This window comes from Thamnophis elegans, chromosome 9 (assembly GCF_009769535.1).
Source record: "Thamnophis elegans isolate rThaEle1 chromosome 9, rThaEle1.pri, whole genome shotgun sequence".
NCBI lineage: Eukaryota > Metazoa > Chordata > Lepidosauria > Squamata > Colubridae > Thamnophis > Thamnophis elegans.
In genome coordinates, this window is record NC_045549.1 from 48,130,999 (window position 1) to 48,419,356 (window position 288,358).

The 288,358-nt window shown below is 36.8% G+C and overlaps 3 protein-coding genes across 13 annotated transcripts; 2 read left to right on the plus strand and 1 right to left on the minus strand.

Annotated features, from left to right (window-relative positions):
- Positions 1-10,475: 10,475 nt before the first annotated feature.
- On the minus strand, positions 10,476-13,201 carry LOC116512938. Its single transcript, XM_032223642.1, has 5 exons — positions 12,935-13,201; positions 12,750-12,789; positions 12,543-12,659; positions 11,898-12,368; positions 10,476-10,594 (listed from the first exon to the last, which is right to left on the minus strand). The coding sequence occupies exons 1-5, from the start codon at positions 12,947-12,949 to the stop codon at positions 10,476-10,478; spliced, it is 762 nt and encodes a 253-aa protein (XP_032079533.1). The 5' UTR covers positions 12,950-13,201.
- Positions 13,202-39,740: 26,539 nt separating this feature from the next.
- Positions 39,741-235,366, plus strand: SORBS2 (sorbin and SH3 domain containing 2). Of its 10 annotated transcripts, none has more exons than XM_032224646.1 (23): positions 39,758-40,195; positions 71,855-71,992; positions 132,326-132,375; positions 141,083-141,109; positions 144,252-144,376; positions 160,802-160,946; positions 163,986-164,176; positions 175,822-175,888; positions 176,951-176,995; positions 178,834-179,005; positions 180,891-181,005; positions 191,915-191,998; positions 194,135-194,191; positions 198,225-198,274; positions 199,928-200,115; positions 207,984-208,075; positions 209,707-209,753; positions 211,444-211,558; positions 211,655-211,783; positions 213,953-214,147; positions 227,637-227,677; positions 231,925-232,031; positions 233,355-234,840. In XM_032224646.1, the coding sequence occupies exons 3-23, from the start codon at positions 132,366-132,368 to the stop codon at positions 233,414-233,416; spliced, it is 2,064 nt and encodes a 687-aa protein (XP_032080537.1). In that variant the 5' UTR covers positions 39,758-40,195; positions 71,855-71,992; positions 132,326-132,365; the 3' UTR covers positions 233,417-234,840. The 10 variants fall into 10 exon arrangements, with proteins under 10 accessions (XP_032080544.1, XP_032080537.1, XP_032080542.1 ...); XM_032224651.1 differs by having other exon boundaries at positions 207,987-208,075; XM_032224648.1 differs by having other exon boundaries at positions 39,790-40,223.
- Positions 235,367-249,994: 14,628 nt separating this feature from the next.
- On the plus strand, positions 249,995-281,951 carry PDLIM3 (PDZ and LIM domain 3). Of its 2 annotated transcripts, XM_032223767.1 has the most exons (8): positions 249,995-250,491; positions 262,077-262,228; positions 263,362-263,446; positions 269,068-269,135; positions 273,479-273,742; positions 276,913-277,040; positions 279,516-279,627; positions 280,693-281,951. In XM_032223767.1, exons 1-8 carry the CDS (start codon positions 250,399-250,401, stop codon positions 280,880-280,882), a joined length of 1,092 nt encoding a protein of 363 aa, XP_032079658.1. In that variant the 5' UTR covers positions 249,995-250,398; the 3' UTR covers positions 280,883-281,951. The 2 variants fall into 2 exon arrangements, with proteins under 2 accessions (XP_032079658.1, XP_032079657.1); XM_032223766.1 differs by lacking the exons at positions 269,068-269,135; positions 273,479-273,742 and adding an exon at positions 268,200-268,387 and having other exon boundaries at positions 249,999-250,491.
- Positions 281,952-288,358: the final 6,407 nt, after the last annotated feature.

Consider the following 288,358-nt stretch of genomic DNA (forward strand, 5'->3'; position numbering starts at 1 on the left):
AGTAGCAATGCTTCCATGCTTTTTTAAAAAAAAGCAAAACCACTTCAGCACACGAAAATCAGCACGAGAAAACAATTCATTCACTCTGCTACATGCTACAAATCAACTGCAAATCAAATTAAGAAAAAGTTGCTTTAGACTCTTCTCAAGGGCATCTTTAGGTAAAAAGGAAGGTAGATTAGGTTAGATTACGGTAATGAGACTGAATCTCTTGAGCCCCTGAGTTACCGGTCAGGCTCAGCTGCCACCTTCATGCATGCCAAAGAAGAGAGGAGGTCTTTCTGAGAGTCAGCTATAAAGCAGATTTACTATTAATTGTAATCCCTTGTGAGCAGTTGATGACATCTCAGCAGCTGTTGGTTGCTTGTAAATATACCAAGTGCAAGAAGGGAGAAGGTATAAAAATGGGATAGGCTATATTAGTCAAACTGGCCACATTTTTAAAGAGTCATACAAATCATATTGAGAATAAAGTTATATCAGTTCATCATTCCCACTTTTCTGCCACTTTGACTGACAAATGCAATTGTGCTGTTTTAGTAGGGCAGGCTTTTGCCTTTTCTAACAAATATAGTACAGTGTTTATACTACTGATATCTGATCTTCTCTTAAAATGTTTTGATGATAGTTAGCATAACTGGAGTGCATTACTGGTAGATTAGTATAAGGCTTTCTATTGAATCAGACTCTGATTTGCAGTGGTTATCCAGGCTCTTATTGAAATCCTTTTAAGGAAGGTTGCAAAGGTCAAAGTGAAATTATCTTCAGGCACTTGTTCAACTATGAAAATAGATAGGTGAGAATTTTTTTTAAACAGCAAATGCTGGAATGGATGGATAGGAAGCCGCATTCTAGTGCTAGAAAATAAAGTTGGGAGCGCCATATGATGCTCACATTGGAAGCTGCTAGTAGATATAGTTCATACCTTTTTTTAATGAAAATTATCAGTACTTTTGATCAGTGACGTCATCAAAGTAAACAAACCCACGTGCTGATTACGTCACCAGATCATGCCCCCTAAGCGGAAGTGACGTGCACAGCCCCCACCCTCCGGATGTGACGTGTATACCCCTCCTCCCCGGCTGGGGTGTGCATAATTGACCCACGTGGTGCAAGATTTCATAAGATCATAACCCTAGCTGAATATTTGTAAAGGCCTAAGCAGCCCTAGCTGAATATTTGTAAAGGCCTAAGCAGCCCTAGCTGGATATGTGTAATGGCCTAACCCCGTCAAATAGGGTTGAAACTTATCCCATCAAGAAAGATGCCAAGACTCTGTGTACATGATTAGTTTAACCCTGGATTAATTCTATGGACATTCAAGGGTGGGGGGAGTGGGGTTGTGAAATAAAAAAAATGTTTTTTATTTGTAATCAATCTCCTAATGGCTGCATTTAAACCCACTTTTTTCCCTAGAAGGAATTTATTTCTAAGCAATGTTGGTTTTAATTTTTGTTGAGACATGGGGGTCTGCATTTAACCATTTTCTCTAAAAGGTATGGGCTGCATTTAAGCCCACTTTTTTATCCTAGAAAGAATTTATTTCTAGGCAATGTTGGTTTTAATTTTTGTTGGGACATGGGTCTGCATTTAACCATTTTTTCTCTAAAAGGTATTTACTTCTAGGTAGGTTGAAGCCCGCCAACAGGAAAAGACAAGGAATATTAACAGGAATTAAAATGTTCACAATAGGCAACCCCGTCAGGTTGCATGCAGTGGATAAGCCTGTTCATTCATGCCAGGGATAAGCCCTGACAGGCCTTACTCGCCCACCCACCCCACTCCTCTGTGATTCCAGGCATGCGTGAGAGACATGTGTGGGGCAGGCCCAGACACGTCTTACCTGCCCCACCCCACCCCTCCCCTGTTATTCCGCGCATGCGCGTGGCGCACTTGTCATTAGAAGAGCTGGTTAGTTTGCCTTAATTTCAGCAGTCTCTTGAAGATGGCAACCTCTGATTCCAAAGATGTTTTTAAAACAACGGCAAAAGCCAGCATCGAATGCTCTGACACAAGACCCCTGCCACCAGAATGCAACAAACCCTGTTGCAAGGGGAATGATAAAGAAAGTTTTTTATTCAGACCTGTTTTGCACGGCTGCAGCATGGAGTGTTGTAATTTTAATGATGATGTGCAGAGTACTTACCGGACAGTATGTGAAACAGCGAATGATGCTTCATTATCGCCCTGCAATGGTAAGTAAATGTTTTTTTATTTATAACGTTGTAATTGACACTGGAGTGGATAACTCACTAACAAGATGCGATTTATATTTTGCAGACTCCAAAATAATAACTCCTAGACAGCAAACTCTTCAAGACACACCGATTTTATATTCCAGTACTATTTGCAGCAGTCATAAAGCTTCTGCAGATTTTTATGATATAGACTATAACTGGGGTTCTGAGCTATCCCAGAGACCATGCTATCTAAACAGTGAGTTAAAAAGTTGCAATCTGTGTAAAGACTGTTTTGCTTGTGACTGCGGACATGAATTGTGGAATACAGACTCAACGAATTGTAAAATAGCATGTTATGCACCTCTATATTCTGCTTCTGATAGTGATGATGAGGGATATTTTTCTGATGGAGGGGTCATAATCCTCTGAACTCTGTATAGCCAATAAAAGATTGTGTTAATGTCAATGCTTGCCCCATTTGTCAGTGTTCTTTCAATATAATGAAGCATGAAAAAGTTCTAAGCCATATTTATTATACTCCAGGATGTGTAGGGAGTTATGGAGGAGTAAATACCCTTTTCCAGGAAGCTAGAAAACATGATAAAAACCTGACCATGAAGCAAGTCAAGACGTGGCTGTCAGGGCAAGATGCTTACACGCTCCATAAGCCTGCAAGAATTAATTTTCCTAGAAATAAAACAGTGGTGTCCGGCTTAGATCATCAATGGCAGGCCGACCTCGTAGATGTCTCCAAAATTTCTAAAGAAAACCATGGAAAAAAATACATCTTAGCAGTTATTGATGTGTTATCTAAATATGCCTGGGCCTCCCCTTTATCTGATAAATCAGGGAGGGAAGTTACATCCGCCTTCCAGAATATCTTTAAAACAGGACGTGCACCCCGAAAAATACAGACAGATGCAGGTAAAGAGTTCTTGAATACGGCGCTGAAGAAACTTTTAGCACGTTATGGCATTCATCATTTTGTTACACATAGTGAAACTAAAGCAGCAGTTATAGAGAGGTTTAATAGAACCCTAAAAAACAAACTCTGGAGATATTTCACAGCTAGAAACACCCATCGGTATGTGGACATTTTGGCAGACATTCTTCAGGGGTACAATAGCACTTACCATCGTAGCATTGGGACTGCTCCTAAAACCGTAAATTTGTCTAACGAAAGGGATGTGTGGCTGAGACTTTATGGGGTAACTTTAAAAAGTAAAAGAAAGGAAAAATGTCTTAAGGTGGGGGATCATGTCAGGGTATCTAGACTGAAGGGTAAATTTGAAAAGGGGTATCAGCAAACCTATACGGATGAGATATTCATTGTCAAAGAACTGGGGACAAGCGGGGAAAGAGTGGTGTATAGATTAAATGATTACACGGGGGACCCGGTAGAGGGGGCTTTTTACTTTGAGGAGCTCCAAAAAGTTCCAGCTGACCAACAGCGTATATACAGAATAGAGAAAATTATCCAAAAAAGAGGGCGGGGGAGACACAGAGAGTTTCTAGTCAAATGGAATGGATGGCCAGAGAAGTTCAACAGTTGGGTTAAGGCTACTGAAGTACAACATCTTTGAAATGTCAGATTTTTACATCACCCTCCCCAGCAATGCATCAGCAGCAATTTTTCCCCAAAACAAAAATTCTAATTTTACTATTCAATTAGCGAGATCTTTGGATCTTTCAGGGCCATGGGAAGTAGGTCTAGCAGAGATACAATATCCACATAGCTGGCATACATTAACATCTCCTGGATATTTTGAAATTACTAATGAGAGAAAGAAATGGCATTTTTCTTTGAGAAGCGGGTACTATAATAGCATCCGACATCTGTTAGAAAATATGAATAAACTTATATCAAATGCCAAGGATGGACCTAAGACAACCCTACATTATGATTCAGTGGGTCGGAAAATTAATCTTAAAGGAGATGAACCTCATACCATTCTAGTTAGCGGTGAACTTGGACATCTGTTAGGTATGTTCCCTGGATTCAATACCTTATATGTTTACACAGACATTGTAGAGCTCCAGATAGTAGGTGACTTCTATGTGCCGTTACTACGCTGTGTACCTGTGCAGGGGCAAGACAATGATTTCATAACTGTGACCTATGACCATCCACATTATGTGCCGGTCAGCAAACATCACATCGATACCGTTACTATAGAAATCAAAACCGACCAGGACAAAAACGTGCATTTTTATCATGGGAAGGTGATTGTCAAGCTTCATTTTAGGCCTCGGAAAAGTGAAGGATGGTTGTAAACAAGGAGCATGGGAGACCTCAAGACTATGTGGCTTACTACAGGGCACAAGCTGGGGGCGGCCTTCCGGGCTTCCGAGGAGCCCCCATTATGTACGGGACCGGTTTAGGAGGGTTGTTCCGTGGACTTTTTCGAAAAGCAATGCCTTTTTTGAGGCGAGGATTAGAAATCATAAAACCGCATGTGAAATCTGCTGCCAAAAACATCGCCAGAGATGTTGCGGGACATCTTGTATCGCGTGTTGTTGAGAACGGGCAGGATGGATCAGGTCTGGCCATAGCCAGGAAGAATTACGCATTGGGCCCGCCTATTCCGTTTAAAAAGAGAAGGCTTGTGAAAAAGCCCCGTCATACCAAGAGGAGACGTGTGCAGAAGAGGAAACCCTGTGACAAGGAAGACATATTCTAATACATTATGTCATTTATTCATTCTGCTTCAGAGGAATGTGTCAAATCCGAACTGGATCTTTTTCAACTGGTGCCTACACAGACCAGTATTGAAAACAGTACCTATATCGAGATCCCCCCTTTATCAGCGCTAACGCCCAACGGACCCCTGGAATTTTTCATCACGGGGCATGGTGAGCATTACACGGATTTAAACAATACCCTCCTGTATGTGAGTTGCAAGATTGTAAAAGCGGACGGGTCGGATATTGATGATGGGGCAAGGGTGGCCCTGGTCAACTACCCCATAGCATCTCTGTTTAACCAGCTGGATGTTACCTTGGGAGATCGACTCATTACCCAGAGCCATCATTGCTATTCGTATAGGGCCATAATTGAACTGATTCTCAACTTTGGTGGTGATGCATTGGGCACCCAATTTACTTCTGGTGGATTTTACAAAGATGACTCAGATGTCATGGAGAGTACTCTACTGACAGCAGCTGGGAACTCCGGTTTCAAAGCGAGAGCGAGACACACGAGCGGTAGTCGAAAATGGGACCTGCTTGGGCCTCTGCATAGCGATCTGTTTTTTCAAGACAGACTGCTAATTAATGGCATAGATGTGAAAGTCAAACTCACAAGAAGCAGAAATGAATTTTGTGTGATGAAGGATGGCAATGAGAATTACAAAGTGCAACTCCTGGCAGCTTCTCTCTTTGTAAAACGTGTGAAAATATCCCCGGGAGTGCGCCTTGGCCATGCAGAAGCTTTGCTAACCGCCAATGCCAAATACCCCATTGATCGAGTGGGGATGAAGGTTTACAGCATTCCCGCAGGTAGTCTTGTGTGTAATCAGGAAAATCTATTTCTGGGTCAACTGCCTAAACAATTAGTGATTGGGTTTGTGGACAATGCCGCTTTTAGTGGGGATTATGAAAGAAATCCATTCAATTTTCAACACGGCAATGTCAATTTCTGCGCCCTGCATTGTGATGGTGAACAGATCCCCGCAAAGCCTCTTCAGCCCGATTATGAGCATGGTCTTTTTGTGAGAGAGTACATGCAGATGGTGCAAGCAACAGGCAAAGGCATGAAAGACAGACCGTTGTTAATCAGCCGGGAAGAGTTTAACCGAGGGTATACTTTGTATTGTTTTGACTTGAGTCCTGATCAGGGCTGCTCTGAGCACTATTCATTGATCAGGAATGGCAACCTCAGAGCCGAAATTAGATTTGCACAGCCCCTCCCCAACACCGTTAATATGATACTCTATGCAATCTTTGAAAACCTTATTGAAATAAGTCACACACGGAATGTACTTTTTGATTATATGTGAGTATGGACACACAGCAGCTCCTCCACTTGCTCTCCGGAAATAAGGCCTTTCTAGGGGTCTACCCTTGTGACCTGTTACCACAGAGACAGATCACCAAAAGACCTTTTGCATTAATCATAAATACCCATCCTCACACTCTTCCTGGGGAGTACTGGCTGGCCCTCTACTTTCCATCTCCAGGATATGGTGAATTTTTTGATTCTTATGGAAGACCTCCGGATAGCCATGACTTTCCTGACACCATAGTGATGTTTTTGGAGCAGCAAGCTGAGAAGTACACATTTCACCAATGCCAATTGCAACACCCCAGTGCTGTGACCTGCGGACAACACTGTGCATTTTTTCTGCTGAACCGTAATAAAGGAGTAACCTATGAAAATATTTTAAAGATGTACTCCAATGTAGATACTAAAAATGATCAAATGGTAAAGCTGTTTGTAAAAACTATAAAGGTGGGGAGGGGGCTTGGACCCTGTAACCGTCACCAGTGCATACAGGCATGCATGCCTTACTGTAAAATAAAGAAAAAGACTTAAATGTTTAATGATCACTGTGTTTTTATTCATTTTAAAAATTGAGCCAGTCACCAAACCTGAGCTGGCTTCTAGGTTTTATTGTCCAAGGGCTAGAGGGTGTTCCTGTAAACATAGTCTTCTGAGCCCCAAAAGGGGCTGTCATAACAGAGTCGGGACTAGCAGCAGTTTCATCCTTAACAGCCAGAGTATCTTTCAACTTTTCTATTTGCTCTTTAACGGCAGTAGAACCCAACACAGAAGTTGGAACATTCACTTCGGCCATAGCATTCATAAAATCATCCCATCCTTTAGGTTTCCGCTTCTCCGTAGGGGCTCGGTGTTGCGAGGCGCCTTTCACCAAGTCTAAAATATTAGTACCGGGAATAGGTACACCTTTGTATAAAAAGGTACCCCGTTCATCCCAGGTTGAGACGTCCTGGTGCTGTTTCATTTTGTTCAGCAAAAGTTCTGCATTTTTCCTATAACGAGTGCTCACACCGCTTAGGATATCATCCATACCGGTGGTCTGTGGAGTTGTTTGTGGTGGCTGCTCTGGTAATGTTGGAGGTGGTTGAGGCTTCCCCGGTGGATAAATGAGATTCAGTTTGTCCTTTTCAGACTCATTTTGCCTGGTCAGTCTTAGATACCTCTGCAGTACAGAATTGTAGAGCTTAATCTTGTCATCCTCACTCAAATCATGCCTCTGAAGTATGTTGCGCATCTCATCATCCAAACGGTTAGTGGCTGTAGTACCCATAGTAGGCGTCCTGCCCTGTAGCTGCTCCATCTGATGACGCGACACCAGATACATTTTCTCTGCATGGTCCATGGTTTACCCTGCTAACAGGCTAGTCAACAGAGGAATAGCAGCCCCTAGCAAGGGACCTATAAAGCCGCCCGACTGAAGTATGATCTGTTTCTTCTTTTTGAGTGAAACCTTTCTATCGCTCAGCTTTTTAATGATACCCTTCTTACTCTTTAGAGACCGGAATTGTGAAGGTCTCTTGAAGATGGCAACCTCTGATTCCAAAGATGTTTTTAAAACAACAGCAAAAGCCAGCATCGAATGCTCTGACACAAGACCCCTGCCACTAGAATGCAACAAACCCTGTTGCAAGGGGAATGATAAAGAAAGTTTTTTATTCAGACCTGTTTTGCACGGCTGCAGCATGGAGTGTTGTAATTTTAACGATGATGTGCAGAGTACTTACCGGACAGTATGTGAAACAGCGAATGATGCTTCATTATCGCCCTGCAATGGTAAGTAAATGTTTTTTTATTTATGACGTTGTAAATGACACTGGAGTGGATAACTCACTAACAAGATGCGATTTATATTTTGCAGACTCCAAAATAATAACTCCTAGACAGCAAACTCTTCAAGACACACCGATTTTATATTCCAGTACTATTTGCAGCGGTCATAAAGCTTCTGCAGATTTTTATGATATAGACTATAACTGGGGTTCTGAGCTATCCCAGAGACCATGCTATCTAAACAGTGAGTTAAAAAGTTGCAATCTGTGTAAAGACTGTTTTGCTTGTGACTGCGGACATGAATTGTGGAATACAGACTCAACGAATTGTAAAATAGCATGTTATGCACCTCTATATTCTGCTTCTGATAGTGATGATGAGGGATATTTTTCTGATGGAGGGGACATAATCCTCTGAACTCTGTATAGCCAATAAAAGATTGTGTTAATGTCAATGCTTGCCCCATTTGTCAGTGTTCTTTCAATATAATGAAGCATGAAAAAGTTCTAAGCCATATTTGTTATACTCCAGGATGTGTAGGGAGTTATGGAGGAGTAAATACCCTTTTCCAGGAAGCTAGAAAACATGATAAAAACCTGACCATGAAGCAAGTCAAGACGTGGCTGTCAGGGCAAGATGCTTACACGCTCCATAAGCCTGCAAGAATTAATTTTCCTAGAAATAAAACAGTGGTGTCCGGCTTAGATAATCAATGGCAGGCCGACCTCGTAGATGTCTCCAAAATTTCTAAAGAAAACCATGGAAAAAAATACATCTTAGCAGTTATTGATGTGTTATCTAAATATGCCTGGGCCTCCCCTTTATCTGATAAATCAGGGAGGGAAGTTACATCCGCCTTCCAGAATATCTTTAAAACAGGACGTGCACCCCGAAAAATACAGACAGATGCAGGTAAAGAGTTCTTGAATACGGCGCTGAAGAAACTTTTAGCACGTTATGGCATTCATCATTTTGTTACACATAGTGAAACTAAAGCAGCAGTTATAGAGAGGTTTAATAGAACCCTAAAAAACAAACTCTGGAGATATTTCACAGCTAGAAACACCCATCGGTATGTGGACATTTTGGCAGACATTCTTCAGGGGTACAATAGCACTTACCATCGTAGCATTGGGACTGCTCCTAAAACCGTAAATTTGTCTAACGAAAGGGATGTGTGGCTGAGACTTTATGGGGTAACTTTAAAAAGTAAAAGAAAGGAAAAATGTCTTAAGGTGGGGGATCATGTCAGGGTATCTAGACTGAAGGGTAAATTTGAAAAGGGGTATCAGCAAACCTATACGGATGAGATATTCATTGTCAAAGAACTGGGGACAAGCGGGGAAAGAGTGGTGTATAGATTAAATGATTACGCGGGGGACCCGGTAGAGGGGGCTTTTTACTTTGAGGAGCTCCAAAAAGTTCCAGCTGACCAACAGCGTATATACAGAATAGAGAAAATTATCCAAAAAAGAGGGCGGGGGAGACACAGAGAGTTTCTAGTCAAATGGAATGGATGGCCAGAGAAGTTCAACAGTTGGGTTAAGGCTACTGAAGTACAACATCTTTGAAATGTCAGATTTTTACATCACCCTCCCCAGCAATGCATCAGCAGCAATTTTTCCCCAAAACAAAAATTCTAATTTTACTATTCAATTAGCGAGATTGTTGGATCTTTCAGGGCCGTGGGAAGTAGGTCTAGCAGAGATACAATATCCACATAGCTGGCATACATTAACATCTCCTGGATATTTTGAAATTACTAATGAGAGAAAGAAATGGCATTTTTCTTTGAGAAGCGGGTACTATAATAGCATCCGACATCTGTTAGAAAATATGAATAAACTTATATCAAATGCCAAGGATGGACCTAAGACAACCCTACATTATGATTCAGTGGGTCGGAAAATTAATCTTAAAGGAGATGAACCTCATACCATTCTAGTTAGCGGTGAACTTGGACATCTGTTAGGTATGTTCCCTGGATTCAATACCTTATATGTTTACACAGACATTGTAGAGCTCCAGATAGTAGATGACTTCTATGTGCCGTTACTATGCTGTGTACCTGTGCAGGGGCAAGACAATGATTTCATAATTGTGACCTATGACCGTCCACATTATGTGCCGGTCAGCAAACATCACATCGATACCGTTACTATAGAAATCAAAACCGACCAGGACAAAAACGTGCATTTTTATCACGGGAAGGTGATTGTCAAGCTTCATTTTAGGCCTCGGAAAAGTGAAGGATGGTTGTAAACAAGGAGCACGGGAGACCTCAAGACTATGTGGCTTACTACAGGGCACAAGCTGGGGGCGGCCTTCCGGGCTTCCGAGGAGCCCCCATTATGTACGGAACCGGTTTAGGAGGGTTGTTCCATGGACTTTTTCGAAAAGCAATGCCTTTTTTGAGGCGAGGATTAGAAATCATAAAACCGCATGTGAAATCTGCTGCCAAAAACATCGCCAGAGATGTTGCGGGACATCTTGTATCGCGTGTTGTTGAGAACGGGCAGGATGGATCAGGTCTGGCCATAGCCAGGAAGAATTACGCGTTGGGCCCGCCTATTCCGTTTAAAAAGAGAAGACTTGTGAAAAAGCCCCGTCATACCAAGAGGAGATGTGTGCAGAAGAGGAAACCCTGTGACAAGGAAGACATATTCTAATACATTATGTCATTTATTCATTCTGCTTCAGAGGAATGTGTCCAATCCGAACTGGATCTTTTTCAACTGGCGCCTACACAGACCAGTATTGAAAACAGTACCTATATCGAGATCCCCCCTTTATCAGCGCTAACGCCCAACGGACCCCTGGAATTTTTCATCACGTAGTTTCCCACCCTGACTTATAAGTTGAACCCTAACCTTTTCTCGGATCAGCTGCCTCAGTACAAGGTATCCATCATAACCTTTGGAGTTGTGTGCAATAAAAGTACAACCTTTAAACTTATGATTTATAAATTTCTTTATAAACTGTTCCAAGCATCTAACACCATAACAATCCCACCTCACAACATCTTTATCGTCCTCATCTTTCAGCATATCCCTGGCACATGTATAATTAGGTATGTGGGTACCTGTTTCTTGGCAGCATTCAAAATCATAAATAATATATCTTTCGCCAATTCGTGGTCGGTCCAACGATTTTAGAAAGCATAAATGACCTTCCAAGCTTTCTACCTTCTCAGAGCACTGCCCACATTTGACTTCCTTGCACTTTTTGTGGGGGGTAAAGACATAAAGACCACACGTTTCACAATATTGTTTAGTCTTACACTCAACTTTTCCCTCCTTAGCGAGTTGTGCATGTCTTTCAGCACATTCCTTAGACCGACAAGGTGCTTTGCACCTACAGCACAGCCCCTTCTCCACCTCAACCTGCTGACACTCTTGCTTTAGGCACGCTCTGCAAATATATTGGCACCCGTGACTAAATTTGTGGTGATAAGCCGTGTGGCAGAATTTACAAAAATAGCGTTCGCCCAGAAAGCCCTTGATATTTTTAACACCATAGTAATGCCTGTCGTGCAATAATATAAATACTATTTTTTCTTGCTGCGGGTGACCTGTAACAAAAAAACGCCACCCGTCCTGCATGTAAAACAAGATCTTTATAGTGACCTGTAAATGTTTTTCAAAGATGTGTACCTGAGAAAAGTCAATCCTGTTTCCTGTGGATATACCCAGTTTGCTGTGAAGTTCCCTGGCCTTGGTAATAATTTCTTGCTTACTACCATCAGAACCAATCAGACAGAGCAAACAGCTGGCAAAACAAAGAAATTCGCCTTCCACATTGAAATCTACTAGATGCTGTCTTTTTTTCTCCAGTACTTTGGTAAGCAGCAAAGTATTTAACTTCCTAAGCCCCCCTCCCTCCTTGTTCTTCACGATGGTAACCACTAATTGCAAATCACCCCCCCCCCCACAATATCTCAGCCTTACTTTGTAGCAGATTTTCAACACTGGTGAGAAAATCATCAGCGTTTAAATCATTCATACACCTCCTATGAGAAAAGACGGGATGGTTTAACCCCTCTGCATCCAACCGTAGTTGAACAAAATCATTTGGGCCGATGTTCATGGCTACGTTATTCAAAAGAATCTGTATCACATTATGTATGGCCTCTATAGCAACTACAAAAGATCGGATTTGATCAAGATTAATAAATCTATATCTCTGATAATATTCCACAGCTCTAAAATTCCGGATAGGATTTTCCCACGCCTGCACCATATCCAGATAAACATTGTTCACATTTTGAGAGTTTACAGAGCTAGGAGCTTGTAGCTGGGACATAGTATGGTGTGTATCCTCTTCTGGTTGAGAGACAGTCATAGTATCACAACTAACACTGTCTGCTAGGGATTCAGGAAGCCCGGCGCCATCCATTTTTGCTTTTTTGCAGGACGGTTCTGATTAAACAAACAAGCAAAGAAACAACAACAACAACAAAAAAAAAGTTATCACCAACATTCCAAATAAACACACACACACACACACACACACACACGCGCGCATACACACATTTAGTTTCTAAAAAATAATACTAATAGAGTTATAGTTGGATAAAATGTGAGATATTATACCTCCTAGCGGACTTTGTGCTGTGCGGCTTGTGGAAGGCTGAGGGGTCATGTTATGCTGGGACCCCTGGGATTCTGCAGGAATAGTGAGATCCGCGAATGCTTGATCGTCCACCCATTCTGGAGGAAAAGAAAAAAAAACCCAATAGTCAGAATTGTTGCAGAATGTTTATAAGAATCTAAATATATGAAAGTATGAAAGATAAATACCTTCATATGCCCTCAAACATTCTGAGTCTGTCAATTCATTCTAATGAAAAAAACCAAACAAACAGTCAAACATACAAGCAAGAAAGCAAGAATGCTATAAACCCTTTTTTTTTTTACACCTAACAAGGGGTCAGTGCACCAAAATAAATAAATAAATAAATAAAATTAGCCATAAATCTACTTACAATTGTAATACCCATCAAACATTCTGAATCTGTCAATTCATTCTAGTGAAAGAAAAAATACAATCAAACAAATAAGCAACCACTCTATAAAAACCATTTTATATCTAAGTGCTTCAAAATTAGGCTTAAAATTACTTACAATAGTAGATTCCATTCTGAACAGGGGTCTTCTTAGCAGTTCAAATTGCTCCAGAGGTATGGTTATGCCAGAAACCAGTAAACATGACTAGACCTGTATGGTCTCCTGCTTTTATACACCTTAGTGACGTCACAAATTAATCACATCAGAAAAGGGGAGTTCTTCACACCTTATGCAAAAACTGCCCGCCCTGCCTAGCCGAAAGAAGCATTTGAATAGAAGCTAATGTAGCAAATTAATCGCATCAGAGTTGATGAGTTCTTTATACCTTTTGCATACAGTGACCAGACCCACCCATCTTGCCTAGCCGAAAGATGCATTTGAATAGAAGCTAATGTAGCAAATTAATCGCATCAGAGTTGATGAGTTCTTTATACCTTTTGCACACAGTGACCAGACCCACCCATCTTGCCTAGCTGGAAGATGCATTTGAATAGCAGCTAATGTAGTAATATCACATGAGCTTTAATTAAACTGTATCTCTGTGTTTAACATCTGACAAGTTTAAACAGAAGGGTCAGCAAAAGAAAAAAATATAATACACCTTTCATGTGTTTTGTAAATCACATTTTATTATAAATTTCATAGCTTTAACAGTTTATTGTAATTAATTTCTGTTACATTCTGGCATATGATCCTCTTCAGAGCCAATGGTAATTCAGCTTCAGTCTTTGACATTAATGACAGCGGTTCATGGCTATTCTTTATACACTGTATGAATGTCTTGAGATCGTCAAATGTATCCCGGGTGAAATATAATTTATCCATTTTGTCAGTAATACTGATGATGACCCAGAGAACATGTGGCATAGAAAGCCGGATACATAAGCTGTTAATAAGTTCTGTTTCATTGTTTCCATCCACATTATCTTCTGATTTTAAACATCCCATTAAACAATGATGTATTATTTTAATAACACACGCTTTCAGAACTTGCGGCATGCTGACATTTTGAGGCTCCACCGCTTCTAAAACAGGTAATAAGGTAGAATTAGATTGGGGGGTGGGGGGGGGTGTTTCAACTAATCAAAATACTGTTTTCTTAATTTTTATATCAACTCACCATTTGATATTTTGCAGAATCTACAATAACAAAATTTTATATTCTCTTCAATGAAGACAGGTCTTTTTCTTATTCTACGCCCATGCTTGGGAGGTTTGGGGATCAAATTTATATCAAACAAATCCCCTTCTGAAGTTGCCATATAGGGTTTGTTGCATTCTGGCATATGATCCTCTTCAGAGCATTCGATGCTGACTTTTGCTGTTGTTTTAAAAACATCTTTGGAATCAGAGGTTGCCATCTTCAAGAGACTGCTGAAATTAAGGCAAACTAACCAGCTCTTCTAATGACAAATGCGAGGAATAACAGGGGAGGGGTGGGGTGGGGCAGGTAAGACGTGTCTGGGCCTGCCCAACACATGTCTCTTACGCATGCCTGGAATCACAGAGGAGTGGGGTGGGTGGGTGAGTAAGGCCTGTCAGGGCTTATCCCTGGCATGAATGAACAGGCTTATCCACTGCATGCAACCTGGCGGGGTTGCCTATTGTGAACATTTTAATTCCTGTTAATATTCCTTGTCTTTTCCTGTTGGCGGGCTTCAACCTACCTAGAAGTAAATACCTTTTAGAGAAAAAATGGTTAAATGCAGACCCATGTCCCAACAAAAATTAAAACCAACATTGCCTAGAAATAAATTATTTCTAGGATAAAAAAAGTGGGCTTAAATGCAGCCCATACCTTTTAGAGAAAATGGTTAAATGCAGACCCCCATGTCTCAACAAAAATTAAAACCAACATTGCTTAGAAATAAATTCCTTCTAGGGAAAAAAGTGGGTTTAAATGCAGCCCTTAGGAGATTGATTACAAATAAAAAACATTTTTTTTATTTCACAACCCCACCCCCCCCCACCCTTGAATGTCCATAGAATTAATCTAGGGTTAAACTAATCATGTACACAGAGTCTTGGCATCTTTCTTGATGGGATAAGTTTCAACCCTATTTGATGGGGTTAGGCCATTACACATATCCAGCTAGGGCTGCTTAGGCCTTTACAAATATTCAGCTAGGGCTGCTTAGGCCTTTACAAATATTCAGCTAGGGTTATGATCTTATGAAATCTTGCACCACGTGGGTCAATTATGCACACCCCAGCCGGGGAGGAGGGGTATACACGTCACATCCGGAGGGTGGGGGCTGTGCACGTCACTTCCGCTTAGGGGGCATGATCTGGTGACGTAATCAGCACGTGGGTTTGTTTACTTTGATGACATCACTGATCAAAAGTACTGATAATTTTCATTAAAAAAAGGTATGAACTATATCTACTGCTGCTGATCACATCTAAAGGTGAGGATGAATGTTTAGCAGCAGACAGGTAGTCCCATTTTCCCACCAGCAAGAACTCTTATATTACAAAATATGTTTCATCTATTCTGTTATTTATTATTCATAACTGTGGATTTGTTTCCATCCTTGTTTTGTATGCTTGTTAACAGCAATGTGAGCATGTTAATTTCAATAGATATGGAGAAATGCTGTCCTAGTGAAACAGTGTGATGGATGAAGCCGCTTAGGTGAGAAGCAAGAATGCTCAGGCTAAACAAAATCATTATTCAAATACAGATTTTCTGCTGACTATCAAGTCCCAGCAAAGTACAGGCAGAATTGTTTGATTTGACAGAGAGGAAGAAGGTAGTCTACCATATAATCCCAATGTTGGATTGAGTTTCTGGAGAGTCAGTAATTGCTATATCTGGTGTGTAATCTGACAGCGGTACTTTCTTGTTGCCACTGTTAATCTTGCAGGCAAATTTAATTTATTTCATCAAATTTGCAGCATATACATTGACAACCTTACGAAGTGGGTATTGCAGTGTTATAAACTAGAACAGAGGAAATTGGAAACTGCCACTTTAAAAATTGAACAGGAAAAGGAACACTGCTTTTTGGCTGGTCAGAGATGAGTTGACAGTCATCTGATTACATCCTCTAAAATAAAATTGCTGAGGCAATTGCTAATTGCAGTTAGCCAACTACTCCCAGAAGAAACTCAGCATGTCCACTCGTGAGAACAAATATCTGCTGATAGTTATTGGGAAATAAAATCCATTCAGAGCAACCTCTATTTAACCAACTATAGGTTAGATAGAAGTACCAGCTAGAAACCAGGAGAAACCATAAGCTCTAGTCCAGTGTTTCTCAACCTTGTCAACTTGAAGATGTCTGGACTTCAACTCCCAGAATTCCCCAGCCAGCATTCGCTCTAGTCTAGTCCTTCCTTAGGCATAAAATCCAGCTGGGTGACTTTAAGTCAGTTCCTCATTCTTGTCAGCCCTAGAAAGAAGGCAGGGCAAACCACTTTAAAAAAAAACTGCATGGTTATGTCAAACATGAATAAACAGCTTCTATGTAATCATATTGTCAAGAATATGGGCTAAAAATAGGATAGCAAAAACTTTTCACAAACTGCAGGATTCTACGAATATATTCATCAAAATATTTCTAATATAATAATATAATATACAATAGTCAGTGATATAGACTTTAAAAAAATATAAAAATAACAAAATACATTGATTTGGAAAATATAAGGTGATATATTAAGTGGTTTGGGCATCTTTTATAATGACAGAGGCAAACCTGGGCATCAGGTAATTCTGATATGTATGTATGTACCATATATATGTGTGTGTATATACACATGTCTGTGTGTAGATAGATGGAGGGAAGGAGGGAGGGAGGGATAGATAGATGGATGGATGGATGGATGGATGGATGGATAGATAGATAGATAGATAGATAGATAGATAGATAGATAGATAGATAGATAGATAGATAGATAGGATAGTTATATAAATTTAGGGTCTTACAATGTTTGTTAATGTGAATTAAAATATTAATGAATAAGAAATGAAAGTGACTTATGAGAATACTTGTAGTCAAGGTTGAACTATGGGGTCTGTGGTGCTCTCTGAGCTTCGCTGTTTTCTTGCAGACATTTCATTACTGAACTAGGTAACATCATCAGTGCAATGATCAGAGCACAAAGTGACTTATTCTGTCCTGGAATCCAGTTGCACAGTTTGTTTTAATAGCAGCCTGCTTGTACTGTAAGGCTAATCCTGCTTGTTTTATTATATGAAAATGTACCAATCTACACAGACAATAAAAGAGGAAGAATAAAAAATATTTTCAGGAAATAAGTATCATTTATATGTCCTATGCTGACAGTTCTTTTAATAAATATTTAGTAGAGAGTAGGATAACAATTAGTTTGGTGTAAATTCCTCTATGAAATGGGGGATCTTTACGTATAAGAAATGATATATCCATATCCTTTGGGTTCAAAGAAAACATAGTGTTGTGAAATTCATCTGTTGGCAAAGAGCTTGCTCTACAGTTCCCCTATGGAAGCACAGAATCTAGTACAATAGGGGCACTGGAAGTCCATTGCTGTAGTCTTTGATGCGCTCATCATTTTCTATCAGGTTTTGGTGGTGCTTGTCTTCAAAGCCAGTGGTGGCTTCACAGCATGGAGCTCACCAGCAGGTTCTGTCAGCAGTTGCAGCTTCTAGTGCCCTTGGCTGAATGTTACAATGGTATAAGGGTTCTTTCAGTGTCTTTGTAGCATTTGTGTGGATAATTTCAAGGTCTTTTCTCAGACTCCCGCACATAATAGAGCAACTGGCAAGTCATATGGCAGTCATCCATCTGGGCTCTGGCTATCAGAGGCTCAATCCTGGTGGATTCCACACAATCCAAGACCCATGTTGGAGACACAATCCAATGAATGCTAAGGATGGAGCAGAGAACATGCATGTTAAATTTATCTTAATTATTGTGCCTTTAGTATACAGTCCAGGTGTCGGACCTGCCTCAGCTTGTACTTCTAAGTAAGAACAATCCTTAACTCTATTTATTGAGAAAATTATAATTTACTAAAAGTCAAGTGAATTACAAGTATGCATAACTAGTACTGAAAATCATGCACCAAAATCCCCAAGTCTAACTTTTCCCTCCATTATTTGCCTCCCATCACTAGGTCCCCATGCACAATCAAATTTAATCAAGGTATTTTTAGAATGGTCACTTCAGGCAGAGGTTTGGTATGCAACTACATTCCATTCCCAGCCGATTGTCCTTGAAGCTCATTTCAGAGGGATACAGTGAAGTGTTATTTCCCTCAAAGTATCTCCACTCTCATCCATCTCCTCCCTAGAGTTCATGGCAGCTATACTGAATGGTTGCGAAGCACAAATGTGAGGAGGCAGCTGACACCAGGACTCACATCCACCTAGGAGGGAAGTGACCATGGGTCTAGAGTAATTAAGCTAAACCAAGCTAAAAACCAGAAGACTGTGAATTCTGGTGATGCTATATCTACAAAGTCAGATGGGCAACCTTAGGCCAGTCATTTTCTTTCAGCCCTAGTAAGGAAATAGTGGCAAGCTACTTTTGAAGAATTTTGACAAGAAAATGCAGGGACTTGTCCAGACAGCCTCTGGGAATTGGGCAAGTTTATCTTAGCAAACAATCCAGTTTAGTGAATGGTAATAACCAAGAGACCATCTGTTCTAGTCCTACCCTGGGCACAAAGCTGATGATATTGGTTAGTCTCCCAGTTCTAGGAAGAAGATAATGACAATGTCTGAAAATCTTTCCCCCAAAACTGCAGGATCTAATCAAGGCAGGCACCAGCAATCAAAAACTGAAGCCCTCCCAAAAGATGATATTTAGTAATGAATATGACTTTAAAAAAATTAAGTCTGCTTCACATATACAGTGGTACATCGGTACTCATCCACAATTGGTTCCAGGAGGCACAATGAGTACCAAACAAAATTTTCCCATAAGGAATAATGTAGTAAGTCACAAGGTAGTCAACATCAACACGTTCTAGCTTGTGCACTGAGTACCAAACAAATGATGAGTACCAACCAGGACAACATTTTCATGTCCAAATGTGTTGAGTACCAAATTCAATGAGTTTCAATGTAGTTGAGTACCAAGGTACCACTATAACTTGAAGTGGGGAAGTATGTTGACAAGCACTACAAGAATCCACTTTCATTTGGACTCTCTTTTTGGTGATCAACATGACTTCATTTCTTCCACAGATTTCTTTTTACATTGATAATGAATGTAATGCCTTTGCCATGCATTTCTTAGCACAGCACTGGATTATTTCAACTGGAGTCTTAATATCTGAAGAGCCTCTACTTCTGATCTGGCTGCCTGAGTGGTGATAAATCTCTTTCCTTGGATTTAATCGTGTGTCAGTTTTATAGCTGCACTAATACAAATGATAGCATGCTGCCCTGCTTGACGATAACAGTGGAAAACCTGAGGTGGGGGAAATTTTAAAAGGCAGCTGTAGATTGATAGGGAGGTTAAAATTAACCGTCACACTTGAAGCTATCGTGCAGTGTATCTTACAGAACCAACTAGATGATACTGAATGGAAATCGTGCAAGGTTTTAATGTTGAATAAGGTCATGTACCTGTCCTGCCATTATAGATTAAGTTAATAAATGTCCTATATTTCTTGCATTGCTATAAGCAGGTCAATTTCTAATAATGCAGAGTTTGCCCATACTTTAACTTCAAGTCTGAGGAGTGACAACTGCAACAAATCCATAGAGATCTCCAAAAACCCATTTTATTTAGTGATGGTCAAGAAATAATTATCTGACCTCTACATGTGTTCTTTGGCATTTTGCTATTCAATTCTGATATATTTTTGTGCTTCTCAAAGCAAAAAACAGGATTCTTATTCTGTTAGAAATAAAATTCAGCCCCAATGTTGAATGAGCATCCTTCATTGTGTTTTGAGTACAGCAAGCTTTAGGAGACAGAGTCCAGAGACAAGGCACCCACAGCTCCACCTTCAAATCCTTTGCAACTTCACCCATCCCTTGTTGTTTAACACCTGAGACAACTACATCACCCTATTTGTTTACCAGACCTGGACCTAGGACTGTACTGGATAAAACATTTCATTAAAATTTGCATGTCATGCACACAATAACTTTAAAGTTCAGACAGCTTCTGCTTGAAGGGAGTATTCATTATTGAGATTAAAATGCACAAGAGTGTTCTACCCTTTCTCCCCCATTGAACTCAAAGGAATCTTCCTCTTTAAATTATTATCTGAAATTCGAGAAGCATCTTTAGTGATACTTGCATCAATCACCATATTTACCTTATAGAGATCTCTGTCTTATCAACACTTTTTAAGTATTTCTTAAAAAGAAGACCTGAAAGAATGATGCATTGAGTATCCCTTAGAGCTGACTCTTCTTATAACTCTGAAACTGTTAGGGATCAGCAAACTTCTGATCCTGTGGACACTCAACACATGTTTGTGTGTGTGTGTGTGTGTGTGTGTGTGTGTGTATGAGAGAGAGAGAGAGAGAGAGAGAGAGAGAGAGAGAGAGAGAGAGAGAGAGAGAGAGAGAACATGTGTGTGTTTTAAATTAAAAAGACTGAAACTTACAAAAAATGTACAAGATTTTGGCCATAAATGCTACATTTCCAACTCATTCTAGATCCTACATCCTATATTAGTTCTGAGCCTTGAATGCTATACTGTCTACAGTTTTAAATATGTTTGCTAAGGATTCTTTAGTAAGTATGTTTCAATAAAATTTTAAACAATCAATTCCTACTGGAGTAATTCTAGAAAATTTGTAATCAGCCAATATAGGCTGGATTGCTACAATACAGTAAACCAAGAGAAAATGGCTTATGTTAACTTAGCATATTGTGGACTAAATAACATACTATTGTTAGTGTGGTATGTGAATGTAGGCACAAGTTTAATTGCTGATCCATTAAGTTGTTTTAAACTTCAGCTTATTTTTATTTTGCCTCCAGTAAAAATAAATTATTGAATTGTTATGTAGGGCTATGTCTTATTTTGCTACATTGAACTATGCCCTGAAATTTGATTTCAATGCTACATCCGTGTATGTTTTCATTGTAGTTGGTGGAAGGGTGGTTTTCTCCTTGATAGCTCCTTGATTAGGGTTTGTTCTCTGCCAAGTGTTTGTCTGGTGTCAATCCCTGCTTAACTAAACATTGGTTGCTGGAAAAGATGTGTTGTGGTCTTTTTGTTTCTTTTTTAGCTTTTTAAATCTTGAGACATTTACATTTACACACTATGTACACATGATTTACACAAGGTTTACACAGCACTTACACACCATTCAAAAGTGAAAATAAATGTTTGAAACAATACCATAAAAGTTTCACTCCGGCTAAGGGAATAAAGTTAATTATTAAATTTAATTAGAGAATTTAAAGAAAAAAATAAAGTTAGATTGTTTGTTGATATTTTTACCTACTGATGGGAGAGCTGATACACAAAATTAATAGCTCATCACCAATTGTGGGATCCTTGGTGCTCTCTGAGCTTGGTTGTTTTCTTGCAGATGTTTCATTAGCAAACTGGGTAACATTTTCAGTGCTACATTTGCTCTCTTTTTAATACTAGTGGCTTGCTCTATCAGTGATCTTGGTGGTTCCTTGATTAGAATACTGTTTACTGTAAGCTTGTCTGTCTGAGTTGATAGTTCTTTAATTGGGGAATCTTTATCATCATAAAAACTGGACACCTGATGGACATCAAAGTTGTAATTCAGTTTATTGCCACTAAAGAGCTGGGAAACTATACTGACCATTGTTGGATTTAAAGCAAATTTTAACTACTGATTATGAAAAAAAAATAAAGTTTTATTTATTCTAAGGTCATTTTGTACTAGTGACTTATAGTGTCATCTAGAATCAGCCATCCAGTGTTACACTTACCATACATCATAGCAATGAGATCAGACTTTAGAGTACTTCAATCATGACTATGGTTCAGTGAAGATCTAATAAATAATTGTGTAGAAATGACTTAAGTCTGCAATCTGATTGTTGAAAATCATTGCACTGCTTTGTCCCCCTGCCCAGCTGTGCTACATGCACTTTTCAATTTGGAAACAATGACCATTTCACTTATGACTTTATATTAAGGCAGTATAAGAAAATAGAATAACAGCATTCAGAAACACAAGCATCACTAACCATGAGTATTAAGACTATCTTTATTGCGAATATGTTACAGTAATAAAATTTTGCAAGTCAGAAAACACATCACCCCTTTTTTCCCTTTTCCTTTTCCAAAACTAGGGAGGGATTTTTCTTAGATGCTTCCCATGCTACTTTTCCTTCTGTAGGCTGAGATACCATTTGCATGATGGCTGTCTGGGCTATGGTTCAGGGGTGGGTTGCTGCCGGCATTCCTGCTGGTTTGCCTCGTGCACGCAGAATATTAAAAAAGGACAAAAAACATGCCAGGATCTGCAGCAGCAATCAGGGAACTGGTTCAGAGGCGTGGCCAGCTTGGGTGGCTGCCGGTTCTGCGACCCAGGCCAACATACCACTACCAGTTCTCCAGAAACAGTGCAAACCAGTAGCAATCCATCTTTGCTATGGTTCTTCTTCCTGTATTCCTAGACCATTCCACAAACCATTATGCTATGCTCCACCATCACTCAGTCATCTCCCAGTTGGGCTACTGCAACTCACTATACGTAGTGCTCTGTGAAAACCCATCCAGAAGTTGAATTGGTCCAGAATGCAATTGCACAAATAATGCTGGTTATCACAATGCTGGTTATTACAAAGCCCTACAGGACACAGAATGGTTTTATTTCAGTCTGTCTTCAGTCATTTCTGTTTATACAACATGCTGTCACTTAATGGGTATGCTCCTTGAGGAACTGTCACCTGATGGTACCTAGGTTTCAGTTTTCCCAGACAAAACATGTAATCAGATCAAATTAATTTTACTTAATTGTGAGGCTTCCTAAGCAGAATCTTGCAAGTCTGAAAATACAAATCTCCTGTCATCTTATTTACTGACTGCGGGTGGACCTCCCAAGCTGGCAGAGGGTTGCAGGAGGCCATTGCAGCTGAAAACAGAGCTCAGAAGCCCGTATTTGCCCGTATTTGCTAGCAGAGCGCTTGAGCTACCACAGGCACCCCGATATGAGTGATGTCCAGTTGGCCACACCCACCCTGGACATGCCACCCTGGTCCCCCAAGGTCAAACACAACCCGATGCGGCCCTCAATGAAATCAAGTTTGACACCCCTGATGTATGCCACTTGGAATTGTGATTATGCTAGTTGTTTGTGTGTGTGTATTAGTAATATGTGGATTCACTGGGAGGCACAGATCAGGGCACATACAATGTTCTCTGAGTTGTGAGACCAGGAAGGAAGAGAATGAAACAGTCAATGACATTGCAAGCTGATGCCCAAAAGCTTCTTCCACAAGGATATATTGGGGATTTATTTTTCTAGAATGCCTTTTTTCCCCTATGGCCTCTGGCCCATATACATCTTTCAAAGATGCAAATATAGGTTTATTTTAGTTTATGTTATTTGGCCTAACAAAAAATTATCTTTATGGCATGGTAATATTTCATATGCCTGAGTCTCTGAATCACTGACATGGGTAGATGATTATGTTGAATAAATGCTTTGTTTGAATTTTCATGATCTTCATTAGGAAGAATCAACAGTCTGCATTTTTAAATGAATTATATCAGCAAAAAGAATACTACCATTCCTCAAATTCCCATGAGCTACTGAAGTTTTATAAAGTGAGTACTGATAAGTGACTTAATAACGAAAATTAGTCTTAACGGTCTGTGCTCTGGTATTCAAAGAGTGTTTTCCCACATTCTTATGCTCCCACATCACTTTCTGTATTGCCAAATATTGTTAATGTATACCAGCTTTGGTAGGGGTGAAATACTTTTGAGTTACTAAGAATTAGTATTGTGCAATGCAATCTACATTTAGGAAATGAGTAGACACTAATATTCAGTATTGGCTTCTGGTAATGCATAAGTGTGACAAAAATGTATGCAAAAGTACAGTTGTTATTATATCACTGCTTTATTTCTTTGATTACAAGATAATGTAATATTTGGAAATTTTAATATAATTCATCTAGTTAAAGAAATACAAACTTGTACTTGGGCTCAACACTCTATTGATGTTAACAAAGGTAAACAAAACGTTGCTTCATTGCTTGTCAAGACAACTTTGCAAAGGTAGCTCTATTGTGATGGAACCTTTGCATGCTTGTCAGTACAAGAACCTATAAATGAACCTATACAATATATCTTCTGATGTGTCATCTCTTGATGTATGATTCCATTGTTACTTTTTAATGGAATTTTATTTTACTATATTTTATTTTATGTCTGTATGTATTGAGGATACCATTCGCAAGATCCATTATCAGGATCCATGAACATACATGAAGACCTACCTCCCTACGACCAATCAGATCCCACAGATTAGGCCTCCTCCGGATACCATCAGCTAGCCAATGTCGATTGTCGACCCCCCGGGGGAGGGCCTTCTCTGTGGCTGCTCCGGCCCTCTGGAACGATCTCCCCATGGAGATTTGGACCCTCACCACCCTTCAGGCTTTCCACAAAGCCGTCAAGACCTGGCTGTTCCGGCAGGCCTGGGGCTGATGAGTTCCCAGCCCCACTTGAATTGTTGCGATAGTTGCGTAGTTTTTAATCTGTTCTTGTATCTTGTTTTTGTCTGGTTTGTTTTTTGTATTTCCCCCTTCCCCACTTGTTTGTTAGCCGCCCTGAGTCCCTCGGGAATAGGGCGGCATACAAGTATAATAAACATAACAAACATAAGACACAGCTGCAAGCTGCAAGCTGCATATTTGGGGGTCTAATTGTACTCCAGAATTCTTATCAATGTAAGAGCTGTTGCCTCTAAAAGGCACATGCTATTATCTTAGGCCAGGGGTGTCAAACTCAAAGCCTGGGGGCCAGATCTGGCCTGTAGGGTGCTTAGATCTGGCCCATGGGGCTGCCCTGGACATTGTGAAGGACTGGTCTGCAGTGCTTCTAAAAGTGAAAACAGGCTCCTGAGCTCCATTTGCAGTTGTCACAGCCTCCTGCAACCCTCTGCCATTGAAAACGGAGCTTGGGAGACCATTTTCACTGGCTGAGCACTTGAATCACCACAGAAACCCCCGACATGAGTGACATTGAGCTGGCCATGTCCACCCTGGCCATATCCAACTCGGCCTCCCAAGGTCAAACACAACCATGATGGGGCTCTCAATGAAATCAGGTTTGACACCCCTGTCTTAGGCAAACCTACTGCCTAAAAATATTAATAGAAGTACATTCATATGAGAACATGTTTTAAATACAGTATAAACCATTTTATCTATAATTTTATTTGCAGCCTAATAAAAGGGGGTGGGCTTAGTTGATGAAGTAGACAATCAAATCAGTTTGATGAGAGAAAGAAACAAAAAGATGAAAATTGACTCCTTCTCAGACTCATAATATAGGGTCCAAATATGACCAGTTAGTTATAAAAAAAATTATAAATATTCAGTCTGCCAGTCATGTTCTAGCAAGAATAGTTCATGGTGAGAATTTCCTAGGAAGGAAAGTGATTTATAATCCACTTGCTGTTTTACAGTGCCCTAGAGTTGCAATTGTAAATTTAAGTGACTTTTCTTTATAATACATAATTGCTTGGTAAACTCTTCAGCATTACTCTGCATTTCTTTTAGGATCACTTTTATTACAATCCATACATTTTCTCAAACTGAAGCAAGCAATCTTTTCCAACTTGGATAATGATTTTTTAAAAACATGGATTGTCCCCAAAACTTGACCACAGGAAGTGAACTAAATTGAATCTGAAATCATTGCAAAAGGAAATAGATGTACCAAAGCTAGAACATTTGTATCTTGAAAGGATAGAATAATTCTAATTGGGAAAAAACGTTTCATAAGCAAAAGAGATAATAGGAGGAGAAGAGCAGTGCAAAAGGGTTAGAAGAAGAAAGGTAATTTTTATTTATGTGCTTTTATTTATTTATTTATTTATTTATTTATTTATATCCTACCTTTGTTATGTTTACAAATAACTCAAGGTGGAAAACATATCCAACAAACTTTCTTCCAGACTATTTTCCCCACAACAACAACACTGTGAGGTGAGTCAGGCTGAGAGAGTGTCTATCACAAAATCACCCAGTTGGCTTTCATGGCTAAAACAGGATTTGAACTCACAGTCTATGTTAGCTCTATCATCCCATCTTATGCAATTATCATTCAATATTATTATTTTATGTTAGCTTACAGTATGGGAATATTCCTTCCAGTTTATGCATAACCAATAATGAATACTGCTCTTTAACTAACACCTTTAATATTGTAATTTCATTTCCCAAAGTAGTTTTCTTATTTCCTCCATAGAATGAGAATATGTACGTACTTACCTACCAGGATTCATATATGCAAATGGGAAAAGAAACACTAGCAAAGTTGACCAGATGCCTTAGATATCATTATTTAGCTGTTTTTAAAAATATTTTTAGAAATTTTGGAGTAATATTTAAATATCTTTCCCCAGAAGCCAAAAGAGTAGACCCACTTCGGTAAATCACTATAGCTACATACAGCATAATCTAACCTTCCCAATGTGATCCCTTCCAAATGGTTTGCAATGCACTTCAAAGCTGCAGTCTTTTATATATTCAAAGGAACCCAACTTTGGTAACACTTGAATCCAAGTATTTTCAAACATATCATCTTTACTAAAGAAAGGTAAAAAAAAAAAAATACCAGCATTCTATGTGGTTAATATTATTTTGGAAAATCGTATGTGTTTTTACACACTTAATATGTTTTTATGAATATTTATGGATCTATGGGGGGTAAGCAATCTATAAATATGTATTTAATTTTTGCCTCTGTCATACAATTTATTTTTGAACACTTTCATGTTATATATCAAATGAGCAACATGGTGACTGGCACATGTGCTAACGCAAAACTAGCATGCATTTGCCAATTGTCCCAAATGTATTGGGCTTGCAGTCAGAATATTTATGAAATGGCATAAAGCATCTGGAATGTGGGAGAAGGTTTAATAGATAAATATTTCTGCCAATTTGGGTCCCTAGTTTATGCTTCTCATGAATTCTACATTTGTGAGATGCTTATTTATTTTATTATATCAATTTATATAGACACCCATCTAGCAGATGAGACTGTGGGTGGTTCACAGCAAATTAAAAACAATGCTTTTTTTAAAAAAAATCAACAAAACAAAAATCTACAATAGATGCCAAAGATAAACCACATCCAGGTCTTCACTGCTTTGTAAAAGACTGGCAGTCTTGGGGATAATCTAATCTCAGGAAGCATGGTACTTCAGAGTTCAAGTGCTTTGTTGGTTTCAATAAGATGACATTCTTTAACTAAAAGAACATGGAGAGAGCCTCTCCTGTTGGATATAGTGGAATGGCTGAAACAACCAGGGAGAAGGGGTTCCACAAATAATCTGGGGTCATGCTATGTAGAGCACACTGCAGTAAGCTCCACAGGTGCTCACTAAAGTGTGAATGATTTGCTGAAGAACTGTTTGAAAGCTTCAAGATGAGTGAGAATATAAAATGAGAGAAAAGAATGGTATTACCTGCTTATATTCTCCCTGTTACATTTGGTGTCACAGACCCAAAAAATGATTCCTACTCATGGCAGATATTGAAAATAACCATCTTTGACAAATTTCATTCAGTGTCTTTTAGAAGGAAAGATTAGCACTGTTTTATTTATGCATTTATTATGTTTACATAATGGTTGATGACGAACATTGTACTTGTCTACACTTAATCTTAGGAACTTTTTCTTTTATGAAATTCACTTAGGATCTACCTCCCAATAATTTAAACATATAGTTTCATTTACTCTGGAACAAGAGAATGAGAGAAACAGATCTAGATTATCTTTATTCTGTCAATGATTTAGAGAGTCCTTGATATATTAATATCACCTGTTAGTAGATTTTTCTCAAACTTTTAGTTCTTTCAACCTGTCTTCATAGGATTTTGTGTCTAGGTCCATTATCATCCTCGTAGGCCTCCTATGAACCTGATCCAATTTCTTTGAAAATATGAACCCAACTAACCCTAATGATTAACAAGAAATGCCGAAAATGGAATAAAATTGAAACATTACTCTCTGTGATTTCCAAATTATACTTGTAAAACATCCTAATTGGACTTCCCTTTTAAGCTACATTAGATTGCTGGGTGATATTCATGTTATGAACAACCACTACTGCAAGATCTTTTTTATAATGCCAAACCAGATATTCTTGATCGTATAGCTGCACATACTATTTATTTATTTTATGGTTAATGAATGTTCTTGCCTTTGTTAATTTTGTCAAATTCCATGCTGTTAATTTCAGCCTACTTCTTTAAGCTTTAGGCATATAACAAATGTGGACATCTTTCCAATTGATTCAGTCCTTTTTAATACTCTAAAGCTATTAATAAGGTCCCAAAAGATTAGAGACTAGTTAAGCTAATTAGCCAGGTAAAGACAATTCTACTTGTGAATAAACACCTTGACCCTTCTAATCTTTCAAGCTCTGATTGTTGTTCTGTCTACTTTTAACACCCATAAGCTTCTCTAAGCAGCTGAACTTTAAAAATGAAGATCATTCATTCTTACAAAGCAGAGAAAGGCTATAAAAATATCTAAATGCTTCCAACTAGCAAAAACTAGTTTCAGCTTGAGAAACTTTGTTAAAAAATAGAAGTTACATTGAACAGTTGGAATCAATTGAAAACCTGGAAGACAAAGTGACTTCTCTACTAGACTCACCTGAAAACTAAATCTGCAAAACAGAACCCATAATCATTATAAATCAGCTGCTAAAATGTTTAATTAATTGAGTGTCCAGAATATTGTTGCTTATATAACACTCTGTATGGGATAATTGTCAGATGAAAACTTTTTCTCTGAACCCTTCACAAAAGTAACTCTCTAAAATATACAGAAATAAACCTTGATAAACCTGAAATTTTTTGTAACAAAGTGCTTTGGGTTAATAGAACAAAATTTTAAATTTACATTTTAACAACACAAAAAGAATATTTCTGGGCAACAAGATTTCGCAATTCTCGTGAGAGTGAAAAAAGGCTTAACCCTAATTCTCTGTCATATATCACCTTTTGTTACTGAGGGATTCATTAAAATATTCAGCTAGACCAAGAGTACCTAAACTTTTGCATGACTGACATTCAGAAGAAAAGTGCAATATACCACTCTTCTTCTTCAATGCAAAATATCTTGCAGATTATTTGAAGTATCCAGTTTTATTGCCCCAGGAAGCATAATTTGGTAGTAAACTGCTTTTTGTAATATGTTCATGTATGCATTTTAATGCTTATAGAAGATCTCTTAATCTCTATTTCAAGTTAATTTTTAATATGCCTCCCCCTAAAAAATGGGAGGAAAAAATTGTCCCCTCCCCTTTAGCAATATCACTGCATCACTAAGATGGCTCTTGCAGACTTTTTTTTAAAAAAGATGCTTTTTAAAAAAAAAATCTACAATGCTAAATATAATCTCTGGCATAATATCAGATTCCTTGACTGACATTCTTGAAATATAATACTTGCAGTTTTCATTAACATGATTTCTGATAGTCAGGAAACACTTTTCTGCAATTTTATACCAAAAGTGATTCACATGATAGAGGTCAGTGGATGAGTTCAGGATGCAGCTGTTTTTGGAACTTTTACAAATCAATAAACTGCCATTCATCTGCCTTTGAAAAGGCTTTGGATTCAATGCAAAGAAAAACAAATTCAATTCATACAAATTCATATTTCTCTCTATGTAGTACAGGACAGAGTTTAGCTGTACTTATGAAAATGCTACAAGCCTAAATGATTAAATTATATATTTGTAAAGGTTGTATTTACTGTATGGACAGATGACTAACTCGTGTGTTGTTAGCTCACCTTTAAAAAGGATTTTTTCTTATTATGTGTGTGTTTATTGTAAATACATTGTATAAACAAAACAGAGGTGGGTTCCTACCAGTTCGCATCTATTCGGTAGAACCGGTTCATCAAATCTACCGAACCGGTTAGAAGAGGTTCCACCAGTGGATCTGGAAAGCAGGCCACACCTACAGAAGAGGTTCCAAAATTTTTTGAAACCCACCACTGGTCCTTGGATATGATTATTCTACACTATCATGCTCATATTTATAAAACTCAGTGCCTCTGTGAAAGGTAAGGATGACTACTGCGTTTGTGGTGCAATCAGAACATTGCGTGTGTTGAAGTTGTTTTAACGCAAACCAAAGATGCCTTTTAAAAAACAAGTTTACATCATATTCTTATGCATGCCAGTGCTGTGTGTAAGGTAATTTAAGGTGGTTCTGACAAGTGTTGTTGGCATCTTCATATCCGGTCACATGGGTGGAAAGCCACTCCCATCCGGTCACATGGGTGGCAAGCCACTCCCACAAAGGAGGCCACACCCACAGAGTAGGTTCGAACAATTTTTGAAACCCACCACTGAAACAAAATAAAAGCAGAAAGTCTTGAAGACTGTGTGTAGATCTTGGAAGTTACCCATAGTGCAATATCCTAAAGTAGAGGATGACAGGCTGTTTCAGAATAGCTTTGAAATCAGTGGAAAGGAGGTACAGTTTTATTCTCCATCCATCACTACAAAAAAGGAATTAACTCAGTTAATTAAGAATTAATTAGTTAAGAATTAACTGAGTTAAACATGCTCTTAGAAGATGAAAGTTAGTTCCATATCTGACACTACAGAGTTTGAATGTTAGTAATGTTAATTACACAGAAATAACACCTCTGCTGACCACTGCTTCTTTTCATGTGAGAGGAAATGAGGTGCCCCTTCAAATGGTAATATCTAATACCTGGCTTATTTCAAATTGTTATCCACCAGTATGGTCTGCTGGTTTTTAGACTTTTAATCTGTTTTTACTGTTGAGTTTGTATAAAATTATGTATCTGGTATTAGAATATATAAGAGAAAATATAAATAGGAGAAAACAGAAAGTTCACACCTTACTAATCAACTTTTTTTCAATCTGGAAAATAAATGTTAACAGAACAGAATAACAGAGTTGGAAAAGACCTTGGATGTCTTCTAGTCCAACCCCCTGCTCAGGCAGGAAACCCTACACCACTTCAGACAACTGGTTGTCCAAACTCTTTTTAAAAACTTCCAGTGTTGGAGCATTTACAACTTCTGGAGGTAAATTGTTCCACTGATTAATTGTTCTGTCAGGAAATTTCTCTTTAGTTCTATGTTGCTTCTCTCCTTGATTAGTTTCCACCCTTTGCTTCTTATCTTGCCTTCAGGTGCTTTGAAGAATAGCTTGACTCCCTCTTCTTTGTGGCAACCCCTGAAATATTGGAAGACTGCTATCATGTCACCCCAGTCCTTCTTTTCATTAAACTAGACTTACTAGACAATTCCAGCAACCTTTCTTATATGTTTTAGCCTCCAGTCCACTAAACATTGCTGTTGCTCTTCTCTGTACTTTTTCTAGATCTCAACATTTACTTTGCATTGTGGAGACCAAAACTGGATGTAGTATTCCAATTTATAAGTGATTTAGCCATTATCTTCTTATATTAATTTTTAACAGTAGATATTATAATTTCATAGTTGATTATCATTTCATAGTAACTGATTTGAATGCCTACTCCTTGTTATAGGTGAAGTGGAGACAAGGTGCTTTTCAATTAGGCATTATCTAGAAAATATTAAAGAATGCAAAGTTTGAAGAGTCTAAAACAGACCAAACCTGACTTTTGCTACTACTATGAAAATTATTGTTTATATGGTATCATAAATTGATATGCCTATTGCAATTTTAAAGTATTTTTGTCACTTGATTTAGGAATGCTGATGTTTTGTGTTGTAGTAAAGATTCAAGGACAAATATAGTATTTAGAATGCTAAATATATGCTGCTACACAAGAACACAATGGGTTAAAAAAAAGCAGCAATCCCCATAATTATTGTGAAAACAGGTATAAGATAGAAACAAGTGGTGTGCTGATTTCTTTTGCTGCATCTTTCATATTAGCTTCTAATCAACTCAAATTTATACCTGAATTTTCAACATGTTGTTTCTTCTTGTGCTCATTAAAAGTAGAGATGCATCAGAATTTGTTGTGAGAACTAGTATGGCCTCTTATTATTTTGTGTCTGTTTATGGCATGAAAACTATTTTAAATTTTAGCTTAAAATATCAAAATGAAGTGGTATTCTATGCTAAGTTAGAATTAGGAAGAAACGACATTGGAGAAGAAGGGTTCTATTAAGAATCTGAGATTCCAAATGACAAAATACAGGGAGAGAGAACAAAATACCAATGATTGGAATTGCTTTTTCAAAGAACACAAATGCCACAAAGCTACTAGCTTAAAACCATGAGTGAGGTCAAAGTTATTAATATAGTTTGATGAAGACTTTTTTGGAAAGATCAGGAATAGTTGCACTTCAGAGAATCAAAGGAACAATGACCTCTTAATGAAAAGAATGTTAAAGATAAGCTGATCAGCTCCTTATCAAGTTGACAATTATAGTCATGTTGTCAACCAGACATTAACATTATCCAAGTATGATGTTCATTGGTATTTATACTTTAACAAGAGTGACTGAAGTCATTTACTGCCTATTTTTGAAACTGATTATATAGTCTAATGCCACCATTCCACCAATGCCACCAAATCTTTAATATCAAGATTAGAATGAAGATTCTTTAATCATAATCATCCTGTATGCTGTTTAAAGACTTTTAATAAATAAACTGTGAATATTTATTTCCTTTTATCCATCCATCTCCTCATTCCTCCAAAGTCTGGATAAGCTACTTATTAATCATGTGATACTTCCAAACTGATTCCATTTCTACTAAGCCTTTGTACTTTGATTTAAAATGTTGGTTAATATTTTTTTTAAAAAAAAATTCCTAGAGGTCCTATAAATCTGAAGTGAACCAATTCTCAGACACTTAAAATGTCATTCAAACTAGCTTGTAATTAACTGGCAAATAAGTGAAAAGGCCCAACCATGTTAACCCAAAGCCGCTTTTGATTTTCTGTTATCCAAGTTCCGAGTCAATGGGAGCATTAATCCATAAAGCTAAAACCCATGATTTAGTAATGCATGTGTTAACTTCAAGAACATAGCTGCATTGAAGGACACTGTCATATACTTTTATTAAAAATGAAGCTAAATTATTTTTATATTAATCTCAGAAATCCCATTTTTAAAGTGGATGAAAATACAGGGTTGCAGGCCCCTTCTTTTGGTGCTTAAAAATACTGCAGATTTCATTTGAGTAGAATTGGATGGTTCTGCTGACATAGGAACGTAGCAACTGGAAGCCATCATCTGGAATAGCACATAATGAGTGGGAAAATGTAACTGTCTGGAGACAAGCTGTGAAGAATGTCTGCCCTTTTTGTCCTCAAAGGAAGAGGTCATTGCTGACAACATCAGACCAAGAAACTAGCTTGCATCTGCGCTTGTACAATCATTAAAAAGTAGCCTAGCAGTCCCAGCAAACAAATTTGAACTGAACTGAACAGTGCTAGATTGTGAATTTCTGCCAGATGCAGAAGGTTGGTTTGGCTATTTGTGGACTAACCAAGAGCAATTAGCAGGCAGCTCAAGCTTCACTAAAAATAAACACTGCAACTCTTAAATGGCCCTTAGAGGGGAAAAACCCCATGGCTTCCAGCAATCACCTCAGTTAACTAATTTGGGATATCAAAAAAAAGGTACAAAAATTATTGTGCCTGGGATTTTTGCCTAAAATGTCAAACACGTTGGCTATCCTTGGATATTATTTTTTAACTTGATTTGGGGAGGTAGGAATCACCATTAGGAGTTCTGCTGTAGAAAACACAGAACATAAATTCTGATGGAATAGAGAACCTATAGAGAGAAAAAGGAGGTTGAGATAATCAGATCCAATAGAACAATTGCAAGGAATCCAATTCTTCTGTTTCCCACAACCCAAAAAAGATTGTAAGTTCACACATCATATAAGTCATGGCATAATTCCTTTGGTTTGGGCTTAGGGCATTGCATAGCCACTGTATTTTGTAGATCTTGTTCTATGGCTTAATGCAGTGTTTGAACCCCAATGTAGTTTATTCAAAAACCTACAGTTAAGCAATCATGGCCTTAGTACACTGTTGTTTGTGACATTATTAATTTTCATGTTAATATTCTATGAAAATAAATAAACGTACGGTTGTTTCAGCTATATTGGGGAGTGATGAAAGTCTATGAAATTATTTTCATTTGTTTATCTTCTGGTTGATTTAAGTATTAAAGTATGTAAATATATGAGAGTCAAACAGAAACAGAAATGTCAAACACACAGTAGGTCAATCTCATACAGACATTAGGTATTTGAGACAGCTTGGCTGGGATCCATCTTCATACAATGCAGATTTCTTTCCTACTTTGCTACAAAACGGGGAAACAAAGTTTTATTGCTGATTGGAAATCTCTTATAGGCTTTTTGCGTGAAATGGAAAAAATGAATGTATGATTTAATGTTTTCACAATTAAACAGGATAGATTACCAAAAGTATAAAGTTGTATAGTAAGGATAAATTTATAATTTTGCTTATAACTGATGTAAAAAAGGTACAGCAGGAAGATGCTTCTTTATATCATTTTTCCTTTCCGTTTTTTCTTTTTTTTCACTTTTAGATTTTTTTCTTTTTCTTACTTCAAATTATTTTTATTTTAAAAGTCTTTCGTAAAATATTATTAAAACAAATAAATGGGGAGCAAAATAAAACTGATAACTGATCAGGTTTGCCATATGTCAAAAATTGTAGCTGCTTATGGTAAATTAATGCCAAAAAAGTGCTTTATTGAAAAAAGTTAAATATGACAGAGTAAACAATCTAGTATGATTAATCATTTTAAGAATCATTTGAATTCTATATATACTTATATGATACAAATATCAAAACCCATTATATTTCTAATACACCTATATAACTATTATGTTTTTTCTAACATGCTGTACTTTGTATACTTGTCCATATAAAGTGTACTTCAACAGGCAATCCACTCAAAGGTGGCAAATGCACTCAAAGTCTTCAATTAAACTGGGCCATACATTTGCTTGGTGGGTCCACAGAAGCATGCTTTGTATGGGGTGGCCTCTGTCTTCTTTCTGGAATAGCCTCCCACTGAGAGATGAGCGGCCCCAATTCTCTTGGTAACAATACTGTTATTTTTATCTGTTCAATGCCAGACTGCTTTAGTGAATGCTCAGTAAATATGTTAGATACATTTAAAAATAAAATAATACTTCTAAGAAGTTTATAGAACAAAGTTTTTCTACCATCAAAAGAAATCTCTATTTTCCCATTATTCAAGTACTTTTCTCCCACTTACAAATCTCTAAAAAGACTCTGCAAGAACCGCAGTGATGTCAGTATTAGATGTTTTCCTTTCATATCCTTCTTGGAAGTGATAATCCTTTGCATGTTGTCTTTGCGGTAAAATCTGTTGAACATAATTTAACTTGCTTCTGAGTAAATGTCAATATAATTGCTATGCATCTTAATCTAGCCTTTGTGTTTTGGATTGCGCACCAACCATTGAAATGATGAATATTTTCATTATCTAAAACTGGATATTAACATACTGTTTGCAAACAACCAAATTTTCTTTAAAAAGAAAGAAAAAGGGAGAAAAAAGAAAAGATTCCTCACAACTTTAGACAGAAAACATGTCAAAAATTATGAATGAGATTCTCCTTTGAATCATGGCACACAGGGTCTGACCAGTTTGAATCCTTTCTTAGGACAATGTGGCAATTTTGTAGCCGACTCAAAAGTTGCCTGAATATATTCATATAGCAATTTCTACAATTTATTACTGACATGTAATTACTTTGCATACAAACACCACTCACTGCAATTAATTTAGAAACTGTACAGTATGAAGAAAGTGTCTATGGAGATTTTCAGTCATCCAGGTCATGGTTGCCTCAAAAGTGCTTTTTCAAAAGGCAATTGGACTTTCTTTTTCCTTGAAGACATTTTCCCTCTCATTCAAGAAACTTCATCAGTTCTGACTGGATGGTGGGAGTGGTGGAAGGATTAGTTCTGACTAATCCTATGCAGAAAGTGTACTTCAGATTCTCATTTCCATCTCAGTATTTTGACAATGATTAGTCAGTGGAATAGGTTGCTTCCAGAAGTTATGGGCGCTCCATTAGTGGAGGTTTTTAAGAGCTGGATCTCCTGCCATAGGTACTGGATCTCCTGCCATAGGTAGGTAGGTGGTTGAACTAGAAGACCTCCAAGGTCCCTTCCGGCTCTATTATTCTATGTTCTATGTATATTAAGCAGTATTTCTAGGAATTAAGAACTTCAACTTGGACCGTAATGCAAATTCATTACCCCATTAGGTAAGTTTTGGTCTGAGCATTGTCTCTTGGTTCAATTTATCTCTCACAAGGTTGTGAAAATTAAACTGAGGGAGCTTCTACGGACACTATCTTAAGAAGCCAGAGAAACATGTGATATAAATACAGGAATAAACATTTCCTTCATTGAATTGGGAGGTATTTGCAATTAGAGTTTTTTCCCCCATTTTATTTTTACTACTGTTACGTGAAGTAGTTTCCACTTATGTGTAAATTACCGGACAGCACACTAAACTTTCATGACTAAAATTCCAATCCAAAATTGTCTCTTAAACAATGCAAAGTTTCTATTTTTCTGTATAGTTTCTGAATATAAGTAGCATAAATTATTTCCACAATCATCTCTATGACAGTTTTATTGCAAATGTTGCCTAATTTTTTCATCTTAAAGAACATTAAAAGTAGCCATGTCTAGGTTAGTCTTCATCCAAAAAGAGGGAAAGGGTTTGCCAGACAAAGGGATATATCATCACATCATCATCATGTTTTTGTTATCTACCATAGCTTCTAATCATCTGATATTTGTTCACTTATGACATCATAAAACACGAATAAACATAAAACAAAGCATTCAAGTCTTGCCTGTCTTTTGTCCTTTAAACAAAGTACAATGGAATATATATATCTCTTTCTGTTTGATAAGACTATAATATTTATTTTATTTAATAGCATCTATTTCCTAAAAATGGAAGGCTACAGAAATATCAGTGATGGAGGAACTGAGTGTGAAGATGGCTGAGTTTTCAGAAATGGCTAAGCTGAGTTTGATTAAGAAGGGAATTACAACTACTTTTATGAAAGACTGGAAACCCTTAATGAACTTTTTGGTAAAAATGGATCAAATGAACTGATGATTTCTGGATTTGTGAATTTAAAAGGTTTTTCTATTGTAAGAAAGGAACTATAATATGCATGGGAGGGAGGAGATAGTAATTACTATGTGTGAATTACTGCGCAGAAGATTTAAAGTTGCTTCTTTAGATGTCTTTTCTTTTTTAATCCTTCATTTTTTTTCTTTTATTCTTTTACAATTTCTTTCTTTTTTACTTCTTCCTTTATAATTCTGTGGTTCTTTTAAACTTTATTAAATATTTTAATAAATAATATTTTTAACAAAAATTAAAAGCATCTACCGGTATTCCTGCTGTTCATTTAAAGTTCACAATAGCTTATTTTTACCCAGAAATTAAAAATGATGAATTCACCTGCAGTCAACCTCAATTTTGACCCTACTTGTTTTTATTTAGCACAATGGGATTGTGCTATTTTCAGTCAGTATCTACATTATAAAAATGTTTGACATCTCAAATAGAGAACATTTGCATTTTTGTCTAATCAGCAACAAATCTAACTTAAAACTTGCAAAACACCATGCAAGACCTTTTTCATTTCACTTTTCAAATTACATAAGATAGCAGGACCACTGTTTTGGGATCTAAATTAAAGAGTTAGCTGCAAGGGCTGCACAATGTTGCTCTGCCTTGCTGGATGCAGACTTTCAGTACTCCAATGCAGTGCTTCTCAACCTCAGCAACTTTCAGATACTGGCTGGAGAATTCTGGGAGTTGAAGCCCATACATCTTTAAGTTGGGTCAGTTGAGAAACACTGCTCCAATATCTTCTACAAATGTCTGCATTTCTCAGGTTTCTTACAAATATCTCCACTTTGCCTCAACATTTTGGCAGTGTTAGAGGTGGTTGTTATATATTTTTGTGGAAGAACCTGGCTTCCTACATAATATAGAATTATTTGTTCCTACCAAGGTTTCTTGAATTGTATGCAGTGGTTGTGTTCTCATATACCACTAAGCCATAAACTATGTTTTATGAATTACAGGTAATTCTTGACTTACAGCAGTTCATTTAGTGACTGTTCAAAGTTACTATGTCACTGAGAAAAATGACATGACCATTTTTCACATTTATGATTGCAGCATCCCCATGGTCATGTGATCAAAATTCAGATGCTTGACAACTGACTCATATTTATGCAGTATCCTAGGTTCTGTATCCAAGGTCACCTTTTGTGACCTTCTGACAAGCAGTCAATGGGAAAGCCACATTCATTTAACAAACATGTTAGAAACTTAAAAACTGTAGTGATTCACTTAACAACTGTGGCAAAAAAGGTCACAAAACGGAGCAAAACACACTCAACTCTCACTTAGCAACAAAAATTTTGGACTCAATTGAGGTTGTAAGTCAAGGACTACTTGTACAATGTTGTATTTTATACTAACTGTGATGCCATTTGATATTGGCTTTGTCTAATGTATGTTGCTCTTCCAATCTTATTTGGAAATTATTGCCATTTTGGACTATGTCTACTACCTGTGATGACTTATTAAAACCTTGCTAGGAGACAGTGGTGGCATTTAAAATATATTCTGATATATAGATCCAGCTATTGCAGAAAGAAAAAATGAAGTTTTTTTGCTGCATTCCTTTTAGGCTAGAAAACTTAGTATTAATTTCCTGAATTAATAAAGCCTTGTTCCTACCCATATTTCAATTACAGCAAGTAACATAGGTTAGGGCAGTGTTTTTCAACCACTGTGCCGCGGCACACTAGTGTGCCGTGACATAGTGTAAGGTGTGCCGTGGGAAAATTACTTTATATATAGTCAATATAGGCACAGAGTTAAATTTTTTTAACATTTTCTAATGGTGGTGTGCCTCGTGATTTTTTTCATGAAAAAAGTGTGCCTTTGCACAAAAAAGGTTGAAAAACACTGGGTTAGGGCTGCTGGACAGCTCTTCCTTTACCTTCCCTGCTAGCATGATTAGAACCAGGGAAGGGAATTGTAGTACTGCACCGATTCAGATTCCCTACAGGTGCACTTCGATATAAACGATCAAAACGGCTTTCTAAATATTTTTCAAGCCACAGGCCAGTTTTAGAGGAGAAAGGAATAGGAGAAAGGAAAAAGAAAAAGAGATCATTCCCTTGGCTTACACTGACTTTCCCTAACGGCGTTTTGTGCAGGCGAGACTGTTGCCCGACTCTGCCCCGCTTTAAGAGCCAGCGAGACCAAGCGCGCGCCGCAGAAAGGTCTGTGCGCGTTCTCCCCGCGTAACAATGAAGCCCAGCCGCATTTTACCTTCAGTGTTGACTGGAGCGGAGGGGGACAAGCCGCACATGATCAACCATGCTTGGGAGATCTGTCCGTTGGTTGTTGCCATGACTACAGAAAGCTCACGGAACCCAATGAGCTGTCTACAGGAGAGCTGAAAGGACCAGCCATTTTGCTGGGGGTTGGGGGGGGGAGAGGTTAGGAGACTGTAGCATATTATGCTGTGTTTACCGCGCAGTAAACAGCCACCAAAAAGGGGTGTGTGTTTGTCTGTATGTGATTTATTGTGTAGGGAGCTGAAGAAAGAAGCCTCTTCGCGCCTCCTTAGTGGAGCGCGGAATGTCTCCAAGCTGCCATTTTGACAAGCGGGCTCTCGCTCACCGGGAGAAAGGGTGGAATGCAGCGTGATCCGCTCTACGTCTCTCGGGCACATCGCTTTTTGCAGGCTGGGGCGCGCGCGCTTGGAGGCGCATCTTGAGGGCAAAAAGGGAGGGAGAGGCGGCGAGGCTCTTCCCCGCAATGCCCGTTGCCCTGCAAACGTGAAGTGGTGACCCCCAAAGAAGGGTGTTGCCGTTCCCCTTCCTTCCCTCACACCCCCCCCCCCCGCATATTGATCTTGCCCGGGGCGACTGCTAGTCGAGGAACAGCCACACCAGCGGCGGAGGGTAAGCGAGCGAGCGAGCGACAGAGCAGGTGTGCAATTCACGACGGGCTCTGCCTTGCAGGCTTGGGCGGGGGGGGGCGGGGAGCCACTCAGGTTGGTGTGCACTTCCTATTTAACAGCTTGCTGGGCTGGGAGCATCTGGCTGAGGATTTAGTGAAAGAAAGCCCGCTGCTGTTCATGCGCGTCTGAACCGCTCTGGGTTGAGCAAGGTAAGCTTTTGTTTGGGTGCCCGGACTGCTTGCCGCGAAAGAGCTCCTAGGTGGTGCTTGGGGGAAGTTTTTTTTTTTTAACCCTTTCGTAACGATTTTCCATTCAGTTGCAGGGCAATTTTCTTCCCGGACGCTGAGCATGGGAATGCCCGCTTTCCATCTATTATTGTAAGCTAGGATTTGCTTTCTGAATCGGCTCCTGCCCGTTACATGTATCCTTCGTGTAGTGCAGTCGGCTTCTTCTTCTTCTTATAACTGTTCTCTGTACTTCGGGCGGGGGTGTGTGTCTGTGTGGATCAATATTTCCAGGATTAGAGAGACAGTTCAAAATCTGTCACCGAGTCTTTGCCTCCTTCCTTCTTGACATTTTGCCAAGCTTTGAGGTGGCTGTTGTAACAGTGGATTGAAGGCACACCACAACCCTCCTTCACTATTGCTCCGGTATTGTATTGTTACCATAAGTAGGTCATAAGGGAAAGCCGTGTTTGCACTAGTTTTCTGGACAAGGTGCCCCCATTGCTTTGTTTGATTAGTTTCTGATGCCCGTGCTGTTAAGAGGTGTCTAAGTGGGAGAAGCCTTCGCACCTTTCCAGAGAGCACCCACCTACCAAATTCATCTCCAGATGCATAATGCAGCACTTGTGTCCTCTCAGTTTGGAGTTGGATTGAAAGAAAAGGAAGCCACAGTGGCACATAATAAATTCAACCACATGTAAACTCCTCTGAAACCTATGTCAGATGGCAGAGTGTCTATCAAGAGCAGTGAGGGACAAAGGAAATGAAACATAAGCATGAAATGCCTACAGAGCAGTCCAAAGGAAACGGTTCTGGCGTAGATCTAGTGTTACAGTACTTCTGTAGGCTTCTAGTTTCTGAAGGAATTGTTCTCAGAAAACATTTGTAAAACAGACTCCTAATAATAATATTCTCTTAACAAAGCAGCGATCAGGTAATGGGTACTTTAAAGCACAAGATAAAAATGTACCACGGTTTTCATTTATTTGGCAAAATGTCATCATTTTGGGCTACTTGGAAAGAAAAGCTGGAATACATCCTCTATTCTAGAGTCTCATATCATTTGCCTGAAAAACCATGGATAATTTTAACCATTAATAATAGATTAAACATTAAAAGCGGCTAAGCCTGTGTCAGTTGGTAAATTAGTAACGAAGGGGCCTGATGTGCTTATGAATGAAGCAAGCTGTAAAGGTGTCAAAGTCCAAATGATTTTCAAATTTTATAGTATATTGAATACTTCTTATGCATATGAGTACTGAGAGGTTGTTGTACACAGAATTGGATATTTGCTTTCCAAGTTCTTAGCAAATGCATCCTCTGCCTCTAGTTCTATTAATTTCTTCCCAAGTTCTGAATTGAATCATTCTCTTGTTGCTTTTATTTGCTTTAACAGTCTAAGTATGAGACTTTTCAAGTTTTTGCCTTATGTTCCATGATGTGAAATTCTTTTTTGTAGCACACTTTTAGGTGTGTTAGCACGTGTTAAGAAGTGGTAGATTTATTTTTTACGAATAAGTAAAACATGGAACACTCTCTCCATTAATACGTAAAGATGAGAACAGTGTTTGCATGGGGATATTTTGATGATTTCTTAAGTTATGCAATGGTCTCAGACAGAATGAACATGTTTGAGTGTTAGGATTTTATCCACACAAGGAATAGGAAGCCTTGGACTCCCCAGATACCTTTCCAATCATCTTTGCCAATTACCAGGGACTGTGTGCACTATTGTCTTGTCATATGAGGGTAATATCAGGTGTCTTCCTGATAGATTGGACTGGAGGTATCTAATGGGTACACAATAATCCACAACTTACGATAAAAAAATTATATAGAAAAATATTCCAATAACTGCAGTATATCAAATTCAAATCCTATGTAAAAGAAATTCAGGGCTCAATTTTTGCAACATATTCTCCTACCCAAGCTATAAAAAAGATTTGATGACACCTTCCTTTGGATGGGAGGCCAAGTAATGTTTAGATCTGTTATGAGGATTTCTTCTGTGCTAGAATTAACTCTCAAAAGTATAAAATTGCTTAGTCCTATTCTACATTTCTGGATTCTTGGAGGACCATATTTTCTCCAGAGATTAATTTATGCATTCATTTACATTATGTTACTTTCTGGAGTCCATTTGCCATCATTGTGGGAGATCTCTTTGGTATGTCAAATAACTTAGGGGCAGATATATGATATAATTCTTCTTCTCCAAATTATCATGCCATTATGGCAGAGTTGAGGAGGATCATACTCATTTTCTATTAAATTTTTAAAAAATACAGATACCAATTGCTGCTTTTGACCTAAACTGCCTTCAGAACAAAAGGAATGGGAACAAATTGTTGGATGCAATAGATCAGGAATCTGTTAATTTGACTAATTGAAAGGTGGTACCGGACTTTTTTGCCACTATAGATTAATATATAGTCTTCTTGGATGCAACACAGTTCAGTGAAATGTGACTAGAGAGTAAAGAGAAGGAATGATTCTGCTATTCTTATTTTATATTTTGTTTTATGTGTAGAAGATGAAACATGCAGTCCTGGCTTCTTCATGCAATGACCTGCCTAGTGATCAAATTATCTTATGACTAGATGCTTCTAATTGCATGCAATATTGCTATACAGTGGTCATTGACATGCAATAGTTCAAGGTCAACTCGTAAAGCATTTCCATGTCTGTTATTGAGTTGACATAGGAGGAAAGGGGGGAGAGTTTAGTAGCCATTTAGTAACCATTCAAAGTTTTAACCCCACTGAAAATAGTGTCCCATGACCATTTTTCACATTTACAACTGTTGCAGCATCCCCCTAGTCATGTGATCAAAATCCAACCACTTGGCAACTAACTCATATTTATGACGTTTGCAGTGTCATGTGATCATCTTTAATGACCTCCTGTCAAGCAAAGTCAATGTGGAAGCCAGATTCACTTAACAACTATATTACTAATTTAACAACTGCAATGATTCACTTAACAGCTGTGTCAAGAAAGGTCATAAAATGGGGCAAAGCTCACTTAACTGTCTTAGTTAGCAACAGAAATTTTGGGCTCAGTTGTGGTCATAAGTCAAGGACAACCTGCATATTGTTTCCATGGACAGGCAACTTCCATTTCAAGGCAATTGTTCTCTGAAATGGACAAACAATAAAACAAGAACAAAACAAGTAGCTGGCCTTTGTATGTGAATTCATCTTGTTTTTTTAATCTGTAGCTCACTTGGAACAAAATAATTCCAGTTGGTTTATTGTTTTTCCACTTTGGTAAATTTTGGGCATATTTGCTTCATCTTGGCTCCAACACAAGGGAAGAGTTACAAGGAGAGGAAAATGGAATTTGTCAGCAAACAATCAAAACAACTCCTGCATTTTAGACTGGAATTAGCAGAGTTAGAAACCAAAAGTATCCTATTTCCCTATATATTTATGTGTGAAGTTTCTATATAAATACATAAATACAAACTTCCAGATTAATACTGTCCCATCAGATTTAATGAGGCGTATCTCCAGAGCTCGGTGGTTAAGATATTGGGTGGTCAAACAGCAAGCCCGCATTTGAGACCCAAGTGCTGCTGTAAGATGGAGTGAGATCCCATCATTCACTCCAGCTTCTGCTAGGAACATGAAAATGGCCCCCAACTGGGCATCCCCCAGGGAAAGATGATTCATCAGCCAATCCTTTCAACCCAGAAGTGCTTTGATGCCTCCAAAATGAGTGCGAGCATGATGGCTATCTTCAGTATATCTGTCATTGTAGGGCCAAGGACTAGTAGATTGGAATTGTCCAGATATGGTCAACAGATTTTAGCACTTACATTCTACCTTATAACTTAGAACGTCAAGGAATATAATTCACCACATCCATAAGTTCCTCAATATTCAAAACTGGGAGGTTCTTGACCATCTGTGCAGTACTTAGTTTTGGTTGTAATCAAATGCACAATCCACTAAGAATAACTTGTACCATATTTCCCCGAAAATAAGACAGGTTCTTATTTTATTTTGACCCTAAAATAAGTGCTTGGCCTTATTTTTATTATTTTTGAGGTGTAGGAGGCGGAGAGCATGGTCACCTCATGGCTGCTGCTGTGTTGCAATATTTTCGCGGAGGGCTTATTTTAGTGCATGTGCTTAAAAGCCCGATTGGGCTTATTATCCGGGGAGATCTTATTTTCAGAGAAACAGGGTAGGAAACCAATTTTCTGAGTCAGTTTTAATAACAATCTTCCACATGGCCTGGCAAAACCAAAGTAGATTATCAGTTTACTTATATGTACACCTTGATAAGTTCCTTTTTTAAAATGGTCATTTATATTTTTTTCCCATTTTTTCCTTTGGAGCAGGCATAACGCTGACATTTAATGACATACCAATAATTACAGATATTAGCTGGTAAAAATCTATAAAAGGGGAAATTGTGTAGCTTATAGCCATATAAAGTATTTGCTTGTCAATACTTTCAGCGTTAATTGATACTGATTTATAGAAGGTTGTCTGAAATCTCATTTTTTCTAAGGCTACCTTATACTGGAATTAGTAAATGACTCTCTGGGCTGCTTCAAATGATCAAAATGCAGACCCAGAGAAAGATGGGCTAGATCTCTTCTATGTGGAGGAATTTCTTTCCGTGGAAGTACATTCATTTATATAAATTTTCCATAGCTCTAGAGTCTGAAATTGCACAAGGTTTCAGCATGAAAATCTAGGCATTATGATTAATAATACAAAGTCAGAATAGTATAAAATTAAAGCATGAGCCATAAAGGAAATAGTCAGATAATATATTCATGCATAGGCAAAAAGTTTTAATAGTTGATGTATCTGTGGAAAAGAGACCTCATAGAAAATGTTTGAGAAGTTGCAAATCATTTGAGATCCTGTTCTCCTATTGACAGAAATTTGGTGAATGGTTTCATGTAAGTAGAACACCAAGTAAGCAATGGCACCACTTAGTAGTAGCATCAATCTTACTAAATTCCGTTTCCAAAGTGGACCACTTAGCCCCAATAAATTATTTTATAGGCAACAGGTTAAAAAACAAAGGAGGACAGAATGGACAAACAATACATGAAATCATTTAACCAGCCGGAAAAAGCTACCAAAAATAATTGTATCAGAATTAGGAATTATTGAAACTTCATTTGACTCAAGATCAATACTTAGTAACTACATGTACATATCCATGTTGTTTTAATGGCAAACATACTGAAATGATAAATCATTGCCTCTGGGATATGTCTACCCCTGCATAACTGCCCCCCCCAAATGTCTCACTCTACATCTCTTAATAGTCCTTCATCCTAGTATTATAGGAAGAGAGCCCTACTATCTATGTTAGTCTATGGAAGCCAAAATGTCTAGTAGCAACTTTTCAAACTAATTATACTACTGGACTGTTAAGAGATACAGTTTATTCCTTTAATTTGTTAATCTGTAAAAGTGCTACCAGACTGCTTCTGAGTTTTGGTATTTTAATATTAATGGCTGTGCTTAGTCTGCACCAGCTAAGTGCTATAAACTGTTGTTATAGCTAATATTAGGGAAAAATTTAAAAGTAGTTTTCCCATTATTTCCCATTTTATAGCAATTAAGATGTAAATATATGTACCTAATCAAAAGTCTTAATTATATTACATGCTTGATCTAGGGGTAATGCTATATATATATTTGAGGTGAATACTTCCATTATTATTCAGAATCATTGTTTTCTTCATATACAACCTGCTGTGCTGAAAACAAAAGAAAAAAAATGATGAATTCACATTCAGAAAAGATATCCCAATGATATTTAATGATAGAGCTTAAGTTAGTGGCTATATTTGGATAATTCTGCATACACTGATTTTGTGAGTTTACCTTTGGCATCCATATTGAATACACACATACAGTACACACACACACACACATACACACACACACACACACACACACAAACACTCATGTATGCATGCATGTATTCATACATGTATGCATTGCATACATACATTCATACGCATTTAATATGCTAGAGTAAATAATATGCATTGGCTGATTAAACAAAAAAAGCAGGGACATTAGACTGGAAAGGTCAAAAAACATGCCAGAGAAAGTTGATGGCAAAGCATATCCATACTGTTGCCAAAAAATCTATGTGGATGTTTCCAAGAAGTTGAGCAGACTTCAAGCTCAAAACAGAGCAGACTTTACCTTTTTTTTTCTTTCAGTCAATTATGTCCAATGCTTGGAGACTGCCTGAACAAGACTTTACCTTACCTTTATGTAATTCCCAATTGAAGGGGTAGATCTAACAGTAAGATTGAAGAAAACCATACATTGGCATCTCAAGCATTTTGTTTTGCATAAATAGAAAGGTTTTTAATGTATTCTTCTAACTGTTATCACATCATGGCTCAAATACAAATGGCAAAGTTGTTTCACACACCCTGTCCTTGCTTAGTATTCATTGATTTAAGGTCGTGTTAACAATTCCTGTAAAATGCTTATTGTTCAGTAGATTACAGAAGCATGTGATTGATATATGGCAATCCACGTAGTAGACTGCTTTAATACATTTTAATATTTTGATTAAACAGAAATCAACTTTAACTAGGAAAAAAGATGATCATCTCTGTGTCTGCCTCTGTATATGTACAAATGAATAGCACCTGTAAATATATCCTTAAAAGTTGTTGTGTAATTATCTTGTATAATTTATGCTGGAAATATCACATTATTCATTCAGTAATGTGGTTTGTGGAATTAGTAATCAAAACTCAGTCAGTTTGAGTTTCCATATGTAGCTCTTCATGCTGCTCAGGATAGCTTAATACAGTCAAATGGGGAACGTCCTTAGTCACTAGAGAAAGTTTGTCATGTTTGAAGAGTTACAGCAGCTGAACATGGACAATAGAAAATTGAAGCACTGTTTTTAGATGCATTTGGTAAGATTCTAAAGCTGTTAGTATATTTCATTGTAGTTCTATTGTAACACACATATTGCTGCTATAAAAAAGCTGTTGTTTTCATGTGTGATGCTTAAGTCATCTTTATCTCTATTTTATCTTCAATGTGAGACTAACTATATTGCCTGAGATGCACATGCAACTTGTGTTCCAGTATGTATAACACTTGTGAATGTAAAAATACAAAAAAAAAAAGATCCCTTGTTGTTCTCCGTAGCTTTTCATTTGCATCTTTCTTATCAGATAGGCACAAAGATATTATGCTTGAATTAGAATGCAATTCTTTTTTCTCATCGGTGTGATCACTTGTACACATCAACAGACTTGAAAAGGATAAAACATACAAAATGTAGCTCTATAATCATTCCAAAATTAAGTTCAGATATAATTTAGAAAGTTAAAGTGGATAAGCCATAGAGAGTATTCTTGAAATGTTAACAAAATAGAATTGGTACACCTTCACCTCTGCCCATTTTTCCATTACTGATGCCCTTAAAAAGGTAAATGTTCCCCTCGCATATATATGCTAGTCATTCCGACTCTAGAGGGCAATGCTCATTTCCATTTCAAAGCCAAAGAGCCAGCACTGTCCAAAGATGTCTCTGTGGTCATGTGGCCAGCATGATTAAACGCTGAGGCTCATGAACGCTATTACCTTCCCACCAAAGGTGGTCCCTATTTTTCTACTTGCATTTTTACATGCTTTCAAACTGCTAGGTTGGCAGAAGCTGGGACAAGTAACGGGAGTAATGTTACGCGGCACTAGGGATTCAAACTGCCGAACTGCCAACCTTTCTGATCGACAAACTCAGCATCTTAGCCACTGAGCCACTGTGTCCCTTATTGATGCCCTTATTAGGCATTTATTTAGTTAAAGTAGTTATTGTAGAATGACTTCAGGAACCCTGTACACTCTTCAAAAAGAACAGCTATGTATGATGAACACTTCAACATCTGTAGCCAGATTCTGATCCTTACTACAAATGTAAAGATGCATGCCCATAAGTCCTTTTTTTATTCCTGATGATGTAACCTTATTGTGGAGTGCTTTAGAAGACTTTTTAAAATTGTATTTTAGGAGTCATTTTATAAATAAAGTGTCCTGTAACTGGATTTGTCATGGTAATTTCTGCACAATCTTTAAACAAGCTGAGAAAAGGGCTTTAATTCCAATTACAGTTGCACAGACTAGCATCTGATTCATAAAGCTATTAGCTGATTTATGATTGGGCTTAAATACAATTCCCAGACTGGGAGGCAGATAAGGTATTCTCAATGCTATTAGCCTGAAGAGAAATTTCTGTCAAAGTCTGCACTTGCTTGAACAACACAAGGCAGCATGAAATATAGTAACACTGTGTGGCATATCATGGGAGGAAGCATAGAAAGTTAACTGCTGTATAATACAATGGCATTTTTCTGACAGTAAAATTCAAATGCCTGGAAAGGTTTAGCTTAAAGTTTAACATCTGCTATGTATGCACTTGACAATGCTTTGAAGTCCGGTTATTGAGTGTTAATAAATTTTCTGAAAAGTTCAGTGAATCCAACTGGAGAAATGATTTCATGTTAAAATATACCCAATAAAAATATGCCTAACTGAACTAATACTTTTGAATTTTAAAAAATGACTTTCACTCTGGGTATTAGTAACTATAGGTATCTACTATTATGTTTCTGTGTATTTCAAATCATTCAATTACTCCCAATATTTAAAATGAGCATAGGAAGGACATACAAATTATTTTTTAATATTTGATTTTTTTAAACATTCTGATGGTACTATGAGATCATATTGCAAAGAATATAAAGCACAAATCCTATGTGGCTGTAACCATTCTACTTTAGAGATATCCCCAAATTTCAATTTTATGTGTTGTAGGATAGGTATGTTTTTAAATTAAGAATTGCTTGCGAATCTGGGACTGAATTTTTTCAATATACCCGATGCCATTTCCTGTTTGCTAGTGGGTGGAGCAGCTTTGTCCTTGTAGGATGTTAACATTTCTGGAAAAAAAAATAAACATCAGCTGGACAACACCCTTATAGCATTTAAGACTTGTTGGACTAAGAAAGGTTTTGTTGCTCAGGAAGATTGTAAGCCTGAGGCCTTATTTTAAAAAAACAGCTAAACTAAATGAAAGACTACCTTTCCTATGTGTGTTTATACAACCACTTGCTTGTGATAACTGCTTCTGAATTCTCAACAGGTAATGTGCAGTTGTATGGACAGCTGCAGATCTCTTTTTCTAAGCCATTCAGTCAAAAACTTCCTTAAGAATTCCGTTTGTATTCAAATCTGTTTATGTTCAGGATTATGTCATCTTTTTGTTGTACCTAGTCATGCTTTGTTGTATCTGGTCCTGTCTTCCAAATGACTGTAGTTCTCCATGACAATCAAAACAAAATGGGGAAAATGAAACTGCTATTCCTTCTCCAGGAAGAAGATATTCAATACTGACTGCCCAGTATCATTTCATATGTATCCTTCATTTCATATTTCATTTCATATTTAATATTTCATGGCTATTCAAGCAGCAGTCACATTCCTCCATCCAGTGTTATTTCCTTGAAATTTAATTTAGTCTTCCTACTCAGTGGGAAGGACATGATTAATTAGCAATCCCAAGGCTCCTCTTGAGGTATGAACATTTGCCCGTCTCTTCTCAGTCAAAAGGAAAAAAGACATACACGTATCTTTTAGAGTATAAGACGCACATTTTTTCCTCTAAAAAGAGGCTGAAAATCTAGGTGCGTCTTATACACCGAACACAGCATTTTTTGCTTCTTGAAGTCCTGCCCCTTCACCAAAATGGCTGTGCATAGCCTTATGGATGCTTTCAGACAGCTCCTGGGAGCTGGGGAGGGCAGAAATGAGCAAAAAACAGGCCATTTTTGCCCCCCCCCCCAGCTCCCAGCAGCACTCTATAAGCCTCCATAAGGCTATGCATGCAATTTTTTTTTGACAAAAAACAGCCCGTTTTTGCAAAAAACTGACTGTTTTTTTCTCATTTTTGCCCCCCACCCCACCCCTCCAGGAGCACTCTGCAAGCACCCCCCCCACCAGGCTATAGACCTGTTTTTTCAAAAAACGGGCTGTTTTGGGGAGGTTTGCAGAGTGCAAAAACTTTTTTTCCCCTTTCAGAAAGCTGTTTACTTAGAGTGGTTGATGAGAATTACATTGATCAAGTGCTGTCCCAGCAGAAACAAAGTTTTAGGTGCTACAGGATGTCAGCTATTTCCTTCTCCAGCACATGGATAAATACACCTGGAAACATCTACCTACCTATCTACCTACCTACCTACTCACTCTCTCTCTCTCTCTCTCTCTCTCTCTCTCTCTCTCTCCCTACTGTATTTCTCTCCCCCCACCTCTATCTACCTATATACCTACCTACTCTCTCCCCTCCTACCTATCTATTGTATTTCTCTCTATTTTTATCTCTCTATCCCTCTCCCTACCAACCAACCTACTCTCTCTCTCCCTACCTATCTACTGTATTTCTCTCTCTCTTTCTCTCTCTCTATCCCTCTACCTACCTATCTACCTACCTACCTACTCTCTCTCCCTACCTACCTACTGTATTTCTCTCTCTTTCTCTCCCTCTCTATCCGTCTATCTACCTACCTACTTTTTTAAAAAAATTGCCTCTTCAAAACCTGGGTGCGTCTTATACTCTGGCGCGACTTATACTTCAAAAATATGGTATATACTTTCAATAAGTGTTTCAAGATAATATGCCCTGGATTACAATTAATTATACTCAGAAGTAAACAAGATCCATCTGGTTTCGTTTTTGCTTGCAAGAGTCAAAGTATCACCTGACACATTATTAAATATTGTATGTATTATTACAATCTTTAATAATGAAAAGTAACTTCATCATTTAAATTTTTACTTTGAATCCCAAAAATGTAACATCTGCAGTGGCCATTCTAGTGGATAAGTATTTTTGTTAATTTTTTCTCTTGGGCTGAAATGTTCTATATGTGAGTATTGAAACATACTTTAGTGAAGAAGCATTGAATAAAATTATATTCAGAACTATTTATGATAGCGAGATTGAAGTGATTCAATACTGAAAAACCTTTCATACTATTCCCATCTTTCATTTTATTCCCATCCTTCATTTTATTATGTTAAGCTTCTTATTTTGACAATAGCATGAATCTGTATAAAATATTAGTGATGTTGTTAAAGTTTAGAAATAAACAATTCAGTTAATACCTACTTCAAAAATATGTTTAGATATTTGGCTGAAAGCTTTCATGCTAATTCTAGAGGTTGCCACTTTGGATAAAAAATTAAGCTGTGGCCTTTTTTCTCCCTCTTGTGACAAAATTACATAAATTAAACCTGGGACATTTTATTAAGATAATTTCAGGGAAGTTGTACAGAAAACCTGTTTATTTGCATTTTTTAAAAAATACCCTACTTTATGCATCTTGTGTTTTTGTACATTTCTGTGTTTAGTGAGCATTTTCCATGTTTGTGATATTCTAGGTAAAGTGTTGCTGAGAATAACCAGAAGAATAAGTTAGTGCAAGAATAGCCTTTATATTTTGGATTGGGGCAATTTGCTAAATTCTATACATGTGCTACGTGCCTATTTAGTGATCTCTCTCTCTCTCTCTCTCTCTCTCTCTCTCTCTCTCTCTCTCTCTCTCTCTCTCTCTCTCTCTCTCTCTCTCTCCCTCCCTCCCTCCCTCCCTCCCTCCCTCCCCCTCCCTCCCTCCCTCCCCCTCTCTCCCTCTCCCCCTCTCCCTCTCCCTCTCTCCCTCCCTCTCTCTCTCACACACACACACAGTGATTGTAGTATATTATATACTACACACATACATACATACACAATTATCAAAAACTCTAAGCTTTTTCTGCTTAAAAGTTTAAGAGAACAGGAAAAAAGAATATTTTTAGCCAGTTACTTTTGCTGTGTGTTTCAGAATAGATTAACTTAACACATAACAATATGTTAAGGTGTAAAGACACAATCTATTTTGGATCAAGCCTTATTTTTTCTTTTAATTATATACAATAGGCATAGAGTGGCTATACTCGGGCAAAAAAATGGAAAGCTAAGATAAACTTTTAAAATTAAAGAATCAGATGAAGTCATTGTATTTTCTATGTTATATGACTAGTTGAATCCAAAACAGAAAAAGAAATAAAATTGAAACATCAGTTTTTTAAAGTACAGTCAACATCTATTTGGTTATAGTAAACACAGAAAAAAAGGAAACAGTAATCAATCACTGCTAATATACATAATTATATTAGTTATAATCATTTCAGTTCCATTCATCTCTTTATTTTATTGCTAGTTTCCTAAATCTCCCTTACTTTAATTATTTAGCCTTATGAACAACTTATTTATGTATACTGCCAGCTGCCAAGAAAACCTAGAAAAAATGCTGTGTCAGATATTTGCATCTTGATCTGAGAACAGCTAGGAGCTATAAAACTCTGTGGACCTGTCTATGCAATTCTTTAAAATAGGGGAAACTTCTGATATATATCCTGATAAAAGAGGCAGTAGAAAAATACGTGATCAGCTTGTCTCTATCCTCCTGCTAGCTTCAAGGACACACTTGTCTGGTGAAAGGAATCTTTTTATAGCAATCCTCTGATACAGCTGAGAGGAGTATGTTGAAATGAGCCAAAGTAAATGCCTTGCACTGTTCTCCTCTCACTATATTAGTTCAATAATTAGATAGTTTCAGTCTGACTGCTGGACAGCTCAGGTGGATATTTATAAACCTAAGTCTGTTCCTGTTGTAAATCTGTCTTGGAAATGTTTGATCAGAGATTTAGCATTTTGGTATCCCATGGATGTCAGCACATCTATGGATAAGCTACAGCTCTAATTTCTTACTAGAATCTTTATTCCATTTGGAATCTGCATCATCCAAAAAATACTAGAGGATGAGATCCTGATAGCATTTTTCATCCCTAAATTGGCGAGATGCAGCCAGATTGGATTTTCCCCCTTAAGTGGCCTTCTAACTTAACATAACATTAGTTGCACCCAGAAACCATAAAGATTTCACTTTTCTGGCAGATATTAAGCTGTAGCAGTTGAGAGCAATGTTGATTTTGGTAATACATGTTGGCAATGCAAGATGCCTTAGTTATTGTATTATGATTATTTTTAATAGTGGGTTTTACCTTTTTTCTGTGGGTTTTATAAATTTTCTCATGATTTTTGTGTGAAATAGGTAGACATATACATTTTCTAGATAAATAAAACAATAAATTAGAACCACATTGGAGAACTGCTAAAATTAATTTCAACAATTTGGTGTATATAGTTTTCAAATCCAATAATGAGTAATAATAATGTTACTAGCCAATGCATGTAAAGACTTTTTATTCCTGTTATTTTCATAACAATTAATTAGCATATAGATAGGCCTTAAATTGATTATTAATTAACTGTGTGTGTATGTATGTATGTATGTATGTATGTATGTATGTATGTCTCTTTGTCCGTCTGTATAAAATAGGGCTTACTAAGCTGATTGTTGTACTGTAAAATTGATATAATACTTTAATAATGGGGCCAGTAGATGGGTCTGTCTAGCACCCTTATAATTTGATACTACAGTAGTCAGATGAACATAAATTAATGTGGTCACTTATAAAAGAAAAGTTCACCTTATAATTTCCTTTTAAGTGACAACATATTTTTGTCCAGGGAATTATCTTCAAATTTCTTCCACTATCAATTTCTCAGTATTGAGTTTAAAAAACATTAAAGTCAAAAAAGAGAACATAACAACATTTAATTAGATTTACTCATATGTTGAAGGAGTCCTACTCCAGGATAGAATGGGCCTGGCCTAAACTCTGCCTGTTCAATACTGGTGATCATTATTCTTTCAACTTCCAATATAGAAAACTTGGATGAATGTTCTGTAGCTTCTTCGAGTGAATCAGGCTGTATTTGATTTTTTTGTAGTAAATATGTCTCATTAAAGAATTCAGGAAATGAATATACTTATCTTTTGATGATTATAATTTATCACCTTTTAAGAAATTGGGTGGTTGTTGTTAATCCTTGATCTTTGGGCATACAAAGAGTTTGACTTACATGCCCACTAATTAATGATATTTTAAAATTAAATTTATAGGAAACTTGTTATCCTCAGTGTCGGCAAAGTCAGGAGATTCAGCCAGTTCAACTGAGTATAAAAATTTATTACAAGAATCTGTACTACTAACAGTCAAGGGAAATTAGCAGGAATTAAGAATAGAAAGTAATTCAAGGTGGACTGGACTTATATCTCTTATGAGTGCAGAGGCTCATGATTGATTGTCTTTTAGAACTCTTCATAGGGCTCAACCTGGTCATCTCTTACAACCAACAGTTTTTCCTGCCTTCAGTTATTACTGAAGTGTTAATATGTGAAGTAGTTATTGACAACATGATGAGAACCTCTATGCTACTTACTTGGGCAAAGGTTCACTCTCCCCATATATAATAATCTGAATAAAATTTCCCTATAATTTAGTGTGATATAACAGATTACACCAATGTTATCCTTCAAAGATCTCCCAACTTTGTTTGTTTTTGTCCTATGACGATGGTGTTTATATATTGAAAACAAGACAAAATTCCATAGGTAATTCTAGATTTAATGTTGCAATCTGATTATTACCCTGCCACTTGTATTTAATTATTTTCTTCTACCATATTAAAATTGCCATGTTCTGGTATATTACTTTCATTTTAAAATGGTCTTTCCCATTCAATCTATTTTACAATTTTTCAAGTGTTTTTCCTCTTTGAAAACTGTTCCTTTCTATCATTTTTTCCTGGTAGTATTTTTGAACTCACATTATTATCACATATAATTGAAGTTACTACTGCTGGGATTGTTTTCCATAGATCTGAAGTTTCCCTGACTGTAGATGCTTCCTCATCTGAAAAAGCCCAGTGGGTTAAGTTCCTTCATAACAGCTTCCTAAACGAAGTATAGGAAGTTTGGGGGTGGGGGAGGAAGGAAGATATGAGATAAAAGACAAATGATTAATGTCATGCTTATCTTACACAGAGTAAATGCCGGAACATCCCACTCATTAAAATTCCATTGAAATGCTGCCTTTCTTTAAAATTAATTTCAGAAGAAAATGTTCTTCCATCAAGTTGGTTAAACATGAGTAGAAGAAAGATGCAGAATAATTTCTATCAACATTCTATTTCAGATTTAGAATTGAAGAAGATTGGGGATCTTCAGCTTTTTTCTGCCTATCTTTGGGCTCCATCAGGGTCTCTATCAAAGAGTTAAAAACAAAAAAACAAAAATCAAGATGATGATCATGTGATTGATGCCTTTCTCTTTTATGTGGTCATCACAGATACCTACAAGAAGGGGTGTGGGCTTCAATCACATGATTTCATCCACCATTTTGACCTTCCTTTTACAGACACCCCTAGTGACAGGATTATCTCCTTCTTTTCATTTCTACATCCAGTGGATTGAGTGGGAAAGCAGAGAAGCAGCATCACAGTTGCTTTTCTCAGCTTTTAACTTCCAATAGGAATGACATGAGAAGAGAGGAGCATCCAGACTGGTGGAGGAATGACAACTCCTTTGGCTGTTGTGTATATGCCCAGTTGCTAAGGGAGGCTTGCAGCATTCCTGAAGAATGCACTTTGAATCGCCTTTTCAAATTAAGTCTGTCTTTTCCGTGAGTGAACTGTGTGGAGATAATTGTTTCCCCTCCAAAACATTCTTGTTTGAATTTGCTGTAAGTTCTAATACATAAAATGCCATTTGGAAGAAATGAACCATTTTATATTTATTCTCTTGATGAATCAAAGACTTTCCTAATTTACCTTGTATGAGGTTTCCAAATTTGGTCCATAAAATTGCTTCCAATATTTGTAAAAGTAGCTTGGCTGGATGATTGTCATCAGTTAAAAATCTATGTAGTATGTGTATTAGAAATTCATGAGTACTTTTGAAACATGATCATTGGGGCTATTTGTAGATATTGGGACAGTTAGTGTCTTCTAGAGGTTTTCTACTAGTTCTACAATTCCCAGGCAGCATGAGAATCTGGCCTTAGAATTCCATATTTGTGATCTAGGACGATTCCTAGTTGATGAATGGTGAATTATTGTGTTGTGAATAATAAAAATAGCAGCACAGTAGCAGGCTTAATAAATAGCACAATTTGTTTGTGATCATTCAAGTAATAGCTTACTGGATGAATACGGATTAATTAAGGCCAATGTTCTGTTTTCATCAGCAGCCAGATATCTTTCTGACATTGTCCTGAGGGAAATCCACCCTCAGTAATGAAAACTGTAGGTTAATGAAAGTATTCAATACCAGCGAAGAGACAAATTGAGAGTTCAACTATTAACAATTGATGTATATCATATTAATAAGTTGATTCTCTTTGAAAGCTGGGCAATCTGGATTCTTGAACTAGTTTGTTGTCACTATGATACAATATCACTAAAGGCAGAACTCTTCACTATAAGAATAAATTTGGACCACTCATTTAAATACATAGAAGGTTGTAAAAGATTTACTGCTAGGGAGCAGTTAACCCTGCCCATGATAATAACACAACTTTCAGAGTCAGCAACTTTTGCTTCTTCCCTCCCACGCTCCCAAATCTTCATATTGCAACTATTTTGCTCTTACTGTCTCTATATAGGGACCAGTGAGAACTTTGCTTTCTATTTTCTGTTTTCTTACATCCTAAATTCAATTTATGAATCACACTTAAGTATGTTCTTTAGGCTACCTTTTCATAAGGCTGGATTTCTATTCATCGTAACTTTTTCTGAGAGTAAGCTTAATCAAATGGGGATAGATTGTCGTTTTGGGAAAAGATGGGTTGTTTTGCTTCTCCTTTCTATTTTGTGATAATGAGCTGGTTATTTAAAATTCTACTTAAATTTACATTCCAGTGAACACTAACACAATACATAAATTAGACAACCAGATCAAGAGAACTCTCAGTGACCTCACTAAGAAAGATCAAATTACCAAAGAGGAACAATGGCAGATGAACACATCTTCCCATGCTTCTATGGATGCTCCAAAATACACAAACCAGACATATTACAATGATATATCCAGCAATATCATTTCCATGGACCCCTACCTACAACATCACAAAAGAAATAACAAAAAAGCTTGTCACCTCATAAAAGGAAACAAACACTTCATCAACTCCACACTACAGTAACTTCAAATCTGCAACCACACTTCTCCACAGCACACCTGACTTAAATAAATACAATAAGATTGAAACACCCAGGATTTTGAATCTTATAAACCTCTAACTACATACTTCCAATTTGATGGACAAACTTAATAAATTAAAGGCACACCTATGGGATCACTGCTTTCAGGACTTATATGGATGTCATTATCAATGTCTAAATGCCATTGCACTTCCACAAATATAACCCAAAGTATGCATCAGACATGTAGATACAACTTCACCATAATAGAAAAGGACCAATTAGAGATAATATCTTCAAAGGAATTACCAAAGAAGTTTACCAAAGAAGAAGAAGAAAATAATTCACTTCCTGGATATCCTGATCAGTAGAGGCCACAATGGCAAAAGAGAAACACAAGTGTACAGAAAAACCACCCATACTAACCAGGTGTTCCACTACCAAAGCAACAATCCAGCCTCCCTCAAGAGAAGCTGTGCAAAAACTTTATTTAGATGAGCATAAATTCATTACAGCAATCCTGAACAGAGAAAAAGGAAACAAAACATCTATACAACATATTCCAACAAAATAGATATCCAGACAACTTTATCAAACAGTGCTTGACCAATCAACCTAATACAGCACAACCAAAACACGCTCTAAAAAGAATAACATTGCTATACATCAAGAGCATCTCAGAAAGCACCAACAAATTACTACAACCACATGGAATCAGCATAGCAAACAAGCCAACTAAAGCCTTTAAAACATTCTAAGTAAACCAAAAGACCCAGCATCCCTAGAAGAAAAAACAAGTCATGTACAATATAGATGCCTGCAACAGCCACTATGTAGGACAAAAGGCAGAAAATAGGCAGAACACCTCCATAAACACCAATTAGCAGTCAGAAGATATGATGAAAGCTCTTAATTTCACAACATATGGACAGAACCTTAACCATAGTTTCTGCTGTGAAACTGTGACCATCCTCCTAGACCAAGCCAAATCCAAAAATGCTAGGGAATTTATAGAAATCTGGCACTCTGACAAATTAGACATCAATAAAAACATAGACATAAACTATATATGTATACTATGCAAAAGGAACAATCAACAAGCCAAAAAAGGAACTAAAGGACCAAAACACCTCCCCACCAGCAATCAACACCCAAATGAGTAGATTTACTCCAAGATTAACATGAGACCAACAATCAAGTAAACAATACCCCAATCAAGGAACTCCAGACATGCCAACAATAAGCTGCCCAAGCAAAGTACCTCTAAGACCACCCCAACAAACACAAACAGGCAAGCCACTAAAATAGAAACTGAGAGCAAATCTCTAGCTTGGGTAATGTCTGCAAGAAAACAGCCAGGCTCAGAGCATCAAGGACCCTCTCATTCCAACCTTGCACTACAAATATTCTCATTTATTGACATTCTATACTTAGTCCTCCCTTGTTGAAAAAGAATAACAACATATAAAGAGAACTGACCTTGTTGAATATAAAAAGCAGTGATTTGGCAGCATCTCCAGCTATCTTATTAAACAATAGGTTTCTGTTCTGCATTTCCTGTGAAAATGCCAGTAAGCTGATTCACCCTGTACAGTTAAAAAAAGAAAATAAACTATTAAATATTTAAGATGAAGGAGAATAACAACGTCTTTTGTTAAAGTGCTATAATGGCCTTCAAATTTCTCCAGTATCAGAGAAAAAAAGAAAACTTTATGTACCTTTGAAACGGATCACTATAAAACCTGGATAAGAATTCCAATTTGTCAAGTTTTTATTATTTCCAGAACTATATTGCACACTTGTGAGCCACTCCTATCTCCTACTGATGAATTGTAAGAGTTTTTCTTCAGCCTTAAGGGAATTATAATTGCATACAACTTTCCTACTTTTTTTGGAACTAAGAAATTACTGAAATTATTGCTTGCTTTGGGAGAAAATATGCTTTGATTTATTTTTGAAAAAATCTGATGCAAGGTAGGAATACTTGTAGGCATCTTGCCCAACATATTAACACTTATATACACTACTTTTCTTTAGAAAGTCAATGTGGTATTTCTTTACATCTTCACAACAAACTTGTGAGTTAAGGTTAAACTAAGTGTAATTTAATTCACCTGTTGGCTAAGTATAATGCTTTTTTCAGGGATAGTTTTGAGAATCATGCAATTGTGTTGTATAAATCATGGATCTTCATTTTTAAAAAGTGAAATCTACCAGTTATGAATTATTGGACAAGTGGCTAAACCTGAATGTCCTAGATCAATTTTGTAATCTTAGAGGATTAGAGAAGATAGTTACATACAAGAACTGTTGCAGAGGGTTGAAGCCTACTTGCTAACGAAAGGGCAGGTGCCAAAATGTCTGAGACAAAGAAAGAGATAAATTCCTATCAATCCGTATAAGCCTTTCCTTAAGCTAGAAATAGAACATACTAGGTTGAAAATAGAATATTATGTCATATTTGCAAGATTCAGTTATTGTAATTGTACAATAAAAATAGCATTAGGACTCCTAGTTTTGCTTCTTGTCTGAATTATCTCAAAAGGTTGATATCAATCTTACAAGTCTGAAAGTACATTTCTGCTCCCTTTCCTTTACAATCCAAGAAACCATGGAAGGGCCCTTCTGAGAAGTTTGCCATGCCTTCATTCCTTCTGGGGCTCAGCTGACTCTTATCTGACCGTTGCTTAGACTATGGCTTCTTTTTTTCCTCTTGTCTCTCAGGGATGTTCTCTCAGACTATTACAAAAGAGTACTAAAATATGCTTTAGAAGCTTGTTGGCAGGTTTACCATCCTGCAATCTGGTTATCTTAAAATTTCCATTTTAAGGGATTAATATGGGCCCTTTGGTGTTAGGATTTTGAGGCAGTTGAGAAGCAGTTCTGAACCTATCTAGTAACACTGGCATGTATGAGAACCTTGAGTTCTGGCTTTATGCAATTCTACTAAAAACTTCACAACACAACTTTTACTCTTTGCAGTGCTGCAACTACTGATTTTATGGGCAGATTATTTCCCTTGTTGACTGACTTACTGACTATATTTATAATCTACTCAATCTACAAGGTGTCTAAGTGACTAACAAAGAAACATAGCTGAACTATTGCCCATTTCCTGACGCCTAGACTGAAGGCAAGCATTAATCATTTCTCAAGGAAAGTATCATGGTTGTGGTGTTTATTTGTCAGTTGAAAAATGCAAGTAGCTTCACAGGTACTCACAATATTGTTTCAGGGTTACAAGCTACCTTTTTTGTATGTGAACTGCCCACTTAGTTTTCTGGTTTGTCTATCTCTCTCATCCTATAGATAATCTTCAATTTACAATCATAATGGAGCCTACCCATTATAGTCAGAAGTTGTGATAGTTGTAAAGCAGATCACCAAATGACTAAATAGATCTATTTTATGACATTTTTTATAATGGGTGTTAATTGAGCACAGTCATTAAGTAAACCCATTGTTTAGTAAGGGTCGATATTGCTGAAAACTGAAAGTAAATGCTGGTTTTCAACAAAAATATTGTACAACATGGCAACATGATTGTGGCAAACTGCAAACAGCGGTAATCAAAGCCAGTTGCCAAGACATACAGTTACACTACCATGGGATGGCAGCCAACATAACTTCAGTACCGATCATAAGTACCTTTTGTACTTAACCTAAGTGATTGGTTATAAGTCAAGGAGTTCTAGTATTGCCTGTTCCTGGTACTTCATATGTGCAAAATTTCAGCCTTCCATATTCAGTCATAACTAAAAGAAAAAAGACTTATTAAATAAGATACTTTCTAAGAGTACGACAAACCCCCTAATAACAACAGTTTCATCTTGACTAAGATTGGAGACATAGTCTCACATGAAATATCAGCAATTTTGTATATCTATTGCAATTTAAAGATGTAAAACTACAAATGCACAAAGATAAAAAGGATATCAATAATGTATTCAATAATACATTAATTTCATCTCCAATAGAGGAAGAATTTCATTTGTAAGTTTTCCATTAAATGTGGCAATTAATTGACTATTTAAAACATGTCCGTTTCAAAAGCATGAGTACTAACTTATTTGCTCCTAAGAATTGAAAAATAAGTATGTACATCAATATTTTTTTAAAAAAATGCATCTTTGAGGTGCAAAATAGTGACAACAATTTAAAACAAATAAATACCTGAAAATTTAGGACATTTTCTGTAGCTAAATATTAGGACTGTTTAATTTCTGAAGTTCACAGTAAAGAGGCTCTCACAGATTCTGGAATTTGACACCTCAGTGACTTTTTCACAGTTCACTCTGCAGACACAGTACACTTTGTGATTCTATATGCCTCATATACCTTGTCATTCTGCATCCATAATTTCTTCTTTATTTAGCTCTGGTCACAATCAGCAGGAGAAACCTATCTTACTATGATCCATCTTCCTGAATTGCTCTTAAGCCAGAATAAGCATTGAAAACCTGACATTTCCTCCAGATTTTTTCTAACATTAAGCCTTTGTCTCATTCATGATTCAGATAAGTCAATTGTTCTTTGTTTCAAGTATACAAATAGAGATACAACACAGCATGCATGGGACTACAGGCAAGTTTGCTTTCTGTGATCATCATAGATCCTGAAGACACTGGTATTTTATTTGTTTAATTGATTGACTCATTGATTGATTTATTGATACCCTGCCATTTGTACAGGGACTCAAGATTGCATATCCAGTGCTCCCTCCTCTTCAGGTAGCCTTGGTTAAAGAAGAATAACTGGTCAAAAGCCACACAGCGAGTTTCTGTAGTTTAGTGGAAGATTAGAACTTCCTGTGTCAGTCCAGTACTTTAATTACTTCACCACACTGATTCTCCATTGATGTTTCTTTTTCAAGGCAAAGCAGTACTCCTTTGACTCTAAGAACAGGATATTCCCACATCATAGCAAATGTATGTGCAATACTATCTGAATAATGTGCCTATTATTCAGATAGTATTGCAGATAGAGGGAGATTTTGGTTTCAATGCTTTTCCTTAGCATCTCCCAGTATCCCCAACATTGGAGTCTCAAAAAAGATGTAGACAAAAGTCTTTATGGGTGATATCTGCTTTTCTATGTGCATGCTTTCTTGATATAGGAATAAATTAGTTTATAACTTCCTGGAGATTTAGATGAACATGACTAGAATCTAAATCTTTAGTGTAATTCTGCAGTGACAAATAGTTGACAGTCCCTGAGAAGACTGGATAGGTGGTGCAGAATTTATGACATCCAGTCCTACTTCAAATTCTATGCACTTTTTTGTAGCTCTCCGTACGAAGAAAAAATTCAGCCTTCCTCTTTTCACACCCAAAGGTTTAATCGTTGAAGGAAGTCATATCATGTGCTTACATTCTTTACATTCTGTCTCTCTCCTGCCCAAACAATTTCTTCCTGGTCAAATAACATTCATATGCCATTGATAGAGCCCTAATACTTGAAACATTTATTTGCGTATGCTATTATCTATTGTCTGGAAAGATATAGTTGAGCATTGAGTAGATTGCATTTGGAAGGCTTGTAAAACTTCTTGTTCCTTCTCTATGAAGTGCATCAACTTACTTACAGTAGAACACCCCAGACCAATCCTCTTGTGTCTTTGTAAAGTCAAGTGAATGGATTAGATAGAATGTGATCCCTGCATTATCAATTTGTAAAAGCTCTATCTAGAACAGTGTTTGCCAATCTTAGCAACTTTTAAGTCATGTAGGCTTGAACTCCAAGAATGTCCCAGTCAGCCACTGATCCCAAAGTTCCCAAGGTTGAGAAACACTGGCCTAGGATAAGAGTTGATACCATAATGCAGAAGACTGAATTTTCAAACCTATAAAAATATTACTCATTATCTTCAAAATATTTGAACCATCTTATAAATTCATCCCAACATGTTAGATAAAAACTCCTACCAGCCTCAGTCAAAACTTCTGATTGAAAAAAATTATTCTGGTTTGTTTTGAGTCATAGAATAGAGTTTGTGAGCTATTATTTCTTTGAATAATTACTCAAAGCAATAATTTAGTCTATAGTCCTACTGGATGTTTACCCATTCTCTGTAATGGGAAAAATAGTAAATCTCATACACCTTGCTATTACCAAATGTAGCTACAGTACATCTAAAATATGCCAGACTCTCAAATATAAATTTATTCAAATTTGGGTTTGTCCTGATCCTATCCATTTCTAGTGTCCAAGTAATATTATACATCTCTGATCCAGAAGGAAATAGAACAAGTATTTATTAGCAAGAACTGGTGGTTGGCCTGTTAGTTGAGTGAGGTTTATGCTCTAACTTTTTGGTAATTAAGGTTTAGAGGTAATGCATTACAAAAGGCAAAATTATGCATTCAACCAATGCAAAATGTAGAATCTATCATATATACAGTATGGGCGAATGACTGTGTTGCACTGTCGCAGCAGCGCAACTCAAAAGCCAAGAAGTGACCACGCTCATGAGCAGCCACCCAGCAAACTCCCTTTGCAGCCGGGCACAGCACCATTCACTGACCTAGGGGTATCGCCAAGCCGCATGAGTGCTTGTTCACCACCGCCAGGCTCCCGCAGCTTAGCGCCTTCCAAATGCCAGTGAATGGCACTCTGCACGGCTGGAGAGGGGGATTGCACGAGCGGCTGTTCTGCTCTCGCTCACCTGCCTCCCAGCCTCAGGATGCATGGCCCAGCTCTCATTGCGGAGCCAGGGCACCTCCGCCACCATCCCAGCCTGGCTTTTTTCATGGCTTCCAACCGGGTCTTTCAGCAGTGGCTGCTCTGAGCGCACTCTGTATGGTTGGCCAGCTGCCTGCAGAGCATACAACCATAGAGCTTGTGCCCAGAGCAGCCACTGCCAAAAGACTTGGGTTGGAAGCCCCGGAAAAAGCCAGGCTGGGATGGCAGCGGCGATGAATGTGCCCTGGCTCCGTAATGAGAGCTGGACCATGCATCATGAGGCTGGGAGGTGGGTGAGCAAGAGTGGAACAGCCGCTCATGCAACCCCTCTCCCCAGTCATTCAGAGCACCATTCACTGGCATTTGGAAGGTGCCAAGCCGTGGGAGCTGGGCGGCGGCGAACAGGTGCTCACGCGGCTTGCGATACCCCTAGGTCAGTGAATGGTGCTGTGCAAGCTGCAAAGGGGGGTTGCTGGGTGGGTGCTCGTGAGCGTGGTCACTTCATGGCTGTTGTGTTGCGCTGCTGCGACAGCGCCACACAGCCATTCGCCCATGAGGCTGTGCACGGCTCTTTGGGAGCCCGCTCACAAGAGAGCAGCTGCCCAGCAACCCCCCTCTTCAGCTGGGCACATCGCTGCTCACCAACCTAGCAGTATCCCAAAGGCACCAAGCAACACGATCACCTTTGCCCCCCCTCCAGGTTCATGCGGCTTGGCACCTTCGGGATACTGCTAGTTTGGTGAGCAGCGCTCTGCCTGGCCGGAGGTGGAGGTTGTCTCGGGGGCTTATATGTGGGGGGAGGCTTATATTTTTGCCCACCAGAAAAATGTGACATGGCTATATTATGAGGACATATCGTATTTTCGGGGAAACACGGTATATACACACACACAGTATACACACACACATATATATATATATACATAGATACATATATATATATGGAACCCATAGCTGTTTCATTTTTTTCATTTTAGAACATTTATATTGCCCCCTACTCACCCATGGCAATTCAAGGTGGCTGACACAAATACAAATACTCCATATAAAAATAAAAATAATAAAAGGAAATAATAAAATACTTAAAAAATAATAAAATAAACTATCTTGACAATGACAAAAACTATCTTGAATGCATGTGGGTCAATATTAAAGGGGGGGATGCCATTGCCATAGGTTTATATTATAGGTGACCTGACCAAACAGGAAATAGATGAACTTTTTGCTAGTCAGTTAACTAAAGTATGTAGGAAGCACATCACAATAGTATTGGGAGATTTTAACAACTGGGAGACAAACTCTGCACCAAGTAAAAGATCAAACAGGTTCTTGACAAACCTAGCAGACTACTTTGTTTCCTGAAAAGTAGAAAAGGGAATAAGGGGATCAGCCAAATTAGACTTAATTCTCACTAACAGAGATGAAATGATAGAAGCTGTTGAATCTACGGGAACCTTGGGGGGAGTGATCATGCAATATTGGAATTCAACATTATGCAAGCACAAACAGTAGAACAAAATCAAATTAGAGTTTTCGATTTTTAGAGAACTAATTTCAATAAATTTAGAGGTTGGGAAGGATTCCATGGATTAGAATCTCCAAGGGAAAAACAAGTCCATAAGCTTGGGAAATTTTGAAAAGTGGGATTATAAAAGCCCAGTCTAGCACAATATCAGTGAAGAAGAAAATAGCAGCTCTCAAAAGAAACCAGCATGGCTGCATAAAGAACTCTCTGACAAATTGAAAGACAAAAAGGACAAATATAAAAAGTGGAAACAGGGTCACATAACTAAGGCAGAATATCAGCAAATAGCCCAAGCCTGCCAAGATGAAGTGAGGAAAGCTAAGGCACACAATAAACAAAGGGTTGCAACAAAAGCAAAAAATAACAACAACAAAAAGCTTTTTCCAACATGTTAAAAACAAGAAAAAAGTCTAGGAAACAATTGGTTCATTGCTGGGAGAAAGTAGCGAGAAAGTGACAAGCAACAGGGAGATAGCAGAACTACTTAATTTGTTTTTTTTGCATCTGTTTTTACAGAAAGGGGAAAAACAGTGCAACCTATTAAAAGCAGCACCATAAAAAAAACAGATTAGGAACACAAATTAAAATAGGGAAGAAAATGGTAAGTGAGCACCTGCTACCTTAGATGAATTCAAATCACCAGGACCAGATGGATTACACCTCAAAGATTTGAAGGAACTGGCAGACGAGATCTCAGAACCACTGAACTATATCTTTCAAAGATCCTGAATCACTGGGAAACTGCCAGAGGACTGGAAAAGAGCTGATGTAGTTTCCATATTCAAAAAAAAAGGGGGGGGGAATAGAGCCAGGAAACTATAGACCTATTAGCCTGACCTCTATGCCAAGGAAGATTCTGGAAAAGATACAAGCAACAAATCAGTGAACACCTAGAAGCAAACAAAGTAATAACCAAAAGCCAACATGGGTTTGTCAAAAATAGATCATTAATCTTATTGCATTCTTTGACAAAGTGACAAAATTAGTGGACCAGAGTAATGCTGTCAATATAATTTACTTCAGTAAGGCAATCGATAAAGTAAACCATAACCTACTACTAGATAAAGTAAAAAAAATGGGTTAGACAGCATCACCACTGGATGGATTCGTAACTGGCTGACCAACCGCACTCAACATGTAATCTTCAATGGAACTGCATCTACATATAGGGAAGCATGCAGTGGAGTACCCCAAGGCTCTGTTTTATGACCAGTACTCTTCAACATCTTCATCAATGATTTGGACGAGGGGATAAATGGGAAACTCGTCAAATTTGCAGATGACATGAGGCTGGCAGGAATAGCCAACACTCCAGAAAATAGACTGGACAGAAGGATCTTGGCAGATTTGAACATTGGGCTCTAGCTAACAAAATGAAATTCAATGGTAAAAAAAGTAAGGTTCTACATTAGGTAAGAAAAACAAAATGCACAGGTACAGTATATGTGGTACCTCGCTCAATAGTAGTAACTGTGAAAGGGAGTCCTAGTGGACAATCACTTAAATATGAACCAGCTGTGTACTGCAGCTACCAAAAAGACAATTCTAGGTTGCATAAACAGTGGGATAGAATCAAGATCATGTGAAGTGTTAATACTACTTTATAATGCCTTGGTAAGTCCACTCTTGGAATACTGCATCCAGTTTTGGTCACCACAATGTAAAAAAGATGTTGAGACTCTGGAAAGAGTGCAGAGAAGAGCAACAGAGAAGAGATGATTAGGGGACTGGAGGCTAAAACATAAAGAACATATGTCTGGGTATGTCTGGTTTAATGAAAAGAAGGACTAGGGATGACATGATTGAGTTTGAGTTTATTGAACACTTATAGGCCGCCCTTTTCCCTGAGGGGACTCAGGGCGGCTTACAATAATGAGGGAAGGGAGTGCAAGATAAGACATAAAAGAAAATGTGAGTAAAAAAAATAATTAACCATAAAAGCACAACATTCACTCAGCATTCGGGCGGGGAGAGAGTAAAGTCCTATCCCCAGGCCTGACGGGATAGCCAGATCTTGAGGGCCGTGCGGAAGGCCTGGACGGTGGTGAGAGTACGGATCTCCACGGGGAGATTGTTCCATAGCGTCGGAGCTGCAACTGAGAAGGCTCTTCTCCGCGTAGTCGCCAGTCGGCACTGACTGGCGGATGGGATTCGGAGGAGGCCTACCCTGTGCGATCTGATGGGACGCAGGGAGGTAATTGGCAGAAGGCGGTCTCGCGATATCAGTGTCCCAATATTGCTGGGGCTGGGACAAAGAAGAGGGAATCAAGCTATTCTCCAAAGCACCTGAAGGCAAGATAACACGCAATGAGTGGAAACTAATCAAGGAGAGAAGCAACTTAGAACTAAGGAGAAATTTCCTGACAGTTAGAACAATTAATCAGTGGAACAACTTGCCTCCAGAAGTTGTGTTATTCTATCTATTCTAATAGCCCCCCACCAATCCCCATCCTGCCAACAACACAAATTCATACAAGCCATTTACTGGGCTCCATCCTGCTCTGGGTTCCCCAGGTCTGCTGGCAGAATTGGGTCTTCAGCACCTTTCAGAAGAGTGTTAGAGTGGGGGCCAATCTAATCTCTGGGAAAATTATGTTCCAGAGAGAGGGAGCCACCACAGAGAAGGAGGCCCTTCTTTTGGATCCTGCCAGACATATCTCCTTAGGGAATGCACAAAGTTGCACAAAGGCCCTCCTGGCTACAATTGCCACCTGCTCTTCAAGCAGCAGTCACAAGTACAGGAGAACCCCCAGATTACGCTCAGAACCTGTTTGAGGCAGAGCCATCCCATCGAAGACCAAAGGTGGCAATTCTCCATGGGCCAAAGAACCCCAAACCAAGAGCCACTCAGTCTTGCCAGGGTTCAGTTTCAACCCATTGCTCCCTATCCAGCCCCTAACAGCCTTCAGGCACTACGAGAGGGAGGTCATGGCATCGCTTAACTCACCATGAGCTGAGATATACAGTTGTGTATAATCAGCATATTGATGATATTTCAGTCCATGGTAATGGATGATCTCACCCAACGGTTCCATATAAATGTTGAATAGGAGCAGAGAAAGTACCGAGCCCTTCGGGACCCTGCAAAGCAGTGTGACAGGGATGAATCTCTCCTTTCCTATCAACACTGACTGAGAGTGTCCACAGAGGAACGATAGCACGGATCCCCCCACTCCAATCCCCCAAAGCTGCTCCAGAAGGATACCATTGTCAATGGTATTGAAAGCTGCCAAGAGGTCAAGTAGAGCAAGGATGGATGCACTACCCCCATCCCGCTTCAGCAAGAGATGAACCAATGCCGTTTTTGTCCCCTATCCAGGCCTGAATCCTGACCGGTAGGGCTCTAGATGATCCATTACATCATTGGATCAAAAATAACAAGCCACAGATGTGTCAGTGCTGAAACAGTTTGAACTAATTGTTCCTTGGTATATAATAGAATATGGGTGTCAAACTCACATCCCTCACATCCCCCTCTTCGCTAAACCAGGCATGAGCATGGCCAGCATGTGCCGCCAGTTTGACAGCCCTGTAATAGAATATACAGTGAATATCAGATATAGTCTGCAATCTCTGGTTGCAAACTAGAAATCTCTGCAGCTTCATGTATAAAAGCAATCCATTGGTGATGCCTCTCTTCCTCCCCAAATTATTCAGTTAAGTTGGCAACTACTCAAACAGTTCCCTTGCCTATAATTATCCTCTAATTCTAATTTTCCATGAAGATTTTGGAAAAACTTTGATTTGTTGCATTTTTCCTTTAGATTTCTACTAAATAAATAGATCTGTTTAATGTTAAGCAAAAGAATCTGTTAATCAGAATATAAATGTAAACCCTCCTTGCTAGTTTTACTGGCACAAGCAATGATCTAAATTAGGAAGGTATACTGATTAGTTTAGTTATGCAGTAGTTTACTGACTAAAATTAATATTGTGATTGCCATATAATCTAAGTTTCAAAATTACTGTAGTTTTCTGGTCAATTCTGTCTGAAACCCCATAAACTGCCTTATACCTGTTTAGACTATCTGTCCATCTAGCCCATAATTACAGTTTTCACCTTTCTGTGACCTGTTGCCCAATCGTTTTTAACTGCAGACTTACTAGGAGTGAAGCTAAGTCTTTCTATATAAAAAAAATGTTGTGGTTTCTATTGATGCCCAATGTGAATGTCAAAGAAACTAAGCATGCTAATTTCCTTCCTCCTTCCCTCTTTCCCTCCAGCCCTCCCTCTTTCCCATTTTAGTTATTTAGCACTGTATTATTACATTATTAATGGCTCTTCATTCTCCCATTTGGAGAAGAGAAATGCAAGGAGCATCCCATAAATGGAGTAGCGACAGTGATGGTTGAATCAACCCTAAGGTTGAGCTCTGATGCTTTTGTAATATTACAGTTTAATATGAAAGAGTCCTTCACACCTGCTTAATCACAATTTGCAGCTTGCTGAATGCAGGACCGACTATGTTCGAGACTTTCCTCCAACATAGTACATTGGCAAAAGCAAACAAAATTATGGTTTAGCAGTATACATGAAAGAGAGTGTATGCTAATTAGTAGAACATTTTATAAATACTGCTTATATTTAATCAGAGACAATTAAAGAAATTGTTTCAGAGAATGTTTATTATACTGTCTTACCTGAATAAAATATGAATTCTAGGAAATCTGTTAATTGAGTGCTTTTCTTAAAAAGAAACCTTTCCCTATGTGCTGAGTTTTGTATTACTTCTTTCCTCTCCTCCTGAAAATATCCTGTGTATCAAGCACCAAGGTATAGGATTCATTTACCCCTTTCAACAGGTTATAAAAAATTGATTGGCCTGAAACCTGAGTGGAAGATTTAAAATTTGTTGTGTTTTGTGTGTGTGTGTGTGTGTGTGTGTGTGTGTGTGTGTACTATTTATCCAATCTAATAGGGAAAATCTTTGGAAGAATGTTTCAGAATAAATATGAGTAATCTGGTGGCTTCTGGATGATGTAGGATTTCTTTTGAAAATCACAGTTAGGAAATCAAACAATACACCCTCTTCTAGACATCCTGGAAAGTTCACTGACATATGGGAAAGGGCTAATTCACAAATGATTACTTTTTCCTTCCTGATGGTAATGATGCCCTTAAAATGGACATACTTTCTGAAATTTGGTCCTGCCAAGATCTCTACCTTTCTCTCAGTCATAGCTTTCCATCTGCAAAAATAGATTCTTCTTAAAGTTTCTAAAATAGTGTTTTATTTATTTATCTATTTCGTACCCAATCATTGAAGCTTCAGCAAGTTACAACATCAAAGGTTTAAACCCATAAATATACCAAAACTCTGAATCTAAAGATTAAAAGTTTTAAACAAGAAAATGTTGTGTTGAACATGTTTTGAACATGGTGGGTGACTAAATATATCAAATATATAATAATTATTATGCCATTCTAAGTTGAAGAGAGTTTGATTGTTTATCTTTCATGGCAGTGAGTGAAAATGTAATTGCAACACTGATTGGTTTCGGATTCCCTGTTAGTTAAATACTACAATGTCAACAGCCTCTGTCACTAACATTCAGAAATAGATGAGTGACCGATTCCAAAAATTTAGTTGCAAACTGGAAATAAACTGGTGGCTTCCCTTTTAGGAAGCTGAGTTTGTTCCTGGACACTGTTGCCAGAAGTATCCAAAACATTTGGATGCAAAATAAAGTAAGGGGAGAATGAACTTCTGTTCAGAGAAACTGGCATGAGTCTGTCAGAAACTAGAAACACAACATTTTCTGTGCTTGCCACACTGTTTACTGGGTCCAAGAAAAATGAAGGTGATTGTGGTCTAGTTCTGGTGCAAACACGCAGTGTACTTTTTCGAATAGCCTGAAAATTGATTTTTCTCAACATTTCAAAAGTGGATGTGGAATTTGAGCAGCAGACCAAGTTCTCCTAAGTTTCCTGCCTATGTACTTTTCTGGTTTCTCTTACTGCGGACAAACCCGCCAAGTGCTGAAAATAGCTCAAATGCTTCTAGAACAGTAGCAGCAGCCAGCAGCTGAAATTCTTTCCTGCTCTTATCGCCTTCTCTTTTTCTCTTGATTGCAGGTTCTTGTTCTTCAGTTAAACTTAGACCTTTAGAGGAACTAAGCATTAAGAGAAGACCGGGTTAACAAGATCTGGATGTACAAGAACAAAAATACTAATAACTCCGACATTTCAAAAACAGGAAGACTCGTCTGACTGGTAATTCTCTACTTTTGTGTGTGTTTCTATCTTAAGGGTTTGCAGTTTTGTTCTGCATTCTTAGCTAACATTTCTAGACTATAAATTATCATTCTATAAGAACCTGCCACAAGAGTTATACTTCTTTCTTTTTTCCCCCTTTCTCATTGTGTATATTTAATATGCAAATATTACACAAAAGCTTTGTGAGGCTGGGTAACTTTTGCTTAACTTTTAATTATTCAGAAAAAAGTTACCAAATGCCAACTATGTTCATAATTAATTCTAAGTAGAGAGTGATATTTTAGTCTTTTGAATTTTTATTTTCTGTCTGATTATTACATTTGAAAAGATTTAAACAAGTCTAAAGTTGACAGCTAATCATTTGTTCTCCAGAATTGGACATCTATTTGAGAAAATCTCATTTTTACAGGGTGCTGATCAAATCAACAAAAACCTACAGAAATAAAAAAAAGTTTATTTGGGTTTTGTTGTTATTGTTTTATTATGAATCCACCATATCCTGATATAATACCTTTTAGGATTCGTTTAAGTTTCTCAGTAACATAGTGCCTGCCAACAGCCGCCTGTACTTCAGGTTTGTCGTGCAAGAAAAGCTACATCTCTTCCTGAGTACATGAACTGGTAATGACTTGCTGACTCCTTTAGCTTCCTTTTGTTTATTAACTCTATCCTTACCTCTATCGTTGGCTAAAATTCCTTTGTGTTATTTTTTTCTTTGAATAACAATTTATATTAATATTATCAATATCCTTCCTTAAACTTATTTTAATTGTCACTTTCTCTTCTTTCAACTCTGTCTTCAGTCTACATTTAGCAGACTGATGAAGGTTGGCCTGACAGCTAGATAGGATTTTGATTGGTTTCCCAAAACATACAGTGGGTGGCAGATTGGGGAAGATAGTATTTTATAGTCACCAGCCAAGAATAACAACAGCAATCAGTCTCAGACTATCTCCTAGAATAAAGAGGGATACCGAATTAGAGTAAAAATAGAGGATGACCTTGGAAAATCTTTTTAAAGAAGGGTTGCCACTAATATGATGTTCCATCAATATGTTCTGTTCTCTGGAACCTACCAGTTATATGGTTTCTTATATTTCACAGAGGCAGAGCAAATGTAAGATTAATTGGCCAAAAGAACTACAACCTGGAATAAGAATTAGTCTGAATGCAGTTTTCCAAATAAGAGTAATCTTACCTCAGTTTGTCCATTTGGGGAAGGCAAAGGCTGGCAAACATGTCAATACTCAATTATGGTATTAACTTTTTGTGAAAATGCAAGAATGATGTGCTAAAGAACATTTTCTGCACAGTAATTTTCCACTAGTTCAATATTTAAATGCCCTCATTTAGCTTCCAAGAGCAAATTGCATACAAATAATTGCTTTCGCATTAAGAGCAAGTAAAGCCAAGTTGAAGTCTAGGATTAATTTTTGTAGCAAAGGACTGCCTAGCAAATAAGGGTCTGTAACTGACAGGCTGACATAACTTGAATGGAAGGGATGTAAACCCAGAGCTGTCGTTCTACTGAATGAAGGGGAAATCTCTGGAGAGGAATGGAATGCTTTTCTTTTAGCAAATATACCTCTGCATTCATAGAGAACAAACAGTAACATTCTGTGCAGATTTCCTCTTTGACAGTGTGTTCTTTGTTCACTCTCCAGTACTGGTGTCAAAGTTATTGGGGGTGTCTGTGTGAATACTATTTGGATTTTTGAAAATTTACCTGACTCAGTCTTCAGGAAGTCCGTAATGTTAAAAGAAATATTAGCATAGCAGATATTAGTTAAATAAATAAGTAATTTTATGCAAACTTAGTAGGAGCAGTTGAACATAAGAGAACTTTATTTCTGAGAAAATGTATATAGGATTGATTGATAAAGGACTATGAACCGGCACCAGTGTTTGTATAAATATTCAAAAAGGAAAGTTACATGCATTAATTGCTAGGATTTTAGAGCAAAAATGCTGCCCCATAGCAACATTTTGTAATCCTAACTCAGTACTCAGTATGTTCCCTAGCTTCTTCACAAATGTTGGAATTCGGTTCTCATAATATTTACCCAATATATCATTAACATATTGGGAAAATCTACATTATCCCATGATCAACTCAGCCCACTTTACATTCAACTGTTCCTTCTTCTCTCCACAACCTATATGGAACTTTTGCTCCTAAAGAGATAAATTTGCTATTATTTATGAAGAGCTTAGGACTGTAACTTTGTATGCATAGTTGGATTTGCAATGAGTTTGAATAAGAAGGTAAAGGTGCCCTCAAACAAATCCTGGTTTCTAAAATTGCAATTTTATAGGTTAGCTCTCTTGGATGCTTCTGTTGTTTGTTGTATTGCTTCACAAAATTTACAGCCCTGAGTTTTCCCATAGTCACCTTTTCAAATACCAGCCAGGTCCCACCCTACATTAATTGAATTCTGTTTGTAGACTAGAGGATGAATCAGTTAGTCCTAAAAAGGTCAAAGAATAAGTAGAATTCTAACATAGTTTAACATTAGTGAAAGCATATGTAGAGTATATTTAAGGATAAAGAAATTTATTTTGAATTTGTTCCTTTCCTTTTTTGAGAAACCTCAAACAGCTTATTTGTCATAGTCTTGTGATCAGAAGAAAGTTCTCCTGTAGAAGGGAATGTGACTTCTAAACAAATGAAACATAAAGTTCAGATCTGGATTAAATCTAAAGGTATATAATGATGCTCATAGAAGTGGTTTTTCCTATACTTATCTTTTTCCTGCAGGCTTTTTCTCTCTCCTCCCCCGCTCCCCAGCTCCATAAATGGATGATGCTTCTGCATGATTCTTTCCCTGTACTATTCAGCATTCTATATCACCTTACAGAATTCCTTCCCAATTCTTTTTCTAATATTTTCAGATTCTACTAGTGCACAGAGAACATAACTTGAGTATCTTCATTTCTGTCATCCAATTTACTATATCTAAATCTGGACTCAACATATTCGGTCTCTTATTTTACGAAATAAGCATTAGACTAAGCTCTTTATTTAATTTCAATATGTTTAACATAGCACGAGTTAATACTTTAGGAAAGAGAACAAAGGAAAGCATTAATTGTTTCCACTGAGAAAACATTTTTGAGATGTTGTCTTCATGGGAAGGAAAGAAATTTTGGGAAGAAGCTGTGCATATCATGAAAGACCAAGAGTGGATTTTACTTTTTAGTAAATGAAGTCCTTTTCTTGTCTACAGAACCAATGCATGTTCATGCAGATAAATAATCATTATTCTATTTTTCTTATTTGTAAATTGTACTGAATAATTTTATATCAGAAAGTAGGATATATGTTGTCAAAGCAGAGTTATGAAATGAAATGGAAATGCACCCAGAATGGCATAAAGTGAAAAGAATTGAGGGGAGGGAAACATTAAATAGTGAGAAATAGTAAGGAAAACATTAAATGTTCCTTTTTTAAAAATCCTGCTCCATACTAAAATCATCAATTCATCCTTTAAAAAAACTGGTTATCACATCTTTATTTTGAAAATAAAACAAATCTGCAGTTTTACACACACACACACACACACACACACACACACACATTACCCTGTTTTCCTGCCTATTACAGACACTTTTATGCTTTCAGAATGTACATACTCATGTTTGATTTTGGGTGATGGTGTAATGGTAGTAGTAATCTCCACTTGGCTAAATAGGAATCATGCTTTTTTCCTGTCTGTCAGATGATGAAACTTTCTGATACAGAAACAGCTTGGTGGTATTTTAGGCAATGGAGATAAAACATCAAGTGTTAAATGGTTTTATTGGCAGGGCTTTTTTTCTTGGCTTCTTTTTCCCCCTCTTCTATATCATGTCATCTCCAATGCTGTTTGTATTTTGAGTATCAAAATAATCTTCGGATGAAGGCATTCAGGAAGGGACTGAAGTGAGTAAAACTGTCGGCAAGCATTAATTGAACTGAGGTCAATTTGATGACAGTGGATGCATGGAGATATACATTTGAGAAATTTATCAAATTTGATATTGTTTACTTGTTATTTTTTTATCATTAAGTCTTTCTGGATTCTTATTTGTGAGGAATATAGTGTACATCTTTTTTTCCTGTTTGAATATGACTTCGTGAAGTATGCATAGGGTGAGCTTGTTTAAAAATGTGGGCAAGGCATATTTCTCCTTTATCTTTACCACAGAGCTATGAATATAAGGAGGAGAGAAAACTAGAAAATGGTTATTGTGTTACATATACTAGGCTATTGATTTTCACTTGTATTTAGTATTTCTATGGAGTTTATTAACGAGGCACTTTCCAAAATATTTCTAACCATTGTGATACCATACCATTTCTTAAACTATTCGTTCTCTCAAGATTTAGTAAAAACACATTCCTCTCCTAGATTAAGGACAAAGAATTTGCAACAAATAACCAATTGTTTTCCATGTTTCAGTCCGGGAAATAAAATCTGGATGACTCTACATGCTACATGTACCTGAACTAAATATTTTTGGAGGCAGATAGGGTGTGTTATAAATTTGTGTGGTTTAAAAATCATCTTGAAATATAATTGCCCATACCTTTCTTTAGCAATTACTATCAATAAACTGTTTACTATGATGAACAAATTTATCTGATGGGGGAGTTTATTTTTTTTCATAATCTCATCTAGTCAAGCACTAGTTGGTGTCCATAATGCAATTGTCCTTGGGCAGGCTGCTCCCATGGTGAGATTCTGTGCTTGGGCATATGGTTAAGATCAGAATAGCTCCAATCTATGCAAGTTACTGAAGATGTGTTGAGCAATCATTATCATGCTGTTGGTTTTTGATATCTGTCTAGCCCACGGCAGATCTTCTCTACAGAGCATGTTGAAAAAGTTGTCAGTAACTTGATTTTCTTTTTTAAAATTCTGCTTGCCAAATTGTGAAGATAATAATAATGAATTCCTACTCTAGGGACATGCCAAAATAATACAAATCTGTTTTCTTCTGTGTCACTGGTTAGGTGAACAGCTAAATTAGGAGTACAAAATTGTAAAGGCTGAAGAACATCCTTAGATTTTCAATGCTCTTGTCAGAGATGAAGACAAAACAATTTATGGATCATGGCGTCCTTTCTTATTATTATCCTTACTTTTACAGACCCAATCCACTCTTTTATCTTAAATTTTATATAGAGATTTAAGATACACTTCCCATCAGAATGGGACAACTTGCCACAGCCTACTTGCTGTAGCCAACTCACTATGGCTAACTCACTGTGGGACAACTCCTCATGCCCAACTCACTTGCACGACAACTCGCAATAGAACAATTTAACAATTCAATTTAATTCAAAATAAAATTTAAAAATATTTTTGTCATTCATAGTTCATTCTGTTAGCAAAACAGGACTGTATGTTTTTTGAACTACATGAATAAATCATATTTTCAATCATTAGGGTGTTTGGTCTTTGATGTCTATGAAGTAAAAAATCTTTATCAATTTTCAAGCTAAGTACAGTATAATTCTTTGAATTGCCTGATGTAAGGGCTGGAGTATTATGATACCACCAGAATGTATAGGACTTAAATTGTCACACTATTTGGGATGTTTTTTGCAATTGATGGAATTTTGAGAGCTTTTTTAATCTTTCCAGAGGCATTAAGACTCCCATTGACAGTTTCTCAGGCAGACCAGACAAGAAATACACCCAGATAAACTATTTCTACTTTATTATAAGACTATCTAAACTGAATTTTGGAAGTCTGAAATTACAACTGCCATTTTCTTGTCAGCCCCTTCTCACCATCTTGCCTTGCCCACTATCCGCTCTTTGGACTATATTGTCTCCTTTCTGACTGTTTCCTAGACAGCATCTCTTTGTTTCATCTCCTAATATCTTTTCCAAATACCATTATACCAGTGGTGGGATGCAAATTTTTTTACTACCGGTTCTGTGGGCATGGCTTGGTGAGCATGGCTTGGTGGGCGTGGCAAGGGAAGGTTACTGCAAAGTCCCCATTTCCTCCCAATCAGCTGGGACTCAGGAGGCAGAGAATAGATGGGGGCAGGGCCAGTAAGAGATGGTATTCACCAGTATTCAAGTACTCAAAATTTCCACTACCGGTTCTCCAGAACTGGTCAGAACCTGCTGGATACCATCTCTGCATTACACCCATTATGCCCTGTAACTCCTTGCCCTTGGCAAACCTTTCAGGAGTTGGAGTTTTTAACAATTACAGTTTTCTTCCTTTAAACCTGCACTTCTAAAGTGCAAAAATGATTGGCCTTGACATGTTGGGGCTATTTCTTAATTAAGTAAAGTATATATTTCAAAAAGTACTGTTACATATTTTATGAAAATTTGGAATGAAATATTTTCATGTTTCACTACATGAAGTTCCGTCTAATCCATATAATATATTATTACTAACTGATTTGCCTGTTAAAGTCTTTGACTCTGGGTGTCCTACCACAATAAAATAAAAATGGACTAAATGCCATAGAAAACCAAAATAAACATACAAAAACAACATATAACCAGCACATAATCAAGAATCTAGTGAAATTCAATGTGATAATTGTTCCCTATAAAGTCCTACATGGCATGGGGCAGTGTTTCTCAACCTTGGCCCACCTGAAGATGCATGGACTTCAGTTGACTTCAGTCCACGCATCTTCAGGTGGGCCAAGGTTGAGAAACACTGGCATGGGGCCTAGTTTCTTGAGGGACTACCTGTCTCCCATAACATTTTTTTGACCAATTCAATACTGCAATGGTAGGACATAGAGTTGGAAAGACCTTGGGGATGTTCTAGTCCAAGCCCCTGCTTCAGCAGGTGACCCTATACCATTTCAGAGAAATGGTTGTCCAGTTTCTTTTAGAAGGCCTCCAATGACGGAGCACCCACAACTTCTGAAGATAAGCTCTTCCATTGGTTGATTAGTTTGATCTGGGTTCCTTTGATTAAACAATGTCATCTCTCAGAAGTGCACATTCTCTGTAGCAGGGATGAGATTCTACCGGTTCGGCCCAATTTGGGCATACCAGTAGCTCTGAAGATCTGCTGAGAGCGAACCAGTTCGCTCCAACCTTCAGGTGGGCCCTCCTGCCAGTCCGCCCCTGGATTATACTTACCTATATTTTCTTGTTTTTTAGCCCAGCTGATGGGGGAAGTAGAGTGGATTGCTGTGCCTCAGCTATTTTCCTGTGAACTGTGCACATGCGCACAGCACGCATCAGGCTCATCAGGCGTGCATGGGCGAAGTGTGCACTCAGCAGGTTGTTAAATTGGTAGGATGCCACCCCTGCTCTGTAGCTTTGCTTGTCCTCTTGGGTGAGGTCCCCCGCCCAAGATCCAGAGAGCCCCCAGTTTAAAAAAGCTGTGAAGACTTGGCTCTTCAACCAGGCCTTTAGCAGGAGACAGTGAAACGTTGATTGCACTTGCCATCTTTTATCTTTATCTTTGTTATTTTCTATTGATTCCTTTGATTGTTTTGACCAGTAAAGTCAGGGCTGTCTGAACCCTGGTGGGGGAGAGCTCCTTGCAAAGGACAGGTTTAGCAAAAGAGTGTTATTTTCTGAAAGGATAATGACCATTTTCTCACTATAATAAAGAACCCAGATAGTTGTGAATTCATGTTAGCATCTTGTTAAATTATTATCCATAAATGTCTGCATAAAACAATATAGAACATTACTTTACATTTCTATGTTTAAGTTTTTGTAAAATAATTGATGAACCTAGATTGTATCCGTTTCAAACCATTGTTCCTTGCAAAAGGAGGATGAACACATAATGGATGAGCTAGACAAAAGTGTCTATTTTTCAGGATATTCCTATCATAATATATATTTGGAAATGATACATTATATCATTTCATCTTTAATAGTGCTGGATCATGAGAGCAGGAATGCTCAGTTACCTGTTCAAAATGATCAAAAAACTGTACCCTGGCAAGCTAACTTTGAATGATTCAAATCATTACATTTCAAAACAGGCTACATGCCCTTTTCTACATTATCATACCATTACTTCCAAATTGTTTCGGTGGGGGGGGGGGGAGTATGATAATCCAAATACATAGTTCTCATCACTGTAAAATATACAAAGTGTGTATTTCTAGAGAATATACAGGATCTTTCAGAACAGACCAGTCCATATTTAGAGTACATATGTGTGTGCATGCACACGCATGCACACACACAGACACACACACACAGATACACACACACACACACACACACACACACAATTTGTCCTGCGCTTGTAAGTGCTAAATTAAACCACCAAAAGAATGTAGAGATTTAAATCTTTCACAACTTCAAAGAATATCAATGGTGACTTTAAAATAGCCTTAGTAGCCTCTGATTAACTGGGACTGTGCTTGGAAGCAAAGCTGGAGTGAACTTAGTTTGTATGTAGATGGAACACCAGCCGTGGTTACTAGGACATTAGGTGAGCCAGAGAAATTGAAAAACATCACGGAAGAGACCGACTGGCAAACTGTTCTGCAGCTAAGAAAACTGTTGAGCTGTGTCTGTTTAGTCATCCAGACCTGACCATAATCTTTCCTTCCATCTTTTATAATACCCCTGATTCAAATAAAAGCTATGCAAGTACCTTGATTGTATTATGATGGCCTACTGTATGCTGTATCTTCTCTGTGAATTATGATCATTAAAATGTGTTTAATGGAACAGCTGTCTGCATGCTCAATTTCTCTTCGAAATATATTATTTATTAAACAATTACAGGTTTTCTGGAAAGCAAATAATCACTTAAAGCCTCTGGGAAGAATAACTGATTGGTAAACCTGCTCCCTCTCTGGAGCAAAGCAAGTAAAATGCTGCTTAAAAGACAACATCGCATTCAGAACATCTTTACCCCATTTACCATCATATTCTATAGAGTCTATTGCATTAGGTAACTTTAGGGCAGTCAAATTTACAGGTAGTCCTCGACTTACAATAGTTCATTTAGTTAGCATTCAAAGTTACATCACTAAAAAAGTAACCTATCACCGTTTTCACACTTATGACCATTGCAGCATTTCAGATGCTTGGCATTTATGATGGTTTCCAGGGCTCTTTTGCAACCTTCTGACAAGTAAAGTCAATGTGAAAATGAGTTTCACTTAACAACTGTTACTAATTTACCAACTGCAGCGATTCACTTAATTGTGGCAAGGAAAGTCCTAAAATGGGGCAAAACTTACTTAACAAATTTCACTTAGCAACAGAAATTTTGGGCTCAACTTTGGTCATAAATTGAGGCCTATTTGTACTCAAAATAAGGCAGTGGTGAAATTTAAATTTATTTACTACTGGTTCTGTGGGTGTGGCTTGGTGGGCATAGCAGGGGGAAAGATTCTGTAAAATCTCCATTCCCACCCCACTCCTGGGGGAAGAATATTGCAAAATCTCTATTCCCACTCTGTTCTGGGGCCAGCCAAAATTTCCACTACCGGTTCTCCAGAACTTGTCAGAACCTGCTGAATTTCACCCCTGCAATAAGGTAGCTATTTTTGGAACCCGTACATTTTCACACAATTATGTTGATCTATATTTGACATTTTAGCATATTGGTAAATGCTCAGTTTAACTGGTCTGACTTTAACAGACTCCAAATTTAATGCACAAAAATCTGCTGAAAATGTTTATGCCAGCTGGGGCATCAGTTGCAGAAGCAGATGTGAAGGCAGGAAAAGGAGTGAAGAGAGGGCCTTGGAAATCATAGACTATGCTGCCTTGAGACACTGGTGACATTGGCTGAGAAGAGAAAGATAGAGAGGAAGGGCCCTAGAAAGAGTTAGAGCAGGCAAGCTGGTGGGATGTGTTGTGCTGCATTGGTCAGACAGTGCTTACCACGCTCACTCTGTATGTTGTTAAGCTTTGGTTGTTACAGACATTTCTCTCTCTCTCTCTCTCTCTCTCTCTCTCTCTCTCTCTTACTAATCCATTAAATGTACATACTATTTTTCTAATAGACAGAAAAAAGTCCAATACTATTAAAAACTGTTCTTAATTCCTGGGAAAGAAATATATATTTAGTACCATTCAGAGCTTTAGTTTGAATAGACTATTTCTACTCCTTACTTTAATTAAAGTACATTTTCATCCCCTTCAATGAGTGCGAAATGGACAGGATGGAGGGAAAAATTCAAGAAATGCTTATAATATCTTACCTTATTGCTAGTTTTGCACAGCATTGTAGAATTTGATCCCACAGGTATCCGGTCACTGCATTACTCTTACCCAAGAGCAATCACACATTCTGAAAATTTGGTGGCAGTTGAGCTGCTACTTATGAACAAACACTGCATTATAAATGATAGCAGGGCATGCGGTTTATGGCTGACAAATATACTGTCATGACTCTTGGGGAAGCCTGTGTAGAAAGAAAATTTTCAGAACTCCAGATTCTTTCCCTTGTGCTCTAGAGCAGTATTTCTCAAGCTTGGCAATTTTAAGATGTGTGAAGTTCAACTGACAGAATTCCACAGCCAGCATTGTGATTGGGAAACACTGCTCTAAAGCAACAGATGACCACAGGTATCTTGATGCAGCAGCATTATTACAATACTACACTACCAGACTTGCTGAAGCTGAAATATTAACATGGACAGCTGAACTTCAGAGAAAAATACTGGTAGTCCTCAATTTATGACCAGAATTTCCATTCCTAAGTGATGTGGTTCTTAAATGAATCATACCTAGAGTGTGGAATAGGTACCATCTGCTATTTGAGATAATCTAATAAGAAATTTCACATTTAAAAAACCTGTGCAGTTTGTCAACTCGTAGCCCTGTATTCTAAGTTATTCAACACAAATCTAAAATATTATTACTACTGGATTTATTTTACTTGTAAAATGGAAACTTTCATAAATTCCACAAATGATGCAGCAGATTTTATATGTGACTTTGTAGTGCAAATTAAAAAGAAAAATCCATTTCTATCTGTTAGCTAGTGAAGATACTTGACAGAATGCTACTTTCACTTAAAGATCTCTTTCTATTTTTTGTTCTTATTAGATAAAACACTTGTACTTTTTGGCAGTTTTTTCAAATTTCAAACAATCATTGTTGGATTCTATTGTTGGAGTCAAGCTGTTCTCCTAAGCACCTAAGGGCAGGACAAGAAGCAAAGGGTGGAAACTAATCAAGGAGAAAAGCAACTTAGAACTAAGGAGAAATTTCCTGACAGTTAGAACAATTAATCAGTGAAGTAACTTGTTGTAAATACTCCAACACTGAAAGTTTTTAAGAAAACCATTTGTCTAAAGTGGTGTAGGGTATTCTACTATTCTATTCTATTTATTCGTATGTATGTATGTAAATATGTATGTATATCCATATTCTACATTATCTTAACATTTAATAGGGCTGATTATTTTGGTAAGACTTGCAAATTGGTAGTTTCATTTACTATCTGATGTATTAATTTATTAATACAATCAGTAGGATTCCTTTCAGTATCAATCATTATAGAATTTCATGTCCACTTCCCCCAACCTTATGGTGAAGTGCAATGTGAAGAATGCCCTTAGGTTGGGGTAATTTTCCTCTTCTACTTTTGTAACCTTTCATGCTTTTGTGGCATATCTCCCTGGCTGGTTTTCTGCTTATTAACAATAGAGTTTCTTAAGGAATCTTATTGTCTTATGTCTCATCCTCTTAAATTCAGATTTCCTAGTCTGCATTAGTCATTTTCTGAGTTTGAAAGTAAACTCCAGAAATATTCATTGATCTCTGTTCTATTTCTGTTCTATTTAGTAATCCATTTTAAGAAGTATCTTTTTCCTTTCTGAAATTAAATGAGATTATGTTAGGCTTTCCAATCACATATTAATATTGCAATATATCCATTGTTTGTGGCCTTCTGAAGAATGTGTACATTCCAGACCTGTTCTGGGAATTCAGCAGGATTAACTAGCTCTACAGAATCATAGACTTAGAGAATTAAGCATGATCATTAAGTCTAATTATTATCAAATATTTACTAATCTCAAATAACTAGTGTGTAGAGCTGAAAACCTATGTGTGGATAGTGTGTTGAAGAAGAAACAAATGAGGCATTCTTGATTGAATAAATCTAAAGATATTGTTCTATCCTGTTGGAATATGTTTTTGATTAAGCTGAATTTTTCTCCCCCATTCTTTCTTTTTAGAGCAAAGTTCATTGGCATTGTGACAAATGTTTTAGGTGCATGATTTTCTTCATAATGTTATTACTTGAATGTTTATATACAAGTTATATGAACATTCAAGAAAAAGAGGTTCTAGACTACAGAATTTTCTTATTAAACTAGGGGAGAGAAAAATATTGCTAGAGAGCATGCACATTTTTTAAGGTATGTGATGAATTACAAATTTATCTTTTGCTATACTCTTATTCATGATGCCAGATATGCAATATGTGATAGTAGTTTTAGTTAAAAGTAAGCTGATTTGCTCTTGATTCAACTAGCATCAGGATCCACAAAAAGGGAGCACAATGTTATCTGAGGTGCCATGAGACATGGGATTTGCTTTGTGATCTAACTAGGCTCCAAATAGTGGAAACTTCAGAGGAATGGCAGAGATCCCATTTCTGATAATAATCCAACAGTAATTTGACACATGGAAGATTGTCACTAGTTTCTTTCCTTGGCTGGTTCTCTAGAAACATAAATCAGTTCTGACACCTGATGTAGATTCTTCTAGGCCTAACTGTGTGATACTGTGACTCATTTAACTATATTCAATAAAAAGCAGCTGGCAGCCAGAACTGAATGTTAAATATATAATCAGCAATCCAGACAAGAGCGTATAGACAGATAAAAAAGAAACAAAATGTGTTTGATGTTCTTCCGGATAGAATAAAGAACATTGATTTCTTATGGCATGGCATTTTAAGATTGAGGTTTCAGATCAATATTATTGAGTGTCTAAAGCATTACCAGATCTAAAGACGTGGAAAAAGAGAGAGAATTGAGACTCGGTATTTAGCATCCTGAACAATTTTGCATGTAAAATTGGCCTCAGAGGGAGTTGACTTCCATGACCTAACAAAATTAAATTTGCAATCTAATCAATATAATATTAAACAGGCAATGACATGTGCTTGAATGATCTGGGATAGAAGTAGGTTAGTGATTTGCCAATTATCCATTTTTCCGTATCAGAACCAAGCAATAAAAATGGATCAACTTGAGCTGCAAGCAAATAGAACCAGCAACTGGTTCATATGCTGCTTTCTCCATGTCATTCCATTCCATCTCCAGCCAGCTAGTTTTTCCTTCTCCAGTGTAACAGCTAGATCCATTCCTTTCATAACTTCCTTTTCTTATAGGGTTAATTCTGAGAACACTTGAATTCTTCACAGTTTGTTGAAATTCCCCCTTATAGATGAGCATTGACATCAAAAAGTCATCAATAAAAGGTAAAAATGGTAGGTATAAAATACCTACCATGAAAGAATGGTTGCAGAAGTTGATGGAGTTGGTTGAAATGGCAAAACCGACTATCTTATTAAAGAAAAGAACATAAGTACTTTTGTTTCCACATGGAAACCGCTTCTGTGTTTCTTGCTTGATGTGGAAAAGAATGTAACTTTGACTTTGGGTTTTATAGATTAGATTGATAGATCTTTATAGAAATGACCTGTTTATATTATTATGGAAAAACAAAAATCTGATGCTAATGCCTTATTCTACTGCAACAGAAAAAGTCAGAAGTCAATGCTTCCTTTTCTTTTCCCTACCTTTCCCATTTCATCTCTCCCCCCCACTGCTCTTTTATTTACTTTTGTATTTTATATTTTATAAAACTTCATAACTTAATTAAAAATGTTTTTTAAAGGGAAAAAATAAAACCTGAACAAAATATGCAGAGCCAGATCATTCTGTTTGAAATATTACATTTCCTTTAGGAATCCCTCTGTACTTGGTAGGTAGTCATCCATTTAGAACTAAGAGCACATACATGGCCTTTTTATAATTCTTCCGACCTTTAATTTTTACTACATTTATGACTCATTTCATAATATTCATGTATAATTTACATGTATTACCTTTAACCTATTTTAGATGAAAAGCTGTGGATATATATAGAGAGAGAAGTTATCCCTTTTCGGCAATTTAAATACTCTCTCTTTATGTCTCATGTTAGCCTTGACATGGGGAATTCATACAGAAATGGCATGAAGGAAAGGAAGATTAGTCCCATACTCAAAAAAAAATCAGAAGTCTCAGCTTTTGCATAAAAATGCAAATATTGGAGGCAAATCACAGTTCTCAATTCCACCCGTATTAGCTTATAGTAAAATGTTTTTATTTCTTGTCATCTTTCTCTTTCCTAGATGCACTTATTGAAGTAATTAATCCAAACTTCATATTGACAAAAAACGGATTCCACTTTTTCCCCTTTACCCTAATTGCACTCTACATATATAGAATATAGCTGCATTTGAGGCGCTTTGCTCTCCCAAATATTTTTAATGGGTTAGTGCATGCCATTTCTTAAAATAAATAAATATCAACAGCAGCACCTTGTGCTGAAATCTCCTTTTAGGATATGGTGTCCTTTTTTCTTTCTTCTTTTTTTGGGGGGAGATCTTTTGGGTATTGAAACATCTTCAAGATGTTTCTGACATTTTGTTTGTAAAGGAAATGAGGTTCTGCACAAGTCTGTTCTTTCTTAAAAGGTCTTGTGAATCACTTCATTTTCACATCTAATTAAGCTTTTTATTGCTGTGTATTTCTTTATATATCATACTGTGTGTGAGAAAGGAAAAGAAAAGATGATCTAGTGGAAAATACTGTAGGGTAGCCTTTAATATGAAATATTACCAATTGTTTTTCCATGGCATTGTTTCTGGACCTTCCTTTTCCTGGGCTGCAGAGAGACCTATTGAGAGGCTGTGACATTAGATGTCCTACATAGTTTTTAAACTCCTTTGATACTCAACCATTTATTATTTACCCATGATGCAAACATAGATGAGCCAAACCACCTCCCTTTGGCCTGGATAAACTGTAGTTTGAAGTCAATGGATTGAGAAGACTGAATAATTTGGAATTGTATTTGTATATTTTCTATCCTCCCATGGTACAAATATGGTGTTTGTTTCTGTGGTTTTTTTTAACCATGCAAGGATTCAGCCAGTTCTATCGGTTCTATCGGCTCCTCCCACCCACCCGACATCATCATGTCCCATTGTTGATGTTCTGTGCATGCACGGAAGGTCCTGTGCATGCACAGAGGTGGTGTGCGCGAGCAAAGCGAGCGCACGTGTGTGCTCACATTTGCGAACCATTAGCAAAGGCAAGTTGATTTCATCCCTGGGAGAGACTATATGGAGAAATTATTTTAATGACTAAACTGTATCCAAACATCATTTGTAACCATGTTTTCAGTTGCAGAAAAGTACCCTTATAGCGGTTAATGTTGTTTACATTCGTAGAATAAGTTATGAAAGCTGACTCCCTCTTTTTTCATAAGATTTCACAAAAGAGAAGATTGAAAATAAAGAAAGAAAGAAAAGGAAGGAAGGAAGGAAGGAAGGAAGGAATTAATTTACCTATGTTAGCATATCTGAACTGATTAGCTAAATGGGTAGCTTGTGGTTCTGCACTTCTTTGTTCAGCCTGTCTATCCTTCTTAATGATTGCTGGTGCCAAGTGGGCAGAGAGAAGTACATTTTTATCTTTGGATCAACATTCCTTATACACTTACAGCAAATGTTTTATTACTAGGATTATGCAGGAGTTTCAAATTTATGATTTAAGTTTTATTGCTGAGGGAGAAAATAAAATGCTTGATTGTCTGCAAGCTATATAAAATCTTTTTTTCTAATTTAGCAGTACATCAATGTTTACTTAGGAGAATTCAAAAACAAGTACAGCAACATTGTGAACTTTACTTAAGTCCAAATGGCCCCAAGGCCCTGGTAGATTTTGAGTTTATTGCTTACTTTCTCTTTATATAAGGTGGCCAGATTTTCAGATTGGTAAAGAGGGACACTATTGACCGGGGGTGGGAGGGGCTTGATTAAAATTTTTATATTTTGTCAAACATAATCCCAGGACACTGAAACCATCTTAAATACAAATCTGTTGCCAAACATCAAAATTTTGATCACGTGACCATGAGGATGCTGCAACGGTCGCTAAGTGTGAAAATGGTCGCTAAGTGTGAAAATGGTCATCAGACACTTTTTTCAATGCCATTGTAACTTTGGTCACTAAATGAACTGTTTGAAAGTTAAGGCTAGCTTGCATTATAATGCCTTATGCTAGCTTACATTTTCAAGGGAGAGAAGCTAAACTCCTTGTTAGAATTGAAATAGAAATGAATAGAGTAGAGTAAAATAGAATAGAATAGTTTATTAGTCAAGTGTGATTGGACACACAAGGAATTTGTCTTTGGTGAATATGCTCTCAGTGTACATAAAGAAAAATAAAATAGTAAGATAGTGGGATCCTTGCTGCACCTAGCCTTCACTAATCCTCTCACTTCTATCAAAAACAGTAAAAATCAATCATGCTTTTTTATTTCTATTTATTATTTTGCTATGGCCACATATGAATGTTTGCACATTCCAAACAGATTTTCTTACTAAACAGCCACCATTCTCATCCATAGGCCACTAAATGCCTCACCAACCTTTTCTGTATTCTTTCATTTCCTTCCATCCATTTTATTTATTTAACACAGAGTAGATTAGGCTGTCAGCCTTAGTCATTCTTCTAACATGACAACAATTCTTACCAACAAGGACGGTATTGGCACATTTTAGCTAATGCAACCTAAACATAACCAAACCCTATTTCACTTCAAGTATGCTAACTTTATTCTATGCCTTCCCACGCATTACATGGCTTGAACGTTCGCGGATTGCCACCAAATTGCACAGGTGGTTGTTCTACCAGATGGACATCCTTACTTTTTCTCGAAAACGGGAGAGAGGCTGCCTTTCCTAGTATAGCCCAGTAACAACAACCCTACGAGGTAGGCTGGGTTAAAAAAAAAGTGAGTGTCGGGGAATTCTGCGACTGCACCACCTCTTCGCTGCTCTCGCTTCCCAGGGAGCCCCCTTTCCTCTCGCCGAGCAGCCCGTTCTCGGAACAAAACGCCTCCCCACAACCGCTGTCCTTCCATCAAAACGGAGGGAGAGAGCTTGCATGGTCTGCCGCATGCCGCCTTCTCCCAGCGCAAGCCCCTCTCGGCACCGTCCCCACCGACTGCCAGGCATATCTGCCTCTGAGCCTCTCCGCGCAGTCACCCCCTTCCCCGTCACGCCCCCCACCCCAAAAACAAACCACCAGCACTCCTCCCACTCCCCCACTCCCCAGGCCTGCAGCACCTTTTCTTCCCGTTCGGCTCCGAGCCACCGTCACGGACCTCTTTTGGCTCCGCTCTAGGCACCAGCCGCCGCACCGCCGTCCTCCCCTCCATCATTCCCCCTCCTCCCAGAGCACCACCGGAAACATACCAACCTCAATACGGATGTAAAGGCGTCACATCGCCGCCACCCATGTTCACGAGGCACTGGGCATCGCAGGGCACAGAGGAACCCAGCAGACAGACGGGAGACCGGGGGGGGGAGGAAGAGATCCCGTCCAGGGTAAAAAGAGGGAAAAGCGGAGAGCCTACCCTGGACAGGATCACTTCCTCCCCCCCCCCCGGTCTCCCGTCTGTCTGCTGGGTTCCTCTGCGCCCTGCGATGCCCGTCTGGGTTGGCTTCCTTGGACACTCAGTCTCCACCCCCACCCCCACCTTCCCTCCGACCAACTGTCAGTTTATTCTTCGCTACAAACAAAACACCCCCCTTTCCCGGAATATGGAAAAATTGCTTTGGGGAAGGGGGAATAGAGTAGGGGGGGGAGACGTCCGCACCACCCGGAGGTTGCCGGCACCTCGTGAATATGGGTGGCGGCGATGTGACGCCTTTGCAGGTGCCTCAGTTGCCCCCGATCGTGGGCGGATCTCCATTGACGAGGAACTCAATAATCCTGGCACATAAAGCTTTCCCCCCCCCTCAGAAACTGAAGGTCGTTTAAAGAAAAAGGGAAGGGCGGGCAGCTTCACGTGAGTGAGTAACTCCGGTGGTGGGAATCGGGAGGCTTCGGGTGGGCGGCGGCGCTTCCCTTGCAAACGGGGATCAGCGCACTCGCCGCCTCCCCCTCCCCCAGGAGGAGCTCTGCAGCGGGACAGACAAATGGAGGGGGAGATCTCCCCTTCCTCCTCCGAGCCCCCAAACCCCATCTTCCCTGGCCTGCACCCCTGCACCCAGGCTCCTTTGGGTTTGGGGGTAATCCGAATGGGTGGAGCGGGGGATCCCCGGGGCGGAGGCCTCCTGGTGCAATGGTCTTCCGCAGCTCCAGAGTGAACCTTCACCTTCACCGCCCAGGATTGCAAGGCTGGAGGCCTCGGCAGCAGCCACCCCCACCCCCGGCCAGCCAACCCTCGCCCGTACCATGAGTTTACCAGCCAGGTATCCATTGAGCTGGAGGACAGGCACTGTGGCTTCCTCGCCGCTAGTCTCGCTGCTTTCCCTGGGCTCGGCCATCTCCGTTTCCTCCCCGCCCATTCTTGCTCCCCCGACCTGAGGCCTTCGCCCTGGCCAAGCCTACCTGCCGGCTGACCCTTGCTACGAACCTTCCTTATCTACCGCAAGGAGAACTGATACACATGGCCGCCTCTTTTCCCTTCCGCCTCCCCAACGCAAGTGTGCCCACGGCCACTTCCAGCCTGCCTTCTCACATGCTGGTCAAGCGCTTCCCGCCCGTCCTTCGCTTTGGGGATGCTTCGCTTGCTCTCTTCGGCACGCTTTGCATTTAGCCCTCACTTCTCATCTCTGCCTCCCCGGCTCAGCTCCGCCCTCGCTTCCCCCACCTGCCCACCCGCCAATCATCCCAGAGGCTCCAAGCAGAGACTGAAGGAAGACCGCATTTCAGTTAGCGCACCTCGGAGTCACCGAAAACCCGATGCCGGCTTCCCCGCTGCGACTGGCGGGGACAGCGATGAAAGCTCGGGCTCCGCTCCTCCGTCTGGGCCTGCGGCTAACGGGGGCAGCCAAGCGCTTTCCTCAAAAACGGCACTTCCCATGACCCCCCGTCCCTCCCCGCAACACCCCAGATTTTGGAAGCTGGGTGTATGTGGAAGGCGGGGGTGTGGGGGGAGGAAGGAAAATGCAGAGGCAGCGGAGAAACATTGCTCTAGCAAACAGACCGCTGCCGGTCTCTGCATTTTCCTTCCTCCCCCGCACTCCTGCCTTCCACACACACCCAGCTTCCAAAATCTGGGGAGTTGCGGGGAGGGACGATCTTCTTCCCCTCTCTCAGGTTGCCCGGTCCCCCCCCCAGTTCCTCTCATGAGTAGCTCACAAGGGAAGGCCTTCCCTTCCCTTGCTAAAGGCCGCCGCCGCCTACCCGAAGTGGCGAAGCCTCCCGATTCCCACCGGCACCGCCGGAGTTACTCACCAGGGCAGTGCAGCAAAAGCAAACGGCGAAGGCGAAATGAAATGGAGACTCGTGAAAGTCGTGACTCACGCGGCATGCTTAAGCGGACTCCAGCCAATCAGTGAGCTGGCTGGGATGGAAAATTTTAAGCACACCGTGTGCGTGCTTAAAGTTTTCCATCCCAGCCAGCTCACTGATTGGCTGGAGTCCAGGCCAATCAGTGAGCGGCAGGCTGGGCTGGCTTAGATTTTTAGTGTAGATAGAATAGATGGGGGAACGGAACGAGCGAGCTAGCGGCAGCTGATGGGCGGGGGAGCCAGCGAGCGCCAAAATAAAGTGGGTTTTTTTGAGAACGGCCTGGGACGCGGGAAAAATTATGAAAAGGCGTGCCTGTCCCACCAGATGCGGGACGTCTGGTCACCCTATCTTTATAGGCAGTTTGAAAATATGGAACATTTCTGTTCTTTCATCCAAACCTTCCAGCATTCTTATAACTGAATATTGAATTTAATGCAATTAAGTGATTAAAGCAGGATCATTTTGCACATAACCTTTGATAAGGGAAGTGAAATAATGTTTCTCGTAAATGTGTAATTTTCATAAGTAAAGGTAAAGGTTTCCCCTGCCCAGTCGTGACTGATTCTAAGGGGTGATGCTCATCTCCGTTTCTTAGCCAAGGGAGTCAGTGCTGTCAAAAGACAATTCCATGGTCATGTGGCTAGTATGACTATATGCCACAAGCAAAGAACACTATTATTTTCCCAGCAAAGTGGTATCTATTTATCTAATTGCATTTCCATACTTTCAAACTGCTAGGTAGGCCGGAACTGGGGCAAGTAACAGGAGCTCACCCCATCATATGCACTCAGGTCTCAAACCCAGGCTGTCAGCTTTCCAGTGAAGGTCAACATCTTTAACTGCTGTGCCTTAACACCCCTACAATGTAATTTTAATTTAATTTTAATTTATATTAATTTAATTTATAATTTTATTTAATTTATAATTTTAATTTTATATAATTTTTATTCACATTTGTTTTAATGGGGGGGAAAGAAACATAATTCACATTAAGAATTTTAGCATGCATTTGGCACTTTACTACTGCAACAGCCTACTTAAAAGTTGATTTTCCTTCTCTGATTAATTTATTTGGATCATATGCTTCAAATCACTTCAAAGGTGTATTTTATGTTAATTTCTAGATTATTTTTTTTCTTGCATTCAGTCATGTCCAATTCTCAGAGACTGCTTGGACAAGTTCCTTAATTTTCTTGGCAAGATTTTGGCAGAAGTGCCTCCTTCCTAGTGCTGAGAGAAAGTGACTGACCCAGGGTAATCCAGCTTATTCAAAGCAAGACCAGAACTCACAGACTCTCGGTTTCTAGCCTAATGACTTAACCATTACATCAAACTGGCTTTAATTTCTAGACAAAAATATTTAATTCTCACATTATCTTTTTAAAGGAGAGTTAGTGAAGGACCAGGATTGTCCAAAGGGAGATAAAAAAGTAGAAATGATGGCCAATATTAACACATGTTTTAAAAAAGGTTGAGGGATTGATTGTGGTTTTCTCATTTTTTTTAACACACACACACACACACATTGAAATTGTAGAAGGAGGAAAGCAAAGAAAGAAGCAAAGTAACTGCATCAGATTTTGCCTCTCCTACAGTTACAGTTGGAGAGATGGAAAATGGGCACCCCACTGAGTTCATCTGAAACCAGCCATTTTTTTGTTTCCCCTGTATTTGAACCATGGCATTCTAGATCAGTGTTTCTCAACCTTGGCCACTTGAAGATGTCCGGACTTCAACTCCCAGAATTCCCCAGCCAGCGAATGCAGACATCTTCAAGTGGCCAAGGTTGAGAAACACTGTTCTAGATGGTTATTCTTATTCGCTGACTAACAATTTCAGTCAAATGTTATGTTTTTATGGCTAGTAATTCCAAATAATTATGAGATGCAGTTTTAAGGACATTTCTTTTTTCCTGCTTCATCACTTTTTTTTTTCTTTTGTGCAATGTCTTTTTAGATTGTAAATGTGAGGAAAGGCACTCATTTTTGTGTTTCATAAGATGTGCCATTCATTTTTAAAGCTGAAGAAAAAACTATAGAAACTACAAATAAAATTCTTGCCAATCATTGCCTACTTTTTTCAGCTAGCCCTCTTTTCAGACAACGAAACTGATTTCAGAACAAATCCACATAATACAGAACAATCGGTTTTCTAAACTTTAGTAAAAACCGCATCCTGATAAATGCTTTAGGCACTTTTACTATTATAAGGTACAACGGGTTCATATTGGATAATGTACATTTAACCAGATCTATGTAACCAAGTTGGGGAATACTGTAATAAGTCTAGACACAGGGAAAGTAACTACAAGCCATATTTCAGAAAGGAATTGGAGAGAGGAAAAGTAATGCTTTTAGGCTCATTTGGAAAAAAGGGTAAAAATTTCTCCTCATTCAAACAGTTAAAAATCTCTGGGATGAAAATGACTCTTGTAGATTACAGAAGCAAAAATTGTGTTGAGTCAGATCAATTATACTCTGCAAATTGTAATGTGCAAGAATAGAAATAATCAACTGACTTATTGCTTTTAAACTGCAGAGCTGTTTTATGGCATATGTACTGTATTTCCAGGGTGTCTGTTACTCCTGTACTTAAAACGGGTATTTATTTTAATCTCATGAAAACTGCAGGAGTTGCTGTAAATGATGCAGATAATCATTTTATTTATTGATGTAGCAACACAGAAGGCAGTGCCTTTTTAAAAAGCTTTTTGATTGCACTGCTTTGCAAATGTTTTGTATAATTTGTGGAACGCATGTTGGCCAATGTAGTCTAGTTGTAGTTAGAGTTCAAATTCTCTATCAAATTTAAATTCTCATTGAATTAGGAAGTTGACTGTATGGTTTATGGGCTAGTTACTGTCTCTCAACCTAACTTGAAAATATAAAAAATAGGTATAAAAATTGGGATGGAATGAGATGGGAAAATTATGCATGCTGCCATGAGCTTCTGAACATGTAACAGTATGTAGGAACAACCCCCCCCCCTTTTTTTAAGTTGTAAGCCGCCCTGAGTCCCCCCAGGGAAAAGGGCGGCATATAAATAAACTTTAAATCTAAATCTAAATCTAAATCTGTCATGCAAAAGATACCTCAACCACAGAAAGAAAAGAGAAGCCATTCGTCTCGGAAGGGACTCTCCCTCGTTTTCTGAAAAGTAAAAGAGGGGGAAATGCTTCCTGATTTGCACAATTGTTACTGTAAAGTTACAGCTAATTTAGTGTTCGTGCTCATAGTCTGTGTTTCTTGTTCAGACTATCTCGAAGAACTGACAAGAGAGAATTGAGACTATAAATGAAACGAATAAATTGATAGGAAGAGCAAGGACAAATGAACAGCCTTCCCTAATAAAATGCATTGATATTTGGCTCCCAAATAGTTAGTGCCATAGATTTTGGATTCTGAACAGAGCAAATACAAAATATCAAGGCAGACAGCTGCATCAACTTCACACACTGAAACCTGTTTCCACTGTGAGTTGGGGCAGCTGAAACTGAAAATAGATCAGGATTACACTCTAAATGATGTGAACAAACCCCATACAATTTCTAGCTGTACATTTTAATTGAGTAGCTGTGTCTTTCTCCAGGTGCTGCTAGCAAGCATGATTCATATGTTTTTGATACAACTGGATGAATACATGTTCTGGTTCCAATTATAGTTAGTGATCTATATTACTAACTATTCATCATAAATACAAAATTCTTTGATCAATTAGTGAATGGAGATTCTTATGTTTAGGGAGTAAAACTATAGCTCTTGTGTTTTGTTTCTTTATAGTGAAGAAATAATAAGAGATAGGAATTAAATTTCAATTGCTGGAAATAACTCCATTCCCTTTTTCAGAGCAATAAAATATCAAAAGCATTGTAAAGCTATGGGGATAAAAATATTAACAAGGGACAAGAAGTGTTTGTGTTTTTTCTTTGTGTTAGGTGATGAGAAACACAAACTTTTTAGATAACCAATTTCAACATTTATACTGAGAACTACATACTATAAAAATAGTCATAAAAACACATTCTTGAAATATCTTAGATGTTGTGACCAGATTTGAGTTATCTATTTCTTGATTGCAAAACTTTTCAGAGCAATTTGTTATGCAATTTAGGCATTTCAGAGTATTTGAATCCTACCCTGTGTCTGAATGACTCAAAATAATTTGTAGAAATACCAATACAGTGGTAGAATGCAATCAATACAAATTGCAAATTGTTATTTAAAAGTTATATTGCTACAACTAAAATGTTAAATAATACTTGAAAGTTCTGGTAAGCAAATATGTTTAGAATCCTCTACATTAGGAATAGGAAGGGTTTCCATTGATTCAAGCATAGCTTCATAACATGAGCTGTGCCTTGGAGAAAACAAACTAAACTTAGATTCCTGGTTGGATTTCCCAAAAGCATTCAGTTCCAAGTGTGGGAAGTTCTGGATCTTAGTTTTTATAATCCTGTAAAGAGTCACACATACCTTTATTGTGAGCAACCTAATTTATGCTCAGAAAATAGCTAGCAATTTATGAACTTGTTTTAATATAAGGATTATGTGAGACCTCCTGGGTATATCACTTGTACTGCCATATTTTATCAATTGAAACAAATTTCAAGAGCTGTCTGATAGAGTGCACATTGCAATAACCTGACTTTGAGATTTTTAGTTTTGAGTCATTCAAAGCCTGGTGTCTTTTCTCCAATAGGGACAGAGTTTGAAGATTTACCATCAAAATTGATAAAGGCCTTCATACAGTGGTGGGTTCCAGCTGGTATGGCTCGGTACTGCCATACAGTAGTAACCGGGAGCAGCTGCCACCATACCAGTACAGTGGTTCATTTGGCCCATAAGCCCGCCTGCGTTCCATACCTGTTTTTAAAGCAACTGGCCAATTGCGCATGCACGGACAGTGTGCAGTGCCTGTGTGACCTCCAACAAGCAGCTGGGAATCTCAGGGGCGGTGGAGTGAGCATGCATGCGTAATGTGTATGCATGAACAGGATGCCCGGCCCCGTGCACCGCGTACCAGTAGCAAGGGGGAGAGGAACCCACCACTGCCTTCATACTACTAATAATACAGTATGTGATGGTCCAGGACCAAAGCTGGGTCTAAGAGGTCTGCAGCACTGCAGTTCTTTATCTTTAAGAATTCTTTCCGATTCTGAAGTCAGAAATAACTTAATATTGTCCACATTATTTCACACTAAATAAATGCTTCCAGAAATCCAAAATAACAGAAAATGAGAAATATAATAATATCAGGCAACTACTGCCAAACCTACAAATGATCTTTCTTAGGATCATTTGACCATGATTGCTAAAAACAGATGGCACAATTTTACATCATGCCATTAAACAGAGAAATGAATGTGCATGTAAACCTCCACAATTTTATTACAGATCATCTTACCAGCTGACTATTTTGTCCTTGCTTGCACTAATATTTAACTCATTTGTCTTTGATTTAGTTTAGCAGCATTGATTCATAACAAATACTTTACTACAAAAACTAAACATGCCTTGAAATGGCTCCCTATTGAAAAGTAATTCTTTAAAAAAATTAGTTTGGTTGACACATTTTAATAAACACTTTTTAGTTTAATCCCATGGTTTGTTGAATAAACATTGTTGGCTAAATTCATGAAATATGCATCAACATAAAGCGGGGTTTGGCAGATTGCAATAAAGAGCTATGCAGCCCGCATAATCCAATTGAGTTGTTCTTGGAAACTCTTTTGATCATGACTGCTAAAACAGATGGCACAATTTTACATCATTTTTTCTATTTACCTAATAGAGGAAAATTATTTGTAAACCTTAACAGAGCCAGTTGAATGTAGTGATTAAGGTACCAGGCTAAAAATAGAGACTATGAGTTTTAGTCTTAGTCATGAAACGAGTTGGGTGAACTTGGGCCAGTCACTCTGTCTCAGCCCTAGGAAGCAGGCACTGGTGCACCACATCCGAAAAACCTTGACAAGTGAACTGTAGGAACTTGTCCAGAGAGCCACGGGGTAAAAAAACTGAGTTGAAGGCACCCCAAATAACACCAAACCCCTTAAATAAGACGAATCACAGTTTTCAAAATTAATGAAAGAATCTTACCTGCTGTGAATTCACCCAATGTATAAACTGTTTTATAAACCACAATGTTTTTATTCATACAATTATGTCAAAGCAAACTCTATAAATAATATCAGGACTGATTGTGATATCTAAATATATAGTAAAATATTTTTAAAACATTAACTAGATTTTAGAAAAGCATTCTCCCACCATTAAGCATCATTAAGGCTGATTTGACCATTAAGGTTTGCCGATATTAAAATCAGAAAATAAAATGTACACATAGCAGTCTGTGCAGATTATTCTGGATCCATTTCTTAGACCTACAAAGCAGATGCTTGAAGCCTGAGAAGAGGCCATTTTCCTTTGCAAGCTGTCCTGACAAATGTTCTTTGCATGAATTGAAGTTAACTGCACCATTTTAAGAAGCAGATTGAAAGAAAAAATTAGCTTCCAAGCAATGTGCCTTGTGAATGATTTCCATACGTTTATTTGCAAAGCTGGAAAATGACAGTAAATAAGATAAGATCAAAGCAAAAAGCAGAATATCCTCAAAAAAGCCACAAGGTTTTACTAGGGATAGTCCAAATGGCATAGTTGTCAAGAGTTTATCTCAAATTGCCACCTATTTTTTAAATTCACCCTCTGACACCAACAGCAATTCTTAGTGCTTCATTTAATTGGTCATCCCTCAAATTTCCTTGTCTCTATAATAAGGGTTTTTATAAATAATGATGGTGTGGTGGATGTAGACAAATCTTAGAAATTTATTGATTTATGCACCTCTTAATGCTGTCATATGAAAATGTTATAAATTAGGGAAATGAGATTTTCATGGTGGAGAAAACTTGGTTAAATGCTAGAGCTTTTCAATTCAGTGGTATAGAAGAACTTCAATATTAGCGTTTGCTTAGCAGAAATTTATTTATTTGCTTATTTACTTATTTATTTCAAATTTACTGTAGACTGACTCTGGGTGGTGCTCAGCATTTGAAATCATACCCAAATTCAAGGTAAACTGCTGCAGCAATGTTAACGTATAGGAAGAAATTTCTGTTTTTCATGCTTTTAAAATTATTCTACCTTGTGAGATACTTTCTTAATTTGTAGATCAAAGAATGTGTAATAATGACAACATAATGCTGAGATGTTCTTAGATAATACAGCAGTGCTCAGTGTCAGAAACATATCTGACAGATAATAGAACACATTTCAGGATTATCCCATAGATTACAAGTCTCTGTGTCACTAGAATGTGAATAGAATATATAACTTGACTAAATATGACTGTAATAAGAGACTCTTGAAGCAATACAGTTTGATAGAGAAAAACTGTTTATTATTCAGAAGCTTAATCCAAAAGAATAAACTACTACCATCAAACTGTCACATATTATAAAATAATTGTGTTAATTTACCAGGAATGTTTAATAATAGGCATTTAACAGGTTTGATAGTATCTGTTTTCTCACTAGGCCTACTTCTTTTGGAGCAATTGGAATTTATACTACTACCTCTAATTTAGCTCTAAGTCTCAGTACAATCTGGGAGCATATAAAATTTAACTGTGGTTTGCTTGAAATAGCCACAATGTGGTGGATTCATATTATATTATACCAAAATCAAACACAGTCTTCTGTCTTAGCCCAATATATGATTCCACTGTCTTTTTATTTATGTTTCCAGTGCTAAATAAAAAAAAATGAAAGGATTATTTTGGGAGTTTTGTACAAATAAGTCTATAATATAGTTATAGCATTTAGACATGAAATAATCTGTTCTAAATTCCAAGGAAGGGTATGGGAAATATTTCTTGTATGTATGAGATTTCATAAACCCTGTTAATTTAGCTTACTTGCCGTCATGATAAATCTGAGCTGGGGGCGGGGGAACTATGAGAAATCTGCTGCACAGGTGTTTTACTAGTGATGAGGCCAAAAGGCAATCTTTATTTCAACAATTTATCAAAGTGTTGCTGTTTTTCCAAAAAAAAAGTGTTAATGCCGACAGTCTGTGATACTCAAGGGCAAAATGGAAAATTGTGTAGAAATAAAGTGTTTGTGAAAGAGTAATGTGGGGAAAGTTTATTGCAGGTTGCTCCACTCTGATTTAAGATAGTTTAATAGTGTGTGCTTGATGTATGCTAAGTTATTCATGATCTTTGGCATATGAGTTGGCTTGGCATCTATGATTGATTGAAAGCTTGAATAAATTATGTGTACATAACAGACAGGAGAGAAATAATCTAGATGATGATGATGATGATGACGACACTGATGATGTTCCGTAATTTGGTAATGAAACATCTTGAGCCAAGGTGGCGCAGTGGTTAAATGCAGCACTGTAGGCTACTTCAGCTGACTGCAGTTCTGCAGTTCGGCTGTTCAAATCTCACCGGCTCAAGGTTGACTCAGCCTTCCATCCTTCCGAGGTGAGTAAAATGAGGACCCATATTGTTGTTGGGGGCAATATGCTGACTCTGTAAACTGCTTAGAGAGGGCTGAAAGCCCTATGAAGCGGTATTTAAGTCTAACTGCTATTGCTATTGCTTTAACAAAACCATCAAGATCAGAGAGAATAAAGGCCCCCACAATCTAGCTTTTTCTCTATCACCCATGGTTTCCAACATTTTCTTTCTATTTACCATGAGCTTTTTCAGTAAACATAAGTATGCTTATGTTAATGAAATCTTCAATAATTTTTCCTTAAGAAATGTACCTAAATGCCACCCTTTACAATAGTATCAAACCCAGCATGCATTTAACCTTAATGTTGAAGGATTCTGAAGAATAAATTAAAGAATAGTAGTGTGGCTTCTTAATGCAAAGCCCAAGATTAAAAAAAAATATAATTATTCTAGAGAAGCTCTGGACAGAACCCAAAGAACTTTTAGAACAAAATCATTTCAAAAAGTTATACAAATGATTTTATTTTGTTAAGTCCATAATATACCACTATACCAGAATATCATCCATTTTTTTACCATATCTAGTAACCAAATTAAAATATATTCTTTGTCATATTCAGCATGTTCATGATTACCCTTTTGTACAGGTAGCCTAAACACAAAGCAGTACAATAGCAGGGGAAGAATTTCCAATTCATTGTTTTATCTAAAGGATTGAATTAAAAAAAATATTAGTCTGTTATTCTTGTTATTATCATGTCATGATCAGAAGTTTCTCCATGAGTGTTTACTATTTAGATTTATTAACACAGAATATTTTGGCCCTGATTATTTTCATTAGGACTGCTTTTATGAAAAGTAGCCCTTGTTCTCTGAGAATTTAACAGATTTTGAGTATTTTAGAAGTTTTTTAAAGGCTAAAATCTGGTGCTGAAGGATAGAATAGAATAGAATTTTGTTTTTCTAGCAATGAAGATACTGCTAGCAACCATGGAAAAAATCCTCAGTGCTGCTGTTTTTTCTAAAGCATTGCTTATTTAGGTTTACCATCTTAAGAGGATGTGTTATTGATTCTACGAATGTGTATGTGAGCGCTTGCATGCTCTTGTGTTCTTTTAATAATCTGCATTTAAAGAAACACATTGCTCAGTGTGAAATTCTACTTTAACTTGGCAACAGTGAGAAATACTGGATGAGATTAAAATAGCAAGGAAAAGGAAAGAATGTTCTTAAGGAGAGAAAGAAGGAATTCTTATTGAATGGTCTTTTGTTATATTAATAAAACTGCTTTTTAGGCCATATGGGGCTATGTGTTTTTTCCCACTGTATCCTTACCCATGTCTGACCGAAGGAAAATAGGATATAGAGCAGTGGTGGGATTCAATTAGTTTGCACCACCTCGGGTAAACCGGTTGTTAACTTTCGGAGCAGTTTGGTGAACTGGTTGTTGGAAGAAACCACTTCTAAAAGTAAACATGATTAAGCACAAAGACAACTACTTTGTGGCCAGGATTTTGGGTTTCTACATTCCAGAGCATGGGCCAAAATCCAATTGATTTTGTATTTGCAGCAGGAAAAGCTCTCTAGCAGAAAAGAGATGTAGTTTTCAAAATAGCTCTGTCTGAAAGGATGGGGAGATAACACCAGCTCCATTGAGCCGTTTGAAATATTTGTGCACTCTATTACATATTTAATTAATAGAGTTTTTATTCAAAGGCAGTTCACACAAATTATCTCACTGAATTAAGTCTTCCTATCAAAACATTATAGGTTTAACCCATTGTACAATGTACTATTGCATCCTGAGAGCAGGAGCAAATGGTTTGGTATGGAGGTTAAGATTCTGAACTAGAAAATGCCAGAGTATGAGCCCTTAGGCACAGAAACTTTTTGGATGACTTTCAGCCAGTCACTTTCTATAAGTTCAACCATCAGACAGGGTGACTGTTGTGAAGAAAATAGGAAGGAACATAATGTATGCCACATTGAGTTGTACAAAATAAAGGCAAGATATAAATCTAATAAATAAGGAGCCAATTCTTTATTTCTATTTAGTAGTTTGGATATGCAAGGATAATCTGTTCCATTTGAAGGAGGGACATCACTAAGAAGGCTCAACCTCAGGATTTCTGAAGATGTCTTAACTAGTTCTCTCTTCCTGATCTTATTAAACAGGCAGATTCAATCCAGAGAAGGTTCTTGAATTCCACTCTGAAGCTAATTGGCAGCAGAACAATTCCCAAAATAATAGTGTTACATGGGCAGATTTCAAAATACCCATAATTATACAGGCTGTATTCTATACCAGCTGAAGCTTCTAAATAATCTTCAAGGATACCCTACATAGGACAAATTGCAGTAGTACAGTTTGAGGTGATGATGGCATAAGTAGCCATGAGCAAAATTTCCAGTCCAGAAATGGCTTGAGTTAAACTTAATATACACAATGTAACTTTGTGAAGTTCTTCAACAGCCTCTTCCAGCAGAATAGTAGTCAATAAGAATTCAGAAGAACCTTCCAGTTTTGAGCCAATTCAGTCTGGAAAAAAATGTGCCAATTATTAAATTATAATGAAAATTCAAGCCAATAGCCTGAAATCTAATTAACACTTCACTTTTATCATTTTATATAAGTCTCCCTTTGTGTTAGGTGGCATCTCAGCTTATCTATTTCCTCTTTTAAATATTCAATGTTTACAAATATGCAGTTTTTTATTTTAAAAAGTAAATGTTAATTTTTAATTTAAAAAAAACCTTATTTTAAATGCTTTACATTTATCTAAACAGTGATATTAACTTTGTGACTGATACAAGGATATGCCACTGTGGCTGAATTCGAGTAATTGTCCCCTAGTGCATCTGGAGTTAAGGTGAAGAAATCTGGGAAACTACTAAATGAGAAGAATGTAGAATTTCTTTTTATTTCTTTAATGTCCCTTAGTGCATTTATTTATTTAGCATATGACATATCATGCATGGACTTGCAATATATATGACTTTATCTAGATTAATAAAACACAAAAAAATATAAATGTTAAAAAGATCTATATTCAAATACCATTTTATTTGCCATTTTACCATTGGAGTGCATCATTGTTATATGAAAGAAATCACGTACTGGACCAGTATAACCAATTTCATTGTATTTAAGTACAATGATAATAAAGATTATATTTATACGCCCCTCAACTTACAGCCAGTCATGATGTGATCTACGGTGTGATGTGGGACCATACAGTCACACTGAGAGGAGGAACGTATGCCCCATTTATGCAGTGAGTCCTGGCATATGCCATGTGAGGTATGAATCCTATTCAAGATTGTCCATTGCTGGCATGATAGTTCAAAGCCTGGCACCTTTTTTGTTGGGTCATTTATATGTCTTCCTATGTCTGGATATTCAGCAATCCATTTGGCTTTCCATTGGGAAAGTGATGTTAACGTTGAGCATATGTTGTGGAAGTACCAATAGGGGCTCCCTAGATTTGAGTCTTCTGGCTGATTGATGAGGAAGGTTGGCCTGCATCAGTAGGAGTGAGTTGTTCATAACGGTTTTTATATTTTCTCACTAGTGCATCTTACCTTTGTAAAGCTGGTGGTGCTACATGGGTCAGAAAAGGAAGCTAGCAAGTTGGAGTGGTTTTAATACATCCACTTATAATCCTTATGATGTCATTGAGTCTGGTGTTTAATTTACTAATATAGCAGCTGCTATATTTGCTAATATAGCAGAATACAGGGGCACAGTATTCTGTTGCGGAGTAGACCAATCCTAGTGCTGATGACCTTAGGATGGCAGTCAAAGCTCCCCATTTAGTTCTGCATAATTTCTGGAGGATGTTGTTTCTAGTATTTATTTTTGCCACTGTATTCCCGAGATATATCTCATAGGAGAGTCTGGTCCAATATTACTCAAAGGTACTGTGGATGGGGTTAAAGGAAATAAGTTGTTGTTTGAGTAGATCTTTGGGGCTTCAAATGCTAACTTGTTATTAAGATGGAAGTATGGTATGTAATTACTGCTTTCCTGATGCTAGGAATAATCCTCCAGTCAGTGAAGAATTTTCTTAAAATGTTTGTACAAGAGACTGTCTGCTACCTCCATGTGTTAAACCTCTACTGCTATGGCCAAACATCAGTATATCCAAATTTGCATCCCCTTGTTGCCAGAATATGTGATATGTATAGGGTAGTTGCCATTACATAATCTTGCGGTAGGCCATTATTTGTCTTACTTTACTTATTATCTTAAAGAATCTATCATTCAGCATGTAATTAATTAATCAACAAAGATTTTTGCAGGGAATAATATGACATAGTTTGTATAACAGCCCATCCTTCCAAACTGTGTTGTTTGCCGCAGTTAGGTTTACAAACATAGTGTGGTTTTTAAGCCTCATTGGAATCCTGTTTCAGTGTAGCTTGTTAGGCTTAACACCTGGTCTACACAGCTCTGGTTTTGTCAGAAGCCTGCTTCTTCCATGGGCAGATGTTCCTCTATTATGGAACCTATCCTGTTTATAATTAATTTTTTCAGAGTTTGTAACAGAAACTGAAAAGGGCAATTGGGCAGTAGCTTTCAACTCTGGCTTGTGGTTTGTCAGGTTTTATTTATTTTTTATTTTTTATTTTATTTATACAGTCATATCTTTGCAGCACATTTTACATCTTTTACATATCCATTGTATTTCCTTTATCAATACATATATATCTTATATAACTATTTCCATATCTATATCCATATTTTATACATCTTATTTCATACATGCAATATACATTTGATCCTCTCATATTTCTTATTTCATCTACAATCTATCTTGTATTTCCCCCCCTCTTGTTGATTCTGCGGTTTTATATTTGTTTTATAGTTTTAAAAGTGATATTCTTTTAGCTTTTTTAAAAAATTCTGTTAGGAGGCAGCCATTGAAAACTACATCTGAAAGGAATTTACTATTCCAATTCCGTTTGCACCTCCTGGAGTTTATCAGGAATTCTGGATGAATTCCATCAAAGCCTAATGCTTTACCACATTTTAGATAACCAATAATAGTGTCAATTTCCTCTACAGTGATGAGACAAAACTATTTGGAATGCATTTGGCCCAACTGCCAAAAAGCTGAAAGCCCTTGATGGGTGTAGATTACCCTTTCACCCTGGGAACTTTGGAGAGACAGATGACTCGAGAGGATTTTGGTCAGGAGTCACATTAGGCGTTTATCATGTGGGTTGTCTAGCATCACCCAGTTTCTTTAATAGGTTCCAAGAGTTCCTGGTGGATAGTGAAATTTAGTGATTCTGTGTGTTGTTCCGACTACTAACATTGAGTTGTATAAGAATACATTGGCAATCTCCAGGTCGCCCCTCTATAGGAAGGTCTGGTGAAGTCCTTCAATCTATTCATTCCATCCTGAGATATACTTTCTTCTAAATCCTCAAGGTATAAGATGAGTATTGCCTTCATGAATCTATGATGATGATGACTACCTATGGAATTCACTGTAAAGTTTTATCAAGATTTTCAGCAAATTAGGTCCAGTTAGCTTTTTGAAAGTTCCATCTGAGTCTAGGGTTAGAAGGAATTAACGGAATTTGGAGTCCAATTTCTAGCAAGATAGGATGGTGTTGGCTATGCAGGAATGTATCCTCTACTTTCCTGTTCTGCAAGTTTGGGCCTTTTGTAATGAAACACGTCTGGATTGGTTTCTCAGTTCTGTGTCGCCAATTTAAACTTGCCCTTCTCTTTAGCATTGAAAATCAGTTGGACTTAGTTTGTTGCAGCCCAGTTGGGAAATAGTTTGCTTTTGTCATCAGTGGAATGGTATTTCCAATTAATGTGACGGCTATTGAAGTCGCCTGTGTAGATTGTTGGGTGTGGCTTGATTTTCAGCACATGCTGTGACCAAGCCGTTAGAGGTGGTTTATAGATATTCACTATTATTAGATCGCCTAGTTTGGAAACTACTTCATGAATACTTCTTAGTGATCATTTAATGGTCACCCAGATTCTTGAATGTCAGAACTGATAGCCCTAATCTGTCAGGATCAACAAATGAAGCTTTTCAAGGTTTGCAACTAAACACAATTATCTGTTCAGAGCTCGGCCCTCAAGTTGGTCTTAAATGCCTAGGAGCAGACATTAGTAATAAAACACCCATGCATTGTCAAACTTATATATTTTAAAACTGCTATGAAATGGGATTATCCAATATAATAAAACAGTCAATATACCACCAGGATGTGTTCTGATTCATGATCTTTATAAAGTCATGAAACACTTGCATACATTGATACTGAGTTATGTATTCTTAAATAGTTATCCCTGAGAGCATCAGTGCTCTAATAATATGCAGCACTGCATAGATGAGACTACATGCTTCAAATGGGAATGAGTCCAGTAAATAGGCTGGATTGTAAATTTACAAGTTGCTTTGATACTATCAGAGTTTAAACTGAGGACTGGAGTTTAAATTTTAGTCTTTTAAACCTCATCCACATTTATAAGACTTATATAACAAGATACATATAAACGACACCTACTTTAGCTTGGCAAATGTTTATGTCATTTAGGCTTCTATATCTGTCTCTTCTGCAAAAGTTAGTATTTCAAGAGTAGCAGACGTTTACTTGCCAATAGACTTTGATATTCTCACATCTTTCCATGTCTTTATGGTGATTCTTTTACAGTTTTGCAAAATATGTGATGTACTTAATATAGATTATACTATGGTTTACCAAACACTTGATAATCTGTTTTTGTTTTGGTCTCATTGAGCACAAAAATCTATGTGGGTTTTGAACTCTTGCAGACAGTAATAAATATTTAGCTTTTTAACTTTGTTGAATCATTCATTGGGTCTCTTGGTGCATAATCCCTAAATATATCCTTCATTGTGTTTTTGACAAATAGAGTACATTGTAGACTGAATAGCAAATGTAATTATGCACAGATCATGGTGCCATACATGTATACATAAATTATACATAAACTGAATGCTTGATTATTCACTGATTTAGAAAATAAACAAAATATTTACCAATTCTCATTGTTTCTTCTGTGTTCTCCACTATTTTAATATAATAGTAGACTTGTCATCATATGTCTCCATAATGGCAAACTGATGACCATCTGAACTAAGCCAAATTTAATTGGAATTTTATAAAACTGGTTCACCATTAATCTTTCAAAGAGTTAAATACATAGAGATAATGTGTCAAATGCTATTTGTTTGCTATTGCATAAAATGAAACTTCATCTCAGATGAAAAATATAATTTGATTTTATATTCCTCTTTCTTCCCTCAGATATGACATGTTGTTTTAAAGCAAATGAATAACTTATAAATTAGATAAGTGTTTTTACACAATGCTTAATGGCTTCACACTAGAGCTGGGACCAGTTACACTTTGAAATTCTCTTTAAAAGTTGTTTGCTGAGAAATTGTATGGATGATATCTCCACATTTCTCCAGAGAAAAGAGAAATTTTCAATTTTTCAGGGACAAAATTCAATTACTTAGTAATGATTAGTTCCAAAGCCAATAAAGTAGATTCCCTTCTGTGTCTTTGCTTAGCATTAACTTGTAATGTGTAAATCAGAAAAGCTGCAAACACTTCTCAATAATCTTTTGATTATTGATTTTTTTAGGATTTTAGGATTTTATTAGTATTTATAGGCCGCCCTTTTCCCTGAGGGGACTCAGGGCGGCTTACATAAAATAAGGAAGGGAGGGTACAGACAATAGACACAAACAATACATAGAAGTAAAATAGTAAGCAACATTCATTCATCATTCGGGTGGGGACAAATTATCTTTATCCCCAGGCCTGACGGGCTAGCCAGGTCTTAAGGGCTGTGCGGAAGGTCTGGACGGTGGTGAGGGTACGAATCTCCACGGGGAAGTGGAGAAGTGAAAGAGAGGACATTCTCAGAGTCATCTTGGTTTTGACACTGAATTATTTTATTTGTATAATTTATTGAATGATGATCCTGCCCAACTCCAACTGAATACCAATGCCACCTTTGAAAGAATTTCTAAAACATATTCTGTTTTATTATAAAGTCGAACAGGAATTGGTAAAGAAATTTTTCTGCTAATCACTACCTAAAGAAGCACAGAAGCTTTTATATTCCTTTTTACTATAATTAGTCAATATGTGTGAAGCCAAGTAGAAGTAAGCCAAGAATGGAAAATCGAAAAAGCCTATAAGTATTGGGAGGAGAAGAAAAAAAAGCAAAATAAAAAATGCCAAAAGGGCAAGAAAGAATAAAGATGAGAAACTGAATATATATGGGAGGGGCAATGTAAACTTGACAATAAAAGAAAGATAGATTAGTGCAGTCTCAAAGGCTTTAGCCAAGACATCCCAACAGGTAAGAGATACAGTATTGATTCAACTAGCTAAGCGAATATATTATCTATGTAATAAATTGGTTCAAGCAGAAATAGTTACATAACCTTTATAGTTCATTGCCTGAAATTTAACCTTTTATTGAGGGCAAGAATGTTTCTAGGTATTGGTCCTTTATATATGTAGCTCACCACATGTCCATCCGTGGACATAGGCAGATATTCCTAATCTAGTGCTCTCCAGATACCGTATATAGCTGCAAAAATCTTAAAAGCGCTAGACTGGGAAAGAATACATAGGATCTATTGTATTTTCTGTATTTAAATAAGACCTTCCCATAAACAGTGTTAAAAGACAGGAAGATAGTCAAAACTATGCCTTAAAATAAACATATTCCTTATAAATTAAAAATTTGCCATGCATTATCTTTTGGGAAAGATAGCTAAATATGTGGATTTTAAAAAATATTTCAGGAACTACTTGGGCATTGATGTTGGGCCATATTCACCTGTTTTCCCATAACAAGTGAAATCACTCCAAAATATATTTATTTTTGCTAACCTTTTTTAGCCTCTTGTTTAGTATTGTTAGCATTGCAGTTCTCCACACATTAGAAATAAGATGGTTCCTTATTCTGAGAAATTCAAAACCTAGGACAGTTACAGTACTATGCTAACTCTTCTTCTGAAACACAGACACTATACTGAATTTTGACAAGATTAGTTTTAGCTAGATTTCCCATAAATTTCTGGCAAGCATAACTATTTAAATACTAAATATTTGGGCAGTATTTTTATACTTTGAAGATGTTGAGACTGTGACTTTGATTTCAATAATACATATCTCAATTTTAGTAAGTAATCCAATATACACCGAGGCAAGATGTGTGACAATGAGCAGATTTTCCATACATTTTCAAAGAAGCAAAATGAACATATTTTTAATATTAATATTTAGTAATGTGTTTATTGAAGAACATCAGTAATAAATGGACTGAACTGCCCATGGAGATGTGGCCTTTGTCAATTTCCAGTAATCATACCTAAGCCACACTGAAAAACAGAAGATTATCCCTTACAAACTCATTAGCAGCAGACTTCTCAAAACATCACAAGACTGTTTTCAAAAGAGATGTGTCTTTTGCATGAGTCATCCAAATAAACAGTATGAAACCAAATAGTTACTAAACATACTGCGCCAAGAGACGACTGACTGCTGTGGATCACTGTAAAGCATTTTGGTTTTCTCTTGCTGCTTTGCTCATCAAAGTGAAAGCAAAATATTCCCTGGGCTTCCTCCCTGCTTTTATTTTAGAAACAGTACAGGAAAAAGTTGCAGATATTTGAAATATTTTGAGAGAGGGACAGTAATAATGAAAATATGTTTGGTGGTTTTCTTCTGATACCTAGGTTTTGATGAGTGAGTATTTTGTGACTGCAGTGATAAAAACTCATAAAAAATGGTAAGGCTCAAAATACATACCGATTGCTTATTTAGGAGTTATATCAGGCATGGGATTTTTACTCGTTTTTTACTACTTCTTTCCCTTGCCTGTTTAGAAAAAGCTTCTATATGTTCATAGTTGATTTTTTTGCTTCTTAAACACGCCAGTTATTTGATAGTTCATATTTCTAAGTCTTCATTTATAGCTACTGCTGTGAGTTGAATGTTTATTTGTCTGAATATAGCAAAGTCAACTCTACACATTTCTTTGGGTATAAACAACACCTTAGGGTTTGTTTCAATCACAAGTCAAAAAGGTTGATGATGGAATTATCAAAATATAATGGTCAGTCTGCTTTTCCAGGTGGCTCTATTTATGTCTGTGCTGACTCCCTGTAATATAATAAAACATCACTTGTCCTAAAGTAGAGTAGTTTTCCCGCTCAGAATAAGATTTATTACACCTTTATGAATGCAGTCTTTGGTCCAGGATCCTATGCTGAATTTATGAGAACAGAACACATTAAATATGCAATTTAGAACATAGTGCATAACCATGTTTTCACCATTGGAATATACTATATAAGTCGGTCTTTATTTATGAGGAAAATTGCCCAAAATTTCCATTCTAAGCAAGACAGTTGTTAATTATATTTTACTCCATTTTATGAGTTCTTACCACACAATTGTTAAGTTAGCAACATGGTTTTTAAGTAAATCTGGCTTCCCCGTTGAGTTGGCTTGTCAGAAGGTCACAGAAGGTGATCATATAACTCCAGGACACTGCAAGTCATAAACACATGCCAGTTGCCAAGTGTCTGTATTTTGAACACATCCAATGGTTGTAAGTATGAAAAACTGTCATAAAACACTTTTTTCAGTGCTATTGATTTTCAAACAGTCACTAAATGATTGGTTGTAAATTGAGGATTATCTATATTGTAAGGAAAAGGAAAAGAGAAATCTGGCTATTTCAGGCAGAGACCACATCTTGTTCATTTTGATTTCTAAATTCATGAAATTCAGTCCCAACTAAGAATGCAAAAGATTATTGCTAAAATTCCTTATGAAACTGACAATTTCAATATATACATTAATACAATATTTAATTAGGTTCCTATTCTCAAATATGGTAATATTACTGGAAAATAGTATTTATATTAAGCAAAAGTCACTGATGATCCATAAATTAGAAAATACTAACAACCTCTTGAGGAAAAAAACTAAACTTTGACTGTTGTGGGGTCCTGATATGCTTGGCAATTCAAAACAGATGTTTATAAAACAGGCCATTCTGATGGTTCCAAAAATTATTAAAACTGAGCTCCTGAAAATAAGGAAAAGACAAATGTAGACATATCCCTATCTCCCCCACCACACAAATGCAAATATTAAATTATTAAATTGAGAAGATTAAAGAATCACTTTTGAGCCAATGAACAGCACTCTTCCATGTCCCAGTGTTTGACTGACTAAAGTCTTCATCTTCTAGGAGCCTTTGGACTATGATACAAATGTCCTGGCTCAGCCTTCTCTGGGTACAAGATATAATTCTGACACAATCACAGCTGTTCTGTCGCCTCCCGTCTGCCACCCTGTAATGTAATAGTATAATCTCTCCCCCCTTTTTTATTTTAATGCTGACAGGCCGCTATAAATCATGATTTACTCAAGCATATTAGCTGTAGCTGTGGTGTGCTATCAATGCCTTGATATGATTTATTTTCATATAGCAGTCATTTCCATTTACATACAACTTAACTCCTTTGAATTACTATCCCTATAAAACTAGATTCACTTCCATTATTGCTATCCTACTGTGCTATAAGGAAAAAAAAAAGGAGAATTGTACAAAAACGTTCTGGTGAGCTCCAGATCTAGATTCAAGAGAGAGCAGGGTATCCATCAGCTAGTTTTACTACATTTTAGTCATGCATTTAGATATGCTTAACATACTGATTTCAGCAGATTTTAAAATTGTTATCATGCTCTACATTGAAGCTATTTAATAAAACCAAACATTGTATAGGGGTTAGTTGCATTTCCAGAGTTCTCAGATTTTATCCGACCAGTATTTTGTCTCCCTTCTGCAGGATACAGATCTGTATCTTTTGCCAATCGCCTTTGTAACATGTTACATGTCTGATATGAGAAAAATCCTATATAACATGCCAACACACAAAAGGATTCATTTTATGGACTTAGTTTAGTGTGAACTTTCTCAGATCTTTTCCAAGCATAAAATTTAACAGTGACACAGTTCACCCAGTTTTAAGATAAAACAAATTTATCCAGAAACCTACCGTATATACTCGAGTATAGGCCGACCCGAATATAAGCCGAGGCACCCAATTTTACCACAAAAAAACTGGAAAAGTTATTGACTCGAGTATAAGCCTAGGGTGGGAAATGCAGCAGCTACCGGTAAATTTCAAAAATAAAAATAGATACCAATAATGTTTTTGAATATTTATTTCAAAGAAAAACAGTAAACTAGCGGTGTATTCAATGAAATACTTCACTCACCTCATGATGCTGATGTCCCGCTGTGATGATGATGTCCCGTGCAGCCGCGGGAGCGATGTCCCGCCTCCTATGACACACGGCACAGTGATTCCTATCATTGGATCACTGTACCAGAGGAGGTGGGACATCGCTATGTGGCTGCTTGCCATAACAAGGAGGAGGTGGGACATCGTTGCAGAGCGGCAGGAGGGGGAGGAAGGGGAATCGTAAGACAGCCCTGCATTACATTAGAACGTGAGGAGGGGGGATGGTGCGGTGCGCGCTGCGCGGCAAACTGACACAGAGGGAGGGGAAACTCACAGGGGCACTGGGCCATTCACGAGTGTCACCCAGCGGCATGGCCCCGCCCCTTTTTCTCCTCCATTTCGGGCAAATTTTTCACTGACTCGAGTATAAGCCGAGGCGGCTTTTTTCAGCCCAAAAAGTGGGCTGAAAAACTAGGCTTATACTCGAGTATATACAGTATCAACTCTTCAAACTGAAAGCATTTTAATCTAATCCCCCAAAAACTTCTCACCTTCAAATTGAAGATCTAATTGTTATATGTGTATAAACATACATCTCATTTGAAAATAGTTCCACAGCAAAAGTATAACAAAGCCAATATTCAACAGGTTTTGATAAAAAAATTCTTTCAATTATCATAAATCATCTTCAGCTTTGTAATGCCAATTACACATAACAGTTCTTTCAAGAAAATCTACAGGCATAGTTTTCATGCTGATATAGATCTGTTGGAGTTAAGTAACGTAGTAGGATAGAATCCAATGTCAATGCACATCTTAAACTTTGCTTCAGATGACTGAAATCTGATTGTGCAAAAGAGTGCTCTTCTCCATTTTTGGGGGGTTAATTGTTCATCCATTGGCAGAAAGATGCCATTGGATTCAGCAGGCACACTAAAAATACATTTACTGAAGGTTCTGGAAAACCTTATTTGCTGGAATATTTAGTAACAGCAAATATAAACTTCTATTAAAATTTCATCTTGCAGATTTGATACAGTGCGTCAGTGTGTGTGTCTGATTTGCAGTTCTTCATATTTCATTTTAAAGTGTTTTAGAGAAGGCAGAAGTGCAAATAAGGTGCCCGTTTGCAACCCTTTAAAGCGGCAAGTGCCCTCCCGGGAATTTAGACAGCAATTGCCATCCAAGTAAAAGGTAATTCAAAGATTTTTAAGACGGGGTAAGTTTATGCCCCAGTGTATTCCAAAATCTCTTTTCTAAATTATTTCCAAAATGCTGTACAACTGTAAGTTACTATTTATTGGTTACAGTTCTCTTAAGACCTTGGCTGTATTAGCTTTCTCCCTACATTGTGTTGGACTGTGAAGTAGAGCAGCCACTTGAATGATGTATTTAATTTCTCAGTTGCCTGGTTTTATTTTATTTTCCTTTCACCATAGACTCCCAGTGTGTTCATTTGCTGTTTCCATTAGTGTGCAAAGTTCTGGAGAGTTTATTGTCACAGTTCATGGTAGATAGTTTACTTATCAAGACTATTCTCTTTAGAAGATTCTCCATTAAGAAGCCAAAACAGATAATTTAGCAAATATTCATCCTGACATTATTATTTTATAGAATAGAAGGCATTCTAATTATGCTGCAAAACATAAATGCTGTGGTAGCTGAAATCAAAAATTTCCACCTTGCTGATCATAATCTGCCTTTAATTGTCTGAGTTCAGCTAAATGCATGGAGTTGAGGACTGAGTTAACTTCAGATTGATTCTCTTTTGGCTAAGCGTAGAACCTTTCGTGATAACTGGATTTAGAAACTGCCATATTTTCTGATCCAGCACTCTTCCTTTATTGCAGAATGATTATTGGCTGACTTGTGACACTTCACAAACTCCTAGAAAGAGTTTTTCTCTCTTCTTGTTTATTTAACTAAATGAACACACAAAGTATTTGAAATCAAAATCCAACATGAAATTTGGTAAGGAAGTGTAAAGAGAAGAAAATGGCATTGATTTTGAAGCTGCACATAAAATGGAGGACAGTAGAGCATATTTCTTACCAGAAAAAAATCCATGCATAGGTAGATCTGTTCAGACCTTATGCCTGGGACAGGCATTTCCTTGAAAGCGTATAGATGGAGTACAATCAGAGTACAAAGTAGGTTGAAGCAAGAAGAAGACTGTGCTATAAGTCGACTCTTTTTTCTGGTTGATCACTGGTTTTTCTTCTTGTGATCTTTCTTCTGCTTCATTTTTTGAAACATAATTCATTTGCATTCTCCATTCTTTGTATGCATCACACTTCCAGAGAAGAATCAAGACAATTGTTGCCAGATTGACCATTGGCTTACCTGAAGGGTCGTTTTCTGGGCGCTGCGAAGGAGAGTCCAAGTGTGGGTTAATTACAGCCCATCTGCCCAGGACTGAATTGAAACTTTAAGCCACGCCTCTGGTGCTGACCATCTTCAGTTTCTTTTAATGAACGCGTGGAACTGTTGCGCGCTGATAAGTCCAATAATAAGTCCAACAATATATCCAAACAAACTTGTAAGTACATCCTCATAGTCAGTTCAGAAAGTCTGCACAAAACAGCAGAGAAAGACCCCAGGGTGGGGTTGGACTCTCATTCACAGTGCCCAGAAAACGACCCTTCAGGTAAGCCAATGGTCATTTTCCTGGGTGCTCTGGAGAGTCCAAGCATGGGACATACCCAAGCTAAGTGTCACTAGGGCAGGAAACTATCGAGTTCAGGGTCTCTCCACTGGATGAATGCCCTGAAGGACATGTCTCCCAAAAGCTCCTTCCGCTGAAGCAAATTTGTCCAATTTGTAGTTCTGAGCAAATGGAGGCAAGGAAGTCCAAGTGGCCACTCTGCAAACCTCCTCTATTGGAGCTTGAGTTGCCCAGGCCGCTGTCATGGCAAAATGGTGTCATTTTGGATGCTCAATATTTTTGTACTTTTAGAGATTTGAGCATGGAGGAGATATGGCATGGCACCGGCTTAGACTGGAGCACAGGCGAGGGTCATTCATGTTCACAACCAGCACCCGATGGTAGACAAGGAAACTTTGCGGCCTTGGGATGCAGGTTGAAAGGAAACGAAGAGCGATTTGGAATGCCGGAACACAGCTGTGCATTTGATGTACTTGCAGATCATTCTACGAACATCTAGCAAATGCCACCTTTTCTCCTTAGGATGTTTAGGATGTGGACAAATGTCCGAAAGGATGACTTCCTGGGTCCGGTGGAACCAGGAGTTGACTTTAGGAATAAAGGTCAGGTCCAGTTGGAGGATCACTCTGTCAGGTTGTATCAGACACAAGTCCTCTCGAACTGACAGGGCTGCCATTTCCAAAATACGTCAAGCAGAGGTGATGGCGACCAAAAAGGCAGTTTTCAATGTCAAATGCTTAAGGCTAGCAGACCGTAGCAGCTCGAATGGTGGTTCAATCAGTGCCTGCAGCACTATGTTGAGGTCCCATGATGGATTCCTGTGGACAACCAGGGGCCTCAGGTTGGTTGCGCCACACAGAAAATTACGGATAGTGGGATGACGACCAAGGGAGGAATGTTCATCTGGAGCAAGTATAGTGGATAATTCAGCCACCTGACACCTGAGCGTGTTAGACACCAGACCCCGGTCCAGTCCATCCTGTAAATAGTCCAGTATTTGTGGAACCGTAGCTGAGGTTGCAGTCACGCCATGATATGTACCCCAGGTGTCAAAAGACCTCCAGGTGGCATCGTATATCCTGGTCATGGAGGGTCGTCTGGATGCCTGAATGGTGTGGATGACCTTGGTGGAGAGACTGCCCCTACTGAGTTCTGATTTGTAATATTAATTAGATGGACTCTTAATGCAAGAATTCAGAAATAGTCTGCTTTCAAATGAGAATCTCATTTGTAGGCTATCTAAGACAGCAAAGTTCTGAACCATTTTCTTCCACAAAGGAAACATGGCAAGATAGTCTTTATCTAGAGGTGGTATTCAGCGGGTTCTGACCAGCTCTGGAGAACCAGTAGCAGAAATTTTGAGTAGTTCAGAGAACCGGTAAATGCCATCTGACTTGTTCCACCCCCATCTATTCTCTGCTTCCTGAGCTGATCAGGAGGAAATGGGGAGTTTGCAGTAACCTTCCCCTGGAGTGGGGAGGGAATGGAGATTTTACAGTATCCTTTCCCTGCCACGCCCACCAAGCCAAGCCCACAGAACCAGTGGTAAAAAAATTTGAATCCCACCATTGGCCTTTATCTGTATTGTTTTTTTAATTGCTACTAAGACTTCTGATCAGTATGAGGAAAGTACTTTGACATAACTCTTAGGGAATGAGATCTACTCTGAATAACTTCCTGAGCCTTTATTGACAAGGAGTTTTGCCCTTGAAATTGTTATACTTTTAGAAGGAACATCATTTTTGTGGGCTTGTGAGTCATGAGTATGTTAAGGGTGGATTCCAGCAGATTTTGCAACCAGAAAAAATTTGTCCCTGTGTCCTTGACAAATACTAAGATATCAGTAAAAAAAGTCTGCTGTATCCTAATTTTCTTCCTTGCAGGGGGATTTTGAAATTAATTCAAAAATGGCATGAAATTATATTGACAGCCATGTATAAATTGGTTAGTACTTATGTTAACTATACAAGGTATCAAAAGGTAATATAATTTCCCAGGTAAAATCTAAGCTTTGTCAGTGCTTCTAGGGGTAAGAAAACTCTGCTCAGAACTTCAGATGTTTTCAGATGTTCAGAAATAACAACCATTGTTGCAACTCTATATTTCTCATTCTACATCTTCTTCCAATGTTATATGATAATTCCCTAATGCCTTGATAGATTCCAAGTATTAAAGATAAACCATTGCCAAGAAGAATATGCATATATCCTGGATCCATTTAGTCCAAAGTAATATTAAAAATCCTGTTGATTACAATTCCACATTTTATCATTTAATTATCAAATATTAATTCTATCTATGGATAATCTCATCAAATGCAAATGCCATTTCTATCAATATCATGCTTATTTACTAGAGGAGGAATTAACTAGGTCTTGAGTATGTACAAGGAGACAAAACAGAATTCTAAGAATTCTTAGAAAGGATAATGTTTCTTATGTCCAAAATCTCATGTTACTTCCCAGTTAAATTACAACAATGTGTTCTATGTGGAGCCAACTTGATAAGCATCCAATTTGCTACATGTCACCATCTCCACTTTCATTCTTTGCTTTCTCATGATATCTTATAATGTCTCTCAGATCAGGACATAGAAGATTAGCCAATATATCATCTTCCAAAATGATATTTTTAAAAACAAAAAATTGATCTCATGTGTCTTCCTTTGAAATCACCTCGATCTGGTTTTTGTTTAATGTTAGGATTTTTTTTTTTAAAAAAAAACAAGTCAAATTATAAATTAAAATAGAAGCTTAGAAAAAAAAGGTACACTTTTTCAACTAATTTAAGATACTTCTGGATAATATTAACTACACACTCAAAAAAACTACTATAATTGAGGGGATTTATGTAGAATGTTTAGTGGAATAGTTGTTAAGGAGGGTATTTCCTGATTCTGGGATTGTCTTGAGTTCATCTTTTCATCTCTTTACATGTATGGAACTAAATTCAGATACTTTGGATTGGACAGATCCATCGGAATAACTAGAACTTAATTTATTCCATTTTAGTTAATCATGACTGACTTAAATCCCATCGAATTAATGAAACTTCTCTAAATCTGAGTCTGGATGCAATCCAATACTTTCTCATTATGAACATGTAATGTTTTCCCAGAATGATTACCTATTGTATAAATCCCCCATTCCAGTACATCTTCATTTACAATTCTTTGTCACTATTTTAAGAATTTCCTTTAGACTTAATATGCATTATATTTCACAGAATATTTTCAACAACCTGGTGTTTATATTTTTGGTAAAATTAACAGCACAGGGCAGTTTCTGAAAAGCAAATTTCTTCCATTTTCCATGTCCCCAGTTGTGAATGGGGAGTAGTAGTTCTCTGGATGCTGAAAAAGGATAAATTTGAGGCTGTTTTTGCATTTTAAGAGCGAATTAAAGCTAGGAAGGGAGGGTGTGTCACCTAGTGGCCTTCCGATTCTTGAAGTCTCCTAGCACATGAACAAATGGCTTGCCACTGGCTTGTGATATTATTGTGGTGTCAAACACAGCCAACTTCTAGCCGCATCTGTCTCTGCATTTTTAGTTTCTCAGTTCTGTATGACGTGTATGATCTATCTCTCCAACATAGGAAGTGACACCTGTGTTTTATTTTTTGTTTAAAATTTGTTCTGTCATGTAGGCTCCATCCATTATAGAATAATCTATACTTTTGCTTGTTTCCACTCCCAAAGGAACAGGGAAAATCCACTGTAATTGACAATGGGATTAACAGAAGGAGAAAGGAGAAAAAAAGAAAGAATATAACTCATTTATAAACTAAAAGCTAAGCTTTTTCAATGTTGGGAAGTTTTTTAAAAACCAATAATAGATACAGGGATACTATGCACACTAATAAACTATGTGTTCCAAAATTCCAAAAATTACACCAGAAAAGAATATTACATATTATTTGTTACCTTCAATATTATCTGACAAGAAATAGCTATTCCCAAACTAAAGCAATATATTTGAAAAAGTAGTAAACATACGGTAAATAGTCAAATCCCACAGAATAGTATTTCTAATTGTGTTGGTAATTCCATTTCTTATCTATGCAAGATGGTGAAAGGGACAAAAGAGAAAAGTCCTTTTTTTAGACATTATCACTAGTGTTTTGTTTTCTTATTTCTCTAAGCTTTAAATGCAGAATCTTGACTTAAAAACTCAAATGTGAATAAAATGCATATTTAATATTAATTAGTAGTTCCATATTTTAAGATGGAATTCATAAAAACATGTGCATGTCGTATTTAAATGTAATTTCAAAATGATATATTGCCAATTTTCATTTTTTGAAAAACAAAATTACATGTTGATATAGAAACAAAATACCAATTTGAGCTAGAAATTAGTGGCTAAATTCACAGTGGAACCTCTTTTTTCAACCACAATGGAAAGACTATCATACTCAAAGAGCAATGCAATTTGTTCTCTAAACTAAGGATTATTTCCCTCTTTGCTGTGGGTTTTGGGGAGATTGTTTGTTTTTGCAAACCAGTCCAACTTTTTTTTTTTTAATTAAAAAAAAAACCCTTCTTCTCAATGAAAGCAGTGACTAAATGGTTTGTCAATACTTCTGCAGTCCCGTTGATCCTTCTTGTTGAATACATTCAGAATTATACATTCCCAGTGGTGTTTTTTATAATTAAATCATAATAGATTTAATTTTTTTCTCCTCCATGCTCAAATCTCTAAAAGTACAAAAATATTGAGCATCCAAAATGACACCATTCTGTAACTTAAGAAAGCCAACTTCAGTAAACCATGCACTGGTGCAGTTCATAATAGACTAATGCCATGGTGGAGAACCTATGGCACATGTGCCAGAGTGACACACAGAGCCCTCTCTGTGGGCACAGGTGCCATTGCCAACTGCTCCTCCAGGTTCCGGTGCGCACATGCATGGTGGCCAGTTGCGTGCATGCCAGAACCCAGCAGAGAGCAGCTGTCCGGTGCGCATATGCGCCAGACCAGCTATCCAGCATGCATGCATGCAACGGAACCCAGAAGAACAGCTGGCCAACACGTGCATAGACACCAGCCAGCTGCTCTCTTCCGGGTTCTGGCGCTCCGGCACGCAGGTGGCTGAATACTGCTAGAAGATGTCTGTTCTTTCTTTGTACAATCTCCACTTCATGGTCTCTAGTCTTCCTAACTTCTCACACTTCAATTTAATTTGCGGGAGTGTCAAACCTTTTCGGCTAATCTTTTCCAAAGTGCCAAAAAGATTAGCCATCACTGGACTAATGCAACATGTTCTGTGTGAAGCTTCTTTTGAAGATAATTGGAAATTTCAGAATACAGCTAATCATATAGCAGCTGAGTTTGATGAGACTGTACTACATCAACTCCATTGATTATCGGTGTATTTCTCAACTCACTAAATGTCCTTAACACATAAAACCTTGATCATTTTGGGATCATGGTCTGCCCCGATAAGGGTGAGGAGAGCCTTTGGATTTCTTTTCTTTGAAAACTTTGAAACTGGCTAGCAGCACAGCTCCATGCTTGTACAATAAGCTACCATCCTGAGTCCACATTGTTTCATCCCAGGAAGCTGTTAAGAAAACACTGAAGCTTTTCCCTTAATTGTTTTTATCCTTGTTTTGTGTCATTTAGCTATAAATGAAACTCAGTCTAATGATGAGATATTTTAGTTTCTGATATTTGTTGGGTTAATTAAAATTTTATCAACACATTTTATAGTATGTGATTTTATTGCTACAGTATAAGCCTCCTTAGAAGACTTTCAACCCTCAGGGTAGCCTATTATATTTTAAATACAAGAAACCATTTCTTTTAAAAAGCTTTGAAAATACTTATGAAACTGCTCATTTCAAGCATGCTCACATAATAATATTCATTTTCTATACTTTTCATAATTTCACTGCTGATACTTCTAGAGCAAGAGTAACAGTTGTGCAGGTATTTGAAAGTTTTGTGATAACACATCATATAATTCATGACTACCATTAAGGTATTATAAGAAGGTTGAAAACTCTATGAACATCTGGTTTGTGATCAGTATAAAATTACTATGAAAATCATGGGTGATATAAACAAATTCAAATGCAACATTAAATAGACAAAATCATTAATGAAAAATATGACTTCCACAAACGATATTCATTGGCATAATCAGTAAATAAAAATATTTGTACCATTCATTTACCATACTTCACTCACCTCATTTCCATTTATACCTTTTCCCCCTGATTGTGATATACATCTCATTTGAAATGGAGAGCCAGACTTGTTGCAGTTTCATGCAACAGATGTCAGCTAATGCTACCATAACCTAAGAAGAGATGAGTTCTTTAAAAAGGCAAGGTTCGCCTGGTGCACCAATTACGTCCCTATCTGAACTGGGAGGATCTTACAACAGTCACTCATGCCCTTGTGACCTCAAGACTGGACTACTGCAATGCGCTCTACATGGGGCAGCCCTTGAAGAGTGTTTGGAGACTTCAGTTGGTCCAGAATGCAGCCGCACGAGCAATTGTGGGTGCGCCTCGGTACACCCACATTACATCTATCCTCCGCGAGCTGCACTGGCTACCTATTGGTCTCCGGATACGCTTTAAGGTGCTAGTCATCACTTATAAAGCCCTACATGGTATTGGACCTGGGTACTTGAGAGACCGCCTCCTGCCAATTACCTCCCATAGACCCATTAGATCCCACAGATTAGGCCTCCTCAGAATTCTATCTGCCGGCCAGTGCCGGCTGTCGACCACCCGGAGGAGGGCCTTCTCTGTGGCTGCTCCGGCTCTTTGGAACGAGCTCCCCGTGGAGATTCGGACCCTCACCACCCTTCAGGCCTTCCGGACAGCCGTTAAGACCTGGCTGTCCCAGCAAGCCTGGGGTTGAGTTCCTCCCTTACTCGAATTTGCTGTGCTTGTTGTGTTTTTTAAATCGTTTGTATTGTTGTCCTGTTTTGTCTTACTTTTTTGTATTTGTTCCCCTTCCCTTGGCTTTTGTTCAGCCGCCCTGAGTCCCTTCGGGGAATAGGGCGGCTTACAAATCGAATAAATTCCAATTCCAAGAATCTGAATAGCACTTGATGTCTTGTGTGCTCTAATCATATTTCAAAAGAATTTATGTGCAGCACATACACCTCTAAGTTAAAACTGTGAAGTGAAGTTGGTTTGTACCAGTCTGTACCAAAAAAGGATCAAGTCTGAAAACTTTAGCAATAATTAATAATTATAATGAAAATATTATGTAGGTAATGGTATATTTGTATGTCCTATCTAATCTTATAATCTTAGATAATGTCTTCATATGTACCACAACAAAGGGTATCTTTCACACTATTAGTAATGTTCCAAATTAAAGTACAATTTTGAGCATGAAGCTACCATTTTCAACGAGGACGTATGGAATCACTTTGAAGTGCTTAGTGTCCCTATTTGGAAATGGAAATTATGCAATAAGAATAAATAAATGATTAAAGATGAATATGAAAAAAGGTTATCAGAGATCAAGAAATGGAAGAATATCTTGTCAGGACAACTGTAGGAATTAATAAGAGAAATCAAAGACAAGATTGATAAAGATCTTAAGAAAAAACTTAACAAAGAATTTCAGAGAGCTGTTAGAAGAGACAAATAGTATTATAATAACATTTTTAAGACATTGAAGATTTTTTTTTTCAAAAGTCTGAGCCTGGTTTTAACTTCAAAATGGTGTGCAAAAGTAGTAACGCACAAATAATAAATCATTCAAAGAAAGTCAAACCAAGATTAAAACAGTATACAAAAATTGTTTACAATGTCAACATCCACAATACCTTTTAAGGTATTGCCGACTTATAAGAACCTGTAACACTGAAAGAGGAAGCTGGATCAGCACTCCAGTCATTTCCAACTTCAAAGGGTGCAGAAATAGATAGGATGTCTATATATCAGTGGTAGCTAACCTTTTTGTCCTCACATGCCAAAAGCGCACATGCGTGGGCCCACCCATAATACAATGCGCACACCTCGCCCCCTACACATGCATGTGCAACCCCCCCCCCGCACATGGTTTTGGTCCTAGCAGGCCTCCTGGGACCAAAGAAAGGGCATGGGGGTGCCCACCCTCACCCAGTGCTTGTCTACGCTGTTGCAGGTGTTATGTCTGCCTTGCACGCACCTTTATGCCTTTCTATCATTCAGCTCCATTGTTCAGTGATGCATTTCCTGCCTCTCTAGGATTTACCTCTATCCTGTGAGGCACTTCCTGTTCCTGTTGGATGTATATAGTTGTATTCTCGATGGCGGCTTGTATAGCTGAGCAACAGCTTGCGTGCCAGCAGAGAGGCCTTGCGTGCCATAGGTTCACCATCATGGCTCTATATAATAAGGCAAGCAACAAAAGAACAATGAGTAATAGTTTTTATAAAGCCATCACAGCATATCTGGAAAACAACACAGTGACCAACAAATTCTACATTACAATATCAAAGGAAAGAGACATAACAGATTGTGCAAACAATTGTATAATATTCTTAATTTCCTATGTTAGCAAACTAATATCAAAGTAATATCATCCAAACCAAACTGTACATGGAAATGCCAGCTGACTTTAGAAAAGGCTGAGGAAGATGAGATATTATTGCTGATGCACACTAGATAGTTGGGAAAGCCAAAGAATTCCACTAAAAAGGTTATGCTTATTGGTTATAGAAAGCTCTTCAAGAACATGCTTAGAAAAATAGGAATTCCAGAATATTTAATGATCCTTATGGAAAACCTTTACACAGATCAAAGAAGCCATAGAATGGGCAGAATATGGCAAAATAAATTGGTCCCAGTTGGCAAAGGAGTGAGACTAGATTGTATCTGCTCTCCCTTGCTTAGCATTTATGTAAAACATGTTGATGGAAATTAAATTGGAAGAATATGAAGAGGAGTAAAAATTTAGAGGAAAAATATGAATAGCCTGTCCTACATTGCTGACATTAGCCTAATAGCTCACACTATTTTGAACAGCTGTATTGCACTGTGACAGGACAGTCCTTGATCTGGGTCTACTGTCAGTGTTAGGCTTCTTACTGAAATTAACAGAAGTACATCAATGGCACTAGTCATTCACTCTTCAAACAATTTACCTCAGAAGACTGTTTTTGTGAGACAAAAACCTAAGAATGAGTGTTCTCTTAAGTTCCTATATAACAGGCAGGATATAAAACAAACAGATACCTATAATCCTTCTGAGGTGGAAAATGTCTCAACAGTTCCTCCAGTTTTTTGGTAGAATGTTGGAAGTTATCATTTAGCAACGTCAGCAGTTCCCCAAGTTTCCTAACACTATTTTAATTATCTATGAATGTAAATTTAACAATTGCCAGCCATTAAAAGCAAGCAGTTGTTCTAACTACTTCTAATCATATGAGATTTTACTGTCTGCCAAGTTTAATTTTTTTGGTCATGTTTACTTTGGCTATTTATAGAGGGAGGAATAGCAGCTATTTTCTTTATATAGTGACAAAGCTTGTAGGACTATATTAGGTATAAAACTAGAAGCAATGTAAAAGATGGGTAAATATGTAGAAAAAACAAAGTTTGTAACAGTTTAATGGTGGTCTTTTTTTCCTTTCATAGAATAAGCATGCAACTTTGTCAAAACACCGATTGGACTGATATACAATTGTTCATCAGGTAGCACTTACAATAATTTCAGGGCCCACTTCACACAAATATCCAAGGACAAATTGCCCTGACATGTTATGCCATTCTAATAATAATGCATGAAACAGCTTGTCACTTTTGATTGCACATGGGGAAGGTTAATTCCATCTCTAGGGCAAAAATATATATGTAAACATTACAAGCACACCATTGAGACCACGGTGTTACTGCTTTTAAATTCTTGTGCATGTTCTCACACAGCACATAAGGCTGCTTCACACTTGTGTAAACTCCTCCTACAGAAGATACTAAATGGATGAATTGAAAGTAGATTCTAAGACTCTGAGAAGAATGCAAAACACAATATATACATATTTTATTTGCTTCCAGTTCAGAGAGAGGCTGAGATGCTTGAATTTCATTTAAAACAGCATATCAATCTATCCTGATTCTTGTTGTATCAGAGATGCAGTACTTCTATACAAGAGGTGATTCTAAAGTCAAATTTGACTTGGGACATGGACAGTCTTTACAATACAGAGATGCAATTATAAATGTTAACTTTTCAGAACTGTAATAATATTCCACTACTAAGCTGTCTAGAGTGAAGTAGAATTCTGATAATGTTGCTGTGGATAGTTACACACTCATGCAATGGTGTATATGTCTATAAAATCAGAATTGGATCTTATCCCAGTTTCACTTCAGCAACTAAGTGCTTCCTGTTTCTGTTGCTTGACAGTATTTGGAATAAACAACCCATCTCTTATTCTCATGAATTTGTTCCTGGTAACCACTTGGCACATGTTAGCTTGGCATGTTGAGTAGGGCATCAGTATTTAATCACCAAGGCACCTACTCCAAGCCCTGTGGCATCTACCAGTTTGTCAGGTAACAAAACCCAAAACATAGTACTGAGAATGACTTTTTTGTTTAACACTAGAACTATTACAACTTACACATAGCAGCACTCTAGGGTTTTACAACATCTCCTGGAAGGGGGCATTAGCCAATTCAAACTCACTACAAAGCATTTTAATACATTGTAGGCTCAAAAGACCCCATTGCATGCATTTCATGCTGTGAATCAGAAGTGAATTATCTGCCAATTACCTGGCCCTCAGAGATCCACCAGTTGTTCCACTAAATATCAGGTCACTACCATTTGTCAGATGAAAAATACTTAACAACGGTACTGTATCTGTAAAATAAAACCATAAACTTCCTTCTAGAAATATGAAGTCTTTATTTCCTTTATTTTAGAGTGTGTGCACACTGTAACTCATAATGAGTTTTGGGGTTACTTAATTGGTGACTTTGGGGATGTGCCAGGTCCTTTCAAAAGATAGCTAGGATTCTACACTGCTCTGTTGTGCACAGGGAAGAGGAGGAGGGCTGTCTAACTTATTTTGGGCAATGAACACAAACATGGCAGTATGAACAAGCATTTTACATGAAGCAAATTTCATAAGAAAAGTTCTTATTCAACATTCATTTTCTTTTTATTTAATTTTGAAGCCATAAAAAGGCACAGCTATATAAACCTTAATTTGTTGAGCATACTGAAAGTATCAGAGTATCCTGTTTATTATTACTTACCATCCTGCAAAAGACTGCCTTTGCAACTATAAAAACATCCCATAAAATTTATACATTAACCTGTCAGCTTGTATGCCTTCTTTGATTTGATACTTGAACCTGTTTTCATTTTTAGAAAAAAATGTTTTCAATCTTAAATGGTATGTTTAAAGCAAATATCGAGCCCAGGGCAATAGTAGGAGATGGAGAGGAGAAATTAAGAGACAGGATTTGCCACTTTAGTATAGAAGGTCAAGGATCAAATTTTTATAGTACAGTGGCTAATCTTTTTGTCCTTGTGTGCCGAAAATGTGTGTATGGGGGGTGGGGGTGGGTGCCAGCACATGCACGGATCCCCAGCACATAATGCAATGCATGCACGACCCCATGCACCCCATCCCCTGTACATGTGCATGTGACTCTCCCGTGCTCCCCCCACCCCTGTGCATGTGCAACCCCCATGCCCCATTTTGAGCCTAGCAGGCTTCCCTGGAACCTCCTGCGACCAAAAATAGGATGCAGTGGGCCCCACCCACCCACACTCACTCCTGCCCCTGAGCATGCGTACATGACCCCCAGCCCCCACACATTCGCACATATCTCCCACGGCAGAGACCTGAAAATCAGCTGGCCGGCGGGAGGTGCACATGCATGCATTGTAGAGCTGACCTGGGGCAACAGCTCGCGTGTCAGTAGAGAGGCCTCCATGTGCCACCTGTGGCACATGTGCCATAGGTTTGCCGTCATGATTATAGTATCTTTTGCTGGTCAGATGTTTTAACAACCAATTACAGTATGCCTTCTAGTGAAAAGACAATAATAGCACCAAACCTTTTAAGGATGACTTTGTTATGCAGTGACTTGAGACACACTTTGTGACATAAACAGATCTTAGTGGATTAGAACAAAATGGAAAGGAAACATTCTTAGCAGTGTTCACTTTTACTTGTATTTTCATAAAATGTAAATCATGGGTCATTCCAGTGAAGCAACAATTAATTTTAAGTCTGGAATCAGCATCTTCATTGGTAAGGTTAGGATGGGGTGTCAGGCTTATTTCTATATCCAGCCTGCCTTGGAACTATTGGTATATGATATTGTAATTGAATGAGCTTTCATGTTTGATAACATTCCATGTACCCCAGAGTCTGCATTGAGGTTGAGAGAATTAAATCATGATGGGCTTTATAAAGTAATGGGATAAATAAGAACATATACACATTCCTCATTATTTGTGACCCTTTAGGATTTTATGTTGACATAAAAGTCAAACCGCTCCAAACTCGATTGCAGAAAATATGACTTCAGCAACAGAGTGGTCAATGCCTGGAATGCACTACCTGACTCTGTTGTTACATCCTCTGTTGTTACATCCTCAAATCCCCATAACTTTAACATTAAACTGTCTATTGTGGACCTCACCCCATTCCTAAGAGGTCTGCAAGGGGGTGTGCATAAGTGCACCAGCGTGCCTACCTTCCAGGGGTAGGTTCGTGCCAGTTCCACAAATCCACAGTCCTGTTAAGAACCAGTTCCAGCTCCCTCCCCCTGCCCATCCGCCCATCATCAAGATGAAGAGTGAGAGGAGGAATTCTGGGAATTGAAGTCCACAAGTCTTAAAGCTGTCAAGTTTGAACACCCCTGGGTTTTTTTCTCCTAAAGTGTTAGGGGTGCAAGGGTCTTGTAACTTGACAGCTTTAAGACTTGCGTGCTTCAAATGCCAGAGTTTCTGAGCCAACATTTTGGTTGCTAAGCAAAAGCGTTGTTAAGTGAGTTTCACCACAGTTTACAAGTTGGGCATGCCCACACAGTCACATGGCTGTCAAGCCACTCCCACCCGGTCACATGGCTGGCAAGCCACTCCCACCTGGTCACATGGCCGGCAAGCCACTGCCACAAAGTTGGCCACACCTATAGAAGATTTTCTAAAAAAAATTGAAACCCACCACTACTACGGTCCCTGTCCAACTGTCCCCATTTATTCATACCCATTTCCTGTGTTCATGCCCATGTTTATACTTATACCTGTTATGTCGCACATGTTTGACAAACTAAAATAAATAAATAAATAAATAAATAAATAAATAAATAAATAAATAAGATGAAGTGCCTTACTTAAGCAGTGTCTAGGTGGGTGCTGTGAATATTTATGACAACAGATTGAAGCTCTGAATAAAAATCCTATTAACCTATTTCTATGCAGAGTTTTGGCTTCAGAATATCGTTTTCAAGCTTCGTGTGTAGTGTAGCATTGTACAAATTGCTTTCAAGTGCTACTGTTTGTTCAGTTCCCAACTATAAGAACATTTGAAAATTCAATCTCCTATAGCAGCAAGCAAAGCTTTCTGGAATCTGCCATTTTCAGGAATAATTTGTGGGCTGTTTTGAAAACCAGTGTTATAACCAAAGCCAGTTTATTAAAACTGAAAAAAACAACCTGGAGTCAGTATAATCTTTTAATCAACCACATAGAGTTCTGAGGCATTAATTGCAAGATGGTTTTATTCAGAATATCAAGAAGATAAGTCAATCCCTTTATCCATGCAATTGTTCTTTAATTTATTATTCACCTTGTTGTGCTCAGTGGTTTCTGAAAAAGACCCTTTTTCAGTGTTATTACAGTGATTTGAATTTTTGTTTAGGTTCTATTATTTTCTTTGGGTTGTTGGGATTTAAAAAAAATAGATGATATGATTTCCTCCCACCCCCAAAAATGGGCAACATATGGAACATCAGAAGACCAAGTGGTTGAAAGAATATTTAAGCAGTACATAAAACAGTACTTACCGAGTTATGTGGCTATAATCTTTAATAGTTCCATATAGGTAGGTAGGTAGGTAGGTAGGTAGGTAGGTAGGTAGGTAGGTAGGTAGGTAGGTAGATAGATAGATAGATAGATAGATAGATAGATAGATAGATAGATAGATAGATAGATAGATAGATAGATAGATAAGATAGATAGATAGATAGATAGATAGATAGATAGATAGATAGATAGATAGATGATAGATAGATAGATAGATAGATAGATAGATAGATAGATAGATAGATAGATAGATAGATAGATAGATAGATAGATAGACAGACAGACAGACAGACAGACAGACAGACCTTTATTGTCACTTTTTACTGAGAGTACACTGGCACACATTAAAAATGAAATTCTGTTGCCTGCTCTCAAAAGAAAATATATCTACCCATACACATATATAATATGTATACACACACAAACGCACGTGTATGTGTGTGTTATATAAAGGCTGATGAAGAGAAGGTTAAATGACTGAAAGAATTAGAGGAAACAGAAAGTCTAAGTTGATACCCTCCAAATACAGTAGTACTGTCCATCAAATACTACTGTATTTGGAGAGTATCAACTTAGACTTGCTGTTTCCTCTAATTCTCTCAGTCATCTACTTTCTCTTCATCAGCCTTTATATAATTCTCTGCTTGGAATATATTTGGCAGAAAAGGATGTTACCACAATAGTATCTTTTTTTTTAATTGAGAGATTAAATAACTTTTGTGCCAAAAGGTGATAATATATCATTTAGCTTATATTACGTAGTCTCTGAATTTTGTTTTTGTAACCTGATGTTTAATTGTGTAACTTTTCATTCAATAATGTACCTTGAAGTACCCAAGTAATCATAGCTTGAGATAAACTAGGATGCGCCATATTTATTCTGATCTCAGTTCCTGCTTAAGGAAAAGGTGGGAAATCTTCACAAGCTATGTAACTCAGTAAGTAGCACTAGCTCCATTTTTCTGCCTCTTTTCTGTATACAAAAACACAATCACAATAATGTCAGCAATCAAAGGCAATCTTCTGATAGCATGACTTTCTTTTTTAGTTGCTATTTCATGCTGTGTTTCCTGTTTATATATTTGTATGTGTTTTGAATGCCATGGAGCATCAGGTCCCTCAAAGAAATACCACAGAACCTGAAAGCTTTCCAGCTTCTTGGATTAATGTATTTATAATTTGCTTTTCGTGCATGTTAAGTACCTGGCAGACTCCATCTGGGGCCTGATTCAACATTCCTCTTTCCCAGAGATTTTAACTACCTTGAAGTCATTGCTTCAGCAGCAGTTAATTCTCACAGTGTCAGTAGGAAAACAACTATGTATTAACTGGATTCAGAATGGTGCATGAGTGCATGAAAGAAAATGTGCTTTATATCTTGTAAAACCACCTACTGGTCCTATTTGTAAAAGAAAACCACTCTGCTTCTGCCCTCTGTACATTTACACACAATATTGTATACTCATTACCACATTTTAAGAAGCACTAATTTATAAAACCAAACGGGGTTCTAACAATTAAAAAAAAACACCAAGATCCAAATCATGGTTGGATGAGAAATGTGCAAAAAACTAATGAAAACCCCCTGGGGTGTATAACAATAACAACTGCCTATTATTCTTGAATTTATTCATGAAAAGCAAAAAAGAAAGTACAAAGCTTTACTCATGAAGAAGAAAAGAAAAGCTCAAAAGGTATATTTGAAGTCACTTGATCCAGGCATGAAAATACCTTCCAGTCTCCAGAAGAGCCCAGTAACTCGAAACAACCTTTGAGTCTGATTCTAGAGAACCTTATGGGACAAATTGAAGACCCCATCCATTATATTATATTATTGCACCATAATATTATATTGTTGCACAATAATATTATATTGTTGCACAATAATATTATATTGTTGCACAATAATACCCACATCCAAATAAAGTCAGCTTTTTGCTGTGCTGCCTAGTTCCCAGAATGTTTAAAAGTTGTGTATTTTAGTTCCTTTTCTACTTAATCTTTATGATAGGGTACAAAAACTCACAAATCCTGAAGATTATTTGGACCTGCAGACCTATTGTTTTATTTTTATAGTCCGATGATATAGTGATTATCACATCTTCACCTACTGCACCGAGGAGGGCATTAACCTCAACTATTTATTATTGCCATGATAATGACATATTTATTTCAATAAATATAAAATACATTTTTCTCAAAATGGTTCTCCCAGATAGAAACATAGAAGGTGAATTAGCATGTTGTTTGCAATGTTATTTAATAAGTTCAGTCCTTTAAATATATTGGAATTTTTTTTGCAGGCTACAGGCACTCAAAAGGTTCAAAGTGAACCTTTGTAAGAAAATTTACAAACTGCCGAAAGGTCGTCAGTTCGAAGCCCTAGTGCCGTGTAATGGAATGAGTTCTTGTTACTTGTTCCAGCTTCTGCAAACCTAGAAGTTCGAAAGCATGTAAAAAATGCAAGTAGAAAAATAGGAACCATTTTGGTGGGAAGGTAACAGGGTGTTCCGTGTGCCTTCAGCGTTTAATCATGCCGGCCACATGACCCCGGAAACGTCTTCAGAGAGCGCTGACTCTTCAACTTTGAAACAGAGATGAGCACCACACCCTAGAGTCCGGAACAACTAGCACATATGTGCAAGGGGAACCTTTACCTTTTTAAGAAAACTTTTTAAAGAGTGTAGCTGCCATCTTAAATGGATGCATAGACAAACAATCATTATGTCTATCACCACAGCAATACTTGCTTTAAAAAGAATTTAAGTTTGTTTAGATTTGGGGATGTGAATTTGGACATAGGCAATCATAAACAGATTTCTGAGTGTTATTTCCCTTCTCTAACAAATGTGTTCAGATACAGAAACAAATGAAAAAAAATGGTATGGAAATAATCATATGTAATTGTCCTCCAGCTTCCACTACTGTGCCCGAAGTCTTTTTTTCCTTCAACATTTAGAGTGTTCATTTCTTTCAAATTCTTTTTTGTTATTTGGGTGGCTTAATTTCTGTTCAAAAGTGGGGAACAATGCTGGTGTTGTGGTTTTTATGTAGCCAACAACTCCATCTCCCTGCAGCCTCCCTGCTGCTGATGCTTTTGATTTGAAAAAGCCCAAATGGGAGCAGTTCCCTTATGAAATTTTCTCTTTAAATTAAATTGATTGTGAGAAGTTAGGAAGACTAGAGACCATGAAGTGGACATTGTACAAAGAAAGAACAGACATCTTCTAGCAGTATTCAGCCATCCACTGTATCTAAAATAATTTCTTTTTGCTCCTTCTGAAAGAAATCATTTTTGAAGCATGTACAACCTGAATGCCACTATTTTTTTCTTGTCTGCCTACTCAAAACATCTTTATCTCATGTTCTATTGCATTGTGATAATGAACAGATTGCCTTTATTTTCTCTAGGCAAACTGAAGACCTCAGTAGCAAATCTCCCAGAATCAAAATGAACACAGGTATGCATTTTCATGGTGCAAAAAATGAGCATATTGTTTAATGCAAGTTACAGATGTTTTGAATAACTTTTTGCTAATATTTTTTCTTTCTTATGTGTGTGCATTCGAAGTTCTGATGTATATTCTCTAGATACACTGTTATGTATAAATATATGCATTTATACATGCATATGTAAATAAGCATCTGCATTTCATTTCAATATATTTTCAGTTATTTAGTAAAATATATTGGGGCAAAGAACATATTCATGTACAGTGGCATAAATCAAGACAGGTTTTTTTCTTTAATAGCAAACCATTTACTTTTAGAATGATTTAATTATTGTTTACCTATTTTGTTTAAAATCATCTACTGGAGTATTTTACATATAGTGTGTGAGTTAAATTATATATGCTTTACATTATCACATTTTGGAAAATTATATTTAAAACCTCTTGAGCGGCATGATGGCCTAGGGGTGAAGATGTTTGCCTCCCATTCATAAGGTTGAGAGCGCAATCCTAGGGACCAACAGATGTTTCTCTCTCAGGGCACAAAGACAAAATAGCTGCTCTGATTTCCATATTGGCATCAGAAAGGACATCTGTCCCAATAAATGTTCAGCTCCATTCAGTCACCCAACTCTGAATAAAGGAATTACAGGGTTGTAAAAAGGAAAAAAATTAAAACCTGTCAGATAGCAAATTCTGTGATGGCCACTGATGACCACATATATCTTTTTTTGATCCCCATATACCTTTATTCTGGATAGTATAAATTCTGCAACTTAAGTGAATGATAATGCAGAACAAACAATATCAAATATAATTTAATGATCGAATGCAATGTTTCTCAACCTTGGCAGCTTAAAGATGCATGGACTTCAATTCCCAGAATCCAGCAAGTCTGGCTGAAGAATTCTGGGAGTAGAAGTCCATATATCTTCAAGCGGCCAATGTTGAGAAACATTGCTTTAATCTAAACATAAAACCAGCAAAGAGAATACATGGTCAGTTTCTTGCCTCTCTAAAGAACTCTTTCAAGATTCTGATCTCTATCAACTGCCAGAAGTAAATTTTGACGGGACTATATATATCACTGAAGGGAATAGATCCAAATATCGTGGCCATATAACCCCCTCCCACAAAGTATAGTTCTTTTTGCCCTCTTCTGTACCACAGTCAGCAAGGAGAAGTGGAAAGAAAATAATAAATATGTAACCAAATATATGAAAAGAAACATATGGTACAAGCAGTCCTTAAGAGTTAATGTTATTTCTGCTGGTTTTGAAGTGCCAAATGGGAACATCATTTTCTATATTAACAATAGAAAGAGTTTGGAGTACCATAAAGGTGAAACCTAGAGATAGCTGATTACCCTAAAATGAATCTTCTACTTTAGACCATAACTGCACCATTCGGCTTTCTAAAGACAATAATTAGAGGTTCAGCTCTGTTGAAATAAGATACAATCTGATTTTGAGAGGAAATTTAATAAATAGAATAGAATTCTTTATTGGCCAAGGACACACAACAAATTTATCTTCAGTGCATAAGCTCTCAGTATACATAAAAGCTTTAAGTGATATTTTACTTGCAGGCCTTTAAGCAGCCACTTTTAAAAAAACAGATCAAGCATTACCTATTTTAAAATCCACACATTATTCCAAAACCAATTAAGAGTTAATCTATATTATTGAAAGATCACAATGATTCTGTTTGTAATAAAATTAGTGGAAATCCTATTGAATTCTATAACTTGTCTTAAGCATATCCATGAATCTCTCCTATCAAAATTAAAGGGATACACCAAGGCTAAATGATGTCCATCTCTTAAACTATTTTTAAACAAAATAAATGTTCCATTTCTCTCAGAGTTCCCTATTATATTGATGTGAAATAAACAAAATGTTCAAAAGTCATGGTATCTATGGAGTTACTTACCAAGCACATCTAAATTATATTAAAGTAACCAATTTACTTTCACATTCACCAAGGCATGTCACAACTTTTGAGCACCCCTAATGTTTGCAAATTTGAAAGCTGAAAAATTTGACACACCCAGTCCAATAACATTCAACAACAACACTGAACATTTGATTTCAGTGCCATTATCATTAAACATTGACCCAGCATCTTACATCTTTTCAGCATATGCTAACCTTTATTTGAGATGTTGCTCTAGTTATGAGGCACCTGAGCAAGCCTCTTACTATTCATTTAAGGCAGAATGAAACACTCACTTTTCCTATTGCCCAGGAAAAAAATGTATGTAGTGTGTAACATATAATGTTATGATTAAAGCAAGATTCATGCACAGCTGTATATCCAGATTTATCAAGTAGGTGAAATATTCATTTTTATGAATTGATTCTTTTTTTAATCATTGTATATCATTTGAATCACTATAGACATCAATAATTTGATTCTAAAATATTTATTTTTATATGAAATAATTAACAACTATTTATGCATACTCAAGGAATACCCAAAAAGGCTTAATGTAAACTATTCAACTGCAGATCTGAATTCCTCAACCAATTAGCAAAAGCTTGAAAATTCAGCCTCCTTTCTCTGGATTCCAGAACAAAAACATTTTACTCATTAAAAAAAACTGTATATAGCTGCAGAATTGCTTCTTCCATTCCATAGTAGAACAAATCATTTTAGAGATTTTAAAAGCTGATTTTAAAAAATCCCTACAATGCTACTTGCACAGTGTTCAGCAGAGATAACACACATCCACAATCTATAAATAAATATTCTCTCACCAGACGTAAGAAGAATTCTTGTCTTTAACTTTAATGAGATTAAACAGTTTAAATCCAAGTGCATCAATTTAAAGTGCATTTAAGTGGCTGGGTAGACCAAGCTTTCCACTTATCCAGATTCCTTCTAAGAACATAACATTTCAAATAATTTGGGCAGATTGTTTATATGCAGCCCCTTTTCTCACATAGATAATGAATGGCCCAAAGTTAATTTGCTTAAATGGATCTTTAGTGTCCCTCCATAAATTTTAGGCACAAATGTACAAGGATAATATTATGATAAATGCATCTCAGTTTAAAATGATTTAATAACCCAACTGCTTTGCAATAAATGAAAGACATAAATACAAACCTGGTTAAAAACAATTACAGTCCTTGGAGAGTGCAAAAATATATGAGGTTTAACTTTGTTAATATTAAATCATCATTATGCAGAATTGTTACCATTTATCTTCTATGCGCTCAAAACATATCAAAATAAGCTACATGTTATATGCAATGCTGAATAAACAGTTTGTTTTCAGAACAGTTCCTAAGCTTAGAATAGCATGTCCTAGACACTCAGCATTATTATTTCAAATACCAGCTATTTTATTCTTTCCTGGAATGGATAATCAGAATCTTCCAAGCTTTCTTTGATTTTTGAATGTTTGCATGCCATCATATATTTAATCAACCAAACTGGATTTCCTTTAAATTCAGTAGGCCTGCCCCATGCAATTATCTTCTCCTTATGCACTATTAATGGCTGAGTAAAATCCAGCTGTTGGTTTTACTATGAAGTGTATGGAAAGCACAAGCTCCAAATCTCAGAGTGTTTGTAATATATTTCTAATCATTGCAAATTAAATTCAGAATTTGTCCTTGTAATAAAATCACCAAGCATGCAAAACCTAAGCCCACCTGTGGTTAGATGTACTGGTTCACTCCTTGTGTTTCTACAAAAAAATGGACTATGCATGCAAAAGACCCTAGATCAAAATGTCAAATGGGTTTGAATGCTTCTACTACATACTGGTTTAATAGCAATAGCAATAGCACTTAGACTTATATATCACTTCACAGTGCTTTACTGCCCTCTAAGAAAGCTCTCTAACTGTGCCATTTTTAGAATAATATTCTTCCCTAGGGGGCTAAGCCAACATGGAGGCAAGGACACTGCCAAACCTGATATTACAACTCACAAAGTTCTTTGCGATAAATGATACATTCCTGCATTTCAGGCACATGGAATGAGTTTCCGATTTATTTTTGTTCACCTAAAACAGAGCAAATGTACACAAGAATTAATAGAATTTTAAAAAGGAGATTAACTTGGAAGGGAAGATAGAGATCTTATTATATCAGAGAACTAGTTTTATTGGACTATTCTGGCAGGTGAATTGAAACTGTTGTACAATGATAGCTTTCTTGTACAAATGCAGCCTTCATTTTGGGCAATATGCCCTAAATTCCAAGTTGAGTGAGGATAATAATGTTGCTAGGATTGGTTTGTTGCTTTGACTTACTTTCCTCACTGCCCCTTTTCTCTTACATTAAATCATAAAATCTGATTCATGGTGTGTTGGAGTGATCTTTGCTAGTGTTACCTGATCATTCTTAGTTTGAAGATTTCCATTATTTTCAACTTACCTTCAGGTCTTTTAAAACTTATGGCAGCATCTTAATAAACAGCAAGCAGGTTGACAATTATGCTTTTGTATGCCTGTTTAAACTGATCAACTGCTTCTTTAATTATTTTTTGGTGGGGTGGGGAGAATAATAATTACCAAAAGGGGGAGGGGGAGGGGAGTTAAGTTCAAGATTTAAAGTCAGCTTATAAATGCAAAATCTCCAAGATTCAAAAAACATTTCCATGCATAAATCCTCCAGTAAATTTTGATTAGGAAAATTCTTTCCCACAGTTTCTCCAATTACAGCCAGCACTTTCTGCCACATTTGTTTTTGTTAAGTAGTTCATAATCCCTGGTAAGACATTTCATTGCACTTTCTGAAGAAGAACTAAAGGGGAATTTGCTCACATCCAAATTCTAGCATTATCACATCCCCCATAAAGTACTATCAATCAGTAATAGTTTCAGCCTTTCAGACACTTCCGAAGAACTTGAAGCAGCCCAAAGTCATGACTGTTTCTCGCCATTTAGGCAAAGGCTGTAGTGCTTCTAAAATAAGCTGTGTTTTTTCTTAAAATGAAAAAAAAAAAACTTCTTTCCAAAACTTGTTTCCAAAAATGGGGGGGGGGGCTAAAAAAGCAGCTGTGCCCATTTTCACCTTGTTCCTTGTAATTCTTTTATGTACAAATACCAAGTATGCCCCACCCAACCACCAAAAGGCTACTCCCTTTCAGGTAAATTAATGTTAAATGGTTTCTTTTTTCTTTCTGTTGGAGCAGGAAGATTGTTAGATGAAGGCAAAATGTTACTTGTTCATGTATTTCTGCCTTCAGTAAATAGTTCAGGTTATCATTTTAATAATCTGAATCAATATTATACTTGTTTTTTATTTATTTATTTGTAAAATTTATTAGCCGTCCAGTCTGTCACACAGTAACTCTGGGCAACTAATAAGATATTCAGTGAGGGCCACATACTACTTTCTAGTTCTGCGTTCTCATTAGTTCCTTATTTTGATGTGTCATTTTTAATCCTGCCTTTTAGTCTTTTTATTTTTGTGGTGAGTTAGGTACACCCAAGTGATTTTTCAAATACTGGAAAGCACATGCCTAAATCTTTGGCTGGTGTATTCTTTGGAATGGCAGTATTAATTAACAACAGCTTCCTCAACCTTTTGGTACGTATGTACAAGTATCTAGGGATCAACCACAAATTCTAACTGCATGGATTTATGTCCACATTTGCATATCTCAGTAATCTTCACTTTGTACATTGCATGCGCTTGCATTCTACGTCGTGGGCTTGTGCCTGTGTCCTTTTCTGCTTTCAGATAGTGGTGGGTGTGCTCGCAAACGTGCTGCCATGTCTGTCAAACTAACAGCGGTGAAGAGAGTTCAAAGTTCTCCAAACCTTTTGACCGCAGGTATAGCTGTTAACCATGGAATGCCACACTTCAGTATCATTGTGTTGTCTTTTATACAGTTTGCAATAGAACGGAATATTGGAAATGATAACCACGGATCCTCACAATTGTTATTGTGATGAATCTGTCATTTCATCACTGTTTAGCATTTTTGTTCTAATATATGTGTGTGTGTGTGTGTGTGTGTGTGTGTGTATATACACACACACACAGTGTGTATGTATGTATGTGTGTGTGTATGTGTGTGTATGTATGTGTGTGTATATATATATATATATATTTATACATACACGTACATACACACATACATACATACACACATACATACATACATACATACATACATACACACTGAATGTATGTATGTATGTGTATGTGTGTGTGTGTGTATATATATATATAGATATATATAGATATATATATATAGATATATAGATATACATACATACATACATACATACATACATACATACATACATACATACATAAACACACACACACACAAACACACACATATATGCTGGTCTTGTTGTATTTGGGTCTTTTCCCGTGTAAGATCAATCTTACAAAAAGAAATTCTGGATTGACCTACTTTACTCAAATGTAGACTGTTATTTCAGAAAATAAATGTTAGCCAGAAATAAAAGCAAGCACAAATGTTCAGAATAAATGTGACATTAAATTATATTTAAACGAAAATTAGATGTAATAGTCTTTGTTCATCAATCATAATTGGACTAGCAACTCAGTTGTTAAGCAAAGCATTCACTAAGTGAAACTGCTCCTGTGCTTACTGTCTTCCTTTAGCTTTCCTTTGCTTTGCAGACCTTTGAAAATCATAAATGGAAGGATTGGTTGCAAAGTTAATTTTTTATCACTGTCACAACTGCAAATGGTCACTAATCAAGGCAGTCATTAAATAAGGACTATCTTTATTAAACAAAATGAGCTGAATTAAATTGTTATCAATTATTCCATTGTAGATAATGTTTCTTTGTATTATTAAACATTCAATTCTACTACAAGTTTGGTAAGGGCTGTGAACTGCACATGCTATTTTGAGGGATCGTGTGAGGTGCTAAGGCCATAAGTTGCACATCTGTAATGTAGAGGCTTCCTTGAATCTTCAACAGAAGCAATTCAGGCAATGATACTTACTAATCATGCTGAACCATTGATTGAACTGTAATTCTGCTTAGCCCCAAGCAATTTTAAGGAATTATATGAGCAGAGCCTCTAATTAGACCTCCGTGAGAGTTTCCCATTCAGGAAAAAGGAGGAACACTTACCCATGCCAGGGCATAGTATTGCCCATGACAATTGAAAAACAAGGGCATTGTAATATTTTAATAAATAAACTGGTTTAAGTCAACTGTACCAAATTAGTAATATGCCCCCTCCCCAAATTTGTGTGCAGAAGTAAAATGTTGTCTTTATTTTTTTTCCTACTTTATAATTCTCTTTGCTCATGTAAAAAGCACTGTGTGTGCAATTCCTTATTGAAAAAGTGTAGAAGACAATAGGGCAAAACTAGAAAGTAGCTTTCAAGCTTCAACAATTTCACCTATCTGAACACACTGTAACATTTGTCATTATTCTCAATGCCCTTTAGAACATTGGATTGAAAGGTTTTCCCTCTGGCTGGTAGAAATCATAAACTAGATTTCAGATATTAACAGCTTTTAGCAATTAAATCCAACCCTTAGCTAAATGTTGTCACAAAACTGTCAACATAGAAAAATGAAATGTGAAAAATGAAAAACATGTGATAGCAAAATGGCAAAAGCCATATGTGGAGTCATTTTGTTACAAACATTCAGAAACAATCCTGAGTTAAATGCTTTTTAAAAAAAATACATTTGATAGTAGCCCAGAGAATTTAATCAGATGAATTATATGAGATGAATCATATAAGAAGATTAATTGTAATTCTGAATGTAATTGAATCAAGCCACAGGTATTGAGTTACTGTTCTTGTAGAGTCTTAAACTATGCATAGACACTAGAAAGGAAGATAAATTCCAATAAATCAGTGTGTGCTAAATACATTATAGCATTGAGAAAACACAATGCTTTTAGTACATAAGCTTTATTGTTCAGGTGCTTTAGAGGGGTTTAGTACATCTTTTGCATAATTATGGTTAATTTTTAAATTAAAATTAATTAATTAAACATATAGTTTTAAAATTATACAGAGAAAGATATTACAGATTAAGTGTGATCTTGCCAAAATACTGTCAATGAAAATGGAAAGAGCCTCTAGCTCAGCATTTCTCAATCTCAGAAACTTTTTTGGCGTTTCTCGATCTCAGCAACTTTAATATGTATGGACTTCAACTCCCAGAATTCTCTAGCTGATAAGTTACTGAGGTTTGATAAACATTGCTCTGGATCATTTATTCTTTTGTTTTTCATGAATGTCCCTCAAAACATTGCTAGGTCTCATGTATTTTTTTTTTTTTAGTAATTTGTAATCTACCTAGAGAGTTTGGATTTTTAAATAGAAGTATAATAAATATTAGTGTTTAAAATACCGTAGTAATGGGTAATTTTTTAGACAGTCATCAATAGTATTACTCCTGACACCATGGAGGTAGTTAAACCCTGGTTGATTGCTCAGTTTTTTTATGCGAACTGACAAGTGGAATAGGATATATATGAACCAACTTGTTGAATTCATAAATAAAAAGAGGTTTGGGACAAGCAAAAATAAAAATCATCATAAGAAGTTATTTTGTGCTGGTTATTTTCATATACAACTCACTGAGTTCAGTGAACGTTGTACACTATAACATCAAATTATAATATTTCTAAAGTGTATGTTTGGTAAATAAATTTCCCTGAATGTCAGAGACTAAAACAAGTTGTAAGAATCCTAATCAAACTTCCCATATATTAACTTTAGTATTTACTCTTTCTAGGACTTGATTCCCATTCACCAGACTCAGGTAATTTTTTAAAAATAAATTAACTAAAATATTGCATGTGTTTGTATAGGCATCCATAACAAAATGTCTGTCATGGCATTTCATTGACGTGCCATGAACATACTTCTGCCAGGATATACGTACAGAAGGCCAGGCTTTGTGTTGTCACAATGCACAAGTTTTCATTTTTGCATCATTACAAAATTTGTACTGTATGTTGTATATATATTGAATAAGCAAGGCATACTATTAATCTAATGCTGTTCTCCTATAAATATTACTAAAGTTGAGAATGATCTTACCATGGACAAGAAACCTTGTGAATGTGTGACCATAAGCATTCCATTTTATATTACTGAAACTTTCCCTTCTACTTCTGAGTGGCTTGCTATCCAGTCAATTCATCAAGGAGGAGTCTACATTTACACAGAACATTGATCCACAATATTTGCTGACTCTATTTTAACTAATGTATTAGACTAGAAAATTGGATCCATTGTGTAAATGAAGCTAGGTAAATTAATCCTGCACCAAAATGTCATGTAAATGCAGCCAGTAATTCCAGCACAAAGTGGCTGATACATTTTTGTTATTAGAAAACAGTATAAAACAAAAAAGAATTCCATTGGTTTAGAAGGTAACTATTTTATTTTTAGCAAAAACTCTTGAAAAATTTCTTATAATTGAAGATACAAACTTTTAAAATAAGCAACTTTAGGATTTTTTTTAAAAAAATTGCCATTGTCCTAGACTTATTTAGATTAAATATAATCTAAATATTGTGTCTGTGTGTGTGTTTGTGTTTGTCTGTGTGTGTTTTGGGTTTTTCACTTATTACTGTTCTTGTCTTCTAGAGGAAGCTGTACATTTAATTTGGGTCTTCTCTACTGTTATCTTCTCCAAGTCAATAATGTGCCATTTTTAGATGCATACTTTATTCTTATAACCACCACAAAGATATATTTAAATGTAGCAATAGCACTTAAATAGTTCTTTACCACTTCATAGTTCTTTACAGCCCTCTCTAAGTGATATACAGAGTAAGGATATTGCCTCCAACAATATCCAACAGTATCTAATAAAATAGGTCCTTATTTTACTGATCACGGAAGGATAGAAGACTGAGCCAACCGTGAGCTGCTCACAATCAAATTCCTGGAGTGAGCAGTGAGTTAGCCTGCAGTACTGCATTCTAAGCACTGCACTACAGCTCTTAAATGTAATAATGAAAGCTACCAAAATAACTATTGCAAAAGATCCATTTATCTTGTTCATCCTTCAGACAGTTACCAACAGAAAAGTAGAACCTTTAATCATTGGCGACTGCCATCATACCAGACTAACTAACGCACATATTCCCTTATCTTTTTCTTAGGGGTGCTGCTATAACTAATGTTTTAAGGCTATCCCCTCCTGATGAAGCCTTCTTCTAATTCTCAGTCCATAGTAGAAACCATCAGACTTCAGAGATTTCTAATCCAGTGTGGAATTGTTGTTTCCCATCTTGTGACCCAAGCCTGAGATACATACAAAGTGTTTGTGGCAGTTTGATGGCAATCATGATGATGACAAGAAAGGCTGAGAAACTTGCTTTTACATGTCATTATGTTTTTTTCTGGTGGGGAAGGTATGCCTTCATTACCCCAAACCCCTTGCTTTTTTGGCAAGGCATTTTTCCCACATGGCAAGGACATTGAGTTAACATTGAGCTGCCATCACAAGAAGCAGTCTTCCAAGCATCCTGCTCATCCACTCCACCCCATCCTGTGGATGATTGGAACCATCTGATTTATGGCAGTGTAATGTTTCTCAACCATGACAACTTTAAGAAGGGTGGACTTTACTCCCAAAATTCCAAAGCCAGGCTCCAAGCCACCTGCCTTAAAGTTGCCAAGAAACACTTAAGTAGAGAGTTGTCCAAACTTCTATCACCCACCTCTCTGCATCAGGTGTCACAGGTACTCCATGCCAGGTGGGAAGCTGGTAATTTCTACTAAAACAGGAAAATAAAATCTGTAAAATCCTGTTTTACAGAGACTCCCCCCCCCCATTAGAAGGCTTTAATTGTATCACCATTGTAGATCAGCCATTGCAGGTGATTCACAGGATGGGTCACATCAATTGAAATGGAAAGCCCCAACCTACCTTAGATCAGGTTGTCCTAGATCAGTGGTTCCCAAACTTGGCAACTTTAAGACTTGTGGACTTTAACTCCCAGAATTCTCCAGCCAGCAGAGAACCACTGTCCTAGATGATTAAATCTACTTATCTAGCCATCTATCTTATTCCCATTCTCCATTAGAAAAGTGATTAATTTTTGTTGGTAAGGACATTTAGCACCTTATCTTTTTTCCACAGAACACTCTTAAGAAAAAGTCCATTCACTGACATTGTTAATAAGGTTGAACAGTGATGAGCTATGAATTTAGGCTGGCATACTTTGAACTGACTCATAGCCTGAACAACAACCCATTAAGCCAGCTGTCTGAACATGCCCAAAGTGTAGGAACATTCCATTTTCCACTTTAGAAATGTCTTCATAAGGGAGAGAAAAAATCAAACGGTTGTCATTTTCCCTGAACACTTCTAATTTCTTTCTTTTAAAGTTTACGATAGGTCTCTTGACATCTCTTTAACTGAGCCCTAATGATTTCCTCAATACCAAGTGATGGGGTTTCAGGATTATAAATGGAACATGGATTTCCCACTTCCAGATAAAGGCTTTATTCTTTGTCAAGTTATAAAACGAACTATGGAGATGCCACTGAGAAACACTATTATGAAAGTCAGAGTCAGGACATTCATAGGTGGTGAGGGGCAAGGAAGGACAAATAATTATACATGTATGATGATTTTATATTCATACTGTCATCTATGCCATTTTGTTTTATGTATGCTGCTTGACAAAAAAGTCATTTGTTTCAGCTGAACAATGGTGGTGAACCCAACATCACCTCCTCGTTGTTCTTCATAATAAAGTCTGTCCTATGTTGTTGATTCACATGTATTTATATCCTTTCATTTTTCACATTGGTGCCACTGCTTCTATCCAAAGGGATCTTTTTTTTTCTTTAAAAAAAATTAGAACTGATTTCACTTGTTACATTATCAAAGGATTTCTGTATCAGAAATAAATTTACTTGGATTTCTTTCCACATAAAAGCTTGGAGATCATTTAACATTGGAAGTGGAGAGACACTGAATGGAGACACTAGCAGCTCCTCTCTTGCAGCAAAAGGCTTTCGAAGTGTCCGGCCAAACCTACAAGAAAAGAAATCACCAACTCAGGTAAACAGGGAGCTGTATACAGTCACACTTCCACTTTCAATGCTAGGTTTTCAGAAACAGAGAAGGGGTTATTCATTCCTTTGGATGAATGTTTCCTGGATGCTATCCTAACCTAACTCATATTACCCAGGCATACATACATACATCTGACATACATTTACATCTTGGCTATATGACAAAAAATATACTACTTATACACAGTTGTTATCTCCTACTCTAAATTTGCTTCCTGGAGTAAAGTATCCAGCTATGAAATGTCCTTCGAGTTAAATATACTCTTTTTCTAAGGAGTATATTTTTCTGAAACACAAGTCTGCAACGCAAGTCCAGAGTTCCAGAAACCAAAGCACAGTCCAAGAGTTCAAAATCAGAGAGCCAAGGCCAAAGTCCACAAGTGAAGTCCGAAGTTTGTCTGAGAAACATGATCCAGATTCACAAAGCAGTATTCACAAAATCCAGGAAGGTTCCCATCAAAATAAACAGGTGTTCACGACAAACAGACCTTTCCCCAGTGTCTGGTTACAACACTCTTCTTCAGGTTTTCCTTGTGAGGAAGGGAGGCTGCTTCTTCGCAAACAGCCTCACTGACCCTCTCTCTGTCTCCCTTCACTCTGCTGGTGATCCCCACCTGCGGATCAGGCAGGGGAGGAAGCTGTTCCTTGCCAGAGGTGTTCTGGAGCCTGTCATCCCCGCTGGCCCTCTGCAGCTTATCTGCTGCTATGGGCAGCTTTCTGTCTGGTCAGCTGTGCCTGCTCCCCCACTGCCAGACAGCCCTGGGACTGTCTTGGCCTCAGCCCCTGGACTTTTCACTCATTTGGAAAGGACCATGCCATCCTCATCCAACAGTCCCAATTCAATCTCCTCCTCCGAACCGGGATCTGACAAAGCCATGACACTATTCTAACACACTATAATTGGGTTGTCCTTGAAAAACAACTAGAAACTTTAGTTGCTTCAGTATGCAGTGGCCTGGGTAGAAATGGATGTACCTATATATATTCAAGTTACCCAGGTGTTTTACAAGTTACATTGATTAACAAGTTTGAGGTTTATTTTATTTATATGCCACCCTATTCCCTGAGGGACTCAGGGCGGCTCACAAACCCAAGGGGAGGGGGGAGGTAAACACAAAGAAACTACAACAGAAAAGGTACAGGGGAATTTAAAAGACAACCAACAGTCACACGATTCGAGAGGGGAAGGGAACTCATCAACCCCAGGCCTGCCGACACAGCCAGGTTTTAACAGCTTTTCGGAAGGCCTGGAGAGAGGTGAGGGTCCGAATCTCTGCGGGGAGCTCGTTCCAAAGGGCCGGAGCAGCCACAGAGAAGGCCCTCCCCCGGGTAGTAGCCAGATGACATTGGCCAGTAGATGGAACCCGGAGGAGGCCTAATCTGTGGGATCTAATGGGCCTTTGGGAGGTAATTGGCAGCATGCGGTCTCTCAAGTACCCAGCTGGCTTCCATATATGGTTCAAGGTATAGTTATTATTCTTCAGGTTCTACATATCTTCAGACCTGGTACCTAAGAGACCATATTCTCCCATATTCCTCTGCCAAACCAGTCAGATCAAATAGGGACAATTCAGGGCAGGTCCTGGGTCTTCAGAATTGTCACCTGACAGGCCTCTAGGGTGGGCATACTCACTCTTTCAACTCCATCAAACTTTGCTTAGTAGAAATTCTACCCACTTTATTTTTCCAAGGCTTATTTTTCCAGGAAAAAAAAAAAGGAAGACTTACCGTATTTTTTGGAGTACAAGACACACTTTACCTCCAAAAAAGTGGCTCAAAATTTGTGTGCGTCATACTCCAAATGTAGCTGTTTTGAAGGCTTTTTTCAGCCCTAATGAGATGCTAATGAGTGAAGGGATCTTTCGTGCTTTGTCTGCTTTTCTCATGGCTGCTCCCTCTGACATTAGCGCCTCATTAGGGCTGAAAAAAAGCTTCTAAAGCACAGCTGATAGTTGGAAGATCGGAAGATCAGCTTCACTCATTAGTACTTCATTAGGGCTTTAAAAAAGCTTCCAATGTTTTTACTGTAGCATTTTCACTCCTTTGGATACCGGCACATTTAAGTGAGGCTTGGAAGAGTAGAGACAAACAAAATGAATTCTGTGCTTCAAAAACAATTTCTCAAGGAATGGAAAATCTACTTCTCTCCAATGCAACACATTATTTTGCAAATTGTGGCTATCTTCTTTGAATGTTCTCATTTAAGTATGCCCTTCAATTTTTCTGTGGAGCAGATAATTTGCTAATGTTACTCTTCCAAGTTTCCAGAATAGAAATAGCATCGATCATGCTGGTTGATGATCTCAGATAGAGTTTAAGTAGGAGAGTGTACTCTTTTTTGGTCCAAATAGACTTCTTACTGGCCCTCAATAATGATTACTTGTAATGACTGTAAGTGATTGTTAATCAGTGTGGCCTCACTTAGAATACATAGTCCAGGGGATAAAAAACATGTGCGATCAAAACCAGCAAACTTATGTGCTGAAGCTGACCAGACTAAGGACGCTAGCCAGGTGAATATCTGATAGGCAGATTTTTTTTCCCTATTTTCCTCCCCAAAAGCTAAGGTGCGTCTTATACTCCAAAAAATATGGTACCTCTTTCATCATATATAGGAGATGGGTGTTCTTTAACAGGAAGGAGGCTTGCAGGGCTATGGTATTTGTATTTGTTGAAAGTTATTTTTTATGTGTATTTATATGTACTTGAGGTTTGGAAAGTAGTTTATCTATCTGTATTGTTAGCTGCCTAGAGGGTGCAGGATGAGCAGCATACAAGAATTATTAAGTAAATCAGTAAATTTATAATTTGGGGGAGGGGGGTATGTGCATGCACACACATACAGATTTGCACCAGAAAAGTTTTATTTGCATGATCTATCTAAAATGCGATCTAAAATGCATGTGCATTTTTTCCTCTCTGCCTTAACAGTTCTGATAGCCAGTAGTTTTGTTCTAAAAGTAAAATATTTTATATCCATGTTGTTACCCAGAAAGAGCTTTTGCTGCCATCCTATCTGCAGTAAATTAAGTAAAAGCTACATTCGACTCAATGTTACATTTTTAAAGGTAGATATGTAAAATGTCAATAAATATATTCTAATTTTCTATCTAGCAAAATAAAATGTTTTCTGGAATGTTGTATTTTGCAGCTTGATTCAAGAAGCACTGATTGCTATGACAACTTTTACATTTATTAGTGCCTAGATTTTAAAAGACAACTCTGTTTACTTTCTTGCTAATGTTTTGCTTTGTCTCTTTCTCCTGTAATATTCTTTTGTTGTGTGGATGCTTTTGGCAAATAAGGCACCCCCCCTGCCCCCTAGGAAAAAAAGTTTTGGTAGATCTGGAATATCTAATCTGAAGAAGAGTGGAAGTAACTCCTGTTCCGTAACAACCAAACAAATTAAACCATATCCTGATGGCAAATACTCTACTAACAAGGAGTTTCTTCAGAGGACAGCTTATTCTAAAAAGTCTAACACAAGAATGTCTTTCACACAAAAAAGCACAAAACCACTGGCCTCGGTTTCTAGCACAAAAACAATAGCTGGCATTAGAACTATTGTTCCTCAAGGCTACAAACAGCCTCAGAAACGTAGAGTTTCTACCCTGAAATTGACTCAGGCACAGAATGCATCTAGCAGTGTTCCTTCTCATACACAGCAAATGCCTGAGCCTGGTGGTGCCTCAGCAGTTCCATGGAGGTCTGCCTCACCTGTCTGTAACCCCGTGCCTGAGATACACAAAGCATCTCTCTCCATTCAGATAGCCCCCATCCCTGATTGTAAAGCATCACCTGAATGCCAACATCATCCATCTAGATTTTCTCCAGACCCTTCAAAGATGCCACCAGAAAATATGCAACAAATGTCTGATGCTCCAGCTGCGCAATGCCATGTGGTATATTATCTTTATCTCTTTCTCTGTCTTCTTAATTTTAGCTCTTTCTTGTATCACCTAACTCTTTTCTCTTTAGCGTACTCACATAGTTCTGACAATGACCACAAATCCTGGGTAAAACTACCTGTCACAATAATGAAAAATCTGCATTATTATTATTATTATTATACAATTGTATCACAGCGGCCAGTTGTTTCGCCAGATTTGGCATTGGTTACTAGTCAGGCCCCACCTATGGGCCTAGGACGTCGTAACATATTATTATTATTATTATTATTATTATTATTATTATTATTATTCCAAATACATTTCGAGTCCATCTTAACCCAAGGAAAGGAGAAAGACAAAGAACATAAAAAGAGAACATTTTCCTGCATTCTGGATAAGGCAAAGTTGTGATCCATAGAAAGGAGATTCACCCCAAAACAGATCATAAATCTTCTAATTATCACTAATTGGCAGTAGTGCCAATATTGAAAGACAGCTCTGCTCTCCTGTGCCTACATGGGAAGTTCACCTATCCCTTTCACTCACAGTTGTTTGCATTTAAAAGTTAGGAGACACACTAATATTGCATTTCATTAAGAAGAAGGATTTTGTGCTAAACTAGAAAATCAATGACATTTGACAGAAATATTTCGTATAGGAGTATTTTGAACAGCACTTCACTTTTGCTGCGTAAGATGTCTATGTCCTGTACATGCACTATTAAAAGGGGCACACACTCAATTTTCTCCTTTTATTGCACTGAAGTGATAAAAGAGAGGAGGGCAGGTACACATACATTTTTGACATTTCTCTGTAAAGGTTTCAGTTCTCCGGGGAAGGTTGCAAACTGAATAGTATTTTATGTATTGATTTTGAATGAATAGGAATTAACTGTTAGTAGCACACTAGTAGATGTGGGCATATTTCGCTTAAGGCTGCTGCAGTAGTTAGGTTTTTTGGCAGAGAAGCACAAGTTTTAAACAGCTCCTATTTATGCATCAATGAGAAAATACCAGACTAACCAATATAGTATAACTGATTAAAAACAGAATCATTTTATAGATCCAATAGTTGGCACCCTTCTTATTTTAAAATTGTTTAACAGTTTCTGTTTAAAGTGTACTTAATAATGTCTGACTCTGAGATTTATTATTTCTCAGAAGAGTAATTTACAGCTAAATGGAAATAATACATAAAGAATTTTCATGAATGAAGGAATTTAAGATTAATAGTTAATTAGTTATATACCATTGAGTCAAACTCACTGCCTGGTGACTGCATGGAAAAATGCTCATCGTATTGATAATCCTTCAAATGAACTCATAGCTGTTCCAAGATCATTCCAGTAATCTCTTTGATCCTGTTCATGCATGTTATCTGTTGACTTCTGTTATTCTTCTTTCAGTTTCTGCTATTTAATTATCATATCAAGTGAGCAGTCAGGGTTTTTTTGGTTCAAGAGTGGTTGACTTGGTTTTCCTGAGGTTCATGCAGCTCTTAGCACCTGACTTCAGAGTTGTAATTCATAGGTTTCCATTTTATTTCACCCATTCTTTCTTAAGTGTCCAGATTTCATATCTTTCAACTGAAAAGGCCATTGTTGTAACTAATATTCTATTACAATTTAACTGTCACCAACTTGCCTACATTCCTTAGTCCATTACTCCAGAAAATTAATCTCTACATCTTTAGCATGCTTTCTATCTATATTGTTGAGCCCCCCCCCCGTGAGATTATCTACTATGTTTCTTTACAGATTACATTTACTGTTGTTTTCTTCATATTTAATATTAATCTATATTTTTCACTTTTCATCTTCACCTTCAGTAAAGTCTCCTTTACTTTCAGCTGACAAGGGTTCCTATCTCCATAGGAGAGTCAATTTAGATCCCAGTCAAGCTGTTCAGGAAAGTGAAGGCAACTAAATTGATGTACTAACTGACAGAGAAATGTTTAAATCAGCAAGGAGGAATTAATCTAAGCAGAAAGTTAAATTGAGCATTTTTATTATGCTGCTCTATCTCTGGGAAACTGGTATGAATAAAATACCATTTTCTGAGGCTCACACAGTTAATCAAAAAAGCAAGTGGGCATATTTTTACTTTTATGCCCTGGAGAATTTCATTCCAGTGAGGAGCTACTTTTAGTGCTTGTCAAATGTTGCCCAGGTTTGCAAAACTCTTTTTCCTCCAAAAATAATCCTTAGTAAAGCACACATAACTTCCAGCACCATTGGTAGCATGAAAAAAATCACTTTTGAATCAGGCTTCTTTTTTTGCATCACTCTTTGCATAAATTTTATTGCATAAAGTGAAATAGATTTTAAGGTTTATTATACATAATGGACTGATGGGAAGATCTAAGGAATTTGTAGGATTCATCACAGTTTCATTTGATACTGATTGCTGAAATCACTTGTGTGTATTTCTCCACTTCAGTATATTATGAATCACCACTTTCCAATTTACAAGTCATAAGCTCAGCAATTGTGTTACTCAATCAAGCATGTATTCATTAAGAACTTCTCAATTTCTGTTCATTTTGATGGGATGGGCACATGGCAAAGTCTGATAAATTCAACACTATTTCAGTAAAATTGAATAAGTGCCCGAGCTCATTCAATAGCAATAGCAATAGCAGTAGACTTATATACCGCTTCATAGGCCTTTCAGGCCTCTCTAAGCGGTTTACAGAGAGTCAGCATATTGCCCCCAACAATCTGGGTCCTCATCCATATGAGTTTGCCATTATTAAATTTTAAGCTTTTCATGTGTGATAAAATATCTGTAATATTTTTACATCCTGCTTTGGTTCAAAGATACTGAAGTAGAAATTATTGGTAGACATTGGTAGATAACATCTTCATGGCAGGAATCAAAAAAGACAAAAAAAACAGTGTACATGTAATTCCACTTATATTCTTCATGTAAGGAGAAAATGTAGGGCACAATGTATATCACATACGTAACATGGGAAACAAAGTTAGGAAGCCATATAAATTAAGGACAAAATAAATATGGAATGGTTTTTAAAAAATAATGATTTTTTTAAAAGTGCATATTGTTTTATGAAAAGGACATTCTGTATAATTCATAATAATAATATAACAATTACACATGTGTATAATATGAACATTGCTGGTTGAATACTGTGCTTATTATAGTTTGGGTAATTATTGTAATGTTATAAACACATTTTCCTTAAAAAAATCACTATTACAGGGTTTTTACAATCAACTAAAGTAGTGTTTGGCATACTAGCCAGGGTTGATGGGGCTCTTCTGTGTCATCTTAGTGACAATGCAGAATTCTAGAATATTTCCAAACAATCTATCTCATCCTATAGAAGGGCATTGCATTAACAAGAAGGAAAACCACTCTTACTTAATTGGCAGCTAAACCACTCATGAATTGTCTGGCTAGTTGAAAAAGAGACAGATCACCCATTGTGAAACATATAGACAGCCATTAAACTTCACAAACAATTTTAGAAGGATACTTATCTGGTTAGCTACATTTAGGGAAGGGAATGTCATAACAAGATGTCACAGAATTGCTATATTGTTTGAGAAACGCATTTAAATATTGTCTATTACTAGTAGCTTGGGATATTTTGAGGGATATGGTGGTTTCTTCTACAAAGATATTACATATGGAGCTACGACAAGCAGTAGAATTTTTGCAACAACCATTTGTAAGTTTATTTTCTGCATTCCTGAATTACATTGTTCATTTGCCCCTATGGAATTTTTAAATCCCATAATTAGTATGGAAGTCTTCGAGGTATTTTATGACTTATCATTGGCATGCTTATTTAGATTTATAAAATAGAGAAGACACCTCTTCGATTTGGATGTACAATAAAGGAAGTATCATTCAGCTGATAAAATAGTTCAGCTTCTGGGGAAAAAACATAATTAAGAATGCAAGATATCCAACAGTCACCACCACATTATTTATATAGGGCAGTTTCCCATAATTACCAAAAAGCATAACATCTCCCAACCATTATTGAACTGAAATAAAGCCTGTCCTCATTGTTTTCATGCATTCTAATAAATCACTTTTTAAAAAATTGAGATTAGCTCTTTACAAGGTATTTTTACCCATGTCTGTGTGTGTGTGTTAAAAGATGGATTTTGTGTGCTGTTTTATTCTATACATTAATTAACAAAAATCAGTTCACTTTCTTCATCTTAAATTCTTATTTGTGTCTTGTTCTTTTGAAGCAAGGCCAGCAATGTGGTGTCATTATTTACCTTGCACTATTCTGTGAGTCTGAATTTATGTTAAAATTGGAGATTCATTGTCCGCAATATCTGTAAACCATCTGTATTGGTATACTTAATTTCATTACTTATGAAAACTTAGGCAGCCTGATAAAAATATTTAAATGTAGAGATTTAGAGAAATAATACTCTAAGAACTGCCCAAATCAATTCTGTATGTTCTGAATTAGGTTTTGGACTTTGATGTCTATAATTTCCAAAGCAGTAATCTTATAGAATGCTATCTTTTTATATATAAGACTTATGACTTAAAGTGATTATTATCTTACATTTTCATGGAAAGGTAATTTCCTCTCGAGGTGACCCATATTGTAAGCTGCCAGGAGTCACTGAGAGTGAGTTGGGTGGCAATATAAGTTTTCATAAATAAATAAATAAATAAATAAGAGATGAATTGCCAGAAAACAATTACAGGTTACATTTGCTATATGTTACTATGGTCCAAGCAGATCATTTTTGCTGATCACTTCCTAGCAGGTATATACTATAAGAAATAATAAACTTCACAATGCTTTGAACAGTTTATTGGAGGAAGTCATTTGTATTCCCCAAGAATGGAAATCTAAACCAAGCAAAGAAAGTTGAAGCATCTCTTTATAACACTAATCAAAAGAAGCTTTTTTTGTCAGAATTAGAAACACAGGATGACTAAAAGCCTACCTTCTAGCTACCTACATTTTTTTCAGGGAGAAAAAGTATGCATTTGGAAAGTTGGCATGAAGGAAATTGCATGAAATTTGCAGTCCCCAACTCACAGAGAGGGTAGGAGATAAATTGGAAAAACAAAAGGAATTCCTAATTCTAACTGCCATCAAATTATGTGAGGCTTATTAAGCCTTTGAAATCTTCTGAGAACTTCAGGGCTAGTTTTATTCAAAATAATATAGTAGTTGAGCTATTACTGCCTAATTTCAATATATTTGATCAGCGTCCTAGATGATCTAGTCCATAGCTCCAGTATAATATTTCTTGATGGTCTTGCAATCAAACATAAGTCAGATCAAGCCCTGTTCAGCTTCCAAATGTTAAGGCCTGCTAGGTGCTACCACCTGCTGAGTTTATGTCTCAGGAAATGTATAGAAATATATTGTAAAATCATTAATATATGCTGAGTGCTTTTTTCATGTAGCCTGAAAATGTAAACGAATCACAAGTCCAATAAGCCAGAATTTCCAAGGATTTCAGTTTATATGAGCAAATACACATTACTTAATTCCTTCCACTCTGTTCCTTGTATGCACTGAAGGGACAAAACAAATAGCAGAAATTGATGCTGCGGTAACTTTATTATTTTCTTGTCCAAATCAGGAGACCTGTCCTGTATCTCCTCAAATCACACATGGTTTATTAGGAAGAGGATAAATAAAAGAGCCCAGTTAAGATTATCTTTCATCAAATCATAGGATTTGGAGGTCTTAAAGGGACTTGGAGGTCTTCTAGACCAGCCCCCTAACCAAAGCAAGGGTCATCTTTCCTTATGTCAATTTTCCATTCATCATGTTTGAAGATTAATCTGTTTCTAGTTTACAGGACTTTTTCTTGCTGTTCCTGTAGTTTCAGTCTTGTTTCTTTCACTCTATTCCTTTCACTCCTTTCCTTGTGTCTATCTCACAATGAAAACAATTCATCACCCTTGTATCCTTCATTTCTTTCAGTCATTCATCTTAAAGCATCACATCAATCATTTAAAATTTATATCAATTCCTTGTGGTGTATACATATGAGTATATGTATACATAATCCATATATTTTAAACACTTTTTAAATAAAAGATGCCCACTTGACATTTTTCATTCATTTAGGAATTTCCTAATTTTTTTCCTCTGTTGTCTCATTCCCACTCATCAGTTCATGTGACCTAACGATTCATTTTCTCCTGGATCATATGCATTCAGAATGCTGCATAATTACAGATTCATATTTGGTTCTTCCATTATAAACATATACTGGATAAGCAGCTATAACAACAGTCTGTACAAATTATTTCATTGCATCCATAACAACAAAGATGATATCAATTCATACTTTATGATATGCATTTCAGCCGTTCCATTCATAATTAAACTTATATCTCTGCTTCCCTGCATGAATTCAACATTTCATAAGATCAGAATACCACTCAAATCTATTACCTGATTTCCCTTAATTTTCTTTAATTTCTTCCATTATTTCATGGGTTTACCATTTATTCCTCTTGCATTCCAGTCTTCCTCTTCCATATGTTATATTAATCTCCCGAGAGGCCAATAGATATTCACCTCTACTATCCATGTTGACTTTCATCAGTCAAGGTTTTTTTATTCCAAATAACATTTTAGTAAGATAGAGTTGGTTTAGTTTAAGTTAATAGTCTTTGTTAAACCCATGCTTTATGTAGCACTCTTCTAATGAGGGCAAGTCCTACCAAAGGCTCAGTTTAATCTAACCATGTACATGTGATGTTATGCAAGATGGGGCCTCTAATCTAAAGAACATCATGCAAACCAGCATTCTGTTGCTTGCATCCCCAGCTATGACAGCGGTATCCATCTAGATATTGCTGAACTACAATTCCTATCCAGCCCAGCCATCATAGGTAGTGTAAGATGTTTCAGAATATGGAGAATTGTTATTGGTAATATTATAACATCATAGCTTTCCCACACTTTCTGGACTATGGCATCTCAGCTACATTTGTCTTCTTTATTTCCTCTTTTACCACTTCAGGTGTTGAGGGAAGCTACATTTGTGCTAATGCTAAATGACATATTTGCTGTACATTCACCATTTCTGCAAGAATATGTATTTGTTTATTTTATAAAACACTATATATAAAAGTTTGTATTTCTTGAAACAATCTAACAGTTCCTAAATTTGGGGAACATGTTATAACAGAAAATCAAAAGCAGTTTCCTATCTATGTATGATTCATAGTGTGTAAGTACTGTAATAACCGAACATATTATTGCTGCTGACATCTACCAATGGGTGCTTCACCAACCACTTTATCTATTTCTTTAGTACTGACTTTGAGAATGAAAAATTAATATCAAGGTGCCAGTTTGTTTGTTCATTCCCAGTATAATATATATTATTTAATTATATCATGTAAATTATAGGCTTTTATTATAATCATGGCTTAGATCATTAGGATTCTACATTGCACCCTTCCAGTTTAATATTGGCTTCTAAAATTCTCTACACTTTCCTTAAACAAAACAGAGTGTATATAAAAAGCAGATACACAGTGCAGTATAATTATTTTGATGAGGCAAATATATGTATAGTAAGCCCTGTAATCATATGCTAATTAAATAGGGATAGATCCTCCCCAGCAATTTCTTCAGAGAAGACAAAGTAAAAAGGTCCCTCATCCATCTCCTTCCCAAAGAATCATTTCCTTTAGAAATATTTGTCTATTATGTACATATATAGCTTTTTCTTTCATGCATATTAATATTACCTACATATATATATATATATCAATATAAGTATCCAATATAAGTTGATTTTGAGTCAAGCCATGTAGATCTCAGCAGTCTTAGGCTCCTAGAGTAATATGTATAAGTTGAGCCTGAAATTTGGAATTGTGGTTTTTGCTCTTGGAAATTTGTATACTTCCAAATGATTTACATTTTAATAATGGGAAATATATCTATGTGAAAACTTTCAGCTAGTGGAAACAGCTTGTTCCATGTTGTCTCCTTCCAAGTAGTCTAAATAAGCAGTAAACCCATTCCTCTTTGTTGATTATTTAGTGAAAACTTTCACGAGTTGAAGGGGGAGTGAAATTAGGGGACTTCATTTTTCCCCTAGTGTTTCAAGCAGCTCTTTCTTGCTTCCATCCAGTTATTGAGATGGAATTTGAAGAGGAGAAACCTATATATGTGTACATGCTTCTCTTTTTTCCCCTCACATTTATCCAGATTGAAATGTCAGGAGACCACTATCAATGGCACAGTCTCATTTCTTCTTCATGGCATAAACTTCTCCTATACATGAAAGGGATGAGTATCGTGATCCTTTCTGCCATTGAGTCTATAAGAATGTCATGTAATTTGTATACTCCTAGTGTACAGTCCATTGCTTTCATACCTTGAAACCATTATACAGGAGTCCTTTAGGAACTGGGGCTTGTTTAATTCTATTAAAAAGGAGGTGCAATTATGTTTTTATAAGTTCCTCTAATTTTAGTGATAAATTAAGCTTAGTCGAACTTAATTTAAATAAAACCTCGAACAGTATGAGTTTAGGAAAATAATATAAATGCTTATTCAATACACTGTAGTTTCTGGCGTTGCTTCTATTACTGCTTGACAAATTCACTTAGTATGTTTTCCTTCTAAAATAAACTTTTTTCTTTTCTATCTGATTTTTATTTTCAAAGCTTGGAAAAAGCCACACACAGAGTGTGTGTCTTTTTTTTTTCTTTTTATCTACTCTTGAACACAACTAAAGGAAAACACTTTTAAAAATCAATTTTAGTAATATGTTTTCTTATGTTTTGATTGTTTGTTTTTTTCTCAAAATTCAGCTTGGAAACCAGAAAGTGACTGCCAATGTGATGGAGGTAAATGCTTCCCAGACACACAGACAAACGTCAGCTGAAGCTGCACCGTTGCCTCCCTCATCACCACCACCACCTCCTCCTCCTCTTCCCATGGCTCCGGTTCACCAGCCCTCTCTCTCACCTGACAGTGGCACCCATGCAACATCATTTCCTTTACCACCCTGTGATGATTTCTGGCCGTCACATATTTATAGAACCCCAGCCCTTTCACCGTTCTCCTATACATACCCCTTCCTTGTACCTGACACTCTGCTCCACAAGACTGAAACTGACTCTATTGTGTCAGCCATGAGTGAGTTCTCCTCTCAGCCAGTGAGCGAGTCCTCCGCTGCCATGCTAGATGAGCTACAGAGCTGTAACTATGATACTACTGACTGTTCTGAAACACCTTCCCCAACCTTGAGCCAGACGTCTGCTGCGTCTGATAGCACCATCTTAACCTCCACTGCTGCCAGCTCTCATGTAATTATCCTTCCTTTTTTCTCTTCCATTCTTTTCAACCGTGCTGTCAAGGTGGAAAAGAAGCTAATTTTGGTCCGTCACTTCATTTAATTAATTGGCATGCTGATCATTGGTGGTATCTTGTTCTGTAAAGATTTTCAGCTTTTCCCGTGCAATAAGGAATATGGCGGAAGGGACATAATTCCAATATTCCAAAATGATGATTTTTTTTTCCAATATCAGTGAAATAGAAAACAGTTGTTTCTTAATCTCATCAATTAGAATTAGAAGGTTGTACTTGTGTCTTGATTTGACAACTTACAAAGGGAAGGCCAGTGAAGCAGTCCAGACTGGATGGTACTGAAGTGTTCAACAGAATTTTTTCTGTGTGTTGAAGTTGAGGGAGGTGTGAAAAGGTATTAAGGCCCTATTTTGCCTCAGTGGAGAAAACCATTCCTATTTGGGGGCAATACCAAGGGATGAAAGTTTAAGTCACACATTTGGCCCCCTCAATCTTCCTAACATCTCAGGGCAAAAAAAGACGAAAACAACATTTTTGTCCACCTTGTGTGCTCTGAGGAATGCTAATAGGTCCTGATGTCAACTGTTGCAAAAGCTATTCAAATGTATTTTTCCACCTGGGAAATGCATAAACTTACCTTCTGTCACTGGTATTCTATCTCACTCCAATTTGCAGTTTGCAAAGATTGAATTTTGATTGTAACAGAAATGTGATGGAAGCTTAAAGCACACCTGCACACCTGCACATGTTCAGTTTATAACTTTATTGTCTTCTAACTCTAAGCTTATTAGCTTCCATAATTAATCTGTTTGGGACCTGATTCAGAAAATTGCTGCAATTATGGTTTTGAGCTGTGGGGTTTAGTTTTCTGTTGGTGGGAACTCTTCCCACTCCAAAAACCAAAGTATCCTGGTTTTTCTTTCCCTCCCATACCCGACTTTCTTCCTTGCCAGCTTAAGGTACAAAAATTACCAGCTTGCCTTGCCTCCTCCTTCAGGGCATTAATGTTTGGAAAATTGGCTTTGGCTAGAAGGAGCAATAGGTAATGCAAGAAGGGGCAGGTGGGAATATCAATTGGGCCTCTTGCCAGATGGGGTCTGCCTGGAATGAGCATGAGAGGTTTGTCATTGTGTCTACATTTCAGTGTCATATTTTCACCACAGCACACCCTTGCTCCAATTGCTTCAACTATCCTCACTAAATCTATTGTTTATAATTCTTCAGTCCCTCATATTAAAGAGGAATAGTGTTTAGAATATAAGCATGTCCACAGCATGATGCTAGCTTATATGTATAGAATATTTAGGCAAATTGCAAACAAATGAGAAAAAAGTGAGAAATCTGTATATGCCCCTACAATGGAATTTAAAATATTTGAAGAACACAAATATACACACTTTGATAACTATTAGGTGTAATCACTGATTGCATAAAATTGATTTTAAGTCAAATTTCCCCCCTAAACTAACCCTGCCCTGTTATAAGTGTGCTTGTGTGTGTGTGTGTGTGTGTGTGCATATGTGTGTGTCAAAGAGAGAGAAAGAGACAGAGAAATAAAATTATAATTTTACAATTCAATTTCTGCAGTGCATGTGAGCTATTTTATTATATACTGTATTTTAAAATGAAGGAAGATAAGAGACTAAAAGCTCAAATTCTTAACTAAAAGCAAAAAATCCTAAATGGACGATAAACACATTTATCCTATCATCAAACTGAGAAAAAGCTGATATATCCAATAAGTGGGTTAAAAAAATTGTTCCCAGATTAGAATAACAACTTGAGCATAGGATCCATTTATTCCTATAACTTGCAGGTGTTCTGTGTATTTTATAAATGACAGCTGTGCGGTTGGCATAAAGTAGTGCCTAAACAGGAGTCTATGCAGGATAAAGTGAGAAAGTCAATATGTTGGTTCGATCAAAGCTGTGCCTGTTATGTTGCAATGCAGCAAATAAATTTATTATAATAGTAAAACACAAAACAGAAAGATGTCATGGCCAATATCCTGTTTTTGACAATGACCAGTATTATATTTAATAAAATAAATTATTCAAATTGACAGAAGTTTACATTTTAAATGACCCATCATACATTAAAACAGTATTAACCAAAGACCATAACATAATATGGATCCTTGAAAGTTTGTAGGTTAGCCTAGTATTTGTAGAACAACGTCCATCATTTACCAAAATAATCGAGAGTAGAGGCAATTGCTTCCAATGAAGTATATTTACATTGGAAAATTTAAATACCTATATACCTGCTGTAATTCCTCCTTATGATGTAACATAGTAAAGTTCAGTCCACACAGATAAAAATGAAGAGAAGAGCAAAGTGACACATCACTCAAAGTAATCTTCCTTCAATTCTTCCAGTTTTTTAAAAGAATGTTGAGGCCCAAAGTTTGTCTGGATTTTTTTAAAAAACAAATAGCAACCCATTAATGTTGAAAAAGTTGCAGCAATGTAATCATAAGAAATGGAAGCATATCTAAAAGGGTGGTACTCTTTCAAAAGAAAATAGTAGAAATATTAAAGAATTCAGCGGACAATGTATACATTCTTATAAAAGGTACATATTGTTCACAGATTTAAATAGTTACTGATTTTTGTCACTTGAAAGAAATTTGGTTATTAGATTTGGTATTTTGGGTTAGAGGACTCCAAGTGAATAATAGTAGGAGTCAGGTATAGAGAAAACAAAAATTAGATCTTCAGGAGAATGGAGAGAACAATTTTGACTATCCCCTTCATTTTGTAAGCAGTTGTTCAAATGCTATTTTAACTGAGGCCTTTGTGAAACCTAAGGTAACCAGTGATTAAGGTGTTATATTAAAACTGAGAAGATCTAGGTTCGACTCTGCTCTCAGCCATAGAAACTTATTGAGAAACTGTGGGCTAGTTGGTCTCCCACATACCAGACTCTTGCACAATTCTTGCTCTAAGATAAAACAAAGAGAGATCTATCTAATTCCTCTGTAAAGTGTCATGAGCTTTTGATAAAAAGTAGGACTCCACATATAACAAACTAATTTCCCCATAATTCTAGGAATGATTACGGATTGTAGCTAAACACTGGAAAACTGGCTGCTGTTATGAATGTTACCATTCTCTCCTTCATCGTTTATGTTGATGGTGGATTTCAGACTTCAGAGGTGTATTGCATATGACTAGAGATGATTTTGGGATTTTGTTTTTGTTTTGTTTCTTTCCTCTCAGGCTCAGATAACAGTGAATGGGAATTCTAGCTTGGCAACCAGCCCAATGAGTTACTTTCAAAGGCCTTTCTCCCCTTCTCTGGCATACTCTCCACCAGTCTCATTCACTTCAAGCTCCTCTCTCCTGCAACAGAGCAGGACTATGGGTGAGTTTGGAATGCAAATAAAAATGACACTTTCTTTAAATCCATAAGCATTATTCACTGATTAATAAGAATGTAAACTGAAATTATACCAGAATTCCACCACACACACAATGCTTCATCATTCACTTTTCTCAAAATAGGTTCCAGCTTTTGTTGCTATTTTACCATCCCACATACTGATAATGGTAGCAGAAACAACCCACACACTGCCGCTTTTTTCTTAGCTTCCAAATGACTTAAGAATACTGGCCTTCTGAACAAGAAAATTTGACAGCATATTTTTGTAGCAGCCAGAATATTTTTCTACAAAACTCCCTGTAAAGAAAGTCTATCTAGATCATTTGGAACTAAGAATATGTACATTTGGTCAGTGAGAGTGGAAGCATATTGCTTGTGTGAAACTTTTAAATATATCACATTGTATCCATGCCACCACAGTGTAAATTAAGATTATAGGCCCATGTATCCTTTATGAATGTATGACAACTGTTGTCCAATTGTTGTTTTTTAATTGTTGAAAATAATTATTTCAATTGGATTAAATATTTCTTCATAAAGCTAAACTTAAATCAAGTGCAACATATTTAGATTGTTTAAGTAAAGCTACGGAGTCCATGCCACAAAACATTGTAATATGAACTATGCATATTTGCATGTCTAGCAATTTCATTCTATTGAATCCTTTTAATATTACATTTCTTTTAATATTCCCTCCATCGATTGCTGTACCCTATCCCCAAACTCTACCATAATGATGATGTTTTCCTCTTTTTAAAATCCTTTTTTTATTATTTGGGAAATATGCAAACTATTAGGTGATATCCAGTAGAACTTTCACCAAAAAAAAGCAGGTTTGTTCATAAACTTTTACATTCCTTCATTCTTGGGAATATTTCAAAACAGTCCAGTTTACTCATACTTTGAGTCATTTACCACTGCTAAATTAAAATGTTCTCCATCATCTCTAAGTCAAACCAAACAAGCATAACATCTAGCAATTCCCATCTTGCTTACTGCCATTGTTCCCAATCATTGTCATTCACCTCTCTTCTTTCCAAAGCAATTGGTAACAAAATTTACCTGATTTCTGTCCTTCAATGTGAGTCAGAGAAAAGAGAAAATATTTTGATATTTTTTTTAAAAGGTGAAAAAGGCATGCTTGTGTTGTGAGTGCACAAATGAGAACATGGCTAAAGAGAACATTTTTTTCCACCGCTTTCTGCTCCATCTGCTGCAGTTCCATGTGGTGTTCCACTCAACTGTCAGTTTTTATCCTCTAAATCAGGGTTTCCCAACCTTGGCCATTTTAAAATGTGTGGTCTTCAACTCCCAGAGTTGGGGAATTATGGGAGTTGAAGTCCACACATCTTGAAATGTCCAAGGCTGGGAAATCCTGCTCTAAATCCATATTCTGCTGTACCTCATTGAACATTCACAAAGTTAGATTTGAGGTCCTCATGCCTTTTGAGTTTGTTTTTGTATTTTAATCTCCTCCTCCCTTTTATGCATTATAATTTAGAGTTTTAAATATAGCAAGAAACATTTGAAATATGTATATATATATATATATTTAGAGATATACGTATGTCAGAATATAGTACAGATGTAATGAAAGGTTTATAAATAAGCTTCCTGTTATGAACAAGGTTTCAGAGTTGTTGTTGTTTTTGCTACAGTTATGATAAAGTGAAGATTAAATTATCCCCTCAGCTTCTGAAAATGCTTTTTCTATCTCTCTGCAGATTATATTTATATTTTTAAAAGCCTATAGATTAATTGAACTTGTACACTTGATGTTATGTCTGGTTATGCCTTAAGCTCTTATGATGAAGGCACACAGTTTTTGCTATTTTGGGGCTGTAGAAATACATTCCTTTTTCTCTCTCTCTAAATTTAGTATTATGCATATTTGGAGAAAAGCCCAGATATCTAGATATTTTATCCATGCTAAACCTAAACTGCTTTACCATATATGCTCCTAGCTATCTTATTTATAGTTTGCAAATTTTAATAAACAAAAGATCTGATGTCATATATTAATAGAATTACTATTAATTTAATAGTTCAACTATAAACATTAATTAAATATCACATCCTTCAAATAAGATAAATAGATTGGGTTTCCTTTAGAACTATGAGTGATCCTGCCGTAGATCAACAAGATAACTCAGATTTCAAATATTGAATAATTATAGTACAATTAAATCTGAACATTAACAATAGACTACAATGGCTGTTTCTATACTGATTGGCCTTAGTATTTAGTCTTAGTCATCTGTAAAATGAGAGTGTTGACATTTTGCCTTTGATCAAATCTATTTTGCAATTTTGAAAATTTTCTGTGAGAATATGTGACTTAACTTAGATTTGATTTTGTATTTTAAAAAATTAGTGAGAGAAACACAGGGAGGGATTTAATATTTTTTACTTGCCAAGAGTCCCCCTGTGAGGGAGATGTGTAATTTCAATAATGTGATAATTAAGTAAACTATTTTCAACAACCCTTAGTAGCAACTGCTCTGCCTGTTGAGATTTCTGTTCAAAGTAAAGTTTCATTATTAGGACTTTATAATTATAAAATGTCTTCCCTTTCCTACTATTCAAATTTCCATCTGTCCAGAATTTATGCTGGGTCTAACCATTATGATTTGTAAATAATGACTTATGGATTTAGGATGCAGCCAATTGTGTTTTGTGATTAAATAAAGCAGTGGTGTTATGAATTTAAGGTTACCAGTTTCAGGCTGCAAAAATCTGGGTGGCCACAAGATATCTCACAAGATTATCTCTTTGTTGCTACCTGGTGGTCATCCTGACATTCGCAGCCCAAATCATCTGCTCTGATTTGTAGAAGCCTTCCAGCATCTGAAGCAAAAGACCTGGAGAGCTAAGATCTGCTGCGTTCTAGTGCTGCTTTCCGTCTAGTAGTACAGAGAAGATCATCTGTATGTGTCTGTATGCCTTGTGAAAATGCATTTTTGAATATGCAGGCAAAGCAGGGCAGTTCTACAGTTGTACAGCCTTCTATTATCTTTGTAGAATCCACAGAGATGTACTCACAGCATGCACACTCTGTTGGTGGCGGTGACAGCAGCAGCAGCACGACCACCACCACCATACCGATCTGTAGGACTTCAGAGGAAGAAAAGAAAGTCACAGTCATTAAAGCACCACATTATGCAGGAATTGGGCCAGTTGATGAATCAGGAATTCCAACAGCAATTAGAACGGTAGGAAATGTGTGTGTGTGTGTTTGTGTGTGTGCACTTCATACAATGAATGTTTTGTTGATTATGGCTTTTTCACATTCTTCCTGGCTTTATATAACATGAATTAAAATATGCGCAATCAGAGTCACTATGGGGAAAGAGACAGGCATACCAGGAAAGCCCTGTTTTAATTTAGTTGCCATCTCCACTACACCATTGTTAGGGAAAAAAATTGTTTGCTCCGTTTTTTCAACCTCTTTTAAAACTTATTCAACTTGTTCAAAGTTTGGCATTTACTGCCACTTTTATCAAGATGCTCTAATATATCCTGTCACCCCTTCCGTTTATGAGTGAACAGAAATAAAATGAATGAAAGAATGTAAACACCCTCCTACTAAATAGTCTCTGACTTAGCTGTAGTGCCGGGAAGCATAGAACGGAACTGGTCTCTCTGCTTTGCTGACATGGAATGAAGTAGAGAGGAAAGTACATTTTCAGGTCAATGTTGAACACTTGCCACTAGTTAGTGCTTGAGTGCTTTTAGGATGCCACAGTGAAGTGTTTTGTTTTCAGTTAGGCTGAAGCATTTTTTCCACGCTGCTGCTCCAGCAACCCTTTTCGTCTGGGACAGGCAGCAGCAGTAGCTGCTGCAACTGGTAGAAAGAACAGTTTGCCAATCTTCTCAACAAAAGGGATAAAAGAACAAGGAGGATCAGGAATGAAAGCAGTAAAGCCTTGCAGATTTCAGGTGACTCTTTGAGCAACACTGTGCTACGGAAGGAGTGGGAGTAGCTTGCCTGCCAATGGCTTCAGTGGAGATTAAGTTGGGGCGGGCAAAAGGGGGGAAGGAATTGATGGAGAAGTTTTGATCAGGTAAGATGAGATATGTTTTAAAAAGTAAAAATGGTGAGATTTAAATCCTTGCTTCCCTTAAGTATGATTTCTTTAAAGATATGTAGGCGATCATGATGATTTTTTGAAGCCACGGCTTGATTATATAGAATGCCTATTTATATTGACATGGATTAAATTCTTCCAATTCATATCTAATGGATTTGGCACACAGCTAGCTATATATTAAAATCTTTCAAATCAAATTCTCTTGGTTGTCTAACATTTGTAATAATATCTCATTTTGGTTAGCATTTTGGGGGGAAAAAATGTCCCCATTGGATAGATGTTTCATTGTGTTCTCTTCAATTCTATGTTCAGAAGTCACTCTTCTAGATTTATGAGAGCGTATTCTTGGAAAAGCGTGCTTGGAAATAAATGTTTTATATCTCAGAACAACTGCAGATAAGAACAGTAAAGAATTATATTTCGTGCACAATTTTGATCTATTTACAAAATTGTTTTAAAAATGGAATACATACAAATTCACCTTAAGATTCAGATAAAGTAAATATGCAAGTAGTAGTAGTGTTTCAGTTGCAGTAGATATTTATATTTATTTACAAATATGTCACCTAACAAAGTTTAATGTATCTACCATTTTAAAACTTATTTTAGGGAAATATATCCACCTCGAAGTGCAGCTTGGTAGAAGAAAGGTGGATTGATAAAATGTATAAGTAAATAGCTAAGCTAATGGATAACTGCTGCAATCTAAATGAGTTATTCCATTGCACTCAAAATAGAAGAAAATAGAAGTGTATCATTTTAAAATCAAATGTTCTATGTGACCCTTTCATTAAATATGTATGCAGTATTCTGTTGAAGCTCAGTTATGATAAATACTCTCCTTTGCTGGGAAATTAATATACTTTTTATCATTCTTATAATGTGCCTCGATGACTCATAGAATGACAAAGTGCTCTTTGCTGTTTTAAAAGTAACTTTGAAAGTGGCCCTTAATTGACGTCGAAGTTGTTTTTGTTAGTTGCTGCAATGACTATGCTTTCCAGCTAACGAGGATTTACCTGTAGCCTTTCTTCATTCATTCCAAGATTCTCAGATTTAGTATAAAAAAAAATTATATCTGAGGATGCTTAGGACATTGGTGTCTCGCGCTGAAATAGCCTCATGATTCCTCCCAACTGCATGAGACTCATTATCACTAGAAGTACCAGTGATAGGAAAATTTATAATCCCTAAATACTAACCAGTTTATTAAGAACTAAACCTATTACACCTGAAATAATGGCATTTGTTTCAACATGTTATTGATCTAATGATTTTAACAGTTACAGGAATACCTGTGTGTTTTTCGAAGTAGACTTAGTGGAGTAAAGCAAAGCTCAGAATGTCACAATAGTCTTGGTCTAGACCCGTAATGGTGATTCTATGGCATGCGTGCCACAGGCGGCATGCGGAGCAATTTCTGAGGGCACACAAGGCATTGCCCTGTCAGCTCCAGCACGCATGCGTGTGCTGGCCAGCTAATTTTCGGTCTTGATTTTTGGCCATTTTTTGCCCTCCGCAGGATTTCATGAAGGAAGGGGAAAGAAAAACTGCCCAGCACGCAAACCGGAAGTTCAGGAACAGACTTCCGGTTTGCACGTTCGGCTGTTTCGCCCCCTCCCCTGCCCCCATGGAGACTTCAAGGAAGCCTCCTGAAGTGTCTGGAGGGAGAAAAACAGCCCAATGGGCAACCCGGAAGTCAATTCCTGAACTTCCGGTTGCATGTTGGGGGCATTTTTTGCCCTTCCCAGACTTCAGGACGAGCCTCCCAAAAGTCCGAAGGCTTCAGTGAGGCCTGTGCACATGTGCAGGGGGGGTTGTGCGTGCATGCACAGGGAGAGGGTATTGCATTATGGGTGTGGGCACCTGCATGCGTGACACCCCCCACACTCCCCCCCTCCATGCTTTTGGCATGCCTCGACAAAAAGATTAGCCATCACTGGCCTAGACTTTCCAATAATTTGAATGCCTAAAGTAATTTATATGTTCAGTTCATGTGGACAAGCATAGTATGGTGCACTTCTGTGCACTTCATAATCACACATATTTATTCTTTTGTACCTTTGCCCAAACACAGAACTCTAAATGAAAAGAAGCCACATTTTAAGCATGTTGACTTCTGCAATAAAGTATGAGATTAAAGGTTTTGGCTTCATCAAGTAAAAGTTAGGTGCAAGAACGGGAAGTTTTAGTACTGTAGCAAAGTTGACTACTCTATATTGTGCCCTTTGCTGAACAAAAGTATCTTTCAGCCAAGGGTTTGGAAAGATATTTTTGTAAGATGTAATGTCTACCCATTTAGGAATTCTGATCACTTTCCAAGAGTTTAAGCAGCCCAGCACCCTATTAGCCTTTGGAGGATGGAAATAAAATATTATAGGTTGAGAAATGTTAGCAGTTATATTAAATCCTACTTAAAATAATCCAATGTAAGAATTGTCTTATTGACTTATTAATAATTGCCCACTGAAAGTACTACAAAGTATGAAAATATTATATCTTGAAAGCTGTTTTGGAAAATATAGATTTCAACTTGCTAGCTATATAAAACATTGGTCTTTTGAATTTTTCATATCTAGACTTCATATAATTTTATTTCTGTATTTTGGGGGTTCAAAACAGTGTGAGTATTAAAATATATTCTGAGTACAATAGAAACTAATTTGTGTATATAAAGATAGTTATTGTAATATAATTTCTAGATTTCTTATTACATAGTAAAAGTGTTGAATTAGGTTCTGTAGATGTATGGATAAATCATTTCAGATGTAGAAGCTTTTGTAAATAAAAATATTAGAATGCATTTTTAAAGAACAGTATCAAATAGTGAGATATGCAGAACAGCTAATAGTAAGTTTTATAGAACAGATGCATGCATGATTTGCATTTAATAAAATTATGCCCTGTATGTTTTTCTTTTTTTTTTTTCTTTTTTTATATATTAAATGTTTTATTCATTTTCATTTTCAATTTTGTACATTCACTTATATACGGGATATTTGCAATAATAATAATAGTAAGAAAAAAAAAAAAACCCAACCTAAACACAACTCATAAACCCGACCTATCACTTTCATACACCCCTTCTTCTCCCCCTCCAACTTTCCTTTCTTCCTCCAACGATCACCCCTCCTACTTCCCTTTCCCCTCCTATCTTCCTTTCTCGCCTTCCTCACCCTCCTTCCCCTCTCATCCTCCTTACATTCCCCTCTTCCTCCCTCCTTACTTCTCCCTCTTCTTTTCCTCTACTTCTCACTATGGTGCATTTCTCTATTCCTACGCCAAAAAGAAAAAAGAAGGGAAAAAAGCAATAAGAAAAAAAAAAAGAGAAAAATAAAAAGAAAAGATAAGGAACAACAGTATACAAGTGTATTCTTCTTATTCTATATATTGAAACTATATCTCCACCCACCCACCCACCCCCAATGAACCCCCCTCCCTAACCCCCTCCGACTTCCCAGGTCACACACCCGGCATAGTTCAGTACCATTCACCTTCAAAATATCTTATTAACAATAATAATGAAAATAAAATAAAAAAAACACTCCGAAAAAGAAAAAAAACAGAAACAAAAAAGTAAATAAAAAAAAATTGAAAAATCTTTTGCATTATGCTCAGCCTCCCATCATTCTTAAAATTTAAACAGTGTGAATCATTCCATTTATATTTTGTCCTCGTCCCTTACTTCTTGGATATTTACCCCCATCTTCCTGTAGACTCTCCAGATAGCCTTTCTTAACCTTATATTCGAATATTGGTTTATACAAAAATCAATTTATCTTCATGCTTTCGCTACTCATCTTCCTATCCTTCGTTTCATGTCTCCATTCCTCCCAAGCCCAAATTGCATAAGATTAGGATCTCGCTCTTCACTTTAAAATCCTGAGCTTTTTATGTTATACTTCAAACATGTAAATTCGTAAAATGTGTGCCCAAAATCCATACCAGTTCGTTCAATCCCAAGATCCCTTCATCAATATCCCACTCCACCTTCCTTTCTGCCCCACTCTTCCCAACTCCATTCATCCCAAACCGCAATTCAGATAAATCTTAGTCCCCGCTTTCCTCACAGAAAACGCTTCATGCGCAGTTTGGATTGAAATTCAAATAAGTCCTATAAAAGTCCCGTATAATATCTGTCCAAAATAAGCAATGCTTCTTTCCATTCCTCATCAGTACACAGCTTTGCCATTTCATACCAAACAGAAATCCTAAAGTTTAATCAGTCCAAAAGCTTAGAAAGTATTTTAAAGACGTCGCTGGATCTATATTCTTTACTCTTCTGCCCTTCCGGAAAGAAAAGGCAACCCTCTGCCTTATAACCACGTGTCCCGCTGCTTTGAGAATATGACTGAATCCTCAGTTTCCGCTCTTCTGCCTCTCCAGTAGGGGGAGAACAACTCCCTCCTTCTTGTAACCAAGTGACTTGCTGCTTATCTTTCCTTCACCTTGTCCTTCCGCGTTTCCAAGTGAGTCAAGAAGCCCCGCCTTCAGAGTTTTATAATAAAAGTCCCGAGCTTCCGAAACAGAATTAATACGAAATCTTTGATTTCCAAATGTAACCGTGATTCCAACTGGAGCTTCCCATTTATACTTTATTTGACGATTTCTAAGTTCTTGGGTTAAAAAAGTATAACTTCTCCTTGCTTGCAGCATTTGGAGCGGGATCTCTTTAAAGACAAACAAATCATGGCCATCGATTCGTAGCCTGTTATTGTAAAATTTTTGAGTAATCGCATTTCTGGATTCTCTTGTGAAAAAGTATATAATTATGTCTCTTGGAAGCTGTCGTTGCTCTGCTACACGCGAATTCTGGCGATAGATTTTTCGAATATTCCAATCAAAATTGAGTCCCGGACCTCCCACCGCTTGGCTGAAAGCTTCTACAAACGTCTGTTTCAAGTTCTCTCCTTTCTTTTCGGGCAGTCCTCTAACTCTTATTGCAGACGCCTTTCTGTTATAATTTATCATTGTAAGTTGTGTTTGAGTATCTGTAATCTCTTGTTGTAATGCTTGGATATTAGAAGTCAATTTAGAATTAGCCCCCTCCAAAGTTTCCAATTTCGTCTCCATTTCTTCAATATAATCTGTTAAAGTAGACGTGACTTCAAACATATTCGCATTTATCTGGGCAATTTTGGTCTGTATTTTATCGCATAAATCCAACACAAATTCTTTAATTTCTTTTCTAAAGTCATTAATTATTTGAAAGAGAAGCTCCTGTGTCAAGGAATCTCCAGTAGGTGGCGTAGGAGACAAAGGCAGCGATTTGGTAACAAGTTCTTTAAGCACGAGGGGGGAGGATTTTTTTGCCTGTTTAGACCTGGGAAACATTATAAATAAAATCTGAAAGTAGACAGATAAACAGTGTCTTCAGCTGGTCAGTTCTCCATAAATTATTTGTAGATTTTGCTCATTAATGAGTAGCGGTCTCCGGGGAAATAAAGCCAATTAATTACGTCATCAATCACCAACACAGTAAAAACGCCATTTTGTATCCCAATTGCTCAGAGAAGTTCAAAGGAAGAACGAGGCTGGTGTTTAGATAGTTAAAAAAAAAACACATCACAGAAGTGAGACCCACTCGTATTATCTTAAAAACAATTTATCATTGTCCTGAGTGCGGGAGTCGGCTGTCTAGGGCTGCAAAAAGGCAGCTGCAAAGAACTGGCTGGAGATAAGAGCTCAGTTACGCTGGAACTATTCTCTGTTCGCAGCCCAAAAAAAAAAAGAAAAAGGGCTGTGAACTACGAATAAATCCTAACACCTGAGCTTCTGCCTGTCCCTTTCCGCCAGAAAGGGATGATATCTATTGATCTTAATTAGATATACAAACCAGAACTTTAAGAGGGGCTCCGTTGAGCTCCTCGGCGACAGGCTCCTCCCACAGGAAGTCCCGCCCTGTATGTTTTTCATCATGTGCAGTGATTAATCTATTCCTAGGAAGAGAATAGAGGCATTGGTGTGGCATATTTACATCATACTACAAGATAATGTTGTATCATTTACAGTGATGCTAGTTGTACATGGTTTTGCATTTGTTTACTTGTTTTTATTAATCAAATGATCAATCCAATGAAATACTGAATATCACCACCCAATATTTTGGAAAATTACACTGTTTTAACCATGATTAACCATCTATTAGCATGTGTTTAAGAGAAGAGATGGGTTTGTTTCCAAACACAATACTTTACAAAGTGTGTTTTCTTAAAACTACACTTGCTAGCACCAGCCTTTTGTTGTTTTGCTCTTGTTTGTTGTAATTTTGCCTCACCCTGATGAGCTTTCAAAGAAAAGATGATACACTTTCAAGAAAATTATGGGCATTAAATAATAAGGATATGGATATAGTTGGGTTCTGCTATTTGTCAGAAATGGTGTAGGATCTTCTGCTTGAGCAGGGGGCAGTGGTGGGTTACGACCAGTATGCTCCAGTACGCCCTCAGTATCGTTCCGGTAGGGTGCTCCAGAGGGCCCACCCATCCGCCTGCGCTCCTTACCGGTATTTGAGCTCTTCGGGGCTTCCGTGCACACTGGAACGTCGCAGAGGTGTCACGGAGCATTGCCGGAGGTAAGGACACATGCACGTGTTGCACGCATTCATGTGGTGGACGCTGGACCCCATTACACCATACCGGTAGCAACAGGATCCAGAACCCACCACTGGCGGGTTGGACTAGATGATCTACAAAGTCCCTTCCAACTCTGTTAATTTGTTAATCTGTTAATCTGGTTTAAATATATGGTTTCCTAGAAATGTTTGTGTGTGTTCTAGACAGATTATGGTAAGATTATGCAGTCATAAATCTGCTTGGTAACCAAAGTCTGATAAGTACTTCTTAAGCACCAGCTCTTTCTCCTGTCTTGCACCAGGGCAGGAGAAAACAAGGTGGATGGCATTATTATTTATTATTTAGTGTATGGTGATGTACAGAAAGTTAGGAGTCTACAGCTTCTAAGACAGTAGGCATTTGGCAGCAGAGGTTGAAAGGTATTAGCTGGTGATGTCACCCTTCTCTGGGGGACGTCTAATGGGGACTCCCCTCTTCTGTCTCCATGTGGGGCTCCCATCAAAGTGGTACCTATTTATCTACTCTCATTTTTACACGCTTTCAAACTGTTAGGTGGGCAGGAGCTGGAGTGAATGGGTGTAACTCACCCTTCCATGCAGTACCTCGGTCTCAAACTCAGGCTTGCTGATCATAAAGCCACCACATCCCTTGCAAATGAGAAGATGTCTTTCTGGGAATATACAGGAATGTCTTTCTCTAGCATTATGATAGGTCTTTCCACTTCCAAAATCCCGCCTGTGAATTTCCCCCCTGAGGAAGCACAGTAGAAAGGAACTAGATAAGAAATGATGGGCTAATCCTTTGGATTACCCATAATTTTAAAGAACTGGCTCACAATTTAATCACCTATGTGGAAAATAATTGTAATGACCTGGGGCTGAGCACAAAAGCAACGCAGCCAGAATGAAGTCCCTTTTATTGGTGCAATTCCCCTCTCCCTCTTACTTCATTGTAAGTCCAAGAGCAAGCGCATACATGCACTTCTACTAGTTCCTGGCTGCTGTGAGTCCAGAGGAGCAACCAGTTCTGAGAGCAGACAGAGTTCAGGAAACCTGGTTTCAGGGAGTCTTCATCACACAAAGGGTCACTGGGCTGCAGCACAACCTGAAGCAGAGCTGTGTCATTGACTACTTGACTACAACCAGACTAGGCAAAGCAAAGCTAGGCAAAGTGGCAAGATGTCGGTAACAGCAAATGCAGCTGGAAAAAGGCAATGCTTGTTCTTGACAAGTGCTCCTCCCCATGGTTTCTCTTTAAATCTTATTCTCCAGGTGAGCCTTGTCATGAGATGTGCGACGCTCTCTTCCCAAGTCATCTGTTCACCCTGTGCTGATCCCATCTCCTGTCCATTCTCCATGTTTGAGGATAGGGGGTGGAATTGTTCTTCTGTGTCGCTCCTCTGCTCCACTGTCTACTCTTTCTCCCTCCTTCCCCCTCACTCAGTTGTCCTGTGTCCTTTCTCCATAGCTGGAAATTCTTCCAAGGCCCGAGGGACCTGGGACTACCTTGTCCTGTTCCTCGGTCATTCTTCTGGGGCGAGTGAGGCTGCACCATCCTCTTCCATTGGCCATGGCTCCGTCTTGTCCTCCTCCTTGGACCTAGGCTCCAACAGGAACATGACACTAATGTCCATTTAGAAAATATGAAAAACCCATGTGTATTGTTGCCAGTTATGGACTCTGTTTAGGAGAAAATTGGGTGTTGCCCAAACTCCATAATGTTGAGACCATCCACAGCAATAATATGCTTTTCTTACTATAAGTTTAAAAAGCAGTATTGCTGACACTGTCTCTGGATTTATGTTCTCTACCACTTCCCTGTTTCTGTATTCCTTGGACTAAAAACTATTTTATGTATATTGCATTCAATAGAATAAAATCAAGTTAAATCTATATATAGCTTAGCTTCTTATCTTGTCTTATATAAAATTTCAACATTTGATTACTAGAATTGTAATACATTCTATAAACTATCCAGTTTTAATGGAGTAATGCTGTTCTTTGTAATACAAATGTTGGATCTGCCTAATTCCGAAAAAGAATAAAAGACATTTACTTGAACTAGATTTTTATTAAGAAAAGGATTTTGTCCACATAGTCTGCATAGTTGGTGATGTACAGGTAGACTTACAACAGTTATAGTTATAACAGTCCATTTGATGTCCATTCAAAGTTACAACATCACTGAAAAAAGTGATTTCTGACCATTTTTCACACTTAGGACCATTGCAGAATCGCCATGGTCATATGATTTACATTCAGATGCTTGACAACTGGTTCATATTTATGATGGTTGCAGTGTCCTGGGGTCATCCCCTTTTGTGACCTCTTGACAAGCAAAGTCAATGGGGTAGGCATTCATTTAACAACTGTGATACTAAATTAACAACTGCAGTGATTCACTTAACAACTGTGGCAAGAAAAGTCATAAAATGGGGCAAAACTCACTTAACAAATTTTTCACTTAGCCACATAAATTCTGGGATCAATTGTTGAATATCAATTGACTACCTGTATGTGTTTAAATCATATAATTCAGTCCATTGGCTTCGTTTTCAGACATCTGATTATCTGGATGAAAAATAAACATTTTATTTGTGAATAAGTAAACTTGGTCTATCTGGATTTTTTTGATGTAAGTAATGTTGAAATATTATAGCCAGCTTTTCTGGGTGTTTTTTTTTTAATGGGCTTTTGGCCAATGAAAATTAGGCTCCTACTTTGACAAAAGATTACTTGATTATAGACTGTTACCAGAAAAATATAGGCAAGGAAGAAAAACTCTATTGAGAATAAAATGCTTCTGTTAACGGTACCATTTCGGATTAATCATCAGCATTCAATGTCAGGTATATATTGCATTAGACCCTCAAATGGCACTTGCTCTTTTTCTTGTTACACTCTCAGATAATATGACAGTAGCATCTAGTCTTTTATTACAAAAAATATGCCTAATGATTTGAATCTAGTTGAATGCAATTCAGTTGCATGCATCAGTGAATAAGATTAACTCCTAATAATAGTAATGGTCTTCAGATTCATGGAATCTGATGATGGATACTGATGATGGATACTGATACTGATAGAGCCGAGGTGGAGCAGTGGTTAAATGCAGCACTGCAGGCTACTTCAGCTGACTGCAGTTCTGTAGTTCGGCTGTTCAAATCTCACCAGCTCAGGGTTGACTCAGCCTTCCATCCTTCCGAGGTGGGTAAAATGAGGACCCGGATTGTTGTTGGGGGCAATATGCTGACTCTGTAAACCGCTTAGAGAGGGCTGAAAGCCCTATGAAGCGGTATATAAGTCTAACTGCTATTGCTATTGCTATTTATTTTATCTGACCAGAATCTTTTCCCACCATATTTTTATTTTGTGTATAATGAGTATATTGCATCATTTCAACTAAACTAAGCAAAACATGTTAACTATTTAGGGGGACTCATTAAGAGTCTAAACAAACCACTTTGCTTATGTTTTATTAATCACCCACTTAGCTCATGTCTGGACTACTGTAATATGCTCAATATGGGGCTGCTCTTGAAGAGTATTTGGAAGCTTCAATTAATTCAGAATGAAACTCAAATACTTTTGCACAATCCTAGACTTGCACCTCTTCTGCGGGAGCTGCACTGGCTGCCAATCTACATCTGGCTACAATTCAGCGTGCTTTTAAAACCCTATATGACTTGGGACCAGGCTATTTGAAGGACCACCTCTCCTCTAAAACATTCCCCTGGCCCTCCACGTTAGGAAGGCAGGGCACATTATACATTCCATCAGTTAGGGATATGTGTCTGGCGGGATAAAAAAAGGCCTTCTCAGTGGTGACCCCTTATTTATGGAAGATCATTTTCCCCAAGGTATAGTGGGCTCCTACTGTGCTGCTTTTCCTAAAAGCCCTGAAAATGTGGTTTTGTTAGTGAGAAGCTTGAGAACCACAAATGAAGATGAAGCCAATAAAGGGCTGATTTGACTGTGTGGTTGCTGACATGGTAGGTGAGATATTTTATGGGTGTTTATTATATGGTGGATTTTAAAAAATTCATAAGTTGCCATGAATCACCTACAGTATGTGTGAGTTGGATGGCAATATAAATCTGATAATAATTAAATAAATAGTTTCCTACTTCGTTAGCACTCTGGCTTTTGTACTGATTGTCTGCTAATTGTTTAAATTTTAATTTCTTTTTAGACTGTTGACAGGCCAAAGGATTGGTATAAGACAATGTTTAAGCAAATTCATATGGTTCATAAGCCCGGTATGTATAATTTCTATTTTTTTTCTTCCTTTTTTGTAGCCTTGCTAACAGATTAGAATTTTTAATAGCTGCTTCTTTTATTGTTTATTTATTGTTGTGATTCATCCCACCTCAATCCAGAGGAATGTTAGGCTGATTATTATAGCTAATAAAAACATAAAAAAGAAACATTACTACCCAATAATTAATTATGATAATAATTACAATCATAAATAACATTTCTCATTTTTATTTGTGTTTGATCCTTTATTTTTATTAGTACTATTATAATTTCCATTTTCATGGTTGCCTGCTCCTGCACAACTCTGGATGTCTTATGACATTGAAAAGAGTGTAGAACTAACTGTTCTATAGACTGGATTAATATAGGTACCAATGAACAATCAACAATTCTCAAAGGCCCCTGGAAGAAACCATTTCTGGAAAACCACAAGAGTTAGGACTACTCTTGCCTTAGGAACAGGCTGTTCCATAACAGGGAGTTCTCATACATTCAACTAGGTCCTCACCTACTGCCCAACCAAGGGGATGGGAACTCTTAGTAACTCCTTCGCTGCCTGGATTGGACAACAGAAATTATTTGAGAGTCTCTTAGATGCCGTGATATGTAATGTCTATGTACTGCATCTTTAATCCAGTAAGTCTCTTAAACACAGTTCTCTATTTTTTCCCGTTAGAGAAAACCCCCTACTTAGTGGTCTTTTCAAGAAGAAGAGAGTGAAGGGCTTAATATGAGGGTACTGAAGAGATCCAACAAAGCAAATTTTCATTTGCATTCCTTGGAATTAGTAAGGTTTGATTCCCATTGTTTACCAAGGCAATAAATGACTTTAGCTGCTTCAGTGATGGAAAGAAATTAAAGGTTCTTTCTGCATATTTGTTAGAGTTCATTTGTGGCATCTTAATTTGAATTCTAAGTGAGTACAGCTCTAGTGCTATATCACACAAATAAATAACACTACAAATAATAAACATTTATCAAAGGAGAGAGTTTAAAACTGCCTTACTGTGGATAAATTGACAGATATTTCACTGCAATAACATGTGTCTTTCTTTTTGTAGATGATGACACGGACATGTATAATACTTCATATGCATATAATACTGGTAGGAATTACTCCTTCCTTTCAATGGGTCTTTTCTTTTTAGTGCCAGCAACATAATCCCATACTTTATTCATAACTCATTTTATCTATTTAACCTCTATATTTGGGTTTTGTTTCATTATTTTCCATATATATCAATTAATGGTTCTTTTCATAAATAATCCAATATGTATTATTAATTTCTATTTGTATTGGTTGGACAACTTTTATGTTAGAGTGGAAAACACTTGAATGCACAGTAACATCATAAAATAACTGATTACCGCAGAGTCTGAAAGCATGTTACCTGCAGCAACTTTCCCGTAACATCTTGCATTCTAGGTAGCAGCATTGTAGGGTACTGCTTTGTTTCTATGCGCAACATAAAAGATGTTCACAACCCATAAAAGCATATTATCCTGCCCCACTTTGAAGAAAGAGCATGAGCATTGAAAGCTCTAATTTTCATCAGATTCCAAAACAAAATCTGTAACCTAAAAAAAATCAAATCTACCATAAATAGACCCATCCATTTCACTGGCAAGAACAATATGGTAAGAATACATTAGAAAAATTGTGAAAATATTTTAAGTTTCCTATGAATAACATGAAGCCTATTTGAAATATAAATGTTATTCCTAGATTCAGAATGATGCAAAATGCATTTTATCATAGGTCATAGCCTATAATTGAAATGTCATTTCAGTTTTAACTTTATGGTGCATGTTATATTTGTTTGCACAAAAAAGAATTTTTCATCCAGTGTGATATTCCTGAATAATATTTTAAATTAATAATTATTACTAATAAGTAAGGCTTTTAACAATGTTAATAAAGCATGGCTTTGCAAGCAAATATATAAATGTAGATCAGTTTGTGTCCTTTTGAATTTTGAGTAACAGTCCAGAGCCAAGCTAACCTTAGAGACCTTCATTAATTATTTCCATTGATCTCATAGTTCAAACAAGTTTCATTTTTCATCAGTGCATTGGGTTTTTTTTCCTGTTTGTTCTTAACAAACTATCTTTAAACTACAGAAAAGGGAAAAAGTTATAGACACAACAGCATATATTCTTGCTGACCTATAGTTCTACTTGCTCTACAAGTCTTTTCTCAAATACTAATCCTGATTCAACAAGAGAGATCGCTATGTGGAAAAATACTGAATCGATCTTTCCAGTTTAATCTTAGAATTTCAGGATGATACAGAAGGACAATTGTATGAACCCCAGCAACAGAGTATGAATGTATTAATACTAATTGGTCTTCATGATTTCTGATGCTCAAGAGAGGGCACTACAAGTTATAAACCACTTATTTCAAAGATAATGAAAAAATATAAGCAACTTTATTTTCCTATTAAATGTACAATCAACATTATCCAGGAAAGTCACATTTTATACCAAAATGACAAAAGAGATCTGAATTAAGGCCACTAGCTTCTATCCAAAACTAGTGTTGAATAATGCAGGATACTTCCTTTTATTCAGCCACAGAATTTTTGGGGATGGTAGGAAGGATCTTTTTTCTCAATCCATATTTGAATGGACAATGTGTATATGTGTTTATTAGGTTGAATCAATCCACTTCAAGATGAAGGCCTCTTCATTGAAGGCTATGGATCATAATATAACACAGTGATCCTGTAAGAGTTGCTAGACAGGTGTCTTTAATGTAAGTCTAAAGCTGAGAAAGAGTGTGACTGACCCAAATTCTCTCACTCAGCTTCCATGTCTAAGGGAGAACTACATCCTGGTCTACCCATTCCTTAACCCTACACAACATTGTTGTGTGTGTCTGTCTACCTCTGTCTAGTACTAATATTTAGATCCTTTGTGATTTTGCTTTGTCTTTGCCTAGGTAACTTCAGTCCATCATTCTCTGCTCAAGCACATCCTGTTGCAAAGACTCAGACATACAGGCCACTGACAAAAAGTACTTCTGACAATGGCACTGAAGCCTTTAAAGTCTCTTCACCTCCACCACCTCCAGTACCACCTGTTCGTCCTTGGCAAAGATCTGCCCCAGAAAAGTAAGCTATGCATTACTTTATACAATTAATCCAGAAGTGGCAGATTTAATACTAGTGTGAGAGCCATTATGTCAATGTTTCATTTTGTATTCAGGGATACAGCATGACTTTTCATGGAAACGGTTGGTTGGTTGGTTGGTTGACTGACTGACTGACTAACTTTTTATATATTGCCAATTTCCAGTGCAATAATGGTGCTATGTAATTAAAAATAATAAATATAATAGTAATATAGAAACAGTGTAAAGCAAAAATAATCTTATTTAAAACCATGTAGCTATATTATGAATTGTTATTAGAAAATGTATGGGTATATTGATTATATATCTTAAATGAATGCTGTTCTGAAAACTGTTTTAAAGACTTTTCTAAAGTCGGTAGTAGTGAGCCATCAGGATTTCAGATTGGCAGCTTATTCCACTGATGAAACATTTTCTGGATCTTACATGGGGGAAGAACCTTCAGCATCCCTACCCAAGATTAGCAAACTGGAAGATGGAGTCTATTTAAAATAGGTGATCCTATACATATCCAGTAGCTAAGTCATGGAGAATTTTTAAGGTCAATACTAGTACTTTGAATTGTTCTCAGAAGCCTATTGGTAGCTAATGGCGATCTCCCAGTTCAGTGTTATGTATATATGTGATGGCTCTCATGTCATTAATCAATATTACAAGTACTGTTATCATACCATGCCCGCAAATCCTCATAATAGCCTACAGGCAGATTTGGCCAATTTTTGCCTCAAAGAAGGGAGCAGTTCTTCCTAAACAAAGTTGTTGGAGCATTGTGTGCCAAAGCAAAGAGCATGACAAAGAAAGAGCCCTTTGCTATCCTTATCATTATGTCATCATAAATATATTCACTTCTAACCTTTGACTACTAGTGCTCTAGATATTCATTCTGCTACTTCATTTCCCAGAACAACTCAAGATTTACAATGAGAGACTACCTGGGAATAATTGGCCTAGCATCCCTGTCATCTTTATATTCCAGACCTAAACCAAGGAATCAAATGAGTTGTCTAAGAAGGTTATGGAAATCTCCATCACCTGCTGGAATCCATTTGGATCCAGAAGACACCAGAGTACACAAATTTAATGGGCTTTTCCATCTGCATGATCGAGAAATGATCTAACTGCAGCAAAAAAAAAAAAAAAGAACTATGTCTTCCATTCATGATGCAATTCAATCATGATACAACTTGTGTAAAAGAAAGGTAGTTGTAATGGGTGATTACCTATGTTCATGGAGCTGCAGATCACTCAGGACATCCCCATGATTGCCATGTAGGTCAGGAAAGCCAGGAACTCCTGAACTCTACTCAGAGCCAAACATAATATAAAGAATGTTAAAACCCTTTATTCTATCAGTTGGGGAGGTATCAGGACTATTCTAGGAGCCAAGCAAGGGTATATGACAAGCAACATGTGGGTGATATGCAGACTAAACCCTCAGCTGGTCCTTACGGCCCAATTTTACAAACAGATGGTCATTGCCTACTACCACATGTGCAAAACCCCTAGCTGCCAGAAAACTTTATTCATCACCACTTCATCTCACTCCTTTATTATCATAGACAAAGAATGACTCAAACCTAGATAGGTAAATCTTACTCATCCAGCTTTCAGTTTTTATTTAGTAAAAATAGTAGCTTTTTGCCTTTTGATTTTAATTATAACATTATTACTTATTTTGATATGGAATGTAATTTTTTTTTGTGGTAATCTTAGAAATTCCATTCAAAATCAGGAGAATCACTATTGTGATGGAAAATTTTTGTTCCAGTTTTATTTTATTTTAAAATCCATTAATTTGTTCTTAGAAAACTCTGTGATGCATGCATTGGGTGTTAGATCACTTGTCAATTTATTTTTATTTTTAGAAATGAGTGGGAGCCTCCTGATAGAAAAGTAGATACTCGCAAATTCCGTTCAGAACCAAGAAGCATTTTTGAATATGAACCAGGAAAGTCTTCAATCCTTGAACATGAAAGACCAGTGAGTAAAGTTGATCCATTTTTATATATAATAAATAATTCTGTAAAATATTTATTCTTTAATTATAGCATGCTTTTGTTAAGTGTAATAAGATGCTTTTAAGAATGACAAGACGAGCATTTTGTTCAAGAGACGTCTCCAAGATTGGAAACTATGAGTCTGCAGTATATCTGCTTTGCCTCATGGTTGACTATGGCTTGCCTTGATCTCTTGCACTGCCATGCAACTGATAGATTAGATGGGTGCATTTGCCTTTAAGGTATTTTCTCATACCCAGGGCAAGAAAATACCCTAAAGACTTATCCAAACAACTTGCTGTTGAGCACATTTTTTTTGTTTCTTCTTTGAAGTTGTCCAATAGTTTTCACAGATGTCTTCTAGCATCCATAATAGCCGAGCCATTGAAGAAAGTGCCAGGAAGATGGTGGGCACCTGTTCTTGACTTGGTGATCACCAATAATAAGTAATAAATTACCCCCATCCCAATAATAAATTCCTAATACTGGGTTCCTTTTCTTAGAGATATTGTTTAACTCAAAGTTTAATATAGAATAAAGAGGGGAGAAATTTTTCCTTATGTTGATACAGTATTTTTATTTTGGGGATTGGGGATTCAGTGAAAATAAATACGCACATTTATTTTTGTTGCTTAAATTATAATATTTACAAGCTTCTAAACCCAATGTGGAAATGAGTGGATTTTTTTCACTATCCTTGTAATTTCATCAGCACATATACAAGTAACATGAGAGTTGTTACACATGTGAATAAAGTATTTGTTCCAAAATCCACAAATGTTGTTATTACTGATATTTTAAATATAATACACAGTGCAAACTAACAGATAACTAAAATTCCTCATTAAGATGTTTGAAAACTAGGAATTAAATTAATGAAAAGCATGTTTAATGAGGCTGCAATCTTACATCTTAATATTTATTGCTAACCATTCCAGTAACCCAAAGAGTATCTTTTGCTATGTCTGCTCACAAGTATTTAATTCATGGAGTAACTACTGTATGTTTATAGAAATATATATGCAGGCTGTTTGAATTGTGATTGCCACATCTTGATCTAAACCAACTGATTCTAATTCAATCAGTATGGTCTATGCTGCTTAATATGGAAGCAATAATTGTTTCTAAATATTTTAATTCTAAGGTTAAATATATAGCATTTTGGAATTGCTTACTTTTGAACATGGTAAATATTATTCAAAAGGCTTTGTCTTGGTTGGTTTATATGGTAAATGTTGAAATGGATTGTTGTTATAGTTGTTTTTGTTACTGTTGTTATTTTATAATGTTACATTCTGATAGTAATATTTGAAGTTGTATTTTGTCATATTACATATGCCATAAATTAGAATAGCCTTTCCTAACTTCATATTCTTCAGATGCTAGCTGACAATTAGTAACACAAATGGAGAGTGTTAGATCAGGAAAGACTCTAGTTTATACATTGGCAAGCTTCTTTTTCTTAAGATATACTGTATTTACAATGTGGGTTATGTAAAAGTGGAGAACTTTTCATTTGTGCCATAACTCAGCACATGATGAAATTATACTTGTGATATGTATTGTTAATAGAAGATACTATATGTAGCTCAGAGTTGGAATTTTGGATTCTTGGTGTTCTCTGAGTTTGTTTCCTCACAGACATTTCCCCCCAAGCTAGATTATCAGTGAAAGGTAGAGTGGTATATTGGAAAACAGCACCAATTAAACAATCAGGGAAAGAAAATAATATCCTAATGCAAGGACCATTAAGGAATATCTACACTAAGATTGATGGTGCAAGCTACTATATATACTGTAAATAGCTAGCAAACTGAATCTTGTTGGTCTGATGATGGTAATGAAACATCTGCAAGAAAACAACCAAGTTCAGAGAACACCAAGAACTCTATATTGATACTACTCAATGATCCTACTCATCATCATCATCATTAGCTAATTGTAACAGACCAGAGTACATAACAAATTCAGTATGGCCAAAGTAATGAATCAAGACTTAATCACAGGGAAATGTGTGAGTATTAAGGAAAATCCTTCTCCCAGTTTTTAGAATTGTTCACTTGGGAGAATATGCAATGGAATCCAGAGAAATTCTGAGTTACGTACTAAGGACACTTCTTTCTGTCCTTCCATTGAAGGAAAGTACATTGGTAGAGCACTCAGAAACAGGACAGACCAGTGTTGCTACCGACCCAGAGCAATGAGCAATGATTGAAGAATTCTAGGACATCCTTCCATCTACATATCATAAAGCAGCAGGAAAATGATCTGCCTATCAGTGTCCTGTGTGTGTGGCCCCTGGAGCTGGAAGAATCAAGTGTTCTCTTTCCCTTTATCTGCAGTCACCTGGAATATTTTCAGGAATAGTGGGAAATATGCAGCTATGCACAGATGCAAATCGTTCAGGCACACTTATTCAAGATTGAGACTCTGAATCCAGTACTTTTTTACGTTTAGCAAATCACAAGTTTTGTGCAAGAATGGGAATATTCCCTCATGCCATCGCTCTGCGGAACACCTGATTACCACAGTACTGTCTTATATGTGATATTTACTCATGTAGTATGGCTGTATTACTATTATCCTTTTCATCTTTTGTATTACCTTCTCCTATTGGTATCTTATGATTATATTACACTGTTGTTTGTATGTACAGTGAGAACTTATGCGGAGACAAATTCCTTGTGTGCCAATCACACTTGGCCAATAAATAATTCTATCCTATCCTATCCTAGTCTACTTACTCTATACTTTACTCTACTCTACTCTACTCTACTCTACTCCAACTTTCTGTAGTACATGCTACATGATATCAGGACACACACACCAGAAAGAAAGAAATAGCTATAAAAAGAGAGGCCTCCAGCCTTTGCCAGTCACAACGCAATGGACATAGAACTTAATCTTGTAGCAGACCTGCTGAACCACTGAAACTCAGTAATCTGCCAACTTCCAAAGTCTCCTGTGTATTCCGGATTGCTCATGAGGGAGATATACTGACATAGGGTGCCAAAAAACCTTGGCTCAACACCAGCCTACTCAGGCTACCTAAAAAATGGAGACTCACTTGGCAAATGGTTAGAGGGATGTCTCTGTTTGTGTAAGTGAGGCTTATAAAACACCAAGGTTACTGTTGACCATCACTATTCTATATCATGATTTATTGCATAAATTCTCTATTACATAGTTCATCTTATGTAATGTTTAGTGAATATTAAGCACTTTCACTTCTCTTGTGATATTTAAACTAATGGTGGCAAAAGATCATGTCTAAGTGAGGGTATCATGCCATATTTCATACAATTAACAATTCTATGCAATTGCAATTACATTTTCTACTTTTCAATATTCAATAAGACGTATTCATTCAATAAAATTACTTAAGGTCATTTCAGCATTAACTTTCTCTGGGTTAATTCTCGTGAGCATTTAAGAAACCAAACTTCATCTTCAAAGCCAACTAATAAAATGTTGGGTGAAATGAGATTTTGACATAGGTTTTGTTGGATTTAAATTCACAAACATTTGCATCAATTTACATTTCAGTAACCTCTATTATTTTTTTTAATCTGGGCTTTGTTTCAGTGATAGAATCCAAACAAACTGAACTAATAAAATATTTTAATGATGTACAGATGTTCCTGGGCTTAGAAATTTGGGGATTTGTTGCCCAGGATTATATTTACAAAATGTTATATGAGAGTAGGAAGGAGGGTTATTGTTGGCATTTCTGTGGTAGAATTTGTGTAATATGTGGTAACCTTTTAAAAATGTTTTCAATTGCAAACAGTTCCCAGATGGTGAATAAACAGAATCGGATAATCAATTGGGATTTCTTTCATTTTAAGAAACATTTTATGGTTAGTTAGATTCGGTAAATATCACTTCCAGCAAGAAAAGTGAGATATAACCTTATGTCCTAATGGAAGTTATTATTATACTTAGTACTTATCTTGCTAATATCAATGCTGGCAAACTGACTCAACATTACTTGGGGAATTGCACACACGCTTATTCATTTTTCATGAAAAGCATCAAGAGGTTATGAACTTAATCAGGAGAATAACAAAACATGCTAGCCAGATATATAGGCATTTTCCCTCTGGATATCCTTCCAGCCAAAATATTCTCCCATCACTTTTCTAAATTAGAAGTAATGTATGTATAAGTAATTTAACCTTGATTCCAGGATTTTTTTCAGTTTTACTCAAATTAAGCTTAGGAGTACAGTTGCCAAGTATTATTTAATCCAAGCATTTTCCTGTTAGGAAAAGAATGTATATATGTTTTAATGAATTATGATCTTATACAGTATTTAACCTGTTTCATGAACTGTTTTCTTTTTGACAGTATTTAAATCTACTAATAAAAATAGTTTATTAGTCTCCATTGTATAACTGATGTTAACTTAATTTGCATAAAAAGCTATAGAGGGTATAATTGGTCATGGCTTTCTTGGAATGTTAGTTGTGACACAGTATAAGCTGAAAAATTACTGGGAAAAATATACAGCTTTTTTTTTCCTGTAATGATCACTTTCTCACTGTTATTGTTAGCTTCATTTTACATAGCTCAATCAGTTCTGTTTTTTTATTATTCTGTTAATGTAGCAAACTAAAAGTATTCCAATATTTGAGATAAAAATGCAATTGGTAGCCCCAATTTATTAATTATGCACTTTGCCATTAAAATCATTTCTATTTGAAACAGAACAGGAACTATAGGCATTTAGATAAATTACGAATATCAGGAGAAGCTAGTATTATCTCCCTTGACTTCTCATTGATATGCTCCAGTGATATTCGTCTTGATTTTTTTCATCATTTCAAATTCTCCTAGCATTTCATCACCATCTGCATCTTACTGCCCTGCTAATTATCTCACATATACATAACCACACTCATATACACACTACTTACAGATAATGTTGCCTTAATGAAGGGAATAATTTTTTTTGATAACTGATCTGGATAAAATCTCTCTTTTTAGTCTTTGTTCAATGTTTCTGTATTCATTATGGTTGCATATAAGAATATATACAGCTATATGATGTACATTTCAACTATAAGTAGTCCTCTACATATGAGCATAATTGAGCTCAAAATTTCTGCTGCTAATCAAGAAAGTTAAGTGAATTCTGCCCCATTTTACAAACTTTTTGCCACAGTTAAGCGAATCACTGCAGTTGTTAAGTGAATCCCACAGTTATTAAGTGAATCCAGCTTCTCCCATTGACCTTGCTTGTCAGAAGCCGGCTGGGAAGGTTACAAATGGGATCAAATGACCCCAGGGTAGTGCAACTGTTATAAACCTATGCCAGTTACCAAGTGACTGGATTTTGATCATGTGACCATGGGGTCATAAGTCACTTTTTTCAGTACTATTGTAACAGTCACTAAATGAATGATTGTAAGTCAAGAACTACCTACTGTTAGTTTCTGTTGCTTAAATGTGAACGTTGATAATACAAATATTATATGATTAATTATTTTCTTGTAAATCTGAAGGAAATGCCTGCCTCAATTTGGGATAGTTTGCAAGAACAACAGCATTTGTGATGCATATAGATTAGTTATGCCAGAAGAATGGATCTTTAACAATTCTGAGTATACTAATCCATAATTTGTCACCATCCTTATTTCTGGAAAATATATGCATAGGAGTTTATTTATGCATGCCCCCACAAAAAACTTCATAGAGTTGCTTTTTCCAAACTAGAATAGCTTTTTAGAATAACCTTCCAGAACGTATGCCCTCCAGGTGGATTGTAAATCCAAGAATTTAGATCAATATGATAATTAGTTTTATTTGTTATAAATTTAGTAGAACCAACATAGTTAGTGGTTATGAATATTTATAACAAAAACAGTCTGAGCTTTATCTGGTGGTTTTATTGTTATTATATTTGGTTTGCTTTTCCTTTTTCTTTACTGATGCAGAAATTTTCTTGCCACCTTCATTTTTTTCTAAGATCAAAATACTTCATTCATAAGACATTTGGATATTGTTGATAGATTATTCAAAAGTAGAAGCTTATCTGTCTTTCAATCTACATCTTACTAGTTTTACAATCCAAGGCCTCTACCTGTTCAGCTCAGATAAGAGGTGCTTGGTAGTCTCTCCTGTCAATTAAAGTAGTTAGTTAGGCTTTCCATTGTCCATTGGGGACAACATCCATTAACAATAAATAGAGGAAAATGTCACCATTCCCAACTTGGGAACTTTCAGAAACTATTAATCAGCAAGTATTTACTATAAAATATATATTGCGCAATTCAATGAGACATTGCTCCACCTGGTACCCAGTGTTCTAATACACACTCCTCCATTTACAGCCTTGCTTTGCATTTGTGATCATTAGCAGGCAGTGTCTCTCCCACAAACAAAGATATTTAGTGTGCTCTTCCCTAAATGTGCAGGATGCTGTTCATGCTTCTGATCACCAGTAAAGAAACAATGGGAGGAATAAAAATAACAGGCAAATAAAAAGAAAAGAAAAGTTAGACATTATTGACAACTAACTTTGAGGGATTGAGAATATTAAGAGTTTTCATGGTGGCACCTGGGCATACCTTCTGGTTTGATTTAACTAGGTTGTTGCTGTTTTTGTCTTCCATTCATTATACATGCAACCATTTTTCTTCTGTTGTATTTATAGTAACGGAAGAGCAGAGCCAAAGTACGGATCTTGCATTGTTCATATTATTCTGATTCTGCATTTCCATGGCATTCTCTTTAAGCAGAAGATCTGTTTAGAACACTTCTTCTTCTTCTTCTTCTTCTTCTTCTTCTTCTTCTTCTTCTTCTTCTTCCTCCTCCTCCTCCTCCTCCTCCTCCTCCTCCTCCTCCTCCTCCTCCTCCTCCTCCTCCTCCTCCTCCTCCTCCTCAAACAGGACAGGAAATTATAGCATTCAGGAAGAACAAAACACTTCTAACATCTGTAGGGATTGTGTCAGCAGTTGGCATTCACATCAGTATTCAGGAAAATGTATTAAGGAGCCAAGAAAAAAAAGAAAACAATTATAAAGTCATGGCATCAGTCAGCAGTTGTGACAAACTGAAACTTCAGCTATCCCTGTACTTTTTGCCTGTGCATAAAATATACGATGGAAGATGCTAAGATGGAAGATACAATGGAAGTATTTAGTATTTGTGCTGCTTCTAATGTGAATTATGTTGTTAGAACTTTCAGTGTAAATTCTGTCTTGAAAAGTAAAGTTCAGCCTCAAAATTGTAAATGTATGTCTGCATGTAGCTCTCAGCATAAGAACTAAACTAAGAACACAGAACACCTGTTTCATACTGCCCTCTGCTGGGAGGAAAAAACCCAATAATACTTACATGCCAAATGCTGGATTTTTATTATTATAGTTATTGTTTATAAAAATGTATAGGCTGCCCATCTTACCTCAGAGTAACTCTGGAGGACAGCTTACAATAATAAAAAATAAAAATGTATAAATTAAAAACATAAATAAGTTGATACAAAATTTAAAACACTACTGCTCAGTTAATGATGGGGAAGGTGGGAGCAGGATAGGTGGGAAGTGGGCTCGATTGTTAATCAATCAACCACCTCCACTGTGATGCTCCCACTTTGGAGCCCAAGCTAACTGGCAGAGCCTGGTCTTTAGGCTCTTCCAGAAGGTCAGGAGGGTTGGGGCTGACTTCACACTAGGGGTGGGGGGTAAGATGTTCCACAGAGCAGATGCAATGGCAGAGAAGGCCCTTAGCCTAGATCAGTGTTTCTCAACCTTGGCAACTTGAAGATGTCCAGACTTCAACTCCCAGAATTCCCCAGCCAGCGAATTCTGGGAGTTGAAGTCCGGACATCTTCAAGTTGCCAAGGTTGAGAAACATTGGCCTAGATCCCACCCACCAGAATAGTCAGGCTGATCAAACCCGCAGCATGCCTACTCTGCCAGCATTTTAACATATATTGAAAGATGCTCTAAAAACACAGATATAGTCCACAATTTTAAATAATACACATAAAGCCTGGCTGAAGATAAGGAACTGACTACAGAAACTGTCTTTCAATTGCCACTGCTTTCTTCACTGCTGTGTTTTAACTATCAGCATTAAAACATAGAATTAGTTGGAAGATAGCTTGGAGGACTTCTATTCCAACCTCCTGCCCATGGCAGGAGATCCTATGCCACCCTTGTTTTCTTTGGGCTTGATGGGATGGATACACATGATCATAGAAAGAAAGAATAACAAAATAACAAAATAGAATAATAAAGATGGAAGGGACACTGGAGATCCTCCAGTTCAACCCCATACTCAGACAGGAAGCCCTATACCATTTCAAACAAGTGGCTGTCTAATGTCTTCTTGAAAACCTCCAGTGATGGAGCACTCATAATTTCTGGAAGCAAGTCGTTCCACTGATTAATTTTTCTCATTGTCAGGAAATTTCTCCTAGGTTGCTTCTTTCCTTGATTAGTTTCCACCCATTGCTTCTCATCTTGCCTTCTGCTGCTTTGGAAAATAGGTTGATTCCTTCTTCTTTGTGGCAGCCCGTCAAATACTGGAAGACCAATAGATGTCATGCTAGTCTTTATTTTCAGTATAATAGACGTACAGAATTACTGCATCCATTCTTCATATGTTTTAGTCTCCAGTCTCCTAATCATTTTTATTGCTCTTCTCTGCACTCTTTCTAGAGTCTCAACATCTTTTTTATATTGTGGCAATGAAAACTGGATGCAATATTCCAAATATGGTCTTATAAAGGCATTACAAAGTGGTACTAACACTTCCCGAGATCCTGATTCTATCCCTCTATTAACGCAGCCTAGGATTGCATTATCTCTTTTGGTGGCTGCAGCACACTGTTGGCTCATATATAAGTGGTTGTCCACTAGGACTCCTAGATCTCTCTCTCAGTTACTGCTATTGAACCAAGTTCCATCTACAGGTGAAACTGGAAAAATTAGAATATTGTGCAAAAGTTCCTTTATTTCAGTAATGCAACTTAAAAGGTGAAACAAATATATGAGATAGTCTCATTACATGCAAAGCAAGATAGTTCAAGCCGTGATTTCTCATAATTGTTATGAGCTGTAAGCCATAATCATCACAATTATGAAAAATCACGGCTTGAACTATCTTGCTTTGCATGTAATGAATCTATCTCATATATTAGTTTTACCTTTTAAGTTGCATTACTGAAATAAAGGAACTTTTGCATGATATTCTAATTTTTCGAGTTTCACCTGTATTTTATAACTGTGCATTTGTTTTTTCTTGCTTAAGTAAATCACTATTTCTCACCGTTGAATTTCATTTTGTTAGATAGAGGCCAATGTTCAACTCTGTCAAGAGCCTTTTGAATCTTGAGCCTATCTCCTGGGGCATTGACTATTCCTGCCAGCTTGGTGCTGTCTACTATTTCTCCTCTGAATTGTTTATGAAGATGTTGAAGAGTACTGGGCTTAAGACAGAACCTTGGATTACCCCACTGCTTTCTTCCCTCCTTTTAGATGTAGTTGCATTAAGAATAACATATTGAGTGTGGTTTGTTAGACAGTTATAAATTCATCTGGTGGTGTTGCTGTCTATCCCACATTTTGGTAACTTACCAAGAAGTAGGTTGTGATCTACTTTGTCAAATGCCTTATTGAGATTTAAATATATTATGCCCACAGCATTTCACTCTTTGACTAATTTAGTCACTTTGCCAAAGAATGACATGATCTGTTTTTGACAAACCCATGTTGGCTTCTGGTTATAACTTTGCTTGCATCTAGTTATTCACAGATCTTGGTTATCTTTTCCAGGCTCTTCCCGGGCATTGATGTCAGGCTGATTGGTCTATATTGATTGGATAGTTCCCCAGTGCTCCAGGTTCTTTGAAAGATGTTCAGTGGTTCCAAGATCACTTCTGCCAGTTTTTCAGAACTCTTAGATGTAATCCATCTGGTCCTTAGAAGCCAATCAGAGAGTTGAAGAGATGATATTTAATTGGCAATAAAAGTTACTATGGTATATAGATTTATTTAGCATTACATACATTCTCCATGAAGAGAATCGGTCTAAGTGAGGGTTGACATATTATTCATTATACCCATTCCAATCTCTGATATGCTGGATAGTAAATTAAACTTTTATAAGAGGATATAAGATATCCTCATAGATATCTAGGTTTATTTTCAGTTTTTTAATTGTTGGTAAGCTTTAATGGAATGACTGAGTATCAAGTGGTTATCCTGGATGCTGTATATGGCTCTTTTCTTTCCTTCCTGCTTTTTACAAGTACACAGAATATGTTACTATATCAAGGACCATCAATATTGCGTGGATATTTTTTTTAAACTTTGGCTGAAGCTTTAGAGATGTTTAAGCTATTGTGATACTACAGCTATATGCTTGGCTTTAAAATGTAGAATTAACACACTTTCCTTTGGTGGTTCAAATCAATTCCATCTAATTATCACTGGTTGTCTAACACTTGTCTAAACAGATACTAAAAAGGAACTACTTTTTTTAAAAAATGAGAATATTTTAATACTTGTGTATAACATACTTCAAAACAAAATATCCATCAAAGTTACAAGAATTACATAATACAATATGTATGTGTGTGTATAATATAATCTGTATATATAATATGTATGTATATGTGTGTGTACATACACACATACACACTGCATTTTTTGTATTGTGTATATGCACCACAACTATTTGGAGAACAGACCAAAAAGAGGAATTCAGTCAGTGTGTGACAACTCTCAGATCAAATTTCTTTTCACCATGAATCCTCCCTTCTCCATTCCTTTGTTTTTTTTTTCACCTTCTTTCCTTCCTATTATGTATGTTGAATGACATCCTGACACTTTCATCAGTGTGTGCCTTTTCCTTTCCTTTTTCCTTCACAACTGTTCCAGACTGATCGCATAAATCCAGATGACATAGATTTAGAAAATGAACCCTGGTATAAATTCTTTTCAGAACTGGAGTTTGGACGTCCGGTAAGTGAGGCTAGACTATATCAATTTTAGGGATTTGGACCAATTCACACATTTCTAGTTTTAAAAAATGCCTAGATCCCAAAAGTGCATCTATTCAAAATGGAATAATTACTGCAATTGTATTTGAAGTATGTTTTTAATGTTGCAGTTATCATATATAAATTTCATTGGTGAGGTGGAGAGAAACCTTTCGGGATGCTTAAGAATAGTCAATAAAGTTATAGTAAACCTCTTTTCACATGTTTGCTGACAGAGCTTTTTAAGTTGATAAGAAACTGATAATAATTAATTTGGATTCAGTAAGCGTTCAAGCTTTTTCACAAAAAGCTAGACAAATGCAACTTGTATTATTAGCTCTCATTTAATTTAGATTTAACAGAATAATTATTACTATAAAGCACAAAGCGATATGGAGCAAAAACATTGAAAAATAATAAATATTCCCTAATAGAAAAGAAACTTTTTTTTCTATATTATCAAGCATCAGCCCTCTGCTTTGGCTATTTTTCTAAATATAAATAGAATATACAATGCCATCTGCAGATTTGCAGTCTCCACAGTCATTTGGAATACAACTGCTTTCTGCTTCTGTGATGGCGTTGCTGTTATGAGGTGTGAAGGAAACTATTAGCACCACAAATGTGTAAGTTTTTGATGGACGTTCATCATAAGCTGCCCAGGTTTGAGGACAAAACTGTGAAACAGCACAGCTGCTAGAAAGCTAAGACAGTTCTGCATATCAGAATTTGTCCCAAACTGAACTTAAGTGCTCCTCAGTCCTCTGGAGGAGGCCATAAGACCAGCTTTTTTTCAGTAATTTCCAAAATAACATTTACAATAGCCAGGCTATCTTGGATTCGGAAAGTTGTAGAATTTCTTCTTGTGATTCATAATCACAACACAAGAGAAGCCTTCCATCATCCTTCAATGGTTTCCATCTGTCACCAAACTATGTGAATAATACAAAAATCTCACACACATTTAGCTTTCTTGATTTTAAAGAAAAAAAAATTCAATCAGAACAACACCAAAAAAATATGAAAGCTCATTTGGGAACCCCACCAAAAGAAATAAATACCTGTTTTTCACAAATGACAGATAATTGAAGAGGCATTAATGACTTTTGACAATGTCATTGTTAATTGTCCACTAAAGACCTTATTTCCCAAAAGCTGCTGCTTCCTCTGTAGCAGTGGTGTCCAACTTGTGATCTGTGGGCCAGATGCGTCATGTGCTGGCCACGCCCAGTTTAGCAAAAGGGAAAAAAGTCACGATACATCACGTGATGATGATACATCACATGAGTTTGATACCCCTGCTCTGCAACAACCATCTCAGTGCAACCTGGAGAGACCAAACTAGACATTATGGTAAATTCAGCCTCTACTAGAAATCAGAGCAATGTTCTGCCTTGCACTTTTCTGTGTCCTCACTTATTACAATAACAAATCTATCCCTGCCCTCTTTGAATAAATACCTTCTGTCCATTTACCGGTACTTTGGCATTTGGATCTCAGTGTATTTTGGCCCCTAAATCTTTCTGTGTAACAATTTGGTATATTGAAGGAATTTTATTTTCTAGCAGCCTAACCTAAATATACTAGTACTTTTTCTGATCTTAAAGAGAGCTGTTTATTACAGTTCATTCTGTGATCTGGAATGCAATCCATCATGAGCTCTTTCATTCCAGAGTCAACATCTGTTCAGGTCTAACCCAGTGAAGAAGACAATCAGAATAGCAAAACCTGGATTGTATCCATAATTTTACAGAAAGCTTTAGCCTCACTGAGAACACAGCAGAGCCTCAAACAGGACCAAGTGATTATATTCTCTCTTTTTTTCCTCCCATCATTCTTCCATCTTTCCCAATTTAATGCTACTGAATTTGGGAGAGTTATGTTTTCCTTTAGTTTTTTAACTTCAGCTTTACTAACAACAGTGGAAAGTTTATTAAAACGATTAGCTACTATCACATATTCTTTACCCCAGACTGATCCTCTCATTTTGTTGCATTTTACCACTCTTGTAATCTGTCAACACTCAGTTTCTAACTATGTCACCTTCTCCACATGTTTCATTCCTTGCTGCCATTGATTCTTCTCCATTTCATCTCGCAATTCTACCTATATGATGCAGCCTCCTAAAAAGCTTTTGGATTATGTTCAAGACAATCCTCCAGGTCTTTCCAAAGAGGTAAATCAGCATGTTTCTTCAATGGATGGTTAAAATTTGGGGACAACATAAATATTGAATTTTCTCTTATTTAATTACAGGACATTCTGTTCACCTGCATACTATCCTACGAAACTCATTCCAATGATACAATTATAATTTCTTTCTTTTTTTTTCCTAGTGTATTAGCACACACAAATGTCCAGCTATAATCCCATAAATATGAAATATATTTCAATAAAAATATCTCAGCAATGCTTTCCTTATTTTATTTATTTATTTACAAAATTTACATCAACATCTCATATAATAATTGTAGATAGCTCACAATAATTAATAAAAACAAGGATAAAACCAAAGTCCTCTTTTCCCAGGCACCAAACCAAACAAACTCCAAGCTCAATCCAGCACTTTTTAACAAAAAGAATATGTCAGCTGTCTTGCTGAACAAGACCATTTAGGATCCAAAAATATCATTCCCGTAACCATTTAACAATAAATAGTGCTGCTGCACTAGGAGATGGGAAATGGGAGAAAAATGACGAATGATAGTTGTTATTATTCTGACTTTTGCTATGTGAACAAAATACTGCACTAGAACATTAGAATGACAAGAATTTAAGGTATCGTGTTAAGTGAACTCATTTCACTGTACATTTCAGGTGTTGAAATCAAAGTGTATGTACAGTAATCTGTTGGGAATCAGGAGAGTAAATTACTAATTCCAAAAATGCTTAATATTGGTTTATATCCAAAATTCATATAACCAGACAAGAGTTAAGAATTTTAAAGTAATGAAATAAATTTTCAATGGATTGCACAAACTTTATTTCCTGTTTATTGTTAATTATTTATTGTGGGTTGCTCCCCACCCTTCTCCTGGCAATCTTCTTCAGTTTTTTTTATACTGTTATTTTTGACCTTTTAAGCCTCCATGAATTATCCTGGGTAGCCATATACATTTTTTAAAAACTCAATAAATAGTTCAAAAACACTGCATCTACAAAAAATAAAAACTCATGGGTACTTAGATCCTGAACATCTGAAGAAAGAAGGTACCATTTCTCACATATTTTGGTTGTTTTTTTTTTTAAGTTTGCGTGCTTTGATTACTATAAACGTTCATCTTTCTGGCATCAGTTGAACATGTTCTCCTTAAAAACTCAACATTCTTAAAGCAGAAGAAACTTAATCAATTTTCTATGATAGTGTTACAGTTTCCTTTTGCTTACCAAAAAGTGAAAATAATACATACGTTGTCTCCAATTTGTTTCATATACCTGTAGAATTACATATATTTAGATAATGAAGAAACTCTTAAGTCATTAACTGAGCAAAATATGTGCCTTTATTGAGTAATTGAGAGAATTAAGAGCAAACTTCAGCATATATCTTGTTGCTATTTCTTGTCCATCAAAATTTGCAACCAGATGGTGCCAATCTCTCTGCCTAAAGCCAATCATTTCTACTGGGTGTCCCTCAACCAAGAGATTGTCACAAAGATTTCCAAGAGGCTGGTGTTAGTATAATAGGGCAATGGGGGGGAATGATGACTTTCTGTTTCCATTTCTATCCTGTTTAATACAAACTTTTATCCTACGGAGTCTTTATGTAAACTGCAGTCTTCAAACAATGAAGATTCTCTATATAAACAGGCCTACTAATATGCATAATAGTCTTAATAAAAGTACTAAATTGAGATTTATGAGTTCAGTCTTCTTTAAAGTTTCAGTCCACATTCTTTAATAGTTGATTCTGCCTTATAAAAGGTTTATTGTATATTTCTGAAATCCCAGTCTGGCCAATGTTTACTTGAATGCTACAATTTGAATACAGAATTACATTTTCTTATAGGTGTTCCTCAGCTTACAATCACGATTGGGACCAGAATTTTTGTTGCAAAGTGATGCAGTTGTTAAGGAAGTCATCATGTGACTGCACCCAATTTAAAAATGTTTTTACTGCAAACATGAAGCAAATCATGCAGTCATTAAATGAATCTGATTTCCCCCATTGAGTTTGCTTGTTGTAAACCCAGAATGCTGCAAGTGTTATAAGCCTCCCAGGGTTGTTGTATTAGTGAAAAGGGCAGCATAGAAATTTAAAAAATAAATCTGGTTGCCATCTGATTGTGATTATGTGAATGTGGAAGTGCTGTGGTGGTCATATGTGTGAGGACTGGTTGCAAGTCCCTTTTTTCAGAGCTGTCAGAATGATTTCTTTGAATGATCACTAAACAAATGGTCATAGGTTGAGGACAGCCTGTGTGCATCTTCTACAGAGACAATTTGCAGAGTAATGCTGAATAAAGTCCAGAGAATAGCCATCCTGTTAGGCAAACGATACTGCCAGTTCAAGTGGCAGAGGTTACATTACAAGCTCCTAAACTTAAACTTGCCTGCCTTTGATGCAATAGTGGTCATTCTCCCAACCCAAGCAAGAAAGTCACATTTGTCAGTCTGCACTACTTCTAAAATCACCTTTGCCTCAATAAAATGACTTAAACCACCCCAGGAAGAAATAATATTTGATGAGAAATAAAATTATAACTAGGTTAATGGTTTGTTTTCAAATATCAACATGGGTTCTTTTAACTAGGAAAGAACTGTAACTCAGTTCTAGAGTGCAGGTTTTGTATTAAGAAGTTTAATTATTGGCTCCTTCAGTTAATAACAGCAGATAACACATGATGGGAGGGGAGGCAGGCTGAAGGATTATTGTTAGCCCTAGAAAACAAGAACGGGATGCAATTCAGCAACTCTCAAAGTAAAATTCTAGTAGTTTTCTGCATAAATGCAATGTAATACTGGTTAGGGATTGTAATGCAATTTGAAGCAATGTTTTTATATATTTTTCCCACAATGCTTTTACTTTTCTAAAAAGATGAGTAGTTCAGAGTATGTAATTGCAATTGCAGTTCCTCATGTCATGTCTGAAATTACTTGAATATAAAATGTATGTACCATTAATTAGACAGGTGGTTTATGTATTTGATAAGCTGTACCTGGGACGAGGTTCTTCTTTTTCCAATTCATGCTGGTTATACTGTACAGGTACTCCTCCTTTAACAGTGATAGTTAGGATCAGCAGCTCCATCACTAAGCAATATGGTTGTAAAGTGACATCATATGACTGCTGCAATTTACAATGGCATTTAGGGCAGTTCCAGTTGCCGTCGTTAAGCAAATCCCACATGGTCTTTAGGTGTGTCATCTTGAAATTCCCAACTTCAGCCTCCTGCTGGCCTCCCTGTTGACTTTGTTGAAGTCTGACAGTGAAGGTCACAAATGACGATCATGTGACCGTGAGATGCTCTAAGTGTTGTAATTATGTGACAGGTGCCAAGAGCCAATTGCCAGATTGCAATTACATGAATGTAGGGATGCTGCAGCAGCTGCCGCAACCACAAGGACCAGTTATAAGTCTCTTCATTTCATCATAATTGTGAAAAGTTGCTGAATGAATGGTCATTAAATAAATGTGTAATAATATATGTGGCTATTTTCAGCTCAAGCCTTTACATCTGCTAAGATACCAGATTAAATTCTGTTGTTATTAAAGTTTGAATTTATACTGACAAATTTAAAGCATTTGAATTTTCAGTTAATCGTTTTAATATTACTCCTTTGCCAAAGCAAAATCTTTAAGTCTGGAGACCAAACTGTGTGCTTAAGATGAAGTTTAAGAAGTCAACAAATGGCAATGTATGCTATACAGGTTTAAACTATGTTTACAGATCATTTCCACCTTGATTTGATTTTAATATTGTAGCAAGTAAGACCTCGTGATTTTTAATTACTTTTTTCATTGCTATAGTTTCCAATATCTAGTCAATATAAGGATACAAGGTTTAATTTGAGAAACTGGGTGGAAAAAAAATTCTGAAGCCATTAGCTCCAGGATTAAAAACAGCATTTGAAATTAGTTTAAAAGCTATCCAACTTTTAATTACATAGTTAATACTAATGATTGTGAGAGTCTCCAATCAATCAATATAATGTTTTATTGTGAATATTTTTGAAATTCAATTTAACATGATTGCTTATTTCTGCAGACATCTTTATACTACAGTCCAGCTGACAGACGTGGGGACAGACCTTCTAGGTAAGAGAAATCAAATATATAAATACAATTCAAAAGAAAAAGGCTACTTCAACAGTTCTTAAATTACATGCTTGGAATTTTTTTCCCTACAGAAACATAATTCCATATCCCTTTTTAGGTTAAGCACAGTATAGATTGAAGTTTTCCTGCAAGCATTCTCACTTTATACAGCTGCTGTAATTTCATTGTGTCATTTTCTCATTGAATTAATCATAATTTATCTGTATGTGCTACAGCTGTATTTCTCAACCTTATCAACTTCCAGAGGTGTAGATTTGGAGCAAATTACCCAACTAGCAGTCTTAAAGTGGTCCTAACCCTTTCTCAACCTCATCTTGCAAATATGTTGGCATTATAACTCACAATTCTGGGAATCTTGGTCTTTACATTTATGTACGTATAGAGGGGCCACCTTGGGAGAGAGTGTGTTTTGAGAAATAAAGTAAAATATGATAACATTCAGAAATCCTAAGAATCAGTCCAAGAATATTCTTATCTCTGCAGTACAAACAGGAAGGGAGGGAGGGAGGGAGGGAGGAAGGAGTATATGTAGCTGTAGAAAAAAATATTCATATCACACTTTCAATGTGTTATTTTTGTACAAACACATATCCACGTTGACCTAAAGCAGACAATCCATAATCCATAAATATGGTTTAAGGAGGTACTATTCTTCCATTTTTCTCATATGCCATAATTTTTTTTCACTCTGAGTAAAGAGTAGACTAGAACTTCTTCTACATATAAAATGACATTTATCTCTGCTTTTAATGATCAATTGTTTTTATATTGATCTGATTGAAATTATTTTCTAGTGTGCTTTGAAATAAAGTATTATGTATACCAATTTTAAATGTTTTATATGTACCATTTTTGTTCTAAACAGTGGCATAAAATTTTTTAAATAACCAAACAAGATAGCTAAACTGTGGAGTGCTTCATTTTCTGTCTCAACATAGCTTTGTCTTAGTATTTTATTACCCTTCTACTCTTATTATTTATAAATAATATTGCAGCAGAACAAATTTTGAATTTTTTTGTATTCTTACACGGATGTTGTAACTTTGGAAATTGTAGAGAAGATTTCCAGGTGGACATGAAGAAGACATCAAGATACCTTACGTGGCCACCTCATAAGGAAAGCAAATAATAGAACTTTTCCCTTTATCCCAAAGAATTTTACAAACAAATTGGGAGCAATATGCTAACTCTATAAACCACTTAGGGCTATAAAACATTATGAAATGGTATATAAGACTAAGTACTATTGCTGTTGTTATTGCCCCGCAATGGGGTGAGCTCCTGTTCCTTGCCCCAGCTCCTGCTTACCTAGCAGTTTGAAAGCATGAAAATGTGAGTAGACTAATAGGTACACTTTGTTGAAAAGGTAACAGCATTCGGTGCACCTTTGCCATATAGCCATGCTGGCCATATGACCACAAAAAATGTATTTGGACAATGCTGGCTTCTTCAGCTAAGAATTGGAGATAAGCTCTGCAACTTAGAGTCAGACACGATTGGATAGGGAAGTCTTTGCGTTTTTATTGATACTGTATTTAGTTATGTTAGCAATGGCTAATGAGCTTAATTATTTGCTGACTTTAAGAAGTCATTTTAGACATGTCTTTGCTACATTACTATTTTCTTCCCCAGTTCTGCAAGTACTTCAAGTGATTACAGAAAACGAAGGAAGTCAGAGCCTACAGTAACTCAGCCAAAAGTCCACACTGATCAGAATGTAAATCGATACACTCTTGGTCGTACAGATACCCAGAGCTCCTATTCAACCCTTAGGAAGCCCATTACAACCTCTTCTCCATCTTCTCCATCAAGAGCAAAAGGTACCGTAATAAATGAGCACAAAGATAAATAAACAGGAACAATTATTAATGAATTCCAGAACAATATGGATGGATTTCAAGTTCTACTAAACAATCAAAATTCATCAATCCAATTTGAATGAAAGGGATAGAAATCCAGTATTTATATTCATATTAATCTCCTAATTTGATATGTCAGCATGTCGTCATATGAAAACTTTTGTAGCCTTTTCTTTTTTTAAAAATAAAGCCAATTAAAATCTTTTAAAAAAACTTTAAAGTTGATTCACCAGACAAGGAAAAGACAGGGATTGAGGGCATATTCTTCCCAAATATAATAATATCTTCTAAAATGTGATTTTCATACATCACTAATCAAGACAGAAATCACAAACATAATTTTTTTCAAAGGAAGTACAGTCTGAATGCCTCTTAATGTTCAATAAAGGGATTGTCCCTTTTTAATAATTGAATAGGAAAATGAATTATTGTCTTCGCAAACATTTATGGGGAGTGAATTCTTAATGCAGGCTTTCCATGTCTGCATTCAGTAAGGGCTTTTTTCTGCCATGTTCCATTTCTGCAATACTTCCCCATTTCACATAGGTGCTAATGTTTCCTGTTTATTGTTATTGTACAACACTTGAAGTGTTTGCTATGATTGCCCCCAACTCTGCAATGTTACCATAATGATTCAAAATTTTACATTGAAAAGGCACCCACGTACCGTTTACCCAATTGGAATATGACTTCCCCCTTCCCCACAAATAATTATGCAGGGATGTCTGCAGAAACTCCATCTGGATTTTTAGATAGTCATGAGGTAAATCTGTCACTTAGATTTGCCTCATGACAGCTGCCATTTTGACTTTTGGGACCAGGCATTGCAGACATCTCAATAATTAACTGTGAATTGGGGGAAGAGAGAGTAAAGATTATCTTAAGAGTTGCTGAGAAAAATAGATGAGACATTGAACATAAACAAACGGGTGAAGAGTAGCCATTGGGTGGAAAAGACTGTTTGCCTATGAAGTTAGTATTTGTTGTAATATCAAAAAAAACTTTTGTTTTTTTTCTTACTCTCCTTATTACATACCTCTATTTGTCCCAATTCCATTCAGCTTTCTTCTCTCTATTCTTTTTTCCTTCCCTTTCCTTTCCTAATATAGCTATCCTTCCATTTAACTCATTTATATTCTATTTTTTGCCTTTCCTTCCTCTTCTCCTTTTTTTTCTTTTTTGCTATTTATGTTGGAAAGAAGGGAGAAGTGTAAATATATACTCACGTAAGAGTATTTTATAGTAAAAGAAGGAATAGTTGCAATATGTATATGAAGGGTCCATTAATTTCATAAATTGGATCTTTGAATATAATATTCAAATATACATTTAGCTTTTTTGTTCTGGATCAGCCTTTTTTGGAGTATAGCTTCTATCAGATACCCACATAAATATGCCTGTGTGCGTGCAAACGTGTGCATATTCAGGAATTTATATACAGAGGCATAAGGGTTTATGTGTCATTTGCACACATTATTGGAGCAATCTCCAATAGAGATTTCAACCAAAGTTGACAACCCTTGGTTGAAAAAGTGGGAAAGCTTGGCATTGCACATGATTTTTATCTATAGGTATGATTTTTTCTAAAGAAAATCTACTCTTCTCTTGTATTATCTTCCTTTTGGGTTAAAATGGCTGATGGTTCTTTTAATTAAAAAACCCTTTTCACCCGTAGGGGTGGCCTGTGTCTACCTGTGGTGCCCTGCTCACTCACACACACACACACACACACACACACACACACGTGTGATTTAGAGGGTTTATTGATGTTCTCCAGCAATTCCTTTCATGCAACCTCAGAACTATCCCAAATAAATCCAGCCAGAAGCAGTCCATAAAACAATGGAAAGTTGCTCCAACAAATAAGCCCATCAAACAAACTTAAATCTACCTGGCCAAGCTGAAATACACTAGCAAGAGCTTACTTGGCAAAAGAAGTTCAGAGTCTCCAAGGGACAAAGTCAAGCAGAAAGCACAAGAAACAAACACACACAGCCATAAACCGAACAAATTGTCTCCAGCAACGCCTCGCTCTGCCAGCTGTGATAAATAGCTTTCTGGTGCAGCCCATCAAAACAAAAAAGGTAGTGATTCATTTAACAACTGCCTCCTTAGCAATGGAAATTTTAGGCTCAATTATAGTCGTTAGTTGAGGAATATTTACACACACACACACACACACACACACACACACACACACACACACAAATCATATAGTTAATGTCTCAATGTACCAATATCTTCCACTGAAAATCAGGACTGTTTGCATTTTCTGCTTTTCTAAAATCGGAGGCATTTAAGATAACTTTCTTCTAATGATTATTTAATTGCATGCTAATTTAACATTTAACACATTTCTAGTTTTAATACTTCAGGGTACAGAATTAGTAATCAGTATTACTACTTAGCTAATATTATCTGAGGCAAGATGTGATAATTGTTTGTATATATTTGTAACATTTTCTATATTGTATTGCAGAATCTCAGTATTCAATGCTTGGACAAATAGCAATTCTGTTTTATTCCATTTTGCTGGAACTAATCTAATCCAGGCAATGATTTTAGAAAGTTATGGATAAAGTGCCTTAATTTTGCTTTTTCCCAAATTAACAAACTTTAGATCTGTTAAACTCCCATCATTCCCACTGTTACCAAAATGGTATTCCAACATATCAGTTCATATTTACCAGTAATTGTTTTCCCCGTAAATCCATTGATTAAAGTTTTCAGCTTAAAACCTTCCCCATTGTTTACACTGTCACACTATAAACATCACCAATACAAGGGAATATCCAGAGAGGGGGAAAAAGTTGTGGGGAAAGAGACAGAGAGTGAGGTGGAGAAAAAAATGGAAAATCTTATTTTTAAATTGGAAAAAACTGCAAAGGGCCCTAAGGTTACTATGTACTATCAATTTTCTAATTGTTCCAAGTCTTCCCAAGTAGCAATACATCTATATCTGGGTTTCTATTACGCTGTTTTTTAATGTATAGTTTTTATTTAAACCTTTTACACAATCAAAAACTGAACAAGAAAATATATAAAAAGAAAACAGAAAAAGGAAGATCAAATGAAAGATAGTGAAAATAATATAGATTAAGAAAGAAAGAACATTTAAAATGTGGATTCTGATATTCTATATAGCAGTTACAAATAAACTTCTACTATTTCCCCCCCCCCTTAAGAGTTACATTATGTAGTTCCGTTTTCCTCCACATTTCACCCTTTATAATCAGCTGAACCAAAAATCACATTTTCTTTTCATTTTGTCCATTTTCAGCAATTATTGGGCTGTTTTTTCATTTTATTGCCTGGGTTAGATTTCTGAACAGGTGGTACAGTTATTTTTTTTTAGTTAACTTACCTTCAAGGCTGACAAAGATGATAATGTATGTACACAGTTTTATAGCATGACAGGGAGACTAGGTGAGAAATGGTACCCAGGTTTCCATTTAAAAAATGTGAAGATACATATGAAAGTCTTTCTATATTAATAGTGGAATCCAAAGTTAACTTAATGATTATTGTGTTTTAGGCATGCATATTATGCCATAATTGTTAAGAAAATCAAAGTGCTTCCCAACCCCTGATTCCTTTCTGGCATGTAATAATTGTTATTTTTCTGTCTACTTTTGAATCTGTTAATTTCTGGCAATGTCTCTTTTTCACCATGCTGCTCTGTGGATTATAAAGGTGTGGATATTAGCAAAATATATTCATCCCTTTCCAGTTATTCAGTCCCCAACCAGAACACCTCAAATGATTTAGATTATGGTAAGAATTATGGGCAGCGATTAGCTGTTCCAGGTGATTCAAGAAGAGCCCTCAGCTACAAGAATGGCTGGCAAATGGCCCGTCAGAATGCAGAAGTCTGGAGCAGCACTGAAGAGACTTCCTCTCCCAAACGCAAATCTCGCAGCTACGATGACCTACTAGCTGATGATCATTGTTGCTTCTCTGATACACAGAATAAATCTGAAAGTATGGTGTCTCTGTTGTGTGCAGACAATTCCAAAGGTGATTCTTCCCTTGCCTGGGCTTCCCCATATTCCTCTGAAGCTCACGGTTCCAGTCGGTCAAGGGCACATCTTAGGTCTGCCCATGATGCTCCAGGATTCCTAAAACTGTACAAAAGAATGCACCGCATTAACCGCAAAGACTTGCTTAACTCCGAGGTGATTTGTTCTGTAAAATCCAGAGTACTGCAGTATGAAAAGGAACAGCATAAGAGCTTGCTACATGGTTGGAAAGAATCCTCTACAGAGGAAGTACCAAGAGACATGGTGCCCAATAGAATATCTGAATTTGAAAAACTAATTCAGAAATCTAAATCAATGCCTAATTTAGGGGAAGAAGCATTATCAACTGTAAGCTTCCTGGAACCCCCTAAAAATGGCTTTTGTACAATGAGACGGTTTTCTATTGAATCCTTGCTGGATGAAGAAAATCAGAATAGGCACACTACTCAGGGGCAAAAGAATTACAAGTCCAACACTCTGGTGCCAATTCACATTGAAGTAACTAGTGAGGAACCACAAAGATCACAGATGGACTATTCAGACAGCGACCAAGATGGAGTGGTCTCTGACATGAGTGACTTCATACAGATAGAAGGCTCATCTTTTTGTAGTGAAAGTGATTTCGATCACTTCTCCTTCACATCCTCAGAAAGCTTTTACGGATCAGGACATCACCATCATCACAAGCATCTTGTCAGCTCCTGCAAAGGAAGATGTCCAGCCTCATACACCCGCTTCACCACCATGCTGAAGCATGCAAGGGCTAAACAGGAAACTACCCCAGAAGATCCTAAGCGACAAGATTCCGATGCTGGCCTCTCTAAACTAGCCTTCCTAGTCAGCCCAGTGCCTTTCCGGAGGAAAAAAAACACACTCCCCAAAAAGCAGGCTGAAAAGACTAAATGCAAATCATCTGTCTTTGACGCCCTGGACTCCGCTCTTAAAGATATATGTGACCAAATCAAAGCAGAGAAAAGAAGGGGAAGCTTGCCTGACAATAGTATATTGCACAGACTTATTTCTGAATTGCTTCCAGACATTCCTGAAAGGAATTCCTCCCTTAAAGTTTTTAGAAAAAGTCCCATACGCCAGCCTTTGCATCCACTGCCTCATGATGGTGCTATTCACTGTCCGTTGTACCAGAATGAATGCAGAAGTTTGCCTCTCAGTGCCTCTTATCAAGACATGGATGCTACCAACAGCAGCAGCCAGGAATATGATAATGCACTGTTTCTCCAAGGTGGATTACTTCCTTTTCTTTATGCTTGTGTTTGAGTCATTCACCCTTATCCTTTCTAGTTCGTTCCCATTACATTTGTGTTGTGCACCTTATACAGCCTAGAAATTTTCTGTTGTACAGTCATAAAAATGAAAAAAAGCAGTTGAGAACAATAACAATGTACATAGATATGCTTTTCAGACCAGCCAACAAAAGGAAAAAGTAGCCTTTTGTTATCAGCATTTGAATAGTTACTGAAATTAGAGAGCAGTGATTCATAATGGAACTTAACATCACACAGTGAGAAAAGTCTCAATTGGTCTAATTTTTATTTAAATAATTTTTGGGAAAAGACTTCCTAATAAAATATATGGTCACCTGAATATAAGAAAGAACAAGATGAAGTAATAAGAAAAGACACACTTGTTTTAAAATTATTTAATCCAAATTTGCAAAATAATTGAGTTATGTAGAAACATAATTATGGCTGAATTGAATGTTTGGCTCACTAATCTAAACTTCCATCTATGCAATGATGGTGGCAACATTAAAATCAACTAATTCTAAAATGGCTTCATTTAATATTGAGGAGAACAAGTCCTACGGGATAAAACCAAGGTAAGGAGTATTACAGTTGCAATTTCATCTACTTAGCTAAAGTCTATGTTTCAATAAAAATAATAGTAATAGCAAATTCATAATATCCATTAATAGTATATAATATTTAAAAATTCAACCCAATCATGGTCTTCTCTGCACCTATGGTAGGTGTATGGCTCATTATCAGCAGCAATAGAAAGCTATGGATCCTCTGCTGCCCCTCACATCTTCTCCAGTGAGGCTGAGATTAGAAATGTCCTCTGTTAAATGAAATTTCATGTGACACTAAATTTGGGGGTAGATCTGCTTATTTAAGAGCAACATTAAACAGTGGGTTGCTAAACCATAGTTCCAAGCTGATTCCACTGGCAAGCAATATAAGGAATTATATTTTAGCAACATCAGTAAAGTCACATATCATTAAAGTCTTGTTTAAAATAAATAGTTTATACTCCTGGCTTATTGGTAAATCAATACTGCCTTACACTAGCTAGAGTTCACGTAGTTATCTACTACTTGATTAGCTTAAAATGAGCATGCCTGTCTCCTTTGTCCAGTGGGAAGAAAAAGAAAGGAGAAGATTTGAGTCCAAACTTCATAGTGCTTTTGCATTTACCATTGTTGCATCACTTCTTGTGATGTGGGCAGCCATATAAATTTAGTAAATAAATAAACCAACAACTAGAATTGTTGTGCAAAAATGGGTCCAGAAGCTTCTTGTTCCATGTAAATGTAATAAATTGATCATATTATTTAAGTTTAGTTATATGCACTTTCTACCATTTCTTACATGCAGTAGTAATTTCTGACATGAGAGGTATCCCTAACACAAATAGCACTTGAAGCTAAATCCTGGGAATGTTTATGTCCACACATTTTAAAGTTACCAAGCTTGAGAAATTCTGGTTTAGGGTACCACAAATACAAATAGTTATTTGAAAATAGCAAATTATTGAAATTATTTCTCATTGAGGATTTCTATAAAAATGAACTGTGAAACTTACAAAGCTGCTTAGAAAGTGTTAATGAACTACATTATTTTTTTCTTCACGTTAATATACTTACATAGGTATTTTCAGCTTGTCAAGTACTAATCTTAAATATGTTTACTCAGTAATCAATCCGCTGAATTTAATAGGCCTTTTCCCTACTTGGGATGACACTGAAAGGGTGCAATTCTATTTCATGGACATATATATAAACAATTGAGTTTTGTGAGCTAGAAATATGAACTTCTAGATATCACTTAACCTGGAAAGCAGGTATTTGTTTGATCTGTGATTATTTTATTTAAAAAAATAGCAGCAGTGCTTCAGACTAATTGCATGGTATGCTAGAAGCTTTCATCCTTCCCTCTTTTCAGAGAAAATAGTCTCCAGGAGCATTTTCCCCAAAATTCCCCTTACAACAAATGGTATCTTTGGGAAAAGTGGCCGCAAAGAGAGCAGAAAAATAAGCACTAATCTGGAGACCACATTTTGATATCTACTTGTTCTAAAACAAGTAGAATAAACAGTAATGTGGCAAATGCATAATCTAATCTAGTCTAACATAAAACATAAAACATACATTTCTGTTCTACTGGATCACCTCAGAATTTCATTATTCCATCATTGTGGCATGCTTTTGACGCATTCCCTTGCATGTGGGTACATGTTTAATTAGCTTTATGAGTCAATGCTATGTTTTACCTTTTGCAACTTCAGTAACTTATTCTTCTGTAAGAGTTGTAAGAATCAGAGAAGATGCTAAATTGCTGGTCTTGTTTTTTCTTTTTAATGCTTCAGACTCAATTCGAAATTGTATAACTAGTATATGAAATAACTTCCATAGCTTCCTTTCTAGACTTCTGTTTGTCAGTTTTTGTTTATTTGTTATTACATCAGTTTAATTCAGACTCACAATAACTTGAATTTAGATGTAGTTTCCTTTAAAATAAGCTTCCACAATTGTTTTTCATGAATTTTCATCCAACGGCATTTTACTTTCAGTAGACCAGGAATGTCCTGGAAACTATTCTTCTGCTTTCACTGATGTGAGTCGATGTATTCCAAAGGAAAGAAGAGGAACTCCAGACAGAGAGGTAATGCAAGAAAATCTACTTAAACAAACATGTTTGAAGCCAGAAGTATATTTCTGAAAACACCTGGAGATCTTTAAGAAGCATTTTTTGCAACGCTTCTTGGCAATGCTGTCTTTCATCACCTGGGGTTAGAAAGCAATGTAGTTGGAATAGAAAAGAGAAGCAGAGCATGGACTACAATTAGGGCATTTCTGCACAAGTACTTTGTACCAGTTCTGGACTGGTTCTGATCCTGATTGATCTCATCTATTTTGAGCCATTGAATCTATGAGTTTCTGAATTTGAAATTGCAGCAAAGCTGGTATTGCCCCCTTTTGGTTCCCTGTAATTCTGCAGTCCTTGTGGGCTGCAGAACTATTATATAACCACTTCCCCACTATTGACAGGAATCTTTTCATCATTTAACAGACCTTCATTCCCTAGAGGTTTGGCATATTTCTCTTGGAGGTTTCTTTTTCATATATACTAATTAGAACTTGTCTTTCCCCTTTCCCTTACTCCATTATAGTATCATGCAGCTAAAATCACAGTTATTGGGAGAAATGATCTAAATTTCCAAGCTGCTTGTATTTTCATCTCATAGGACTTTGAAGAGGAACAAAGGAATGGTGGCAAGATAGCCAGGAAGTCTTGGGTTGACTTCGGTCCCTTTGCCTTTTTTTTACAGTTGTTTAGACTGGTTTATGATGATCTGTATAGTCTTCTGCATTTTGAGGTCAGGAAAAGTAAAAATAATTGCAGATAGTTTTCAAATTCTTTTGTGAGGATTGGAGGGCAGAAGAAGTATGCATTGGAACTCTAGATGAAAGAAGCAACAACCAAAATTGCAACATCTGTTTAACAAACAATAAATGTCAGTATATTTGTGGGCCTGCCAAGAGTTACACAATGTTCAGAAAAGAGATTAAGTTGCAATGAAAGCACTGGGCTAAATAAATGTCTTCTTTCTAGGATACTAATCTTATTTCCCTTTGTTGATGCTGCTCCTTGGGCCTCTACTATCTAGATCAGTGTTTCTCAACCTTGGCGACTTTAAGTCCTGTGGATTTCAAACTTGAAGTCCACAGAACTTAAAGTCGCCAAAGTTGAGAAACACTGATCTAGAAGAAGGAAAAAAGTTTGAGTTAATGAATATTAGGCCTTCTCCATGAATTTCTGGTCCTTCTCCTGGGAAAATAGAAATAGTGAATACTTCCTTTTACAAAATAAACTCAATATTTTAACATTTGAAATACAAATCCAGACCTGGAAGCATATAGAGATGCATTAATATTTTTGTGCAATGTGTTTAGTTTCATTATAGTTATATTAAAACTTTATCCTGTGAAGGGTATCCTAAAATAGTTTCATTTTGCATATTTTATAACATATACCAGAAAATTGAGACCAACTATTAATTAGTAAATATTGCTGCTAGTTGAGTAGCACTCCCCTGCTTCCATGAAAGCAGGTTATCTAGGATTACATAGAGGTATCATAAAGTAGAGCCATCTTGAAACAGGTATCTAAAATGCAAGCACAGGCATCATATGAAGCATTTTGCTATGCCAGGGGGTATTATATTAGATACATGTTTTATGTATTCTTTTAAATACATGTTATTTATATTAATTTATTTCCTTCTATTACAGAGACTGCCAGCTAGAGCAGTATATGACTTTAAGGCTCAAACTTCTAAGTAAGTATTAGTTCCCCTTTTTTACCCAAAGAATCATAATGAATCTTAAATGTTTATAGGTAGAAAAGAATATGTGCAATAATATTACAATTGATACAAATGAGTCTCTATTTCTTATGTAGTTGAACTAATTTTTTTTACTATTTAAGCATTCTGCAATATTCAGATATTCAGTAATTTAAGAAGTAGTAGACACAATATTTAACTAATGTATGACTCATCCCCATAAAGTGTTTAGCAATATTTAATGCATAATAAAATAATGCATACTTAAAAGAATGGTTTTTAAAATTGAATTTGTTTTCTTTTGTCTTATTTACTATATCGGGAATAATTTTGCAGTGAAATAAAAATTTACATGTTGTTAATGTATGATTTGAATATGCAGTGTTGGTTTACTTTCACTTTTGAACATTCTCACCAATAAAGTTTTTATTATGCTCTTTATGCTATTTTATCAGCATTAAAATAGACACAATTGCATTTAGATTGGATTTCCACACTGTTATAAGAAAAACAATCCCTTTAAGTCTGTCAAAGTTAATAGAGGTTCAGTCTTTCTTAAAGCTGGCAAAGTCAGGACCATCTAAATTTTAGGTGGGAAGGAAAAATAGGGTTTCACATGCCACTCATGCTAATACATTCTGAGCCAGTTGTAATTTTTAAGTGATCTTCAATAATACCCTCCTAATGTTGCAAAAATCCTGATAAGAGTGATTAAGGCATGAATGAGCATGAGCAATCAAAGCAGAAACAGATACAATTGGCAAGATGAATTTGTACAACAGGCATCCTAAGTGGGCCAGTCCTATTTCCCTCTCCTATTCTACAGGTAGTTCTTGACTTACAATAGTTCATTTAGTGACCACAGTTACAACAGCACTGAAAAGTGACTTATGACTAAGTTTCACACTTATGACTGTTGCAGCATCCCCATGTCATATCATCAAAATTCAAACCCTTGGCAACTGACTCATATTTATGACTGCTGCAGTGTCCTGAGGTCATATGATCACTTTTTGTGACTTTCTGACAAGCAAAGTCAATGGGAAAGACCCATTGCTTTAGGAGGTCTCGTTGGGTTGAGTTTTCTTTCCAAGAAACCATTTCTTCTACCAATTTGTTTGCATCTCTGGTTGTCTTTTAACACTGGTAGCAGTATCAAAAAAAGAATTAGGGAACTGACACAGAGGAAAAAAATCTTTGGTCCTAAATAGAAATAACACCTATAGGTATATTTGTCTCTTCATTCTTAACTATTGTCAAGCAATATCTGAATTAACATAGCTGAGGAGTGCAGATAGAAGATAGAAGATAGAATGTAAAACCATGCTTAAGAAAAACAAAGATAACTAGGTGTTATTTCTTTAAAGAACCAAAGCAGTTCTACATTTCATTTTATTTATAAAGCAGTAAATGTCTTTTTACAAAAAGACAATGCTGGTTTCCTTTATGAAATAAAGCACAGTTTCTTTTGTATTTGAGGTATTAATCAACATTAAATCAGTAAAGTATTCAAAAAGAAGTAAGCTTTTGTGTTTATGGTTGACCTTATTACTAAATATAATTTCTAGCTGCTAGATCTGGTTCTTCTTTTTGTTATTTAAAATGATAAACAATTAATATTCAATTCAAGATATAGTTACCAGGATGTCAAATCTGTATCACTGTGTATAAATGTTTGTTACAGAGAGCTGCCCTTTAAGAAAGGAGACACTATCTATATCCTCAGGAAAGTGGATCAAAACTGGTATGAGGGCGAACATTACGGAAGAGTTGGGATTTTTCCTATTTCTTACGTTGAGGTTTGTCTTAACACCAGCAATTTGATACCTATGAGTTTTACAAATAGATACCCAGTTTGGAAAGGTTGATTAAAATAACCACCATTCTCTCTTCAGAAATTTATTCCCCCAGAAAAAGCACAGCCAGCAAGACCACCACCCCCAGCACATGTGGCCGAGATTGGAGAAGCTATTGCAAAATATAATTTCAATGCAGATACAAATGTGGAACTTTCATTGAGAAAGGTACTTGCTAAAATTGGGTGTTACACAAAGTTTGACAAAGATTCCCTGTAAAAGGGCTTATTCATTCAAGTATGTATTTCCCAGGGTGACTGTGAAGGGACATGATGACTTAATGGTTAAGACGCTAAGCTTGTCGATCAGATAGGTTGGCAGTTCGGTGGTTCGAATCCCTAGTGCCACGTAACAGAGTGAGTTCCTATTACTTCTCCCAGCTTCTGCCAACTTAGCAGTTCGAAAGCATGTAAAAATGCAAGTAGAAAAATAAGAACCACCTTTGGTGGGAAGGTAACAGCGTTCCGTGTGCCTTTGGCTGGCCACATGACCATGGAGATGCCTTTGGACAGCGCTGGCTCTTCGGCTTTGAAACAGAGATGAGCACTGCCCCCTAGAGTCGGAAATGACTAGTGCATATTGTTACTGTAAATTAGGCTACTACATCTTTCTGCTGCCCATTTTTTCTTTATGTTAAGCTCTTCCTTTTTCCCCCTACATTGGTACTAACCTTCTTTCCTTCTCTTTCTTTCAACTCCTGGCCTGCCCTTCAGCAATGCAAATAAAAAGTGCTGTACAATATAGGTAGTCCTTCTTTACCTTCTTTACAATTGAGACTGGCAACTTGGATGTTAAGTGAAGCAGTTGCTAAGTGAAATAGCGACTACACTTATGATCTGTAACTTTATTTTGCTTTACAGACCGATGAAGTCATTAATGTTAGGATTGGTTACAAAGTTATTTTTTTCACCACTGTTATGAGTTTGAACAGTCATTGTTTGAGGCATTCGCTAAACAAAGATTACCTATATACTATTTGAAGATATTTGGGACTGAAGTTTCCTTTCAGTGCAAATACCAGATGCTAGGCTATAAATCTGACTCAGAACTGTATCTGGAGGAAAGAAGTAAAGCTTATTTCTTTCTATATACAGTATATACAATATCAAATTTTGCTGTATCCTACAATCCACTTTGAGAAGGCCATTTTCTGGCCCAGTATTTTTAAGGGTCTTCTTACATACAGGTGGTTCTTTGCTTAACAATCATTTATTTAGCACATATTCAAAGTGCTGGCAGCGTTGAAAAAAGTTATTTATGACCAATCTTCACACCTATAATCGTTGCAGCATCCCTGCGGTCACATGATTGCCATTTGAGACCTTCTCAGCTGACTTCTGACAAGCAAAGTCAATGGGGAAGCTGGCAAGAGATGACAAGTTGCAGTCACATGATGTCTTGCTTAATGACCTTAGATGATTCACTTAATGAATGGAACTGGAACTGCCATTGCTAAATGAGTTGGCCATGTGATGTTTTGCTTACTTACTGCTTCATTTAACAATGCAGTTGCTGGTTTCAATTAGAGTCATTAAGCAAGGACTGTCTATATTTTATTTTAAAGATCCACAGAAAAAAATGCCAGTTCTTACTTTATAAAATGATATCAAGAAAACTCTTTGTACTTTCCTTTTAAAACAGTTCTTTTTAAAGGGCCCCATACATTGTCAACAGAATGAGGTCTTTACAAAGATATTTCTCCCTCCTAGAGCTAACAGAAATCTCTTTATTTTTATTATGCTCTGTGCCTACACAAGTGGGTCTTCAAAAGAGGCCTCTCCCTGAACTACCATGTTATCATGTAAAAATCTGTCTTGCAGAGGTCTGTGATAAGGGGGATGTTTCAAAGGTCAATAAAGAGATTTCTTGGACAAAGTGCTACAAAGGAAGAAAACTCTTGGTAAATTTCCTTGATCAGCACAAACATTTTGAAAAGCAAATGCAATTTTTGAACCCTCCTTTCCCATATATTTTCACTAGGTAGGACTACCATTAGACAATTATTGTAGCTTTCTATGTTTGCCTCACTACAGTTTCACTGGAAGAGGAATTTCCATTCTTACCTGGCAGATTAGGGTCATGGCATGTACTAGGAGCCACACAATTCTTTCCATTGAAAAACTCATTTAGACAGGCACTGATTCTATGAATGGTGTCTCAAGTTATTTCAAGGCCTGAACCTGTATGGGAAGCATTTTGACCTTGGACTTCTTGGCTCTTAACTATTCACTTTCATTAATATTCCATCACAGTTAAGGAATTTGTTTTCCATTGCTTTATATTGTATGCATTCATAATGGGACAACAATTTTTCATCTATTGAGTGTTGCCTTTCAGGGAGACAAAGTCATTCTTCTTAGACGGGTTGATCAAAACTGGTATGAAGGCAAGCTACCAGGAACAAATAAGCAAGGAATCTTCCCAGTATCCTATGTAGAAGTCAAAAAGAGCATGGCCAGAGGAGAAAATGAATATCCTGTTCCTCCAATACCCCAGAGTTACTCAAGTGACAAAATCCACCATTCAGCTAAGGTGAGAAATGCTTTGTTCTCTGTACCATCTTTCGAGTCTCATCCTATGCACAAATCTTGGTTATAAATAAATATTAGTACTTATTGATTTCAATTATAAAATTATAATAAGAATAAATTATACTATTTTTATTTTGTAGTGAAGATTGAACTGTTTTTCCTCTCTTAGATTGCCTTGATTTTTTATGGTGTTTATATTTTTGCATTTTATATTAAAAATAATGTGTTTGCACAGTTTAAGCTCATGAAAAGTATATGGAAGTCCAGTTTAATACTGTTTCATACAGAATTACTTTATTCAATGACCTTCTGCATTATTTGCACAATGCAAATGGCACACCTACTCTTTAGCTTTTTGAACCTGAGCCAATTTCTTACCACAAAACACACACATAATATACACACACCTACACATTCATCAATGTAGATGAATTAATGGTGGAAACCATTTCTCTTAAACCAGTTCTTTAAAGGACATTAACTATTGTAATTTTGATATGGTAATTTTGAATACATATTATTTATTGCAATTCATTTACCAGATGTAGGTGTCTCCAAATCTACATCACATAATTTATGACAATGTACTGAACAGAATAAGATTTGACATAGTAAGTAAAAGTAACACAATACAATACACCACAAGAACAAATCAATATGTCTAATAATAAATAAGAGTTGGTGCACAAGTTGCAGGCTTTGCACCAATCACACTTGTGAAGCAATGACACCAATTCCTGGACCAGAAGTCCCTACATATGAGTCATTCCTGCCCTAAACACTTCCCATTTGGAGTACTACAATGCACTTTACAAGGAGCTGCCCTTGATGTCCACCCAGAAACTTCAACTGGTCTAGAATGTTGTGTTGCATGCAGTTCTGGGTGCAGCCTGAATTTTTGTCTGTGCTACATTGATGGTGTATGAACTGCCCTGGCTTATAGTTTATTTCCAAGACCAGTCTGAGCTGTTGATTATTATATTTAAAGTTTTTGATGGCATGGAGCCAGGTTATTTGAAAGACCACTTTTTTTTCCCTTGGGATATCTACTCACCCATCTAGACCGGGCTCTCTCCAGGTCTCTCCATTAAATATTATAATCTGTTGGGACCTAGGAAGCAAGCCTTTTCCATAGTAGCACCAATACCCCTCAGATGCAGAGGGTCCCTAACATCTAAGCTTCCAGGGACCCTAAAAATTTGCTCTTACCCTCAGGAGTTGAATTGGGCTACAATTGGAAGTGAGGCCAGGACTTAAAAAATATGAGGGGGTTGCTTGTTTGTTTGTTTGCTTGCTTGAGAGCATACTATTATGACATTGGCGATATGTAACAAATTTTAATTGTGTTTTTATTATTTGTATATTCTTTATTAACTATCTAAGACTGTTGTCCATAAAGGCCATATAATTTTATTTTCAAAATAAGAAAATAAATAATATCTGAATAAATATGGCTAATAGCCCTTCCCCAAAGGCCCTCTGGAAGTGCTAAAAGACTATAGCAGAGCAGGATCAATTAACCTCCAGAGAAGAGTTAACCAACCTTGGCATCTTGAAAATTTGTGAACTTCTAGAATTCCCCAGCCAGCGATACGAGGCAATACTTAAAGTACATAGATGCCAAGCTGTATAGGTATTTACAAATCAGAACTAGTTCTTTCAATTCCACTATAGTAGTGGAGTATATACTATGAAGTATCATGAAAAGAACTATATTATTTATCGTACTGGGTATTCCAATTACACATTACATTTTTCACTTGCTGCAGTTCTTGAGGAGTTTTAAAAGAAGCTCCAGGTAGAGAGCACCTTACACTCCATTTGCATGGTGATTATGGCATGAACAGCCAGTAATGCCATCTTATTATGGTTCAGCTTTAACCTGTTTTGTCCCATCCATATCCCATCAGTCTCCAGATATTTGAATGAGATTTCAGTAGCAACTTCATCTGGGCCTGCAATGGCAGTCTAAAGCTAAGTATCATCAGCCTGTTCATATCACTTCCCAACAGCCAAATGACCTTTCCCAGCAGTTTTATTTGAAAGGAAGAGGGAAGGACTGGCCCTGCAGCACCCAAAAAGGGGGAAGTATGTGAGCCAACCTTGCCTTATCCACTGCATTGATGGCAATTACCCATTGAGGGATGCAAATACTGCAGAAAACAGCCTCTGATCACCAAACCTTGCAGTCCAGGATATCATGCATGATAATAACAAAAGCTACTGTGAAGTTAAGTAAGACTTATGGATCACTCTTCCTACATCAAGACCGTGAGAAATGCCATCCGACTACAAAAGCTATTTTCTCCATCCCATGCCCATGTGTAAATAATTGAAAAAGTTTCATAGAGTTCCACTTTCTCTAGATTGTCTCTGGCTGAATCCCAATGTCTCTTTACATCATTACCAGAAGGGAAAGCTACAATAGTTGTCAAACACTTCTGAATCCAGGGGGGATCTATTAAGGAGAAGCATAGACAATCTCCCACAAGCAGGTCATCATATACTCACCCAGTCCTATCATCATACACCCAGCCAGGAAAGGCATAGACTAAGCCCGCATGTATCTGAGATCATACCAAAGAGCACTCTTCCACTTCCTCAAAGGAAGCCAAGAGGAAGCCCAGAAAAGGGAGCTATATAGTGCTCAGGGACTACAGTGTATCAGGCTGTTCATCAGAGTAAAAATCGTGATGAAACTCAGTGTTGGGAATATGTTATGTAAAATGGCTACAGTGCCCAGGCAGGATATCTTCCTGTTTATTTTTTTCTAAAAGAGTATTTAGCAGCTTAAATAAGACCACCAGCCAACAACTGGCAGCAAGTAGCATCCCATTATAAATTACTGCATAAACATGTTTTGCATGTTTCATGTAGATAGGACACCTGTATCTTTTATCATTGTTCAATGTGGATGAGAAGCAAATAGTTTTCAGAGACAAAGAAAGAAAATAATAATAATAATGTGACAAAGAAAAGAAATAATAATAATTAACGTGAATTATAATTGCTTTAGGATTCTTCAAGGAAAAGCCATTAAGTTAATATTGGATTTTCAGTAGATATTTTATGCTTGAGTTGTGAAAGGAGGGAAGAATTGAGAAATTTCTGGTGCAACTATGCAATTTTCCAACACTAGCTCTCGCTTTCATAAAATTTCTCAGTAAAAAGGTGTAACTCAAACTAGAATTGGCATTGTAATAGTAACTAATGCGAAATACTTTTATTCTTGCAGAAACATGTGGTAATTAAAATGATGCAAATACAACATATATTTTTGTTCATGGATTTTTCTAGTATTGGGGAACAACAGCAACCCATCATATTTTAATTGGCACTAAGGAAGTTAGTGTACATCTGCCTATTAATACCCAATAATGAATGTAATACTGTTTGATTTCAAATCTTCATGGAAACATAATGTAGCTCTAGAGTTTTCCCTATCTCTGACCTCCATTTCTTGCTAAACAAACATTATCCACAATGCGAGATGGACACAATGTATAAAACAGATAATAACTTTATAGTACAATATTTAAATATGCTAAAATTGTATGCATAGCATATTAATTTAATTTTATATCTAGTAGCAATTGTGGGCTGAAGATTTCTATTTAAAATTGTTCTTTCTAGTTATATATATTCTTTCTATTTAAAATGGCTGGATACAAAAGAATAATTTTTCTATTTTTCAAATTTTGTTCAGCTTTTTGTGCCTGTTTGCAGAAATGGGACCATGACTCTCATTGTTCATATTAAATCCATGTGACTTAAAATTACTGCTAATTAACACCATGTTCATAAGACTATTTTTAACATTTACAAAAGTATTTCTTCTGTTTGTGTTTCTAAGTGACAGCTGAGATCCATTGTATATTATTTAAATTCTATTTTAAGAATTAAATCATAACTTTAGATTTTCTGTGTAATTAATTAAAAGTACCCATGTTCTCCCCGATTTCTATATATATAATACAAATGTTGCTATCAGCCTTTCTAAGACAAATTTTAAATGTTTTTATTTCAAATGAGGATTTAACTTGTAAAATTAATAACAAAAACTACATTTTCAGTATTTATTGAAGCAATGGATATCTACTGATGCAATATACGTATGAATCCCAGCTCTTCCATGCTTACAAAAGGATCTTTATTTTACCAGAAGAAATCTTCAATCAATATTACAGCTTAACCGTATTATTCAACCAATAATGATTTTTTTCAAAACAGTTTTGAGTTTAAAAGAATTTTCTATTATATGCACTAACAAACATTTGGATCCTATGTACCTTTAAAAGAAATGTAATAATGTGTGAAGTGCTATTATTTTTAAAGTAAAAAAATAGATTGTGTAGCTGCAGGGAATATAAACACAATGTACAATTTTATTGAATCTGTTATTGCAAGGTTCTTTTATCAGTTGGTAAAGAATTTTCACACTTGCAGCACCTGGGATTAGTTTTGATTAATCTCAAACTATCGCAACCTGAATTGCATATTTCTGTGCTATGCAGAAACACTCCCCTATCAAAACAATAAGGCTGCAGAAAGAAAAATTTGGGTAATCACATCTGGGCCATTAGTCACTGGCTAGCATGAGAGCAACATGGTGATTCAAATCTATTTGATGTCTGACTAAATGTCAGACATCAAGAACCTGACAGTTTCACTTTCCAGATATGCTTTCTGCTGCCTGGTTGATATGCTAATGAATTCAGAAATGTATGATCAGTAAGTAATATCCTATAAAGAGGAGTTAACAGGCTGTTTTTTTAAAAGCATTCTTCTTGAGCCCTTCACCTTCTTTTAATTCCTGTTCTTTCCCTTTATTTCTCAAGTGGGATTCCAAAGCACCACCCCCTCCTCCCAGATACAGATCCTCTTTTTATCCAGATTCTAATAAAAGACATCTTCAGGCCATCACTGATGAATGGTTGTCACTGACTCTTGGCTTTTCATCTTCAAGCACACCTTCCCCTCCTCCTCCTCCTCCTCCTCCTTTTCCTAAAAGCTTTCTTTCTGGTTTGGAGGAATTTGACCCTCTGCCTTTAGCAGGTTTAGAGAGGGCAGGGTACCTCTCAGATAATGTCACTCCTCAAATAAAGCATGGCCATACTGTTCCAGATCCCTCATCAAAGGCCTCCCATGTGCTCCCTGAATCTTCACCCAAGCCACTTTCTTCATCTACATACATATCACCTCCTCCAGCAATCCATTTTCATGACCATGGACATAAGCTTGAGTGGAACCATTTCAAAGGGATGAAAGAAATCCCCACCGTCCAGGAAAAGAAAAGCCCCTCAAACCCTGTTCCAGAAATGCAAAACATAGCAGACCATACCCTTTCCATATCCAAAGAAGACCTGTTATCCAAAACACTAAAGGAGGTTGGCAAACAGGAGGAACTTTGTGAGGAGCTGCTGTCAATCATTCAAGGGGAGCAGTCAAAAAGTAAAGATTTAAGTTTCTACAGACGTGCCCCTGAGATGCCTGAAGAATTGGCAAGACTTCATATAGAGGAAGAGCCAGATCTTGACCATTTAGAGTCACCAGTGGCAAATAAGAGACAGCCTATGATAACTTTTGAAGGCAACAGTTCAGCAGATACTAAAAAAGAGGTATTTAAACGGTGTACAATAATGTTTTATTGTACTTACAACATTAGTCCAGTTTTTGTTCAGTGTATTTCTTTTGGCATGAAGCTTTCCTACTACACATTGCAATTTTCAAGAACAATTTAAGCATACTAATACACAACTCCAACTTCAATTCTTTTTGGAGGTGAGCTGATTGCTTCTTAACTTTTTGAAAACAACTAGTGTACCTGCTATTAACTCTGGCTTTTACCAGCAATGCAGAATCCTTGACTCTTTCCAAGGATGACAAGCAGTATCTAGAAGGATTTTTGCATCGAACCAGAAGATGCATGTAACACCTTATTGTGGTGGCATATATTAATTTCATTTTAAATAAAGAACTATATTTTAATAGCAATAATGGCATACAGAAAAGTATTTTCGCCACCTTGAGTTATTTATGAGAATAATAAAGATGGTCTATATTTAAATAAATACAGAAAAAATAACAGAAAAAGAAACATGCTGCACTAAGATCCAATTACATGTTATATAAATTATGTAACATGTTGGTTCCTATTATTTTTAAATGAGCCCTCTTCCTAGCCAAAAACAGTTCAGTAACTCCCTTAAATGTCTCCATTAGCTTGCTGAGTGATGCATTGTTCATATTGCTTATTCAAGTCCATTAAGGATAATTGGGGAAAATGCCCAATTGGCTCTCTTGTTCCCCAGCCACGTTTATAATCCTGGTTTTTCTAGGCAAATTTAATTAGGATATAGCAAAATGTTTGCCCACAAACTCATTAAAAAGGTGAAGAGAACATTTTAAATAAGAAATAGGAATTATCCATGGTTTAATTAAGATTGCCATAACCAAGATTTCCCTGGACACATCTTTTATCCTAGCTATGCTCCATCCAGCTGGGAAGAAAATTGCTCCTTAAATGTTGGAGATGAAACAGTCATAACATCTGCTGATCAGCAATATCAAGCAGTCCCTTGAACAGTCAGGAAAAAAATAAGGATGATGCTCTCCAGATTTAAGTCTTTGGGAAAATATGTCACTCAGTTTGCCTCCTGATTGGTGTATGAAAGAGGGCGTGTGGCTCAAAGACATATAAACTTCAAGTGCCTGGCAGTGAATCTAAAGTTTTGTGTAGGAGGGGTGATGTTTTTCTTCTTTAAATAGTGTTTTGATTCCATAGAATAGATACTGTGACTTGTGATTTTATACCACAAAAACTGATATAATTTGCAGTGTCTAAATGAGGCTTTCTGTGAAACCAGCAGTAGCTCCTGTTTCATTTAGGAAGCTATAAATTCTGCAGATCTTTTTATCAGCCTATCTTTATGACTGAATACACTCCAGACCCTTGCTTGGAAAACAGAAACAAGAATAACAGAGCTGTTCTTGGTTTGAATTATTGGTCTCCCAGACTGCTTTTTCATAAACCATGATCATGCTTTTGTTGGCATGTGGTGGTTGTATTGCAGGTCTAGGGTTTTTAGTATGCTCTACTAAAATAGATTATATTTAAATACATCCATAGAGCAGTCTGCTTGTACTGGTCTATACTGCAATAAACTGAATAACTTCACTGCAGGTTGTATTTAGGTGTGAATTGTTTCCCCGGAAAAGCTAACGTGCAACACTGTATTCTCAAGAAAAGGGAGTGGAACCTGCTGTTCAAGAAAGTCTAGCCTGAGGATCCTACCTTTGTTCCAGGGATAATCTGATTCATACACTCTTACACTAAGTCAATTTTCTCAACATACATAGCAGATGGGCCAGGTAGGGCCACCTTTCCTTATACTGATGGGGGTGTATATTCTTCTTTGTTTTTTTTCTCTCTCCCTTTTTGTAATTGCTGTTCCACAGAATTACAGTTGTCTCTCTTTAAATGTTTAAGCCAGCATCACTTTCCCATGAGATGAAAGCACCTTCTACCTCTCCTTCCTGCCTTGCTTCTAGTTCTCCATTTCATTCAGCCAAAGCATCTTTTCCTGAATCTCTGTCTGCGTTTTCCAAAGCCACTGCTACCCATTCACCCCCTCTTCTTTCCAAACTCTCATACAGACAAGAGAAAAAAACATCCACGTTAAAGGTAATAGTGCCTGCAAACTATGAAAATACTGCACGTCTTCTCAACTACTTGACAAATGGAAAGCCTGGAGGTTAACCTATTATTAAATTTTGGATTTTGCAACTAATATTTAATACTGCAAGCATGCAATCAAGTTTTAGATGAATGTTTTAAATATATTGAAATTACCTTGCACCAATCCAAGATTCACTGAAATAAGACTGGGATTATCACAGGTCCATTTTTGGAACACAATATCTGGCAATGTTTCCCAATTCTCATCAATTTCTTATCTCAATTTTATTGAGATCATATTCAAAGTTTATTAAATTAAGTAAAAAATATCACATAAACAGACACAATTTGCTGATGCTTTATTTAAACTAAATTTGTATATCAGTGATCGCATGACCTGTTGAGATGCCATGCACTAAATAAAATATATATATTTTAAAAACCTAAAAAATTATCAATTTTCATAGCCAAGACTTCTACTTAATAAGTCCCATTAATGCTAGAGCTTCCAGTAATGCCAGTATAAACTTTGAAGGTACTGAAATTCTGAAGACATTATTAAGCACATATTCTGAAATCCATTTCTTTAATAATATAGCAAGTGCATTTCTTAAAATTATTTGAATTTGTCCCTCTAATTGATCTTGCAAGCAGAAATCAATAAGTGAATCAATATGCTAGCCTAGAAGTAACATTGCAATATGCAATCCTTCCCAATGTCAGGAACATTTATGAGATAAATGGGAAAGTGATCTAGGGAGCCTTATAGGCACAAGCAAGTGGTAGAGACAATTAATAAATTTTGTTCTGGTTCATTCATCTTAGGAAAGAACATCACAAATTCTCTTCTTGAATTAATGTTATTGTATTTCATAGATAGGTAGGTAGGTAGGTAGGTAGGTAGGTAGGTAGGTAGGTAGGTAGGTAGGTAGATAGATAGATAGATAGATAGATAGATAGATAGATAGATAGATAGATAGATAGCTATCCTAGATTAATGTATAGATGAAATTGTCAAAAGAGTCGAAGTAGTAGAAGGTGAAAATAAGAATCTACTTTTAAAACTGCCCATTGTAAAGTTAGAGACCAACTGTTAATATACCCAAAGTCCTGTTGTCAGCATTTAATAGCAATACATGCAAGAACTGTTGCAGTACCATTAAGAAATTGCCAAATATATACTTTTTTAATTCAAAGACAACTCGTATTTTGAATTTTCTTTCAGTGATCACAAAAATATGAAATCTGCAACACTCTTAGCTTTAACATTTCATAAGCTTGAAAGATATATATGTTTATATGTAAAGCACATACTTAGATTTTTACTGATATCTTTCTTGTACATTATTTTTTTTTCTTGGCTGTGAAGTGTTAGCAGTAGGTTGGCCTTAGATTGTCCTCCAATGTTATCTGCACAACTAATCAAATCGTACTACCCCTAGAATATTTGAAAAGCAATCCAGTTGCATAGGCTTTATGAATTTGCGATGCTAAGGATTCTCTCTTTAAAAGAAGATATAAGCAGTCATTTTCAGGCATAGTGGGTTAACTGTTCTGCATGCCATTTGTGAGCTTTGGAAATGAAAAGAATTAATTTCCCAGCTTGCAGGAATTAAACCGCAGGAGATTGCCCATCTAGATGTTTAAATGAATTGACTATGTTTATGGTTTTTCTAGGCTGATTTAAAAAGAGAGATCTCTGTCATCGGCAAACCTCCTCGTAGCCCTGCTTTGACTAGCAGGTCTTGTGGCTCACCTGTCAGAGGGCACAGCTATTCACATAGGGTATGGTACTAAGTGGCCTGTTAGGTTTTACCAGGTTTCCCCCTAGCATAAAGTCTTCAGAACGGGTTACAAGATCTTGAATTCACATGTTCAAATAATTCTAATGGTCTTTCTTTCTGTTGTTCTGCTGCTGAAAATATTTTGAATGGTAACAGTGTGAAAGCCATAGTACCCGGTGCTTGACTTCCAAGTTCACTGATAAAATGTAAAGCAAAACTATTATATATGTCCATTAAATCATCCTTTTAAAAAGCACATCTTTAGCCACTCAAATTTGTATTTAACTTCCACCCTTGTAAATAACTCCTCTTGTTTCAAAGTGTTTTACTTACGAGACCGTTAACAGTGGCTACATAAGGAAGCCTCTTTGTACCTTTCATGGGTTCCATAAAGTTTAAGTTATTGTTTTTTGTTTTCAATTGCATGAACCTGTTTTCAAAATATTTTGCTGCTATAGCAACATGTATTGAGTTGATTTGTTAACATGCTTTCTCATAGCATTGCTTTTCCTAGAGTTGTCGTTTGCATTAGCTTTTCCATGCATACATGCTTAAAAACATACATTTTTCTCAAATTGCAGTTTTGTCTTAGTAACATGACTGTGATTATAGATAAAAGTGCAATTTACACATTTTGTATTAAAGTCAAATGTTAAATATATCCAATTTTCTATTTTCTCTAGTAAGATTTGTTTGTTTGACTCTCATGAAAAGGATTAGGAAGAAGAAAACGTTATTTAGATAAAACAATCTAACACTTTCAGTTATGTTGGTGTCAACTCTGGTAATGAACAACTTGAATGAGTCATTGCCTATGGAGATTCTCAATCATCCAGATCATGGTTGTCCCAAAGGTGCTTTTCAAAAGGCAATTGGACTTTCTTGCTTTTTTTCTTTGATGACCTTTCACTTCTCATCCAAGATGCTTCTTCAGAACTGTGTTGAAAAAAATTTCTTGGATGAGAAGAAACTTTGGGACTTGAATGGGTCATAGTGGCCTCAAATTTATAAATGAATTCCAGATTGAAGCTGATTGAAGTGAATGGATTTTTTAAATTGCCAAGTGTAACAATATCCAACTAAATGGTTGTACAACTACATATGCATCTATAAAGCTAATATTAAGTAGAGCTTCCTCACCAACTTCATCTGGTATGAAGGTTTAAGTCCTTTTAATTATATTCATAGCTATTACTTGTTGCAGATTACTTGTTGCTCTCTACTTTTGACTTCTCCATTGCACTTTTGATTGAGCAATTCTTGAACATTGATTAAATTCTGTAACTGATGCAGACAAATGTCTATCCATTATATACCTGGGCTCCAATAGTTATGCTACCTTCTTTGTAGCTCTCTGGAAAATAAATCATCAGAATAATATGAAAAACATTCTGAAGAGCTTGTGTCAAATATAATAAAATATCCTTTATTCTTCTAGGCATCATCATAGAACTAGACACCACACCTTTAATCTGGTGTAGCATTGATGGTGTAGCATTAATCATCAGTAGCATTGATGAGAAATGTCAGGATCTTTCTTATTAAAAGATTTTAGGGGCTTTAAATAATACTTACTAGTCACAGACATATTCTCATGTATCCTACAATGATTAAACATAATTCATCTGAGCATTTTCTAAAATAAACATATATATTAACATAGCAATAGCACTTATATACTGCTTCATAGTGCTTTTACAGCTCTCTCTAAGCAGTTTTACAGAGTCAGCATATTGCCCCCAACAATCTGGATCCTCATTTTACCCACCTCGGAAGGATGAAGTCAATGGCTGAGCCAACCTTGAACCAGTGAGATTTAAACTGTTGAACTGCAGTTAGCAGTTGGCTGAAGTAGCCTGCAGTACTGCACTCTCCACTGCACCACCTCAGCTCTTATGTAATTATATGGCTTAGACATCAATAAAACATAAATAAATCTAACCTGTTTTAACTTTCAAGAGATTACTTTTAGTTCTCTCATGTATGCATCACAAGAAAAGGCACAGCTGCGTAAGATGTTGCATGTAGATCTATATTCATACTCCTGTGCATTCCAAAGCATATTTTGGAATACAAATCTATAGTGCTACATAGTCAAAAGAATAAGCATTTTAGCCATGAAGTATAGGCACAAGACAGTTCCATGCATGTACTAAATTTGTTAAAAATGTAATGCATTTTTTATAAACTTATTTTTAAGCTTGTTTGACTGGCTCACTTTTTTGCATTATTATTTGCATATGGAGAATGTTTTAACATATGTGTTAAATCTCTTAGGCTCTAGCATCCACCTAGTGGCAAATGCATAAGACTTAGATTCAGGAATCCTTAAAGGAATCCTTCCAAAACCAATGGAGTTTGAATTACTTCTGGTGTCTGCAAGCTCTGAATTGCATCCAATAATATTGCATGCATTTCCCATTCAGAAAATGTTGAAGCAACATTTAAATTGCCTTCTAATTTCTGCAGACAGCTGCCAATAGAAAAATATCCTAGAATAACTGCTGAATTCTTTTTCTCTCTAGCAATGCATTTTCTAATCATATTTTAAAAAGTAAAATTAAAGAATGGTTCTCGTGTATTTTCACTGTTATACATTGTAGTTTATATAATGTAACAAATCAAAACTGCTTTCTTTTATAAAACAAGTTTCAGTTAATGTATGAACACTTTATTGAGTGGAAATCAGAGGAGATTACAATGTTCTCTGATATATCTGGATTAACATATTTGGACAGAATCTAGTTTTTCTCTAAGCATTCCTTTTTTTCCAAATGAAAATAATAATGTTGAAAGAGTAGCTAAACTGTGTCCTACAGCAGTAAACAAAAGTTTGAAGTAATTTTAGAAATTGCACAATCTATGTCTATAGTGATTCACAACTTGACTCAATAATTTATTAAGATGTATTCATACTTTGAATAGCTACCAAGTGTATAGTATATGGTTTAGTTTGGTATTTGTGCACTCCATGCACAGGTTGAATGGATTTCAACTCCCATGCTGGCTAGGGAATTCTGGGAGTTAAAATCCACATATCTTCAACAGTGATTTAGTTCATAATTCTGATTATGCCAAAATAGTTTTGGAAATAATTTGTAGGATTGACACTTATGTTACCTTAATTCATACTGAAACTTCAGAGAGGATATATCTCAAGGGCTATTCTCTTAAATAATAAATCGGGCAAGAGAAACAAATGGATCGTAAAATATAAATTCACATTTGCGTTTGTCAATTTCCATCTTTATCTTAAATGTTATACATAACCTTAACCAACTTTTGAGTGATCAGGTCCATTTTCTAGAACTTTTCAAGGAATGTGTTGTCCCTGGATCAATGACTAAATGGATGGGACCTACTCACACATATTTTTGATAAACAGCTGTTGTTCTTTTGCTCTCTTCTCCTTTTAAGGAGTCCTTAAACAAATACACAAAACCTCTCAAGGCCAGGGAGCATAAAAAATATCTCTAAGAGGGCACTTCTCTAAGAATGTTATCCTCCTGACCAGTCATCAGGAATGGCTGCTCCTTGTTGATGAAAAGCATTTAAATTGTTGTGAAGCTGGGTTTTTTCCTGCTATTTGCTTATTTAATGCTGTTGTAATCTCTGTGACACTAATGGTGTTTGATAACACTGAAGCTAAAACTTATCTGCTTTCTTTGGCATGGCAAGATTTAGGCTGAAAGGATAAAGAGGCTTTCACAATGGAAAAGTCTTTGGAGAAATGATTTCTTCTTTGTCCCCATTTTTTAAGCCGATTTTTTTTTCTAAATAAGACTATTTTTTTTTTCAAAATAAAATATGGGTCTGTGCTAAAATAGGCCTGTACAATACATGTTCCCCCATAGGTGTGTATATTTCAAACTGTATTTTACCTACTGTTGAGAAAACCTGTTTTTAATGCAGCTCCTAAATCAGGGAATGTATTGAAGCACTTAGTGAGCTGACTATTATGGAAGACTGTGCTAAATTAATTGATTGCAGTGCATACTCTTACTACATTTCAACTCATTTCATTTCAGCCACAGCGCCCTGTGTTTGCTCATGACAGTGGGGGGGAACCGTAAGTATTTTCATCTACTCAAGTTCTTCTTTAAATAACAGTGTTAAATTTCTAACTGGACAAAGGAGAGAAATTGTCATCCTAGAAACCATAAATCATCCCAAGCTTACTATGGACACAATAGAAAAGGATAAGGAACTAAACCGGGGTTGAACTAAACTAAAGTCTTGTGTGCTCCTCTCTCTTGCCATGATGCATACATGCACCCATAATCCATATTTCCATTCATTCACAACATTTTGAACACTTTGAGCTCTTATAAAATCCAAACATAGGGATGTTCAAACTTCATCAATTAGGCACAGAGCATTTCATAGATCTCGAGAATATTATATTTCATCCTCAACCCAACCATGTAAAAACTTTCCAAACATTTTTTGGGAAACTTTGCCCTAAAACTGGCCTAAGATGGAAGTAATCTCTGCAAGTGATTCATGGTATCCTGGACATAGCATTCTGGATATAACCAAACTTCTTGGGACAGGACAATTTTCAACTTATCTAAAATTGCTTCCATCCAAATTATTTCCAGAAATTATTGAGACACCTTGTGATCTGAAGAGAGAATGAAAAGTCCCACAGATCTCCAGGACAGTCCTTCTTCTCAAACTGGTGGATTTTGCACAATTCTATCCAAAGGGAAGCGACATAAGCCAAACCACAAAAGGTTTAAAATTTCAATAGGTGCCAAAAATAGTGGTAGTGTTGAACTAAAGAGGAAGCCAGCTGTCTAGAGAAAATGAAGGTAGAGTGCTATACAAAGGGAGCAAATAAAGAGACATTCACAGAGCTTTGTCAAACCGCCTTACAATATGACTATCTGAAAATTTATATATTGTCATAAAAGGAGAAACCAAAGTTGAACCAAGCAAATAATTATAGTCATCAGAAAGTGGGCCATAACTCAGTCCAAGAATTTTCAACAAGCTACTTGAAAAATAAGCTTCAATAAATATCCAGTCGGGAGTTTGGTGGATTGGGGAGCTAAAAAGAAAAAAAATAGCCTTTTAAAATCCTGACTTCAGCCACTTTTGAAATTCATGTAATGCTTGATGTCAAGCTAAAGGAATTTGTACACCTCTTTTCCTAGAACAGATAGGAAACTTCCATCTGCTTACCTTGACATAATAGTTCTATATTTGGTCCCCTTTACAGCTATAACATGTCTCCATTATAGTGGGATATAAGTAACAGGATCTGGGAAGGAAACAAATTAATCATCCAATTAAATGACTGTAGATTTTCTAACACAAGGCAAACTTATCCGCAGTTCTCAGTCTTGAAATGAGACTCACTGCATGAAAATATGAGTTCTCCTTTAACTGTAGAAGATTCCAGGACATGTTGCAATAATGTGTCTTCTGTGATTGCATCAGTTGCTCAATAAGGTCTGAGTTAATATGAATGTTGCAAGATATTCTTGTCTAGAAAAGCCTTGGGTTGAAGGTAGTTTATATATCTATCAGAATCTTGCAAAATGTTATTTTTGTTCTGGATTGAGACTTGAAACACACATATTATTTAAATAATTATTAGCAAAGGCCAAATTTGCAATGTATTGCAGAGAAGCAATATTTAATACTCCCAGTTGCTACACTACACAGAATGCTTAGAATAAGAGAAGTATAGGTACTAAATTCTTAGAGTATAATATCTGTATTTAGACATTACCAAGGTAGATTATTTTATTCTATTTAAAATGGAAACACCTCATCTTACCCTGAACTCAACTGCTGGTGACTCATTCAGAACAAGTTCCAAATTTTCCAACTCATCATATCATGAACAAACAGAAAGAGTAATTGGCTGCTACAACAAATAAAGTATATCTGTTTGTAACTAAGTAGATTTCTTATTGACCAAAGGTCATAACCCTCCACAACATCCTGTCACAAAGCCTTAGGACTTTGTACAATAAGATTTGTTAGGAAGTAGGGAAATGGGTCTCTTCACAATTATATTCATTTTTCCCTTCTCAGTAGTTTATGTATGTGGCAGAAACTGAAAAATGAAAGATTTTGAATTGGCATTCTTTGTTGCTTTTATTTCATTTATATCCTGTCCAATCTCCAGGAACTCAAATTCGTAGAATATTATTTCCTCTCTCCATTTTATCCTCAAGTTAGGCTAAGAGGTCATATAATGTCATTAAGCAAGAACATTTATTTAGGAACTAGCAATGCAATCCTTTGTTTCCACTCATAAACACCATCCATTGTGTTCAAAGAGGGGTTATTTCCAAATGAGCAGATATATAAATGCCTTGTGAATTCAGAGATTTTTCCAGAGGCAGTAAATTAGCAGTGAATGGCAGTGAATGGGCAGATGCTTCTTTATAATGTATACAATTGGGCACTGGATAATATAATACAATTTTTAAATATACATAATTGGAACATAATGCATGGAATATAGAACTGATAAAACCATATTTTTGTGGCACTGTGTAATTGATAATGTATTGCAGACTTTATTGTCAGTGTATCTCCTAAGGAAGCTACAAATCCAAGTTTTAATAATTGTCAACTGTCATTATTTTAAATATATTTTGATTTTTTTAATCCACTTATTTGTATGGCATGTCAAATACCAGTAATTACAAAAAGGCCTAACATGATACATTTTTAACTTGATTTTTATCTAGCAAATACCGTTACTTAACAAAAAACAAATAACATTTACTTCTAGAGTACAAACCACCATTAAATAAAGAAGACTTTTTTAATAGAATGATAGTAATACAATGACATATCATTCCCAAGAGTAACATGGCCACTGATTGCTGGCAAATTTATGATGAAAGAGAATTATTAACATTCTTGAAGAAAAGCTAGCATTTCCAAAAATATAAAGGAAAAATAACATAATAGAACAACATAAAAGTACATATATAGATTAGTGGCCATGAAATTCTAAACTAGAGAAGATATATTAGACTACAAGTACCATAATGCAGGGCTACTTGTTTATGAGAGCAAGAATTTAAGACTCCCTGAGGGGATCTCAGATTGCTTGCTCTTGGCGCTCAGAGAAATGGTATAGAGTTTCCTGCTTAAGCAAGGGGTTGGACTAGAAGACCTCCAAGATCCCTTCCAACTCTGCTATTCTGTAACCCATGAAATAAATGAGCTAAACAGGTAGGAATAAAGTTTACATATTTTCCCATTATCAAATAATACACTTTAAATTTTATCAGGGAATACAGTATCTTCCTGGTAGATACTCTGTCTTGAAGAAGAAAAATGATGTTCTTGGGCAAATATGTCTGTTATTATTATATTTTTTAAAAGCAATAAAATAATCATTTGCAAAGAAAAAGGAGTATTCAGAAGACAAACAGAACTAATGTAGTTGAATCATCACCATTGAGGGTTTTTTTAGTATATTTTCCAAGTACTTAGGATTATGTCATAATTCTCCTAACCAAACTGTAAGGATGGGAAGGGATGCTATAGCCCTTCAGATGTTCAGATGTTGTGAAATGCCGCTCTCACCATCCTTTACCATTAGCAGTATTGGCTGGAGCTGCTGGAAATTGAAATGGAAGTCAGCATTGCAATGCCACCATACTGGGAAGGATGGTGGCAGTGCAAAGCTGAAAGACTGTATGATTACACATGGGAATATGAAGATCTGCACTAAATGGAACAACTATATACTGTATATTATGTTCCACCTTTAGGGAAGCAGTTTTGAGATTTCCTAGGCTATCTTCCCTTTTAGCTCATAGGACTGAAATTTATTTTCCCACTTTTCCATACTGAGATGTGAAGTATTCCAAATTTCAGTTCTCCAAAGGTCCTTTGGACCACACAGCTGCAATGTGATCCAAGGAAGATGTGACTTCTTAAATAAATTGCAGACAAACCTTATGATCATGCTCCTGCATGCTCCAAACCAGCTTTTGGGAACTGACTCTGAAGCACTGCCCAAACATACAATTTTTTAAAAATGGTTTAAAACCATTTTGTACATTTTAATGTTGCATGCTTTGCTAGTGTGTCAAATAGTGAAGAATGATTGTAACTACACATATTTGGATTTACAGCCCATTTATTTGAACTGAAATAAAAATACTCTGCGTCAATCGTTCATGCATTACTCAATAGAGAACTTTATATCTATTACTGATTTCAGTTTTAGCCTGGCTTATTTTTATCTCCAAAGAACTGTTTATCAACCTGCTTTAGCATAGTGAAAATGCAAGATATTTTTTTCTTTAAATGCATCCATTTGTCCTGTTTAAGGTTTCAGGTTCTGTATAACTATACTCCTAGGAACGAAGATGAATTGGAGCTGAGAGAGGGAGATGTCATTGATGTGATGGAAAAATGTGATGATGGATGGTTTGTGGGTATGTTTTCCATAATTTTAGTAGTGCCTTTGGTAGGATATATAAGTACCACTTGGCTTTCCTAGCCTGATGCCCTCAATCTGAATTACCCCTGCAGTCTCAGAATTTCTACCCAGCAGGGTATTTAGAGGGTAACATATTAGGGAACCTTCTGGTTTATTACAACTGGCAAATTTTTAATCAGCGTTATTGCAGTGTTGCATGTATTATGTCTAGTTTGCCAGCCATAAAAAAACATTCTTGAGACGTTCCCCAAAATCGTGTGTCATATGCCATTGATTCTTTCACATGTAATACAATCACCCTTATATTGCTATTCTACAATATAATTTTTGCAACAAGATTTCCAGATCTTGTTGCAAATATTATAGTTTCTATACCGGAGCAAATCTTTTTCTTTCGGTGCGCTCCCTAAGTCAAACATCATTGTGCCATCTTTCATACCCATTTGGATCTACGCTCTAATACTAGAGAATATCCAGCAATAAATGATGTTTGTTGTGCACAGTTCTAAGCATGAGGAACTGATCAGCAAACAATCCATGCTGCATGAGATCTGCCTATATTGTGGTATGTTCCTTTTTATGTGTGAGCAATTTCCTGTACTATAAAGGTAACCGTATTATGAAACTTGGCAAATGTTTGTCACCACCATGTTCTAAACCTTGACATAGTAAATTTCTCCATTAAAATTGATGGAGAAAGTATCATTCTCACATGTACTCATAAATTGAGAGGACTTTCTCATACTAATGGGTGATTAGGGATTCCCTTTTTCCTATTGAATCTGATGTATAAAATGCCTGCATAAAAAAATTGCTATGTTGGAATGAAAATGCTTAATAGAACATTCTTAATGTTCTATGCTTAATAAAACAACATAAGTTGTTTTATTTGCAAATGAATGATTGATTCAATATTTATCAAAGCATAATATTTGATATTGTAATTTGACTGCTGCTTCCCTAAAAGCTTCTAACTAAAAAAGTACGTAATTAAGAAGTTTTCTTTGATGTTATAACTGCTAAACAGACAAGATATATATTAATGTTTAACTTTGATCTGTCTTTTCAGCAGTGGCACTTACTCAGTAAAACCTATTATAATAGTATTATATTATCTACCATGAATAAATTTTTCATGGCTACAGTATTATAACTTAACTTAAATTCTATGACTATATAATGCAATAGTCCATATTTTCCTATTGTGATGGCATTAAATATATTCATGAACAATCCTAAAATGAAATGTAAAGGCTGTCTTTAGAGCATGAATATGTTACTCTTGCTGCCATGTTTCATTTATTACTTCTACTTTCAGGAACCTCCAGAAGAACAAAATATTTTGGTACTTTCCCTGGAAACTATGTCAAGAGGCTGTGAAATGATTATTTGATTTTGTTCCTTTCTTATTTATGCTGCATCTCTGCCACACATCTGCATAAAAAGTGCTAGAAAACATCCTCCACCAGCCTTCAGTTTTCCTGCTTTGCAAATCCAGGTAGAAATCATGCCGCTCATCTTCACCATCTTCATCCCATCTGCCAGCCAGCAGTATTATTCAGCAGCTAAAATGGAATCCCTGAGCTTTTGTGAAACAAGAGGAATTAGTTCTATGCGAAATACATCTTTTTACGCCTTTAATTTTTATCTGGCAATGCCAATTTGGAAAGTGCATATAAAAAGCTTAGTGGAAGAAATAGCATGGCACTTCAAAATGTTACCAGTTATTTGGGAGAAACTGCAATATTATGAAAAAAATTATTATCACCTAATATATAGAACAGATTGCAATTTACTACATTTTAAAGGGTTTCCTTTTTTTTTGAGTTATCACGTTTGTAGCTCAGCAAATGTATGTTGCTGTCAGTTTGCTGTGTCACAAGTTTGCCTCTTCTTTTACCCAGATACAATTAGTACTAAAAATAGGGGTTTTTTCCCAAATGTATATTGCAATATCTGCAAAATGCCTGTAAAAATTTAAGCAGAAATAATCAAAAGGAGTATTCATAAGCCATGATTTCCAGTTGTATCTCATAAGACATTTTATTAGAATTGGCCCAGTGAGGATCATACATTGGTTAAAATACTCTTTAGACATCTTACAAAACAGTAAGAGCTTTAGACATGAATTTAGTAAGTACAGAAGCATGAGTTAGATTTCCTGCACCTGCATGTATTAATACATAAAGTACAAAAACTTGCATCTCTTTGTAGGAAGAATCAGAAGCTCCCAACACAGTGATGTCTCAATAGGGAAATGTGTCATATACTATTGATATATGCAAATACAGGAAACTTGAGTTGGATGTACTTTCTATGTTCATGTAATTAATGTCTTAAATTAAGTGGAAAGATGTGTGTGCATGTCTCTACAGGATGAAATGGATGATTCTGGTGTAGTTACAACATCCATATCTCTTTAGAGGAAAAGAGGGAGCACTATCATATGTGTAAGTACAGCCTGTATCCTGTACTTACACCTATTTTTAACCGCTGGAACTCATAAAAAGGAAATTATGTCTGCTATTCGACATTAGGAAAGTTCAGAAATACTGGAAAATCATGAATCATTATGAAGAAAACTAACAATGAATAAATTGCTTTATTAAAAAAATGTGTTGGAAGTGCAATAGAGTATGTAAAGTCTAATTCATTTATTACATGAAAACTCAGTAATGAAAGAGCAATGTTTATATTCTGTTTGATTGTAGCACAGTCACAGTAGAGTTGGGAAAATCTACACAAAGTATTATATGATGCTATTTTTTTGGCTAGTTGACCGGAACTGTATTTTCTTTCTAGAAACATAGCATTAAAACAAGGACGCAAAAAGGAAAATTAGTACATGTGGATGGAGTTTCATTTTTGAAACAGTATAAAATATTGAAGGCAATATTTGTGTGTGTGTGTGCAAATATAGACAGCAGTAGCAGGTGATAAAAACACAGGACTTAACATATCTATGATGTTATGTAAAGCAGTCAAACTTTGGTTTTGCTGGCACCTTACAAAAGGCAAAACAGAAAATCTTTTACTGCGTTTCTATTGTGGTAAAGGACAGATCTTATAATTTGTAGGCTTGTAGCATTTTGTACATATATTTCCTTTTTTTGTACAGAGCCATTTTATTGTTGATTTTTTTAGGGAAAAAAATCATGTTAACCTTTTTCACCAATAAAATCACCTCCTTATTTCATTAGTTTCTCCTCCAAAGTATAAGCACACTCGGATAGTGCATTTCTGCTAAATTAGCAACTGAAGCAAAAGTTTTATGAATAATGTTATGGTTTACCAGCCAAATTTTTAAAGTGTATATATATGTTTAATATGGAGAAATATCAATAGGATGGCAAAAGAAACATCTTTGTGCTGCGTACCTTTATTACTGCAAATTTCATGGCAAAAGCTTGATACTTCCAAGGCTTTTTACTATAAACTAAATGTGCATGCAGCTTTGCTGTGAAATCAGTAATGATTTTGATGCCATTTATGATGGGAGACTTGTCTATCACCGGTGGTATTTTAAAAAATGCACTGTTTCTATTCTGTATCTGATTTTAATAGAAGATGTTTTTCATACCTGTTTTCAGGTAATTGACTCTGAATTCTTACTTGCAAAGGATCTCTGTGTTTCTTTTTCCTTGAAGAAACTTCTAATAAAAATGGCTTGAAGTACATGAGTGTGTCTTGTTGGTATCAAATGATAAAGCATTGCCCATTAAAGTTTAATCAAGTGTGGTTTGAAATGTTGAATGTAATCATTATTCCAAAAAAATTAGTGAGAGAAAATTGGAAAGTAGAGATTCCTTTTATGGAGCCAATGGAATTTCTAAGTATTTTGTAACTTGAATACATATGCAAACCGGGTAAGGGGTGGGCCATATGTGTGCAACTTACAATAGCCCTACACAAGGGTTTTTGGATTCTTGGAGAATAACATAAATTCCAGAAACTTTTTCTGCATATGCTATTTATGAAAATGTATTAACAATAGAAAACAAGATCATAGCAATTTTCCAATATAATCAGGAAAAATGGCTAGCTACTGTTACATATTTATTGATGTATTTTCATTCATTCACATATACCTTTTTTTTTTTAAAGCATAATGCTGGGCTACATATTTAGCAAGATAGTTCAGTCTGCTGGAAGCCAGCTGTTGATAAAGGCCAGCCCTGCCCTAGTTTTTATAACCAGTTCTAAGCAAAATGTTTATAGCAAATTATAGCAAATCCCACATAGAAAGGGACCATGGCATTCTCCTATATTACAATGCATATGCATGTCTGATTTTAATAGTGAGACAATGTACCCTAACACTCTGGTATCATTTAAAGGTCACTCTATGAACTTTGTTGAGGGTTTTGTTCTTATGAGAAACTGTTGTTCATCCTAGATAGTATTCTGTGTTCCAATCAATGAGGGGGGAAAAAACATTCTGGCCTTAACATGGCTTCACTCCAACCACCTCACTGAACATGGCTTGTCTTAAGCAAAAATACTGAAGCAAAATATCAGCACAAAATATAAGTGAGTGCTGTTTTCAAAAGATTCCTTCATTATTTAGGCTACTATAGAATCAAAGCTAAGCTCTGTGTACAAGCTGGATCTGGTATGCACAGAATAGCCCTTCTCAAATTAGGAATGTAGTCAGAAACTAAGCTTCCAGTGGAGTATCACAAGGGCCAATCTCAGGTCCTCTACAGTATTTTTATCAAACACTTGGATAAAGAGGTGGAAGCAATGTTTATCAAACTTGCAGGTGAGATAAAGTAAGGTGGGATAGCAATACTTTTTAAGACAGGTGGAAAACAAATCAGATTTTGAGAGGTTAGAGAAATTAATCTAAAAGTAACACATTTAACACAGGTAAATTGCAACTATAAAGTTCTTCATTTGGAGAACAAAAGTATGCAAATATAAGATGCAGGATATCTGGCTTGGCAACAATATTTGTGGAGAAAGGATTTGGATAATCTTGGGTTGCAAGTTGACTGTGAGCTAGCAGTGTGCAAGAAAGACAACAGCACTTTTAGATTGCCTCAACAGAGATATAATTTTCCATTTATACTGGTCAAACATAATGTTGAACAATGGGTCCACAGCAGTTGGGAAGTGAACACGTGAACTTGTCACAGTTCCAGTACCATAGTTTTAAAAAAGGATTCAGAAGAAAATGGAACATGTTCAGAACAAGGCAAAAAGGATGATAAAGGAGGTAGAAATGAACTTCTATGAAAAGAGATTGAAGAAATTGAGTATTTTTGGTCTTGAGAAAATGGGGGGGTGATATGAGAGTCCTGAAAGCATACATCACAGAAGATCATGACTTGCAGTCTTTCATTCCAGAACACAGGACACAGTCTCATGACTTTCAATTGTAAAAATTAAGATTCCTCTTGAATCCTTCCTAACCACATTTTAACAGTAGCACCTCCAAGGGGAAGTGTTAGGTTTCTGTTCATGAAATACTTGGGGAATTTGATAGCCATCTGCACAGAATGCTTCAATTTGATGTCTTGTAGTCTTCAGGAGCTTAGATTTAAGGACTCTCTGAAACTCTTATTCTCTACCCTTCCTATTGAAGTCCAACTGTTAAGCAATCAACATTATGCCTATCTCCTGTCAATAGAAATGCACTCCTTCAGTGCTGAGCTTAATCCTTCACCAAAGGAAGTAAGGCCATACCTTTTCAAGTAGATGTTTTAAATTATTTTTCCTGAATTCTTTTACTGTTTGGGATCTATTAGGTTATGAGTTAGGTTTTAATCATATGGTTTTTTGTGTTCGTGTATCACATATTCCTGAAAAATATACAGCAAATAAAATAAAATTATTTTTCTTCTAATGGTTAATACACTTAAAGAGTTGCTTTGTTCTGGCACTTTTGGCCTGGGCGTAGAATGTAAGTCTCTATGTTGCCAGCAGAAGGGAAATGAACAGCAGTTTTCAAAGTTTAGGATGTAATCATTTGGAAAATATGTGCTCGGATTCAAAGCCACAATCAATTAATAGTTTTCCATCTGTGTTGATAACAAAGAGCTTCAGCCATTAAAGTTGCCCAAGTTTCCTTCAGTGCTAGCCGATGAAGAAAATAACAATGGGAAATTAACAATCAGGATGTTTTATGCATAATTCAGCATAAACTGGTCTATTTTGTATTATCTGAAATGAAATAGTTGAAGACAGAAAACCCATTACACAAGTTGCTTTCTGTCAGGCTATTTTTAACTCCCTTCGAGGTGCTGCAGATATGTAGTGTGGAGCTGCCTTGGAATTAAATAACATACAAAAGCATGGGATAAAAAGAGAAAAATGTCTAGCTACTGAAATGTATCTTGGGTAACTTTTATCTCTTGAATAGTGTATAAAATCTGCATAATCATGTTCACTGTGCCTCTAAGTGATGCCTATTTTATTCTTTTTAACTGTACCTCATAAAACAAAAATTATTTCCAGGACCTGAAAACTGGCTATCAATTGCATGCTTCAAATACGTGGGAAGCAATACTATTGAAATGCTTTCAGAGCCTCCCCAGTTAGGAACTATTTCAAGTTTAGACAGACAGAGTAAAAAGTATTATTTATTCTTTAGATGAAAAACATTTTGGCATATTTATTAAAAACAGAACTATACTTCAGACTAATCGGTAACCTGAGCCACTTGCATTTTTAAAAAGCACAAGGTAAGAGTAATCCTTAATGAAGGCCACAACATTAAGCTTGAAGTTCCACCTGTTTTTATGTGCACTGCAGCTGCCATTTGACTTTTTAAACCATACCCTATGGATACCCTTGAATATAATATTCAAATGTGTACACACATACACACACATCAATTTAGTATCAGTCATGTGTGCAACAGAATAACAGAGTTGGAAGGGACCTTGGAGGTCTTTTAATGCAACATCCTGCTCAAGCATGAAACACTATACCATTTCAGACAAAGGATTGTCCAATCTCTTTTTAAAAACCTCCAATATTGGAGCACACACAGCTTCTGGAGGCAAGTCGTTCCACTGATCAATTGTTGTGTCAGGAAATTTCTCCTTAGTTCTCGGTTGGCCCTCTCCAGAACAAAATATCTTGTTCTGTTTCTTAAATAAATCCTAATTTTCTTTTCAGCAACTGGTTAGCACTTGCTGGCATAATATGTGACTGGATACTTGGTAACCTTTTTTTTTAAGTTTTATATAAAAACATATCAGATGTAATTGAATATAATGAGGAAGTAGATTCCCAGGAAGAAAGGAGCACACTGAAGAGAAGTAACAGGAAACTCATTCCAGATATCAGGTATGAGAGAAAGAGGGTAAAGACAGCCCCTTTCTAATAATTCACAGTCTATATGTAAATGTAGATAGTAAAGTGGTCACTGGCAAGATTTTGTCTATAGCAGTTATAGCAATAGCAGTTAGACTTATATACCGCTTCATAGGGCTTTCAGCCCTCTCTAAGCGGTTTACAGAGTCAGCATATTGCCCCCAACAACAATCCGGGTCCTCATTTTACCCACCTCGGAAGGATGGAAGGCTGAGTCAACCCTGAGCCGGTGAGATTTGAACAGCCGAACTGCTGAACTGCAGTCAGCTTGCAGTGCTACATTTAACCACTGCGCCACCTCGGTAGATATGAAACAATAAAGAACTCTACTTGGAAGAATCACATGGCTTTCTTGGTCCTGACTCCTGACATCAGATGAAATGTGAGCTGCAATGATCACCCTTTGGAACGAGCTCCCCGTGGAGATTCGTACCCTCTCCACCGTCCAGGCCTTCCGCACAGCCCTTAAGAACTGGCTAGCCCGTCAGGCCTGGGGACAAGGATAGTTGCCCCTCCCGAATGATGAATGTATGTTTGCTGATTATTTTACCATATGTTTCTTTGTCAATGTTTGTTTTCCCCTCCCCTGATTTTGTGTGAGCCGCCCTGAGTCCCCTCAGGGAAAAGGGCGGCATACAAATATTAATAAAATCTAAATCTAAAATCTAAAATCACTCTACAGCAGTTTTAAAATATTAAAAGGATATGTCTTCTGTGTGTGATACTAAAAGTCCCCATGAGAAAGTAAAACCTTTTACAATGAGATGCCATAACTCTAGAGCCCTTCTGCTTGTTGCCTCTTTTTTGTCCTCCGGAGCTCCCAGTGGACAACCAATGAAAATGAAGTAGATGCCTCCATGTATAGGCATCTTCATGTACAGTTGGACCAGGTTCTCACAACTGACTGTCCTCAGGCATGCTGGTCTATAGCCATAATAAAGAATGAATGATTGAGTATCTTCTAACAATGCCTAAGAATTGTATAACCAGCCCTAAAGTTAAAGTAATTCTTAAAGACCTCAGACACAAAGCGTTAACATCAAGCTTCAGCATTTGAACAATGTCTTGAAACAGACTGAGAAGTAAAATAATCCAAGAAGCACTTGAGAAATAATTATACAATAGAATAAAACAATCACTAACACTGTTGTTGAAGTGAATAGTCCCCAAAATATCTACTGAAGCTTCCTTAGACACACTTGGCACACTTTTGACTCCTCTAATTATTACCAAGAGCTAGTTATATAGTTATATAGTTGTGCATAACAGAATAGAAACATGGATGGGGGGAAAGGTCTATACAGATAGTCTTCAACTGACAACCATTCATTTAATAACCATTCAAAGTGATAACAGCACTGAAAAAATAACTAATGACCTTTTTTCACACCTACGACCCTTTACATCCCCATGGCCATGTGATCAAAATTTGGACACTTGGCAACTGGCTCATATTTATGAGGGTTAAAGTGCACTGGAGTGGTCATGTGATTACCTTTTGCAATCTTCCTGCAAGCAAAATGAATGGGGAAAGAAGATTCGCTTAAAAACTGTTATTAACTTAACAAATGCAGTGATTCACTTAACAATTGTGGCAGGAAAGGTCATAAAATGGGGCAAAACTAGCTTAGCAACATAAATTTTGGACTAAATTATGGTAGTAAATTGAGAATTACTTGTAATCATAAACACTAGATTTTCTTTAATGGAAATTGCTAAATCTTACACACACACACACACACACACACACACACACACGGCTTTCCTATGTACATATGAAACAGCTGAACTCAACATGAAACGTCTGTTCCAAAAGAATGAAATTGAAGTCACATACTGTAGTAGAGATAAATACTGTGCACTTTCTCCAAGTCCTGGGCAGAGGCAGGTCTCACACAGCGATGTTCAATGTGGAATGTTAGGAATGCTATTTGCAATAATCCATGATACAGTCGTGCCCTATCTAATCTAAGTCCTGCTATTCAGAGGTTTCCTGTAGCACAAAATAGCCTTCAAATTGCAGCCCAGTCACTGAGAAACAGCATAGCCTATGTTAAATTTCTTTTTTATGCTGCACACTTTAACAGCAGTCAGTACATGTCAGCACCTCTCCATTAATTAATTAGGAAAGAAAGACCACGAGACTCCATGTGTGGAAATCAAGTGTACTTTTACTAATTAAGAATGATTAAAGGCATAGCAAAGCGAAGTCTGATTATTTAGGCACGAAAGCGATTGATATATAGAATAGCCCATTCCCCACCCCTTGGCATCACAGTTCCAGTCCAATCATAATTCTTCCAAGTGTCAGGTGTGAGATAACTTCAAAAGGCATCACGAAGATGGAATGTCGGTGCCGTTAATCCTGGCGGGAACACCCACGCATGCATAGTCCGATCAGCCGGTGAACTCCAGAACCTTCCTCCAGCACAATGAGTAACCCCTCCCAAATACCATGCCCTCCCTCCCCATTTCATGGCAGCCGAAGCGATAGCAAAGCAGAGGCTGACAGTACATTTTGTTCCAGAAGTGTTATGGGATGACCAGGAGGGAGGCTACATGGTTTCCTTTCTGGATACAAAAATGCATTGGAGCCCCAAATATTCTTGTTTGAAAAGTGAATCCCAGCCAAAAGGCTGGTGCAAGGAAACAACTATTCCTAATGGAACCCAGTTTCTCTTAATTTCTGCTGCTGGGAAGAACCTGATGAACTAATATGTCCATGAGCTTGAATATTTCAATAGCTCCATAAATGCCACATGCTCCCATTGTGATCATTACTGAGTCTCAGAAATACGCAAAAGTAAATTAATAGATCAGTCCAAATTAATCGCTGGTTGCTTTTCAACATAAGGGATATCTAGAATGATCCTCGTTTTCACTTAGAAGCTTGAGGTTGCATACATAATGTTCTCTCGTCCCATTGTTTTTCCTCCATGAGATGAATTGGGCTGAGAAAAATCAACTCCCCCAAAGCCAGCCAAAGAGCAAAGGTAGACTGGAACCCGGCTGTCTATTGAAGCCAACCAAAAGGCCACAAAAGAACTTATCTTGTTCTATTAAAAGGTTTGCAATAAATATTTTATTTACAAACTATTTTCTGTAGCCAAGAAGAAGAACAATGTTCACTGGAGCTTTCTTCCTCTGTATGAAAGTACATTATACTAGAAGAAACAAGAAAGGATGAAAACAAGAGACCGGGTGCTCTGGAATTTATATTAAAACTGATTTATGCAGTAATTCATGCCATAGAAGGCTGTGATATTCAGGACACCATGGGTGATCAAAATAGTAACTCTTAAACCAGCTGTGCCTCTCTATGGCTTCCTCACACACTTCAAAGTGTGAGGAAAAGTGTTTAAGGGTGATGGTAGTCAAGCTGCTGATCATACTAGGACCTTCTGAAAATGAAACCAGAATCTGAGGATTCTTTCATCACGGTTGATTACCAATGATGACACATAAAGAATGGAGATTGAACTCAAATTCTTCACTATTAGCCAGGGTGATGTATCTGCTGGAAATTGCACTTCAGCTTCATCTAGTGCCTTGCCCAGTTTTATTGGCTGCCTAAAGTCCTTTAAATATCTTCCTCTTTTCAGTGACTGTGACTCACTGAGAGAGATTGCTACACTTTCCCAGTGCGGTCATTTCACTATTCAGCCTTGGATTGCCTTCCAGGGAAGGCTGTGTCCCAGCACAAGGGACTGTAATGTGAAACAGTGATGAATACAAGCAGGGGCTTAAGAGACTCCATCTGTTAAAAGACTCACTGAAGATTCTTTTCCCTTATACTGTATTGACCTTAATTCATCCCTGGTTTTTTTTTAAACTCACTTGGAAGCAAAAAATAATTCCCTTCCCATTATTTTACATGTCTTTTAAAAGTCATTTAGTTGACATTCCCATCTTCTCTGAAGATCCTGAGACTTTGGGAAACAAGCATGATTCTCACCTATGCATGTAGAAGTCTTCTGAAGTGTAGATCTTACTTTCTGAATCAGGACCTACTGTATATACTCGAGTATAAGCCTAGTTTTTCAGCCCACTTTTTGGGCTGAAAAAAGCCGCCTCGGCTTATACTCGAGTCAGTGAAAAATTTGCCCGAAATGGAGGAGAAAAAGGGGCGGGGCCATGCCGCTGGGTGACACTCGTGAATGGCCCAGTGCCCCTGTGAGTTTCCCCTCCCTCTGTGTCAGTTTGCCGCGCAGCGCGCACCGCACCATCCCCCCTCCTCACGTTCTAATGTAATGCAGGGCTGTCTTACGATTCCCCTTCCTCCCCCTCCTGCCGCTCTGCAACAATGTCCCACCTCCTCCTTGTTATGGCAAGCAGCCACATAGCGATGTCCCACCTCCTCTGGTACAGTGATCCAATGATAGGAATCACTGTGCCGTGTGTCATAGGAGGCGGGACATCGCTCCCGCGGCTGCACGGGACATCATCATCACAGCGGGACATCAGCATCATGAGGTGAGTGAAGTATTTCATTGAATACACCGCTAGTTTACTGTTTTTCTTTGAAATAAATATTCAAAAACATTATTGGTATCTATTTTTATTTTTGAAATTTACCGGTAGCTGCTGCATTTCCCACCCTAGGCTTATACTCGAGTCAATAACTTTTCCAGTTTTTTGTGGTAAAATTAGGTGCCTCGGCTTATATTCGGGTCGGCCTATACTCGAGTATATACGGTACCTCTAGTAGATACTGAGAGAAATCACTGGTTGCTCCTCTGCGATATCAAGAGATCTTCCATGATTAAATTTTGCAGTTTACTCCAAATGTACACTGAGTACTTCTATGGGTCTCCAAATAGTCCAGTGCCTTAAATCTTAGCAACTTCAGACAACATGCTCTGGAGGGTGGGGTTCAAAGTATCTGTAGGGCAATAGACACTTCCCTTTTTTTCTGTACTACATCTGTAAGAACATTTTAAATCTCTTTTGAGATGGACATTATCATCACCTCTAAACCAACAAATGAGTCTAATTTCAGAAATCACATTTCCTTATGGTAGAAACAGAATACATATTGGGAATCTCTAAATAAGACTTAATGCCTCACAAAAAATTCTAAAGTTGTAGCAGAATGTTATGAAGATGGATTGGAGTATATTGAAATCGCTTAAGTCTCTATAGATAATTACATTTGTTATAACATATTCTCTCCATGAAAATAGTGACTACGTTTAATTCAAGTACATTAAGGCAAGTAAAGGTAAAGTTACAGGTTCTCTTCGTACATATATGCTAATCATTCCTGACTCTAGGGGACGGTGCTCATCTCTGTTTCAAAGCCGAAGAGCCGGCATTGTCCAAAGATGTCTCTGTGGTCATGTGGCTGGCATGCCATAGGGACATGGAACGCTGTTATTTTCCCACCAAAGCTGGTCCCTATTTTTCTACTTGCATTTTTACATGCTTTCGAACTGCTAGGTTGGCAGAAGCTGGGACAAGTAATGGGAGCTCACTTCATTAACGTGGCACTAGGGATTTGAACTGCCAAACTGCCTACCTTTCTGATCGACAAGCTCAGCGTCTTAGTCATTGGGCCTCCCAAGTAGGAAAATGATATTTTAGTTCTCTGGGAAATACATATTTAAGCTAAACATCCTTAAGACACAGAATTCATTTCACAAATTGGGCTAATAACAAACTAAGTGGGGAAGCAGACCCTGATCTGGTAGAGAAAAATGAAGTATTTATTTTTGCCATAAACAACCATTGGAAGATTGAACAAATTGTTAAATGAAAATATAAGTTTGCAAGGGGCTTAATTTTGGCACCGCTGTGACTTAAATGCATACAGTACTGATGCAATAGCATATAGACAAGTTCAAACATAGTGTGCATTCTTCCTCATATTTTTTGCATTTTTGGGATGTTTCACAATAGCCTCCTTAGCCAACACCCTTTTCAATGGCTAAAAATGAATCATTTGCACATTTTAAGGACATAATCAGAAAAAAAAACCAACAGCATTTTGATCTGTTATTTCCCACTTTTTGAGCCAGCCCCACATCTAGGTGTTTGAACTGTATCCTTCCCTAAAGTAATTTACATATACAGCCTTTTCCTGTTTACACTTTACTATTCATGTAGGGGTAGAAGAATAACAGGAATTTTTTATGTGGCATCCTTACTTAACTAGAAATTTCTTTTAAAAAACATCAGGTTCTGGTATTATTTCATAAGCATATATGTTGTATATGGTATTTCAGCGGTAAGTTCTGTATCTTCCCCATGTACACACTAACTTGCTTTTTCAAATGATGTGTTTGTCTTCTTTGAGTACCGTGACATCATTTTTCATTTATTTCACACAATCTCACTGCAGACAGAAGAGAACAAAGGAGCAGTAAAGGCCAGAAAGGAAGGGTCAGCAGGAGAGGCAGGGTCAATGTCCATCACTTAAATTGTATAGTAATACTCATGATCAAAAGAGAACTATAATCAATCAGCTCAGAGTTTATTATTCTGTTTAAAAACATTAAGCAATTTTGTTTCTGTGCTTCCTGGCTCCTGAAACAACTCAAAGAACTGCCTTCCCCTTTCTTCCATCCTTCAAGTGGAGAAATTTTTTTTTACAAGAAATTACTCCATTAATCTGAAGCAAATTAGATTCCGTAATAACCCATGTGACAATACAAATTGCTCTTTAAAATTAATAATACCTCATCTATTGCACACGTTCAGCTGCAAGTCTACCCAGACATTTAATCCCGTTGTTGGGACATTGGGACATCGATCCTATTCTTGATGCACATGACACTTTTCCAATCTGTCATTCTGGTTTGAATGATAGCAGTGTCAGGTAGGGGTGGGAGGAGGTCAAGATGGCACCAAAGCAACATAAGTACAGCCTCATCCATTCTGTGCCTGAGATTCTGACATACCTGCAAAAGAGATGGTGTGTCAGTCATCCTGTAGCGTCCGTCATCCTGTCATTTTAATCACCACAGTTCCATACAATACTACCTTAAAATTTATTTTCAACGTAAACATAGCCAGCAAACTTACAATACTTTGGAATCCTTTAACATATTCTCTATCAATAATCACCCTGTTGGAATATTCTAGTAAGACTACAGGAAGGCATGAATAAGCATCAAGAAATGAAAAGAATGAAGACTATCAAAGAAAATCATTATGTCTTCTTTATGTCATATTTCTATAATTATTATAAATTCCAGAATAATATACAAAAATTACTATTTTGTAGCTATTGGATGATTATTTATCTTTTCAGGAACAAATTGATGTGTTTAGCTAATATTTAAAGATATAATGCTCAAGAGGGAATATTGATTCATTAGCTCTCCCTCCCTCCCCTCTCCTCTCTTTCTCTCTTTTCTTGACATGTTATTTTACATATTTGTTTTATTTTGGTGGACCTTGTTTTATTAATGTCCATTTTCTATTTATTTACATATTACTAGTTTAGAAACTAATAAGAAAACAAATATGATTAGTTTGAACAATTTACTATTCTTTCTCAGCAAACTTTTTGGTGCTAGGAATCACAACTAGAGACTATTTAGAAATCTGTGTTGCACATATGTCCAACTTTTAAAATAGTTAACTACATGAATTTAAATACTAATTTAATTCTACAACCCAATATGCAAAAACTATTTGGAATAATATAGAAGGCATGTATTTTTTATTTCTCGGTGTTCATTTTTCCATATAATATATAGAAAAACTCAATATACAAAAGAAACCACAGCATGATTGTTGCCAGAAAAACTGCTAATTGCTTCCCAGAAGACAGGAAACAGCTGATTTGTTTTTAAGGACATTTCAAGTTAAAGAACAAATGTTTGAATAAGCACAAACATACAAACATCTTTAAATTTTCCCTAGTGCGCATATCAGATAACACATTAAAAAAACAAATAAAATAGCAGCAATTGGAACCTGAATTTCAGTTACTTCTCAATTTCTTCTCAGTTATGACAAATTGCGAAAATACCTGATTCGTGTACACATACATCAAGAAAATAAAACAGTATTTATTCTGTATCGGGGACCTTTGAAGGAGAATTGCATTCAGAAAATTATTGTCATTCACTACCTCGTTTACCAAAGAGACTGCATACAGATCCTGCACAGGTTAGACAAAGGAGGGTGGAACTATTTGCTTTGTCTATTGCAATCTAAATCACTGTATCTGCCAACTCAGGCAACTGTTTCAATATAACTAACCGGATTCTGTAGCTGCTCAAGTATTGGCTTGCATCCCACATGTAGACAGAAGTCATGCCACCATATTTGTCCTGCAGCTGCTACTGTTCGTTAAGAACTAAGAAATATGGTCAACCCTGGTCTAGCAACAGGGAAGGAGTAAACCAACTCTCCGGGGGAAATAAGTGAAAATGTTATCCAGACTTAAATAACATCAGCTGATCATTCAGCCAGAATCTTTTAAAGTCTGTGCCAACCAGTGACAAAGCCTATCTCATTTTTGAGGAGAGATTACTTCAATTAAAATAGCTATTTTCGCTCTTCATAAATTAACCAGGGTTGTCATAGACTTCAGAAAGCAACACACTAGCTGTTTGGTCATAACATAAAGGCCACAGATAACATTTAAATAATTTCCCATTGTGTTAAAGCACATAGAAACTGGGTTCACATACCATAGTAAACTATGATTTAACAATGATTTATTGAATCAGCCATCATTAGTCCATTCTATTTAACATTAAGCAAAAGTCTGAGATGCATAAATTCCAATGACATAAATGGCCACATTGAGCGGGAAGGAGCCGTAACTTCATGACATCATTGTACATACAAATCATTTTAGTTTGTACCAGTTAACTCTCAACAGCTGTGGCTTTAGGAGTCATTTAACTTAGAGGACTTAGTCATTCCAGTCAGAACTGACCTAGAGTATAGTTCTTTCTCTCTTTTTGGTTAAAATAAACATAACAAAATAAAGTATACAAAAAGGCCAAGTAGAAAGTTGCAAAACATTAGCTGCTGAGATGTTTCCACTTGGAAGACTGCTTCTGAACTTTGAGCTTAAAGTGGAAAAGAATGAAACTTTGATTTTGGATTTTGCCAAATAGATTGATAAATCTTTACAGAAATGGCTGATTCATATTATTATTATCCTCACTTCTCTTCCCCCTTTTCCTCCCCATTGCTTTTCTATTTACTTTTGTACTTTACAATATTTTAAAACTCAATAAAAATGTTAAAGCTGAACATTAGCTGCTGAGGATCATAAGGAGACTGCTGATGTGCTTGCATGTAGCAGCAAAGTATCCTACTTGCTTCTGGTCAACCAATACAAATCTTCTCAGGCACTGTTTTAGGATCATCATATATCTAATCTTTGGAGACTTATCTGGAATGAATGAGACTTCTGGATAAACCAAGTTTATCCAGAAAAATCAACGTGGTCTCAGTTTGCTGGAATCACCTACCCTAAGTATCCTAATTTAAGGTGGGATAGTTGAGTGTGACCAGCTGTTACTTCCCAGGACCACCCCAGGAAAGTTAAAAAAAGATGACAGTTGCACACATGGCCAGAGGGTTGTGCTTCAATCATGTATTTATAACTACCATTTTGGCTTTTTGCCCATCCCTGGGGATGTCCCTGTGAAGGTTTTTTTAATTTTTTTTTTAATGACTACATCAAACACAGGGGTGGAGTCCTTACAGCTGTGTCTTCTTCTGTTCCTATTTTCCTTGGATACCTGTTTCCAAAGGCTCGAAGAAAAGTTAATTGCACAAAAAGTTAATTTCTAGATATGGATAAAACAAAGCAAAGATGAGTTAACCACAAATAAACCTTGTTTGGAACCCTGCCTTTGAGGATTGGACATAATGTGGTTGAATAAATTTGTCTACATTCAAATGGAAAATTAGATCTTTAAGTGCTTTTGTTTAGTATCTCAGTAAGAATATAACCAAACCAGCATGAACTCTACAATTATACTGATTTTCTCCCAAGTCTAACTCATTAAGTGTTAGGCTAATTTCAACAAGTACCAAGTGCAGATCCAGTGATGGAACAGATTTACGGTAGTTTGATATTTTGCATTTTTTAATTGAATGGGAATTACTCTCAGGTAAGTACCTACACAACTGCAGACTGGGGAGGGGAGGAAGAATTAGATAACCAACTCTCATTGTGTCTCATTGGGTGACGCTGGCCAGAGTGACATTCAGACCATATGGCAACCATAAATTCATCTCCCCACCAAGATCTTCAAAAGGCGGATAGAGCCACATGGGATAAAAACAGAGGTTTCATCTTGCCCAAGGAGATGGGTAAACATATTTAGATCACATGAATAAGTAATAACATCTGTTGGTAGACAGATGTTGGTGGTTTTAATTTAAGAAGAAATAAGGCAAGTAAGTGCTTTATCGAATTGCCCATTTGCGAAGTATTTATGCTGGGAGTACTAGCTATACCTCTGAACTTTATAAACTTCAAAAGAACACCCTGCCCCGAGGAGCTTACATTTTCAACTGGGAGTGGAAAATCCAACTAAATAAAGGGAAGCCGGAGAAAGAGAGGCAGGTGGATCCTACGCCCTTTATTACAGGTTAAGCGACGCCCCACACTCCCCCCCCCCCTCTTCAGAGGGTTTATAACCTTGTCCCTTCCAGAAACGTCGGGCTGCAAGGCGGAAGCAGCCGGGAGAGGCGCAGGGGAAACCGCACCGCCCGGCAGGCTTCAGGGCAGAGCTAAATCCGAGGTTGTAACTCGAAGCTGAGAGAGCGCAGCCTGGGGAAACTCCCGGGAAGCGGCCAAACACGCAGCCTGTGAGCGACTTCTCCAGCCCGGCCTTTCGTTGACCAAAGTTGGCCCTCCTGCTCGGGGCGGAGGGGACGCGAGCCCGCTGACGTCAGCCAGGAGCAGATAAGAGGTGATCTCGTCGCCGGAAGGAGCAAAGGGGATCTTGCAGCGGTCAGAGCGAAGAACTCTCGATCGCTCCAGCGAAGCCGCCCTTAGGAGCGGAGCCAAAGTCAGCGGAACAGAGGGTTTTCCCCACCCCAAAGTAGCCGCAAACATGCCACAAAACGTGCTTCTTCCCGGACCTCCGCCTTGGGGCTTCAGGCTGTCGGGAGGCATCGATTTTAACCAGCCATTAATTATAACCAGGGTACGTCCTTTCCGATCGCGGCTCTTCGGTTTTCCTTTTGAAAAGGGGAGTTGGTCTAGGTTGCCTTCGTATTTATGCCCAAAATAATCTGTTCGGATTGGGTTTGCTGCAGGTGATTCGCTTTAAAGATAGATTGATTGTCAACAGCTGGTTGTCCAAGTTTAAAAGTTTGAAAGGGAAAAGGGACCTTGGCATTCCCCCGGGTAACTTTGGGAGATAATGCATGTATGGCAACGCGTAATTTAGCTATCCCCTCGTTTGTGACTCGTCTTGTGACCATTTTACCTGTGATGGCTTTAGTAGGTCTTTCTGTTCACTAGAAGTATATTATGTTACCAAAGTCTGATTTGTAGTGCAGAGAGTAAGTCTGATTCAATTGTAGTGTGTAAAACCATGGTTTATAGATTTATAAAGTTGGATCAACTAGTCCCGATGCAGAAGAATTTAAGGACCGTATTTTGTAGATACTTCTGAATATCCACATCTCCTTGATATTCTTTTCCCTGCGCTTGTGAGAATGAATTTTTTCCCAACACACTGAACTGAAAACAAAAGGTCAGTCCTACTTTAACCTTCCTCAAAAAATAAAATCCATTGGAAGAAAGGATTCAGAGTAGTCCAGTAGTTTATATAGGGATTCGCTTCTAAGAAATTCTTTTGCCATCTGTGTGTACGTTTTTATTGCAAAACTATATATATACTTGCAGAACTTTGTAAGGATGAAGCAATGCCTGCTGCTGCTTTGCTTTAAATTTTACTCTCATCTACTTGTATTGTTAAAGCTTGGAAGCAGTGACCCATACCTTAGCATACAAAAATAGTGTTTACCTTGCAAATACAGGAAATGAAGGGCTTTGTTTTTGGAGGATGGGAAACTAAAAAGAGGGAAACTATTGGGCCTGGGTTGATGACAACTTGAGCCATGTACCATTGCAATGCAGATATGCTTGCTAAATGTAAAAACTCTGCACTAGGTTAGTAAGTGAGATTGTGTTCAAGTCTCATCTTAGCCATGAAAGCCAATTGAGTGACTTTGGGCCAGTCCCCCGTCTCTCAGCCCAAATTATCTCACAGGATTGTTGTGGGAGAAATAGGAATGTAAGTGTGTTGGATATGTTTGCAACTTTAAGTTATTTATAAAAGTAATAAAGATTGCATGCAAAAACGTAAGTGTAAATCAAGTCCTGATTTAATGTGTGTCATGTCAAATACAAGGGGAGGACCCCTACTTATAAGTGGTTCTAAGAGTATAAATTTACTTGAACATCTTGCATTGTCCAAGTGAGACTTTGCAGGGTAACACTGCACTATGTGCTGTCACCTTAACGTTGGGGATCAAAATTAGATTATGACTGTTGAAATGCAACTCTATACTCTAAGAGTTTATTTTGTATGGAGCAGTTGTCAACCTGGAACAGGTCATTGGGGTTTTAGGCCTTGGGAGTACTGAATATCGGGAGAAGCGTTTGAGTTTGATTCTAGCTGCCTATGCAGGATTTCTCTTTTGCCTTGCTTGCTATGCCTAGATAAATCCAGGATCTGTATAGAGAATTAAATAAAAAGTAATTCCTTTCCCCACATAACTTCCCTGTATGAGTGAGAAATACTTAATCTTACGAACACACCCCTTCCTCCTGCATTAGTAATGCCTGTAATAAAATATTGAGGGCTTGATTGTCCTTTTTACTGCCTTCTCTTCCCACTAACCGGATCCTTCCAGATTCCTAACTACTATAGACTATATCAGTTGCAGTAAAAGGAGAACTATAGAATTAGTGTTGTGTTAAACACTGATTCTATAGTTCTCCTTTTACTGCAACTGATAACACTGGATGTCCAAGCATTTCAGTGCTCCCATGTACTAGAAATATGGCTGATTTCTAGCCTCTTTAGAGTTTGACTTCCCCTGGTAATAATTAAACAGGGCTATCCAGATTGTAATATCTTAATATAATGTGAGGGATTTTCATGTCTCATCCACACCCACACATACAACAAATAAGAGGCACAAGCAGGCTCCAGGCAGTGCAGCGGGGTGGGGGGGGGGGGAGAAATGCATAAGGCCAGCCTTGCCATTAGACAATTTCAGCCCCCAGCCCACCTCAGGCAAAAAGGCATCTGTTTAAAACTCCAGATACTGAGACTGGCAGCAGGATATTGGGACACAGAGTTAAATGTGTGTGCAATGCAATTTGTCCTGCCTAACATAAATCACCCTGCAGCTTCTCCTGAATTTGACAGAGGGACTCTATGATCTTCTTCAGTGTAGCCCAGTGTTTCTGACTGAAGATTTCTGGGAGAGTTACACACATTTTAAGGTTGAGAAACACTGGTGTAGCCTATTTGTTCCTTGTGTGTCTGCAGAAACTTCCGGGTTGTCTTCAGGTCTCCCTGTCCTTTCTCTGTTTATTTGGTTAAACAGATTAATTAAAAAAATTAAAATGGCAAAGGATTTGCAGCAATCATCCTTATTTACAACAAAGCCCATAGGCCTCAAGAAGGCCCTACGGAGTTTTTAGAAATTAAAAATGCCATCTTTCTGCATTTTGGTACTTGGATTAGAAGGATGCACACCTGCTCCGGAAAAAAAAAAATAGGGGAAGAAAAGGCCTGTGTCTGCAGTCTCAGAATTCCCTTAGGTTATCATTAATTAGTAACTATGTAAGTACCTTGGTAAAGTAAATCATGGCAATGTGAAGCATCCAGAGACTTAGTGCTCTTAAGGTTTGGTCACATATCCCAAAACAAGACAAAGACTCTCATGGGAATAGAAACAGCTAGACAGCTGAAACAAGGAGGGATATCGACTGGAATGTTGGCTTCTATCCCTTTTCCAATTGACTTGTGGGCATATTCTGGCAACCAATTCAAAAGTGGGACAGAAAACTCCAGAATATGTTTTGATTCATTTAAGAGATAGATAGAGAAAGAGAGATAGAGAGAGAGAGAGAGAGAAAGAGAGAGAGAGAGAAATCTGATCAAACTGGTCTTAATTTTACCTGTCTGCCATAGAGAACTGAAATTGCAGGTAGGCAAGAAAGTTGGACTGAGAGTAGGAGAAAGATGCATTCCATTCATTCTCTTTAATTAGTGCAGAAAGTAATCTACTTAATGTGGGAAGGCTCCTATTTTGCACCCAACATAGAAATACACCTTTCCATTTATGTCCTCCAGGTGATAAAAAGTGATTGTAAAAAAAGCAGGTCATTTATTTATGGGTTCCTTTATGAGGCTGAAAGAGCACCGTGATAAACTGCTACTGGTAATTTTTCAGAGTGCCTGATTCCTGGAATATAATAAACACCTTTATCGAAAAAGTGTCACAAACTGCTTCTACATATAAAGATCTAAATTCCTTGAGACTAGGGTTCCCGAGAGAATACCTTTTCCCACAGGAGTCTGCTCGTCAGATTATCAATGGAATTTGTCCTGGTGGTGAATATTCATTGGGCATCTGCCAAGAAGAGGCCTTTTTCTATATTGGCATCGACTGTAAAAAAAAAAAAAAAAGTCCCTCTCTTTTTATGACCCTGTAATCCCTTAATTCAAAATAGGGTTGGGACAACTGGATGGAGCTGAGAGCTTACTTGCTAGATGCTCTTTGTGGCAGATTTTTTTTTTCCTTTTCGTCCTAAAAGAGAAACCTACCACTACCTAGGATTGAACTCTTAACCTTTTGGGTGAGGTGCAGCTGTCTTCACCACTAGGCCATCAAACCACTCATATAGGCATCCGTTCTCTGAAGCACATTCCTCAGAGATAAAAGCACATGCTAGACTTGCTTCAGAATTAATACATATATTAGAAACTTACTTTTTTTACTTACTTTTTTTTACTTTTTTACTTTGGCATAGGGATTTCATGTGCCACAACTCAGAGCTACTGCTTTATTTGATATGCTTTGTTTCATTAATTTTAATCATTTTGTTTTTTTAAAATCCTATAGAATGTATTTAGTATTGTACTCTGACTGGAGATGTATGGCATAACCGACAGTATTTAAATGTTTTAAATAAATAACTTTGAAATGGTTTCATTGATCACATTTCCCTAAACTTTTTGGGCCAACCTCACTAAGTTATAATTAATTGGTCGCAGATCTGAGGGTCTCTGGTATTAAAAATGAGTGTGTAATGGAAATTACAGACAATTTTTCTAATACTGTATTTGACTTTATATTTCATCTAGTCCTATAGAAAAGTCGAGCACAAACTCTAATCTTTTTATTAGTGGCTTTTATTAAATGATTTTTTGAAAAATAGTAACAGATGAGCAGTACCTTTACAATAAAATAAACATTCCCAAACTTCTGATAGATACATTGATCTTATTATCATTTTAATTTCACCAAATAGTATTACCCTATAAAAGATCCACTATTTATTTGCAGAACAGCAATCTATATAAATAGTCTTTAAAGAGGTGAATTATTGCCATTTGTGAAAGTTTGCCGTACTTCAGAAAAGCTGTCACAAAAGCTTTTCTTTTTGTATTTGATCGGGAGAATTGAATTAAACCTCTGTTTCTACTTTGGAATAACACCAGTTGAACTTCCTGTGGCTGGCTTCTGAGGAAATACGCATGGGATTGATTGCCAAACTAAGTTTTAACAAAAAAAATGAGATGGCATTCTAAATAATTGGCTGTTTGTTTCCCAGAAAGTTTCTCTTTCTAAACAGCTTAACCTCTGTAAAACGCACAGAGGCACTCCTAAACTGCTGTGACATACACACTTGGCATCTTCCATGGAAAAAGGAAATAAAGGTTAAGTTTAAAACAATAGAAGAGATTGTGGTGTTTTGGGGCTGAATTTCCTTTTATGGAATTAAAATACTTCCCATTATCTCTCAGGAAAAATATTTAGCCATGTCTGACTTCTACTTGGCATTTGTTTATAGGACACAGTAAAATTTAAAGTGATATTAACAGAAAAAGAGCTAACTGTATTTATAGCAAATTAGTGCAAAATAAACTTTCTGAATTTCCATGGGACAAGTAGCTGCATGAGAAGATTTATTAATTGCCCCTTTGGAGGCAGCCTGCAAGTCATATGTACAAGGAAAAACATATGTAAAGATAGTATCTGCTGTTTTATTAATATTGTTTGCTTGCCATTAACATATGTTTTAGGTGGTTTTTCATGGTTGCATAATGATGCAATATTTTTTAAAAGACCAGCAAAAATACATTGATACTTATAGACATTTTCAGACCAATCCATTATTGTAATATCTTTACTGCTTGATACTAAAGTTGAGGACCTGAATTTATTGGATCAAGTTTTATTGAAGCCAATTGCTCTAAATGACTTTAGTACCTACTAAGTTGATTGATGATAAGTGTCTCAGAGTTAAAGCTACCAGTGTGCAAAACTATCCAGAATATATTTTATTTCTTCATTTCTTATTAGTAAGAATGTGCAAGCTTTTAATAAATTGACTCGCAGATCTGATGATGTTTATTGAAAGTAAGTGCCATTGTTTTCAAAGAGCATTACTTATGAAAAAAGTATTCTGAAAAACTTTTGCTTTAGCCATGCATCTTCCTAGAGCAATGATGGACAACTTTTTTGAAAAGCCTCCAGATGTCCCAGTAATGATCTGGAAATACCATGCTGTCACCATATTAGGGCAGACCAAAAGTGATGGAGTGAAAGGTTAAAACAGCAAAATGGCTGTCTTTGGTCTAGCCTAAGCTAAAAGCACCTGTTTTGCATTTTATTTGGAGACATGGAAAGCAGTTGAAAATGGACATTTTGACTTTGCAATGAGATCATGATCTTTTGAGGTAGTCTTCAATATCTTCATCAATGATTTAAGTAAGGGGATAGAAGAGGAACTCATCAAATTTTCAGACACCAAGCTGGCAGGAACAGCCAACATTCCAGAAGATAGGCTCAAGATACAGAAGGATCTTGACAGACTTGAACACTGGGCCCAGTGGTGGGTTTCTGCCGGTTCACGCCGGATCGGGAGAACCAGATGGTGAAATTTACCGATCCAGTGAGAGGAGGTTCCACCAGTGGACCCGGAAGTAACTTCCGGAACACCTGCCCCAGCCCTGTCGCTCCTTGCTCATCCCTGCCCGTCCGCACTATCCTAGCCCAATTCGGTGTCAAGTCCCATACCTGGGAGTGGAGGTAGTGAACGGAGAAGCATGGAGAGGTCCAGCGGCAATCCACCAGACAGCAGCAGCAAGCTCAGGAATTTTCTCCTGGATTCCTCTCTGTCATGTCTCCTCCAATCTCCCAAAATTCTTTCCCCAACATGTGATATCTTAGTCCTGGATTCCCCTCTGTCTTGCCTCCTCCGTTCTCCCAAAGTTCTCTCCCCAGCGTGTGATAGCTTTCTACTGGATTCCCCTCTGTCATGTCTCCTCCGTTCTCCCAAAGTTCTTTCCCCAGCATGTGGTAGCTTTCTACTGGATTCCCCTGTGTCTTGCCTCCTCTGATCTTCTAAAGTTCTTTCCCCAGCATGTGGTAGTTTTCTACTGGATTCCCCTCTGTCTTGCCTCTTCCGATCTCCCAAAGTTCTTTCCCCAGCATGTGGTAGCTTTCTACTGGATTTCCCTCTGTCATACCTCCTCCGATCTCCCAAAGTTCTTTCCCCAGCGTGATAGTTTTCTACTGGATTCCTCTCTATCCTGCCTTCTACGATCTCCCTAATTTCGACCCATAATCCTCCAGTTGTCTATTTTTGAGAGGTTTTCCCCTCTTCCCCCCCCCTTCATAGGAGTCCCAAAAATGTTTGCCACATGGCTTGGGGGGGGGGTTATGTGACTGAGTGTGCATGAGTGATGTCAAGTTACCTGCCCGGTCACATGACTGCCAAGCCACACCCACAAAATAGGCCACACCCACAGAATAGTTTCTAAAAAAATTGAAACCCACCACTGACTGGGCCCTAACAAAATTAAAATCAGTGGTGTGAAAAATAAGGTTCTACATTTAATCAATAAAAACAAAACACACAGGTATAGTATAAGTGGTACCTGGCTCAATAGTCGTAACTGCTAGAGGGATCCTGGAGTCCTATGGACAGCCATTTACCATAAATATAAGCCAGCAGTATTCTGTCAAAAAAGCCAACACAGATCTAGGCTGCATTAACAGAAGATAGAATCAGGCTCATGGGAAGTGTTAGTATCACTTTGTAATGCCTTGATAAGACCACACTTGGAATATTGCATCCAGATTTGGTTGCCACAATATAAAAAAAAAAGATGCTGGGACTCTAGGAAGAGTGAAAAGAGCAACAATGATGACTAGGGGACTGGAGGCTAAAACATATGAAGAATGGTTGCAGAAATTGGTTACGTTTAGTTTGATGAAAAGGACACAGGATGACATGATAGCAGTGTTCCAATGACTAAGGGCCTGCCACAAAGAAAGAGTCAAGCTATTCTCCAAAGGACCTGAACACAGGACAAGGAGCATTGCATAGAAACTAATCAAGGAGAGAAACAACCTAGAAGTAATAATAAATTTCCTGACGGGAAGAATTAATCAGTGGAGCAACTTGCCTCCAGAAATTGTGGGTGCTCCAACAGTAGAGGTTTTTAAGAAATGATTGAACAACCATTTGTTCTGAAATGGTATAGGGTTTCCTGCTTGAGCAGGAGGGGCTAGATGACCTCCAGGTTCCCTTTCAACTCTGTTGTTCTGTTATTCTGAGTTAAAATGGGGGTTGGCAGTTGCCAATTCCTATCCAAACATTCTCCTGGACAAATTAAGATGCCAAATTAAGATCCTGCAGTTTAACAAAAAACTAACCCAAAAGAAAAATAAATATCATTGAAATTGAAATTCAAAATATGGAAAGCACCAGTTTTCCCATCCCTCCTAGAGATCAGATTTGGCTTGGAACTTCCTAAAAGTTTATAGTTACAGAAAAACCAAGCAATGACTCACTTAAGTAGACAGTACTGTTTGCCAGAGATGCTCCCATGCATATTTGCTTAAAGAAAAAAAAATCTTGGAACTCTTAAAGACCCTTTAAAAAGGAATGATCATAACACAGGGAAATTAACTTTATCTTGGAGTGGGAGAGAAACAGAATCAAATGGGTTCCTGGCAGAAGCTAGTCCCTAGCTACTCATCAAAAAATTAATGACCAATTTGCTGAAGTTGATTTTCCAATATGTATTTTTAAAAATACCTTGGGGGAATACCGTGGGAGAAACGTCTAAGCTTCTGTTAACATCTGAATACTTGCTTAGGAATAAATTCAAAGGCAACTTGATTGTCCTTTCTTATTACTTTACAAAAAAGAATTCTATCTCCTGTAACCTCAGAGAATTTTGAAATGAAAGATCATTCTGAATACTAACCCAGTTCAGATGTATGGGTTTATTTGAATTAGAATGTGCGCTAAGATATTCTGGTTTCCTACACAATTTCTCATTGTAGGAAGTTAAAACCCACCCCTCTGCTAGAAAACTGAAATATCCTGGGAAATATTGAAAAAGCAGAATATTATATTTACCTGGATCAGAAATGGAGAAACATGTTTTTAGGCAGGAAACAGACTCACTCTTAATAGCCCCCACCTTTTCAATGGGCCATTAAGGGCCCTGAGCTAGTTTACTTTACATAACAAAGATAGGGTTAGCTTTCTACAGAAACTCACCACATGGCATCTGGGAACTCAACTAAACTTGGACTCAAAGCACAACCTAAAGAGTTGCCTCTGCATGGCCCAATGGGAGTCTGACAACCAATCAGAATACACTTCTCACACAGGAACAGGAAACAGGGAGGTGGGCTATACAGAGTGTATGAAGCCAGGAACTTTCAGCTCTTCTTTCTCTTTTCTTCTTTACCCAACATCTGAAAGCATGTGACACACACCCCCATTTTCTGTTCAGGAGCTCAAGCCATGTGATCCTGCCCACCATTAAACCATCTTTCCAAGCAGCTTTCATGTTTCCAGTGTCTTTTTTCCCCACTTGGAGCTGAACCCAGAAGGACATATCTTCCAACATCATAATATCCAAACTGAGAAGTTATGACTTGATTTGTTAAAGTCTCTGTCCAGTTTCTGAGTGCTTAAACTAGAAAAGCTTCTTGCCCACAGACTACACTACCTTGTATAACATGTCGGTAAGAGTATAAACTTAGGTAAATCTCTTAACAGCTGAACGATCCACTTTATAAAATCTACCTGGAAAGTTCTTTTTCATTCTCCCATTTTGTTTTCTTAATGGTTGATATCAGAAAATTAAATTGATTTTTTTTAAAAAAATAGTTATATCCTAATGCTTTAGTACAAACACAGTGTAATTACTGTGGGAAACTGTCTATAGTTATGGTTGTAATGTCTTAAAATAACCATAGACTAGAAAAGGATAAGCAAACTTATCAAAGAGACAAGAAAATAAGGCGAGAAACAAATATGGATGGGACAGGTTATGTAGAAAGAAGTCAAAGAAGTTTTTTTGCTAATGTAATACCAATTATTTAGGATCAGGAAAGGTAAGTCCTTCACAGAGCATATATTTAAACTATGGAATGTTAGTATCATGAGATGGAGTGTGATAAATTGTTGGAAGTTTGTTCATCTTTGGAAGTAAATGAATCACATTCATGAAAGCTAAAGCTTTCAGTAACTACTGAATCCATCTAGATTGGTTTGTTATTTTTTTTGGCTGAAGGTATTCTTTGACAAACTAAGATTACAATAGTTCCTACTTTCCCACCCTCTAATATTCTCATTGATGCCAAATATAGTTAGATTAGAATTAGATTAGTTTCATACATGTAATTTGTGTTCTACCACTATGACTGTTATCTCTGTACTAGTCATGATTTTAAGTTTTTGTCGGTATACAGGCTTAATTAATATATGCTAGCACTGCAGCAAACAAGTCATAGCATGAATTTAGAATTTTAGTCTAAATCATGTAATTTGGAAAACAAAGGGTACAGTCTAAAAAGAATATAAAAGGAATAAATAGATTTAACTCAATAAAAATTAAACTAAGGCTTTTTGTAAAGTCATGGGCAAAATAAGAATTTGTTTTGTTTCTGTGCAGATCTTCAGATATCCATAGTAACTTTTGTTTTTCCATTTATAGGAAGGAAGGAACAAATGAGAATTTGGCCACCAAGTTGATACAAATGTTTAAATGCTTATCAGTATTACAAATGCAAGCCAGTACTTGAAATAAAGCCAATATCTATTGCAGTCCTACATGTAGTCTATTGAAATAGAGTTAAGTAAAGTAATTCTGTAGTTTAATCTGAATTCAACTGTATTTGAGACATCAGAGTTCTAATAAGGACTAAATATGAATTCACTAAAATGTTTATTGAATAGGCTGCAGGGCTATTAATGATATAAGCTATCAATTAATATGATAGTGGGATGGCAGGATTCACACACCAGGCTAATCAAAATGGATAAAAGGCCATATTAAGCCTTAGCAATTCTGTGAATTTTAGCTATGTTATGCCTTTATTTGCTTTACAGTCACATTATGATAAGCAATAAATAAAAACTGATCTTGTTTCGAACTCAGCTAATCTTGTTGAATCGAGAAAGAGTCTGGTTATTTCTTTAACAAGCGGAACATTTTCTGAAGTCTATCAAATGAAGCCCCAGATTGGTGGGGGCAATACGTTGATTCTGTAAGCTGCTTAGAACAGGGGTGTCAAACTCAAGGCCTGGGGGCCAGATCTGGCCTGCGGGGTGATTGGATATGGCCCGCGGGGCCGCCCTGGAAACAGTGAAGGACCAGCCCGCAGAGTCTCTGCCAGTGAAAATAGAGCTCAGGAGCGCTGCATGCAGCCGAACTATGTTTTCTATGGCAGAGGGTTGCAGGAGGCCGTCACAGACGAAAATGGAGCTCGATAGCCCTTTTTTGCTGTCGGAGCACTCAGGGCACTACAGGTACCCTTGACACAAGTGATGTTGAGCTGACCATGCCCACCCTGGCCACACACATACCGCCCCCAGGTCAAACACAACCTTGATGTGGCCCTCAATGAAATCAAGTTGGACAGCCCTGGCTTAGAAGTGCTGTAAAGCACTATGAGGTGGTTTATAAGTCTAAATGTTGTTGCTATTTTTCTCATTTCTAGTAGCTGCTCAAAATCAGCTGAATGTCCTAAATTGGGATTGCTTGCAGTAGTGTGGGACGGGGGCTATCTATGGCATTAAAATGGAGATGTGTCTGGGTGATTTAATCCCCCTTCTTTTTAACACTGAGCACAGTGCATAGATCCTTTTTTGTCCTATAATATTTTTCTTCCCCAGACATAGGTGTAGTTCAGAAAATGCTTAGTGCATTTCCTTTAGCTGCCTCTATTGATTGGAATGTGAATTCTTCATCCCCTGGAGCTTTCTGAGCATTTCAGGATCTGCTGACTGTGGCTGATTACCAACCCTAAACTGGTCTTAATCTTTTTAAGACGAAGGAATTTGAGTAAATAGAAGAGACTACTGTTAATGGCAGAAACGTTTATTGTGTAATTCTTACTTTGCAAAAACATGTCAGGGCAGCCAAGCAGGCAGACAGACAGATTCTATAAATGGACATATACCTGTTAAATAATTGCATAAAAACTTACTCTGGTTTTGTTTTAGATAACACCAGGAAGTAAAGCTTCACAGGCGAATCTATGTCCTGGTGACATCATTATAACTATTGATGGTCACAGCACAGAGAACATGACTCACAATGATGCCCAGGAGAAAATTAAAGCAGCGACCCAGCAACTCTGTCTGAAAATTGAGAGGTAATTCTTCACAATTCTTACATGCTCAGGATCACACTACCAAAATCTGGACCTTGAATTCTCTAGGTCAAGAAGGGATGCATTTTTCCCAAGGGATTGCCCCCGCCACTTTTTTTTAAAGTCACTTTAGTACTCTGTAGTATAATGATGTCATAGGAGTGGTTGGGATTTTTTGTTCAGATTTTTGAAAATCTTTTGTAAGTGTATAAAGCTGATAAACTGATTTTGTTGGATTTTCAAAAAAAAATATGCCATTATTGGTTTCTTTGTCATCTAATGTTGGTGGCATAATTATGCTATGGTCACCACAAAAGTGAGCACCTTGCTCACCCTTGCATGTAATAAATCACGTTCTGTGATTATACATAAGGATTAATATCTTGCAATATTTTTAATGCAATTAATCCTAACAATTTTTTAACATGTACCAAAGGAGAAGACAAAGAAAGTATTTGGTGAAGTTACACACGTGACAAAAGAATTCTTGAACTGCTGTTAAAAAAAAAAAAAACTGTCTATGCAGATGCAAACTTTGGGCAGTTTTACTTATTAACTCAGAAGAACACAATTCCTCAACCCAGTAGTTGTCTTCCCCATAACAATAATATCAAATGAATTCCATTTAGTTTTGCTTTGATATGAATTATTGTGTTAATTGCTTGAAATTTTCCATTCTACATATCCTTCTTAAACACAGAGCTGTTTGAGGGATGAGGTTCCTTCCTGTTTTGTAATTATTTTTAAAAAGTATTGCCAAATTAGTCTTTTACACTTTTTATTTATCATTCTTATACCATATGTTTCTTACTGTTCTGGACAGTAGCAGATAAACAATGATACTGATAGGTTTGTCTTTCGTTTCGTTTCTTTTTTTTCTATTAGTAGAATTATTTTGAAAATACTGTAATTTGAAAATTATCCACTTTTTAATATGGGATTTAATGTACAAATTACCAACATAAGCCTACATTGGTAAATGTGGACAGTAGTGTCTTCAGGTTCAATCCCAGTTAACTGTCTACAAAAGTGCAATCTAAATCTGTAATGACATAAATGCATAAAATGCTTATGACATGCTAAAAATGGTGAAATGTTTTGGATTCCCTAATTCATTTTTCATTTTTATCCAACAGGGCAGAGACTAAATTGTGGTCTCCACAAGTAGCAGAAGAGGGAAGACCGCATCCATTCAAAATAAACTTGGAAGCTGAACCACAGGTAGCAATTGATTCAAATTAAAACTATGTCTGGACTGCAAGAATCCAGATAGCCACTAAATGGCATTTAACACTGAAAAACACTAAAGTCATCTGCATACCTTCACAGCCATCTAGTGGTTGACTGGATTTTTACAGCTGAGATCTAGTAATTCTTAAATCACCAACACTCTTATTTTATTTTTTTAATTAGTTAGTACTTACCAACTGGTACAGGTAGTTCTCAACTTATGACCATAATTGGGACTGGATTTTTGGTTGTAAGTTACCATGGTTATAAGTTAAGGCCCTCACGTGACAGGAACTGATTTTATGACATTTTTTGCAATGGTCGTTAAGCAAATCACCTCACATGTTAAGCAAATTCATGGTCATTAAGCAAACACTGCAATTGTAAGTGTGAACTCATTTTTCTGAATAGGTAATGTTAGCCAGAAACAGTTGTTAAGCAACCAATTGTAAGTTGACTGTACTACTAACTGATAATTTGACATGGCAGTGACACTTAACCAGTGAATTCCAAGACTTTGTGATTAAACACCCTTGAAAATGATGGCTCTCTTATATGTATATTCTAGACTGACTAAGAACTTGAGCTTAGCTGTCTTAGTATCTACAGAACAAATTTTGTAGATAAATTTTCCTGTAATGGATTTAGGAATCAAATCAGTGAGCTCTGGATAGATTCACCCATTAATACGTCTTCCACATCTAATGAATTCCTCGAAAATTATGATAGCTGAACTAAAAAATATCTAGAACTACTAGATTAGAAGAGTGTACTGAAGATAGTTTACATCTGAAAAGGCACTGTAAGCTTGTCTTGGAATTTGACTGAATTGATTGACAAAATCAAACCTACTGGGATTGGCTAACCCCACCTGGGCTGGCAGAGCCCCGTTGGCCCGATTATTCTGGCTGTCAGGGTCAAGCAGAAGGGCCTTCTCTGCCATTTCACCTGCCCTCTGGAATATCGCCCTCCACTCCCGGAGTGAGGTCGGCTCCAAGTTCCTGACCTTCCGGAAGAGCCAAAAGACCTGGCTGTGCCAGTTAGCTTGGGGCTCCTATGGGGGAGCATCACAGTGAATGTGATTAATCGATTAACAACAGAGCTACCTCCTCCCCATTCTGCTCCCACCATTCCTGTCTTTTAATTGCATTGCAGTATAGTTTTTATCTTTTACAATTTACCTGAGATAAGAGTGGCGGCCTTTACAAATAAATAAATAAATAAAATTAATTAATGTGAAATTAAAGAAATTGTCTAGTAAGATACCATGCGATAAATCAAACTAACAGCAGTACATGGAAAAATAAGATTCACTAAAAGGGAATTTAAATGGAAGTACATTATTTCAAATCCAAACAACAAAATAATGACTAAACTACTGCCAAAACAAAATATGTAATTAAAGTATTCTATTGGCTATTGAGTTATTATTGTTAAGTTATTAACAAAATATTCTAAGAAAGGTCATTCAATATTAAATTATATATTTAATTCTTTAAATGCTAAATAATCTTGATGAGCAATAAATAGGTCAGTGGAGGTGTTTCAACAGTTGTTTTTCTATTAATTTTAAAATAAAAAATATTCACCACATTGGCAGAATATACCTTCCTGATTTCACCCCTAACAAATCTAGATTCCATAATTTATTTTTGGATTCTTACTGAAATCTCAGTTAAGATGACCATGATACAGTATTTCAGATTTTTGTTACATGCAATAAACAGAAGAGCTGGACTATGTACATTTGTTGCTAGAGTGCTATTTCAGTTTATCTTTTTGCACATTTGGTGATATTTTGGGAAAGAAAAATAAGGTCAAATTCACATTGCAGCAATGCATGTTGGCACCAAATTGATGCTGCTGTACTGCATGCTGTTTCTGCAATATACCTCCCAATAGTATTAAAAATAGTTGCTTATACACTTTTCAGAATTTCTTTGCAATCAACTTAGTTTCCCATTACCTAGGATTTTGATTTTCCTTTGATTAATAAGCACATTTAATGGAAGTAAATCCCGTTGATACTAATATAAAGTTTTGTAAATGGATGGATAGTCAATTAGATTTAAATATTCTACAGGTGAAACTTGAAAAATTAGAATATCATGTAAAAGTTCATTTATTTGAGTAATGCAACTTAAAAGGTGAAACTAATATATGAGATAGACTCATTACATGCAAAGCAAGATAGTTCAAGCCATGATTTGTCATAATTGTGATGAGCTGTAAGCTGTGATGATTATGGCGTACAGCTCATGAAAACCCCAAATCCACCATCTCAGAAAATTAGAATATTACATGCAATCAATAAACCAAGGATTGCACATAGAACAATATCGGACCTCTGAAAAGTATAAGCATTCATATGTACTCAGTACTTGGTTTGGGCCCCTTTTGTAGCAATTACTGTCTCAATGCGGCGTGGCATTGAAGCTATCAACCTGTGGCACTGCTGAGGTGTTATGGAAGACCAGGATGCTTCAATAGCGGCATTGTTCGTTCTCATGTCTCTCTTCTTTCTCTTGGCAATGCCCCATAGAGTCTCGGGGGTTCAAGTCAGGCGAGTGTGCTGGCCAATCAAGCACAGTAATCCAACAGTCATTGAACCAGTGCTTTGGTGCTTTTGGTAGTGTGGGCAGCTGGAAAATGAAGTCAGCATCCCCATAAAGCTTGTCTGCAGAAGGAAGCATGAAGTGCTCCAAAATCTCCTGGTAGACAGCTGTGTTGACCCTGGTCTTAATAAAGCACAGTGGTCCAAAGTTCTGTTGCTCAGTCGTCCAAAGTCCTCTTTTCTGATGAGAGCAACTTTTGCATCTCATTTGGAAACCAAGGATCCAGAGTATGGAGGAAGAATGGAGAGGCCAATCAAGCACAGTAATCCCACTGTCATTGAACCAGTTTTTGGTGCTTTTGGCAAAAGTTGCTAGAATGTGAATCCATCCAAAAGTGGTACTTGATACCCATCTAGAGGGTTACAGGAATTCTTTCCCTATTAGAGATTAAATAAAATGCTGTATTTTACAGACCAAAGTTGAGACTATCTGTGTTCTAAAACCTAGCATCCAAATTTGATTGATTGATTGATTATGGACCATCAAGTCGCTTTCAACTCCTAGCAGTCACACAGATAATCCAAATTTAATCATCCAAATAGCTCAACCAAATTTAAAATATACAAAACTTCTAGTGTTTTCATAAATATACTTTTTGTAAGTTGTTCTGAGAAACTTTCCTTTGAATTAGAAGGGAAAGTGGAATAAATGTTTTAAAAACATGAAATGGTTCCATAGATGAGTTTTTCACTTTAACCAGACATATATTTAAACTTTTTTAAAAAATTGGAAGTTATAAAATAGGTTGTAATATTCAAATGTGAAATATAATTCTATAACAAGAAAAATGAATGTTCATCACTTCTGTGAAGCTAACAGATTTACCTTAATAAATTTATGGTATACAGAATTCCACTTTCGCTGCTCATAAGGAAGATCAAATCCATTGTTCGAACCTTTGAATTCTCTTCTAGATTACTGGAATTCTTAACACTAGTATTTTTTCAGCCATAAAGATTTTTTTCTCAAGACACTGAATAATGTACCTGATATGGTATTTTATGCTCTAGCTGACTGTTTTATATCAATGGATGTAACACAGCTAAAACAATTGGAGCAATAAAAAAAAATCTTCTAGTACCCATACAATTTAAACACTAATTTAGTAAAACAAATGACTTGAGGAAGTTAATAGTGTAATTTAAATAGATTGTAAATCAGAAGACGCAACAGGATTTTGTTTACTTCTTTCAGATTTCCTTGCCACTCTTTTTTCCTGTGGCAATTTTGTTCTTTGCTTCATTGGGATTAGAAGCAGTAAATTATGCTGCACTTTGGTTTAGATCGCAGGATGATAGTGCAAGCAGAAAGCTGCTGAGTGATTTAAATGCACAGCATTTATCAGCTTAGTTTTTATTTTGCATCTTCTGAAAACCACTTTTTAGAATTTGTTCAGAAGGCAGTGTGTCCATTTATGTCTGTCTTGCTTTAGGACTAACCAAATTATGGCAGTGCTACAACCGAAAGAAAGGATCAGTTGGACTGTTTTGTGCCTTGATTAAATTATTTATACCATTTAAACTGTATCTAGAATTGCATTTTATTGATTGAAAGAAACCTTGTGGCCAAACACCCATGAAAGATGGTCATTTCATTTAATCTAAGGCAAAGAAATCCCATATTTGTGGAAGAAATGCAATTGCCACGAAAGGTCATGGTAACCCAGTCTTCTCTCCTGCTCCCTTACCTTTAGTCATCCAAATTTGTGTGAGGTGACATCACTGACCTCATATTCCTGCTTGTGTCATTACTTAATCATCAACAAAAGTGATGAAAGAGGTGGTGTAATAGCAACACTTAATTTTTTATTTTTGAATGTCTGGATATTAGTGGCAGAGAGAGAAGAAAGAACTACAGCTGTTCTGCAATATTCTGCAGCCAAATGCTTGTAATGCTGCCTCAAATAAATAACAATGATAGTCATGTCTGTCAGCTTATCTGCCTACCAGTGGTACTATTTTGCATAAAGATTTCCATAGGATGCTTGCTTACTGGTTTGCTAAATCAAGGCTTTTTGTGCCTTGGAACTGATGCATTTGATTAATAATTAGCCGCAATGTCAGTTTTGCCTGCTGTTGGCTTAAGTGTGCATTGTAGCCCTGTGTATTTTGTCTGCCTATTATGTACAGGAATTCAAGCCTATTGGTGCAACTCATAACAGAAAGGCCAAGCCTTTTGTTGCAGCAGCTAACCTTGATGACAAAAGGCAGGTAATGAGTTCTGCCTATAACTCTCCAATTGGGCTTTATTCATCTGGCAATATACATGATGCTCTTCATGGACAGCTGCCTGGCCTGATCCCTAGTTCAGCTGAAAAGTGAGTACCACAATGTGCGATGGCCTTTGGTATCCTTGTTTCTGATAATATCGAGTCCATCTCTTCCTGCCTTTTGCTCTCTTTTTTCTTTCCTGATCTTCAAAACTTTAAAAAAGTGCCTTTCAACATATTTACCTTCAAATGAATATTTATGTGGGAAGGACCAATATTTCGAGCATACTCTTCTAGAGAACTGTCAATACAAAATGTATGCGTAGGTGCAACATTGAGTTCAATCCAGCCAAAACAAAGTTAAACAAGCACCAAAAGTATAATTTTATGCATATACACATGCTATGAATTGAAACCCATTTAGTTTTAATCTGACTTTCATCTAAATAAATATAACAGGACAAAACCTGCACATCATACTGATTTCAAGGGGTATTGTTTATACTGATGTATGGAGCCTATTCCTGAATGCTTTTAATATTTTCAATCTGTGTATTTCATGGGATTGACTTTGAGAGAATGTGGAATAGGACCAGCAGCTTTAAAATGCCTGATTTTAGCTAGGCTATAGCCATTGTTTTTCCTCCTATAACAGGAAATGTGCTAATACTACTACTCTACAACTTACACTCCATAATTTTCAATATGTGCATTATCTTATCTTCTTTGGAAACAAATATACTGTAATTTGCTGAAAATTGTTTTATAACCCTTTCCTTTTTTTCCAGGACATAGGCTACTTTGAACACAAACATAATATCCGACCTAAACCTTTCGTAGTCCAAAGCCCAAGCAGGTCATAACTTTTGCCTATAACTGGTGCATGATTTTTCCCCCACAATCCCAATTGGATTCAGTAATATTGCTACTTCAGTATGTTGTAAATCCTTCTAATGAATGAAATGCTTGCTTCACAGCTGTAGGCAAACAGTGATTCCCAAGTAATAAAGAGATCCAGCTCTTAAATCATGGAAAGGGTTGGTAAAAATGTAGCATACATATTGATTCAAGTCACAACATCATCTTAGACCATAGGATTCCCCAAATTCTATTAAGTTCAATAGATCTTGCATCAGAGGCCCTCTGGATATATTCTGTGCTTGCAAAACAGATAAACCTAAGACATTTATTATGAATAAAACAGGAAAATGGACTAAAATTTGTTTTAATGCATAAAGAATATAATTTAATAGGAATATTACTTTCCTTCATGAATTCCTACATTGCTATAAGAATTTATGGAGGATGACATTTGAGAATTGAAAATATATAGTACAGATTACTTGTGATATATAGAAAATCAAGTATCTTGTACTTTGGTTTTAATTTCTCTTGTCAGCAGTTGTGTTTAGAAAACAGTGTGTAGCAAGATGAAGTTTGAAAATTATAATGCCATGTCTGCCTAGAGTAATATTTGTGTTTACCTATTAACACATAATATCTGCTAATAAATGACTGGAAGTCCATAGTTACTTGTGCATCCTCTTGTTTTCTGGCACTGCTAATGAGCCGCCTTGTTGCTTATGGCCACGCTTGTGGTGAGAGTGTTGACAATGTATTTTAAGTTATTAGCAATAACCCTGCCATTAACTGACAAGCCTGGTTCTTGTCTTCCAAACATTGGTCTTGACCTTGCTTTTTTGCTAAGGAATGTCACGTGTAGCTCTCCCCTCCTAGGGATATTTGGCTGAGAAATCTGACAAATGAAAAACTGCATGCTTGCTCGGAATTTCTTTGCTCTTGCCTCTGATAATAAGGAATGTGCTTTCTTGAAAAGTGTGCCGGTATGGTCTTATATGAATTTCTCTTCACAGCCTTAAATTAGTTGTGCATTTTAATTGAATTTTTTTAAAGGATCTGTTATTTAGGAAATGTTATCTTTCATCTCAATTAAAAATATTTTAGTATTTCTAGAAATATTTAGTGATACAGTTGTAGCATACAATGAATATTTGCAATCATAAGATTTATAATAATAACAAGATGACTTGTTATTGTTTGAGCTTGGACATGCCAGTAAATGTTGGGAATCATATACATTTGATAGGCGGCATTCAGCAAAAGTGATGAGATTTAAATTTCATTTAAAAAGCTCATAACTCTTGACACTTTTAATATTCACCAGATTGTGAACGTTTAGCCTGCAATCCTTGCACAATTAGCTAAGAGTAAACCACAATGAAATTAATTTCATGCCCTAAATACATGTGATTTCAGCCTTATAGTTTAAACCTAAAGTATACCTGCTCATCTAGATTCAAATACCAATGAAACAGTGAGATTTGTTGATGAGTAGAAAAATATAGTCACCATTGTTTTAAAGAAAATTGATTCAGAATCAAATCTAAGTATTTCTACTATACTTTAGCTCTGTTGTACACTGCCTAGAATCACTTGTTTGTGAGATGGAAAGGTGTATATATTGATTTAATAAATAAATAAAATAAAAATTATTTTCTGATAAATTTAAATCCCAAAAGTAACTTTCCAACACAATTTCCAAACAAAAATGAGTTTACATTGTATTTCCATGTTAATGTCTAAGAGAGGAATTGAATTTGAGATCAATACTATGACTTCTTGATACATCACAGTCATTTTCCAAAGATACATTGAAGTTCTTCATTTTGTAATTATTCAGAATCATAGCAAAGTTTTGATTGTAATCATTAATCAAGTGATTAGCAACAGAGATAGCAACAGCTGTGGATTTTAGGAGTAGAGATATTTTCTTTATACATTGAGACTTAGACTCTAGGCCATGGGTGTCAAAATTCATCGCGTCATGTGGTGCCATGTGACATATTGTGACTTTTTTGCCTTTCCAAAGCCAGGGTGGGCATGATCTGTTCGTGATGCATCCAGCCCATGGGCCGTCAGTTTGACACCCCTGCTCTAGGCCATAATAAATGTTTGTTATCCTCTTAATGTAAATCCATATGTAACACCTAGCATAATTGACACTGTAAGCTCACTTTCCACAACATGATTACTTCCTGATTTCTTGGTACCACATCATGCAGAAATACCAGCCAGCTGTTTTAAAATATCAATGAAGAAAATTATGGACTCAATGTTTGTTCAGTAAACAGCTTTTTCTCCGTTGTGCAATAAGGGAAAGACTGATTATATGTTTAGTATAAGGTGACTAGACGTCCCGCTTTGGGCGGGACAGTCACGATTTTTAATAATTTGTCCCGTGTCCCGCAGCGTGTTCAAAAAGTCCCGATTTTCCAAAAGAAAACCATTTTAAAAAGGACGCCGTTAAAAAAAAGTTTTTATTTCTCTGAAGTGTCGTTCCCGATGTGGCCTTTAGAGGGCAGTGGTTTCCCTCTCTCGGCTCGCTCGCAGCGCCCAACGAGGGGTGAAGCTCCTTCCCCTCCTGTGCGTGCGCGCGCCGACGCACGCCGTTTTTCTGCAGGAGGAGGAGGCTTGGTCCCGGGCCAAGCGGCTCAGCCGTCAGAAGGTTTTTCTCTTTTTTTTGCCTGCTTCTCTCGGGCGCCGCTCTCCCTGCAGCCATTTCTCCCTCTTTCTCCTTTTTTTCCTTTCTCCTCCTTCCCCCCAAAAAGAGAACGAGAGGGAAAAAGAGGAGTGTGGGAGATAGTGGGATCGCTGCTTTCTGAGCTTGGTGCAGCAAGGATCCCACTATTCTACTATTTTATTTTTATTTTTATTTATGTACACTGAGAGCATATTCACCAAAGACAAATTCCTTGTGTGTCCAATCACACTTGGCTAATAAACTATTCTATTCTACTTTACTCTACTCTACTCTATTCATTTCTATTTCAATTCTAACAAGGAGTTTAGCTTCTCTCTCTTGAAAATGTAAGCTAGCATAAGGCATTATAATGCAAGTTAGCCTTAACTTTCAAACAGTTCATTTAGTGATCAAAGTTACAATGGTATTGAAAAAAGTGACTGATGACCATTTTCACACTTAGCGACCATTTTCACACTTAGCGACCGTTGCAGCATCTTCATGGTCACGTGATCAAATTTTTGATGTTTGGCAACAGATTCGTATTTATGATGATTTCAGTGTCCTGGGGTCATGTTTGACAAAATGTAAAAATTTTAATCAAGCCCCCCCACCCCCCACCCGGTCAATGGTGTCCCTCTTTACCAATCTGAAAATCTGGTCATCTTAGTTTAGTAGCTCCTTAACTTTATTGCTTAATAAATCCAAACTGATTCATTGCATTCATAGCTGAAATTTTGTGTCCAAAAGGACTCTAATCCATATTATATAATAATAAGAGAACTTAAAACAGAAAAAAGTGTTATATCATGAGAACCTGCTTTTTAATATCAATGTATGTATTTTTAACATACCAAAGTATGGCTCATTTTTTGGATTTTGGCTAATCATATTTTTAATTGAAATGACCTAAAATCTAACTTCCCCTCTCTTAAACATTAGACAAGAATAATAAAAATAATATTACCAAAGAGTTATTGCATTTAGCAATAGCATTTTGAATGATAATATTGCAATGAACTCAATGGTAAATATACATTTGTGTAGTTTTGATTTTGGACCACTGAATATTTCATCACTATAATATATAAATGTTGCATGCATATTTTTCCAATGTGAAGCAAATGCAAGAAAACATATTTGCATAGTTTAATTATTTTCTATGTCATCACAATTTAAATAATTAACAGCCTGGTTTTCAGAGTTTCTTTTTTAGAACATCAGGATTCAAAATAAGTTACATATATTTATACTGACATCAAGAAATTCTTAGGAAACAGATTTCAGTACACTGAAATGGCTGCAATATTGTTAAAGTATTGCAGGCATACATCAATAGGATTATATGTATGATTCTGGACTGAACAGCATGAATATTATTGTTACTTTTAACACAATAAGCTTCAAAAGGTTCAAGCACTGATATTAAATTGCCTGAACCTGATCAAGTTATTAAACTGCAGCATACATTTTAGTGGACAGTGGTGAGACTTGATCACACAAAATATAAGGATCTTTTACAACCGTTTGTACACAGCAGAATACGTAGACAAAAACTTAGGCTGAATTCTTGTCTTTGCATCCTCTTCTCCCTTTGATCACTCTAGAAACTGCATGTGCCTTTTATTTACCTTCTGTTCTCACTCTGATTTGAATCACATATGCAGTACTCCCTCCGGGTTTGATGGCAGCAGTGGACGTAGCACACCCTCTTCCATTAGCACTGTTAGTACTATCTGTCCTACTGAGTTGAAAGCTGCAGCTAAGATGGCCCCCAACATCCCCTTAGAAATGGAGCTTCCTGGTGTCAAGATTGTGCACGCTCAGTTTAACACTCCTATGCAGATGTATTCAGATGACAATATTATGGAAACACTGCAGGGACAGGTTGCTACAGCACTTGGGGAAACACCCCAAATAAGGTAATGGGAGCCATCCTGTGTGCTTAGCATACTGCATGAAGAATGCTGCCTATGTGCCAGCTATTTGCTTGTTATTCATTGAGGGTATAAAGTATAGTTACCCATGCCACTTTAAAGGCCTTTCCCCATTGTTCATTGAAAGAACACTTCACTCGTCCTTAAGTCATTAAAAAAAATCATATTATCGGCTATTCTTGCTGTCAGGCCCCCTATCCTGCCTCTGGAGCTTCTGCTATGTATTGATGTTGGTATCTTGATTTAGATTGAGCAGAGGCCGTTAAGGAAAGCCATTGATTAAACCATGGCTCAACTGCCTTCCCTCTTTCTCAATATTGCTCTTGGCATAAACTGTAGCACAAACCATTAAGCAAACTACAGTGAAGAGGAAGAGGATAAGCCAGATGCTGTTGCACACACACACTCAAGCTAGCAGAGGCTGTTTCATTTCCCTTGCCATCCCCCCACCCCAAACCTGGCAGCGGATCTCCAGGAAAAGATAGTAGGAGAAGGAAGATGACTCTGTCAGTTCTTTGATCTCATCAAGCATTACCATACAGGCATCTAGACTGCTTACAATCATAGAAGCTTTTCCAGAAACTAAAAGAAAAGAAAGAAAAGCAGATACGTGGAGGTGGCAGTTGTGAGACAGTAAGGAGCTGCAGCAAATAATTTCCCCATGCCTATCAACTGTTAGTTGGGCTACTTTTAAACACAGGTTTAACAGTCTTTACACAGAAAGAGTATTCTATGTTCAACAGCAGACTGAAAAAACTGACAAATATGATGGGGAGATCACACTCTGAAATGGCAGAAAGAAGGCTGGCTCTTTCTTGCTTCACTTAATAATACATCCCCACAGCTGCTCTTCAGTCTGATCCATGTCTCTGAGCCAGGGATCCTGTTGGCTCACCTATGAAAACTGGGAAGAAAAAAATAATCTGATGTTTACAGTACCCAAAGCAGGATGGCTCTGAAAGACTGTGGCTAGGGACTAGAGTGAAGGGGGCATTTCTGCAGCAATCTCAAGTGACCAGTAAGTGCTAGGTGATTTCGTCCCCTTTATTAATCTTATCTGAACAGATATCTGTCCAAAATTTTGCTTAGTTTCTTGAAAACAAAAATAGAGTAATATTTAAAGAATGTCTGTATCTCATTAGAGACGTCTTAAGTCCAGTTTGAACTCTTTGTATTTTTTTTTCATGAGATACAGTATGTCCTATACGAGAAAATGAAAAACCTCAAAGTACGTTAAGGAAAATTAATTTCATTCTCATTGTGAAGATTAAGTAGGATTGTATCAGTCCATCGTTCATATTTAGATTTATAATTGTAGCTCTATTAACATTTTGGCCAGTTTATAATCAGAGAGCTTTATCCATCAATCTTGTTAGGTACAATATAATTCTATGCATAAAATTGCACTAAGAATTACTCCCAGGTAACTGATTATTTATAATTATACTTTATGGCTGCATTCTGTGCTTACTTATATGACATACTTCTAAATATATATAATATCATGCTTTCTGTTGATTTCTGTCTTACTAATCAACTAACAATTTCTGAAAAGCTTTAAAACCTTTTGCTGGATCATTAATAAAGTTGGTTCTGTCTGGTGGCTATAATAGAATTTTGTTTAGGAAGAAGGGGGAAACTGATCATGCTTTATGGAACAAAAATATTTTGAGGGTAACATTAAATAAAGGTTATTGGATAATCTTGTTCCTTGAAATAACTTCTGAAGGATCTTGCTTTTTATCAGTGAGTTATCTAACTCAACATTGATTTTATGCTTTTAAGTTGGATGTACTATATTTTATGCTTTTAAATATATATATAATTAGTTGAGTTGTGAAAGTTCTAAAAACAATGAATAAATATTCTTGAAAGCTACATTTATTTAAATTATATGGCACATTTTAATTGCCAACAGATAAAGATTCATTGGTCATAATACTAATAAAAAAGTATCTTGACCCAAGAGGAGAGCCAGTTGTCATGCTAATATGATACTTGTTTCATTTTTGCATGTGTTTTATGAATTATGAATCAAATCTTCACTGATTGTATTACAAGTAGCGAAACCTGTTTTTGAAAACCATTCCAGAAAAAAATAGTTTGAAATGCTTTTGTTGTTGGACTTTGTTTTCATTACACTCAAATGTAAGGACAGTATCTTTGTGCTTGTGGATATTTTATGTGTAATAATTAATATTATCCTGAAATTTTCTTTGTAACACGATCAGGAGCTAAACTGAATAGGAACCTATTGTGTTTTTAAAAATTACAACTTGAAAGTTTAAAAATTATGTACTTTAAACTACTTTTATTTAATATTTGCATTTCTGAAGGCCCAGGAGTTCCTCTTAATTTTCCAGATATGTTTGTTGACACCTAATGAATTTCAGGGGAATATTTTATTTTTGGTTTGTTTAAATGAAGATGTGATCATTTGCTATTTCTTCTAATTTTTTGTATTATAGTGTTACATGGTTAATCTTTTTAATTTACTTTTTAATATCTGTTTTGAGCAACAACAACCAAAAAAAAAGTGTAGTACCAGGGTTTTCCAATGCTCCAGATCAACATACACTAAAAATGTAGTATATACCCTGGAGAACAAATTAGTATCTCTTTCTTTCCTCAAAAATGAGTTCTATGTAAACTTTTCAATCTATATTCATCACAGCTTGCCCTCATACTAACTGTATGCTAGGGCAGAACTAAGTTACTATGGCTATTTTCTTGTTTTATGAAGCAAGTACAATAAAAATCAAATTGCAGAATAATTTGTAATTATGAATCTTATCCTAAGAACCACATGGAAAGATCTGCCTACTCAAAAGACATTTGAATTCTTGTTCCTCGATAAATTTCAACATATACCTATCAAAATCTTATTCAAAATCACAAAGGCTTTCAATAGCATTTTGTGATATGTTGGATAGTTTCGACCGCCTAAAGGTATTTAGAGCACAGTATTTCAAAGCAAACATCCGTAAATCCAAAACTCTTGGTGTAACTGAGGTAATATTTCTGAACTCACACTGTATTAAAATGAATACATAGAGGTGTTCCAAGAATTATTTTATAGTGTACATATTAATGTCCTTCTATAACATCCCTTCAAGATCAACTATCTTTATTTCATACTTGCATGGTCTTTGCAGTGAGCCAGCACCTGCAGTGCCCCAGTCTGATGTTTATAGGATGCTACATGATGATCCTCAAGGACCCAGCCAACCACGCCAATCCAGTTCTTTTAAAGTGCTCCAAGACATGGTCTCTGAAGATTCTGGTTAGTTGTATCTTTCATTATTTAAGTTGTAGGAGACAACATAGAGCAGCTTGCTAAACTTAGATGTTTTGATTCTGGTCAGTACCTTTATAAAAGACTATACATCGCTTAAATTCCTAATGCAAGAAAGCACTCAATAAAACGAAGCATAAATAAAATGTTTGATTAACTCAATAAAAATATAAATCAGGAGTATTACTTTAAGAGAGGCCATTAAAATGGTACTTTTATGGTACAAAAAGAGAGCAGTCTTGGAGAGTTAAATAAAACACATTTTTATAGAAAGAGCCGAGGTGGCGCAGTGGTTAGGGTGCAGTACTGCAGGCCACTTCAGCTGACTGTGATCTGCAGTTCAGCGGTTCAAATCTCACCGGCTCAAGGTTGACTCAGCCTTCCATCCTTCCGAGGTGGGTGAAATGAGGCCCCAGACTGTGGGGGCAAGTTGCTGACTCAATTTGCTAAAAAATTTGTAAACCGCTTAGAGAGGGCTGAAAGCCCTATTAAGCAGTATAGAAGTCTAATAAATAAATAGAAAGGAATATTCTGTTTTAAGTGCACTTCTAAACTGTTTTAATCAGAAGCACTTACTATACTGCGTTATTTACTATGGTATCTTTTTAGAAATTTATCCAAGCAATTGGCATGGAATGCATGTATCTTAATCCCTTAAGCTGTTGGTCTTCTGATATGTTAGCTACTTATGAGATCAAATTCCTCTTGACACTCACTTGAAGATTATCTTAATTGCAAATTTAATAGGGAATAGAAATAATAATAGAAAAAAAATAACATTGAGCAGGGGCATTCTTAGACAGAAGCAGAAAAAAATCCAGGTGCAACCATGAAGCATGTAAAATAGGACAAGACATTGACTGCATAGACATTTCTGTCATCTTGATTTTCTTGATCTCCCTCTTGCATCCACTCCTGACAGTGAATTAAAATTGTTTTATGTATATTTTTTAAGAAAAATGCAGAAATCACTTATCTTTCTCAGTGTATTGAGTAATTTAAAAAAGAACTAAGAATTCTGTGGTTAAGTTTTTCTATTCTCTTTTATAGAGATTAGTATCCCTCTGATTATTTTAAGGCTGGAAAGTTATAGTTAAAAGAAAACTTTTTAAATGTTTTGGTCTTTTACTTTTCTAGAAAATCCCTATTAGTTCTGCGAGACGCAAGAATATTTGGGAAAAGCTTCCCAGAAAAAAATCTCACTCTTCCACCAAAATCATACTTCAGAGACAGGCTTTTGGTAGATGCTATAAAAGGAAGTGATGAAATACTATTTCCTCAGTTACTTCTTTCCTACCTTCAAGGGAGTTGTTTCAACCTGCTGATTGGTAATGCATCGTTCTTCCCTCCAAAGCCCTAGGTGTAGAATAGACATGATATACAACAATTTTGTCTATCTGTATTTTTGTTTTGTTTTGTTTCTATTTTTATATCTTCTCGTCAATTTTGACTCCGGGTGTCTGCCTGGACAGGTCCCTGCAGTTCACTTGCCAAGATTTCAAAAGTGATTTGCCATTGCCAGCTGAGATAAAATTACTTACATAGGGTCACCCATTTGGCTTTGTGTCTAAGGACCAAGAGTTTTTCCTTCATGGTCTCATGGTTTCTAGCCAGGTACCCTAATCGCTATACATCCAGCTACTACCTTATTTGAAGTTATATTTATTGGATGACATAGCCAGAATTCACAGCAATTCTGAGAGAGATTGTTCCAACATCATGGGACGCCAACGCCAGATTGGAGAAAGGAAAGCTCCTTAAATCCTAGTAATTTTAGTGAAGTTAGCAGTGATGAAAACACATGCATTCCTATGAGAATAAGAAAAAACTATTTGCCCCTGCAAATCAATATACATAAACAGATAACTGAATAGTAAAGAAACTAAAAATGCATATGCATATTTTATCAGTAAAATATTTGTAAAAAAATGTCTGTTATAGTGAAAAAAAATCCTAACATGGGTTGGAAACAAACGTGGCACGACAAAACCGCGCTCGTCAAAATAGCGGTGATAAAATCGCGTCGCTAAAGCCGCGACGTCATCACCGTGCGTCATCACCGCCGCGACAACAGCGCGGCGACAGAAGGACGCTTTAAAGCAGCACGGTGGCAGAAAGCGGATTTAAATTAAGGTAAGGGTTAGGATTAGGTGTAGGGGTTTGTTTTAGGTTTAGGGTTAGGTTTAGAGTTAGGTTTAGGGTTAGGTTTAGGGTTAGGTTTAGGATGCTGAGTGCTTGGGAATGCGCGGATTTGCCCTCCGCGATTATGTCATCGCGATAGGGTCGCGTTTTTCCTTAGCGCTTCGAACGGCGCGAATTAGTCTTCGTGCTTATGTCTCCGCGGATAAGGGCTTCGCGGATTTGTGGTGGAACCGGAAACAAATGCTTATACATTTTAAACTTCTAATGGTAGTCATTTAAAAGTAACCCAAGACTATATATATTACTTTGTTTTCTTTGCAGAAGGTCGTCCCACTGGGATAAGGAGTGTAAAAGCACCCACCACAAAGATGGGTGCTGGTGCCGGAAGTGTGCCGAAAGTGCCTTTGTGTGACAAGTGTGGAAATGGCATCGTGTAAGATATTTCATGTTCTTATCATAGATTTGTAACATTGATTTTCAAAAGAGCTTGTAACAACCTGTTACAAAAAGAGATATTTCTCATTTATCATCTTAAACAAGGTTATATTTATTTGTTTACATACACCACTTAATAAATACAGGTAGAATCTTCGACTTACAGCTACAATTGAGCCCAAAATTTCTGTTGCTAAGCAAGATAGTTGTTAAGTGAGTTTTGCCCCATTTTACAACATTTCTTGCAACAGTTGTTAACTGAATCATCGCAGTTGTTAAGTTAGTAACACGGTTGTTAAGTGAATCTGGCTTCCTCATTGACTTTGCTTATTGGAAGGTTGAAAAAGATTATCACAAAGCCCTGGGATGCTACAACCATCATAAATGCATGCGAATTGCCAAATACTTGAATTTTGACCATGTGACCATGGGGACGCTGCAACAGTTGTAAGGGTGGAAAATGGTCTTAAGACCCTTTTTTTCAGTAACTTTGAATGGTTGTAAATGAATAGTTATAAGTCAAGGACTACCTGTATTCTGTGGTTGAGCTGAACAACACTCCTAGAATAAACATTCAGCTTTCCCCACTAGAATAAAATGTAAAAGACAGAGCATAAAAGTGAAGCAGAACAAAAAGAGAAGGGGAAAAAGAAAGCCACTGATTCCTGGAAACCTCACACAGCAAAGCAAAATGCCATATTAGTGATGACACACCGTATATGTTTGTTCTAACATACTTTTAAAAGGTTAAAGAAGAAAGCATGGGGCCTTTCTATAAATAAACATGTCCCGTGTGCACAAGCCTTTTTTTATCTTTTTAATGTTTCATTATCTTCAGTTAGGAATCTAACCAAGCTATGTTTGTAGAATGGCAATCATAGAGATTAGAACCATTGGCCAAGAATGTGGTAGAGCTGAAGAAGCTGAAGCTCACAATTTATTGACATCAGGAACTTAAGCAGCAGACTTGTCATCGATTTCTGTGTCCCAGTCTCTGAAAATTGTATTTGGCTGACTTTTTCTTTCTTTCTGTTTTCTTCTTTTCTAATTATTCATTTAACAGTGGCCAAGTAGTAAAAGCCCGTGACAAGTACAGGCACCCAGAATGTTTCATCTGTTCCGACTGCAATATCAACCTGAAGCAGAAAGGTTACTTCTTTGTGGAGGGGCAGTTATACTGTGAAACTCACGCCAGGGCTCGCACGAGGCCCTCGGAGAGTTACGAAGCTGTCACCGTTTACCCCAAGGCTTAACTGTTTGGAGAGACACATGCCTGCATGCACGCCCAGGGCATTCTCAGCTTACAGCAACTCTAGGGCTAATGGCCTAAATCCAGCAAACTGCTCTTTGCAAGGGGGAGGGGGAAGGAGGATAGATTGGAGGGTTAAGGGAAAAGGATTGGGGATTTTAGTAGACCATTCTGAGTCTGGAATAGGAGACAGGCTTTTCCAAGACTTTATCACAATGTTTGCCAGGGTAATCGGACAGAAGTAAACCTAACAGATTGTACTACATTAAGCAAAACTAAGTTCTTCCACATGAGTTAAGTTTTCATTCAGCTGTTTGCACACACTTTACTAAAAAAAAAAAAAAAAAAAGGATCCAATCCATTGATGTTCTCAGCCTCCAAGCCACAAACACAAATCCTTTATGTTAAGGACATCTATCTGCTATAAAGACAGCCATATGAGCATTGATTAGTGTTTTATATCAGCGTCAGTCTCTATGACAAATCAAATGTGGTTGCCCACTTCTATCCACATGCTTACAGGTTTTCATGACCCACAATACTACTACTGTCATCTCTTCCTCAACTCCAAGGCAAAGTGTACTGCTGCTAGGAAGAAGGAGTTGTATCTGAAAGTAGAGTATTTAAATGCATAGCCATTAAAACTAGTAGTAGCAAATCAGATAGAGACTGAAATGAAGAAGACTGAGAGTATAGGAGAGAGCAACAGTTTCATATTGTCAATGAATTGCTTGCTGCAATAGAAACACTTAGTATAAAATAAGCACAGCAAAAAAGCAAGTTTTTTTTTAATCAGCCACAAATCACAAAGCTTCTGATTTTTTTTTAAGTATTGTCACAGTTCCTATTAACTACATTTTTACTTACTCTTCCAAGTTTTCTCAGCTTGGTGCCTTACAACTCCCATTGTCCCAATCACGAGGTGAACTTTCCTATGTTTATTGCTTGGGAAGCAAAAGAGGAAAATAATTCCTAGGCTGAACGCACCACAGCTATTTATTTTTATCCCTATTTCCCTTTGCTGCATAAGCAAATCAATTAGGGAAAGATCAACCGGGAAAGCAACAGGCCATTGAACTTATAGCAAAATGGAAATGGGATCACATTTCTGGAATGTTGGGTTTCTCAATCTCAGGATAAATGATTCACATTGCTCTAGTGCTAGGGATCTATATATGTATAAGGATATAGTTCTGAGTAGATATTTTGCTCTTCCTTTGCAACACTATCTACTCTTCAATGTGGATGAGCAACCACATGTCCATCCAGGATGCTAGCTGCAACTGAAGCTGGGCTTTGCTTGTGATGTTCATTAGGAGTGTGCCATTCACAATTAGGTTTTTAAGAATCCTGTTGGCCACAAACAGGCCCTAAGGTATGTTGATATAGGTCTTACATACATTAAAATTATGATGCTTAATTATTAAGAGCTGCAATTCTGTAGATTTGTTTGATTTTTCTGTATAAAGGCAATTAAAAGCTTTTTTAAAAAAATGTTTTCAAGGATGGTTTCTTCTTGCAACATTACCATTAACCATATACAGAATACAAGATGTGTGAGAAATGGTGACATTTACTGCAAACAGTTTTTTTTTTTAAGGGAACACCACAAATTAAGAGCAATTTCTCTATGGGGCAAAATGATTTCATGTTTTTAGAAGTAAGCTTTCTAAGAGAACTCACTGGCTAAGACGCTGAGCTTGTCAATCACAAAGGTTAGCAATTCGTCAGTTTGAATCCCTAGTGCCGTGTAACGGTGTGAGCTTCCGTTACTTGTTCCAGCTTCTGCCAACCTAGCTGTTCGAAGGCATGTAAAAATGTAAGTAGAAAAATAGGAACCACCTTTGTTGGGAAGGTAACAGCGTTCTGTGTGCCTTCAGCATTTAGTCATGCCAGCCACATGACCACGGAGAGGTCTTCAGATAGCGCTGGATCTTCGGCTTTGAAACAGAAAAGAGTGCCGCCCCTTAGAGTTGGGAACAACTAATGCATATGTGCAAGGGAAACCTTTTCATTTACCTTTCTAAAGTCAAGCAGGTTTGGCCTATGTCTTAAGAAGCTGACAGCAGGAATGTTGATAGGTTTAGGTGACAACAAGTAGTAAGCATTCTTAAGAATAACCTACTTTATCTTAAAGAAAAAGGCATGACAATCTTCCAAGGGAAAAACAGTAAATATAGTAAAGAATGTTTTTATGAGGACCAACTTATTCTGATATATGCAGTGTGCTTATGACCATAAAGATAATAAAGATATTCATTCTTTAAAAATAATCAAAGCACCAACAAACTGTGCTGATGTGTGAGTGTTGGGAAGGAAAAAAACCATTTATTTTAAAATCAAGTCAGGGCCAATCAAAGCCAAATTGTAGCTACTGGCATCTATGGGGAGTGGAAGGTCAAAATATGAGGATGGCTGGAACGATACGGCAGCTGAAGCCCTATTTTTCTATGGGTAATTATGAGATAAAGCAGTAGGATAGGATGGCACCTCAGAATGGAAGTACACCTAACTTTTGCTACCCAAAATTATCCTGTTTGTATTTTCTATTATGCAACATTGCCTCATTTGGTTTGGCCAAGAAGAAAAAAGGCAGAGAACATTCTATTAACTCAGGAAGCATATAAGGTTTCAAACAGAGGCATGGGTAGCAAATGCTTGCTTCGTGAAACATGTTTGAGTCGTGCCAGAGGTTTGAGCTAGTATATGGTGCTTGACAGAAAACTATTCAGCAAGTTAAATGGAGCAAATTGGAGCTGTTGGATGAGAGATCTGCTCTGTGTTAGTTGCCTTACAAGGACAGGTATCAGTGTTGCTTAATAATTAAAATGCAACATTGTCAGCTTGGCAATTCTCCACAGAGAGCCCACAGAGATTACTAAACTGTTCTTTAATTATCTATTAGCCTGCCAACCAATAAAAGACTACAGTATGAAGATTAAAAAGCAAAGTGTTCATACCTGGATCACTGTCACATTAAAGGAAGAGGGGGCTCACAGCAGCAACAGCAATTTTCCCAGGGCTGCCCAATTATTTCAAAATATGGCAATCCACTTAAAAATCTCACTTAACAATAGGAAAAAAGCTTTGGCATCATGATTATGTTTTTACCATTTTTGAATGCCATCCAGATTTTCTTCCTTAGCCACCAAAAAGTCTTGCATTGTCTCTGCACTAACTTCCTACTTACCTGTGCAGATACGTATCCTATGCCCAGTTCCACAAATTGGGCTGCACGTTCGGGTTTCCATGAGTTGAAAAAAATATCAAGGAGAGAACATTATCTGTTTTTGTTAGTAGGACAAGCCAAATATTTTTAACTTCTCTCTGCCAAAAGTGGCACCTTACAAGAGCCACTTCTCTATGACTCCTTTGAAATATACCAAACAGTTGGGAGATGTGGGGCATTTCTACATTGCTCACTGTATAATTATCTCCATACATTCAACCATATCTATAGCAAAAGCCTTCACAAAATAGTCTTGCTAGTCCTCTGGCACAATTTAAGACCCATGGATGGGTAAAGACAACAGCAAAAGGAAGCAAAATTTTAAAGAAGGAAGCTTCACAAACTTCAAGGCATAATGCACATCTATTTTATTGCTCCTCTCGGTCACAATTGTTACTTTACTCTCTTCAACTGTTAAAAATTGAAACTATTTTACATAATTCCCAAAATACCATAGATGAATTAATTATATGCCATTAAGATGTTACTGACTTTTAGCAACCACATAGAGTAGATAGATTTTCTCCAGGACAATCTGCCCCAAGCTGATCTTTCAGGATTTCCCACTGTGAACCCTTCACCACTGTAATTGAGTCCTTCTCCCTTGCTGCTGATCATCTTATTTTCTTTTACTTTTCCCATCTTTCAAAACCTTTTCCAGAGAACTAGATTTTCATATAATGTGTCCAAAGTAGGATAATTTGAGCTTGGTCATTTATGCTTCAAGAGAGAATTCTGGGTTGATTTCTTTGTTTTCTTTGGAGGCTGTAGTATTCCAGGAATCTTCTCCCATATCAACTTTCAAAAGCATTAATACTCATTTATTTACTGCTTCTTCAAGTTTTACTTTTTCTTCCATAGAATGTTACAGAGAAAATCATGGCTTGAAGATGCTCAATTTTAAGACCCCAGCTGCAGGCAACTTTATCCATGCCTCTCAGATGAGGCTTTTAGAAGGGAAAGTCTATAAGAACCATTATTTTATGGAAAGGTATTATGATTATCAATTATGTTACTAAGTTGTTTTCATAGTGATGCCAACATATGAATCTTTTCTGCATTTCATTGCTGCCATTTAGTGAACATATGGATGTTTGCCTTTTGTATAGATAGGTAGGTGAACACATGATGCCATGTGGTATATTATGCCAATACCATTATAACTGAATCTTATACTACTCCAATAGTGTTAAAAGCTTCTATGGAACAGAGATATAAAACCTCTGCACCTCTCCAAATTAGGGCAATGCACAAATGATTATGCTGATTCAGGCAAAAGCTCTCAGTTAATTCAAGATGTTCTCATATCACTATAGCACCATTCCAGCACCCATATTTACCTAGGTGGTATATCAAGTTTAATTATAGATGCTAGTCCCAAAATCTAATTTTTGGACTCAACAGAACAGAATGAGCCAAAGTGCTTATTGACTCAAAAATTGGGAAACAAGAAGTGGTAACAAGAAGTCAGAAAACAGAATTGTACCAAAGTACTAGGCTTTGCACTCCCTAAACTGACCTGCTACCTGTGAAATTCTATAACCAATCAAAATAAGATTCAATATCACCTTATTAAAATGTTTGAAATAGGGGAGTCAGGAATTAAATAATACAGGCAAAGCGCTGGGAATAAGACATAGAACAAATAAAGTAAATCAAGATATTGGAAGAACTACAGTGTAAAAGAGATAAATATAGCTTTGACATATTTGCTCTTGTGTAATAGTGCTGGATTAAGTCCAATGGTTGGCCTTCACAGCTGCTACTGAACAGGTGTAAGAGGGACTTTGTGAACATAGTTTATGCAAGTGCTATTTGGGATGGTAGCCTAGCAGAAATTCATTGAGTTGGCCTGAGATCATTTGTAGCCTGAAATGCCTGTTCCTAAAGGGGACTAGATTGTCCTTTGAACAGCAACAGCTTTTTCCACTTTGAACAATTAATTATATAAGCCTGAATATTTCTGCAAAGTTTCTATTTTACATTTTTAATGGTATAAGCCCTATCCTTTATGAAAACAACAAAAGGTCATAAATTAAAAAGTTTAATTCCAGAATGCTTGCTTAGCAAATAAAACAGTTCAGAGGTATTGAATCAGGACCTCTAAGGTTGTCTTCTTTCTTCACTACAGTGCAGGGGTGTCAAACACAACATCATGCTGTCACATGATTTATCATGACTTTTTTACCCTTTGCTAAAATGGGGGTGCACATGGCCAGTGCATGACACATCTGGGTTGTGGACCGCAAGTTTGACACCACTGCTATTAGAGTATAGAGATAGGAGTACTTAAGAAAATAAAATAAACTCTATATCCAAAGAGAGATTATATCTTGCAAACAGATCTTAAGGAATTTGTATCTGTACTTAACTACAAGGATGTAACATTGCTAAATATGTATCATGATATCATAACATCACAAGCAAAAGTGGATGTGAACTTCATTAGAGATGAACAACCTCTCTAGAGGAGATGATGAGAGAAAGAAAAGGATTGAAGACATCAGAACTGAAGAAGCTTCTTGGATGAGAAGCAAAACATCTTCAAGGAAAAACAAAGTCAATTTGCCTTTTAAGAAAGCACCTTTGGGACTCCGGAAAAGAAGATCACCCTCAGATATATAGATTCCACCTCTGGAGTCTTCCTTTATCCTGGGGGGATTCCTGTTCTTTGATGGAGTCAGTGAGGTGATGATCTAAGTGATAGAATCGCATGTTTATTCTGAGGCTTGTCAGCAGTTAAAGTTTCAGAGGCCTGCTAAACAGGGTGGAGGCAGATCAGAGGCCTTTTAACTACTAACAGTGTCTATTAGCCATCTGAATTATGCAAATTTTAGACAATTAAAAAAGTATTGCTGCCCCAAAATTAGGAGTGGGACTTTTAGTTTTTTTTTACATTGCTATTTTTTAAGATAAGAAATTATATTAAAGTTGCTTTAGAGTGTTGCTTTGGCAACAAAAGTGCAAGGCAGCATTGTCAAAACATTCTTTTCTTGAATCAAAAAGATTGGAGCCCATTTTTGTATAAAAATTGGGGGAAGTGGGGTTACCGTCAAACTATATAAACCTTTAAATTAGTATTATCATAGAAGTGCATTTTCATTTTACAGTTCTGCTTTTTTTTAAAAAAAAGTTTTATACAGAAAAAGGACATCAGTTATCTGTTTTCATGTTTTAGTTCTTCTTATCTTTGGAACTGACTCCTGGGGACACTTTCTGCTACCATTTTCTTTTCTCAAGCAGGTAAACTTGTTAATTTTTTCAAGAGAAGTTAAGATTTGGTTTCTTCCATTTTTATTTGAAGCTTTTTGGCACTTTTTAGAGGAAGGGTATGGTTATAATTTTGTTTCTAGTCTTTTGTTTAGTAAGCAGTCTTTTGTTTGGACTGAGCACAATTAAAAGATCATAAGAACTTAAAAACTCTACCTAATTTTCCCTTTATTAAAAAAAATACACGATGGAACTAAAGTTCTTATGCCCATTTGCTCCACGTGAACCAATGAACAAATTTTGAATCCTTTGAATCCTTGACTCTTGGGTGACTTCACAGGATATCCATATCATTTTTTTGGCAACAACGCCAGATGGGTTTGCAATGCTTTGGGGGGTCGATTTCCTTTTCAATCCATTTATTGATTTTAGCATTTCAGTGTAAGCTTACTGTGAAATTGTCTGGTTGCCTCATATCTATGAAATAAGCAGCCTATCCTGTTTGGTGTTTTTTCTTTATTTTGCACACCCAGTGTAGCTTTTAAGATGGTGAAGGATGCCTAGATATTGCCATCTATGGGTGGGTACAAAGTGGAAAAATACTTTTACTGCCTTTTGATGTAGAAAAGCTCAAGGAAGAGAACAAAGAATCCCCGCAAATCCTGCAGCTTCGGACGTTAACATTTATTAAACTTTTATTAAAGTCTGTAAAAGCTAATCGGAGACAACCATGCCTCATTCAAAATATCTGCATCTTTCTCGAGGCGACTAAATGCAAGGATTCCGAAGGACAACCAACCGCATCCTCCCGCCCGCCTTATCCCGTCCCTGCGTTTCTAGGGAAACTCGTTGCCAAGCAACGGCAGGTAGCTTTGGGCCGAGTGACGGTAAACGCATCAGCGTTTGACTGTGAGGAGCTGCGCATGGGCGGACGCGAAACAAGATGAGAGCCGGATTTCACTCTCATGAGTTAGACGCGCCGCCGCCTGGTGGGTGAAAAAGCGGGCGAGCGAGCGAGCGGGAGAGGGATTCCTTTCACTC

What these genes read in the sequence shown, in the direction of transcription:
- PDLIM3 (XM_032223767.1), top strand. Translation starts at nt 250,399, where the DNA reads ATGCCACAAAACGTGCTTCTTCCCGGACCTCCGCCTTGGGGCTTCAGG. An exon ending in GGGGAAACACCCCAAATAAG is followed by an intron (nt 273,743 to 276,912) that starts GTAATGGGAGCC and finishes TGGTCTTTGCAG; the next exon opens with TGAGCCAGCACCTGCAGTGC. An exon ending in AAGTGTGGAAATGGCATCGT is followed by an intron (nt 279,628 to 280,692) that starts GTAAGATATTTC and finishes TTCATTTAACAG; the next exon opens with TGGCCAAGTAGTAAAAGCCC.
- SORBS2 (XM_032224653.1), top strand. An exon ending in TTCCAACAGCAATTAGAACG is followed by an intron (nt 164,177 to 175,821) that starts GTAGGAAATGTG and finishes ATTTCTTTTTAG; the next exon opens with ACTGTTGACAGGCCAAAGGA. An exon ending in CATGACAGTGGGGGGGAACC is followed by an intron (nt 227,678 to 231,924) that starts GTAAGTATTTTC and finishes GTCCTGTTTAAG; the next exon opens with GTTTCAGGTTCTGTATAACT.
- LOC116512938 (XM_032223642.1), bottom strand. An exon ending in AGCACAAAGTCCGCTAGGAG is followed by an intron (nt 12,369 to 12,542) that starts GTATAATATCTC and finishes TTGTTTAATCAG; the next exon opens with AACCGTCCTGCAAAAAAGCA. An exon ending in TGTTGAAAATCTGCTACAAA is followed by an intron (nt 10,595 to 11,897) that starts GTAAGGCTGAGA and finishes TCCTTGTCACAG; the next exon opens with GGTTTCCTCTTCTGCACACA.